Source organism: Carica papaya, chromosome 8, assembly GCF_054855325.1.
Source record: "Carica papaya isolate Zhongbai chromosome 8, ASM5485532v1, whole genome shotgun sequence".
Classification (NCBI taxonomy): domain Eukaryota; kingdom Viridiplantae; phylum Streptophyta; class Magnoliopsida; order Brassicales; family Caricaceae; genus Carica; species Carica papaya.
In genome coordinates this window covers 33,205,042-33,473,508 of record NC_142316.1, presented here as the reverse complement: position 1 = coordinate 33,473,508, position 268,467 = coordinate 33,205,042, and the positions used below count along the sequence as shown (strand labels likewise).

The 268,467-nt window shown below is 34.5% G+C and overlaps 38 protein-coding genes and 1 pseudogene across 86 annotated transcripts; 17 read left to right on the top strand and 22 right to left on the bottom strand.

Moving 5' to 3' along the window:
• The first annotated feature begins 7,704 nt into the window (after nt 1-7,704).
• On the top strand, nt 7,705-12,124 carry LOC110810612 (cytokinin riboside 5'-monophosphate phosphoribohydrolase LOG7). 4 transcript variants are annotated; one of them, XM_088209170.1, is made up of 7 exons: nt 7,705-7,941; nt 9,027-9,124; nt 9,917-9,947; nt 10,616-10,715; nt 10,845-10,915; nt 11,533-11,676; nt 11,784-12,124. In XM_088209170.1, exons 1-7 carry the CDS (start codon nt 7,834-7,836, stop codon nt 11,877-11,879), a joined length of 648 nt encoding a protein of 215 aa, XP_088065296.1. In that variant the 5' UTR covers nt 7,705-7,833; the 3' UTR covers nt 11,880-12,124. The 4 variants fall into 4 exon arrangements, with proteins under 4 accessions (XP_088065296.1, XP_088065297.1, XP_088065298.1 ...); XM_088209171.1 differs by lacking the exon at nt 7,705-7,941 and adding an exon at nt 7,982-8,141 and having other exon boundaries at nt 11,784-12,123; XM_088209172.1 differs by lacking the exon at nt 7,705-7,941 and adding an exon at nt 7,983-8,235 and having other exon boundaries at nt 11,784-12,123.
• Nucleotides 12,125-23,722: 11,598 nt separating this feature from the next.
• LOC110810570 (Thioredoxin superfamily protein) lies at nt 23,723-28,432 on the bottom strand. Its single transcript, XM_022036766.2, has 7 exons — nt 28,127-28,432; nt 27,198-27,272; nt 26,849-26,930; nt 26,676-26,755; nt 26,044-26,169; nt 24,122-24,235; nt 23,723-23,995 (listed from the first exon to the last, which is right to left on the bottom strand). The coding sequence occupies exons 1-7, from the start codon at nt 28,334-28,336 to the stop codon at nt 23,879-23,881; spliced, it is 804 nt and encodes a 267-aa protein (XP_021892458.1). The 5' UTR covers nt 28,337-28,432; the 3' UTR covers nt 23,723-23,878.
• Nucleotides 28,433-28,582: 150 nt separating this feature from the next.
• EMB3114 (Mitochondrial transcription termination factor family protein) lies at nt 28,583-31,014 on the top strand. Of its 5 annotated transcripts, XR_002538992.2 has the most exons (3): nt 28,584-29,728; nt 29,854-29,947; nt 30,030-31,014. XR_002538992.2 is itself a non-coding variant. In XM_022036761.2 (2 exons), exons 1-2 carry the CDS (start codon nt 28,745-28,747, stop codon nt 30,653-30,655), a joined length of 1,047 nt encoding a protein of 348 aa, XP_021892453.1. In that variant the 5' UTR covers nt 28,583-28,744; the 3' UTR covers nt 30,656-31,014. The 5 variants fall into 5 exon arrangements, 4 of the variants coding, with proteins under 4 accessions (XP_021892453.1, XP_021892454.1, XP_021892455.1 ...); XM_022036761.2 differs by lacking the exon at nt 29,854-29,947 and having other exon boundaries at nt 28,583-29,728; nt 30,593-31,014; XM_022036762.2 differs by lacking the exon at nt 29,854-29,947 and having other exon boundaries at nt 30,605-31,014.
• Nucleotides 31,015-32,654: 1,640 nt separating this feature from the next.
• On the top strand, nt 32,655-38,496 carry E2F3 (E2F transcription factor 3). 2 transcript variants are annotated; one of them, XM_088209694.1, is made up of 14 exons: nt 32,655-33,128; nt 34,278-34,464; nt 34,632-34,685; nt 34,781-34,866; nt 34,955-35,043; nt 35,174-35,228; nt 35,465-35,517; nt 35,600-35,650; nt 35,753-35,801; nt 35,902-35,967; nt 36,064-36,140; nt 36,242-36,473; nt 37,365-37,431; nt 37,542-38,496. In XM_088209694.1, exons 1-14 carry the CDS (start codon nt 32,868-32,870, stop codon nt 37,655-37,657), a joined length of 1,443 nt encoding a protein of 480 aa, XP_088065820.1. In that variant the 5' UTR covers nt 32,655-32,867; the 3' UTR covers nt 37,658-38,496. The 2 variants fall into 2 exon arrangements, with proteins under 2 accessions (XP_088065820.1, XP_088065819.1); XM_088209693.1 differs by having other exon boundaries at nt 32,656-33,128; nt 37,524-38,496.
• Nucleotides 38,497-41,719: 3,223 nt separating this feature from the next.
• Nucleotides 41,720-44,681, bottom strand: HVA22J (HVA22-like protein J). 3 transcript variants are annotated; one of them, XM_088209580.1, is made up of 9 exons: nt 44,604-44,681; nt 44,374-44,444; nt 44,205-44,261; nt 44,032-44,087; nt 43,855-43,953; nt 43,368-43,424; nt 42,828-42,891; nt 42,530-42,742; nt 41,720-42,169 (listed from the first exon to the last, which is right to left on the bottom strand). In XM_088209580.1, exons 4-9 carry the CDS (start codon nt 44,061-44,063, stop codon nt 41,846-41,848), a joined length of 789 nt encoding a protein of 262 aa, XP_088065706.1. In that variant the 5' UTR covers nt 44,064-44,087; nt 44,205-44,261; nt 44,374-44,444; nt 44,604-44,681; the 3' UTR covers nt 41,720-41,845. The 3 variants fall into 3 exon arrangements, with proteins under 3 accessions (XP_088065706.1, XP_088065707.1, XP_021892534.2); XM_088209581.1 differs by lacking the exon at nt 44,604-44,681 and adding an exon at nt 44,527-44,545; XM_022036842.2 differs by lacking the exon at nt 44,604-44,681 and having other exon boundaries at nt 44,374-44,520.
• A 435-nt stretch (nt 44,682-45,116) lies between these two features.
• On the bottom strand, nt 45,117-46,894 carry LOC110810619 (HVA22-like protein j). Of its 2 annotated transcripts, XM_022036839.2 has the most exons (8): nt 46,737-46,894; nt 46,437-46,514; nt 46,198-46,296; nt 46,031-46,078; nt 45,898-45,961; nt 45,655-45,780; nt 45,454-45,512; nt 45,117-45,321 (listed from the first exon to the last, which is right to left on the bottom strand). In XM_022036839.2, the coding sequence occupies exons 2-7, from the start codon at nt 46,463-46,465 to the stop codon at nt 45,483-45,485; spliced, it is 396 nt and encodes a 131-aa protein (XP_021892531.1). In that variant the 5' UTR covers nt 46,466-46,514; nt 46,737-46,894; the 3' UTR covers nt 45,117-45,321; nt 45,454-45,482. The 2 variants fall into 2 exon arrangements, with proteins under 2 accessions (XP_021892531.1, XP_088065708.1); XM_088209582.1 differs by lacking the exon at nt 46,198-46,296.
• Nucleotides 46,895-47,524: 630 nt separating this feature from the next.
• Nucleotides 47,525-53,354, top strand: LOC110810583 (alpha/beta-Hydrolases superfamily protein). Of its 8 annotated transcripts, none has more exons than XM_022036785.2 (13): nt 47,535-47,698; nt 47,788-47,907; nt 47,988-48,061; nt 48,137-48,208; nt 48,331-48,359; nt 49,060-49,110; nt 49,579-49,629; nt 50,383-50,442; nt 50,535-50,617; nt 50,947-51,094; nt 51,304-51,354; nt 51,777-51,881; nt 53,015-53,354. In XM_022036785.2, the coding sequence occupies exons 1-13, from the start codon at nt 47,634-47,636 to the stop codon at nt 53,156-53,158; spliced, it is 1,053 nt and encodes a 350-aa protein (XP_021892477.1). In that variant the 5' UTR covers nt 47,535-47,633; the 3' UTR covers nt 53,159-53,354. The 8 variants fall into 8 exon arrangements, with proteins under 8 accessions (XP_021892484.1, XP_021892482.1, XP_021892480.1 ...); XM_022036786.2 differs by having other exon boundaries at nt 47,536-47,698; nt 47,806-47,907; XM_022036793.2 differs by having other exon boundaries at nt 47,639-47,698; nt 47,806-47,907; nt 48,157-48,208.
• A 1,079-nt stretch (nt 53,355-54,433) lies between these two features.
• LOC110810603 (Ovate family protein) lies at nt 54,434-55,431 on the top strand. The gene has a single exon (XM_022036824.2). It carries the CDS (start codon nt 54,513-54,515, stop codon nt 55,116-55,118), a length of 606 nt encoding a protein of 201 aa, XP_021892516.1. The 5' UTR covers nt 54,434-54,512; the 3' UTR covers nt 55,119-55,431.
• An 8,993-nt stretch (nt 55,432-64,424) lies between these two features.
• On the bottom strand, nt 64,425-65,623 carry LOC110810599 (transcription repressor OFP13-like). Its single transcript, XM_022036814.2, has one exon. It carries the CDS (start codon nt 65,460-65,462, stop codon nt 64,647-64,649), a length of 816 nt encoding a protein of 271 aa, XP_021892506.2. The 5' UTR covers nt 65,463-65,623; the 3' UTR covers nt 64,425-64,646.
• Nucleotides 65,624-68,981: 3,358 nt separating this feature from the next.
• LOC110810576 (putative CCR4-associated factor 1 homolog 11) lies at nt 68,982-77,476 on the bottom strand. Of its 8 annotated transcripts, XR_015813878.1 has the most exons (4): nt 76,411-77,476; nt 73,628-73,996; nt 71,450-71,556; nt 69,941-70,076 (listed from the first exon to the last, which is right to left on the bottom strand). XR_015813878.1 is itself a non-coding variant. In XM_088209223.1 (2 exons), the coding sequence occupies exons 1-2, from the start codon at nt 77,235-77,237 to the stop codon at nt 69,890-69,892; spliced, it is 1,014 nt and encodes a 337-aa protein (XP_088065349.1). In that variant the 5' UTR covers nt 77,238-77,476; the 3' UTR covers nt 68,982-69,889. The 8 variants fall into 8 exon arrangements, 3 of the variants coding, with proteins under 3 accessions (XP_088065349.1, XP_088065350.1, XP_088065351.1); XR_015813875.1 differs by lacking the exons at nt 71,450-71,556; nt 73,628-73,996 and adding an exon at nt 68,982-69,417 and having other exon boundaries at nt 69,507-70,076; XR_015813876.1 differs by lacking the exons at nt 71,450-71,556; nt 73,628-73,996 and adding an exon at nt 68,982-69,330 and having other exon boundaries at nt 69,507-70,076.
• Nucleotides 77,477-79,473: 1,997 nt separating this feature from the next.
• Nucleotides 79,474-85,611, bottom strand: LOC110810615 (ubiquitin-conjugating enzyme E2 variant 1C). Its single transcript, XM_022036836.2, has 4 exons — nt 85,402-85,611; nt 80,903-81,042; nt 80,140-80,265; nt 79,474-79,920 (listed from the first exon to the last, which is right to left on the bottom strand). Exons 1-4 carry the CDS (start codon nt 85,433-85,435, stop codon nt 79,780-79,782), a joined length of 441 nt encoding a protein of 146 aa, XP_021892528.1. The 5' UTR covers nt 85,436-85,611; the 3' UTR covers nt 79,474-79,779.
• A 1,166-nt stretch (nt 85,612-86,777) lies between these two features.
• LOC110810568 (uncharacterized) lies at nt 86,778-92,034 on the top strand. 7 transcript variants are annotated; one of them, XM_088209418.1, is made up of 3 exons: nt 86,778-86,950; nt 89,547-90,670; nt 90,842-92,034. In XM_088209418.1, exons 1-3 carry the CDS (start codon nt 86,795-86,797, stop codon nt 91,665-91,667), a joined length of 2,106 nt encoding a protein of 701 aa, XP_088065544.1. In that variant the 5' UTR covers nt 86,778-86,794; the 3' UTR covers nt 91,668-92,034. The 7 variants fall into 7 exon arrangements, with proteins under 7 accessions (XP_088065544.1, XP_088065540.1, XP_088065539.1 ...); XM_088209414.1 differs by having other exon boundaries at nt 89,547-90,751; XM_088209413.1 differs by having other exon boundaries at nt 89,547-91,167; nt 91,246-92,034.
• A 5,250-nt stretch (nt 92,035-97,284) lies between these two features.
• On the bottom strand, nt 97,285-98,920 carry LOC110810530 (protein GL2-INTERACTING REPRESSOR 1). Its single transcript, XM_022036712.2, has 2 exons — nt 98,255-98,920; nt 97,285-98,152 (listed from the first exon to the last, which is right to left on the bottom strand). Exon 2 carries the CDS (start codon nt 98,124-98,126, stop codon nt 97,779-97,781), a length of 348 nt encoding a protein of 115 aa, XP_021892404.1. The 5' UTR covers nt 98,127-98,152; nt 98,255-98,920; the 3' UTR covers nt 97,285-97,778.
• A 7,455-nt stretch (nt 98,921-106,375) lies between these two features.
• Nucleotides 106,376-117,140, bottom strand: LOC110810602 (uncharacterized). 8 transcript variants are annotated; one of them, XM_088209433.1, is made up of 5 exons: nt 116,983-117,140; nt 116,137-116,430; nt 115,821-116,003; nt 111,898-112,090; nt 106,376-106,566 (listed from the first exon to the last, which is right to left on the bottom strand). In XM_088209433.1, exons 3-4 carry the CDS (start codon nt 115,977-115,979, stop codon nt 111,929-111,931), a joined length of 321 nt encoding a protein of 106 aa, XP_088065559.1. In that variant the 5' UTR covers nt 115,980-116,003; nt 116,137-116,430; nt 116,983-117,140; the 3' UTR covers nt 106,376-106,566; nt 111,898-111,928. The 8 variants fall into 8 exon arrangements, with proteins under 8 accessions (XP_088065559.1, XP_088065560.1, XP_021892510.1 ...); XM_088209434.1 differs by lacking the exon at nt 106,376-106,566 and adding an exon at nt 108,774-109,055; XM_022036818.2 differs by lacking the exon at nt 106,376-106,566 and adding an exon at nt 109,075-109,352.
• A 3,532-nt stretch (nt 117,141-120,672) lies between these two features.
• LOC110810600 (TLD-domain containing nucleolar protein) lies at nt 120,673-126,014 on the top strand. Of its 3 annotated transcripts, none has more exons than XM_088209345.1 (8): nt 120,673-120,874; nt 120,969-121,071; nt 121,208-121,312; nt 121,474-121,559; nt 121,940-122,175; nt 123,029-123,218; nt 124,532-124,715; nt 125,515-126,014. In XM_088209345.1, exons 1-8 carry the CDS (start codon nt 120,822-120,824, stop codon nt 125,818-125,820), a joined length of 1,263 nt encoding a protein of 420 aa, XP_088065471.1. In that variant the 5' UTR covers nt 120,673-120,821; the 3' UTR covers nt 125,821-126,014. The 3 variants fall into 3 exon arrangements, with proteins under 3 accessions (XP_088065471.1, XP_021892507.2, XP_088065472.1); XM_022036815.2 differs by having other exon boundaries at nt 120,676-120,874; nt 121,940-122,181; XM_088209346.1 differs by having other exon boundaries at nt 120,816-120,874; nt 120,969-121,042; nt 121,940-122,181.
• A 931-nt stretch (nt 126,015-126,945) lies between these two features.
• On the bottom strand, nt 126,946-127,682 carry LOC110810532 (small ribosomal subunit protein eS17-like). The gene has a single exon (XM_022036715.2). It carries the CDS (start codon nt 127,575-127,577, stop codon nt 127,146-127,148), a length of 432 nt encoding a protein of 143 aa, XP_021892407.1. The 5' UTR covers nt 127,578-127,682; the 3' UTR covers nt 126,946-127,145.
• A 1,436-nt stretch (nt 127,683-129,118) lies between these two features.
• Nucleotides 129,119-130,396, bottom strand: LOC110810585 (short chain aldehyde dehydrogenase 1-like). The gene is made up of 2 exons (XM_022036795.2): nt 130,258-130,396; nt 129,119-130,146 (listed from the first exon to the last, which is right to left on the bottom strand). Exons 1-2 carry the CDS (start codon nt 130,293-130,295, stop codon nt 129,354-129,356), a joined length of 831 nt encoding a protein of 276 aa, XP_021892487.2. The 5' UTR covers nt 130,296-130,396; the 3' UTR covers nt 129,119-129,353.
• Nucleotides 130,397-141,830: 11,434 nt separating this feature from the next.
• Nucleotides 141,831-143,557, top strand: LOC110810561 ((21S)-21-acetoxyl-apo-melianone synthase SDR-like). Its single transcript, XM_022036752.2, has 2 exons — nt 141,831-142,044; nt 142,572-143,557. Exons 1-2 carry the CDS (start codon nt 142,016-142,018, stop codon nt 143,395-143,397), a joined length of 855 nt encoding a protein of 284 aa, XP_021892444.2. The 5' UTR covers nt 141,831-142,015; the 3' UTR covers nt 143,398-143,557.
• A 1,151-nt stretch (nt 143,558-144,708) lies between these two features.
• LOC110810593 ((21S)-21-acetoxyl-apo-melianone synthase SDR-like) lies at nt 144,709-145,921 on the top strand. Its single transcript, XM_022036805.2, has 2 exons — nt 144,709-144,867; nt 145,035-145,921. The coding sequence occupies exons 1-2, from the start codon at nt 144,839-144,841 to the stop codon at nt 145,822-145,824; spliced, it is 819 nt and encodes a 272-aa protein (XP_021892497.1). The 5' UTR covers nt 144,709-144,838; the 3' UTR covers nt 145,825-145,921.
• Nucleotides 145,922-151,279: 5,358 nt separating this feature from the next.
• Nucleotides 151,280-152,727, bottom strand: LOC110810536 (secoisolariciresinol dehydrogenase-like). Its single transcript, XM_022036718.2, has 2 exons — nt 152,580-152,727; nt 151,280-152,194 (listed from the first exon to the last, which is right to left on the bottom strand). The coding sequence occupies exons 1-2, from the start codon at nt 152,615-152,617 to the stop codon at nt 151,405-151,407; spliced, it is 828 nt and encodes a 275-aa protein (XP_021892410.1). The 5' UTR covers nt 152,618-152,727; the 3' UTR covers nt 151,280-151,404.
• Nucleotides 152,728-154,686: 1,959 nt separating this feature from the next.
• On the bottom strand, nt 154,687-156,097 carry LOC110810535 ((21S)-21-acetoxyl-apo-melianone synthase SDR-like). Its single transcript, XM_022036717.2, has 2 exons — nt 155,940-156,097; nt 154,687-155,727 (listed from the first exon to the last, which is right to left on the bottom strand). Exons 1-2 carry the CDS (start codon nt 155,984-155,986, stop codon nt 154,845-154,847), a joined length of 930 nt encoding a protein of 309 aa, XP_021892409.1. The 5' UTR covers nt 155,987-156,097; the 3' UTR covers nt 154,687-154,844.
• Nucleotides 156,098-169,692: 13,595 nt separating this feature from the next.
• Nucleotides 169,693-171,046, bottom strand: LOC148252815 ((21S)-21-acetoxyl-apo-melianone synthase SDR-like). The gene is made up of 2 exons (XM_088209948.1): nt 170,938-171,046; nt 169,693-170,681 (listed from the first exon to the last, which is right to left on the bottom strand). The coding sequence occupies exons 1-2, from the start codon at nt 170,967-170,969 to the stop codon at nt 169,799-169,801; spliced, it is 915 nt and encodes a 304-aa protein (XP_088066074.1). The 5' UTR covers nt 170,970-171,046; the 3' UTR covers nt 169,693-169,798.
• Nucleotides 171,047-171,939: 893 nt separating this feature from the next.
• Nucleotides 171,940-173,220, bottom strand: LOC110810613 (secoisolariciresinol dehydrogenase-like). Its single transcript, XM_022036834.2, has 2 exons — nt 173,089-173,220; nt 171,940-172,819 (listed from the first exon to the last, which is right to left on the bottom strand). Exons 1-2 carry the CDS (start codon nt 173,124-173,126, stop codon nt 172,027-172,029), a joined length of 831 nt encoding a protein of 276 aa, XP_021892526.2. The 5' UTR covers nt 173,127-173,220; the 3' UTR covers nt 171,940-172,026.
• Nucleotides 173,221-173,728: 508 nt separating this feature from the next.
• Nucleotides 173,729-177,697, top strand: LOC110810607 (IAA-amino acid hydrolase ILR1-like). Its single transcript, XM_022036828.2, has 6 exons — nt 173,729-174,143; nt 174,418-174,543; nt 174,898-175,212; nt 175,499-175,627; nt 176,089-176,442; nt 177,030-177,697. Exons 1-6 carry the CDS (start codon nt 173,793-173,795, stop codon nt 177,051-177,053), a joined length of 1,299 nt encoding a protein of 432 aa, XP_021892520.1. The 5' UTR covers nt 173,729-173,792; the 3' UTR covers nt 177,054-177,697.
• On the bottom strand, nt 177,012-178,548 carry LOC148252814 (uncharacterized). The gene is made up of 2 exons (XM_088210392.1): nt 178,403-178,548; nt 177,012-178,318 (listed from the first exon to the last, which is right to left on the bottom strand). The coding sequence occupies exons 1-2, from the start codon at nt 178,408-178,410 to the stop codon at nt 177,022-177,024; spliced, it is 1,305 nt and encodes a 434-aa protein (XP_088066518.1). The 5' UTR covers nt 178,411-178,548; the 3' UTR covers nt 177,012-177,021.
• LOC110810610 (bric-a-brac protein) lies at nt 178,284-179,199 on the top strand. The gene has a single exon (XM_088210394.1). The coding sequence runs from the start codon at nt 179,011-179,013 to the stop codon at nt 179,197-179,199; it is 189 nt and encodes a 62-aa protein (XP_088066520.1). The 5' UTR covers nt 178,284-179,010.
• A 749-nt stretch (nt 179,200-179,948) lies between these two features.
• On the top strand, nt 179,949-183,275 carry LOC110810608 (bifunctional nitrilase/nitrile hydratase NIT4B-like). Of its 2 annotated transcripts, none has more exons than XM_088210393.1 (5): nt 179,949-180,411; nt 181,049-181,228; nt 181,633-181,926; nt 182,536-182,778; nt 182,949-183,275. In XM_088210393.1, exons 1-5 carry the CDS (start codon nt 179,949-179,951, stop codon nt 183,005-183,007), a joined length of 1,239 nt encoding a protein of 412 aa, XP_088066519.1. In that variant the 3' UTR covers nt 183,008-183,275. The 2 variants fall into 2 exon arrangements, with proteins under 2 accessions (XP_088066519.1, XP_021892521.1); XM_022036829.2 differs by having other exon boundaries at nt 182,509-182,778.
• Nucleotides 183,276-184,176: 901 nt separating this feature from the next.
• LOC110810606 (golgin family A protein) lies at nt 184,177-187,940 on the bottom strand. Its single transcript, XM_088210391.1, has 4 exons — nt 187,774-187,940; nt 187,065-187,584; nt 186,350-186,472; nt 184,177-185,909 (listed from the first exon to the last, which is right to left on the bottom strand). The coding sequence occupies exons 2-4, from the start codon at nt 187,545-187,547 to the stop codon at nt 184,506-184,508; spliced, it is 2,010 nt and encodes a 669-aa protein (XP_088066517.1). The 5' UTR covers nt 187,548-187,584; nt 187,774-187,940; the 3' UTR covers nt 184,177-184,505.
• A 9,353-nt stretch (nt 187,941-197,293) lies between these two features.
• On the top strand, nt 197,294-202,651 carry LOC110810579 (uncharacterized). Of its 2 annotated transcripts, none has more exons than XM_022036778.2 (12): nt 197,294-197,901; nt 198,030-198,214; nt 198,359-198,492; nt 198,713-198,825; nt 199,272-199,395; nt 199,910-200,065; nt 200,764-200,919; nt 201,034-201,113; nt 201,376-201,425; nt 201,526-201,628; nt 202,072-202,153; nt 202,415-202,651. In XM_022036778.2, the coding sequence occupies exons 1-11, from the start codon at nt 197,756-197,758 to the stop codon at nt 202,142-202,144; spliced, it is 1,320 nt and encodes a 439-aa protein (XP_021892470.1). In that variant the 5' UTR covers nt 197,294-197,755; the 3' UTR covers nt 202,145-202,153; nt 202,415-202,651. The 2 variants fall into 2 exon arrangements, with proteins under 2 accessions (XP_021892470.1, XP_021892469.1); XM_022036777.2 differs by having other exon boundaries at nt 197,295-197,901; nt 198,025-198,214.
• On the top strand, nt 202,350-202,874 carry LOC148252813 (protein trichome birefringence-like 8 pseudogene; annotated as a pseudogene).
• A 60-nt stretch (nt 202,875-202,934) lies between these two features.
• Nucleotides 202,935-203,590, top strand: LOC110810562 (protein trichome birefringence-like 8). Its single transcript, XM_022036753.1, has 2 exons — nt 202,935-203,053; nt 203,263-203,590. The coding sequence occupies exons 1-2, from the start codon at nt 202,935-202,937 to the stop codon at nt 203,588-203,590; spliced, it is 447 nt and encodes a 148-aa protein (XP_021892445.1).
• LOC110810578 (LETM1-like protein) lies at nt 203,115-215,706 on the bottom strand. Its single transcript, XM_088210125.1, has 19 exons — nt 215,465-215,706; nt 214,230-214,659; nt 213,314-213,405; nt 212,561-212,725; nt 212,063-212,456; nt 211,369-211,487; nt 211,202-211,274; nt 210,891-211,111; nt 210,752-210,796; nt 208,310-208,394; nt 207,601-207,792; nt 207,192-207,292; nt 206,955-207,045; nt 206,176-206,316; nt 205,916-206,038; nt 205,058-205,228; nt 203,883-203,942; nt 203,632-203,801; nt 203,115-203,519 (listed from the first exon to the last, which is right to left on the bottom strand). Exons 1-18 carry the CDS (start codon nt 215,503-215,505, stop codon nt 203,694-203,696), a joined length of 2,652 nt encoding a protein of 883 aa, XP_088066251.1. The 5' UTR covers nt 215,506-215,706; the 3' UTR covers nt 203,115-203,519; nt 203,632-203,693.
• Nucleotides 215,707-218,046: 2,340 nt separating this feature from the next.
• Nucleotides 218,047-219,214, top strand: LOC110825408 (F-box family protein). The gene has a single exon (XM_022055855.2). It carries the CDS (start codon nt 218,078-218,080, stop codon nt 219,110-219,112), a length of 1,035 nt encoding a protein of 344 aa, XP_021911547.1. The 5' UTR covers nt 218,047-218,077; the 3' UTR covers nt 219,113-219,214.
• A 1,395-nt stretch (nt 219,215-220,609) lies between these two features.
• On the bottom strand, nt 220,610-223,187 carry LOC110810589 (RNA binding (RRM/RBD/RNP motifs) family protein). 2 transcript variants are annotated; one of them, XM_022036800.2, is made up of 5 exons: nt 222,968-223,187; nt 221,963-222,031; nt 221,776-221,882; nt 220,848-221,013; nt 220,610-220,758 (listed from the first exon to the last, which is right to left on the bottom strand). In XM_022036800.2, the coding sequence occupies exons 1-4, from the start codon at nt 223,080-223,082 to the stop codon at nt 220,906-220,908; spliced, it is 399 nt and encodes a 132-aa protein (XP_021892492.1). In that variant the 5' UTR covers nt 223,083-223,187; the 3' UTR covers nt 220,610-220,758; nt 220,848-220,905. The 2 variants fall into 2 exon arrangements, with proteins under 2 accessions (XP_021892492.1, XP_021892491.1); XM_022036799.2 differs by having other exon boundaries at nt 220,610-220,774; nt 222,968-223,186.
• A 1,462-nt stretch (nt 223,188-224,649) lies between these two features.
• On the bottom strand, nt 224,650-228,739 carry LOC110810617 (mRNA-decapping enzyme-like protein). Its single transcript, XM_022036837.2, has 8 exons — nt 228,438-228,739; nt 228,097-228,137; nt 227,919-227,968; nt 227,418-227,562; nt 226,583-226,639; nt 225,934-226,057; nt 225,370-225,843; nt 224,650-224,854 (listed from the first exon to the last, which is right to left on the bottom strand). The coding sequence occupies exons 1-8, from the start codon at nt 228,594-228,596 to the stop codon at nt 224,798-224,800; spliced, it is 1,107 nt and encodes a 368-aa protein (XP_021892529.1). The 5' UTR covers nt 228,597-228,739; the 3' UTR covers nt 224,650-224,797.
• Nucleotides 228,740-229,309: 570 nt separating this feature from the next.
• LOC110810623 (casparian strip membrane protein 1-like) lies at nt 229,310-230,524 on the bottom strand. Its single transcript, XM_022036845.2, has 3 exons — nt 230,029-230,524; nt 229,823-229,946; nt 229,310-229,708 (listed from the first exon to the last, which is right to left on the bottom strand). Exons 1-3 carry the CDS (start codon nt 230,289-230,291, stop codon nt 229,493-229,495), a joined length of 603 nt encoding a protein of 200 aa, XP_021892537.2. The 5' UTR covers nt 230,292-230,524; the 3' UTR covers nt 229,310-229,492.
• A 1,142-nt stretch (nt 230,525-231,666) lies between these two features.
• Nucleotides 231,667-236,648, bottom strand: LOC110810563 (mitochondrial fission protein ELM1-like). 5 transcript variants are annotated; one of them, XM_088209654.1, is made up of 11 exons: nt 236,272-236,648; nt 235,926-236,088; nt 235,740-235,806; nt 235,440-235,536; nt 234,772-234,921; nt 234,513-234,639; nt 233,234-233,346; nt 233,085-233,148; nt 232,907-233,000; nt 232,703-232,811; nt 231,667-232,100 (listed from the first exon to the last, which is right to left on the bottom strand). In XM_088209654.1, exons 1-11 carry the CDS (start codon nt 236,452-236,454, stop codon nt 231,999-232,001), a joined length of 1,269 nt encoding a protein of 422 aa, XP_088065780.1. In that variant the 5' UTR covers nt 236,455-236,648; the 3' UTR covers nt 231,667-231,998. The 5 variants fall into 5 exon arrangements, 3 of the variants coding, with proteins under 3 accessions (XP_088065780.1, XP_088065781.1, XP_088065782.1); XR_015813999.1 differs by having other exon boundaries at nt 232,051-232,100; nt 232,703-232,791; XM_088209655.1 differs by lacking the exon at nt 233,085-233,148 and having other exon boundaries at nt 232,907-233,055.
• A 498-nt stretch (nt 236,649-237,146) lies between these two features.
• LOC110810527 (Cyclophilin-like peptidyl-prolyl cis-trans isomerase family protein) lies at nt 237,147-240,482 on the top strand. The gene is made up of 6 exons (XM_022036710.2): nt 237,147-237,303; nt 237,604-237,699; nt 237,817-237,878; nt 238,980-239,113; nt 239,525-239,609; nt 240,235-240,482. Exons 1-6 carry the CDS (start codon nt 237,232-237,234, stop codon nt 240,278-240,280), a joined length of 495 nt encoding a protein of 164 aa, XP_021892402.1. The 5' UTR covers nt 237,147-237,231; the 3' UTR covers nt 240,281-240,482.
• Nucleotides 240,483-240,875: 393 nt separating this feature from the next.
• Nucleotides 240,876-257,531, bottom strand: SPY (Tetratricopeptide repeat (TPR)-like superfamily protein). 2 transcript variants are annotated; one of them, XM_088210258.1, is made up of 18 exons: nt 257,169-257,531; nt 256,015-256,453; nt 255,250-255,411; nt 254,981-255,156; nt 254,795-254,870; nt 253,458-253,586; nt 253,146-253,265; nt 252,992-253,060; nt 252,830-252,911; nt 251,878-251,972; nt 250,515-250,579; nt 247,580-247,778; nt 246,811-247,005; nt 243,999-244,093; nt 243,739-243,874; nt 243,439-243,656; nt 242,267-242,394; nt 240,876-241,895 (listed from the first exon to the last, which is right to left on the bottom strand). In XM_088210258.1, the coding sequence occupies exons 2-18, from the start codon at nt 256,420-256,422 to the stop codon at nt 241,468-241,470; spliced, it is 2,781 nt and encodes a 926-aa protein (XP_088066384.1). In that variant the 5' UTR covers nt 256,423-256,453; nt 257,169-257,531; the 3' UTR covers nt 240,876-241,467. The 2 variants fall into 2 exon arrangements, with proteins under 2 accessions (XP_088066384.1, XP_088066385.1); XM_088210259.1 differs by having other exon boundaries at nt 256,015-256,448.
• Between the last annotated feature and the right edge of the window lie 10,936 nt (nt 257,532-268,467).

The following is a 268,467-nucleotide window of genomic DNA, read 5'->3' as shown; positions in this document are numbered from 1 at the left end:
ATACTAATTTCTTTTTTATTTTATTTTTTTTAAAACTAGCAGCTTAATCAATAGATTTAGAGAGTAAGTTAATCAATAATCAGGCCATATTTTAACTTAAGCATTACTATTATTGTACCTACTTACTGTTGTTAAAATCAAATGAAAAAAGCAAGCTGTCAAATCTTATTACAAGACATCTTTTAATTGCGTGCATATGTAAAAGGAGATTATGGACGTACAATTAATTATTTGGTACATAAACATAGCATGTATTATATTATATAAAAACCAAAATCAAATACCTCTGTATCTGCATATTTAGGGCCTATTGTTAATCTAAATTCACAATTCATTAATTTCTAATTCTTGTCAATAATACACATGGGCCCGTACATTTTTCAAAGTATAAAAATTTTAAATAATTAAATAAGAGATATCAAAATAATTTGCATAATGTTGGGTTCAACCATAATATGACGCATGCCAAAAAAACTCATTAAATGCTCTAATCTGTACAAAAGTGCAGTAGTTTATAAACCATATATGATATGATAATTTTATATTTTACTCACATAATTAAATTAATACAATGTCCAACCTTTAAATCTGTAAGCTAGGTGTTTTATGTTAACAAGAAGATGCCGGGGAAAAGTAAAGAGGGGCGGGGGGCGGGGGCAAAAGTGGGGCATTTATGCAATTTTGCAAAGAATAAAGGACTAAATAACAAATTGACAAAAGTACAAAAAGCACCGATGTGGGAAACAGAAGCAGCCAGGAAATGAGATTGAGACCAAGTCACGTTAACCGTTGGCGTAAAGAGCCGGCTAAAACGGTGCCAGTTGGCGTAACGCTGGAGGAGAAATATTCCGCTGCTTTCACGTACACCAAATTTTATTGTAATTAATTAATTAATGGTCCAAAATTCGATCAAATTGGACGAAACTGAGACCTAATTTAATAAAAATTTAACAATAGTTTATAAACACATCAATGATAAATTATTTAACATTACACAATTAATGTAAGGATTTAACAAATATTTTTATTATTATTTTGTTGCCAACCCAAATTAGGACCTGCCTGATCGGACCAATTGGCCTGAATTTTTAGTATTAACTGGATTTATAATTTACTTAATTATTATTAATTAATACGAATTAAGCAAAAATATTAAAAAGTTATAATGTATATTAGTAAGTTAATGATAATTAGGCATGTGATTTGGGTGGGTAATTTAGAGGGAGGTGCGGTTACAATTAAAAAAGCCGAGGGCTCGTGAAAGTGGAGGAGCGGGGCGTTGAGATTGTCCCGTGAGTCTCGGGGATTGGAAGCCACGTGCGCCTCATAATCTCCATCTATAATGACTCTCCTTGACCTCCGTCTCACTATAATTATTATTTGGTATTAACCAAAATATTACGTTACATTACTTTTACTAAATCTTAATATGTTATGTTATAAATTTTATGGAAATTAATGAAAATAATAACACCTTATTCTAATTTCTACACGAAATATCGTACAAAATCAATTTTTATAGTCTATATTTAAATCCATTATTGATTAAAAATAAATTTCTGAATTTGTTCTACCCAATAGCCCAAAAAACTTAAACACATAATTAAAACCCAATTGGTTTTGGGCCAGGATATAATTAATATGTGGAACCCTATATATATACATAAATATAATATATGAGTAGTTGATACTGAAGGGGACAAAATTAAAAGGGATTTAAAATTCAGGGTCCACGAGCATGGAAGGCTTTTGCTTTAGAGGCAGTTAAAACAATTCAATGTCCATTGTGGGCTTGTATTGAACGAGCCCATAATTGTAAAGCCTAAAATTGATGGACCCAAAAGCCCATTTTCATCTTAATTAATTAAGAGTTCATTATTTTTTTTATGATAATAATAATGTAAAATATAAGTGAAATTAATTTAAGCGTGCATTAAATATTTGTAGATTTAAATCAAACTAATAATTTTATTAATTATTTATACATGATAATATAATATTAAATTATTAGTCTACTAAAAATTAATAGATCACATGATGAAAAACTTTATACTCTCTTCGAACCTTCCTTCAAATTTAGAGTTTGTTCATAACCAAAAGAAAAAAAAAAAAAAAAAGAAAGTAGTTCACCTACCAGTCTAGTTTGACTTGAAGTTTAAAAGGTAATGTACCTTTAGATATACATATATATATATATACATGTGTGTGTGTGTATAGAAAAAGAAAATGTATATGACTTTAATGGAAGAATGTAGGTAATGAAATGTTTTGAAAGGCAATGAAATGATCCATCATCCCACTATCCAGCTGCCTACCAAAAGCACAATTTACATATTTCAAATCAATCTGAAATATTCGATCTATCAACTTTTATTTTTTAATAAATCTAATCCCATTTCAACCAACATTAAACAATTTCAGAATTCTTATATATATATATATATATACATATATATATATACACACACACACTTCATTCTGTACTATAAAATATAACCTATACCTTAGATTGCTTGCCAACTCATGACTTGTGTTAGAATCTGATTTTATTAAGAGGATAAACGGGAACTTGATTTGTTTAAAATCCTAGTTACTAGGAACATACATACATATATATATATATATATACGTATATGTATGTGTATGAGATTAAGATTTCAGTGACAGCTCAAGTTCTGACCATTTATAAGAACACCCAATAGATTCTAAGAGATCTGTGAAGATACTGAAAATCATGTTCATTAAGATGGAACTCCAAAAAAATCCAAGTTATTCAAATTAACTTAAGAAAATTAAATATATACAATGGTCTCGTTTAAAATAAACAACTATAATTAGGGTTATAAGTATAAACTCAGACCTTATAGTTTGTTGTTAATAAATATTTCTATCACAAGCAATAATTATTATTATTATTATTTATGGGTAGTCTACTATATTTATGATTAGTGATTGTTGTATAAGTACATCAATAATTAAGATTAATTAATCTCAATCATTTAAAAACTATACATCAACAAATTTCTATTATACCCATTTGATTATTCTTCAAAACGACTTCAATTTTGTCCATCCCCCCTCCAAAAAAAAAAAAAAAATTTTGAAAAGCTCACACATGATGTCAATTGGTCACTTGGCCGTATGTTGCTGCCCTCTGGAAAGAGAATAATACCAACTGGGATTTTGTTATCCCTTTCGAAAATCTTATTGATTGAACTTGTTTATACACAAAATCTCGCACTTAAAATTCTAATCAAAATTTTTTTACTAAAGCTGCCAAAACACACCCCCCAAATTTTCAACCCAATTAAAAATAAAATAAAATGACAAATTTTAATGTGACCCAGTTCAATGTGCAAGCTCATGACCCGACAATCCAACCCAAATCAAGCATCCCTCATAAAGTAAATGCCAAAAAATAAGGTTAAATTGGGATTACACATTGCAAAATTACAATCACAAAATGCTTAATCACCAACTTGTTGCATATATAGACAGTGAATTTGGCAAAGGATATACTTCAATCTAATTGTTGGGGTCGTACGGGATCCACTTTTTATATAATTAATCAAGTTCAAACCATATATGTATACATATATATATATATATTCCAGTTGCAAACATTATATTATTTTTTGAAATGACCATAAATTTTGATGGAGATATTTGAACTAACATTTTTCAAGATAAATTATGAAGTTGTCATGTGCGAAATGTTATAAATAATCATTTAAATTACTTTTGTTTCTTTTATGGTCTTCCGTGCATTTTCTGTGTGCATAATTTAATAATAATAAATACAAATATATAAGACGTGACATAACTTATAAATTAATTTTAGTAATTATATATGATCATAAATTTATTAAAATATTGTGCTTGTCATTTTTTTTAAATGTGTTAACTAGAATTAACTTTTGCTTATCTAATAGATATTTATGAACTGATACTTAAAATAGACATAACAAGTTATTATTATTTATTAATTTTTAATTTTTAATTTAAAAAAAATATAAAATGAAATTTTTAAATTCAATTGTCAGAATTTTAGTACATAAATTAAAAATATATATATACTAAATCACCCTTTTAACTAAGTACCATAAAATTTTTAATTTAAAATATAAAATATTATCGCATTTATCAAAATTGGCACGTAAATGCCCGATCGACATAGAGTTCACATAATTTGATTTTCACCTACACATTCTAATTGTTGTAACCCATAAATCCCATAATTAACTTTAATTTGACCGACTTCTTTAACTAAAGTGTTTGGAATTCAGATTTTGTTTTGCTTCATAATTACATAAAATAAAATATTTTGTTTCATTCTTGTCTTTAAAAGAAAAAAAAAATTAAAAGAACCTCTAAATATAATTATTTATTAATTAAACAAAAATATAATCAAACTCCAAGATTAATTAAGAAAAAGATAATTAAAAAGCTATCACGCTGACGACACTATTGCAAGAGCCATATGTAAGCCAAAAATTAATACGGCCGTCCCACACCCCGCGTTATTTTGTGATTTATTATTTAATATCAATACATAAAAGAATTATTAGATTTGCCAATTATATTATAAATTTTGTTATCTTTAATTTAATATATTTATTCTACTATTTATGCGTTTTTATTTAAAAATATAGTTTAAATTTATTATAGTAATAGAAAGAATATATATGTGCTATTAATTAATAATAAAAACCTAATCTCAAAATAAATTTGACATTGGCAAAGTCTAACAAGCAACCCGACCACTCAAGACTCCAACAGTACAACTGGACAGTAGAACAGTTCAACCAGTAACTGTAACAGTTATGCAACAGTAGTTGGGATGGAAGTAAAGCAACTAGCGGGAGTGGCCGTCAAAACGACAGCGTATAAGACGTATTACCATCGTGTCTCTTGACTCTGTCCAGAGCACCGCAAATCTCGAGACCCCATGAACCTGATGAGCCTGACTCAGTTTTCCCATTAATTATCTTCTTTCTTCCTCCTCCGCCTACTACACTCTCTCTCTTTCTACATATGTATGAGTAGAAATGGTGTCTGGTCTGGTCTCCGGTCGCGTCGGTTGTCTGCCGGCGGCTTGTCGCACGTGTGTCTTCCTCTGGGCTCCACACTATTAATCTCCTCTGCCTCCTGGTCCACCCATCTTGTCTGCTGCATCCGACGGCTCACCGTCCATCCACGTCATCATTCACATGATGACGTGGCATCCTGATACGTACTGTCGGCAGTACTTAAAAAAATCTTTCTTCATCTTGAAAGCGAAAAATAATAAATAGAAGAAAAATGGCGAGGAGAAGTTGGGATTGATTTGCAGGCAAGGCCACATGCTGAAAAGTGGCTGTTTTTACGTGTGTTTGCGTTTAATGTGTCTGTCGCTGTCGTTTTAATCTTTCCGGCTGCTTTGATTACGCACGTGTTGTTTCTTACACTCGAATCGTACGTGGTGTGTGTATATATCTCTGTCATATTTTTCTTCGTTCTTCTAGGAAGCTCGGTCGGTGTTTTCCATGGCTTTCTTTTTTTTTTTTTTTATACACTGTCACTCTTATCACTCTATCCCTTTCCGTTTAATTAGTTTCATTTATTAGGGGTAGTTGGAATAGTAATCAGGTACGGCCAATACTATGAGTGCTGATCAGAAAGAGAACATCAAGGGATGATTTAAGAACACGTGTCGGATAATGATTGGTGGAGTGATGCGATCAAGGTGTGTTTGGACGAACAATGAAATGAAACTGACATCAAATCAATCAAAGTGCATAATTCAAGCAAAAGCGTAATGATTATTTTGTACTGACAAACACGCCCCTGGATGAATGATCACTTTGCGTTCCCATTTCCCAACATAAATTCAGGCCCAGCCTTTTTCCTCTCATCTATTTACTGGACCTGTAAACCTGCCACGTGGACTCATGGCTTAACGGGAAATTTTTTAAAAATATATTATCTCAACTCTACTTAAAATTATTTAAGATATTTATTTTTATTATATACGTTAAACTATACTGGAAATAAATACTATTAATGAAATTATGGATAATAAAAATAAGAAAAGGTGTTTAGTATATTAAATTAAGATTAGCGTATCGCCAAATGAGAAAGGGTGGCCGATTTATGTTTACTAAACACGTTTTTGTAAGTTATTGTCTATTTTTTGGGTGTATGTACACACACACACACACACACACATATGTATATAATAACTCGAGGACTGCCACGAGTTTCATGCATCAATATACAAATAACATAAAAACTATATATATATTAACATTAGTTATAAATATATATGTATATGTGTTATACAAAGATAAAGTTTTATGGATCTTAAAATATAAAAGTAAAAACTCAATGTAATAGTTATAATTATATATATATAAATTTAATTTATATTTACAATTATTCGAATTTACTAATACCCTAATAAACTACTTTATTTTTATTTTTTGTACAAATTATACGAGACTTTCTTTGTTATGTTACTCAAATATTTCATTTTACAATTATAAATATATATTATGAAATATATAAATTTATTAACTTTAGTCGAATGTAGAATTCACTTAGATTTAAAATATTTTTATTTAAGACTTTTTATTCTATTTTTTCTTTTATTAGAATAAAATAAAATTCGAACTAATTTTAGCATTATTATATTAAAATTAAAAAAAAAAGATGAGTTAAGATCCAATTATAGAAAACAAAAATGTTAAATATTAAAAAGGAAAAAAGAAAATCTACTAAGAAAATAAAACGTTAATTAATTTGATGAAATTTGGTGAGAATCATATACCAAAGCAGGTCTTAATTAAAACCTACTAATCAGAACAGTTGTACAATTATTATTTATTAATTAATTTATTAGTATAATAGTAAAGTAATTTTCTTAATCACAAATTAATTAATCTCCAGGCTTTTCAACCCAAGGCAGGCGCACGGCGCATCCAAAATACTGGGGTTTTTACACGTGAGCTGCATGTCCTGTAGGGAAGACAAAATGGGTTTATACAAAATTCTAAACCTCGTATGGAATTTAATGCAGCCGTTCCCATTTAATCCCCATGCGCTCGCTTCTCCTCGAGTCAGTTTAAGTTTTACTTGAAGAAAGATTAATAAAATAGTTTTAAGTTAATTATTAAACTTAATTAGGGTTTAACTCCGTGTTTAATACTGTATTTGAATTAAATTTATTCGCATTTTTGAATATATATTTCGGAAATTAATGTTCAAAAAATTACTTATAATAATATTTTGAATTAAAAACAAACTCAAACAACTTGTTGTCTACTAATCACGTGTTACGGTTTGTTTGCACAATAGAATTTGTCATCTCCTAAACTTGGAAAACTTTGTTTCGCGAAGTTTAGAGGATCAAAACGACGTAGTTTTTAATAAAACCCCGGTGGGAAGTAATTAATAAGCATTTATTCAAGAGCCCTTCTACATATATAAAAAGCCCAAACATGTACATATCGTCAACAGAAAGGGAAGAGTATTCTCTACCTTCCAAAATTCTCAATTTTTTTTTTTATAAATAAAAAAATAAAGAACTAATTATTATTAAATTAATTTAAAATACAAATAAAGAAAAAAATAATGTTAACCCCATGGTAATAGGAGTCTATATATACCCAAGCATTACTGGGCAGAGGAGTAAGATATTATTTTTGGCTTGAATTTAGCTACTGATATTTATCTATAAATATACTTAAACAAATACTCATTTTGTTCTCATTCTCAACCCTCCTCTCATTTTCCTGTTCAGTAGTAAAACAGAAACAACTCTTCCCCCTTTCAAGGGAGAGAGAGAGAGAGAGAATGGAAGAGACAAAATCTAGGTTCAAGAGGATTTGTGTTTTCTGTGGAAGCAGTACTGGGAAGAAACCTAGCTACCAAGAAGCTGCTCTTGACTTGGGAAGAGAACTGGTAAATGCAAAAAAAAAAGGGGGGGAGAAGAAAGCAAAATCCTTTTTGATCATCTTTTCTTTTTCTGGGGATGAGTGACTCTTCACCTTTTCTTTCTTACACCTTTTCATATGATATACATATATATTTTTTCTTTCTGTTTTTTTTTTTTGGTGGGAAGAGAAGAAAGTTCCATGGAAAGCAAATCCACTTTGAATCCAGTATGGAGAATTGGAAAATTCCCACTTTCTGTTTTCATCTTACCGTAATTTAAAAACTTTTCTCTGAAACCAGATTCTCAGGTTTCATCAAATGGTGATTCCTTGATTCCTAATCTGGGTTTTAAACTATAAGCTATATGCTTTTTTTTTTTTTTACTGCGTCAATGGTGCAACCTTTAATTTTGATTATATATATTTGACTTAGTGCGATTTGACACCATTTCTTCTCTCTCATCTCTGTACTTTCCTTGTCATGAACTTGCAGAGAAGAGAATCAAAACATGTTCCTTCTTCCAAACGAAAAAACATCAAAACATTTTCTTTCTCTGGGTAAATTGTCAAGTGGGTGTGTGGTGTGTAATTGCTGTGTGGAACCAGCTGTTTGGCTGTCAACGTGGGCTTATTATTGTTGCTGAAATTAAGCTTATTAGAAGGTTTAGGGTTTATCGCTTATGGCTTATGCTTATAGCATGAGAAAGAGAAAGAGAAAGAGAAAGAGAAAGAGAGAAGAGGGATTGCTAGCTGTAACCTGCCTGTCAGTCGAGCAGCCTTCTTGCATGATAGTGGTGGTTTTAGTTTTGTTTTCCATTTTAATAATTATTTTTTTCTCCATTTTTTTTAAGAACTTTTATTTTATCTCCATCTTAAAGAAAGAATTTTTAACGCACTCATAAAAAAATTAACATACATGCTGCCTCGGGTATAATGACACCTTACACGGGCACCTTCTCTAGAAAAACCTTCATGATTTTTGTTTATGGGTTGCTGCTATATGTTTGTAATATACATATATATGTGTGTTTATATATAGGGTTTGTATGAGAGTTATAATTGTGTGTAGAGCACGTGTTAATGGGTTTGGTTTTCGATGTCTGTTTATTGAAGGTGGAGAGAAGGATTGATTTGGTCTATGGAGGAGGGAGCGTGGGATTGATGGGTCTTGTTTCTCAGGCCGTTCATGATGGTGGGCGCCATGTTCTAGGGTTTGTGCTCTCTCTCTCTCTCTCTCTCTCTCTCTCTCGCTCTGTGCATATATATAAATATATATAAATATACACGAGCGAGTTAATTTCAAAAGACAAGAAGGATAATTTTATAATTTTTTTCCTGGATGTTACATTCTTATGTGCTTTGAATTGGGTAACATTCCCTTTTAGACGACATCAAACATATAATTAATAATTTTGTTTTCTTAATTAATTTTGATCCCTCTTGAACCATGCAAATTCTTTCTTTTCTCAATTATCTATGAAGTGGGTAATTCTGAAACTGGTCAAAGACAGACATCATGGGATCAAATGCAGGGTCTTGACGAATGAAATGGGAATAATCTGTTTGTGAGGGGAGAACATTGGTCTTTTCCTCCCGGTAATGATCACTCATTACCGGGTTTAATTAGATTTTGTGTTTTGAAAGTCAAATCTTTGGCAGTCCACTTTAGAATTCAAAAGGTTATGGTGTATTGAGCAGTTTTTTTTTGTTTTTTTTTTTAAAAAAAAATGAGTTTGGAGTTGAGCATAAATGATCCAAGTTCACACTGAAATTTCCTCTCTGACAAAATATAGAAAACTCTTGTCCAAACATTGAACAAAAAAAGGCTTTTTAAAATTGGTCTGATGGTACAGAATATAAATGCAGTTTGCTTCTATAAAAATAGCTGTAAGCCAAAAGTGTTTTGAATCTTTCTTAATTTGTTTAGTAGCTAAGAATTAAAAGATTATTGTTATTGGAGTGATTTATGAAATGTTTATATATGTTTGTTGGATTTCTTGCAGGGTGATTCCAAAGACCCTAATGCCAAGAGAGGTATATCCAAAAATCCCTTAAGAAAAATTTGGAAACATTACTCTTTTGTTTTGCAGTAGTGGGACAAAATCTATCACTCACAACAGTATATATGCACACATATATATATATATATATTCATGTTGGCTCACTTTTTGAATGTCATGGAACAGTATATATTTATATATATATATATGTTTATGGTTGCCAACAATGCCTTAGTGTTTTTGGGTTACTGGACTCTATTATAATCAAGGATGGGACTCTCTGTGGGGCTGAATCTTGCTTCAGTTTCCCTTTACATTGGCCTAAAAAGATTTATCTTACTTCTTCAATCCAATTTCACTACTACCCAAAAAGATCAATAAAAAGCAAATGAAAAAGGAAAGGGAAAAAAGGGAAGTAAAAGCCTGTATCTGTTCTTCACTACTGCATTTCTTTATATATATATATATATATATATATATATATATAATATGTGCAGAGAGTGGATCAAACACCTTTTTGAAATTTTTAGATTAATGGCTACTGACCCATTTTGTTGGAGAAAAAGTTCTTGTGATCTTGTAATCTATTATTGCTTAATTAATTTGCTTTAAAGATGGTATCTATATGTATGGAATTTGATAAACTGGGAATTGTCTTTTATATATATATATATATATATTAATATGTATGTATTGATGCAGATAACTGGAAAGACAGTTGGAGAAGTTAGAGCTGTGTCTGATATGCATCAAAGAAAAGCAGAAATGGCCCGGCAAGCTGATGCCTTTATTGCTCTTCCTGGTATACCTATCATCATTTTCTATCCATAAACATTATATAATATGTAGTTAAATTTCAATATATATATATATATATGTATATATATGTATTCTAAAAGAATCACATGTAGTTATTTATTGCTATTTCCAGGTGGGTATGGCACTCTTGAAGAATTGCTTGAGGTTATTACATGGGCTCAGCTTGGAATCCACCGCAAACCTGTGAGCCATTTCTTTCACTCTCTTCTAATTATATATGCCTTAATTAAATTATAATTTTTAATTAAAAAATTACATGTATATTAATTATATATAATATAGTCTCTTCATTAAACGAGAAATCATCAATTACTTGTTTGGACGACCGGAAACAACTGGGATTATTTTATATGTTTCTAAGATTAACGACTCTGTGTATAATGTTTAATGGAACCATGCATGATCACATGACGATATGGAATTCTTGTGATTGTATATTCTATATACTGTATGTATATATAGGTATCATATATTTCTGGGTATATATATATATATATATTTGTATGGCTTGGCTATCAAAATTTTGTAAGTATAAGAAAGAAAAATGAGGATAGCATAGAATCAATCCATGTGGTTTACCCAATCGTATTCACATGGAAAGATAGCTTAAGATCTGATAATCCAATCATGGACGTCAAACTTGATTTTTGGAGAATTAATTACTTACAACTATTAGTATATGTATATATCTCCGTTTGAATGGGAGTAATCATAATTATAATTATAGTTATAATTTAGTCGGTCAAAACGACGCTGTTTTGATTAAATAAATTATAATTAAAAATATGGAATTTTCACAGGTGGGTCTTCTGAATGTTGATGGTTACTACAACTCCTTATTGTCTTTTATCGATAAGGCCGTTGATGAAGGCTTTATCTCCCCAACTGCTCGTGGAATTATCGTTTCTGCCCCTACAGCCAAACAATTGGTCAGACTACTCGAGGTAATATATATATTATTTTTAATTTCTCAAATTACATTTAAAATTTTATAATTATTTATAATTTTATTAAAATATTATTTCTTTTTTTTTAAAAAAAAAATAATCAGGATTATGTGCCGGAGTACGATGAGATAACGTCCAAATTGGTATGGGAGGAGGTCGACAGACTAACCTACGTGGCCGAATCAGAAGTTGCCACGTGAAGTTTTAAATTTATATTTTGAATTTTGCTTCTTGCCTGTTCGGTATATAGGTATATATACGGTCTTATACCGTATATCTTGGGCACAGAAACTTTTTTGTTCTTTTTGGAAATTATGAGCTCATATATATAATTATATAAAAGTTAAATTTAGAATTATACATTTTGTATGGAGAAAAAAAAAAAAAAGGATTTTATTTTTCTCCTTTGTGAAAATTATGGAGGGATAAAAAAGATTCAAAGTTACTTCTCTCTGTTACTTCCATTTGTATATTTATATACTATTATTTTGTTTGATTCAAATTCATTATTTTTTTGGGAAATTAATGGTATATTATACTATTACGTATAATATATAATATAGGGTTTTATTCTATATATATACATATATATATTGTACTGCGATTGAGTTTAACATGCTTTGGATTTTAATTAGGAAAAAAAAGAAAGTAATTTTAATTCTGTATTATATTATTTTTGTTTAATTAATAAATAATAAAAATCATAATATGTTTGCCTAATTCAAGGAAACGGAGTTAAGTGTTATGGTGTGTCGGCGGTGTATGGTAAGAGTGAACGACCACGATCACACGTCGTATGTTTGAGTGACAAACGGTCAGCTGTTTCCGCGTTGCAAACAACGGTGGGCTCTCGTGCGTGTTAACTACCGATCATAAGCTATCAGATTGAGGACCCCACTGTTTGTGAATTGATTAGGTTCGTGTACCGCCTAATTAGTAATTACGACTCGTTTAGATCTAAATCATAATCTTACTTTTATATATAAAAATCATTCAGTATTTTTTTAAATTAATTTTATAAAATATTATAATAAATTCAAACTTGTAATTTTAAATATTAAAATATAATTTTATTTGAAATGTTTTAAAAATTAAAAAAAATCTTATAATTAATTGGGATTATTATTTATTTAATTAGCAAATTAGCGATGATAAGAACCGGCTTAGTGGGTCCAGTGTTCCTCACTTGTAGGAATATTCATCCCTTGTTTGTTTGTTTATGTTTTCTTCTTTCAACAATAATTTTTCTAATCCCTCATTATTTTACTTATTTAAATTATTATTACTCAGTTTATCCATATATAAAGTTAGGTATGACAAACAATTAACTATAACCCATTAAATTCACTAATTTGTTGAATCTCTTCCGATTTTTAACCTATTCTGAATTGGGTCGGAGTGAATTTTTTAACATATCTAATTGGAGATGAATCAGATCTAAATTTACAAATCGAACTATGAAACCTGCTCTGTATCAGTTTACTTAGAAGTAACCCGGGTTGACAAGATTTCAATTGAATTTGTATCCTTTTTCTTTAGTTCCATTTCATAATTTAAAAGTGTGACCTGGTGAATTATTTAGAGAACAGAATGAAGGCAATAATAAAAGAGTGTTTTGTACAAATATAAGGAGACCAGTTTCTTGGTTGATGATGTTTCATAGCTTTCCCATAAAATTATTAGCTTATTCTCATGTTCTTATTATTCTTTTCTTTTTTCCCCTTCAGTATCAAGATTCTTCTTCATCACATTATATATATATATACGCACATACACATATATATTGTAATGCACCAATCATCTAGTAAGGAATTTAATGCTTTTGACTTCTAGATAATTGATTAGTTTTTTTTTTATTATTTGTTTGAATTTAATTTAATGAAACAGAAATGAGAATGTATAATTTAAATTATATATTTTTTTATAAATTTTATCTTTAATAAGTGAGGATATGAATTTACAATGTTATTAAAATTAAAAATTTTAATTGATTAGAAATATGATATGTTAATTTAAAAAATTAGAATTCAGAGAATAAGCAACTAACGAATAATTAATTTCTTAAGGTGATTAATTATATTAATTATTCCCCCCAAAAAAAGGAGAACGTAATAATATATTATGGTACTGGATGCATGTGAGACACATGATGACCCAACTGATCAATTTGATTGTCTCAACTCTGATGTACATCAAGATTCTTTGTGGTCAACAACAAAGTAGTCAATAAGATCTATGGCTGTAGTTTAACCAATAATTTGAAGGATCTACGGCTCTGATTACTTGTTTGCAAACTGAAGAAATTATATCCTCAACTCAAAACATATAATTAGGTTTAATTGTCATTCACCTCTTTTTATTTATTCGATTATTAAATTATTTTAAATTGGTTCAACAATTAACCAATTTCTCCTATCATATAATCAATTTTTTAAGGAAATAATTATTTGAGAATTTCTAATTCTTACTATTCAAGTGTAAAAATTTATATGATTTTTTTACTTTTAAATTTAGTAATTAAATAAAAATTTAACCAACTTTATTTCCCACCTTCAATTACGGGTAGACTAGTTCATAATTCCAACTTGGTTTAAGTGTAAATTTGTAATTACCAAAAACATATCTAAAGTTTAATTTCATAAACATTTTTTTTGGGGGGTGATCAATTAACTCTAGTTAATATTGGGTAAAGTATTTTTTGAACACAACTGTAGCGGCCCCGGAAATATTAAAATGAAATGAGTATTTAAATATATCAAATGCGGAAGCGAGATCAAAATTTCAGTTAACATCCCTTACACGAAAAACCAAAAACGTACTTAAATTATAAAAAAGGTTAAACTAACTAAAAGAGAAACTCGAAAACAAAGCTATGAGCATGACTATAGAGTCTCTAGGCATCCCCTTCGTCGTCCTCCTGCGGAACGGGCTCGGGAACCATGTCTTCCTGATCTGAAATGGTTAAATAAGGAGTGAGCTACACTAGCCCAGTAAGAACATCACGATATCTCACCGTCACGGAGGTAAAGGTGGGTAGAAAACAAAAAAAGACCAATGTAGCATAATTTACAACAAACTCGCTTATTAACATAAAAACCTTTTCCATCCACTTACCTCGGTGGAATTTATGAAAACAATATAAGAAAAACAATAACATTATCATAATCATGGAATAATATAAGCTGTAAAACATAACACTTATCACACCTCTTGTAATTCAATCATTGTACAACATATCTTTTTCTCATTTACCAGCCTACTAGTATCCGTGGGGGTCCATAGGGGTCCCGCTACCCGTTAACCTTTAACATTCATAATCAGTTTCCAGGGCCGTCCCCATACCCCGTCCGGTATGGGCGCCAAAACCATAAGATCTCCATACCCCGTCCGGCATGTGAGACCACAATCCCTGTAGGGTTCCCTACGGACCCGGTCCGTCCACCATCTCCCAGGATATCTAGTCAGGCTGACCCCCATAATACAATTATCAGTCTACACAATCTTTTATTTTCCTTTTCCTCAGTCAGCATCATCAATTCACATTTAAACAAGCAAATCGTAATTCATGCCAAACAGACAACATACAGTATCAGTTTTTCAGTCATTCAACCCATGATTAATAAAAACGTAGTATATGCACACAAATCTATAAAATGAACACACCAAACCTCATTTTGCATTTAAAGCTGTAAACATGCCAAATAACAGTAAATCACCAATCACACTAGACTCGGGCTCCATTAGCCACCTTAAGCAATTTCACACATTCGTAATTCAAGGAATATCGTTTTATCATTTTGAACTTTAATACCGTGATAGGAAAATAGGGTGAGGGGTCCTTACTCGTTTCGGGGTCCGAACACGGCTTCACAGTGCGCTTGCAGGCTGTCCCTAATTTTCCGTGAATTTTCCTCGGGGAACTGAAACGCACTACTGGTACCTGCACGTGTTCCAAAAAAAACCCAAATTAGGCCCAGGGCCTCTTTCGGCCCAAATCGCAACTCCGGTACGGCGGCGAGTCGCCTCAGGTTGGCTGTTTTCGGCTGTTTTCGGCCGAATGCGGCCACACTCGCATCAGTCCCTGTGAGAAAACAACCCTAGGGCCCTCGGGGGGCCAAAAAATCACGGAAAAACGGAGCTTACCGGCGGCGGCGCTCTCGGGTACGGCGGCTCTCCGGCGAGGTTCGTGTTTTGGTGATTCGGCTTCGGTCAACCTGTAGAGAAAAGAATGGTGATCACGGTGATATAAAAATTGCATCAAACGGAGGCCGGAAAGGGCCTCATCGGAGGCAAAAACCGAGAAGGGGCGCGGCGGCGCCGCTGGGCTTCGGCCGCGTATTCCGGCCGTTTGGCTGGGATTTTGGCTCCGATTTGGTCACAGGAGGAATCAGCGTGGAAAAACGAGTCGGGGGTACGAAATTTACCTCGATCGGCAGTCGGAAGTTCCTCCGGTACGGCGGCGGGTGGCGGCGGCCGGCTTCTGGTTCGTCTTCTCCGGCGAGCGGCAGGCGGCTAGGGTTTGTGGTCTGGTGTGGGGGTTCTATCTATAACCCCTTGCCTTTTGATCTCAGCCGTCCATTTCGTTTTAATCTGGGCCGTTCGTTTTTGATTGAATCTGGGCCGTCCGTGCGATTGAATCTGGGCCATCCGATCGCGCGATTGATCTGGGCCATCGGATCGCACCCACGCGGATCGCCAACGTGGCTCCTTTTCGGAGCGACGTGGTCTTGCCACGTGGCAGGCCCCGGTTGGCCGGGACTGCTGACCGGGCCTGCTGACGTGGCTCTCTCTCTTTTTTTTTTTTTTTTTTTCCTCCTCCTTTCCGGGTGCTACAACTCTCCCCCCCATAAAGAAATTTGGTCCCCAAATTTGCCTCATTACTCTTGATCAAACAGATGAGGATATTTGGCCCTAAATTCTGATTCCAGTTCCCAAGTCGCCTCCCTTGGCGTGTGGTTCTGCCACAAGACTTTTACAAATGATATTTTCCGGTTGCGGAGTATTCTGCTTTCTCGGTCCGTGATATTGACCGGTACTTCTTCATAAGACAAGTTCCCTCGGAGTGAAAGCGGTTCATGAGCCAAGACATGAGAAGGGCCCGGATTGTACTTGCGTAGCATAGATACATGAAACACATTATGAACCCGGGAGAGCTCAGGGGGCAGTGCAAGTCTGTAGGCAGTGGTACCAATCTTGTCTAAGATTTCAAAGGGTCCAATGTATCTGGGGTTTAATTTTCCCCTCCTGCCGAACCTACTAAGTCCCTTGAAGGGGGTGACTTTAAGAAACACCCGGTCACCTTTCTCAAAGGCCAGGTCTCTCCTCCGGGTATCAGCATAACTCTTCTGCCTACTCTGAGCTGTCTGGATGTTCTTCTTGATCTTAAATATCTTGGACGTGGTTTCTTCCACCAAATCCGGGCCAAACAATCTTCTATCGCCCACTTCCTCCCAACAAATTGGTGATCTGCACGGACGCCCGTATAGCGCCTCGTATGGGGCCATGCCGATGCTTGCTTGGTAACTGTTGTTGTAGGCAAACTCTATCAGGGGTAGATGGTCATCCCAATGGCCCCCGAACTCAAGGACACAAGCTCGGAGCATATCCTCCAGCGTACGGATTGTCCTCTCTGATTGTCCATCGGTTTGGGGGTGGAAGGCAGTACTAAGGGACAGCTTTGTTCCCATAGCTTGCTGGAAACTATTCCAAAACCGAGAAGTGAATCTGGGATCCCTGTCGGATACCACTGTTACTGGGACTCCATGCAGTCTGACTATTTTCCGGACATACATTCTTGTCAACTTGTCCAAAGAATCAGTCATTCTGATGGCCAGGAAGTGGGAAGACTTAGTGAGTCGGTCAACAATTACCCATATGGTATCGTGTCCCGATCGTGCCTTGGGTAGTCCCGATACGAAGTCCATGGTGATGTGTTCCCACTTCCACTCTGGAATCGGTAAAGGCTGAAGCAACCCCCCTGGGCGTTGATGTTCTGCTTTGACCTGCTGACATACCAAGCACTTAGATACAAAGTCGGCTATATCTCTCTTCATCCCATTCCACCAGAATCGAGGTCGCATAGTTTGGTACATTTTTGTACTTACTGGATGCATGGCGAACCTTGAACTATGGGACTCTGCCATGATGTCTCTTTTTAATTCACTGTCGTCTGGGACACACATTCTGTCCTTGAAACGAATCAATCCATCGGCAGAGATCTGAAATTCTGAGTTCACTCCCTGTTCTGCATCCTTCTTGCGGGTTACTAGGGCGGGGTCGATTGACTGGGCTTCCTTTATTCTTTGGATTAACTCGGGTTGGACTGCTAGGTGGCTCAAACATGTGGCCCTCTTCAGATCTCCCCAGTCGAACCTGCTGCGTAACCCCAATGGACCTGCATTCTGAAACCATCAGATGGGCTAGGGTGCCTGCACTCTTCCTGCTGAGGGCATCGGCTACTACGTTGCCCTTACCTGGATGGTATAGGATGTCACAATCATAGTCCTTGAGGAGTTCCATCCACCTTCTCTGACGCATGTTGAGATCCTTCTGAGTGAAGATGTGCTTCAAGCTCTTATGATCAGTGTAGATCTGAAAGGTCTCTCCATACAAATAATGGCGCCAGATTTTCAAGGCGTGTATGATTGCGGCAAGCTCCAAGTCATGGGTAGGATAGTTCTTCTCATGATTCTTTAGCTGTCTAGACCCATATGCTATAACCTTTCCATGCTGCATCAGGACACAACCCAGGCCCAGATAGGAGGCATCACTATAAACTATATACCCTCCTGATCCACTCGGTAGAGCCAGCACGGGTGAAGTAGTAAGTCGCTTCTTCAATTCTAAAAAACTCCTTTCGCAGTTCTCATTCCAATCAAACTTTGCATTCTTCTTTGTGAGTCGGGTTAGAGGGGCCGCTAGACTGGAGAACCCTTCGACAAACCGGCGGTAATAACCCGCCATCCCTAGGAAACTGCGAATTTCCTTAACTGTTGTCAGCCTTTCCCAACCAAGTACCGCTTCAACCTTTTCGGGGTTCACCGACACCCCTTCCTTCGATATAACATGTCCTAGGAAGGCGGTTTGCTCGAGCCAAAATCCACACTTGCTCAACTTTGCATACAACTTCTTTTCCCTGAGTACCTGGAGGACTTGGGCAAGATGATGAACATGTTCTTCTCTACTTTTTGAGTAGACTAAGATATCATCGATGAATATGATGACAAATTTATCCAAAAACTCTCTGAAGATTCTGTTCATTAGATCCATAAAGATGGCCGGGGCGTTGGTTAGCCCAAACGGCATAACCAGGAACTCATAGTGTCCGCACCTGGTCCGGAATGCCGTCTTGGGGATGTCTTCTGCTCTCACTTTTACCTGATGGTAACCTGATCGTAGATCTATTTTAGAAAAGACCTGTGCACCCTGCAACTGATCAAAAAGGTCATCAATCAGGGGAAGATGGTACTTGTTTTTAATTGTTACCTTGTTTATCCTTCTATAATCAATACACAGTCTCAACGTTCCATCCCCTTTCTTTGCAAAAGTAACCCCGGCACCCCATGGGGAAATGCTGTGTCTAATGAAGCCACTGTTTTGTAGCTCAGTGATTTGTTTCCTTAGCTCTTCCATCTCGATGCGGCTCATTCGGTAAGGAGCTACCAAGATGGGTTGGGTTCCTGGCTGTAAGTCTATGGTGAACTCGACTTCTCTGTCCCCTGGTAGACCGGACAGTTTATCCGGGAATACGTCTGAAAAGTCTCGGACTACTGGAATCTCTTGGATACAAACTTCCTTCTTGGGTTTACCTAGTTAGGGAAAATACAATATCAACGCACTGGGAATTAAGAAGAAAAGAATTTGTCATTAGGGAGAATCAGTACCGAATAATTTTATTAACTTGTAAATGGCTCCTCGTTGGGAGGATTAAATACAATCTTTTTATTAAAGCAGTCTATGGTGGCGTGATACGCCGCTAGCCAATCCATTCCTAGGATCACATCAAAATCCCCTGTGTCTAACCCTATCAGGTCTACCCTCAATTTCCTATCTGCTATCTTCACGGCACATGCCCTGTAGACAACCTCTCCTAGTAATGTCTCCCCCCCAGCGGTGGATACAAACAATAATGAATCAAGTCTATAAGGTGATACACAAATTTTGGAAGCAAGAACATGTGAAATAAAGGAATGTGATGCACCAGTATCAAACAAAATATGAGCAATGTGACCAGAGATAGTATACATACCATGTACCACGTCCGGGTCTGCGTCGGCATCCTTCTGGGTAAGGTTGTAAACTCTGCCCTGGATTGGAGGCCTCCCTTGATTCTGGTTCCTAGGGCACTCCCTCACATAGTGCTGGGCACTGCCGCATATGCGACAGGTGTTGTTGAGGCGGTAGCAGGGTCGGTCCCCATGATCCCTGCCGCAGTACTGGCAGATCTTCCCACGTGCTGCCCCCATAGCCTGAGGAGGGCCCTGAACGGCAGGCCTGGGTCTCTTACTGGGTTGGACAGGCATGGTAGGCGCTGGCCTGCGGAGCGGGGCTGAAGGTCGGGAACTTCCCGCTAGCTGAGGGCGGGTGTCGAAACTCCTTTCTATGATCTGCGCCTTTGCCAGGACTGCCGAATATGTCTCGAGCTCCATCACCAACAAGTGCTGTCTGATCGCCGGGCGGAGGCCCCACTGGAATTTCCTGGCCTTTCGGCCCTCATCCAACAATGTCTCCGGGGCATGTCGGCCCAGCTCCAGGAACTTGCGGGCATACTCCGACACTGTCATATTACCCTGGACCAATTGAGCAAATTCCATTTCCTTTAAATGTTGGATGTGTTTAGGGAGATACTCCGCATGGAAAGCCGCTAGGAACTGCTCCCAAGTAACTGGTACAGGCAGGGTGGCCCGCTTGAGCTCCCACCAGCGTACCGCTTCCCCTACCAGCATGTAGGAGGCAATGGCAGCCCTCTGCTCAGGAATTACCCCCAAGGTCTCAAAGGCTCTCTCAGTCTCTGCCAGCCAGTATTGGGCCTCTTCGAAAGAGGATCCCCCTGAAAAACTAGAAGGGTTCAGTCTCCTGTACCTCTCTATGAAGCCGGGGTCGATCAAGGAGGGAGCGGGGTCCCGAGGTAGAGGGACTGGGACCGGCTGAGGGTGAACTGGGGGACCCTGTGGTGGCGCCTGCTGATGTGGTGGGGGCACTGGAATGTGCTGTGGCGGCACCTGCTGGTACTGTGGCTGTGGTACCGGGTCGTACCGCGGCTGTGGTGCCGGGTGGTGCTGTGGAGGAACAGGCTCCTGCCGGGGTGGCTCGGGATCAGCCTGCTGTAGCGGGGGCTCAACCTGCGCTAGCGGAGGAGGTCCGGGTAACTCCCTTCTCTCCTCTTGCCTTCGCTGGGCAGCTACGAGAGCTTCCACCATCTCATATAATCTGTCCAAATCCTCCCGAAGCGAATTATCTTGGGCCGCTCGGTTTAGTGGGGGCCTTCCTCTCCTCATTTCTGTGTACCTGCATTTACAAGGAATGGTTGAGTAACGACCAATCGGTGAGTATTTCTTTAAAGGACTTTAGTGTAAGGGATGGGTCCAAGGAAACCTGGCTCTGATACCAACTGTAGCGGCCCCGGAAATATTAAAATGAAATGAGTATTTAAATATATCAAATGCGGAAGCGAGATCAAAATTTCAGTTAACATCCCTTACACGAAAAACCAAAAACGTACTTAAATTATAAAAAGGTTAAATTAACTAAAAGAGAAACTCGAAAACAAAGCTATGAGCATGACTATAGAGTCTCTAGGCATCCCCTTCGTCGTCCTCCTGCGGAACGGGCTCGGGAACCATGTCTTCCTGATCTGAAATGGTTAAATAAGGAGTGAGCTACACTAGCCCAGTAAGAACATCACGATATCTCACCGTCACGGAGGTAAAGGTGGGTAGAAAACAAAAAAAGACCAATGGAGCATAATTTACAACAAACTCGCTTATTAACATAAAAACATTTTCCATCCACTTACCTCGGTGGAATTTATGAAAACAATATAAGAAAAACAATAACATTATCATAATCATGGAATAATATAAGCTGTAAAACATAACACTTATCACGCCTCTTGTAATTCAATCATTGTACAACATATCTTTTTCTCATTTACCAGCCTACTAGTATCCGTGGGGGTCCATAGGGGTCCCGCTACCCGTTAACCTTTAACATTCATAATCAGTTTCCAGGGCCGTCCCCATACCCCGTCCGGTATGGGCGCCAAAACCATAAACCTCAATACCCCGTCCGGTATGAGGGTGAAACGGGCCGTCCCCATACCCCGTCCGGTATGGGTGCCAAAACCATAAGATCTCCATACCCCGTCCGGCATGTGAGACCACAATCCCGGTAGGGTTCCCTACGGACCCGGTCCGTCCACCATCTCCCAGGATATCTAGTCAGGCTGACCCCCATAATACAATTATCAGTCTACACAATCTTTCATTTTCCTTTTCCTCAGTCAGCATCATCAATTCACATTTAAACAAGCAAATCGTAATTCATGCCAAACAGACAACATACAGTATCAGTTTTTCAGTCATTCAACCCATGATTAATAAAAACGTAGTATATGCACACAAATCTATAAAATGAACACACCAAACCTCATTTTGCATTTAAAGCTGTAAACATGCCAAATAACAGTAAATCACCAATCACACTAGACTCGGGCTCCATTAGCCACCTTAAGCAATTTCACACATTCGTTAATTCAAGGAATATCGTTTTATCATTTTGAACTTTAATACCGTGATAGGAAAATAGGGTGAGGGGTCCTTACTCGTTTCGGGATCCGAACACGGCTTCACAGTGCGCTTGTAGGCTGTCCCTAATTTTTCCTGAATTTTCCTCGGGGAACTGAAACGCACTACTGGTACCTGCACGTGTTCCAAAAAAACCCAAATTAGGCCCAGGGCCTCTTTCGGCCCAAATCGCAACTCCGGCACGGCGGCGAGTCGCCTCGGGTTGGCTGTTTTCGGCCGAATTCGGCCACACTCGCATCAGTCCCTGTGAGAAAACAACCCTAGGGCCCTCGGGGGGCCAAAAAATCACGGAAAAACGGAGCTTACCGGCGGCGGCGCTCTCGGGTGCGGCGGCTCTCCGGCGAGGTTCGTGTTTTGGTGATTCGGCTCCGGTTAACCTGTAGAGAAAAGAATGGTGATCACGGTGATATAAAAATTGCATCAAACGGAGGCCGGGAAGGGCCTCATCGGAGGCAAAAACCGAGAAGGGGCGCGGCGGCGCCGCTGGGCTTCGGCCGCGTATTCCGGCCGTTTGGCTGGAATTTTGGCTCCGATTTGGCCACAGGAGGAATCAGCGTAGAAAAACGAGTCGGGGGTACGAAATTTACCTCGATCGGCGGTCGGAAGTTCCTCCGGTACGGTGGCGGGTGGCGGCGGCCGGCTTCTGGTTCGTCTTCTCCGGCGAGCGGCAGGCGGCTAGGGTTTGTGGTCTGGTGTGGGGGTTCTATTTATAACCCCTTGCCTTTTGATCTCAGCCGTCCATTTCGTTTTAATCTGAGCCGTTCGTTTTTGATTGAATCTGGGCCGTCCGTGCGATTGAATCTGATCCGTCCGATCGCGCGATTGATCTGGGCCGTCGGATCGCACCCACGCGGATCGCCAACGTGGCTCCTTTTCGGAGCGACGTGGTCTTGCCACGTGGCAGGCCCCGGTTGGCCGGGACTGCTGACCGGGCCTGCTGACATGGCTCTCTCTCTTTTTTTTTTTTTTTTTCCTCCTCCTTTCCGAATGCTACAACAACCATGTTTTTGTTATATAATTTTAGAAATTATATTTTTTTAATCCTCCCATTCGTTAACTTGAATTAAAATAAGAAATTTAAAAAATTACTACTGTAACCTAATCAGAAAACAAATTTGGCAATAAATTCAGAGTGGTTGTTAATCCTTCGGTTCGGTTCAGTTCAGTTCTGGCGCAGTAGCCGACACTCGTCCAAGCCCTCTGGCTTTAATAGAATCAGGATTCATAATATTGACAAGTAGAGAAAAAGAACAATTCACTACATTAAATGAAATCCAGTGAAAATAGGACGGAAAACATCTGAAAGCACTTATTCGTCTATGACTGCAATTCAAATGAGAAGCATCTTACAATAAAACAAAACTCGTTTACAACCCCTTATAGGCTATTGTCCTCTATATTGCTGCAAAGTACTCCTTGCTGAGTTTTGGGTCCGGTTTCATGGACTTCTCTCCAGGTTTCCACCCAGCTGGGCAAACTTCGTCTGGATTTTCTTGCACATACTGCAAGGCCTATGGGAAGTGCAACAAGCGGTTATAATGACTATATACATATAGAACGCAAACAGTCCTCTTAGTAAATAAAGATATACTCCTCCAGGTATATTCGATGGTGTTATCATTCCATATATTGTTTACCTGAAGTGTTCTCAAGGTTTCATCAACACTTCGGCCAATGGCGAGATTGTTAATGGTGGAGTGCTGGATGATTCCCTCCTTGTCAATAATGAACAATCCTCTCAATGCGATTCCCTGACATTAAAATTAAACTTTAATTATGAGTTCTATGCTATAATGAAGATGGATATGCACAACAAGATGTGCTGACATAATCAATGTCTGCTATAGTGCTGGATGAGAACAAGATAACCTAAAGTTTAGAAAATTGACAGTTTGCTTGATGAAAGGAAATACTGTTTGCGACCAAAAGATTATTATCCGCCTTTACCTCAGCACATCATCCCCCAATCCCAAAAAAACTATATATGCCTCCTCAGTCTTCGCCACATATAAATACAATAATTTTTTCTTTTGAAATAAACCACATATAAATACAACAATGTTCCAGCAAAATCTTAAGTCGCATCTATTAACAACAATATAATTCATTAGCAAGCAGATAACTATTTGTAATACAACCAGCATCAACTAAAGGTTCTGTAATACTGAAGTTTTAATACATAACTTTTGAATACTTTTTTTTTTGAAACACAAAGAATGATATCAAAAGCACCAAGGAGATGTAGCCCGTATACAAAAATTTTACAATTCTGTTAACAAGTCAATCAAGTCCTCCAAAATCTTCACAAGAATACAGGAGATGACCCCTAACCAAAAAAGCTAGGGCTTGAAACAAAGAATCTTTCAATCTATCAAAAGACCATTCTAAGCCCTTAAAAGCTCTTCTACTATTTTCTTTCCATATGACCTAAAAGGGTAGCCAAAGGGATAAGGCCAAGATTCTTGTAGTAAATCTTGTCCCCATGAATGCCCTTCCATGCCCAAATCTCTTCTTTTGCTGAACTGGGCATATGGCCCAATTCACCTCAAGAGGCTAAGGTCCAATCATTTTGGTATACACACGTCCAAATCATTAATTTAAACCTTGTGGACATAATCAGTGTCCATTTTAGGGCTATACGGGATTTAAAAACTCAACTTTATCCTATTTTATTCATGTTTATAATTGCTAAATATGATTGTATCAACTATTGCCTTATTTTAATCCTCTATATCCTGTAAATAAACTTTCCATACAAGCTCTTAAGATCATAGCAGTTCTTTCAGTGTTTTTGAGGCCTTTTTTTTTAAAAAAAACCCTACATTCCTATGCCACTAGACAGATGTGTGATTTGGATAGTAGCAGTCAGTGGTTTAGACAATTTCGAAAATATTCACCAGAGAATTTAACACAGATGCACAGCTAGTAATATTCGACTCTATGACAGAACTAGTGGCAGCTACACAGCTTACAGATGCTCAAACACACAACTTAGACCTGATGCCTACTCATTATTGTCCGACTTTGTTAGAATTTGAAACCTGATCTAAACTCGAAACAAATATGTATTTTTCAATATAACAAATAAAAAAAGCCAAAAGTAATCCCACCCGAAAAAAAGGATTCAATTTTGAACTCACAAAAGATATGTTAAAAAAACATGGAGAGAAGCATATCCAAAACACTGCAGAATGTTACATGCCAATTTCTTCTCATCTTAATCCTCATCAAGTACGGCCTTAGCAAATCCATTAAGAAAGTCTATTATGTCAACTCAAGAAGTTGATTCAAAAACTTTAAACTATGGTGTGCCCCTTCCAACCCTAGCTGAAGTATGCACCAAAAACTTAAAAGCTGATTTCCTCATTTGAGCTATGCATGCATATAATCAAACTTCTTAACCTGTTAAACTCTAAAATGAAAAATTCTGAAGGAAATATTTATAGAAATAATGAAAATTATACAAAATGCCAAAAGATTAAAACTAGGATCATCAGCAAATTTAAACCATCAAGCAAAAATGCATATGTGCTGCTACCAATTTATAAATGCATAATACCTGATCAGGGATCAAAACTCCATAAGATTTTGCGATTGATTTGGTAACATCTGAAATCAGTGGATAATTCAAATCACCAAGTCCTCCTGACTTTCTGTCTGTTTGGACCCAAGCAAGGTGTGAAAACTACACAGAGGAGAACACGAGATCATCAGGATTAACAAGTAGTTTAAATTTTTCCCTATAGTAAATAAAAAGAATTTAAAGTACAAAATACTGAAGTAGGCACATCATCCAACTATATGAACACAGGAAAATAATAGTCAATATAGTCATTAATAATCTCAGGAGCAAAAGTTTAATACCTTACAAAATAACAAATTAGCTAATAAGTTATAACTTCAACAAAACCTGCCAACGAAAAAAGGCCTGAACTCTTGTCAAATGCAGCAGCTTTGGAAGTGGAAAGTTGTAAACAAACAACTTGCCCGGCAATGCCAAAATCAAAATAGAAAATTTCTTACTGATTCATTTTCAAGTAATTTTTCCATTTTAAAAATCTTCAAAATTAAAATCATACACAAATGGAAGCATGAGTTCATGTATCTGCATAGGTTAGTTGATGCATTAAATTAAATATCACCCCCACTTTTGTTTTTTTGATGTTTCACTCAGTAGAATAGGTAACTCACCACACTGTCAATTGAAACACCCAATACTTCTGTGTTTAGCTTTTCAAACTCTGCGTAACGGTCACTGAATGCAGTAATCTCTGCAGGTAGTATTTGAATGAGAAAACAAAAGAGCGATTTAGCATTCAATATAATGGAAATTTCAGTCTAGATTTTCTGATAGAAAGACAAACCTGTGGGACAAACAAATGTAAAGTCCAAAGGATAGAAGAAGAGAATCACATATTTCTTCCCTATATATTCAGAGAGCTTGACCTGAAAGGACAAAACACGAAGATTGAGGTAATAACATTTAGGGATTTACTGTAAATTGAGAACCATTTAATGTTGGACAACAGAGCCTCCTTCATATGCTACCGCCTTCCGAAAAGACTTAGTAACATTTTTCTATTCATATAGATTGAACCTACTCTATTTTCAACCAGCAAACTGGGGCTTGCCATGTGCAGGCATGATAAAGAGTTAATGTGCCAATATTTTAATACGATTTGATACTTCAGCATATTCATCTAGGTAATGTACCTTGATGAACTCCTGATCGAAAACTGCCTCTGCTTCAAAATCTGGGGCGAGATTTCCAACCAGTGGAAGTTCACTCTGTAGAAAGAACAATGAGAAAAACATACAACATGAGGTAAATACAGAAGGAAAACACAAAATGTAATTGACAGTATGTGGCTGGATTTTTGCTTCAGACAGAGAAGGATTATTTGACAACATGCACCAGCCTATTTTTGTAACCAGTAAACCTCAATAGTCATTTAAACATGGATTTTCCTTTTCTTAAACGTCCTTCCTGTGAGTGATAAATAACCACCACTTTCTAATAAAATATTCTCCAGCCACAAGATCCAAGATATTAGACCAATAGGCTTGGATGAAAGCTGCTGAAAGGTTTTTCTAAAAGCCAATGGGCCATCTAAGGTACTTAGAATAAGATAGAAAGTAGAATAGATAGGTTGGTTTTGGAACTAAAAACTTCATAAATTTAAACAATATATGCAGGTTTTAACCATATATATTTAAGAGTTTAATAACAAGAGCAGTAAAAGTTCCTTCGAGATTATCACTCTATAATCTTACAGTACTAAACTCTTCTACATATAGACAAGGCCACATTTTAAAATGATATTATTTTCAGTCAAATCAACCATTTCTGTCTTCACCACAAGAACGAAGCTCAAATTGCATCTTGCATTTGCCGAATTTATAAAGTATTCAAGTGAAAAAATAGAAAAAGATTCATTCTGAAGCATACGGAACTATAAAAACTAAGCAAACACATATGGAGGATTCCGGCAAAATCTGAAACCGGAACACTAAATTAACAGTAATTAACTTGAAAAAAGAATCACATTGCAAAAATAATCTCAATCAATAGAAATAAATAATTTTCGGCATTAACTAAGGAATGCTACAAGAAAAGCAGAGGAAGTAAAGGAATCACTCACGGTTTGAGCCTTCACGACGAAGTTCCTGCGAGGATTGGAGCCGGGGGAGGTAAAGGAAACGGATCGGGCGTGGTTGGGAGCGCGGAGACCCGAGAATGAATTGGGAATTGACACAGTTTGGGAGGAAATTTTGGAAGAGAGAGATGATTTGATGGAGAAAGCCCTAGGGCTTGAGGATACGAGACTGGTTGAGGCTGCGGTGCACGCCATTTCTACCTCTCTCTCCCACGCTTGCTCGTTCACTGACACTCGCAAGTCTAAGGTGGAGAAATGGAGTTCGAGAAGATAAGAGAGGGTTTTGAGGGGTTTGGTGAGAGATTCGTCACATTTGTCGGTTTTTCTATCGGGTTACCGGGTCCACAAATTTTGCGTACCCGGAAATATAGGACAATGTCGTAATTTTCTCTCTCTTTCTCATTATTCGCCATGAACATAAAATAAATTTTCACTTTTTTTATATTGTACATCAAAATTTCCTGAGCCATCTTGGATTTCAGATAGCGGTCAGTTCACAATCTTCAAATCAGAAAATTTGGAGCCTTATCCTATCAGAATCGTCTGGCATTTTCCATCAAGAAAATTTTCTTGCAGCTCCACCTCAGAATCAGCCATGTAACAATGCAAGACACACTCCCTTTCCTCCCCAAGAACCCCTCCTTCCCTCCCTTGTTTTCTCACCACCAATCCAAACAAGCCCATGATTTTCCTTCACTTTCTCGCCCGAGAAACCTCCATTTTCCCCTTTTTTCCTCCTTAACGAACACCTCCACTACCGCCACTATTACTAATGCGGTTATCCTTCTTCCTCCTGTACACCCCAGAACCCCAGAAATTCCCACTGTATCCTCACCCCCGAGCGATATCACCACCGCCGCAATCGACCCAGAGGCGGAATTTCAAGAGAAAATGCTATACCTCGACTCAATTGGAATCGACTTCTTCTCCCTCATCAATGACCACCCTCCGATCATCTCGGCGGCACTCGGTAACATCAAATCGACCGTTGATTACTTGACCTCCATGGACTTCACTGCACTCGAGCTACGCCGTATAGTTTCCATGTGCCCTGAGCTTCTCACCTCCTCACTCTCCAGCATCGTCCCCGTCTTTACTTTCCTCCTTCGGGAGGCCCGTGTTGAAGGCTCCGATCTCAAGAGGGTCATCAACCGGCGACCCAGATTATTAGCTTGCAGCGTCAAGTACCGACTGCGACCCACCATGTATTTCCTCCAGAGCATCGGAATTTCTGAAGTTCATAAACACACCTCCCTTCTCTCCTGCTCCGTCGAGAACAAACTCGTCCCTCGCATAGAGTTCTTCGAGAAAATCGGATTCTCTCATCGCGAGGCTATCTCCATGTTCCGCAGATTCCCTCAGCTGTTCAATTACAGTATTAAAGATAATTACGAGCTTAAGATTAATTACTTCGTGGTGGAGATGGGCAGGGACTTGAAAGAAATCAAGGAATTCCCCCAGTATTTCTCGTTTAGCTTGGAAAATAGGATAAAACCCAGACACCAATGTTGCGTAGAGAAAGGAGTATGTTTTCCTCTCCCTGTGTTATTAAAAACCAATGAGGCTCAGTTCCGCCATAGATTGGAGGTATGTTGTAACTCTTCTATGCCGTTGAGGACTTCTCCTTTGTCTTGTACAAAAAACTGTAATATTGATTTTATATAGAACGATTTATTGTATTTCTCTCTAATGGAAATTTTTTAAACAAACAGAAATTAGTGTTTTGAGTAAAAAATTAGTGCGTCAGCACAAAGTTTTGGGTGATCACGAGTTTTTCTTCAATGAACGTCTGCTCCTTTTTGCTAGGTGATGCATTCTTCTGATGTCATTGGTTCCATGAGATGAGCATTTGGTTCTGCAATCTGAGAATTTATTTTGAATCTTATAGGTCTGTTAACAGCTTTGGATCCCTGAACAAACAAGCACCCAGGAGTTGGAGACTTTTCTTTTAGTTAATTACTCTCTTAATTTTGTAGTAATATGGATTTTGAAACTGACCAATTGAGAATTTTGAGTAAACCATGTGGGTTCTTGAGATGAACTAAAAGTACAGACACACAGGCACCCAGGAGTTCCAAGACTTTTCTTGTACTTAATTATTCTCTTAATTTTGTAGTAATATTGATCCTGAAACTGACCGAATTATGAATTTTGAGTGAACCATGTGGGTTCTTGAGATGAACTGAAGTACAGAGACATACACACACAAATATATATTTATATATATATATATATTAGCAGTTGGTATGTATTAGAGAATAGGAATGTTTACTACATAGTCTATTACGAATAGGATCCGTATAAATTTTTTCTATGTAGGCAATTTCCTTTCCTAGTGCCTATAAATTTCCCTCGGTAGTTTTCCTTTTCTTATTCCTAGCTATCCCTGATAAATATCATACATTGTCTCTTCAAACCAAGAAGAAGATTGTTTCAGTTTATTCTTTATAGTTATGGTGTCAGCGCACTCTCGTGGGATACCACGACCACCTTCAAGACTGTCACCGCGTTTAACTTCAGACCGGCCACAAAGGCTGCCACGACTACCCCGGCCTCTCCCTCAGCCACAAAGGCCGCCACGACTACCCCGACCTCTCCCTCGACCGCCGCGACTACCCCGGCCTTTCCCCCGGCCGCCACGACTACCCCAGCCTTCCCCTCCGCGGCCACCACTCTTTTGAATGATGAAAGTAAAATTTAGGTTGCTGTTTGTGAAAGGATTGCAGCAGTCGTTCATGATACATAGTACTTTGTTGTTGGTTTTAGCTTATTATTACGTGATTTGGTCGTTGTTTAAGTTTCATTCCTTGGATTCATAGCCCATGCAATAAGAACAATAACTGAGAAACAAAACAACATAGTATTACAGTCGATTTTGTCTGGTCTGGTTGAGATGTTCTATTTATGTTGTATTCTATTGTTCATGTACATAGTTTATGCCAAGGGAGAGAACTAAGAGATAGTGTTTCAAGATTTGTTAGTTAAGATTTTATTTTGCCTAATCTAGTAATCAAAAGCATAATTAATTAAGCTAAACAACTAGTCATATTAATTAATTAACGCGTTAAACTCAAAATTTAATTAATGCATTAATAATGTTGATTAGAGTTCGGAATCTAGAAAGAGGCGAAAGAGAAAAATTCAAGTTTCATAATGAATTTCATATATTGTCGTCATAATATAATGTACACAGTGTCATAGTTAAATCAAAAGTATTGATTCAGAAATTCCACATTATTTCTGAAATTATTCAATGCATAGGTTTAGTTTAATAATGACAATCATAGCTAGAACGATAGGGAGTAAATTTATACAAATTTAAATTAATTTATTTTAATTTTAATTTAATTTTATAAAATATTATATATATATATGCTCAAGGTTTATAAATTTTTATAAAAATTTGTAGTTTTTTAAATTAAGATCAAAGTGAATTTGCAAATAATATCATTACAAACATAATATTGGACTAAACTATTATTTTGTTTTGCGAATTACCGAGTAATAATATAATTGAATGTCACAAATATTGGACTAAACAGAGTTTTAAGTAATTTATTTATAAGTGCAGTGAAAATTCCAATAAATTAATGTAAATGATACTAAAATATAACTTTTAAAAATAATAATTTTAAAAAAAATGTGAATTATGATTTAGAATATGAGAAATAATAATTTCACCTATTTTTTATTTTAAAATATAACTTATATAGTTTTGAGTTAAATAAATTAACTAATAAGAATTTCTTATAAAACTTATCATTATTAAATTTATTTACTGTATGTTATTTTTTTTATAATACATATGTAAACTTTTTGCAATTTCTATTAAGATTTTAACAGTTTTATATAAATGATGAAATTGTTTTATAATCTTAATAATAAAATCCTGACTAAAAAATAAAGTTAATGAGATCCAATATTATAACGTGATTTATATTTTATAAACTCAAATTAATTCAGATTGCGAAACTAGAAAGATCCACTAAATTAATTGTAATTTGTTTGGTAATTTTAATGGGCATTTTAAAATTTTATTTTATCAATAATGCCCGATGTTATAATTTTTTGTTCATTTATACCCTCGTTTAGGAAAGCAGAAAAATACATGCCTTCTTATTTATTATGATTATGGAACATGATATATTTTTAAATTATGAAGGTATTTACACAGAATATATATAGCAATCATATTAGCACTTTGTATTTTAAAAAATAAATTTTTATAAAAGAGGTAAATAATTATTGATTTATAGTTCAATGCACCTAATAAATCATTTTATATTAAAAATAAATTTTCATCAATTTAAATAATATCACCTAAACAAATTTAATTTATTGAATTTCAAATTTATCAAAATAAATGAACAAGAATAAAATATTATATGTATAAGAAAAAAAGTTGACGGGGCCAATGTATAATATTTAGAAATAAAAGGGTCGAAAGTAGAAAAAACAAAAATAATTACTAAAATTAAAAAGAAAATAATATATTCCAATTTTCCGCTGTATGCTTCCCTCCACATCTACCCGAACATAAAATTCCCTCCTTCCCTCGTTCTCTGCTCTCTCTCTCTCTCCCTCTCTCTCCCTTAACCCCTCAAGCACTTTCCCCTCTAATCCCATTTCCTCTATCTAAAACCCTTCTTACTCGCGCTAGATCTTCTCTCCTTCTCCTTCGTTCTATCCTCCGATACCGTCCTCAGCATTTCACGGGAATCCGTCGATGTCCAGCGGAGCTCGAGCGTCTTCTCGTCCCCATCCGCCGCCGCATCCGCCGTCTTCATCTGCGGCTCCGGCAGCTGCAACGGTGGTCCCTCCGATACGGCGCCACCTGGCGTTTGCCTCGACGAAGCCGCCTTTTGTCCCTCCCAATGATTATCACCGTTTCTCTCCTTCTCCCGCTAGTAATAATAATAACATCTGCAGCATGAATACTCGCAGAGTCGTTGATCGGGAAGCTGATGCTGTAGTCTTCAGATCTCCTGTTGAGTGTTTTCTCGATTTGTTATTGCTTTGGTTTTGTTTGGGTCTGATGTTGTTACTAGACGAATTGGGAATTTTGTCCTTTGTCGAGTGTTTGGCGTGACAATATTCCTGCTATTTATCAGCTAAGAAATGGATTGTTAGTTAAATAATCGGGTTCGTGTATATCAAATTTGATCCTCATAGAACTTAAGGAACTGAATTTGATCTTCGTTTCAGCATTGTTCACCTCCTTCTATTGTTAGGAGATGGGCATGAATGGTTCAAATTACCTCTCAATAAAATGTAGCCTCTCATTCTTTGGCATAACTTGTTGAGTATCTGCAACTGTCTTCCCTTACTTCTCTTTAGATCAGAGAGATGGCTTTATAGTAATTTTGAGTGTGTTTGGGTACTGGAACTTGTGCCCCATAAGGTCTGGTCGATTATGAAGGGAGGTTGTTGTCAACGCAAAATATCTCTATGTGGCTGGCTATGTAGGTTTCAGATTATCAATTTGACAACGTTCTGCTCTTTATAGAGGTTCCTTTGTTCAACTTAATCAAAATGTTTGATCTTCTATCATGCAATGAGTTAGTCAAATTGCTCAAACCTGCTTACTTGTTCTCCATAGGTTCTACCTTGTTCTTGTGTCAAATTTCATCCCACCAATTATCTGGCATCTGGTTCTTACAGTTGTTTTTCGCTGTTTTAATGTGTTGATAAATAGATCTAAATGTATTTGATTTTATCTACATTTCACATTTATTAGAATGGCAGTTCAAGTTAAACTCTCTTGTCCCAACTGATAGTTACTGGCCTTAGAAGAATTTTATATTCAGTTTTAAATATACTCATGGATATATTTCACTAGAAGTTTTTCAATTGTTGTATAGATTACTGTATGTTTCCGGAAATGCGATCTGGAAAGTTATTGAGTGAACCTCATTGGCAAGATGTTAGAAGTTTATTTCATTTTTAGCGAATATCTTGATAGAAATTTGATGAAGAACATGCATGGCTCTGTCCATCTCCTTTAGTACAATCGGATTCTTTAGACATTGAGATTTTTCATTGTTTTTTATTTGAGAATTTTAAGCATTAAATTTTAATCACCAAAATAATCCCTAAAGTCTACTACAAATGCTAATAATGTGTTTCTATTTCTCAGCAAATAAAAAGGAAGACTGCTACGAGTGAGAATGAAGTTGAGGCTAGTGGGTGTGCCAGTCCTGGACTCACCAACATATCTAATAGCCCGTTTAAGACACCTGTGGCTACAAAAGGAAGGGCAAATAACAGGTCAAGGGCCTCAAAAAGTAACAGATCTGCTCCTCAAACGCCTGTTTCAAATGCTGGTATGGAGCTTTGGCTCTCATCTTTTTAACTGTGATGAGTTGTCACCATTCATCAGCTTCAATATGTGTTAGTGCAGAAAACTAAGTCCAATGTCTAGACCAGTTGTTGCAAATGATGTGCTGTTTACCAAGATAGAATGTAACAACTGACTTCTGTGAGTTTGCAGGTTCCCCTGCTCCTCTTACTCCAGCTGGTAGCTGCCGTTATGACAGTTCATTAGGTAAACTGAAGTACTTATCTATTGATATTGGAGTCAGCATCTTGTGAAGGTACATTATATGGTGAAATTGACAATAGTGTGCTAGAACTTTTCAGGTCTTTTGACAAAGAAGTTCATCAATCTGGTTAAGCATGCTGAAGATGGCATTCTTGACTTAAACAAAGCTGCGGAGACCTTAGAGGTGATGACATATTTGATTAACATGTATATGCACAATTGGAATGTATCAAAATAAAAATAAAAGGTTTTTCGACTTTTTATAAAAGCAGGTGCAAAAGAGGCGGATATATGACATAACAAATGTCTTGGAAGGGATTGGTCTAATTGAAAAGAAGCTCAAAAACAGAATACGCTGGAAGTAAAATTTTCTGCAACTAAGATTCTTGAATAATTTTGATCTCTTTTGTTTCTTTCTTAAGCTAACTAATTATGATATCAAGAATGCAAGTATAGTAACGCTTATGTGATGATTAATCAAAATTGATTAGGGGACTTGATGCTGCAAAGCCTGGGGAGGTGGATGGTGATGCCTGCATTCTGCAGGTGTGTAAAACTAGAATCCTAGGCGAACCTTTCCCTTTTCTCTTAAATCTGAATGTACAGTCATGTCTTATCATGTTTTGTTTAACTTCTTATCTTGGTTCATGTCTGTGAATGAACCAACGCTTCTGGGCTGTGTATGCACGCTTTTTTTAGTGATGCTCTATCAGCAACAAAATAATACAAAAACAATTTTGCATTGCACTTTAATATGATAAAATTTATGTTTTCTCCTGCAGGCAGAAATTGAAAATCTTTCCATGGAAGAGCGAAGTTTAGATGATCAAATAAGGTTTATGGTTATCCATTTATAGAAGTCATTTTTGCTGTCTTGAATCTATTGTCAACATTGCTGGTTTTTGTGACTGTTGCAGAGAAATGCAGGAAAGGTTGAGAGATCTTAGTGAAGATGAGAGCAATCGGAAGTAAAATTTTCTCCTCCGTTGCTCTGTCCAGATCCCATTAATTTGCTTCCTTGCTGTCAATAATTCAATTTGCAGTAATAACTCATCCTTCCACAATTTCAGGTGGCTTTTTGTGACTGAAGAAGACATCAAGAGCCTACCTTGTCTCCAGGTTAGTCTATTTTGTCTGATACAGCTTTCTCCATGCAGTAACATTCATCTCTAATATGTGATGCTTATTCGGTATTAACTTTCTGCATGACTTCTGGAAGAATGAAACATTGATAGCAATTAAGGCTCCACATGGAACTACTCTAGAAGTTCCTGATCCTGATGAAGTAAGTTAGGCGCTGGATGTACTTGAAGGTCCTATATTCTGCTTTTCAATTTTTTGGTTTTGATGCATGAACTAGGATGGGATATTATAATTCCAGGCTGTTGACTACCCACAGAGGAGGTACAGGATAATCCTTAGAAGCACAATGGGTCCTATTGATGTTTACCTTGTCAGGTATCATCACCTTCTGCCATAGAGGAAAATCATATACCTAAGCCCTTTATTATATTTTATTTTTCTGGTTGTTTAATTTGAGTTTCTTTTGGTATTCTTAGCCAATTTGAGGAGAAATTTGAAGAGATGAATGGTATGGAGCCACGTGCAAGCTGCCAACTTGCCTCCAGTTCTGGGTCTAATGAAAATCAAGTTATGGAGATGCTTACTCTTGACAGCCCTGGAAAAGAACTTGATGCTCAGGCATCGCAAACTCAACCAATGTGCTCTGATATCAATGCTTCACAGGAGTTTGCTGGCGGAATAATGAAAATTACTCCCTCAGATGTCGATGTAAGTGGAACTGTGTCATACCAAGTTATTTTCTTATTGTCAAGTTTATACAGTTGAATGTGGACAATGATTGCCTAGAACCTCGGGTTATGAGGAACTAAGAAATTATTCAAAATGATGTTTGGATCTTGGGTGACTGCAAAAGATTCTTCTGCGGCTTTTCCAGTGGGCCTGGGATTAAAATATAGATTTTGTATCTAAGTTATTGATTCCTTTGCACTTGTTCAGTGATGTGAAAGTGCACAACAAAATAAGAAAACATAAAGTGTTTCCCTGATAAATTCATGTTGTGCTTGTTGTAATTCTCATTCAATTCCCACTTAATTCCCACCTCAAGATTTCGTATAACTTGTAATAGATAGAATTAGAATATGCTTTATGTTTGATCTCACCCCTTATTTCTACGGTTCTACCTTATTTATAAGGTGGATTTTCCCCAAAATATTCAAGGTGGAAAGAAAGATGAGATTAAACATACAAAGCATCTTCAAATTCAGATGTCAAGACTAGCATGGAATTTTAGAGAAGGAAATTAATTGGGAATGGAATCAGAAATTAACCAAATGCAATCTAAGTGTGTCTAGAGGTTTCTGTAAACTTAAGTAATGCTGCTTTGCTATAATTCTTGCAAGGCAACAAATGATTACTTCTTGGGATATGTTAATCCTTTTGTGTATAAATCTGTCAATAGGCTTCCCCCTAATACTCAACTAAAGTTTATTGGGGGAAGAAATATAGGGTAGCTAGAATCTTAAAGAACTTTATTATCTGAGACTTAGAGCAATCATGCATAAGATATCCCAATAAGTTGCTCTTCTTCCATCTTTTGCTGGTTAAATGTGTATCTCATACTGTTCTTCTGCCGTTAACCCCGTTTTTTTTTTGTTGTAGAATGATGCAGATTATTGGCTTCTGTCAGAAGCTGATGTTAGCATTACCAACATGTGGAAAACAGACTGTATCCTTCTAAATGTTAATTTTCTTTTATCAGCAATCTCCCGTCTCCTTCTTTATATCCATAGTTGAACTCTCAATCCTTTACTCCCATAGCTGGTATGGAATGGGCAGGGGTGAATGTGCTTTCTGACTTTGGATTAGCTGATGTTAGTAGCCCAAGACCACAAACTCCTCCAAATGCGACTGTTGAAGTGCCTTCAGCTACTCTAAACTCTAGTGCAAGATGATCTCAATTTTGGCCCAGAATTAAATCAACCAGCTTGTGTATCCCTTCAGCAACTTAATTGTGTTCATCAGCTACTGGTCAAAGATGCCCTGTGAAATTGTTTGATTGATGTACCATGGGAAAGCATTTAGATGAAGCTCATGGCCGGGTAAGTTGACAATTATTGCTTTGTGCTCAGTTTTGGGTAATTTTTTGACCCATGGCTGAGTTACCAACTGAATTTTATTAGAATCATCTATGATATTGTCAATCTTCTGAAGGGAATGAGTATAGGTTCTAACCAGAAAACAGATAAAAATAGAATGGCATAAAAAAATATTATTATAAGCAGATCCTTTGCTTATTAAAACGCCCAGTGGTTCCTGTTTGAAGGGCAAAAGAAATCACAAATCAATTTGTTAGCATACATGTTGCAGAATTCAACACCTCAAGATAGCAAGATCTCCCTGGCCTGGGTTGGCCTGATTGTGTGATATTGCCTTTACTGATTACATTTTTGCATTCATCCAATGTACCATGAAGCTGACAGGAGAACTGGGTGCTAATTTTGTGCTTGTGGAGCTAACATTGCTTGCATAAGCTTAATAATAGCTATCCCCAAAAGTATGATATGAAGCTTACTCACTTGATTGCTTTCTGTTATGAAATGATATGATTCACTTCTGGGTTCCAAAGACCGTAAGCGGAGAGCTCTGACAATGTATCTCTAACTCTTTACAATTAAGTCTTATATCCAAAATCCTTTTCTTGTCAGCAAACAAATTGATCTCGAACCATTTCAGATTATTGTTTAATGGTGGGGGAGTTATAATGAATAAAAGATAAGATTTAAGTACTACATATCTCTGAATTGCTCCATGGTGTATTAAGTAAATTTTTTCTACTTCCTGGTGCATTATCGGGGAGATTAGGAGGCTTCTCTGGTTATGCCTACCTACGTACATAGTAAACTTGATAAAAGCTTCCATAATATTGTCTTAAAGAGTTTGGGAATGAAACTCCCATTGTTGCAAACTTTCCTTATCTAGATGTATGAATCTATAGATGTATGTATCTATGGAAGATAAGAAAAGGTCGAGTTGTATATTCCCCTTAAGTTAAAAGTGTGAAACCCATGTGCTTGAATTTTGATTTGATAATATAAAAATTGAAGTCTTGAACCATTTAGAGCCTAGAGTAGTAGAAACAGAAACGTGGGGAATTTTGTTGCCACAAGCTGAGCAGCCAGCACAAGAGAAAGCAACCACAAGTTTGGATTGGGTGCTTTCAATGTGGGTCTATTAAAAAGGAAAAGCAAAGAGGAAATACACGCACATACAAATCTATATGATCCACTCGTCAACATAAACCAGGTATTTGTTAAAGGTGATTCCTGACTGAATAGCCATTTTCATTTTTGAGCTTTTCTCTGTTCTTCCTTTTTTTTTTTTTATTCAGTAGAAATATATATTCACCTCAATTATAATATAATTTCTTTTAAAAAATATACGAAAACACACAAGAAGAAAATAATATACAAAATACACAACTCCGTTTCAAATTTATAATACTTTATAAAAGAAATAATGTACTAGCTATTTATTTTAAAAAAATTTATCTCTCTACATTTTCATATTGAATTATGGTACATTATTTTTTTTTCTACCCACAGAAACAAAAAAAATAAATATATGGCAAGTGAATTTAATTAAAAATAAATTACATAAAACACAATTTATCCTGTGTTTTAAGTTGGAAGTATAGTCAATATCAAAATACATTTTGCAGAGTACATATTTATTATAGTTAGAAACAAATATAGTACTACTAAAGTAATAATCATAAAAATTTTGTATGGAATTAAAACAATTAATCTTGAAATTTACCATTTAATTTTAGATAATATTTTACATCGACGTAGGTGTATTTCTATAAATTAATTTTAAAAAATTGGAAATTTACTAGAGACATGCTCACACAATCTAAAGACAATATTTCAGGGTTTCCCCTATTCAAATATATATATATATATATATATATTTTCCCTTTGGAGAAAGAAAAAGAAGAACAAATGGGAATAAACAACCTACCAAATGTAATAAAAAAAAAAGTGTAATTAGAATATTTCTTATGTAATTATTTTTAACAATATGTATATATTTATTTAAATATTGGATGTGTAAAATTAGGTTGTTCAGTAATCTCTTATTAAACAAACAAAAAAAAAAATGTAAAAGTAGTTTGACTTGGTCAAAATACATAGACTAATAATATATTTTGGGTTTTGTGTTTATTTATTGTGGGAGAAACAAAACGCATTAAATCAATTAGAAGATAAATCAATTATTATTTTGAAAAAAAAGTAGGTCATTAATACTCAACTAAACTTCATTATTATATTTCTATTAATATATTAATAAATTAAATTATTAATTTTATTAAATTAATTATTATTATTAATACATAACGATGAAATTTATATTTTAAATAAAATTTAAATTCGTAATTTTTAAATAAAATATAAAAATTTTAATTAAAGTATACTAACCTCTTGTTGGTGTAATTAATAAAAACGATTGCATACCCTTAAAACCTTTATCTTTTATGTTGCATATAACGACTATGACCCTGACACTTACCGTTAAATTATTTCATCCGGAACTAAATACACAGCCTTCTACGTCGCTTAAATTTGACCATTCTTTCATATATATATATAAGCATATATATATACATATATACAAAAAGAAAAAAATGAAATTCCATAAAGGTACCACGCGGTTTCCGCGTGTGGTTCCCCCTCATTCGTCTTTTCCATGTGCTGAATTTCACACCCCAAATCCGCTGAACAAAACAAAATAAAATAATAATAATTAATAATAAATTTGTTATTTTTAAACTCAGGCTCGTGAATAATTAGTTTTTTAAAAATTAATTAGTAAACAACAAAATATTTAATTAAATTGACAGGTAATTCATTTTTCAGTGCGGTTGACTATGTTCTCCCTTAATTTACATAATTAAGAAAAAAAAATTATTGCAATAATATGATCATCAAATCATCGTGGACCCACTTTGATTTTTCTCTAATTTCATGCAATAAAATTTTTAATATAAAGGAAATTAATTAATCATATTTCAAGGTTGTTCCAATATAATTCATTATCTTAAAATTTTGTTTCCGGTCGATAAAATTTCTTTTTTGAATTTTGACTTGTATTCTGTTCGATCACCAAAGTTTTTTAACGAACACGTGTCTTAAATATATGTGTGTGTATATATATATATATGTATAAACAAATAATTGCAGGGGTCTGCAAAACCCAGCGGCGGTTACGCTTGTTAAAAATGGAAGAAAGTGAAAACTCAGCTTCCTCTGTTCTTTCTTCGTTCTCTTTGATGATCTCTCTATTAATCTCTGCACAAATCGAAACCCTAAAACTCCTCTCTCTCTCTCTCTGAGGACTGTAATCGCTTGTCCTCTTTCTCCACTAACAGAACCATGGATGACGCAGAGGTTGCAGGAGCGACGCCATCGCCTCTCCGTCGAAGAAACTCCATAGCAACATCGGTCGTCATACCCACTAGGTTTACAGTCGCGACACCGAAGCCTATCCACTCCTCCAGCCTTCGAAACGGCGCCGTATCCTTATTCCCACCGCCGCCACCGCTTGATTTCGAGCTTATTTCGCTTAAATCGTCACAGGCCTACACCTCCCTCAAAGACCTTCTACCCTTCGCCGCCGTCAACTCTCCGACTTCCGCCTCTGCTTCGGCCTCCGAGATCTCTATCCGCAACCGCCTCGTCAAACAGGCTGCCTGGGCCTACCTTCAGCCCACTATCTCCCCCTTGCCGGACTCCTCCAGCTCACGCTTCCTTCTCCGCCACCTTTGGCTCCGCTTCTCCTCATGCTTCTCCGCCATCGCCCGATTCTTTGATCGAGTACTCCGGTTCTTTACAATCCCAATGATGCGCAGATAACGATCACTACTACAGTTGAGTATTATCTTTTTTTTCTTATTTCTTCTTATCATTATTATGATCCGAAAAGAAAAAAACGATCCTTTACGGAGTCAGAGACAGTAAAAGAACTGAAAAGAATGAATTCAATTTGAAATTCAGTTTAAGTACAACGATGAAAGGATCTTCTTTTCCTTTCTGGGTTTCTCTATCTTCCTTTTTTTCGGGGATTTTTTTATATTACAATGTCTACTGCTGTGGTTTTGTACGACGGAGTCTGAAACGAGCTTCATGGAGCCTGTCGCTCATAGGCGAGCTGGGTGGAATCTCCTGCTCAGGAACAGTAGCTTCCTCAGATTGATTACGGAAGTGGGCCTGCGCAGCATTTGATCTGGGTGAGTCGCTCATGCCACGGGTAAATACTGTGGCGGCTGGTGTAGGAGGGGGTGTTGGTGGAAGCCACTTCTTGTTTTTGCTTGTTTGCCTCGCCGGCGACTTCAGCAACGACAGCGACACATTCGCCGGCGCCGGCTGTGGCGGCTCCTCGTTCTGGTCCTCCTTTTCACCAGACTTCTGGAAAGTTTAGGTTTGGTTAGAATTTCACACCACAAGATAAGAACACTTGATGGGTCTTGTTAGGTGTCTGTACACCACATTGTCCTTGTATATGTTGAATTTCTTGATGATTAGAATTGAAAGTTTAATTTTTATATTAGAAATTGAACTTTTCGCATCAAACAATTCTGACCCATTGATGATTAGAATTCAAAGTTTTTATTTTTAGATTAAAAGTTGAACTTTTAGCATCAAAAAATTCTGACCCGTTGACGATTAGAATTCCACTTTTAAATTTTTAGATTAAAAACTGAACTTTTAGCATCGAACAATTCTGACACAGTTCTGAAAATTTGGCAAGTATGGTGTTCAGAATACCTGATTATTAGATGTGGTGAATTTGGTAGATTGAGCAATCAATTGCTGAAAAATTTGGACCAAAGTGGATTGACCCAACTGGGTGCAATTCTGCCAGTACTGAATGAAGAAATCCCAAGCTCTTGCCCTCAATTCCAATATCTTCCTGTCAATATCTGTTTCATGCTTGGCTACATAAGGCCTCAGCAATGTCTCATATACATACCCTGTTCCCTGCATTAAACAAAAATGTATCTGCTCTCAAAACTCTGCCTTCTTTTCCCATCAAAACCACTTTTACTAATACCTTTGTTCTTACCCTGGTTTTTGGATACCACAAGTAGATGAAAAAAGCCACCTTCATTTCACCATACATAGGTAACCTGTAACGTAAGATGGATTAGGACATCGGAAATATAACCGTCTATAGTAATCACGGTAACTTGATGTCGGGGCAAGTTACTCTAGAGTATATTTCTTAAAATCATGTCTGTTCTAATATATTTTTATTTCACAAGATAAAATATCAGAGAAAATTATGTGTTACTGCGTTGGAGAACAGTAAGGAAGAAGCTCCTGCAGTATAATGGAATCTATTTGAGTTTTTTTTTATTTATTTATATATATGTGTGTGTGTGTGTATGTTATTGAGATTTTGGTAAAGGGTTTGACAAAGGTAAAAATAATATTGTAATCTCTAAACTCCTTTCTGTCCACATTCATATTTCCTGTGCAATAGGGCATAGTTTCTGGACAATTTATGCAGATACTGTGTCCTTCATGTGCAGAGATCATTTTCTATTGTGATTTCCATGGAAATTTAAGCTGTCTGAGATATAACTGATACAACTTTGCATACCATGATACGAAGATATCCACGATCCTCTCAAACACTGTCAGAAATGCAACGAGGATCCTGCAAAATTGGTAGCAGAGATTTAGAGCTTTTAATACAAACCCAGATTCATGGTGAATGCATGTGACACAACGAGCGAACGAGAAGACACATGGCTTAATTGTTATATGTGTATATATAAATAGATAGAGACAGGCATATCCTAATTCAAGAAGATGTTGATAGCAGGTAATGGAAACAAAGAAATTGATCATATTATCCTCGTGATCAACTCGTGAAAACATTGCTTTCACATTAATTCTCAAGCATAAATTCCTTCCTTTTCTTCTTCGTGAAAACATTTTTGTAGAATATGCCAAATTTTAATTCACCAAAAGTAGCGACTTAAAACATGTGATTTCCACAAAAGCCCTCTCAAATTATCAGAGGTAACAAAATAATTTTCGACATGTATAATCCTAATTTCTAGAAATGCTATAAGAATTCTTACCAGTACTGACACCAAAACCTGAGTTCCTCAATCTCTACCCTGTTCTTCTCAACTGTTTTATAACACTCAAATGCTGGGTATGCATACCCAAGAATTAATCTGCAAAAGCAAGAAAACCCATAAACTTTTCTCTCATCTTCCAAATTGACCCTCAAGAACATCTGGTGAATGGCTTACACAAAACATCTGGTGATGAAATCTCCCAACATCTTTGATCAATTCCCGCCAAATTCCTGTGAAGCAACGAAAAATACCCACACAAATTCCTGTCACTGGGGTGATCTCGGAACGAAAAGTTGACCAACTAAATTGGGAAACAAAAAAAAAAGGGAACAAGAAACAAAGCAAACCTGGTGAGAACGAAGTTTTTAAAACCTACTTGTCGAGATTGAAGAACCCAGAAACACCTGAAACCATTGAGGAGACGCCGTAAACAGAATCCAAAAACAGAACCCAAGAAAAGAAAAATGAAGAAGATGATATATTCTTTAGAAAAGACAGAGTGTAATTAAATTAAACCTTGAGGAGGAGGGTATCTCTGGGTCCGCAAGACAAAAATGTGCCCCTTATTCTCCTCAGATAAGCAAAAACTGAGGGAGAAGGAAACAAAAATGAAAAACAAAATTGAGATTCTTAGGGAAGAAAACGGTATATACATTTATATATACATACATATAAAGAAGTAGTTATTTTTTGCGAAAGGAAAAATGAGAGAAAGAGGAAAATTAGAGGGAGGAGAGATTTCTTGCCACAGACGCTTCGTTGGTTTTTTAACACGCAAATCAGTAGGGGGGGGGGGAGGAGAGGGATTTCTTGGGGTTCTTCTTTTCCCAACGGGTTTACCGTTTGACATTTATTTATAGTTTTCTTTTTTAAAAAAAAAAAAAATTCTTTTATTTTGTATCAAATATTTCATAATTTTAATTTCGACTTATAATAACAAGTTATTATAATTTAATTTTAACATTTTTTTGTTTATGCTCTGAAAGAAAAATGGTATGATTGACTTTTTCCAAATTCATTGACTTTTTTTATTTAAAAAAAAAAAAATTAGGGTTGGAGGTGGATGGTGACATAACGGTTTATGCAGAAAGGTCATGGCTATCATGCGCGGCATGCATACCCATGGAAGCTTCAAGCCCCACTCTCATTATTACAGTATACATGCTAAGCCATCTACTCCATCAATAGTCTATTTTATAATTTATATTATTTTATTTTTCTAATTTCAAGCAATTTATAAATATACCCAAAAACATAAATTTATCAAATAAATATAATATTTGATTGTATTATATAAATATAAATATAAATAATATTTTACATAATATTGATCATTTTAATATGACCAGCGACGAATTCGTAAATTATATTTTTAAAATAACAAAAAATAATAATAATTCAATCTGTACATCATCAGTAACGTGAGCCTCTTAATTTCAACGATCCAAAAAATTAAGACACGATCTGCATTAAAAAATTGAAAATGGGTGACGAAAATTATCAGTAATAATAATAAGATAATCAAATAATTAGTGGTTTAATTAAATTTAATACAATTAAGCTAAGGGTTTAATTGTTAATCAGCTGTGAACTCACCTTGATCGTTTCCGTATAGCTAGTAAACCTCATGCAACCTGCGTCTTCCATATTAATTCCTGGTTTTTTCATGGTAATATAATTAGTCAATGAAATTTTATTTTAAAAATATATTTCATTATAATATATACGTACATACATATATATATATATATGTAAATAATTATTATAATTTAAAAAAATTATATAAATAGAGCCCACCCCAAATAATCGCAGCCAAGACCGAACTCCTCTGGACCCAAATTCCTTCATTACACCATCAATGTCTTTTTCATGCTTCGCGAGGCAAGGACGCAGCAGGTTTTCATATGCATGTGCTGTAATTTTCTGCGATGTATTTTTCATAATTAATTAGTTCATTAATCAAACTAATTAATTTCCTTAATTAAGATTAATTTCTTAATAAAAATAATTTAATTCGTACATATATATATATATATATACCTGGGTTGTCGGGTGCCACAAGCAGATTAAAACTGCCATCTTCACTAGACCGTACATTGGGAGCCTAATAATCAATTAAAGATTATTATACAGTAAATGTAAAGATATACTTATATGCATTTGTATAACATACCATGAAAGAAATACGTCGCCAACTTTTTCCAAAATTGTCACGAGAATCCTGTAAAATTGACCGTATGTATGTATATATTTTAGGGGTAAGCATGTAAAAAGAACATTCACAAACAAAACACTGATGTATGTATATATATATATATATATATATATATATATATATACCAATATTGACACCAAAATTTAAGTTGGTGAATGTCGATGATTTTATGCTCCATGATTTTGTAGCACTGAAATATAGGGTATGCATACCCAAATATGATCCTGCAGCCATATTATATATCCCGACATTACCCAGAAAATCATTTCCATAATTAACATATAATGAAAACATAATTCATGATTTAATTACTAATACAAAATAAACGACTAAAACGACATCAAATGAACTTGAAACGACATACGTGGGCATGGTGATGACGAGGTCAAGCATATTTCCGTCCGTCAACTTAACTTAATTCTCCTTTTACCCGATACAATTTCTGGGAAAACGAAGAAGGAAATGGAAGAAAAATATTAAGATTACTGATTAATTACTAATTAATTAAACTAAATTTCTGTATCAGATCATGAATCTTTACTTGACGAATATGCCGGAGAAAAGAAATCAACCAAATCAACAAGAAGATGAATATATAGATACATACGTATGTGTGTGTGTGTGTGTGTGTGTATGTATATGATGTAAAGTAGTGAAGTTAAACCTTCAACCAAACAGATGCTTTGATGGAGAAATCTGATTTCTCTGTCTGCGTAAAAACGTTCTTCTGAAATAAGGAGGAGGAGGAAGAGGAGGGAGACAATGGCGTGTACGCCTTTCTGAAAATATATATGCGCAAGAGTGCTGTACAAGGAAGAGGAAGAGATAAGCAACCAAACGAGACTTAAGTCAAAATTAAATGGGTTATTTTATTTTTATTTAAAACTTTGTCTTAAAAAATTATAAATTTAAATTAAATTATATTCTTAGCGCGTAAATTTATTTTTATTATTTTATAATTAATGTACATATATTAATTAATTAATATATTAATAAAATAATATTTCTCTTAAAATTTATAAATAGTGATTAAATTAATATTGATAGATATTATTTAATTAAATAATTAGTATATTTTAGAAAAAAAAAATCAAAATTTTAAATGGAATTATATTTAAAGTCATGAATTTATTTTATATTATATTATAATTAATGTATGTATATTAATTAATTAATAAATATATAAATTTATTAAAGAAAACATAATAAAATTAAAGCTATGACCAAATAAAATCGTCTCGTTTGACTTTGATCAAGTAAATGCCCAGAACAATCCATGTAAGTTAAATTTTTTTTTAAATAAAAATTTGAATTGATAAAATATTTAAAAATGGGAATAAATATTAAAAATATAAGATCCAACATTTTATATTAAAATGGAAATTAATATTACATATTAAAAATTAGAACAGGTTAAATGAAAATAATTGCCGTGGCTCATCCTGAATCAGTCCCGTCTCCTTCTTCCCTTCCTGACCCATCACGTGGAAAGCAAGAAACTTCGTTTAACAATTTTCTTTGAGGCAAAAAATAATAATAATAATAATAATAAATACGAGAAATGCTAGTTCGCGCTCTGCCTTCCACTTCCCGGGTCTTCACTCTCATTCTCTCTTCCAGCTCCAGGTAGTGTAAACCCATCTGCGAATGTGTACAGTTTTCTCATATACTGAATCCTATCCAACTTTCTGGCCTACCCATTTGATTTTCAATAGGTTAACAATCTGTTTCAGGAAAAGATATAGATCAACTTCCATGACTAGAGAAACGGGTCTTCGCGATTTCAATTCTGGAACTAAAAAATCTGTAAATTTTCGACTCTGCAATGTTTCCAGGTACGACCATGTTTTAAATCGGCGAGGTTCTGCCGCGAACTTGAAATGATTGTTGCGTTCTATTGTCTTGTTTGCCTCAGTCACACTACTGAATTATTGGAAATTCAAGCTGATGATCCTACATTCCACGTTTTGTTCATCCCTGGAAATCCAGGTTTGTGTTTGTTTTTGAGATATCGATTCAAGTAGTGTAAATTTGCATTTGGGTGGTGATGGGTGATAATCTCAGGTGTTATTACATTTTACAAGGAGTTCGTGGAATCACTCTATGAGTTGCTTGGAGGAAATGCATCAGTAACAGGCAACTATGTGTTTGTCATTCTACTTTTTCTTTAATGTCCTTTCTTGTTTTTCTTAATGGGATTCAATTTTTGGAGCTGGGAGTCTCCTTGCTAATGGGATTTATTTATTTCTTGTTAACAGCTATTGGGCATATATCTCACACCAAAAAGGTACTCGATCTTTGCCGTTGTCAGGATAAATTTGCATTTACTTTTTTGGTACTATTTACCTTGCTACTGAAAAGAGAGAAAAGGGGTCTAGGGCAATAAAGGCTAATGAGAGCCTTCAGCTTCTTTTTTTGTTCATTATTATGATTGATGAATTGCATATTTACTACCAGTAGCTGCGTGTGAATGTGTAAACATCAATTATCCAACATTGATTCAGTGAACTTTTTTGGCTTGACCCTAAAGGGCAAAGTTTCTTCCAAAATATTCTTACATAGAACTGACAAATTTTCAATGAAAATTGAAAATGTCACTGCAGTCGGTGACTATGCGAGTGTAGTTATGCGAATTTAAATGGGTAGTAGAAGATGTCATGTAATAGTTTGCGGGTTTCCTTACATAGGTACAGCTCTTTCAACCCATTCCCTTAAAAGTAAAACGTTTTAACTTTCGACAATTTTATTTATTAACTAAATAGTGGGCTTGCCAAGTCATAATGCTTCAAAAGATTAGGTCCTTCATAGGCTTTGGTAAAGTGCTTTGTTTATCTCTTGAAGTATATTTAATTTGTAACCCATTCTTCTCTATATGAGTGGTCTCCACCGTTTGGTGCCTTTTTGATATACTTGTTTCTGTTAAAAGTTGCATGAAATAAAATATCTCTTATTGTTTTTAATATGTCTCCTTTTCTCTTGAACTTTAGGATTGGGAACGTGGGAAGTTGTTCTCATTAGAAGAACAGATTGATCATAAGGTAACACCCTGCTTGTTTAGTTAGCTTTGAAGATGTTATTGGCCACACAAGAGTGGCCACAGATGGCTAGGCTTGTCAGCAGACGGCCAAGCCATGTGTACCTTACCAACTTAATTTCATTAGTTTGTACAGGAACTTACCAGCTGAGTTTATTCCTGAAAAATACAACTGATTTTACTTATCAATAAAATTTCAATGAATTCAAATTGTTCCAGAATGTATCAAACTATTCTTATGGAATTTTAGTTTGACACCCAGATTCAACCTCTTCTGCCAAATACTGTTTATCCTTGTTAAGAACTTCCAGTTAATTATTCATAGTTCTCTTCTTCTCAGTCTCTATCCTTGTTAAGAACTTCCAGTTCTCTTCTTATTGATGATTCTCTTCTTCTTTGTCCCTTATGATTGGAAATGATTTGATTTGCTAGGGTATCACATTAGTACTCCATTTGGTGTGATGTTTTACAGATGGATTTTGTCAAGCAAGAACTGCAGAATAGAGAAGTTCCTATAGTTCTGGTTGGTTAATTCTCCATATTCTTTTGTCCATTTTCATGAAAAGGCGAGCATAGAGATTCAACCATCCTTCAGATTATATCTGGGATCTCAAACTATACATGATTGATATGTAAGCAGTAATTAAATGCTAATGACTAAAGCATTTTAGAGAAACAAAAATTTAAAGTGTGTGAGAATTAGTTCTTCTCTTGTATTTATAACATATGCATGTATTTTTCTTTTCGTCTTTCTAGTCAGCACATTTTAATGTTTGCAGAATTGTATGTATATTTGTTTGTTCTCCTCCAAAGATTATGTCTTTAGCAGCTGTATGCATGTTGGAAATGATATTTTGTTAATGTGAAAAAATTGGAGATCAGGTGTTTTGGATGTCAATTATTGTTGGTGATATACTTCATTTCTCTTGAGATTACCTCACTTTCAAGTAGTGGGAATTCTTAAATGTCCCTTATTTTATGTCGTCCTGTAGAACAGGTCTTCAGCTTTACTTTATCCTGTGTATCCCACATCATTTTCTTCTTCACAGTGACTTTTTCTCCAAGGAAGAATTGGAAGTTAAAAGGGCATGATGCTTAATATCAATGGCACTTGCACGTCTTGCTTTTGATGTATGATTAGATTATAGTACTGGATTAGTTGTTCCCCGCATTAGATTCAGATTACTGTAGGCATTTCAGTTGATAGATAAATGGCTGCCTATTTGCAGTTTCTAAGAAGAAATATTTGGTAAGTTATTCTGATTTCTCTCTGTAGGTGGGGCATTCTATAGGTTCATATATATCTCTTGAAATGTTGAGGAGGTCTACAGAGAAGGTCATTATTCCACTGGACAAATCTGCATATTATGATCTCTAATTATTTCTGTGAGGAACCTGCTTCCTGATAACTGATTTGTGGCATTATAGGTGATATATTGCATTGGCGTATATCCATTCTTAGCTGTAAATCAATACTCACGGACACAGTCTCATATTAGGAAGATTGCAGCGTAAAGCCCTTCCTCTATTAGAATTACTTTGAATTTTCATTTATTTGTGTGCTACATATTTCTGAGGTTTTCCAATCACTCCAGTCTTAAAGGGCATATCTTTTGTATGATCACTTACTGTTGTACTGTAAGAATTTGGCTTCAATATTTTCATTACCTTCTATGGGTACTCTAGCATGTTCAAGATTTCATCCTTTTCTAAGCGAAAGTTTCCTGGGTTTTGTTAATTGGACACTTGAATTGGTGTACAAACCGCTGTTTAGTCTAATTTTGAGGTTGATGCTCTACCAATGACATGGTTAGTGGTAACAAAAATTCTCAAGTTTCAGGTCCCCGATTCTTTCTGTTATAATTTGTCTGCTTGTAGCACTGCTGGGATTATTGCCTGTGTGGGCTTCAAGGTTAATCGTCTCAAAATCTGTTGGAATATCATGGTCTGCGACTGCTGTCGATGCTACTTGTACTCACTTGCGACAGGTGAATTTGTGCTAGATGAAGGTGGAAGCTTCTTTGTTTGCGTATGCCAAAAATTAAGCCTTATGTTTCTACCTTGTCTTTATCTATTCCAAAAATTTATTATGATCAGATTTATTTTCAACTTCATTTTCATTCAACTGATGCTAAGACGGTATGGAGACGCCTTGACGTGTTTGAATTTTTTTGAATTTGTTCTTATTTACTTACAGTACCACACTATGCGGAATGTGCTCTTTATGGCAATGACAGAATTTAAAGAGGTACAGATTTTCACACTTAGTCGACTCATGCTCTTAATGATAAGATGTAGTGTGTTGATGCTCTTATTTCTTTCCACTCTCTATCATTGTGTTCCTGCCTACTTTTTGGTTCGTTAGGTTCCATTGTCACAACCTGACCCTGTTTCTCTAGAACTCTACTAAGTTCTTAAAAGCTCAATTTGTATGCTTCTGGATCATTTCAAAAAGAATTCTGAAATTTCAATTTCTCCACTTACTGAAGCTTATGCAGCAAGTGCATCATTCTAGTAGCTAAATATCTCCAACTTCACTTTCATTTCTACATATTGACTGGCCATACACTCAGTTAAACCAACAATAACTAAAAGGATGCTATACTTGGATGCTAGGTTGTGTACCGAATAGATATTATTGAACTCCTGCTGACCGATGCTTTTCTTTAGCTTTCAAAAACACCAAATTGGACATTTATGAGAGAAAATCAGCACAAGATCTCATTTTTGTACGGCATTGATGATCACTGGGGTCCAATGTACATGTTTAACGAGGTGAGTAACAAATTGTCTTTCTAACTTGTCATTCTTTTCTTTCTCTTTCTTCCTCTAAAGGATATCAATTGTATTCTGATCTGGAACACATGCATGTAGAACATGTTCTACAGTTTGCCTGTATCCAACAGGGATGTTCATATGATTTGCATTTGTCATGACAGTTACCCCTTGCCAAATTGATTTTCCTTCATATTCTTGTTCTGCCCTCTTGGGTAAATTGCTTGGGTAAAACTTGCTGTTTAAGATTTTTTGTTCATAAATATTTCACTGAATCAGCATGTGTGCACTTAAAAGTATCACTTAATTCTAAAAAGGGATTTGATATTTAATTCAACAAGGAGGAATACAGGTGAGTTTGAGGGGTCTCACGTTGATCATTAAGCGGTCAGGAATAAAGAAAAAAGGCCGTGAGGAATGATTAAGTGATTTGAAAACTCAGTATGCATGTGACATGCTGCCAAAAAGAAACCTCCAGGCCTTATGATGTTGGCAATGATGATTTGTTATTAAGTTTTATGGTGCTGAATTACTACTGATGGTCAGTTATTATGAAAGGATATTGAAATAATACTGTTTGTTTGAGCTGGAATTTTGCAAATTTTTACTATTTACGGCTGAAGTTGGTATTTTTGTTTTACGATGGGTTAGATAGTTGCTAGCATCATACTATTGGCCACCCATACCATTTGAATCCAGTGTGCTTTTTAATGAGTTTCGCCTTGAATGAAAATGCAGATATATTTTTCTCTATAGATATCCAAAACACATTATAGCAGGTGAAGATGGTTCATAAAATTTAAGAAGGTCCACTTGGGGTCCATAACTGCAGTTTTATAGAGTTACAGAAGCAGCTTTGGTGTTCTAGGTTGAAACTGTTGATAGTTTGATGCTACATAATGTCTCTTTTAAGGCACAGGAAAAATATAAATCCATACTCCCAAACAGATAGTTTATGATGAAGTTGTGAATTCTAAGGAAAAAGGGGAAAAGGCCATGTTTGCAAAAAACTGCCTCATGGCTTGCAATGATGAGGATTGATTGCAGGATTTCTGCTTGCCTTAGAATTTACTTTTGAGTGTTTTTCATTTGAACAACTGGGTTAATTTGTTTTAATTATTTTCTGCAAACAGATATCCAAACAGGCCCCAAAGATTTCCTTGTCAGTTGAAGGAGAGGGGCATACTCATGCCTTCTGTTGCACAGAAGCTGGTTCTTTGTGGGTTGCTCATCATGTAACAAGCTTGATAGAAAAGAAAATTTCAGGTCAGACCTAGAAAAGTTAAGATGCAGATTATTGAAAGCTCTGCAATCGTGTTTCTTCCTGTAATTGAAAGAATAATGATGATGCTAAACTAGGGTTTCCAATTCCCTTGTGTTCTACCACCTAATATTTATTTTCATTTACTATAATTGAATTTATTTACAAAATTTAAATTTTGTATATTAAATAAATGTTTAGGGCTATTAGTATTCGCACTTTCAAAACCTCATCTCTTCGTTTTTTTATCTTTTTTAAAAAAATAAAAAATTAGGTCGAATTTTAACCTTATATAAATATTTTAATTAAAAAAATTTAATCATTTTTTTCACTCGTAAATTTAATATTATTAAATTTTTAATTCTATTAAATTAAATATTATAAGTTAATTACTGTTAAATTATAATATATTTATAAAATAATAAATTTTATATCTTTAGTAACTTATGACATTCAAATAAAACATACAAAAATTTAATTATAAAACCATATAAAATAATAGAATTTATTATATTGACTTGTGTTCTTGATGAGGAAAAGAAAAATGTTGGTGTTCTAGAATTAGTCCACTTGGTATTTGTTTTTGTTTTTTTTTTTTGGGGGGAAGGCAGAAAAGACCAAGAAATCACAAGATTACTTGCTTTGTAGTGCCCCGTGAACCCACCCTTGATCTTTGGGACAAGAACCTCATAATCTTCAGTACTTTCCATATTTTTAATTTCTATTATACTAAAAAAAAGTTTCAAAACAACAATTTTTTATGAACAAAAAAAAACAATTCACAAAATGGCATGGACGAACACCTCCTTCGTATAATTTAATACCTGTTTCACCTTTTATCAACACTCACTCATCTTCTAATTATTTTTACCCTCCTTGTTAATATCGTTGTTTATTATGTCTTAATAAAGGTTTTAGTCCAAACCCAAGTGGTAACTAATCATAAAAAGTCAACCATCTCGTTATTGACCGACAGTATTAATTAATATTTTAAATCTAATCTCCTCCCAAAATCTTCCGCTAATCAGTAATCTTATTTATTAAAAATATAATTAGCCTAACCCAGATCCCAAAATAAATTCATAAATCAATTTTTATAATTTGTAATTAAACTTGCTTTTTCCCTAATTCTACCATTTACGTAATCGATCCGGACCATTTGTTTTACTTTCATTTTTTTTTTTTTCAATGTACGGTTCGGATCACACTGTCACAACCCAAGACTAACACACGCCGGTGACTCTATCATTCTTCAAATACCTGGCTCACATGCACAATATATAGAGGAAACCGCCCTTCTCCCTCTCTTACTCTCACTCGCCTCATCCCCTTCTTCCCACTTCACCTTCTTCCTCTCGATCTTTCCTACAATGTCTGCCGGCAAGAAAAAGCTTAAAGTGAACACAGTGGCAGTGGACGTGGGTTGCGGCCGCTACTGCAAAAAACCCAATCTCTCCACCATTTTCAGCCCCAAACCCAGATCCAATTACAAACCATCACCCGCCAGTCACCGTAAACTCCACCACTATAACTATTCTTCATCTTCAACCTCCTCCTCCAACAAAACCACCACCACTTACACTGACTGTGGAACTCCCGCCACCTTCTCTCCCACGACCATGGACGTCGACCCTGCCCCGCCATCGCCCGCTCTTTGCTGCAGCTCCGAAGAGTGCCCCAAGAGCACTGTCCGCGGGCTCGGTCGTGTCGGCGGAGAGAGTCTCGCCGTCGAGAAAGAGTCCGACGATCCGTACTTGGATTTCCGGCATTCCATGCTGCAGATGATATTGGAGAAGCAGATATACTCGAAAGACGACCTGAGGGAGCTGCTTCACTGTTTCTTGCAACTCAACTCGCCGTACCACCACGGGATTATCGTCAGAGCTTTCACGGAGATATGGGACGGCGTCTTCTCCGTCAGGTACTCCGCCGGCTCTCCGTTGCTGCGATGTACGCGCAGGTCACGTGACTTCTGAGTGATTGCACGCGTGACTGACTAATAAGATTTTGCCACGTCAGCCGCGAAGATACGAGTTATCACCTCCTAAATTAATTAGGATTTAAATAATCCTATTTTCTGTAAATTAAGTACAAGATTAACGTGCGGGAGTTTTGTAGTCCGACTTTCGGGGGATGTAAAAAAATTTCGTAATTTATATATTTTTATCGTTAAATTTTATTTTTAAAAAATAAAATTTAACGATAAAAAAAAATTAAGTAAATTACTTTGAAATTAAGTATTAAATGTAATGGTTAGCAAAATGTTATATAAATCACCTTTTCTGTGTATTTTTAATCTTTTTATTTTCCCAATTAATTTATTTGTTTGTAATTTTGCTTTTCTTAAATTTTTTTTTTTAATTTCTTTAATACGTAATTTTTTTCTTTTGTGGGTCTTTTTGTCTAATTAATGTTAATTTTATATCAAATTACTACATTTTAAAAATTATTTTCAGATAATTCTAATGAATTTCTAAATAGTTGAAATTAATAGATGGTTTCTACTTTATTAAAATATTTGTCAGTGTAGAAAGATTCTTATCATGATTACAATCAACTTGGAAAAAGGTACGTGATAAATGGTAAGCCATTCTTTATCTAGTAAAATAAAGCTTTAAAAAATTAAATTCCAGTTACTTAATTTAAACCCATTAGTTGACTTTAATTAATTTTTTTATGAATGCAGTTATTATATTTTAAATTTTATTTATGTAACTATTATATTCATAGTTGATTTAAACATTTAATTCCTAAGTTGATCAATTTGAATAAATCATATTACTAAATTTATAACTTAATTTTGAGTCGAGGAAATTTTATTTTTTATTAAAAAAATTATATATTCTATTCGTTTTAAAATTTTTATAATTTATTTCTTATAAAATTTGAATTATTTATACTATATGAAAATTTTTAAGGTACATTAATTTAATTTTAAAAAAATTATAATTACAAAAAGTCTGTCTAGACTAGGACGATAAGGAAAGGAAGTAAATTATTATTAATTATTCTTAATCAAATATTATTTGTCATATATATCTTAATTAATTATAAAATTATTGGTAAAATAAAAATATTGAAAAACTGAAGGAGTTGTGGGTGATGAAAGAAAGGCATTGGGATTTGAAGTTGTAATAATTAGATACAGTTGATTTAATGCATTTTTTAATACGATCATAAATTTTTCTTTTCTTTTAACTTTGACTTTCAACTCTTCCCAGACGCTGTCGTTTTTGTCATTATCACGAATTCTAGTTGGCATTCATATCTCAGCATCCTGCGTGGTTCCACAACCTACTTTGTAATTAAGGAGGAACAGAACTGTCCTATAGTTAAAAACTTTATATTTTATAAAAATAACAAATATGTGACAAAATTAATTACAAATATCTTAATTAATTCCTAATTACTAAAATACTACATTTATAAATTAATCAAAAATATTAATATCTCAAATTAATACTTACTTGATAAATTATTACAGTTCTTACTTAATAAATTCATTTATATTTAATCTGTTTATATTATATATTTTAATTAATTATCAGTTTAGTTAAGGATATATAGTACAAGATCGTATACATTGTTGATATATCTTCAATTTTAATTATATTTATCTATATTTTATGATATAATTTATTAATTTTTTTTTATATTTATCATAACAAATATTTGATGTATATCATAAAGAATTTTTATTTATGAAAAATTCTACTAGTTTATTTGTAATAAATTTGTTAATCTATTAGTAGCGTACTCTCAAATTATATGATGAAATATTTTTTTATCAGTTTTGTATATGAATATAAACATACTGTCAAATCACGTAAAATTCTTATAATTTTTTTTTTTTTTACTTTGATATGATTATACATATTTTAAAGATTAATTTTTCCTACTGTGTATATATATATGTTATTAATAATTTATTTTAAATAATATTAATTAAACTATATATAGTACGACATTAATTTAAAACTTAAAATCAGAACTAATTAAATTAAAAATATATTTGTCAACATATTAAAGTGTTATCCTTTCATAGGTATTCTTTATACACATATATATATATATATTAATTTAGTGGCCATTAATGAAGTAAGTGGTCCCACTTAAGTGAAGTTAATTACATGAAACTATGGTCGTGTAAATTAATTTTAATCACTGAACCTTTAAAAGGGAACAGCACCAATTAAGTGAATTTCATTAGTGTAAATCTCTGACGTTTTCAACTACCACCAATGTTAAATTTCATTTAACAAAGGCTAATTACTTGTTTGAATTCATTAAATACATTTCTAAATCTATTAATGTACTTAACAAAAAAAATAAAATTATCAAAATTAAAAAAAAAAAAAGTCAACTGGTCAAACTTTATATGGTTAAAGAGGTATGTATTCGTAACATCGTAATAATAATAATGGATTTAATGAGAGGGTGTGGTGTGTTTTGAAGAGTTAGTCAAATCCTTCTAAAAGACAACAACATGTTAAAGCAATCTTCTTGTTTAGTGGAGAACACAAGGGACCTTCATCATTCCAATATTTATTTATTGATTGACAATTAATAACTATATATATATATATATACATATGTATCACACACACATATTTTAATTTTCAACATTCTAAATTAATGCAAGCCCTAACCTAAATAAACCCCAAAAAAAAAAATCACCTACCAATAACAACGTGGTTTACTTACTAATAAAGAGTAAACTAATCATTTTTATTTACTTACTAATAATAATAATTCAATGAGTGAATACATATAGTTAAAATTTTTATATTTTATTTTATTATTACGAGTTTAATTTTATTAAAAATATAAATTTTTATTATTTTATAAGTGTATTATAAAATAACAGTAATCAATTTAAAATGTTTAATTCAATGGTACTTTTAAAATCTAAATATATATAATCACTGTTGGTATCAATATTATTTTAATATTTTTTGAGAGGGTAGAAAAATATAATGTGAAAAGCAAAGCTTTATAAGTAGGCACCATGATCATCTTTATCTAAAAACCTTGATGCCATTCTTTAATAATGGGAGACATGTTAATGCTGTTGTAGGCAAACATAGATATATATATATATATAGATATATACATGGCCTTTTTTATTATTAGAGTTAACAAATCATCTACACATGTTACTATATATATATATATGTATATTATTCTTTATATTGGTTAGAAATAAAGAAATTAAAAATCAGCCTAAGTGTGTCTAAGAGGGTGTTTGTTGTACTTAGCTTTTAAATCTCATTTTTCTTTACTTTAAAATCATCTCTATAATTAAATGGATAAATATATATAATATTTCTAGCAAATGTTAAAATCAAAAGTTATAATATTATAAAATTATTTTGGATTTTATTAAAATTTAAAAAATTTATATATTTAATAAATAAATATTTTATTTTAACAACACTTTTAAAACTCATAACCTAAACAATAACTATCTCTGACTATTCATTAAATTAAATTCTACAACTCTATTTTAAAGGGTATTGATTTTATTTGTCGTTAAATAATTTATTTTTATAAATTAAGATTAAAAAAAAGTGAGAATAATAATTTTTTATAGTAAAAAATAAATGAATTAAATTTAAGTGGCTACGTTTAATAGCATATGGTATGGTTTTGCACATGTTGTGACATTCTGTCACACATTTAGAATGGAGTGGAAGTGTTTTGAAAAGATGAGACAACCATAAAAGGTTGATTTTTTAATATAAAAAAAAAGAGTACTTTGATTTTAATTCCAATCAACATATATAAAGATATTGAGGGACCCCCCCTCTTAATTATCTTTCTTAAATTATTTTTAGCCAATTAATTTTTCTACTCCTTTTCACATTTTTGCATATGTTTTTCATTTGTTCATTACAAAAAAATTGAATTAAATATATATATATATGAAAATAATTATAGCCGACACTATAAGTTAAGAAAATACAATCATGGGTCCTCCTTATAAAATCTATTCCCTTTAATGTACAACTAGTAAAATTTAATCCAAATAGATTTATGTGGGTTCTTATTAAAATTTCATATTACTTTTATTTACATATTTATAAAATAAATTTTAATTTTATGTATGATTATATTATAATTCTTAATAAAGTACACGTTAAAAAAAAAAGAAAATTTAATAATTAAAATTTTTATATTCTATTTAAAATTACGAGATTAAATATCATTATAAATATAACGATCGACTTTCTATATTATATTAGATTAAGATAAATTTTAATGAATATATTATATTTACGTAAAAAAAAAAAATTAGATATTTTTTAAATTTCTTTAATTAGAGTGAGAAAAATGAATTACAAACTCCATATTACTTACATATATATATATATATATATGTATGTATATATAAAGAGTGGAGGAGTAAGGGATAACAAGCTGAGTGGGAAAATCTAATATAAGCAGTTAGGGGGGTAGGGTTGTCCACAACAAGGACAGTGGGTGTCCCAAATGTCCCTTAAAGGATTACCCTTTAAAATTGCCAGTTTTGTAAACGCCGTTAAATGTTCCCTTTCAAAGCATTATTAAGTGCTCTTTAACTTCAGTTTGTGTGACTCTCTGGCTTCCGTCAATAAGGGTGACCGTTGTAACCTATAAGCAGCCTGCAATGCAAGCTTCTCTACTTCAAAAAAAATCAAATGGGTCCTTTGCTGGGTCGTAATCACATTAAGACAAGTACACCATTCCATCCTACTTTTTCTTCAAAGATTACCTTAATTTATTTTTTTAATAGTTTATAATTAATGGGTAATATTCAAATTATTATTATTATTTATAATAAATACGCCCGAATGGCCCAACAGTTTGAACCCGGCTCAAGTTGGGAGTACAGAAAAGGCCCAACGAGCCCATTTACTTGCTGACTGAGCGATATATATTGCTTTCGCCGTTGGTGTTCTTTCCGATCTCTACGCATTTCGCCGCTCCACCGGAAATTCCCTCTGCCCCTACCGTACTCCAGCTTGAGTCCTGGGAATTTGACGACGGACTTAAAAAGCCACCTACAGACGCTTTACGCCCAATCATTCCGGATAACGCTTGCATCCCCTGTATTATCGCGGCTGCTGGCACAGAATTAGCCGATGCTTATTCCCCCGGATACCATCATTGCTTCTTCTATGGGAAAAGAAGTTCACGACCTGTACGTAAAATCATAATTATTGATACGGGCATTTTCCACGTAAAAATGGAATATTTTGTTACAATAGAAGCTGAAGTGACGTGGATTATTCGAGAGCATATTAATGGTTATTTTTCTATTGTAAAACAAAAGTCTTAAAAAAAGTTAGAGCCCATTAAGACGGTTCTTGGGCCCATGATGTAAGGGCCAAACTTGGGCTTGGTTTGTTGGGCTGATTGAGTTGGGCTCAAGCCAGGCCATTAGATACTTTTTTAATTATTTTATCTATTTTCATTTGTTTTTTTATCTTTCAAGTTTTGTATTGGTCATATAAGTCAGCATACATATACGTATATGTATATGTATACGAGTGAGTCAATTAATGAAAGATTCATAGAAACAAGAATTCAAAGATAATAAAAGGTGAAATTGTAAAATGAAATAAAGCAATTAATAAAATGAAAGAGCAAGGGGGAAAATGACTGCAACCTGCTTAATTTAATTGGGCGCAGTCAGATTCATTCATGCGTCGCCATCTCACCCGTTCCCAAGCAGCAAATTTCATCATTTCAACTATACATACATACACCCTTACAATTAATCAAAGAGGGTATGTATATGTATATACACACAATAAAAAATCTATATACATCCTAAGATTGGAGTGCTGGATAAGTAATTTCTTGCTCTTTTAAATAAAGAACTTTATTCGGTAATATTCTAACATATATAATATAATGTAATGTAACAATTAGTAAATTGAAATGGGTAATTCTTTTAATTAGTTTTAGCATTTTATAATTAACACAATCTTATAAAAACAATATATTAGGCTCACAAACATCGTTTAACAATAAAAAGCAGAAGTGAATCCAAAGACGAAGAGAAAGTTAAAGATTAACGGAGGAACCCTCATCAATTTCTATGGTATTTTCTGTTTGGTCGCAGTTTTCACGGAAAATCATTTTCTCGGAAAATGAACAAGTCATTAATTGGTCATTTTGTCACTAGTTACCACACACACCCATGTTTAGAAAATACGTATTGGTTTTCTACAAACATTGTTGACAAGTAAAAACCTAAAAAAAAATAGTAAATGCAAATTAATTGAGCATTCGGGTTGGTAGAAATTTAATTACCAAAACCATATGAACAACATTTGCTTGGAAGATTGAGCTTTAGGTTTATATTGTCATTTAGGGATTCCAAAGTTAGAGAAAACCATGGCAAGAATTTTTGTGCCAAACTTAGAGAAATAATCCACCCTCTACAAAACATTATATAATCAAAATTAACTCACACTTAATTTATACTAAAGTTTTGTTTTAACCAAATTAAAATATTATTTTATAATCTAATTGTAATATAAGTAAGAATTCAACTTTTTGGGCAACTAGTGTATATATATTACACGAACCCAAAAGAGAAAAAAAAATAAAAAAAATAAATATCGATATAAATTTTATAATTTGAATTTTCTTATATAAATTATTAGTTATAGATTATAGTAAAAAAATATATATATACATACATAAAGTTTATAATATTTATTATCATTTTAACTAATAAATATTATAAAATTCATATCATATATATATATGTGTAAAATTTATCACTTATTAACTTTTTAAATAATACATATTTCATTAAAATTCTAATAAAAAGTAAATATTAAATTTATATATAATACACACACACACACGTATGTGTATATAATTGGCCTAGTTGTGTAATTTACAATTATATTTACATTGCAAATCGTGTTATAAAATGACAGAGGGCCGCAAGGTTTAGAAGCTTCGCTGCTCGAGCAAGAATCTAAGCTCGCACCGCACGGTATGCATTCTGTACAGAAGCCAAATTTCTTGAAGGCGGAGCGTTCGGGACTATTTTGCTCATACATCTACTATAATATATGTATGTTTTAATAATATACATTTAACTATTTTTGGATTTTAGGCAAACCCATAAAAAAAATATCAGCATTATGGAATTATATATATATATATATATTGTAATATTAAACTGCTCTGGTACCAAGTCATCGATACCATTACTTATATCACTATAATTTAATAGCAAGAAACTGGATTTAGCCGCAAAATTAGGATCGTTGCTTGAATGACCCAAGAACTCGATTAATTAAAAAAATATTTTAGTGCATTATAAGAAAAATTAATTTTTTAAAACCAATATTGGCTTGTATTACATTAATTAATTTATAAAAATATGTTATTACCCTAATTAAGAAATATAAAAATAAAGATTTGAAATATTGAATAATAAGGGTAAAATAAACAATTAAAGTATCGTGTTATAGATATAGTGTATGATATTCTATTTTGTATTTGTACGTAAATGAATTTTGTTTTTACTTGAAATCGACGGCACGAATTTAAACATTATTTTCCACCTCAAAAAGTGCTTATGCTATGATTTTATTTTTTAAGGTAAAACCATAGTTTCCATTTTAAGGCATGTAAATAAAAATGTCTTTACACATTTCACTCTCCCCACATATATATATATATACATCTGCGTCGTAAAGTAACTAATTATAAATGGGTATTAATTGATTTCAAAATTTTTTAAAGTATAATTAGGTAAAAAAGTTCAATTTCACATTTAATTTAAAGTAAAAACATATTCAAGTTTTGTATAAATTTAATCCCGTTAATTAGTATAAAAAATGTTTGATAATTTGAAGATTTTTTCAATATAATTTATAACAAAGACTATAAATTTAATTTTGAAATTTTAATATCTCAACGGTCGCCTCAGGCCACTCGTTTATATAAGCTTGTCGAAGAATGTGTCTTGTTTTTTTTCTTGTAACATTTATTTCACTTGAAAATGAAAGTATGCTTTGGATTAATTTTCCTTTTTCATTAAATTCAATTTTGAAAAATAAATTAACAAAAGAAATTCAGTTTTGAGTAAAGAAATTTAAATTAATAACAAAATTTATTTTTTGAAAAAAATCAACGTGCATATGTATATGTATATATATAAATATATGTGAGAAAATATTTACATCAACAAAGCTGAATTGCAGGTGGGTTTGTTTTCTTTCTAAACTTGTAGCTATTTGACTCATTTGAAACAATGAAAAGGAAATATTCCATGTATGTTCAAGTGGTCACAGAACATTATGTTCGGAAAATTAATTTTATGAGGAAATAAAAAGTGTATTTTTTGAATTTAATAAAAAATTACCCATTTTCGAAAATTATAATTATATATACAAATTATCTGTAATATGTGTATGTACGTATATGAATGTGTATATGTATGTATGTAAGTGTGTTTTTTTGGGGGAGATGTTGGTTTAGGACCATAATGGTGCAGGTGCAAGGATATGAGTGTAGGACGAGGCCAAAATTCTGCAATGGTATGTATCTATCAAATGATAAAGACCCACAAATTCAAAATCAACGGCCATGATCATCCTCATCATGTCAGAGCTGACAGGTGTCCAGAGACGTACGATCAGGTGGAGCGCATCCAATGGTGGATATTGCTCAATCACAGCGGCACACGTGCGCTACGATGATCGGCACTTCATGGGATCTACCTTTTTTTTTTGTTTTAATAATTCAGCCCCCACATGAAACTCAGTAGTTCATTATTATAACAGACTGCCGTTGAAGCAACCTCTTCGTTTCATCGTTGGGTTTCTTCTTTCGGCCACAGTAAATATTATATTTGTCTTATTTTAATTATTAAAATATTTATGATACTACCCCACTAATTCCACTTTATTTATAAATATATTATTTTTTAAAGGGTACGCATATAAATTATATATACTTTTTTTTTTGTTAAAAATGAGGGTATGGGTTTTATTCTAAAATAATAAAATAAATAAAATCAAACAATATCTTTATCAAATTTAATTAATAAATCTAATGGTTTAATATCTTAATTAATAAATTATTATACTTCTAATACACGCGACGCCGGTTAACACGAATTAAGGAGAAAGATAGATAACTTTTACCTTGGAATGATGACACGTGCTAGGTGCTTCCACACGTGTGACTGGTTTCCTTTCTCTCCATCCTCACTCTAATCAGAGATTTAGATAGAAAAAAGAGGTTCATCAAAAAGTTTTTCAGATTATCATTTCTCAAAACTAGCTAGTAGCCAATATACACATCTTCAAATTTTTACTTAAAAAAATCTGAAAAAAGTACCTAAAATGACCGAAAAGTAAAAAAAAAAAAAAAAAAAAAAGGAATAAGAAGAAGAAGAAGAAGTAGTAAAAGAAAGAAGAGGATATATAAACATATGTATTTATATATATAGGTCTGCTAATGAAGATGAAGTAAGATGTATATCTTCATCTTGGATCATCAACATCATCGTCGTCGTCTTTACTTTCTTTAATCTCATCGTCAGCTTCTAATAACGAAGATAAACATGCAGTATTATTACTGCTAATGATCTCGTCATGATCATGGGCTTCCATGGACGAAACGCAAGGTGTCGACGAAGAGTCATCGGAGGAAGACGAGGATGTATAAAAAGACAACGAAGAAGACGGAGAATCACGAGAAAAAGAACAAGTAGTTGCAGAAGCTAGAGAAAGACCCACAAGTAAATCAACGAAAGCTCCAACAATATATCCATGGTTGCTCTTTCCGTTAACTCTCAAATACCAGCAAAGCAACACTTCAAGACCTTCCCAGTCTTTCAACCCGTGAGCCAGCACCATCTCCTCCATGGACGTCCTGAAATCTTCATAAGGGTCTTGGGACTCCATTGACAAAACCGAGCTTTCTTTGAAAGGGAACCCACCAGGCTTGGCTTCCTCTAGTATCGAACTCGTCTCTCCCGGCTGGAAAAAGAGCCGTTCTGACCTTAGCCCACGAATCACCGTCTCGATGCACTCGGGGGCTGACTCGTTATCCGACGCGGCGGTGGAGAAGCTGGCTGACTCGGACGAGTTGGTGAATAACCAGGAGTCAGGAGTACTAGTGTCCGCAGCTGGGATTGTAGCGTCAATGTAGGCTGAGTTGATGGTCTTGAAGATGGCATCTGGGGTAGTGGTTCTGAAAGAGAGGGTTCTTGGTTGGTGACAAGAAGGCCATGGCCATGAAGGTTTTGAGATGGAGGGGTTGGAGGAGAGAAAACGAAGCTTCATTTTCTTCCCCATAAGGTAGTTCTGGTTTTTTGAGATACGAAATGAATTGATACGAAGATAGTTTATGTGGACATTAATGGCGGAGTCAGAGAGCTGGTTGGAGGAAGAAGAGGGAGGAGATTTTGAATAAGTGGTGAGGCCGGCCAAGTGGGGGAAGTTGAAGCGGGAGGGAGAGAGAAGTGGTGGGGTAATATTGAATTTTTTTTTTTTTAAATTATAATTGCAATAAATTATTTGTTTCAGAATTTAATGCCATTAATTATTTTAGTACTTGTGTGTTGAAGTTAGATATAGCTACCAAGTTTCTATTTTAATTTCTTTCTTTTATTAAATTGCATTTTTTTTGACATATTATATATATATATATATATTAAAGTATTAATTTCTATGGTTTATGTAAATATTTACGAGGGGGTCTTTGCATTATTTCCTTGCCATGTTAAGTATAATGACACGAGTAATTAGAGATTTTGGTTTACTTTCAAGAGATTTATATATATTTTACACTAAGTAATTTATTTCAAAATTTCATTTTAATAACACAAATAATATTTTATATTTATTTTAACAATTTATCTAAATATACAATAAGTACTTTAATCTACTTATAATAATAATAATAAATGAATTAGATTGATCGTCTTATTTATTTCAGCATCCGTTATAAAATATTATATTACTTAAATTTTTATTTATTTTATATTAATTTTTTAATATAAATTAAGCTGAACCAATTAAATTATATGGATTGGATTACATCACATACGTAGTATTAAAATAATAACGATATTTTTTTATTGATCTAATCTACAAGTCATCGCGATTTTATTATACACAAACAACTGACATGTATCATTTCAAGAGAATTAAAGGGATTATTTTGTAATTAAAATGGAATATGTAATTATTAGATAATGGTATATTTTCAATTAGAATAATTTAAAAAAGAAAATCCAAATTAGAAGCAAGTTTATGAAAATTAGCAAAATAGGGTTTGATGTTGATGTGTAAAAATCACAAATTTCCAAATTAAATACCAAATTTAGCAGGCTATATAACATCATTAAGACAATTACATTTTCTCATAATAGAATACGATGTCTTAACTTTCCTTCGAAAATTGGTAAGTATAGTTATCTGAAGTTGATGGACGACCAAGATCTTCTCTGACCAGGTGGATCTACATCATTTTCTCATTTCATTATTTCCTTTAATTCCTCTTATATTCTATTTATTTGTTTTCTTTTAAGGAAAAACCCATTTATTTATTAATTTTTTTTTTAGTAATTACCCATTTAGAAAAATCTATATATAATATATATATATATATATAATGCAATTGATGGTGCAAAAATCATACGAGATTTGGAGGGAATTGGGAAAAACATTAAAAAGGAAGTTCCAAAAAAAAAACAATAACAATTGGCAAAAGGAGACATATAAAAATAAAAGTGTAAGTAACTCTCTGTCACATGCATTTCCAGTGAAGAGATCGAGACCTTCAAAGATAAAGAGACTTTCGTTTGTTTACTCACAATTTTAATATTTTATTATATAATAATTTTTAAAAATGTATTTATTTTAAATTTTTATAAATTATATATTTAATAAAATATTTACCTTCAAAAATTAAATGAGATATATGATAATATATATATTTTTATTTATTTAATACCCATTTTTAATTTGTTCCAAAAATTTTGAGGGTTTGAGAATTTTCATCATGTTCAATGTAGATCAAAAGGGGGTTGGGCTTGCAGGATTCAGCTAATCCAACGGCTAGAATCCACTGACTAGAGTCTGATCATCGATGGGTAGGTGGGCCCATTGGGACTGGAAGAACATTCACTTTGTGGGCATAAGTAATTTAAATCAAATTATCTTTTTCTCTGCGACGGTCGAATTGAAGATTAATAATGAGTAACATATTTAATGTCAAGTACACAATAAAAAGGGGACCATCATGCTGCAAATTGAATTTTTTTTTTTTTTTTTATAAATTTAAGTGGTCCATTCTATTATTTTCAACTCACAAATATACACACATCACATATATATATATATATATATATATATTCTGGGAAATATATGTTTTCAAAAAAAAAAAAACATGAATATAATATAAATTTGATAGAAATAAAAAAAAAAAAAAGGTATTATAATTCATTATCAACTATAAATTTTAACTTGAATTTAAATTTAAGTTTGAATCATTACCGCATGTAATTTAGATTTCATTAGATACTAATTTTGCTCACATTCAAAAAATTGATGATACATTGTATAACCCATATGTAAAATATTGATGTGTGTACTATTGGATTGAAGAGTAACGTTCACAGTAGGAAAAATATAAAAAAAAAAAAAAAAAAAAGAAAACTGATGGGTGTAATTAGGCCCACCTGGCTCATGGTCCATGTCGACTTGAGAATTGCACCCACGAGCCATGATTGAGTCTGGGTCTGGTGTACTAATTACATGGTCCAGCGAGATCAACCAAAAGATACTAAACATGAAAGTGAGCGGAAGATCTCTCATTCATTTAAAGATCAATATATATATATATATATATGTGTGTGTGTGTGTGTGTATGTATTTATGTGACATTAATTAAAATTTATATAAAGAATGAAAAAAAAAAAAAAATGTATTGATTTTTGGGTGCGATTGGAAGTAGAATAACATTAATTAGAATGCATGATTCGGGAATGGTATTGAAAACCTTGTTTTTGGTTTTTCGCTTTCAAAGAAAGGGGCCACCTTATCAATTATTCCTTATACCTGGCCCTTACTTCCTATCCATTCATTTCTATATGTACCTAAAATTATATAAATAAAATGAAAATAATACTTCTATTTATAATCATATACATACAAATATGGAATGAAACCCAAATTCTATTAATAGACATACATACCTACCTTCATAATTTGTATTTTTTTTTTTTTAGTAACTTACTTCTAATGTCGCAAAAATTACTAGGTATTTTTTTTTTTTAATGATTTTCACGTATTAAAATTAAATCTAACTTGATTAAAGATAAATTTATTTATACCGAATCTCGAAAAAAAAATCTTATAAATTTCGTTTTAAATGAACATAATCGTTAATAATTATAATATCGAGTATCTTGTTGAATTAAAAATTACTTATTTTTTCGTAATAATAAAGTGTAAAGTGATTAAAGAACTTTTAGAACAAGAAAAGAGCTCACTATTGTTTTACCCTGGTAAAGAATAACACAACAGGAGCAGGAGGGGGAGGAGAAGAGTGGCCACTCACCATTCTTGATATCTCTTTTGATTATCCACAAACACACAACACCAGTAATCATCTTCGATTTTTCCTCTTTTTTTTTTATTTTTATTTTGAATGGTTGTCTGAAATTTCCGTACATAAATAATTGAAACATTTCTAATCAAACAAATTTTCATAAACAAATAATTCAAATCAACCAAATATTACAGTCTTCGATCAGTATTGCTCATAAATTATGAGATATTTTATTCACCAAAACCTACATATATATATATATATAATACAGATATATTGCTTGGTAGAACATTAGGGTTTAAATTAAATTCTGGGTACATAGTTCAAAATATAATGGATAACCTTAAAACATGACTACCTTCAATGGATAGACAGGTAGGTAGATAAAAAAATCTTATTGCCTTTTTGGCATGCTCTTGTGCAAGCTCATGTTATGTCCACTCGAGACCACAACCAAATATTCAACACGCAAGAATCATATACACCAACGAACTTTGGCTCCATGATTCAAAACCATTGTTGATGCAATAATAGAGTATGTCGATCTCCTGTCTGAACTCTCTGCTTCTCTTGTAAGGAATCCTTGAAAAAACACGAATCATGTGCCTAACAACAGTGCATTTTTCGTTCCGGGTTGTTCCCAGATGCTCAATCATTGTTAAAGCAAAGAAAGCTCCAGAACCGTTCATTTTTCTTGTGCATCAACAAAAAAATTTTATGTATCTGCTGGATTCCTTCTTTTTCATATCATAAAAGGAGACGAGAGAAAGAAAATAACTTACAAAGCAAAAGAAGAAAAGGACGTGGACTGTGAATTCTTTTGGTAGTTTCTTATTAACAACTAGCATTGAAGCAGTTTACCAAAAGACAAGGTCTGCGAATTAATGTAGGGAGACTTCAATCTTATGGCTGAGAGACCCTACAAAAAAAATTTCATTCAGATGATAATCTTTTTACTCCTCCAAATCATGTATAGCATAACATTATACTGGGATCAATAGTATTACTATCGTCAAAAACAAGCAAACAAGGTTCATTTTATCTAAAAGAACTGCATAAAACAAACCAATTTTTTGGGAGACACCCTCTGGGAGGAGAGGACCCCATAGGTCAGAGAACTGCCATTGGTTTTGGCTTATAGACAACCTTCATCTCCATCCTTGTCTCATGTCCAAAGCAGCCAAATTTGCTTAAAGAATGCAAAGGCCACTGGCCAATCGCATTTGGATAGAGGCTCATCCAACCACCAGTCTAAGCACACAAACTGGATCATGTATTGCCATATTGTTCTACTGTCTGCCATATCCTTCACCCACAGTTGAAGAGATTCTCCCGTGTTGGCATTGTTGCTCCTGTTATTTTCAGTTAAAAGTAAATCTAATTAACTAACCATTCCGTAAATAGCTTAAGCAAAGAAAAGAAAATCTCTTTTAGATATTTACATTAAAGCATCATACAGGCACAAGATGCCAAAACTTTCAGAAACATGAGGAGCATGACTTAATCAGCATTCAATCAAGGACGTAGTCTTTTATTTGGATTCAGCAACCAGCCACTGCATTAGAAGAAGCAAAAACAAGCAAACACAAAGTGGCTTGTATGGGATTACAAAGGAAAAGGCACCCTGGCATCTAAAATTCTTTAACCAAAAATCATCTGGTTCAATTGTCATTTCATTCCCATTTCGGTCCAATTCACATTTCATTCACATAATTCCTACCCATCAATTTTATTTTAGTGTTGACTTGTAGACTAAGAATGTAGCTTTTATGTTTAATCTCCTTGTACAAAAGTGTCGTGAGGGGGTAAGATCAAACATAAAAACCATGTGTTCATTTTACATGTTAAGAGTAATACAGCATATAGGGGTACAGCCGACCAACACCAAGGAACATAGAATTTGTTGTAAATAGGCTGGTTTTAGCAACCAAAAGTACGACTGATCAGGCACATTAATAATCACAGATTGATGAACAATTCAATTCAACCAGCTAGTACTCAGTGCCATGCTATATTCAACCTCATCTCATCACTGTCCTTTTTGGTGCTTCATATTGTTGTCGTTGGCAACTAAATGTTCAATTTATGGAAGCAACCACCATACACCCTTAGTCAAAAGAGAGGGCAGGAGGGAAAAGGAAAGTGTGTATATATATATTAAAATCACAATGCCGGATATATCTCCTCGATAATGCACCAAAACAAGTTTAAACCCTGCTAGTAAAATTGAAGTGCCAAGTTCCAGATCCTTAATTTTATTCCTTCATTTGCTAATACATTTAAAATAAAAAAAAAGAAGAGAGAAAATCATCAATCATTTGATCCAAAGAGAGAACCAGAAAGAAGGAGCATATTTCCATTCTATGCCTTCACATGGATAAAGAACGTTCTCCAAAATCCTATAACTTCACATGGATAAAGAAGGTTCTCCAAAATCCTATAATGTTGGCTATGCAAAAAAAATGAGACTTAAAAACTTTGTTCAACACAAGGTTAGTCTAGAACCATGCTTCTTTCAATGCATATCCTGATAGAACTTAAGTCATTGGAAAAGAGAGCATATTTTTCAGGTTCTAAACCTTCATCACAAAACGAGAGCAGTTCCTCTAACTACATCATAAACAAGTAGAATCTTCCCAGCATGTCATTTCCTCTCAACTAATAAAAACTAAACTAATATTTACCAAAAAATAAATGTAATTAGCAGATATATTTTTCAACGAACCTACAAATTATGATTGAGCAAAAGGTGATCCAGAGCACAGTTCCAACCTTAGAGAGCTAAAGATTCAATAACTCCTGCAAGCTAAGATTGTAATAGATGTTGATTGCCTGCATGAAGAAAAATGTCTAAAGTCATCCATTTCAATAAGATTATTGTATGGAGTAACAATTTGCATACTTACAATTGGCTAACTCCCTGGGCTAGGCTGGCACTCCCTTTTACCATGATCAAAATATCAAGAAGTAAAATTCACATCTATAAGATTGTTTTACACCATGGCCCAGAAAGATTCAATTTAAATTGGATTCTATCATTTCATTCTCTTTTTTATTTACCTAATGCATTCTCAATTCTATAGAACAGGACTAACATCAACATTTTGCATAATTCATAAGACACAACATGGACAAATATTTTTTTTTTTAAAAAATAAAAAGTGTAAAGTATGTATTAATCATGGTACCAAAAAAACGGGAGTACCACCCATGTACAAAAATATTTACATAGAAGTTAATATGTTAATAACATTCTCAAAATCCACATCACTAATAATATCATGACTAAGTATAATCGACCTGAATAAGTGTATTCACCTATCTATTAGTCTATTAATACTATTTTCAACATTATCAAAAACTCTCCTATTTTTTTTTTTTTAAATGACCCAAAAAACAGTTAAAGAAATAATGTTTTTCATACTTCTTTTTACATAGAAACCATCCCACACCTAAATCTCCATTTCGACCGAACCTGAAATGACTCAATTAATTCCTAATAAACCATAAATTGTATACCATAAATTATATGCAGTGGGGCACCATAACAGTAGGTGGTTACACGTCTCCTCAGCCTTAAAACAGCAGTAACACCCCTTAACAATAATTCTGCCCATGATTTTCAATCTGTTCATAGTTTAAATTCTTTCCCAGCATGTCTCCCACGCAAAAAAACAGTTGTGGGTGGAATTTTGGTCTTCTAGATTAGCTTTACTGGAAATACCAATCTATTCACAGCTCCCATATCACATAAATAATTGTAAAAAGAAGAAACAGAGAATTTTCCATTCTTTTCCAACTTCCAAACAACCTGATCATTCCTATCAGAAATAAGCTGTGCCTCGAGACACTTCAGAAGATCTTCAAACTCTTCAATCTCCCAATCATTTAAATTCCGTTTTAAATTAATACAGCAGACAATATTACCATTCAAGACTCTGTAGGCCTCCTCAACAGTCATCTTAGTCGTTTGAGCAATATTAAAAATTCTCAGAAAACTCCTCCTAAGACACCTATTGCCAACCCAATCATCCTCCCAGAATTTGATACTGTTGCCTCTACCAATTTTCCAGTTAATACACTGCTGGAAGAGTTTCCTCAACATTAATATTTTCCTCCTTAACCCACGCCCATGTGGAATTTTGATTCTGCCATTGTTATTGCCCTGCAAGTGCTCACCCCATCTAGCTTCAATAATCCTTCTCCAAAGACGATTTTCTTCCCCCCCAATATCTCCAAAGTCATTTACCTTGAAGGACCTCATTCAATTTAACCATAGAATGCACCCCCAAAGCCCTAAGATCAAGCGGTAATTTGATATCATTCCAATTGATATCCATCGCCCCACAAAAACTTGCATTGAATACTTTCCAATCTTTTTACCACCTTCACCAGTATAGTTATTGTAGATAAGTAATAAATTGGTAAATTCGTAAAGGTGCTCTTGATGAGAGTATATCTTCCACCTTTTGACAAAAAACCTCTTTTCCAACCTTATTTTCAAACATATTAATAATCAGTTCCCAAGTACAGAGGTCCTTATATTTTGCCAAGATATTTAAAAGGAAATTTTACTTCTTTACATCCCAAAATTCTAGCAAAAGGACCAGCATCACTGCTGCCTCCTATTCTGGCCAATTCAGATTTGTTAAGGTTTATTTTAAGACCTGAAACCGCTTGAAAACATAGGAGGATACATCTCAAATATAGTAGATTTTTCAGAGCAGGTTTACAAAAGATTAAAGTATCGTCAGCGAAGAATAGATGAGTTACCACCATGCTGTTATCACCCCTACCAACCGAGACACCCCTCAACAGCAAAAGATTATTCGCCCTAACTAGTAGTCCATTGAGGGATTCCATCACAATTATGAAAATAAGGAGAGAAATAGGATCCCCTTACCTCAACCCTCTTACATGTTGCAAAAAAATTTGAGGGCCCCTCGTTTATTAGAACTGCAAAAAGAAACTGTTGTAATACCAGATTTCATCCACTTTCTCCATTTGACCCAAAACCCAATCCGTTGAGAATGTAATCCACAAAAGTCCAGTTTACATGATCACAAGCCTTTTCCATATTCAATTTACAGATCAGCCCTTCTCTCTTGATAGTGATTGCACAAAGAACAAAATATTCATTAATTCCACCAACTCTCCATTGGACAACTTCATTTCTTGATAGATTACCATTTTTAGGCTCGAGAGCTGTTTACTCAATGGCACTGATGATCCTATGCAAGCATAATGTCCCAGTTTACACCCTTTCCATGCCCTACATGGCCAAAAAAGAAGAGTTAAAGTTTTTGTTGCAAGACAAAGCTGTAGGATACTTCCTTAAACAGTGACATTAAGAACAACATCCAAAAAAAACTTTAAAAACAAAGCTTGTCAATTACTGGAGAAATGCAGAGGGAAATAAATGGAGAAGTTTGCCAATTACTGAACTTTTTTGATTCAAAAACAACTCAACTCAGAGAATTATTGACCAAGTCTTAAGATCATATGCAAAAATCCATAAGGAGCTTAAGCCATTTTATAGTGATTGAAACCAACTTTGACACAAGATTCTCAATTTTGCATCTGTAGAATATAAAGAGAACCAAAATTTTTAAGCTTTTCATGCAGACTCTACTTATATGAAAGATTCAGAAAACCTCCTAAGAAATCAAGAGTTTCTTCAACAAGTCACAAAAAGAGGAAAAGTTGAATTGAATTCACTTGCCTGTATACATAAACATCCTTCTGAAGCATTTATAGCAATGACAGCTAGAATGAACATAGAAATTTTCTTTTTACTCTTAGTCCCTTCATAAACATATTTAATATCATCCCCATGAGTTTACCCTAGCACCAGAGAGAGAATTGTGATAACACCTCAAGATCCATTGCCCATGAACTTACAATAAATCAGCAGGTGTTAGATTTCAGGTCCCATGAATTAAAAAAAAAAACCTCAAAATGTTGAAAATCATCAGACTCATTCAATTAATTTAATAAAATCTGATGATACCATCAAAAAGAGGGTGGTATTGACCAAATGAAGACGGGTCATCGATTATCATATATATACATACCAGTTTGTTGCTCATTTATATTTTAGCATTAGCAAGTCAATGCACCAAATCCATCTTGTGATGCTCGAAGCTTATTACTGTAGCAAATAAAGCATAAAATGCACCAGATGGATCATAAGCACCTAAAAAATGCTTTCCAAGAGGCCAATTAACACGTTGATCACTTGGCCGAGGAATCTGAAAACCAGAAGTAGGATTTCATGTTATCTTTCAGTTTCCTCACTGGCTCTCTTTACTTCTTAAGTCATTACACTAGAGGCATACAAGTATGGGAGAGAAAAATGTACATGATCACACCCATTATTATAGCCATTTATCATCTTGCATTTGGAACACCGGCTAAAGGTGAAAGAAGGGTGCGAACACACCCTACATGCATATGATGCAACCTTAGGACTAATATCCACACAAGCAAAACCAACATTAACAATCCTAGTACCCGTCCTCACAGCTAGTATGCATATTCCCTGCTCTGCTATGTCTATAACCACTGTTGTTCGCTGCAGTTTTCAGCAGTGATGGTTCCTAAATTAAGATAACCTCATTAGCAGGTACACAATTTGTCCTGAGAATTTAAATTTGATCTACATGCCAACTATTGTTTAATTACCTTTCTCATAGTCTGATATTCTGATTGTGTTGGCTTTCCAAACCTGTCACTTGTTGATTGTCAAAGGTTCCAAACTAAAATCTCACATGTTCTTCTCTTAACCTCTCTAAAGTCAGTATGTGATGTAATCCAAACTTACCTCAGAATAGAATATATATGATGTTGATGCTGCTCCGATTTTTACATTACATAAATTTCAGTTGCTTTTTTAAATAAAAAAAAAGGGCCTTGGGTGATAGAATATGACTTCAGAGCTGGGAAAACTCATGAAAAGAGAACCTACAGAGATGGGAAATCTAATTTTGACACACAGGTGGAGAAACCAATGTTAACATCCTTGCACTAAGCATGCCACTGTTCATTCACAACATCTAGAATCAGTGAGCAATTCTCATCTTCACCAAATTTGCAAGCTTAATGCTCTGAGTGATTGATTGTTGTGCAAGAAACCAAAACAAAAGCAGTTACCCAGCCTCAATAGCAAGTCAGTACTATTACTGTGTAAGCAAGGCTGCATTTTTGTTTTCTGGAATCTTATACCCAATACTTCAAGAGATTTTCTACCACAACCTTACCAATAACTCAATACGGAATTTCCATCACCCATAGCCTTGCAACAACAGCTTCCAGAACTCGCTGTTCATCATAGCCAAGACATCAAAGCGTTTATATTACTCAGTAGCCATAGTAAGATTAAAAAGGAAAAAAGAAACGTTATAGTAGAAGGGTCTGACACCTCCCTGGCGATCACTCTCAGAACACATTAAGCAAGATTAGCAAATATGACCGCAAATGTTCAACAGTTCAAGTACTAAAAAGATCAATAGTTAAGGAGGCCGTCAAGCAAAATAAGTTAGAAATAATTAAATTCAACTAATCATAATATTGATAACTCCCAAATTGTGTACAAAAATTTAATTGCCTTTACTTGGACTGGAGCAGAGAGACATTGCAAACATAACGCAAAGCAAATTATATTATCCAAAAACCTCTAAACCATACAATATGTTTGCATACTTCTCCAGCCCACCGTCCATACTGAAATACATTTCCCTCATCTTCTGGAAGGCGTGCAGCGTCAGCAAGCTATCTGATCCTGCCTGATGGCTCTTCCCAGTAATCCGATCAACTCCCAAAGCCTGGCAGACCCGATCAAGCCCACCATAAAGGCCAACGCAATAACGCAGCAGGTGCTTCACGTCAAAAACCCTAGCCCCGAAGAACACCTTCACAAGGCCTAGGAACTCCCGCAATTCATCGGGCAAAGCGCGCTGTGTCAAACACTTGACCAGGTACCCGAAATCATAAGCGCTATGGAACGTGACCCAACTCACCTCGTCGTTCAGCACCAAACCCGAGGACATCATCAACTCGGCGAATTTCACGGAGTCGATGCCACATTCTCGGTTCTTTTCGAAATCAATCCCTTGACGCCTAAGCAACTCGACAGAGTCCTGTGCGTGTGCGTCACGCGCTACGTCGAAATCTTTGAAGTTGAACTCCCATATGTAGAGCTTGTCCGTGCCAAGATCCGGTAAGTTCCCCTCATCATCCGATAACGTGAGGCCAATCTGGATCAGATGCAAAAGATCAACGTTCGCTTTGAGGCTCCCGTAATGTGCAGTCGGATTGCGATGCTGGAGATACGATTCTCCAGATGCGGGCCGCACCACGACGCCAGGAAACTCAGTGTCCATTGAGATAATCGGATACAGGTCTATCAAAGATCGAATCAGCTTGAACTCGTACTCCAAATTGTCGCACCAGACCGAACGTACAACGACGGATCGGGCCTTTTCCTCAACCGGTGGCTTCTCAGACGTTTGCATCGTTCGGATCCCTAATCGGGCCAATACGCGATTTTCCGTTAAGATGGAAAGCGATGTAAGGGCATATGTATACGCACAATAAAACGTGAACGAAGAAAAACAAGGTGTTATTCTTCGATTAACGAGTCCGATTGATTCTGATTTTCTTTCTAGGGTTTAAACCAATTTAGGGATTTCTTGAGAAGACGACGGAAGAGATCAGTTTTTATAAAAGACGTGGGGGTAGATTATTCACGCACACCCCCACCCCCCACAAAAAAACAAAAAAAAGTAAAAAGTCAGTTGTGCTGTGAAACAGTAAAATGACTTCGTGTTTCATTTTTTACTGCAGCTATTTTTATTTAAATAACAATAAATAATTAATATGTCGGCTGTACAATACGAATATGCATGGCGTACAAGCGTACCGATGCATGGGATTTTATTCTAGGGTTTTTTTATTTTAATATCAGAATTTATATAATTTATTTATGAGAAAAAAAAAACAATTTTGGTTAAAAACCCACGTAGTTTGTGACTGAAATTACGGATTTGCCAAATAATCTGCGGATTTTGTTAGCTACCATAGTTGGCTCACTCGGCTTGCTAACCAAGTAAACTGATAGCATTAAAATTTCTACCCCAGAAAAAAAAAAAAAAACCCTAAAAATTAGTAGTTATTAACCCTAGTTTACAATTCCATAAATACAAACGTAATCATACTATTAAAGGAAAATTAAAATTTATATTAGAAAAAATATATATGAATTTAAAAATATACATAACTTCTAGTTTAAGAATTTTACATTAGATAAATATTTTTTTTAATAAATTAATATTAACGTATTTTGATAATTGATGATTCATAAAAAACAGTAAAAAAATTTGTAAATAAATTAATAAAGTAATTGAGATAGATTATTTACCTAAATTACTACATTAATCAACGGCTCGATTTATAACATTGTGGTAAGTAAATTAGATTAAAAGATGAGTGAAAAATAGAAATAAGTAATTAAAGAGAAGGCAAAAAAGCTGCCTAGCGGCTTGTTAACGGTTTAAGCTTATTAGCCGCGGCTTTTAACTTCAATTTGACCAAAGCGCGAGTAAAGCACTTTTAAAGTCGGCGCTAAGCTTGCTGCCGGCACTGCAATCGCCACACGAAAATCACGTGCTACAATTATTATTTTTTAAATAATATTTATTATAAAATTAAATTAAGAGGGTCGTAGCCCGGCTCTTGGAAGGATAGGTTTGTTTGTTTGTTTGTTTGTCAAACGTAAGAACCAGAGATAGACGAAACAATTATGTATGAACCGAACCAGAAACAAGGGTTTGTATTTGGACAATGATCTGGGTTCGTGCCGCTTGGCTCACTCGAACATTACCTTGGCTCTAACCCAGGGTTATGTACCCTTATCATACAACAATAGATAAAAAAAAAAAAAACAACACTGAAGAACCAGTAACACCAATATATCCTTAGAAAAAGGACACTGTTTTTATTAAACTTGTACAACAATTGAAACTGGACTTACCTACATGTTCCAATTCCTTTCTTTATTTTATGATAATGTTCATTAGTTTAGTTCACAAAAAGTATAATCCTGTTTTTCTCAAAATTTTGTATGGACCTTCTTTGTACGTTTAGTAGTACTCTTCGCAAGCAAGCGATATTCTGAAACCAGTTTTCACTCCCCAAATCCTCCATTTTTGCAGTAACAAAATTCCTACATGAATTGAGATATTAGTAAGAGGAAAAGGAATCGAAACCTAATGGCCTTCTTCACTTTCTCCCATGACCTTGACCCAAGAAAATTAAAAGCAAATTTACAATCCAATCCTACCTTCATGATCTGGGGTTTGTCAATCTGTTTTTCCTTTTCAAGTAATGGTGGATCCTAGGGTTTGTTATCACATCATTGTTTCCCTCCAAACAGCAGCTGAATACAAAAGCCTAACGCACACACCTTCCATAGACCAACGAAGAAACTAGATGATTCGAATGCAGTCCATTTCACAATTACTTGAAAACTGAATGAAATATATGCAATATCCTTATTTTACTATTATCGATCACTCCGGTTTTTTCATCCCAAAGGATACCATATCAGGGTATCTATGGTTTAATTTCTCAAAACCCATGTATCCAGTCAATTACCAAGTTCAGATGCGCAGGTTTCGTTACCATATAACATGGTCAACATCCATAAAGCTCCATCTATACAGAGATACACCAGATGATTTCAACAACATATTGGAAAGAAAAAAGGATCCACTGAGCCTTTATATTCAACTTCCCACAAAGTTGAACTAAGATTCTATTTAAATTGTATAAATTTAGTTGACACACAGATAAAATCCATTAATCAAACAGAATAATCCTTTGGAAAACAGTTTCGAAAAAAGAAAGAGACAAAGCCATAATGAACCCAGGGAGAGGTAATAGGAGAAGCTTTCTGAGGGCATTCCCTTCCAAGTTCTATCTTCAACAGGATAACACAGCATTACAAAATATATATTGGATAATTGCATTTCCACCATGGCTATATGATCTCCCAATCTAAAAGTAGGTACCTTCTGGAGGTTGAACCAGCTTTCGATTGTGTGGGGCTGCCATTTCCTTCTTCAGCTGAGTCAGTATATCCTCCATCGTGTACTCTCGCTGCCAATTAGCAAGAAGTCCAAACTTTTTTGGTTCCACCTGTAGCCATCAAGTGTCATCATATTCTCGCCAACACGTTCAATGATGCAGAAAAGAAAAGAGAGATTCACTCTTCTCAGGAAAAGAAAAAAGAAAGAAAAGAACAAAGAAGTTTGCATCATACAGAAAACAGAAAGAGATGCATCTAGAAGTTAAAAGGGCTGCTACTGCAGCCACTGAAAAACTAGCAGATTAAAAATTTAATTTATACAATTATACCACTCCAGTTTCATGATTGACACAGGTCATATTGATCCGTGAATGGAATCGAACACTTGGTGGCTTCTCTGGATAATCTTTATCACAGAACAACTTCAACTGGTAAATCCGACCCTCATGCACGGTCTGGAAGGAAAGAATGCAAAAATATAAGCAACCTAAACCAATAGATTATGCACAAACAATTACACACACAAAAAGGTAATTCAATGGTATTTTAGATTCAAGCTCTGTGTTGTATGTAAGGTTGTCTTACATCCAATTCCAACTTTATTTCGTCCCCTGGCAGATAAGAACCAGAAACTTAATCTCTCCAAAGAGACTAAGCTATATCTTCAAAATGTCAGCAGGACCTAATATAAATTTACTTTGTCTTATTTGTCTAACACACCTCTCCATGTTATTGCATAAAAGTCATCCTGTCCAATATTTGAAACGTCCAAGCATGACAAATAACCCAGAAAGTAAAGAACTGAAAACTTTATTTACATCACAATGGCACGATAGCGCAGTATTTCTGAAAGCAATGCTGAGCAATACTATCCATCAAATATAGATTTTAGTTCAAAAGCTCTAACATGCCCATCTTAATCCCCTAGAAACAGAAAAATCTCGTTTTGCAAGAGAGAGATAGCACAATAAGACAGTTAAATTATTTCAAAACAATTCTTGTATCGAACAGTACATCAAAATATTGGTGTGAATTCACAGTTACGCTCTATGTGCACAAGTGTCATTCATCAACTGAAAAAGAAGCCATTACATTGTGTGGACCAATAATGGTCCCAGTCCAAGAACGCATGTATATGTCATCTCCATCATCCATTCCATAGCTGACAGTCCCGTCACCAATACCTTTCTCTCCACGTTCAAGTTCCTCCAGCAATCTGAAGTTCCTAGGGACTGCATATTAAGAGAAAAAACTTGTAATATTCATATTAAACAGTGTTAAATGTTAATATTATAATAAGTATTCCATTTATAATTACATACACTTCATCTGCATCTATAATTGTAAGAGTGCCTGGTTACACAAATATTACATCAATTGTCCTATAAGGACATAATTCCCAAATCACATTTTCAAACTCGAGAAATGCAGAACCTATGTGTTATAATAGATAAAACCCCTAGAACTTAGAAAGTAATGAGAACTGCATTCTAGCTTATCATGAATAATTGAAATGCTATAGATGTCTGCTTAACCATCAATTGTACTATCTTTTGTATCTAATAACACATACTTGGATTAATACATAAAAACTTGTGAGGCTGCAAAAGCACGTGGACAAACTTTTAGGCTATATTAGAAACAAATCTAGAAATTTAGTGGAAGTCCTTTGCAAATCCACACATATGTATTAATCCAAATTCTATCAAATTATATCATAAAATGATAAAAATGGAATTAAAAGGATGCATCCAAATTCGATCAACTTAGATCAAACATCGAATGCATAGTTCCAATTTCATACGGAATTCTATATCTGATCAATTTTTTTTATCTTCCTAGTAGAATTTTCATCATCCCATAGTTAAAATTAGTGCATATTTGCAAATGAATTCCACTAAGTTTCTAGATTTGTTCCAAACGTACCCTAACTAATTCTTAAGTTTCTTGACCACTGGCCAGTTCTTGTCTAATGACTACGTACACGAATTTCATCACCAACTACAAGCGCAAGCACTGGCATTATAAGGGCATGAACAACACTGTCTCTCAACCAAGTTCTTTCAACAGTCCGAGAGAATACACTCACAGAAACATAATGCAAACTCAAGACAAGAAGATATATCTTTTGCAAAAAAAAGGGAGATAACAGAATCTGTTTTCATTTTGTGCATATCAAGGAGACAAAAGGCACAGCCGTGCAATTGCGCAACTGATGAATCTTGCAATTTAAAGCAGTTAACAGAAAGCAAAACCTCTATAAGGTATTAGATCTTCCAAAATCAAATAAAATAAGGGTAAGACAAAACTTTCTCACTTAAAGACGTTTCCTCTTAGAGGTAGCCATTTAACGTGTATTGATTTTAAAAAAATATATATATATATAAACAGCATATTACTAGTAAGACACCAAGGGGGTGTCATCCCTGTACAAATATTTATATCTCGGTAAGTAAATATATGACATTCCCAAAATCTTTCATCCTATAAATGTCATGCCTCAGAATTAAAGAGAGGCAAAATAGTGTAACCATCTATCCCTAACTATATACATTTCACTTTCAATTCCTTCAAACACTTTTCTATTCTTTTCTTTTCATACAACCCAAAAGATAGTTAAAGAAATAAAATATATAGTTTTTCTCTTTTTACAAATACCTGCCCAAGCCCTAAGTTAATCCTTTACTGACCCTGCAATAATCCAATTAATCCACAACAACCATAAACCACAGTCAATAAATCATAAACCACTGAACACCAAAGAAGGATATAGTTTCATGTCTCGACTGTCTCTTTGCAAAGGTAACAGCCATTGACCAAAGTTCGACCTCTTCTCGATCCCTCACCAACCCTGCAATAACCCAATTAATCCACAACAACCATAAACCACAGTCAACAAATCATAAACCACTGGACATCAAAGAAGGATATGGTTGCATGTCTCAACTGTCTCTTCGCAAGGGTAATAGCCATTGACCAAAGTTGTCCATGATCAATATGCATTCTCTACCCGCCTCTCATGCAAAAAAAGCAATTTTCGGCAGCACATTCAACTTCCAAATCTGATTGTAAGGAAAGCGATCCAACCACCCTTCATTTCGTCCCTTCAAGAACTTGTAAAAAGACTTAATATTGAACTCCCCCTGCTTCTTTAATATCCACATGAGTTGATCATTACTGCCCTCCCAATGTGCAGTGGATAAAAGATGAAGCAATGACTCATATTCTTCAATCTCTCAATCATTCATATTCCTGTCCATAGTCACCACCCATTCCGGCCTTCCATTCACCATCACATACGTCTCCTCCACAGTCATTCTCTTAGATTAAACAATGGAAAAAATGCTCGGGATTGGTCTTTCAGACACCCACTCCCAATCCACTCACCTATCCAGAAAAAGATTTTGTTCCCTCCCCCATTCACCATTTAATGCATTCTTGAAACTGTTGTCCTCCCATTCTTATCTTCCTCCACAAACCCACCTCATACGGTCTAACCACCTCTCTAGCAACCCTTCCCCTATTTCCACCCTCCACCGAGCTTCAATAACATTCTTCCACAATATCTCCTCCTCCCTCATCAATCTCCAGAGACACTTATCTTGGAGATTAATATTCATCTCAACCAAGGATCTAAGCCCCAAACCCCTCCTTCACTGGTTGTTTCACCTCATCCAATTTAACTAAGTGATATCTTCTTCTCCTTTCTTCATCCCCACAGGAACTTGCATTGAATGACTTCCAATCTTTTTTGCCATCTTTACTAGGATAGTCAGAGCAGATAAGAAGTAAATAGGAAGATCAGAAAGTGCACTCCTTATGAGAATTAGCCTTCCACCTTTAGATAAGAAATTCCTCTTACATCCTGCAAGTCTTGTTCCAAACATCTTAATCATTGGTCCCACGTCCTCGCATCCTTATACTTGGAACCTAATGGTAAACCAAGGTACTCAATAGGCAGTATGACCGCTTTGCACCCAACACACCAGCTAATGCCATTTAATGTGTATCGATATACTTAAAAACATTAACTATTGAGGTTGAAGAGTCCAAACTCATACAAAACCCCACATTGGTCTTATACTTTCTATATTAGATAGAAGTCCCATACCTAGCAATTACTGCCTGATGATCCATCACATTCAGCAGCCCCGTCACTCATGCAAGATAGATCTGCACTAATTCTCTTTAACTACTCCAAGCCCATCCCAACATCATCACTCATGCTGCACCAACATCATCACAGATGCTCACCATTGCAACTGGATATATGGCGGATGGCCCGACTACCATTTATATGGTCTTAGGAGAATGATAACTCGAAAATTAACTATAGGACTGGTGCCCAAGCCTGCCACACAAAAGCCTCATACTTCCAACGTGGAATTCAAACCTCATACCTTGCTCGTAACATATAATGCTATGCATGCCAAGTGCTGCACAACTTACAAAAGAAGACTATTTGAAGTCATCATAGTAACTGGAAACAGGCACGAGATATAACTCAAAGTTAAAGCAATCACAATCAGTTAAAGCAACCGTAAAATTACTATGCATGATCTCCATAATTTAAGCGCGCATCATTATCCAATCTTAAGTCCTTACCTAATATGAATCTCTTAACTTCGATTCAGATCATTCATCCAAGCTTTTAAGTCCATAGCTAATATGTAGCTCTCTCTCTCTCTCTCTCTCTCTCTCTCTCGATATACCCACACACACACATGTATATGTAGAAAAAGGTAAACACAATGTCATATGCAACTTCTACGAAAGTTGATAAGTCTATGAGGCCTTCCATGGATGGAAGAAAACCCAAACCCAAATAAAACGTTTCATCATCTCATTTGCTATAAAATGCAACAGCTATGGGAAGACCATTGCATCTCAAAATAGCACTTTACCTTGCAAGCTCTCTTCTTCAGAAGAACCAAAATCAACATCAACTTATACTCCAAGAATGTCTCAGTTAATAAAACTCACTGTCTAAGCCGAACTAAATAAAGCCTAGCATAACACTGAATTTAACCCAGATTGCAAAATAGATAACAGCTCAACATCAACGAGAACATGGCCTACCACAGTAAGTAGCTATACACCATAACATACCAGAACAAGCACAGTTGGAAGTCGGATCTTGCATGCAGCGATTCATACAGTAACCGTTAACAAACCTTCAATTATACACTCTCGCAAGTCAATAATCAAATAGAGCTCCATGCACTGAATGATCGTAACATTATACAAACCCATAAAAGACAGGTTGGTGATCGCAGAGAATGATCAAATTGAATCGAAACACGAGAAATCAAACAAAGAATAATTAACAGCTACTCGCAAGAGAATTTTTCCATCCAAGGGGAACCGCACGTAGGAAAAATATTTCAAACAAGCAAACCTTGGAAGTTGAAACCCATCGCTCTACCCGACATACCCATTAACATAATCATATCAAAAGAACCATAGAAAAGCAAAATTCGAGATACCCATGAGCAGATTCTAAAAACAATACAACAGATGAAGAATTATATATGCACAATATCAAAACAACGGAAGATTGAAGAACGAGGTGAAGAGTGCTCGATACTCACCCACGACACTCGATCCTGCCGAGCCAAGCGTCATGGATAATTAACTGGCGGCTTTGCTTGTTAAGATCTGAAACGAAGAGAGATAGAGAAGAACAGATACTCGGGAAATAGGGGTGTGATGAAGAATCTGGGGAAAGGCGAGCGACGAAGACAGAGATGGGAATAAAGAAGAGAAAATGAGGGCAATACGGGATTGAGAAAAAGATATCTAAGTTTTTTAAATATTTTTTTTTTATAAGTAAAGCATTTGCTAATTAACTTTTTTTTTTCTTTTTGTAAAATTATTTTTTAAAAAAAGAATATTGCACCATTTTAATGGATAGTGCCACGATGGTTCGTTTAGCAAATAGACGCCTTTTTTGGCCCATTTAAAATTTTTCTCTTTCCTTTTTTTTTTTCCTCACAATATAATCAGAATTTATAGTGATTTAAAAAATGTTATAATTATTAAATTGAGTTTTAAAAAAAATGTTAATTAAAATAATATATATTTTAGTTCCCGCATTAAATAAATACCCATGTTTAAAATTATTATCTTTTTATTTTACTCATATTTACCATTTATTGTTATATTTTAATTTATAATTTTTTAATACGAGTTAATTTCTATATTCTAATTTAGTTTAATTAAATTTATTTTTTTAAATACATTGTGAATGTATATAAATTAAAAAAAAATATAAATTTAAATAACGTAATTAAATTATTATCTATATAAATGAAAAAATAATATATATTTACACAAATTATAGATTAATTTGATATGTTAAATAGGTTCCAAAGTGTAATAACTATGACTTATCTTATTATTTTAATGTTGTTGAGGTTACAATCAAACTAAATAAGTTATACTTTGTGGCTATTGTTATTTTTTATTTTTTAAATATATATATATATCTTAAGTTGGTTTTATATACTTTCTTTTTTGAAAAAATAATTTTAAAATACATATATGTTTCTAGAAAAAAATATATCATCATAATTTAAAAAAATATAAATATCTTTAAAATAAGGATAATTTGGTAATTATATAGAAAAAATATCATCACATGATTTAATTTTTATTATATTTTATAAATTCAATGAATCACAAAATTTATTATTATTTATTTAAACGTTCAAAACAATACATAAATTTAAGATTAAATAAATCAATAATTGAGGATTCAAAAAGATTATATAATATAACGTAGAAACTAAAAATTTTACGTGTAACAATGAAAAACTTAACTGGTAAACTGTATTAAAGGGATTGAATTGTAATTAGACTCAATCACATGGATGAAACTGTAATTTACTGAAAGTAATATGGACCTTTTTATTGTTGGGCCTAGCGGCCCATAGTAAGCCCATGAAATCGAATTGCAAAACGACGAAGCTGATACAGTCCGCAATGATTCTTAACCCCATTTACGCCGACGAGACACGAATCGATCCGTCTAGTTACAGAAAGACTAGGAGACTACAGAGGTACATACAGCAAAACATTCAGCGCAGGCAAAGAGCGATTCACCACAGAAAGTGGCTACTCGTTATCGCTTTGAACGCGGTATACTACATTGCTTTAAGCTCAATAATTTGTATTAGTGCTTCTTGTTTTGATTTCATGAATGAAACGAAGGTTATTCTAGTTGTGTTTTACATTGCTGCGGTTAACATCGTGCGTATGCGATGTTCGACAAAAGTCCTGTGTGAATATCCGTTGTTTGGTTGGCGAGAAAACAGAATAGGAAGGCATGAGAAATCGAACCATTCGTTTCGTTTTGTTTTGTTTTGTTTTGTTTTGTTTTTTTTAATTCGATGGCTCTACAGAGAGAGAGAAAATTTCTATGCTAGGATCGGTTGACATGCGTTGGTTATCTACCGTTTTCGAATCAAATGATTGATTTGCTTTTTATATTCTCCCTCGAGCGCCCAGGATTTGTTTGTTGATTACTCCTAAGTAAGTTTTGTGCATGAATCAGAGAGTTTGATCGCTAGATAGTCTGTTTGGCACGTCGTTGTTTTATATTATTTGCTCCTTCAATGCTGTTTCTGTTGATTACTTTTGGAACGTGTCCTTATTCTGAGGAAAAGGAGTATGTGAAAGGTAGGTTACTTTTGAGATGTGAAAATATTTTATATTTAATATTTATTAAATGTATGTATTTATGCATATCTTTGCTAATAGAAGGATGTAAAAGTAATACATTGTGAAATACTGAACAGCAAATAAAATAATCTTTTAGACAACGATAAAGACAAATCATTTTCCCTATTGTTAATCTTAGTTGTTAATAAATCTTTATCGTTTTGAGAATGAAATACATGTAAGTAGAAAATGAAAACTAAAAGATGTTTTTGTGCACCAAATGGAGTTTTTTTTGGGCACGTCTTCTATGGATTTATTTTTTCCTATTTTGATGTCGACTATTTTTTTAACAAACTCAGTTGTTTGTGTTGTGAAATTGGTGTAAGTTGTTCACATCACATTTTTTGATCTGTTAATGCAAGCACATACTTGAGGTAATTGTGATTTGTAACGGGTGATGATTAAGAAACTACTTCAGGTTAAAGGTTGTTTTGTGAGATTCTGTGCAGAAGTATTTTTTTTTCATGCATAACTTGTGAAGGTGTGAGAGCATGAGCAAGGCGGTAGTGTGTTGCAAAGAATGTTGGTGATCCATGATGATAAACTGCTTAATGGGATATGGATCCACGAAGGAGTACTTTGTTAGCATGAAAGCACACATATATGTACGTGTATGTAAATACACATACACATGATTCACTGCTTATTGGAGCTTCACGGTTTGAGGAGTTTGTCGTGAGGTTTAAAGACAGTGATATAACAATTGGAGCTTCACAAAACCTTCTGATAAAAGAATGTATCAGTAGGCAGTGCCTTTAGAAGCAACAATCTTTTAGCATAGTCAAGAAAGTATGTTTACATATATAACATAATATAAGAGACCACAAATTTCATATACATTATACGAAAGCATATGTTATATTTATTTTTTAAAAAAAACATATGTTATATATCTTATAGCAGGCATTCCATATAAAACTAAGTGGTTATCACTCTATCAATCAAAATCAATCTAAATCCCATAAGAACTGATGGAACTTTTCCTTGTTTTCAAGTAAAGTATTTGGGCCATTCAGAGAGAGAGAGAGAGAGAGAGAGGAAAACTGATTGATTTTAATTGATAGTTTGGTAACTGCTTAGTTTTTCTATACAATGCCTGCTATATTGTATAGAATATATGCCTTCGTGTAATATGTTTAAAGTTTGTAGTAAAGAAACTGATTGATGGATGAATATCAATGTCCAGATAAGAATTTTATATGTGGAAGACATGCATGGAATTTGATTAGGGCATTGAATGGGCTTGCTGTTTCCTCCATCGAAGGTTACATATATCTGCCGTTTGTCCAAGTTCTATTTACAGTTCTACTTATAAGAGCATGGCAGCTATTGAATTTTTCTTAGAAAGGGGGGGAGGGGGGGCTTGGGGATTTGAAGACCAAGGAGAAAAGGAAGTTGCCGTTTTTGAAGTAAAACTAATATATGCAACATGTACTGCTATACTTCTATAAGCCTGTATGGCATGTCCTGCTGTGCTCTAGTTCTGCATAGGATGAAGAATTGCAAACCTAATAAACACTATAAACTTTATTATCAGGTTTGATTCTTTTGTTATTTTACATTTCATATATAAGAAAGATGTAGGGAAATGAAAATAATGGATATGAATTTTGTCAGATCCTACTCCCTTGTGATTGCTTGCATTGCTCTAGCTAATTAAATTGCTTGATGGCATGAAGTTATTGGATTGATCAACGTTCATCTTAAGATTATGAATATATTAATACTAATATGAATATCCATAAAAATAATAGGAACAGATGGCGATGTTCTGAGCTGAAAGATAAGTTGTTCATTTGTGCGAAAGGAATTACGCAAGAGAACAAGAGGACTACTCCCTTCATTTAAGGAATAAAAATGAGCGAAACAACTGAGACTTTTTTTGCCATGTTGTGGCACTGGCAGAAATGGATATACATTATATTATGCAATTACTAGTTTCAATATTCTGATGTCTCCTAAATGGTTTTGTCTCTTGTAAAAATTTTATGCATTTTAGGTTTTCATGATGCAGATGTCTTTGTACATTGGCAATATATCATCTCGCACTCACCGAGATGGACTCCAGCATGTATTTAGAAGGTTTGGACGATGCACTGTATGGCTTAAAGATGGATATGGATTTGTAGTATATGATTTCCCACCTGATGCAGAGAAAGCTCTGAGAGCACTGCAGGGTCGGAATATTTGTGGGGAGCCACTGACTCTTACATGGTCCAACAAACAGCCTAGACCTTCAAAAAGGTTTGCAAGAGCTGATAGGTCCTACAAGCAATTACAAGATCAGGGTTTTTCTAGAGGAGGAGAATATGTTAATCACAACTTAGATTCAAACAATATGCGAGATTACAAGATGGGTTTCGAGCAACCAGAGAGTACTGGTGGAAGACACAGTTCTGCTGACATTCTTGATGAAAAGACAGGTTATCATCAAGATCCTATTATAGATAATGTTGAGGATGAGCATCACGAGCATGGAGAAGATTTGTTAGACGAGGACTGCAGCCTTGTACCGAACCTCAAGGATGATGATAGATGGGGCGGGCAATTTATAGACAGCGCAAACGAGAATGCATTGGAATTTGACAGATATGAACCTTACCAAAGTTATGACAGGAAAGATGAAGATGAGAATGATAGGATGACCTATTCTGGTCATTCTCCTAGTCGAGGAAGCTCTCAAGAGAGAACAAGGTGGGTGAGTGCAGGATCAGGTGAAGTAAATTTGAAACACCCGTATCATTCAAAACTACAGCAAACGTGCTATAGCTGTGGAGGCTTAGAGCACAAAATGCGTAGTTGTCCCAAAGGAAAAGCTGCACAAAGAAAATTCACCAGGTTTGATCATAGACATAAAAATGATGTTGGTAGACTTGATTGTGGTCAAGGTGAATTGAAGAGACATGGTACAAGGTCTCCAAGGGAGCAACATTCAAGTAGAGATGGTTCATCAAGGAGGCGAGTCAGGAATGACAGGAAATCATCTGATGTCAGAAAACATCAAAGTTTGGTACAGAGTGGAAGTTTCTTTGAGGAAAAGGAAAATGATAGAGCTTGTAGGAGGAACCATGAAGGAAAGAAGCGAGGTAGAAATGGAAATGGAAGTGTAAAAACACAGAATGCAAAGAAAGCAAGGAGGTCAGCTTCATCCCCTCTTCATTCCGATTACATTGAATCCATATCACAATCTGCATCTAGATCGTTAAAATACTTGCGAAGGTCAATCTCTTATTCTCGATCGCGATCATCTTCTAGATCACCTTCCTTATCTTCTGATTCTAGGTCTAATTCCACATCATTCCGTAATAGGTCCAAAAGCTCCAAATCCAAAGCCAAATCTAGGTTAAGGTCAAACTCATTCTCATCGCAATCTTTGACTGCATGCCATGGTAAATCGATACTGTCTTCTCCAAATAAAGCTCTGTCAAATCAGCAGCACTTTGTCAATGACTCTTCAACTGCGGAAGCTGAGGACATTCTGGTTGAAAAAGTACTGGCAGTTAAAACCACTGAGACATTGGAGAATGCAAAACTTGAAAATACCATCCTAGCTGTAAATCATGGAAATGATGTGTCGTCAGATGAAGTTGGAGATGAAAAAGAGCACCTTATGCGAGAGAGCAATATTGAAATGTGTAAGGAGTCTAACTTATTGCAGGAATTAACATTTCAGGGCAATCAACAGTTAGAGAATGATACCAATTCTGCTGCAGGTTTTTCTCCTGGGTCCATGAGGGAGATGAAGGTGGCACAGGATTCTGATGTATCAATGATTGAGAATATACCAGAAGAAACAACCAGAAAACCAGATTCAGGAGCTCCTCCTAGTTCCTGTTCTGGTTATCTAACAAGCATAACCTCAGAGGAGATGCACACGGTTCTGAAGCATTATAACTTGGAACCACCGAAGGAAAGTGAAATGCATTTGTCTGTAGAGGCCTATTTTGGCTCTGCTCGCTTTTGGCCTTGGGATATCATCTACTATAGAAGGTTGAAGAAGGGACCCATTTCAGTCGAGAACTATGCCAGGCGACTTGCACAAAACGAAGAATTTGGTATTGTTGACAAGTATGTTAGAAGCAGTAGTGGATGGGGTGAGTTAGAGCATGGCAACTTGACAGGTGTAGGTGGTTGATGTGCCAATTTCAGCAATTTTAAATCTGCTTGTTTCTGATACATCTGTTTTTTGAACTGCACAAGTAAGATCCTTGATTAATTTTAGACTGCCAAAGCTTTGAACAGGTAATAGAATATGTTCTATATAAGGTCTATTACTGGTTGTATCCTAGATATTGAGTAATGATGCATAATTTGGAGGTGATGTATTTGAAAATGATAAAGAGTCTTGGTATTTTATCCCACCTATAATTCAAGCATCGCAAGCAGCTAATGTTTAGATTGTGACAAATTTCAGCTATTCATGACTTGTTTTATTTTCTAGCCTTGGAGGAAGTTGTACTAAACATTAATAAATTCTTAAGGTGTTTTTTCCTTTTTAAGAACTACCCTCTATGTTATCACAGGCTTCTTTTGGAGTTTGAATACTATTGCTTGCTTAGTTTTCCTGTAATATTCTTTTTGAGTATAAAAGAATTATATACTCAAGAGCAATAAGAGGGCATGATCCATATACAAAGGCATTTACAAATTCGTCAAAATATCTATCAAGTTCCTAAAGTCACAAAGTGGATGACTCCTGATCAGATCACTCGGGGTTTGAAACCAGGTGCTTTTTAATCTGTCAAAATTAAATTTAATCCCCTTAAAAGTCCCTTCTGTTCCTTTCCATATGATCCAAAAGGTGGCTAAAGGTTTAAGCTTTATCCTCTTATCCCCTTGTAATGCACCTTAAGCATAGAGTTCACTCTTAACTGACCCTGCTATAACCCACGACGACCCCAAGAGTCCATAAGCCAAACTCCAGAGCCTGTGCACAAGTGGGCAGCACAAAAGGATGTGATTACAAGTTCTGTCATCCCTCTTATATAAATAATATCCATTCACAAGAATTCTGCCTCTTTTAATTAGCTTATCTAGAGTGAGAATACATTCCCATGCTGCCTCCATAGCAAAATGGCCACTCTTGGCAAAAGAAAAGAACAGGAAAGAAATATAATATATGTTGCTATTTGAGATCTACTCAAGCAAAATCCGAAACAGACAGTAACATATAAGTTCAAAGGCAATTAATAAGGAAAAGAATGTGACCTCTTTCCTATGTCTTGTTAGCATTGTTAGTTCTGAGTAACAAACTGAATACGACTGACTTAGGACTCCCCATGATTTACAGGAATTTCAAATTTATCCTAGCATCTTGGAGACAAGTTAATATAATATCCCTAAAATGCCAAAAATATTATAATCAGGAATTTGAAGTTATGTAAGTTATTTTCCCGATAATATTAATATGATGGATCTGACTTTTTTTTGTAAGCGATACAGGTTTTAAATATGAGCATTTTTACAATATAGATTCACTAGTCTGCTTACAAATAGAATTAGAATTATTCGTCTCTCTTTTGGATGGAGGATGGCATATCTTCCATAGATTGTATTCTATTCTCCTTTTCCTAATAATATTTCTTCTTTAGTCAAACAACCAAAGGTTAAAATATTTATTTTGAAGATTCGGGGTTGTGCAAGTTGAGATGGATATTCATGATGCAGAACATTTTTGTATATGTATGGACTTAGCCAGCAACTGAGTGCTAGTGTCATTGACGTGAATCTCTATCTTTCTTTGTGAACTTCAAGGGAGGCTTTGAGACTGTTTGATTGTTTGATGTCTGTTTCCTATGACATTATCTAAGACTTGAAAGGGAGTTTAAAGAGAAAAACAAGTGAAGTTATGATCAAGTATCTATTAGGGCCTAATTGAGAGTTAATCTAAAAATGGTAACATTCACAGTTGTTAAATTGGCTTTTTTGTATTTACTACACACATTAATTTCTTTTTGGCAGCTGCGTTTTAGTGAAGCATTGTTCTATAGCAGCTCTTTGAACCATGTTGGAGCAGTGAAGAATTCAGAATATAAACAATGAATTGTTTGTTCTAGGCAGTTTTCTTCTGGATTTCAAGTATGGACTATCTTTCCTTGGGATGGTATATTGAATGAAGAAGATTTTTCACATATGAAAGCCATTGTACTAGGAATCATATTGTTTAATCCTTGGATAGTTGAGAACATTGCCCCAATGCACATATATCTGGCTGATTGATGGACCATGTAAACCTGGTAAGCTCTTTATATCATTTTGATTGAGGAGCAGCAGATGTGATCTTCTTTCATTGCAGGGTAGATTGTATGCCAAGGAAAGGTACCTTCTTATCCATCATGTTTCTTCTGACCCCAGTGCTTGGATGACTATGTTGGTGCACAACCTTCTCCACTTTTGTGTTATATTTGGCAATTTCTCTGTTTCTCTCTTCCCATTTTTGGCGTGTTCTTGCAGAAATATGACCTTCTTTTCTGAACAATAAAATACAATCTACTGAAAGTTAACAATTGATTCTTAATATATTGTTAAAAAAAGGTTATATTTATTTTGCACCACCTTATGCAAAATCTGTTGACTTTTATTTCCCGTTCATAGATGGAGTGGATAGTGGATATCTGTCAGTTGGTTATCTTATTCTGGTTATGTGCTAAATTCAGAATTTTTTTATCTTTCTTCCACTTTGCACTACTTCAAAAATTAATATAGAAAGCAGATTATTATTCCATAGATTTGCATGTCCTGCCATGAAACATGGATGGAGAAGTGGGTGATGCAAAGCATGTTAGATCATTGTGGACTGAAATTTTTGTGGCCAGATAATATTAATTAGTATGGACCAGGTCCTTTGGAAATTGAGGATCAAAGGGATTTTTTCCTTGTATCCTGAAAGTCTTTACTAGGTCTTTATGCCAACTCTATGAAATGAACTATGACTTTGTTGCAAGCTGCTAGTTAGATGCCTTGTACCAAATACTCTATGAAATGAACTATGGTTTTGCTGTTAAAGGACAATTTATTGAGATTACCTCTTCAGGTTGGCTGTCTGTTCAAAGCAGAAATAATTACATTGCCGATTTGTAACTATCCTGCCTCTCTATTTTCTTCTTTCTTCTAATTGTGTTAATCTGTAATTGCAAATTCTCTTGTATCATTGATAGCAATTTGACCCTCGTGGCTGGGGAATTGAATGCCTATTGACTAGTTAAATATTTGTGTTGGGAAATAGTTGCGGCTGTGTATACAAGGTAGGATCTTTTCTCAGCTTGTTTATAAAAAGAGTTTTTTTTTTTTTTTTCAAGAAAAAGGAAGTTCTTTGTATGATTGTGAAAACCGAGTTTTAAGGCATAAGCATTCTAGTCTGGATTCACTTTGTGCAAGTAAATACTATAACATGTCACATAAATTTTATTGTTCAGTCTCTTCATTGTATTTTGTTTCTTGAACTGAAAGGAATTTAAAGATATTTAGAATGGTCTTAAGAAGAAAGATTATGGATTGACATACAAACAAATATATTTGACACATACATGCATGTCGAAAGAAGAGTTCCATTGTCCTATCTTTTCTGATAATGACTAGTTCTTTTCCTTAGTTAAAAAGTAACTGTTGACAGATGTGACTTGAGTGATCTTTCTGGTTAGGTCCCTGATACCTACAAGTATAACATATATATTGGAATAATAGATGTATTTGACTTCCTTCCCTTTGGTATGAGGAGTTGAAAAATTTTATCATTAGATGCCGTTTCAGTTTACCATTTTTAAGGTTGCAAGAACTGTTAGACTTTTGCTTCTGACATCCATCGATACAGTTTGGTGACTGACTTATGTCTTTTTGTTGTATAGTCTAAAGGGGTCTTTTTGTGTGGTTTAGAGCATAGGGCCAGGGTAACCCAACAAAGTCCTTAGACCTGGTCACTTCCTACCAATAGATTTGGTCCAAAACTAAGTTGCATCTTTTCCGCCGTTAGATGCTTTTGCTGAAGGCTCGAATTTATTTTTAGTGAATTAAAAGATAAACTTAGAGCAAGTCACGGTTGACTTGTTTTTCTACCTGGTTAACTTAGAATCTTTGAGGTGGCTTATTTTTTACTTAGATTGGAGGTATTTCATTACTCTGTATGTGTGTGTAAGAGAGAGAGAGAGAGAGAGAGAGAGAGAGGGATGAATGGTGCATGTGTGAGAGTTAAGAAGGTTGGAAAATGGGAAGAGGAGTAAACACAGAATTGAATAGGCAGAACAAGGACAAAGAGGGAAGAGAAGGGAGTTACCAAAACGGAAAATCGCACCAGAAACGTGGATTTTAGTGAGTAATGAGAGGGAGAAGGCAGGCAAACATATATAGAAGAGATTTGCATTTGCACAATTTAGAGAGAGAAGGGGGTCCGAAGGTGGAATTAAATTTGTATTTATCGTCTGACGTAATACCCCTCATTATTCTCAACCGCCTCAATTACTCTTGCATTTATGTGTTTTTAATGATCTTTCAATCTAATATAGTCCCCCCCCCCCCCCCCTCTTTTTAATGCTCGAACTACCTACCCCACTCTCCCTCATTTACCGTATCACCCTTCTCCATTCCCCTGTATCTTCTACGCTAAACACCGTCTTTAAAGTAATATTGCATACAGACTGTATCTTATTACATTTTTCTACTAGTCTTGTCTCGCTTTCCTACCCTTTCCAAAATGGCAGATCTTTTACTGTAATTTCAAAATTACATCGTTGGTTAGTGTTTTAACTGTTAGATTATAATCTTAAAAACTATTATTTAATAATTAATCGTCAAAAAGTTAGTGCTTACTATTAAAATTGTAAACTCGCGCTTGTTCTAACATTCTCCTTTCACAATCTCATCCCTGCCCAATTTGCCTCTTATAGTTTCTGCGGACTTGACTGAATATTATGAAAACGATTTGTTTATTATCGGAAACAGGTTTTCAACTGCAGTTTATTATGGCTAAACCATCTGATCCTAAACTGGGTTTTATATTTTTGGTAGGCCAACCCAACTTTTGCGGACCATATTTAATCTGAAACCCTAGGATGTGCGATAAACCTACAACATTTGTGTTGATTGTTATTATTAAATCTTGTTTCTTGTTAACGTTAGTCCTTGTTGCAGAAAACTCAGTTCTAGAATAGCACAGCATAGACGCCTGGTTTTGGCAAATTCATATCTAAAATATATTTATTTAGGTTGGCGTAAGTCAATATGGGATGTGGGCCAGGTGGGGTCATTGCCCCAAATATTTTGCAACATAACATACTCTCTCTCAGCCTTGGTGTGGGGTCCCCTCGTGACTCAGTGAGTCGAGATCTTCTCTCTTTTGCCTTTGTGCCTCTTGTTTTCCTAAAGCCAACAGCGGTTCCCAAGTACGAAAATATCCCAATCCCCCCCAAAAAAAAAAGATAAAAGTACAAAAAATCTAGCTCTGGGTCATGGATTTTACCACCTTTTTTTGATATCTGATAAATTCGGTGGTTTAAGCCGATCCTTCACTTTTTTTTTTTTTTTTTTCATTTTTTTGAACTGAACTCTTCCTTTTTATCTGAAAAATTATTTTGTAAGCTGTGATATATCTCTTTTATGATTAGTATAATTATGAATTAAACTGTTTATTCTAAATTTTTTTATTTTTTCTTTTCTTTTAGTAACAAGTCAGTATATTACACAAAATAATTTATTATCTTTTACCCTAGATAAACCTTCCCTTGATGTGGCATTTCATGATTGTCTACTGCAGTGAAAAATTAAAAGAACAAGAAGTTGGACCTGATATTTCCCAATATATAAGAAAATCTAAGGTAGCTACGGCAGCTAACTATTTTACATAGTCTTCTGCTAAACAAGAAAAGAAAACTTGATTAAAGAAAAAAAACACCATTAGGGTGCCCATATTTCCCTCCATATCCTATTTTAGGGCTCTTTAACACAAAAACTAGCTAATTGAGCTCCACTTTTCATAACTTAAGTACCCCATTTAACAATTTCTTCTATCTTTTTTAAGGATTACCTTACAAAAAAAGTTGAGCACGATTAACTTTTAATTTGGAAGCCAAAGAAAAAAGCTGCAAAATCTAGTCATAATAAGATCATATTCGTAGCATATATGATTGGAAAGATAAGGCTATTGACACTCCGATTATTTATATTCAAACTCCTGGTTGTCATGTATTTTGAAAGAGTGCAAATATAAATAAATGGAGTGGGAATAGCGCTCAACCTCCAGCCTACGAGATTACTTTCAGGTCTTCCTCGTCATCATTGGGGGAGTGGTGGTGGTGCTGGCGTCATGGAGGAAATCAAGCAAGACGGTGCTCTTGCATTGAGGGCATTTAGCAGCATCTTCTGCTAACATGACGTAAATATGGCAACTCGGACATCCTCGGAGCACCATGGACGTCGTCTCTGGACTGCTCAAGTACCTGTTTGAGTCGTCCTGGTTCAGCTCCGATGACAGGCAGGAGCTCGACTGAGATGTCGGTGATGGGGTTGCCGATCGGTTGGGAGACTCCACTCTTGGGTTAGTCCTTGGTGGTGATAGGTTCAGCTTCAAGTCAAGCTTGGGTCCATTTCCATTCCTCCGGCTCATCCTGGTAAAGTCTTCTAGCTCCTTCTCTGAAACAGAAGTATGAAAAGTTAGATTGACTTGATGATTGTGATTGATCAAAACATAATGGAGAATTTGATTGTCAGAAAAGAAAAAACCAATCATGATACCCAGAAAATCTTCCTTCTTGATGTTAGCGACTTTGAAACCTTAGAAAAGAAAAGCCAACTTCTTAATTCTTTGCTGTGTGAATCAAGAAAAGAGGTTTAGTGTTTGTAAGAAAAAGGAGTTTTGAGGGGTTAGGTGGCTAACGAGAGAAACCAGGTCAAGACCAAAACAGGGTATGGTTGCACCATCAACAAGGACTTGTTTGGTGGTGGGTTTGGAGAAGTAAGGCCATTTTATAAGGAGGAAAAAAGAGGGGGGAGAGAGAGAGAGAGAGAGGGGATTTCTTTAAAGCTTAATTAAATTATGGGGAAGAGGTGGAGAGAGACAGAGAGAGAGAGAGAGAGAGAGAGAGAGAGAGAGAGAGGACTGATAAGAATTGAATTGAAGCATTGGGTAGAAGAAGAGTGTAAATTAAGGCCAGGAAATTTACTAATGATTTGAAAATAAAAAGAAAAAAAAGCACCAAGTATACAGAATTAGGAAAATTTGCAGTAAATTTTGCAATTACAAATTGCAACAAAGCCTTCATTCATTGTTTGTAGAGAGGGAGAGTCGGTGTTTTAAAGTTGTATGTGTTTATATCTCATATGTATATGTGTATATGTATACATATAGAGAGAGAGAGAGAGAGAGTGAGAAATTTGATCATTATAGCAGAGGGGAAAAAAACCAAAGGGAGCTTTAATGGCTAAAACCCAGATTTTAAAAAACCAAACTCACCACCTATGAATTTAATATCAGACACCAAGAAATTAAATGGCAACCAATGAGAAAGGCGAAGTATAGCTGTTTAAGCTCAATTAAAAATATAAATATATCCTATAATACCCAGAAAAAAATTAAAATCCAAGAACAACCAAGAAAATAATTAATATCAACACCACCAAAAGTTACGTAGGAAATAAACCAGTTAAATTAATGAACCCCTGAGTTTTCAGCTTGGTGGTTTTACTGCGAAATTTAACTTCCAATAAATATCCACCATCACTTTCCCTCCTCCTTTCTTTCTCTCTGTAATTTTCCCATCAACCAAACAGACCCCCCAGAAAATAATAATAATAAGGGTATGTATGTATGTATGTATGTATGTATGTATGCATGCATACGATATCATTGACCTTTTTCCTGGAGGGAAATGCTCGAGCATCAGTTATTTTCCCATGTGAAGTTATTTAATGTTTTGGTTTGAAGAGCGTTTTTAATCCATGATTTGATATTTGTCATTGCCAATAAATTTTGATAATCTGAAATCCCCAAACAGCTAATCTTTTAACTACGTGTTTAATTTGAAAGCTGACAACCTAACAAATGAGGTCCTTGATAATCCAGAAAATAAATTAAATTAAATTAAATTTATAAAGTTTATTTATTTATTTATTTATTTTCTTCCCATTGATTTTAGTTCTCTATTATTAAACTCCAACTGAGTAGTCAATAAATTTACTCAACATCATAAAAAATTAGGTTCGTCTTTTTAGTTCTATTTATTTTTGTGTATCCATATCTATAATATCAATTTTTAAATATTATTAAATCTGCCAACCTAAATTATTAAATTCAAACCGTATTTTATAATATTATTCTTTGTATGAAGTTGTATATTTTGATTAAATATATATATTATTTTAAAAAAAATATTAAAGATATTAATTTAGTAATATATCGTAAATAAATTATATATATTGAATGGTTAATGTTTAAAAATGAATTAAAAAAAAAAATAAGTGGAACATACATAAATAAAAAATGTTTAATCATTTTGGTGCGTATTGAAGTGGAATTTTCTAATAATTATTGAAAAATAACCCTAATTTTAATTTAATTCGATGTAATAGAAGACCTAAATTATTTAATTTCTAAATCAAGGTAGAAAGATGAAACAATTATGGTTCTGACTTTAAGGTTCGTTGTTGATAAAATTAGGGGGAGGGGGTGGGGTGGTGGTGTGTTAATCATGCAAATGGATTAGCATCGTGAAATTCCTTTTCAACTTTGAAAATCTTGTCTGCAACCTAATTAGATAATTAATTAATTAATTAATTGAAAATTTTAATTAACTGAACTTCAAAAGATTTGGATCGTTAAGTAATCTTCGGTAAAAAATCTCTCGAGTACTCTTGTTTATACAGCAAAACCAGATAAGGGATGATGGATTAATTTAGTAGGCTTGAAAATGACCTAATTACTCTTACTGACATCGGATTCGGTTAATCTACATTGGGTATATTTACATTTTCAATAATATAAATAAATTAGATTGCGTTTCGTTTGAATCCACAGTAGTTGAATTATTTGAAAATGAATCAAGTCGATATCTAAAAGCATTGAGAAAAGTTTATGAAGTTTTAGAATAATTTTGAAAGTGGGTCGATGAAAATCTTCATAAGGTTTATAAAAACTAATTTTTTATTTTATTTTTATAGATTACATATTGCGAAACATTATTTTTATAAATTTTAATAGTAAAATATTATTCTTAATTTTTTTAAAAAAAAATTAAGGACAAACCATATTTGTAACGTGATATTACTTAATGTTTTCCCCTCAAACCTAATGTGATCAAAATAACATTTTTAAACATATTTATTGAATAAAACTTATTCCATATGCACAATATACTTTAAAAGCAAATATTTGAAGTATTCTTAGAACAATTTGACCAAAAGGGCATACTTGAATACATCTTCTCTCAAAGCATAGTTTTTAAGCTCAACAAATTTTAATTTAGAGAATAATTCGGAGAAAAACATAGTTTAAATCGCAATGTATTTTTTAACTTAATATAATTCTCAGCTTAATATTTTTTTAAAATAAATTTTGGTATAAGTTAGTCTTTTATTACTAATTTTAATGTTGAATGTCCTTTATAAATCAATAATTAAATAAAAAAATATTAAAAATTAAACATATAAATGTACTTGGACATCATATCTTATCATATTATTCTCGTATTATTTTATGTTTTATTGTACCAACCCTTTGGTACGGTTGCCAAATACTACCTAAAATGAGGAACCCTTATGCATAATGTAATTTCTTCTTTTACAACCCCAAATATATTTAAAAAGTATACCCAATAAATTAATTAATAAAATTAATATATTCTCTAAGGCGAAAAAACTTTTTCGCCTTCAAAATAAAATATCGTAATTTGTATAATTAAGTGTAAATTTTTTGAGCAATTAAATACTCGAAATTTTAAATCATATTCAATTAGTATCCAACCTATCACTTTTAAAATGAATATTATATTATATATGGTGTCATGTAATTACACTAATTTCATGTGGTTCATCATGTGACATTTAATGTCGCGTTAATACATTATATAAAATTTTAAAAATATATTATTTTTTACTTAAACGAAATTATAATAAAATATATTAACATATGCTGATATGATATTAATATGTCACATAACATGCCATATAATATTAGTGTTTAGCATAAAATTTTCATATTTAACATTATATTTTAAAACTAATAGCATCAATACTTAATTTTGTCACAACTTCAAACATTATTAATACAATTTTAACATATGGATTAAATTAATCAAGCATTTTAATAATTGAGTGGTCGATAAGGTAAAAATGAATTAGTATTCAAATTTATCTTTTAATATTATTTATTGGGCCGGGCCGGGCTCCAAAGCTGGCCCAAAATTCAAATATTTTTGGGTTGGGTTAAGTGAAATTTATTACGTAACTATTTAGTAATTGAATTAAAATGGTAAATATACCTTTATATTAATCTTGTTTAAATTTAATTTTTTTATTGCAACTATATATTATTATTGTAACATATATTTTATTATTTTTTTAATCGAGACTGATTTACAATGTATGTATGTATATATATATATATCTATGTATGTATTTTCTTTATGGTATAATAAAGAAGCCCATGTTGGTCGATTGATTAAATTCCTATTGATGATCAAGCAGACTAATGTATTAATTGAGCAAAATTCGAATCCTATTTAGTTAATGTAGTAAATAAATATAGTAAGGTGGTTTCAGTTAATGGGTAAATTAATTAGGGTAACCACTAAAGGCCATAACCCTATGGAGCTTAATTACCAATTTTTAATTATTCTAAGTCTTTGGTTAACACTTAATTTAACAATTAGCAAATACAGATAGTACACTAACTATATATATATATATATTTATATGTGGTGGGTATAAGTTTTTAAATTATTAATTAATTCCAATTATAATATTGTTTAAAAAAATTTGTCACGGCATTAATAGCTTTGATTCTTCAATAATGATTTGACCCGAATATTTTGGATCGTTCAATTGAGTTTGATTTTCATCTTCAATTGGTAAGAAGATTTTTATAATTTTATTAAAATACAACAATTTCTTAAATATAAATTAACAAAAATAAATATTTATCGTCTATATTATTATACGTACTATTAATTTTTAAGTAGATATAAATATAAATTTATTATATTAAAAAAAAAACAAGAATTTAAAAAAGTTGGAATTAAATGCTTATTTAAAAAATATTTGCAAGGAACATTTTGGAGTTATTTTTATGGATATATATATATATATGTATATAAATCCTAGCAATGAGGTCGAAATTACATGTTAAATCCCGTCTTGTACATAAATATGGATACGTGTGCACGTTGTCTTTATTGTTGGTCAAACTTAAACCTTTAATGATATGCATGCATTTGCCAAAAATAATTTAAATATAAAAATGATTTACTATAAATAAATTAATACAAAAAATTCATTTCTTCCACGTACACCCACACAGCTTACTTTTTTTTGTTATATGTATACATATATATATATATATAACTCGGTAAAATTTAGAATGAATAAGAAAAAATTAAAAAATTAACAATTAGGTGGTGTAATTATTAATAATAATTAATTTATAATATTTTAAATTACTAATTTGATTCATCAATATATTAGTGATACTGTATCGAATAAATTAATTAAAATCTTAATAAACATATTTAATTAATAATAATATTAAAAATTTCTCAAAACGAAAAATAAATAAAAATATTAACTATTTAATCGATTGATAATTTATTTATTTGAGATTTAATTATAAATTGAATAATAAATATTTTTAATAAAAAATATGTACCTAATTAATTAATAATGATACCCTACCAAATATATATATATATATTTTTTGAGAACGGAAATATATAACCTAATTTTATTTTCTATATTTATTATTAAATTAAAAAAAAAAAAAAAAAAAGGAAGAAGGCTCATAAATTTGAACAATTAAGGAGAATATTAAGAGGTGCAGCTGCCCAAGTTAGGTTATACACTGGGATCCACCATTACTCAGTGTATAACAGTTTGGAGCCCACAATTTAAATTCATCAATAAATTATATTATTCCATTTATTAATTATCCAATTCCATAAATTAAAGTGCCTTTATTCAATAAATATATATAATTATTGAAAATTAAGTAATTAATTAGTAATTAACTCTTACCCATTTGACTTTTATGATCGCTGGTGTAAACATTAAGAAGCCAATGAATGCTCTGCACCCATCAATACACACACACACACAACATGATGACTACTAGCTACGGTGGTGTGAGAGGAGTTTTTAAATTTAGTGGTAATTAATTATTACACAGAAAAAATACTTTATGAACACCAAACATAAAAAAGGAAAATATTGAAAGCTGGAGCTATAAATTTTATTTATTATACCCTGTATAGTTTCAGACTAATACTAAATGTATAAACATTTATATATTGTAAATAAATTAGGTGGAGTGCCAATATTATCTATTTATATTTATACATACATTTTTAAATAAATTATATAGTTATAAATTTTGATGATAATAATCCACCGTTGTTCATTAATATTTTATATATACATACATAATGATAACAATTAAAAATGTTTTTCTTCCGATGGTGATATTTTAAATATTTTCAAATTCTCAAATCATAATCTATAGCATCTTTTATACTATTATTATTATTTTTTTCATAAGCCTTTCTTGAATATGAAATAATTTATGAATAATAAGTTTTGTACTAATATATGATACTTAAATTTTAATAAAATTTATATAAAATTCTTCATATTGCATCTTATTTAAAAATAATATAAATTTTAGAATAGATAATTAAAAAATATTTGTAGAATTTAAAATTATTTACACCGATCACATGTATATTTTTTTAAGTTAGAAATTCATTCTTAAAGTTTCAAAATTGTTAGAGATTGGTCTTTTAAAATTAATACGGTTGTTATATACACGTGGTAAACAGTGCGTCCACGTGGGAATAAATGCGTAAAAAATTAACAACATGGTGGACACGTGTCTGCCAAGTTGGCAAACACAAAAAATTGAAGAGCTTTTTTTTCCTGCGTCCAACCTCTCTTCTTCAAAGAGAAGCTGGGTTTTCTTTTTTTTTTTTTTTAATACCGTATATATATATATATATATATATAAGGAGAGAGAAGAGGTTGAGAAGTAAATTTGTTTATATTATATAATATATATATATATATATATATAGGGAGAGAGTAGAAGGGATATATATGTATATTTAGAGAGAGAGAGAGAGGGCAGGAGATATATAGATATATATACTATTTGTATATATATTCTGAAGAAGCTTTTGATCCGTATATATATATATGTATACTATATATTCTGAAGAAGGTTTTTTTGCACCAAAAATATCAATCTTTAGAAAAGAAAAGGAAGCATGGTAGTTCATTTATGGTCTATATATATATATATATATATATATCTCCTTCTCTCTTTGTATATATGCATATATACACATATATATATATATATAATATAAGAACCAGAATGTGAGAGTTTCCGAGACAGCAACAACGGTTCTCCGCGGGCGACCTTCACGGCACGAAGACGGCTTTTAGCAGGACTGACGCACACGTTAGAAGGAAAACCTAAACCTAACTTCTCTTTGAAGAAGGGAGATATGACACGCAGGAAACCAAAGTTTGGATTTTCTTCAATTTTGGAGGACTAAATTAGACCAATTTTAAGAATTTAAGAGTGTATTTGAACAAAAAAAAAAAAAAAAAAAGAGACTACAGCGATCAATTAGATAATTTTAAATATTACAGGAGCTTTTTAATTATTTATCCCTATAAATTTCATTAATTAAACTTCAGCAAAATTTGGATTTCTAATATGCCCAAGTGTGTTCAAATGCGTGAAATCAACCCCCAAAAAAAAAAAATTTCATAATCTCGTTATAGAAAAATCAAATCTTAAATTTGACCAATAGATAAATAATTATATATTAAGTATACCTTTATGGGTTTATTTATTTATTATAAAGTATAAATTTATAAGTTCTTATAGTACAGAAATTATGGAAATTACCCAAAAGAGTTGGTTCTAAAAAAATCATTTGGAGTTAATAACACATTAACCACAAGAGAATTGGTTGACATGATAAATATTTCTTCCAAGAGAAATAAATTGATTGACTTGTTGAATTTCTTTCACTTTTTTTTTTTTACACGATGAAATTCAAACAATATTATCAATTATGCACCAAAATTGTCCACTTCCACACCTTTTTTAGATTATTCAAAATTTTATTCTCAAAATACTATCTCTGAAAATTGAACTTATATTAAGAGAAAGTAAAAATAATATCTAATTACCTAATGAAGTAATCGTCCTAAGAATTTTTAATTAATTTCACCAAAATTTTCAATTGTATTTTTACACCAATGGAAATTAGAAGGATTATTCTAATTCCACACGAATTTATATCAAATAAATTCTACCATAATTTTTAATTTATTAGAAACACAAGTTTATTCAATTAAAAAAAAATAACTTATGAGCTATTAGATATATGAAAATAGCCAAAAGAATCACTTAGAAGAACATGCATATGTCTCATTTTTCTCTTTGCTTATTGTAGGCAACTAATGCTATGGATTTATTTTTCCTTTTCTGAGTACCTAATAACATATTTTATAACCTTATCGGGGGTATCCTCTCTTGTGTTTCTTTTTACTATTTCTGGTACTTGAAAAAGATAGTTCTAAAAATTTATTGGAATGGTTGATGAGAGAGGTGTACGTGGGCCCATTTAAACCCATCCATGAATCACTGGCCCATTAAATTAATGCATGAATGCTGATGGGTTTTGTTCAATTCATCTGTCTGCACTTAAATTGACCGCAAATGAGAAAAATACAATTTATAACTGCTACGGAACAAACAGTAAAAGACAATTTAAATCCAGATCCACCCCTCACTTGTGTGTGTTATTTTGTACCAGGAAAGAAGAAATCTGAAAAAACCCACATATAACGATAAAAATTGAATTCAAGAGTGAGATTTAACTATGCATTTTAAAATCTATCAGAATTGGTAAATTTTGTGATATACCGAATCAGTTTCATTAACATCCATCTATAGATTTAATTTTTATAGTTTCAGGAGATTCTTACCCATTCATAGTTAAAAACAATAAGCTATGTTCTAATCTTGCATGATACATCTTACATGGATATTAGAATTAGAATAAGCCATGTTATAATCCAGCCGTGCAACCGGGTCGGATTCAGTTAATGAACATGGCAGTTTGGTTGGTGTTCCTTAACATGATATAAATGTCATTAATAAGGGCAGGTCTTAAATTTTCAAGGAGACAAGAATGAAAAGTTAAGAGTGGCCATTACTGATCATCCGTTAGTATGATAAAGATGGGTGGCAGCTGATTAGCGATGGTGATAAATTTCCTAGAAACATTAGGAGAAGTTTTGCAGTGGGAAGAGAGGTGGCCGATATTTTTTTAGTGAGAACTGCACTTGATTTCATTTGGGAGGTTGAGGGTTTGACATGCCAAATTATTCTTTATCAAGTCAAATGATTCTACAGGAGGTTATTCAGATAAGTTTTAATGCAATTTATGATTGATGTACCCAAGTCATATCCACCAGCAATACAAGAAAAGACATTTACTTTGTTAACTTATGAAATTAGTTATTGTTGGGTGTACTTGTACCTTTTAAATAATACCTGAAGGTAGAGGCATAGACAACTGATACAGGAAAATAAGGGATAACATAGGAATAACACAATAGATGTTAAGGTTTTATTTTATATATGGTTTATGAGGGGCTGAATAGGAGTGACCTCGAATTGATCAAGACCAAGATTTTTCCTGAGATCTAGAGAACAAAAACAAGCCAATCATTTCACGATACATTGTCTGGGGATGGGATGGGCTTGGCAGCTCTGTTCTTACAAATTCACTTGGACAAAGTCATGCTTGAAAATCGAACGCCGTACCAGAGTGAGGATATTCAAAATCATGTCCTAGATGAAAGCATTTCCTAGATCATCAATTAAGTCATGCTTGTGATCCAAACCATGTCTTGAGTTAGGTCATGTCAAGTCATGGTAAGCATATCAAGTCATGGAGAATTTATCAAGACATGTCACGCCATGTCGAGAGCACGAGCTTAAAGGTTCAGCCATGCTATGGTTCAAGATCATCGAGTCATGCTCGTGCTCCAAATTGAGTCTTGAGTTCAATCACATAAGATCTTTGTCAAGCCAAAGATTTTCCCTTAGTTTGGATCATGTTTGGATTTATTACTATTCCTCGACTTGAGTTGAGAATTGTGTTCCATACTAGGTCAGGTTTTGTTCATTTTCTAAGAGGAAATATAAAATATTTAACAGAAGCACCATGGACCCTATGTATTGAAGACATCAAAATATTTCTAAAGTCCTCAATAGAGAAAAAGCAACGAACTTAAATAAAATATACAAAGTTTTGGATCATCTCTTACTCCATCAGAAAAAAGAAAAAAATTCGTACTCAAAAGCTCTGTTCTTATTTTTTCTAACAAACCAACATATAGCCAAGAAAATAAAAGAGACTAACTTTTTTCTCCTCTTATCAGGTTTTGCCAATATCTAGCTTGTATATCATGTTGAATTCTATCTAGGTACAACCATGATGCAGGCAGAGATCTCCAGGCCAGTCATGACCTAGTTAGCAGCTTAGGTCATATTGTTCCCAAGCTAAATCAGGTTTTGACCCACGTCCAAGTTCAAGATCGCTCATTTCGGGTCTAGACCCAGGTTAGGTCAAGTTTAGTCTGAGTTTCATGTCCGAATATGAGATTACTAAAAATTCTGGATTGCTAAATATGTGATGAAAATTTGCCACTATCTTGGTCATGTATTAGGATGGGACAGGTGCTAACCAAACGCTGAAGGTTAACATGCCATCTAGGTTATTGCTCCAAAATGCTAAATACGATGAGATAATAACTATTTCTGAATAGCAAAAGTAGTTAAAGAACCTTCCACCAAGTTCTTAAAGCTGCTATGTAAGAAAATTACACTATTGAAGCCAAATCGACCATGTTGTGTTTCAAACCGACCAGATTGATCGAGGGGTAGAAAGATGATATATCATTTTACATTTATTAATCTATAAAAATTTTCAGATGACACGAAGACGATTTAGACACTATAGTGTAGAATTAACAAATCTGCTTCACATGAAGAAAAAAAATTACAGTAGGGTTGACCTCACATCAGTACTGACCAAGCAGTCATGGGTTTACGGGCACTGCCTCAGTGCAAGTGCTACCGTTCCTACTTTTTCTCTTGTAAACAAGCATATAGAATTTTATAATCTAACTATTAAAAAATTAGTACAAGAGTTAAGATTTATTTTAAGAGTGCTCTTCCAATGCTTCTCGTCTTTCATCTTTATGGTGCAAATTGATCTCTAAACACATAAGTTGAATTGCACGGCTATCCTCCAACAAGTCATACAAAATTTTGGTGTCAATTGCCAAACAAGAGGCTTTATTCATAAGACCATTCCCAAGCATTAAAGAATACCTAAAGCCGAACAAGGAATATCTGAATCCTCACTGCCAATTATAGGGGTTTTACTCATAAAGACAGGAGGGGAGATGAGACCTTTTCATACAGCTGTTTATGAATATCAGTTGTTCTTGAAAGTATTCAGTTTGGCTAATCAGGAGAAGAGAGTTGGATATCATTGGTAGATCAGTTGGACAGATGAAAGAGAGACGGGAACCTCATCTGGTAATATGACATATATTATTTGACAGCAAAAATTAGTTCTTTTAGGTGGAACAAGGCAAGAAGGGGTAGATGAAAACCAAAGTAAACCACGTATGAATGATAAAGGGTAAGAGAAAATTGAATCAAGAATATTACAATAATGTATCTGCACGATGTAATAAAATGAAGGAAAATAAATGAATTTGGTAGCATTTAAAAAAAAAAAAAAGAATTTGGTAGGTTGCATAAGATCACAACTATGCCTACATCATAGCAATGACAACAAAGCAATAAGTTCAGTATAGTTAAGAGAAAATGATCAAATTAACTTGTTATGTCCTCTATTTATTTCCAGACTTAAGTCCATTAAGATTTTGAGGAAGACCTCGAGGAAGTTTGAATTAAAATAGTAAATACCCAACCTCGATCTTAATTTTGGATTTGTAGATCTCATATTTGTAAGTTTTAATATACCATTCCGAATATATTGGTATTTTATAATTTACTTGTACAAAATTATATGCATATACACAGACATATATACAAAATAGTAATAATAAAAAAATCAGAACACTGACAATAAAAATGATGATGATATTTTATCTCAAGAAAAAAAAATAATGATGATATTTACATAGGTAGAAAAACAAAAAATGATGTAGCTTGATAGTTCTTATTGTACATAACCTTATTGTTTCCAAAATAAATCATGTTTAATATTTAATTTACAAATATGTTATTGAACTCATAAACTCAAAAGTGCAAGATAAGAAATCATGCTAAAACAAATACAAATATATTAAATCAAACATTTTCATCAAGCTTTCATATGAGAATTTTAACTTCTTTTAATTTTTAATTAAAAACTAAAAAAGCTACAAGGAACATTTTATAGGTAGTCGATATTAGTATTTCAGCCCGTATGATCAGACCAACATTTGACCCCAGCATTAAACTTAGTTTTAAGGGTAAGGTACATAACAACCAGCTAGACCGGCACAGTACAAAACAGTACAATACAGTGCTTACAACAATTGAATACCACAGTCACTAACATATGGGCATCGGGCCGCTAAAAGAATCCTGAGTTGTCTTCCTCATTTCCCTCTTAATTCTTTGAGAACAACAGTCTTCCCTCTAAACAATATGTTTCGGTAATATTTTTTTCCTTGAAATAACATGTTTAGTAAATTAAAGGAACGGAGAGAAATTGAAAATAAGCAAAAATTGTGGTTTTTAAAGAAAAGGACAAAGAAAGCGTTTCACTTCTTTAGATAACAAAAAATTAAAAAAGTGAAAGAAATGATTGTTTTACTATTTTATTTGGTTAAACATCTGAAAGAAACGAAAAAGATTTATTGTAAGGAAATAGTCTATAATATTATTTATTTATAAAATAACAAGTTAAATAGTAAGGATAAAATAAAAATTCCCTCTTTTAAAATTTTGAATTATTTCTCTTCTCCTCTATTTTCCCCCAATTTGGAAGAATAGAAATATCAAGCTTCTACTACTATGTTTGGATAAACATTAAAAAAAGGAATAGAGAAGAAATGAAAAGGCAGGAAAAAAGTTGAATGAAATGAAAAGGCAGGAAAAAAGTTGAATGAAATGAAAAGAGACATGTTTTTGTTGTTTAGCTTACTAAAATTAGAAAAGTAAAAGAAAAGAAAGAACGGTGTAGTGTTTTATGTGGTTTCGCTCTATAAAGAAAATGATAGAAAATAATCAATAATATCCTTATTAATAGAATAACAAGTTAAGTTGCAAGAATAAGATAGAAAATTTCATTTTAAGATCTTTCATCCATTTCCTTTTCCTTCTTTCTTCCCCAATTTGAAAGAATAAAAAGAATATGGTTTTGAAAAGAAATGGAGGAATGCCTACCATCTCTCCTTTCCTTTACTAATTATTAGTAAATATGAGAATCCTTCCCTTTCCTTTCACTTCTCTCAATCCGAACATAAGTGTAAATGACTAATAAAATTTTCAACTATCTCATTCAAACCATTAAATATGATAAAGCAAATACAGTAAGCAATTGAGCATTAAACAGAAGGGAGAAAGTATCATAATACCCCACAGTAACTATGTGAGAGCAAGGCTACACAATTTAAACATGTGTTCCGTGTCCTTACATGACCGTGGAACCTGTTAACTCAAAGTGGATACTTGACTAAATCCAAACTAAGCCTTGCACTTTACATCAAGCAATATGTCGAATCAATTTTTAATATGGCATAGCCAAGAACCAATTGAAACTCCGGAAATCCATAGATTACCAAATTTGAGGTTCTGCCGCACTAGAGCATGGAAGTTTCTAACAACTATGCCAAGACTATTAGATCTTATGAGTTCCCTAGAAGTTATCAGCTCTAACATATATATTTGCTATTCCTGTTATGGACTGATTTGGAATGAACTACAGAAGCAGAGAACATCTTTTAGACTTAAGATATCCATATTATGCAACGCAACAGAAACAAAGCTGATATCACTTAAAAGACTAAAAGTAGATGATTACAGAAAAAGGGTATATTTAATATTTATCTACTTGACATACCAAGGCATTCAAGGCAATGACCAGCGTTTCATTACTTGTCACCCAAGAGTGGTGGCTGCTCAAGCTTGTGCAAGCGTTCAGTCAGAGTACTGTTTGCGATCTTGTTTTCACCTTTACACTGGAGCAACTGCTCACGAAGACTTTGGACAAGCTCATTAAGTTTTTGAATATTCTTTTCCTGAGAAAGGATAATCTGCAGAAAAGTTTATAGCCAACAGGATTAACAAAAATTTACTAAACCAAAAGATCACATATACAATCGTTTAACAGACAAACTCATTGCAGGGAGATCAAAGAAAACAATAAATGTTCCAATCTTCTTTTCATCTAATAAAATAATAAAGAGATAGAAAGAATCTGAACATGATTTGATCGCAACAATTAATCACATTTTTCACGGAGGATGTAAATCTCGAGAAAGTTACAAAGAGTCACATAATATCAGTCTATTCAGTGACTGAAAAATCCAATTCAACAAAGCATTAAAATCTCAGGTACCACTTTTTCTTTTTCTTTTTTTTTTGGGACAAATTCAGGTACCACTTCTAACAAAACATTGGTGTCGAATGCATTGCAACTAACTCAATGGATGTTGACATAATTACCTCTATGCCAAAAATGATGGAACTAATTACATATGCACTAATTTAGCAAAGATAAGAGCCTTTCCTTAAGATGATTGGTATTCAAGAATCAGAAGGTAAGTGACTAGGAATTACTTTTATGCTCTGCTCATACAAAGGAATAATTTTACACGCAAAAAACAGCATGCAATCAGATTTTTTACAATATCAGCATTACCTAACTTTTATAGTTACCAATTGACTATATCTTGTTACCATTTTGGTTATCATTTGTTACTATCTTCACTATTAGTTGTTACCATACTTATCAATATAGCATAGAACCTTAACATGCAATGGTTCTAAATAGTAGCCAGGTGGGCAAAAATGATAGCTGATTATAACAAAACATTTTTTAAAAAAAATAAAAAGTATAGTATGATCATTAACTCACAAGCACCAAGGGGGTGCCACTCATGTACAAATCTATAAAATTTTCAAAATCCTCTAAGGAATGAATAAGGTGCCCTATAACCAATGATCCCATATATTTAAACCATCCCAAATATTTAAGCCATCTATCCCTAATTCTACCAAATTCCTTTTCCACCCTCTCAAAAGCTCTATCGTTTCTCTGTTTCCAAACCACCCAAAAAATAGCAAGGGGAATAAGACCCACAATTTTCTCTCTTTACTAATACCTTCCCAAGCCCAAATCTCATCTTTAACCAAACCAGTGATGGACCAGCTAATTCCAAGTGAGCCGTAGACCATATTCCATAATTTATACACAGCTGTACACCACACTAGAATATGATTACATGATTCCACTTCTCACTTACATAGATAACATCAATTCACCATTATTCTTCCTCTTCTCATTAATTTGTCAATGGTCAAATACACTTTCTTCCTGCCTCCCAGGCAAAAAAGCTATTCTTGGAGAGGCATTCATCTTCCATATCTGCTTGAATGGAAACATTTATTCTATAGCTATGTTTCTTACCAAGTGATTATAGTAGGATTTCACTGTGAAATCTCCTTTCTCCTTAAGTTTCCATAAAGGTTGATCATTGTATCTGTTAAGGTTGCCAGTTCCCCCTCCATGCTTTCTTCAGTTTCGAACGGCCTTTTATTTTGGTGGTTATTGCTGCTAGCTGCAACGGCAGGGCCGGTACCTTTTGATTTGGCTGTGATCAGCTCTCTGGAGAGGCCTTTAATCTGCAATGTTTACCCTCTCCAAAGAGACCTTTAATCTGCAATGTTTACCCTCATACAATTTCTTTTATCCAGAGATGATTTTCGGGGTAGAGTTTGAGAAAAGCCTCAAACTGTTGTTGGAAGTTTTTCATGTTTCCCGTTATTCCCTGCTTTGGCGCCGATATGTTGTGGTCCTGGGATCAGGATCTAGTCCTGAATTTATTAAGGTTGAAATAAGTAGAATTTAGCTCATTAGGGAGAACCCTTCAATCTCCAGAGTTACGTAATTAAAACCTTTTTTCAATAAGTTCTTCATTCTTTTTTTTTTCAAAACAAATAATAAGTTCTTCCTTCATGATTTTATTGATGAAATGGCTTGCATATGTAGGGAAGACAATTGCTACTAGTTTCTCAATACTGCAATCACATGTAAATTTCATTTTTTTGCTATTCCTAAATAACTCAACTTCCTATTTTATTTTATTTCTAGATAATCAATTCCTATTAGAACCAGATTTCCTATTTTATATTATTCCTAAATCCCTCAAATTCTTCTTTTATACTATTTATAAATAACTCAGCTTTACTATCTCATTTTTCCATAAGTAATTCTTAAATAAAAACCTAAGTGAAAACCACAAGGAGATTAAAGCAGCCATTCTTTCCGGTTTTATGTTATTTGACCATAAAAGTTGAACCTACAAATTTCTGCTTATGAGACAGATGCTCTATCTTGTGAGGTATAGGCACTTAATTTTACCACGGGTTGTCAACAATTGATAAAAATCCAAATCCTAAAATATTCCAAACTTTCAACCAGAGATGAAACTTGTCATTCTGAAAGCCACTATAGTTTGCTCATTGAGGAGAACACAGACAAAATTGCATTTCTTTCTTACCAGAAAGGTGAAGAGACTTCTGTGAACAGATCAAAATGAGATTCTTTAAACACTGGATCCTTTATAGTGAATTTTAAAGACTCAACAACCTTCTCAATAATTTCTTTGACTTTATCAATAACCAACTTTGCCATGGGTGGTTGAAGAAAACATCCCTCATATCAAGTACAAAGTGTGATCGATTCACTTTCTGTAATTATCCAGCTTCTTTAGAGTAATATTTCCAGCTCAGCAGATTTTTGCCATAGCTCAGCCGAAAGAAATCAAAATCGGGTGACTCTTTCATGGAAGTGGACAAGGGAAGAAGGGACTGCAGGTTTTTGCCCTGAGAAATCTCAATGACTAGGAGATCTGTGAATATGAAAAATTGTTAAGTACTTTATTCCTTGTGACTTTGGACGGGAGTAATGACAACCCTCTGTTTTGTCTAACAACAATCGGATCTTTTACGGTCAAGTCTTTTTATAAGCATATATCAAATAATGAAACTAGATTCCCGTTCAGACAAATTTGGAATATTTCATCCCGTGTATCTTTTTTTATTGCGCGGGAGGCTGACAGGGAGTTTACTACGACTATTGACAAATAGAGAAGTCAGGACAAAATTATGGTGAATGTTAGCTATCTCTATAAAAGGGTTGAAGAAACTTGGAACCATCTATCGCTCTGGTGTCTCGTGGTGTACAAGCTTTAGATTATGATTTATAGGCTTTTAGGTATCAACTGGGTGATAGCAGGATAAGTGAGAGATGAAATTTGAGCGAGAAGGGGTATCAGCTAGCGGAGGAAACAAGTGGATTTAATTCTGCTCACCATTTTTGGGCAGTTTGGAAGGAGAGAAACAAAAGAGCTTTTGAAAAGGTTGTGATGTGAATGATTTTGATTTAAGTAGGAACAAATGTTCCAAACCCTTGAACTTTTGTTATTGGATCATCCTCTCTACTCTATGGAGGATTTATGGGACCTCATTGATATTTTGACAGACATATAAAAATATTGTACATGGGTTAGCGCTCCCTTGGTGCTGATTTTTAATAATATTCTTTACACTTTGTATTTCAAAAAAGAGTAATATTCCAGCTGAATTAAATAAGCATTCATGTGGCCAAGTAAAAGCATGAAAGCATCTTATGAATGAAGAGCTGACTTACACGTTTCTCAAATTCATATCCTATTTAATGACCTTAGAGTTGCTTTAGGATGACAACCAAAATAATTAATACGAAAATCGGCAAGAAGAGAGCAAATACTTAAAGCTAACCTTTTCTTTCACAGACTCTTCACGCTTTGAAAGATACTGCTCCTTTTGGGAAGTGCTTGGAGTTGCTTCAGTTTCATTCCCAAATTGTTGCTTCCACTCAAATTGTGACGTAAACACAATCAACAAGAGAAGAGAAACCAGTACCCAGGGTCTTGACATCTTCACAAAGAACTCTTAGTTAACCTGTAAGATAGTCAATTACAAAGGTCCTGGTGATGCAATAATTTCATGCTGACAGTTCAACAATTGAAAGATATTTGAAGCAAAGTACACAAGAATTAATTTGGAGAGACAGATGTTCGAACACTTTAATAACCTTAATTTTATAGTCTCGAGAAAATAGAAAAAAGATGTTCTGGATCAGAAACACTTAAACTACCGGGTGAGCTAAGTTGTCCTATAGAAATAGCAGATGATGCAGCCAGCTGAATTGAGCTATCCCGTAGAAAACAGAATATGCAGACTTCAAGATTCTTACACTAGTGATTTCTATTTTCATCAAATTAGTTTTGTAGCATGAAGATGCATAGCAAATGGAAAAAACCAGCCAAGACTATCATTTCAATCGCCAAGCAAGAGAGCCTTATTGCATTATGGACTCCTTGGCCACCTACAAAACAGATAGGACAAAATTATACACTCAAATTTTTTAAGGTTAAGTGCTTCCAATAACTGGCAGTTAAATCAACAAGCCATTGTTGTACAATGACTATTAGCTAAAATTATCGGGTTTTCCCTGTCAGAAATCAGGGAACAAGATTTATTTCAAATTTGTCCAACTCCTAGATGGAAAAAAAAAAAAAAAAAAAGGAGAACATAACTCCACTGTCTCACTAGCTCCTTCTGAGAAAGTGAGAAGTTCAACAATTCTTCAGTCCACTCGCTAACAAATGAATGTCGAATACCGAGTATTAATTCACATTTCTCATCAAACAAACAGGAATAAGCAAAAAAAAAAAGTAATCACGTGGCTACAGATCGAACCTTGAAACCAAAAAGTAAAGAGAAGAGTTGAAAAATAATCGGATAGATTATGAGTCTACAGTATTTAGAAATTTCATATTACTAAATCAGTGATAGGAATCTAGAAGCATAAAAAGTAAAAGATTAAATAAAATAAAAGCATGAGAAAGTGATTATTGCACTTGAAGATTTCACTCACAGATCGACGTTGGAAGAAAGCAGCATCGCTCGATTCAATCGTCTTCTTCGCCAGTCCAAACCGACTTGAAATGACTTGCCAATTGCCACGACTATTATACCACTATCCACTCAAATAAGCAAAATAACAAGAATTCCACACTTCAAAAGAAAAGAAAAGAAAAAAGCTATTTCTGTTAAAGTATTTTATCATAAGCCCTCTAAGAATCACATATTTATCATCCAAGGCTTAAAATCTTTATTTATAGGAGAATATGCCGGTTTCCAATTCTGTCTTAAAACTATACTCCTATAAACAAAATTGAATTTATGCTCAAATTAATAAAATACATTTAGGCCATAATTTAAATAAATTTAAAAATTTTTGTATCTTATTAAATTTTTTTTATAAATATATTCACGTGTGTCATCATTTATAGTTTCCATTATCTCTTTTCTAATATAAATATAACAATTTTGGAAAATCATTTCTCTATAACTCTTAAATTAGGAAACTACTGCACTAGTTATATGTTTTATTTTTGTTTTAAATTTATAATTTAAATAATTAGAATACAAATTCGTGAATTATTTTATATTTTAAAAATTATTTAATAATTTTATTACCTTCCTTTACAATATAATAAAAATAAATAAATTATAATAAAAGCAAAATTATCAAAATAATTTTATTTAAACTAATCTATTTGTCATTAATATTTAACAAAGATGATAGATAAAGATGAATTAGCATAAATGATAATTTAAATTATGGACAATATGTTTTACATTTTTTTAGTATAAATTGTAAGGACTAGAAACAAAAAAAGAAAAGAAAAAAAAATAAAAAATAAATAAATAAATAAATTTCTAATAGGTAGGAAACAACGTCGTTTTAAAAAGGGGGAAAACGACGTCGTTTTGAAAGAAAAAAAAAACGACGTCGTTTTGGGATGAAGGAAAACGACGTCGTTTTGGGTAGGCTAACAGGGTATAAAGGGAGGTCGGGAAAGGGAGAAGAGAAAGAAAAAAAAAGAAAAAAGAGAGAAAAGGAGGGAAAGAAGTGAGCGGAGAAGAAGAAGGGAAGGAAAGTTCCAGAAGGAGAGAGGAGAGAGTCGGAGCGGAAGGGAGCGAGAAGGGAGAGGGAAGGAGGCCGTGGACGGACGACGCGACCGGCAGAAAGAAGGAAGATGGAAACGGGAGGTACGGTGAAAATTTGAGTTGTTTGGTGTGGTGTGTGTGTGGTGAGTTTTTGTTGCAGGTTGCGGAGTCGGTAATGGCGCGACGGAGTTGAGCGGTGAAGGTAGGCAGTAAAGCGTGGGGTTATTCCGCACGTTCGCGGAGGAGACCGGGGGAAGAAATGAAAGTATGGCGGTGTTGGAGGCGTACGAGGAGCCGTGGGGGAAAAATGGGGGTGGTGCGGGTAGAACAGAGTGAAGAAGATATGAGAGGACAATCTAGGGAGCGCGGGTGGGAAAAAAATCCGAGATGACAGAAAGAGGTGTGTGCGTGGGTGGAGGCGTGGAGGGAGTCGCTAATAGGAGGCGACGTATTTCCCCGAAGTGCACGGTGGTAAGGGCGTGTGTATGGAGTGAGACGGTGCAAGACGGTGCAAGCCGAGAGGTTAACCGCCCTAGGTAGGCAAAAGTGTAGAGGAAACGGGAGGAGGCAGAAGGATAGGGGAAGTGGTACGTAGGGGGCGGTAGGAGAGGGAAGGGGGCTGGAAGGTACGGTAGAGGGGACTAGGAATCAGGATTTGAGGGGGTTCGGATGAGAGAAGAGGGGTAATATGAACAGTAGGGGTTAGTAGGGGGCGGGGGCGAATAGTGTAGAGCACTTGGGATTAGCATGGTGTAAGGGTAGATGGGAGCGTGTGGTTTAGGATGGGAGATTTGGAGCACGTTGGTGGGGGTGGTGTGAGCCGCCGATGTTGGTGGCGTGAGGAGGTGATATGTGTGTGTGTGTGGCCTAACAAGGTCGAGAGGTGTAGGAGAGTGTATGAGTCACCGGTGTCAGTGACGGGAGGTGGAAATGCTTGTGTGTGTGTGTGGCCTAACGAGGTCGAGAGTTGTAGGAGTGAGTATGAGTCGCCGATGTTGGTGACGCGAGATGATGGTACTTATGTGTGTGTGTGGCCTCTTTAGGTCGAGAGGTGGAGGAGTGAGTATGAGTTGCCGATGTTGGTGACGCGAGATGATGGTACTTGTGTATGTGCATGGCCTATTTAGGTCGAGAGATGGAGGAATGGATATGAGTCGCCGATATTAGTGACGTGGAATGAAGGTGCTTGTGTGTGTGTGTGGCCTCATGAGGTCGGGCGATGGGGGAGAGAGTATGAGTTGCCGATGTTGGTGACGTGAGCTAATGGATGGTTGTTGTGTGGGTGTGGTTGCTTGGCCGTACTGTTTCCTTGGGGTAGGACCTTGATGATTAGTGTAGGGAGGGGGGTTATGAGTTGTTTTGGGTTGGGTAGGATAAATGCATATAGACATTTCTGAAAATTCTTGTCACTGCATACTGCACCTACAACTTGATTTTTATCGTATTGAGTTATGTGAACTCACTTCTCATCATTCACAGGTGGAGTAAGAACGGAGTCGGGATCCGAGCGGCTGGTAACGGAGCCCCGTCGGTAGTGCCATAGGGCACAAGTTTTGTTTGTGATTTAAAATAGTTTTGAAAAGGTGTCTTAATTTGGATATTGAACTTATAGAAAAGTTTGATAATGTGTTACTATGTGTTGTAGAAGTGGAGATGTATGTACAATTGATTTGGAGCAATGAATGTGGACAAGTTTCTCTTATGCATGGTTGGAATGATATGGGATTTGTGTGTTGAGTCGTATAAGTGCTTTATCTTATACTATTAGAAGGAAAAAAAAAACGGGGTGTTACATAAATATATTTTTGCTTGCTTGATATGTTAAGTAGTACATTTTTTATTTAATATTTAGTATTTCATTAATTATTGCATATGAAAATTAAATAATATTCTTAGATGGTTAAAAATATAATATCTCTATAAGGATGATAGAATTAAAAAAAAAAAATCATTACAGCTGTAACTTATACAATCTTCAAATATACTTACAGTTTAACACTTATACATTAATAATTTAACTCTTTAATTCTAAATGTTACTAAATTCTTAATACTTGGAAAAAAAAATTATATAACATATTTTTTTATATGTTTATTATTTTTCAAACAAAAAAATTATAAATATTTCTAGTTTTCTAGTATGATTATTATCAATGTTACCAAATAAATATTTTTCTTTTATTAAAATTGTTTTTTTTTTATATTGTCAATCATTTTGCATAACATATATTTTTTTATATGAAGATATTTCATTATTTTAATAAATTATAGTTAATAATTCTATTTTATATTAATTAATTTTGTTATTAGATTAGAGATTTTATAGAAACTTTTTTCTAAAAATAGGAGTAAATTAAGTTTTCTATATGAAAGAAATAAAATCTAATATCTAAAGAATGCAAAGCCCAATTTGATACATTAAAGCGGATTAGAATTAAAAAAGTTTTTGGGGGTCAAATTATAAACATTTAAAAATTAGTACATGAAAAGTTAAATAACGGAAAAGATAGAGGGCTGAAATAAAAATAGTTCATACCACAGCGGGCTGAAAACAAAGAGTTGATAGAACAAGGACTCCCCCTGAAAATCCAAGAAATAGCAATGGCTTATAGCTCTTTTTGTTTTTTTACTTTAGTTCATAGCGCGTTCTCGTGATTTTCTACTTTGATAGACCATCCGTGCAGAAGCAGCTTTCCTTTGGAAAGGGAAAAAGGCTCAGAAGAATCGAGTCGAGAGAGATTGCTGCAGTGCAGGGAAGTAAATGGGAAACACTCAGTCGCCTCCCATGGATCCTCGTTTCACTTCAGCTTCCAGGTTTCTCTCTATCTATATATATAATTACGTACATAGATGTGTATATATTTTTGTCCGCATGTATTTATAAGCAATGAATGAATTATATTCTCAGAGCTTTCACTCAAAAGGAACTGGAAGATCTCAAATCCCTGTTCATGTCGCTTGCTTCCCAATCACAGAGCAATGGTCAATACATAACTCTCTCTGTATTTCAGGTTTTCTTTAATCTCTTTTGCGTTTTTTTTTTTGTTTCAAATCATGAATTCGCTCTGTTTTTATTTGATATTATCCAATTCCATTTCACTCTTCTGCTGGTGCTTGATTGAAAAGAAAGGATTCGTTTGCTTACAGGCATATTTTGGACTGGAAGGTCCTCTCGGGGAGAGAATGTTCGATTTATCTACAAATCAACGAAAAGACAATAAACTCAGTTTTGAAGACCTTGTGATTACTAAAGTATGCGTTTCCCTTTACCGAGTTTAAAGTGAATTCTTATTAGGAGGATCATTGTTGGGATCTCCTTTGCTTATCTGAGTATGCTTTCTGCATCATAAATGACACTGAAAGGCTGCCAAACACCGCCTTGTTAATGTTTAGGCCTCTTTTGGTTCTTGCAGGCGACTTATGAGAAAGGAACAAACAACGATATTGAAGAATTTATTTATCAGTTGTTAGATGTGACAAATGATGGTATTGTGGAGAGGTAGAATTTAAATACAACCATTACTTCTACATTTTTTTTAAGGAGCTGCTTAAGTTTGCAATATCATTTTGTCAAGTAGAACTTTTCTATGCTTGGTTGTCCTTTCAAAATTCACTTGCTTAAGTTACCAATATTAAATCTGTTTGCTGCTTGGTCAATTTACTGTAGTCTAGACACCTATTCATATGAAAAAACAATAACGATTCTCAATATAAACTTGAAATAAGATTGATATCAAGATATTGGGTGGTTTAGTATGGTACGGCATGGATAGTGGGTGGAGGTGTTCTCATTTTAGATATCAAAGTTGATGGCAAGTTGAATACTTATTCTGGCTCTTTGTTGGGTCATTGACGTGTGTGACTCTAATATTATTTCAGGTCTGACGTGGAAACTGTTCTACTTGCAATTTTTGAAAGCTTGTTCTCTTTGAAAGACAGTCACCTGGTCTCAGGTCCAAATGAATGCACAGCGAATGTGTTTCTTAATGCTGCAACCTTTTCCAAGGATGATAAAGAGGGTGCGAGAGATGCTATGTCTTTTGAGGATTTCAGAAGTTGGTGTAGTCTCCTCCCATCTGTCAGGAAGTACCTTGGGAGCTTGCTGATGCCACCTGGTCCAGGTTTCTTTCCCCTCCATTTTTCTAGTTTTATTGTTGCAGTCTGGGGAACACTTGATTCCATTGTTTCACGTTTAAATATCTTCCAAGATGACGTATAATCAAGCTGAGTGTTCTTTCAACTTCGAATATTAAATAAAGTGAATCTGATTGAATGGTGGTGGCCGTAAATGTTTTTTGTTTATATTATGATCTATACCAAAAAGTTTCTTTTAGTATTGATGAAATTGGAGCTCAAGTCATAGATTACTATGTATTTCCTCTATAATAATACTATTCTTCCAAGATGACGCATAATCAAGTTGAGTATTCTTTGAACTTAGAATATTAAATAAAGTGAATTTGATTGAATGGTGGTGGCCGTAAATGTTTTTTGTTTATATTATGATGTATACAAAAAACTTTCTTTTAGTATTGATGAAATTGGAGCTCAAGTCATAGATTACCATGTATTTCCTCTATGATAGCACTATTCTTGTGTGTGTCTGTGTACCCAATTCAAAAGTGGAGTGCCTGCCTGAAGGTTCTACTATTTTCCTTAAAAGAAGGCATGAATTAACAAGTTTTATTGGTGGTCGTACATCACTAATCTCCATCCTTGTTTTCGTGAAATATAGGAATTCACTTTTAGAAAATCTTTTCCTGGCATGTTTTATGCTATATACTCCTCCAGCGACATGTTGCTAGAAGAGCAACTGATAATTAGCAATACCTAAGAACTTGTCTTTATTTTTTGATAATCAGCAATACCAGTATGCATGTTTTATGTATGATTCAGTGACCCTTAGTTTGAGCTGTTAAATGTTAGGTTGGCTAGTTTTTACAATCTTTATAAGTTTTTCTCATGCAGGGAGACCAGGAGCTCAAGTTCCTCAGTTGTTTCATTTAGAAAACATTGATCCAAATACTTTGTTACTGAGGAAGGAGTATGCTTGGCATATAGGAGGAGCCCTTTCTCAGCAAGAGCTAGAGGAATGGAGACTTCTATACCATAGTAGTTTAAATGGTCTAAGTTTCAACACATTCTTGGGACATATATCGTGAGTAACTTGCCTTATTATTGGAAGGTTGCATTTTTTTGTTGGTTTTCTGTTCTATCTATTATGATATTGATGAATAAGGCATAAGATCCACTAAAACAACTGATCCTCAATGAACAGTAAAAACCGTACCATGTAAGAGATTACAGGCTGATACCCTATTGTACTATTCTAATAGCTGATAATAGTATGTTATAAGTAGAATTTCATTCTGGTCAAATACCGGTCAAAACCTGGCTTAAGGTCAAAAATACCAACATATTGTTACCAATGGCAATTCTTTTTTTTTTTCATGTTTAGTTTTACTATTTTTTATATTTATAGTAATATAATTTTGTTTTATACACCAAATTATTTGTCTGACTTATGTTTTGCAAGTTAAATATTGAATATGGTTTTGAACACTATAGATAGGATTAGAAACAAGTGATTCTACACCCTGAATCTTTTAGTTATGAGTTATTCTCTATGTTCTTTGGAAGATTTAGGTGACCTTATTGACATTTTGATTTAAATGTAAATAATTTTGTACATGGGTTGGCACCCCATTGGTACTTATATTTAGTGACATATACCATTTTTTATTTCAAAGAAAATTTTGAATTTGGTTTATTTAGTCTCATATTAGTTTGAAATAATTATCTCATGTAATATTTAATATAAATTATCAAGTTAAATAATTTATTGTCTTTTTTAAAAAAATATAATATTGCTATTATCTTTTGTATATGTGTGTATCCATACATTTTTATACTTGTAAACAATAAAATAGCAATAAATTTGAAACGCTATATAAGAATTTACTAGCACTGACATGTATGTTTTGAAGTGAGATCCAAATGTTGACTGGAAGTCTTATTGACTTAATATGTTGTTCTTATTTCATAATAGGGGTTCTGTTGGTGTTATAATACTATATATTGTCACTTATGAAGTTCCTGAAAATCTTGACTTTTACAATCTTGCATGTTGAATCTGGCACCAAGTAGACAATTTTTTGTAGCAGCTTTCCAGAACCCTTGACAGTTCGGTGTATGTAATGATTTCCTTAGTTAGCATCATGAGAGATCCTTAGAGGTGAGAAGCTGTTGGTGAAAAATTATTCATGAGCTAACTTGATTTCTTCTTTTTATCATGTTTGGAAAGGCAGACACTATTGTATGGTGCTTGTATGTTATATTTTTCCTTAAATTTTCTGTTGTTTGTTCTTCATGAAGAAATCTAAATACTTACTAGTTTAATGTCACTTCCTCCGTTGATGGAAGTAGTCTTTGAGTAGGAATGCATTGGATAATTTTTCAATTGAATTGCAGAACTGAGGAAGGGCCTACTGTGTTAGTAATTAAGGATAGAGAAGGTTACATATATGGAGGTTATGCTTCTAAGCCATGGGAGAGGCATGGAGATTTCTATGGAGACATGAAGTCTTTTCTTTTTCAGCTGTATCCAAAGGCATCTATCTTCAAACCTACTGGAGCAAACAGTAATATACAATGGGTATGTTTCCTTCTTGTTTGTGCTTATATCAGTCTCTGTCATAGGAACCTCAAGTTTTAGCCTTTTCTTTTTTCCTCTTGGGACAGCAGTTAGAACATCTGTTCGTTCATCAATGCAAAAATGTTCTTTGAATTCTCTCCTAGATTCACATAATCAGTTAAATAGGGCTGCTGTAATTAATTAGGAGAACTAGAAAAATTTGAGCAGTTTTCATGGGGGACAAACTTTTTATAAGATCAGGAGAAACTGTTTGAATTAAATTATCAAAGGAGATTTGCCAAGCATGGAAAGTCTTAGTTTGGCAAAATGTTTGTCTTATGTATAGAACTACAACTTAGTAATGGAGGTGTTTGCATCCGGTAATGCAACAATGTCATGGAGCTATGGCGTTATCTGCAGACGGTCTCAAATTGTTAACATATACAAATTATTAAGATGATGTTTGGCAAATTTTGATATCTGTTCTTGAGCTAAGGAGAAAGTTAGGCAGTCAGGGATAGCTCAATTGAGACCTATTAAAAACCGGAGTTACTGGAACATTTAAACCACGGATAAAGGTATGATGGGTTGGAGGACGGAAGGGGAAGAAACCTTATTCTAGTGTTTGTTGGGTCTATTTTGTGTGAAGTTCAGTCGTTTCTATAATTCTATTTGGCATCATGTTTCAGATTTTGGATAAAAAAGAGTGCTTTAATAGCTTAAATCATTTCTATAATTGAAATTGCATCTTTTTGCTGTTTGTTTATCCTTGTTTGAGTATATTCAAATGCTTGATGTTGCTGCAACCCCTTACTTGCAGTGTGCGGTGAATTTCAGTTCAGATAGTATTCCAAATGGCATTGGTTTTGGGGGACGTGTTCATCACTTCGGCCTTTTTTTATCAGCAAACTTTGATCAAGGGCACTCCTTCGCCTGCACCACGTTTGGAAGCCCGTGCCTTTCAGCAAACAACAAAATATACCCAGAAGTGATAGAATGCTGGGGAATTGTTCGAGATGGGAGACACCAAGAAAGGCATGAAATTGTCAAAGGAACTATCTTAGAAAGATTTAAAGAGGATCGCCATATGCTCAACATGGTTGGGCTTGCAAATTCAAGTGAGTGAGCGGATGAATGCTCTAGCCTTCCATAGTTGAAGCTTCTAAATATGGCATTAAAGTTAATCATGATATGTTTGAGTCAAAAGTCTGGTAATGAGTTTACATAGTAAGTGTTTATTTCAAAAATTCAACTTGTACATTTGTACCAAGGACTTGAATTTTTTGTTCATAATGAGAATACATGGATTGTTTATGTTCATGTCAAACCAGAATCTGAAAGAAAAAGGTAGAGAATTTGCTTGGTGTTGTTACAAATTGGTAGGTCTACTGTGAATTGGTCTGTGTTATATAGCGCATTACAATGAATTCACAGCATAAGATGCAACCTAATCAAATGGTTTGAGTTTAAGTGGGTAAAAAACAAGAATGAAGTCCTAATATATAAAAATAATAAGTAAAATAATAATAAACCAAAATTCTATTTAAAATAAAGCTAAAACTCATCCCTCCAATCTATTTTGCACGTAAGCAATTCACAGAAAAATGCCAAAGATTGCCAGCATCACTGAGGCCGTAAGATCTTTATTATCTCCAACTGATAATTTTGTATCACTGAGTCTGATGCCATAGTTCTATTTTATACACGATGCTGGTGATGGGGATCTCCCAAAATATACTTTGTTAGATCATGTTCTTAGTTTTTTCAGAAAACATTTCATACATACATGCAAATGCAAAACAAATCTGAAACTTTACAGAAAACGAGCTGATAGCTATAAACTATCTGAAACAAGTTCAGAAATCCGAAGCTGCATTCACTAGCCACTAGTATACTTTCTTCTTACACAACCAGATATCATTGTTGCCATTTAATTTGTGAACAAATACCCTTTAACAGCCCATTTTTCTTCATGTTTTACCCAACCCAATTTTGCATTCCTTTAATTAGAACCATTCCTACTTCTAAGATTTCTCCATGATAACTTTCTAATAGTTCATCAATCCAATGTTTTAAGTGATTAACACACAAAATTACTGTCAAAAGTTAGAGAATTAACATAGTAGAACCCTTCACTTCAAGTCTAGTATGTAAGAAAAACCCAAACAAAATCACTTGAGCAAAATCAAATGCGAACCCAAAAACCAAGCAAACAAATTTATCATGACATCACAACGATTCCAAACAATCATAAAATTAAACTAACAATACCCATTTATCAGAAATCAAAATAGTTCCAACAAAAATATAAACTTAAGACTAAAAAGATCCTTGCTTAACATAAGATTAAAATATTTTCGAAACATAAAGCAAAAAAAAAAAAAGAAAAACGAAGCATGCAAGAATCCTCTCCAAAATCCTATAAAGACCCACAACACCAAAATAGGCTTTTTAGTACCTCCTGCCAACTCCACCTGCACCCCGGCCGAACCCCATTGATTGAACAGGAGCGGCAACGGGATCCACCTTAACAACACCTGGAATCTCAGACATACCGAGAGCCGCAAGCATGTCCATGGTCTCCTTGTCGACCTCGATGTGATCAGTCTTAATGGCGGACTCATCGGGGACGAAGTCCATTCTCCTCTCGCGCTCCTCCTCTTGGAGCTTCAGAGAGATTCCCCGAACTGGACCCTTCTGGATCCGCTTCATAAGGTGGGTGGAGAAGCCAGCGATCTTGTTGCGCAGGCGCTTGGAAGGAATGATCGCTACCTCCTCGAGGATCTTTTTGTTGGTGTGGAAGTCAAGTGTCATGCGAGAGTAGTACTTCTCGATCACCTGGCGGGAGGACTTCTTCACCGTCTTTGTGCGAACGCGACCCATGATTGCTTCTGCTGCTGCTGGTGGTTGCGGCGGCGAAGAGTTGGTGCTTGTGCCTGTGTGTAGTGATTGAACGCGCAGCTGGACAAGGATTTGCGATTAGGGTTACAGCGGGTCTATATATTGAGAGTAGTGGCAAAAGCGTAAATTAAGTGGCTAAATTGAACCTTTTGTAGATGTGTTGGGAATTTTGGGCTCATGGGCTTTTTTAAGAAGAGTCGATGGGCCGATATAGTAAAATGAGTTTTAAGTTTTGGGCTTAGAAGATAAATTATAGAGAACTTAAGGCCCATATCATGACATGAGAGTTTACGCCATCTATGGAATAAATTAATTTTGCTTTTACTATATATACACACACATACACATATGTAGTTGACATTATATGTATTTAAAAATATTTTATTGTTTTATAATTGATTTGCGTAAAATAGTATAATTTTATTTTTTTAAAATTAAATATATAGAATTCAACTATATAAAAAAGTACAGTCTGATTCAAATTTATAAAAATAAATAAATAATTAATTTAAATATAAACGAAGAATCAAAGTATTATATGTGGACTGGATTAATTAAATTATTAATAAGGTAATCATAAATGAGAAGTGCCAGTTTATTATTCCCTAAACAGCAACTTGATACAGAACGCGCTAATGGGATGTTGTTTTCAGCTAACTTCACTCAACAAACTTACTGAAAAAAGATTGCTAATGTGAGTCTAATCCTCTATAATTGTTGTTGTATTTGTTTAATATTAATCGTAATTTATATTTATAATATTTAATTAAATTAATTTTATTCGTATTGTTAATTTTATTATTTGTACTTTATTTTAATTATATAAACATACTAAAATATTATAAAATATATATATAATTAATGCACAGTTTTATTGCATGTAGTTTATATGTCCCCCCCACACACGCACATATATATATATATATATATACTTATCTTATGGATGGATACATTTATTGAACAATAAATTAGTTTTGATAAGAAATGGGGTAAGAAATACATACATATATATATATATATACACACACACACTATTGATTGATCAAAGTATATTTTTATTAACGTGCATAAGTTTTTTCATTAGTTTGTTAAAAAGGTTTAGCTTGTAATTAGTATTTTTACCCAATACTCTATGTATATATACAACAATTATAAGTTATATATAAAAATATATTTACCATACAATATAAAGGAAAATATCATGACTTGATAATAGGAAGAGGATTAATTTTTTTATTAATTATAATTAAAATAGTTTTAAATATTTTCTTAAATTACAATAAAATTTTATAATAAATTCGATTTTTTTACTCAAATTTCGGCAATTAATATGTTAAAATTACTTTGCCTCTTATGTGTTCTGTTTTTTGGACTCCAAACTGTCTTCTCTGCCTTGTGTGATTTGTACGGCTCTTAATGCCTTTCGGCTCCCTTTGGATGGGCCTTCAGTTTTTTTTTAATGATCATCCCAAATAAATTGTAAGCTCTACAAGAAATCATTATTGGCATAAGAGCTGGAACCATACAAGTAAAAGATACACAGTACCATTACAATAAGGTTTTACACAATATATAATTTTCAATCCATCACCTCCAAATCCATTCACTATGCTCTCTCTATACATATAGTTTTAAATAACACCCAGTTATTAATATTTGTGTATATACATAGATAGATACACACATTTATTTAAGTAATCAAAATAGTAAAATAGATAGATCGTGTAGACATATATATATGGTTAATTACCAAATAAATTATTTTTGTTTAATTAAAGTCTTCACCTTCTCTCTAAGACTTGTATTAGTAGTGGAGTAACCTCCGTCGACCACCAAGTCCACCCCACTCACATACTTCGCCTCATCACTGCTCAAATACAAAGCTGCCTCTGCAACATCAATGGCTTCCAACACCTCCCCTTTCAAATTCGCACTCGAAGCTATGAACTCCTCCAACACCGCATTCTCTATCCCACCCAACACACGGCTCAGCATCGGAGTCGCCACCCCAAACGGCGAGATACAGTTAACCCTAATCCCATACTCTCCCAGTTCCACACACAGATTCTTCGTCAACCCAGCTACCGCGTGCTTCGACACCGTGTAAGGATGAGCACAGTGTCCGAAGCTCAGAGCCGAAGCGCTCGAGGTGAACAAGATGACACCTTTCCCGGCCGGAACCATGACTCGAGCTGCATGTTTAGCACCCAAGAAAGAACCGTAGACATTAACGTCGAAAACTTTCTTGAAATCTTGATATTCGGTTGACGAGATTCTCGGGTCGGGTTTGCCAGGGATGCCGGCATTATTGAACATGATGTCAAGCTTGCCGTGAGTGGAGACGGCCGTGTTGACGGCGTTTTGGACGTGGCTTTCGTTGCTGACGTCACAGTGGACGTAATCGGCGCCGATATCGGTGCAGACGGCTCGACCGAGCTCGTCTTGGATGTCGGCGATTATGACGTTGGCGCCGTGGTGGACGAAGAGCCTTGCGGTGGTGGCGCCGAGCCCACTCGCGCCGCCGGTTATCAACGCTACTTTGCCCTGTAACCTGCATAATGTAGAACGAAATTTCAGTTGGGCAATAAAGACAATTAGTAGAAATTATGAGGCGTGTTTGCAATTATGGACGAAATGGGGGGGTGTTTCCTTGATAAATTACCTCTTGGCAATGTGCGAGAGCGAAGAAGATGGTTTCATGCTTTGATTAGGAGAGTTAGGGAGACTGTGAATGAGAAGTGTTGTGCGTTTGGGGGATATTTAACAAGAAGGGTTTCCTAATTTTGGAGAGGATTCTCTCAATCTTAAAATGTACGTAAATTAATATAAATTAAATAATTGTTACTTGATATAAAATTTTTTAATAAGAGGTCAAAATCTTAATCTATTTTTTTGTTAAATAAAAATTAATTCATTTATCAATTAGATCATGTATATATATAAATTATAATGCAATATAACACAATATCATAACAAATATATTCAAAAACACAACTTAATTTAAACTTATAATTTTGTAATATATATTAACTATTTAGTTAAACAATAACTAATGTAATCTAAAACTATACGGTATTAATAAAATTTAAATATTGTTTATACAATTTTTTTATATATATAAATACAAGCTTACTTTAACATGTTGAGTTTTAAATTTAATATGTAAACTTATATGTGTAAATTAATATGCATAAAAGATTATCAAATTAATTGGATATAGTTAGAAATGATCTGAAACTGTTAAAAGTGCATTGAATCTTAATGCATCAAATTAAAGTGTAAACTTTATTTTATGTATAGAGACTAAATATGTAATTCATAATTTTGTGATGAGTTAAATTAAAAATATAAAAAATATACAGATAGGGTTTGATTTTGACTATAAATATACAACTATGACCTCTAAATTACACGTATGATTTTTTTAACTATGATATTTCATTAACCAAAAATAAATAAAGTGAGAGAACTCAAAAAACGGTTTACTAATTTAGAAGATAAAACGCGTAACGTGAATATTTATTCAGTTATACATTTAGATAATTTATTTATTTTTATTTAATATAAAATTTATTTATAATTTTATTTTCAGATCTGGTTTAATTTAATTATAATATAATAATGTAGAATTATATCCCTTATATAACATTAAATGTTGTGAAAGACAAACAGCAAGTTGTTTAATTAATGAAGTTGATTTTCAAGATTCTCCACAGATTTGAAACAGTTGTGTCTGTCCAGGGACGAATTTAATTTTTTATTTTTTATTTTTAAAACAAAAAAATTATTTTTGTATATAAAAAATAAATATCTTATTTATTTAAATAAATAAATAAATATATATATATATAATTAATGCGGGATGAAATATTTTTACATAAAAGAATAAAATTTCACTTGTCCTGATATAATATTAAATTCACTTAAATATATTTTTAATAATTTTTTATTAATATTAAAGTATATTTTTATTACTTAAAAATTTTAAATTTTGTATGATAAAATTAATTTCTAATAACACTTATTAAAATATCGTTAAGAAAATATCTTTTTTGTTAAAATCCCAATCATGTAACGACACAACATACGGCGTCGCATCGTATCTATATGTTACGATCTTTTTTGGCAAAACGACGCAGTGTCAACGAGTTTTCACCTTGTTGAGTCAAGTTCTTTACCAAATTACAAGAAGCTGATGACTCGCCCCAGAAAAGAGAAAACTAAAGACCTTATCATATATGATGATTTATTTTGTACCATATGCAAAACTGACTTACTTTTTTTTATTATTATTATTATAATAAAAATTACATGAATTTTTATGATTTATTTTTTATAATATAGTATTTATTTCTATTTTATAATAAAAAATAGTTAAAATAATTATATCATACGTAAATACTTGAAATAATAATTTAATAGTTAAAGTGATTATTTAAGTTATTTTTTGAAACACATTAAACTTATTGATTACTTTAATAATTCGTCCCTTTCTTAGTTCATTTAATTAGTGTTGGAGATTATTAAAATGTTGTAATCAAATTTCTGTTAATGAAATTGTCAAGTTTCTTTGAGAAGAAAGCATCTTTACTAATTTCCTTAGATTTCAGTGGTACTAATTGCCGGGACCAATCCAATTATGATGCTCAAAAATTCCAATTCTGGAAATAATTTTGAATAATATTTAAACATACATATATATATATATAAATTTATCCATACCCTCTTATATAATATAATATAGAGATATATTTATAAAAAATATCGGACTAAGTATGAAGATTGAAACTAGCAATAATTTTGATAATGATAGTAAAAATATCAACCACTTGTAATTTGATGAACCGTACCGCTGGAACCATTACCCTAATGAAATTTATAAAAATTAAAAAAATTTATTCTAAATTATTTTTTTCATATAAAAAATAATTATAATTAACAACAAATTAATTTAATTGGGATTAAATTATAAAAAAAATTTATTGTAATTTTTTTAATTTTTACGTCAATAATTTATATTTAATTGAACTGAATATAAGAGAGAAATTTAGTTTCAATATGCAAAATTTAAGAAAGTATTATAATTGCTAATTTGAAATAATAATAATAATAATAATAATAATTACCATCATTTGAATGATTTAGGTTTCCATTAAGTTTTAGTTTTGTTAGGAAAACGTTATAATAAATTTGCACATACAAAATAAATTAAAATTAAGATTAAAAATTAATAATCAATAATTAAGATTTTAAACTCAAAATTGGAACAATTTGTTTTTGTTAATTACTTTAAAAAAAATGCACATATAGGCCTTGGACTTCGGTTTCTATGTTTTAATTAAGTAGACTTTTTTTTAAAAAATTTCAATAATAATTTTCTCTGTTTGTTTTGTTTGATTTATATTAAAAATGTAACAATTTTTAACAAATAAAAAATAGGTTTTAATTTATTATTGAAGTATTGACTTTTGTCTTTGACCTCGTTAAAATTAAAAAGAAAAAAAACACTGCCTCTGACGGGTCGGAGTACATCACGGAGTTACCAGGACACCTACGGTATTTATTAGGATAAATTATTATGTTGGGTCTCAAGGTTGTTTTTAATGTTTTTTTATTATAATTTAATAATTATTATTGTTTTTAATTTGTGTTTTAGTAATTAAATTTGTATATATATATTTTAATAAAAACGTTAAAATTATTAAGTTATATTTGAATATTTTAAAAAATAACTTTAAAAACTGATTTAAATAATTAATTAAATTAATAAAAGTATTATGTTTGTTATTTTGTTGTATTAATTTATTGATTTAATTACTTAATAAAAATTACTTTTCATGTATTTTTAAAGTGTCTAAACATAAACTAATTATTTATCTTTTTCCGATTAAAAAAAAACTAATGAGATGAGATAAAGACTCGAGAGAGATCAAATGAAATGAGAAAGTTGAGTGGTTGAGAGAGATTGAGAGAAAGCTTCTAATTTAACCCGAGAGCTTCAAAGCTAAGAGGGACTGAGGGTGTCGTCATGCCTCTGAGGAATGAGGGGAAGAGTCAAGAGTGATGCAAAACTCAGAATCAACTATTAAAAATTGCGTATATAACATTAGTGTTTAGAATAATAAAACTCTCAACAAATCCTCTATACTTGATCTACATTCAACATATGAATGTCAACCAAGGTAATTGAGATAGTCTGAATTGATTAAAAAGGCCACAAGTACGAACTTGATAAATTAAAAATTAAATCGAAAGAAAATTAATAAAACGCCTTTTATTATTCTCAAAATTGATTCATTACAATTATGAATTGAAGATCTATTTATAGAGTATGACATGTGCATTATAAATAAATAAATCTCCTAAATTAATGGAAGAAATTATAATAAAATTAAATGTCATATTGAATGAGAAAATAATAAAAATTAAGAAAATTTTAACTATAATAGACTAAATAGGAATTCTATTTTAAAATGAGAATATTTTGATTAATTGTGAAGAAATTAGGAGAAATAAATACAGTTAATTAAAGTTGGCTATTAAAGGAGGAAAAAAGTCACCCATATCTTTCATAAACAGTAGGATTTAGTTATTTAAGGAATGAAATTTAATTTTCTCTTCATTTAAGATATCATATGGTTTAGAAATAAGTTTTTACTCTTGGTTGATTTTTCTTTCAAAAAAATTATTTTCCCTCTTCTTACTCACATCATCCCCTCCATTTTTAAAAATGATTCGTTCTAGAATCAGATATTTCTTATGTCTGGGTTTCACCAATTCTATTTTTTTAGAAAATGTATAATACCCGAGTCTGAGAATTAGTCTGGAATAATATTTTTATTTATAAAAAATTATATAAATAATTAATGTAATTTGATTAAAATCTAAGTTTGTTAAATTTTAAGAAAAAAATGGATTATGGATGAAATTGAAAATAATTTTTTAAAAAATAGGCGAAATTTTGAATTTATAAGTGTTTTTGAAAGAAAAATTAAAAATAGAGGCTTAAATCGCAATAAGAGAAAGTTTAGCTACGTGGGACGGTCAGTCAACAACTCGAGCAAACCAGAGCACGCTGCGTGGCAGGCAGGCTGACATCCACTCCACACGAGAGGCCATGCGGGCGATACGCATGCCTGGATGATATGACGACCTAGATTGTATCTCGCACACTTGAATGACCCATATGCATTTCTTCTTTAGACACGATCGGAGGACGAAATTAAATGCGATAGATGACCCAAATTTGTCCACATAATCAGCTTAAATGAAAAATAATCGAACGGTCCTCCTCGCTCCATGTGTCCCCGAACAGATGGTCCAGATCGACACAAGATGAATATTTAAACATCACGTCGCTAGAGACCTTAACCCTAGCCACATCTGCCCTCGTTGGAGAAGAAAAACCATATGCCGGAGAAGGAGGCCGATCACTGGTTGCCGCTACACCGGAGTTACCGTTGACTGCCAAAAAAGGTAAAAAAAAAATTTTCTCGCTCAAAATTCGATTTCAAATCTCCCTGTGGCCATACCGGAGCAAAAGAGACGGCAGGTGAGTCAAAAATCGTGGGCAAAGCCTGGCAGAGCTGCCGTGGCCAAAACCCTAAAACCCCTCCGATGAGTTCCTTTTCGTTTTTCGTTTCACACGATTCTTTGATCAATATGTTCACTTTCCCTTTCTATACATGTTAGCCAAAGAAAAAATCTCAGCTGTGAAAGAGAACCGACAAAGTCCCACCCAGAGACAGCCCCTACCGGTAGGTTCATTGTTTTGGTTTTTTTGGCTAACCAAGGCTTTTTAACATGTTTTTTTTGCAAGGATACATTTAAAACTGGATAAAATCAACCAGGCCAAGGGTGGTGGAGCCGGCACTGGAGCATGAAGGCAGCACCGTGCCGGAATCCTAAAATTGGTTGAAAAGGATTTTCGACACTGATTTTGAGTTTTTTAGGTATCTTTGAGTACGTAATGAGTATTTTAATTTTCGCAAGAAAAATTTAGAAAACTCGTGCCTTATCCGAAGGTGTAGTGAGTAGTACGATATTTTGAAATACCATATCCGGGTAAGGGTCTCTCACCATATTCTCTGTTACGGTAAATTAAGGATAAATAATCGATAATTTTGTGTTTTGAAAAAATTAGAAAAATTCTAAAAAAAAATAATTACATATCACTAGTGGAGGCAAAACTGGTTAGTTCATATTTATCATGATTCTCTGTTTATTTTCTTGTACTGCTTAAATTGCTTACTATTATATTTTGCGTATTACATTGATAGTTTTGATGGTCTTCTCGATTATTTGGTTTCTTTAGTTCCTTCTGCATTGTTTATTTGGTTATCTGGTCACTTGATTATTCAGTTATGTTAAACTATATTGCTCGCTTAGATGCCGTTTAAATTAATTTATAAATATGTAATGAGATGTTGGTATGCATTTGGTGGTTGTTTAGACGATGAAAATTTATATAAATGAAAGCTTACTGGGTATTCTAGGAAATAATGTATGGACTCGGTACATAAGGAACCCTACCATGGACATTATCTTAGTTGGACAAGCTTGAGAAGTCTTATACCAAAAAGGATTTGGGAGATATGGTTCACTCTCATACTGGATGGAGTATCGAGATACTAGTGTTTTTTTGTACCAATTATCGGACATGGTATGGGGACATTCGAATTAATTTTTAAATTTTGATATTAAGTTTACGAGTAAAGAGATATCCCTATGAACCCCAATGGATCCCTGTAAGTAGGTTAAAAGGAAGAATTACTGATCTTATGCACGAAAATAAAATGTCACTTGGTTATTTATGTAATGCTCCATTTTTTTCTTCTTAACGGCGTAGTCTAAAACAGTTTCATAACCGAAATACTAAAATCTCATTCCAAATCAATCGCACACATAGAAAAACTATTACAATCTATTATTCAAAGTCAAAGATAAACCTGCAACCATACATGTGACATCGCCGTGAAATATAACCTCATATACCCCTAACAGACACACAATCTACACTACCACTAACTTTTACACACTCAATTCCACCAGTGAAAATCCTTGCACTGTTGCTCTATACACTAGGCTCAGAAATCGGCAACTCCAAACTTGACTCCATCCCTACTTCATCTGTGAATAATAAAGAGTGAGTACATATAACCCAATACAGTAAAAATTAAGGTACAAGTATCATATGCAATAATATAAAACTTTATATTTCTATATGTAGTCTCTCTCCGTAGCCTAAGTCATACCTTCTTACTACCATTGAACTACACAGGATTAATATAATACTTACCCCCCTGTATTTTAAATATTACTCATGCTAAGTGTGACCCTCCCCCGACGTCACCCCCCCCTCGACCCGGGTTAGGCCACTCAACCGTACAAATGTCTTCATTCGTCACCAGTATCGGTGACCATCAATGAACCTTCTATCTCTTGACCCCCAGCAGACCACACACACACATATACCATTTTCTCCCGTCACCAATATCGGCGACCCAACTCCTAACCCATCGGAGTCTCCCTACTATCATCACTATCGGCGATCAACTTACTCCTTCTAGATAGCGACAACCAATATCGACGTCTCTCCAATGCCACCACTTCAAGGACAATATCACCCTGTTCTTTCTCAAACTACCCAATACAGAACCTATACACGTCTCTCCATACAACACACACTAACACTTAGCACACATACACCAGTAATGTTCACTTACCAAACTCCTAAATTTACAGCAGCTATACCAACCTAAATGCACATACAAATCACACCCGCACACCACACATCTACAACAATACACCTCTACCCCGATCCCTCACACTCATGCGCTACAGGCCTCCCTTTCCTACTCCCTAATTTTCAAAATACACACACTCCACCCTTCCATGCCTACCTTCTCTGTTAGCACCCAACACACTCTCTATCCCTGCCTTCACTCCTCCTTGTACCTCCACTCACAACCACACATAATTTCTTCTCTCACACGAACCTCACTCACTCACCGAACTCCTCATTCTCTCTCCTCTCGCGGCCTCCTCCATATACCTCCACTCACAATCACACAGAATTTCCTCTCTCTCACGGATCTCACTCACTCACCGAACTCCCCATTCTCTCTCATCCCACGGCCTCCTCCATGTTCCTCCACTCACAATCACAGAATTTCCTCTCTCTCACGAACCTCACTCACTCACTAAACTCCTCATTCTCTCTTCTCCTGCGGCCTTCATGTACCTCCACTTGCAATCACACAGAATTTTCTCTCTCTCACGGACCTCACTCACTCATCTAACTCTTCATTCTCTCTCATCCTGCGGCCTCCTCCATGTACATCCTTCACACTTCTACAATTCCACCGACTATCTCCACCCGCCTATTCCCTGAACTACAGTTTTCTACTCCATATGCTAAGCGATGACTATATCTTCCCAAACCTACGGTCACAATTTCAAATTTATACTAAACCTACTCATGAAACTTAAGATTTACCGTACCTCCCATCTCCATCTCTCTTTCTGCACTCTCGTGGCTCGCATCGTCATTGTCCTCCTTCTCCTTCTCTCTCTCTTCTCGTTCCTCCCCGCTCCAGCTCCTCTCTCTCTCTCTCTCTCTCACCTTCTCCTCCTTCGACTCCTCTTATCTGTTTTTTTTCTTTTCTTTCCTCTTTTTTTTTTCTTTTTTTTTCTTCTCCTATTTATATCCCACCTGCCTCTCATCCTGCCCGTCCATCTCATCTCATTCCAGCCGTCCACTCCTTCTTCTCTAAACGACGCCGCTTCCTCCTCCTTTTCTCCAAACGATGCTGTTTCCTCCTCCTCTTCTCTATACGGCATCGTTTCCTCCTCCTCTCCCCAACTACACCATTTTCCCATTTATAATTATTACTATGTATATATATAAAAGAACTTTTTTTTCCAATATCCAATTACTACAATTTATCTTCATAAGTTATTTTTGGGAAAGCCTATAACGGTAAGTATGAAATAAAATATTTTAGAGTTAAATGTATTTATTTAAATTAAGGGTTACATTAGTTATTTTGTGATTCTTATCAACCTTTGATTTTCTGTATCAATGATTAGTATGATATTCTTACTGAACTAGTGTAACTCACCTTTTTATTAAGCATTTTATATCAAGAAGATTAAGATTTAGACCCCAATCAGTAAGAGAGTTGTGAGTAGTTCACCTTCCGAACTCCCTTCAAGTACTAATGAAGGTTAACCTTTAGAATATCTATTTAATTGTTTTAATTACCGTTTACCTTTTTTTATAAACCAATATAGAAGAGATATTCTCGTAGCCCTATTGGGTATTCTAATTTACTGTGTCAGGAATGTAAACCCTAAAATTATTATTCGCTTCTGCATTTAAAATATAAATTCATTTCCTTTGAGTTTCGGGTCATTACAAAATTTCATTGTTGAGAATGTTGTATAAGATCATTGTGAAAATCTGCAAGCAATAGTTAGTAAAGAAAATAATACTCGCTCACGTGTTTCACTTCTTGTGTTTTATTCGACATCCTTCCTTCAAGTTGAATGTCAGAATAAAATTTTCGTGAATCAAGATAATCAAATTTTATTTTTGATACTTTAAGAAAATACGAGGGAAAGAAAGTGGCAAAATAATTTTAGAAATAACAATTCAAACACATGGATGAAGATAATGAGTGTTTTATGTATGATGCTAAGTAACTATGGTGCAACTAGATACTTAAAGACGTAGTGAAATTAAAGTACAAGGAAACACAGAGTGCATGAAGGATAATATGAATATGATTTTTTTTTATGTATATGAGTGGATGCAAAGTATGATTTTTTTTACTATGAAGAATAATGAATATGCGAAGATAAAATATACAGGATAGTAAGATTTATCTTGAGCCTAAGCTCTGATACCAAATGATGCGAAACCCAAGATCAATTAATGTGATCAAAAATTTCGCATATAACATTAGTATTCAAAATCATAAAATTCTCAACAAATCTTCTTTACTTGACCTACATTCATCGCGTGAATATCAATCAAGGTAATTGGGATAGTTCGAACTAATTAAAAATGCCACAAGTATGAACTTAATAAGTTAGAAATCAATTTGAAAGAAAATTAATAAAATACCACAAGAATTTATCTTGATAAGTTGAATCAATTCTCATTCAACAAGAAGGTTGAAGAAACCAAACTAGTTGAAAAATAAAACTTCATAGTTTTATTTTTCTCAAATTTGATTCTTTACAATTGTGAATTGAAGATTTATTTATAGAGTAGACCATGTGCATTATAAATAAATAAATGTCCTAAATTAATGGAAGAAATTATAAAAAAATTAAATATCGTATTGAATGAGAAAATAATAAAAATTAAGAAGATTTTGACTATAATAGGCTAGATAGAATATTCTTTTTTAAATGAAAATATTTTGATTAATTGTGGTGAAATTAGGAAAAATAAATATGGTTAATTAAGGCTGGCTATTAAAAGAGGAAAGATACCACCCATATCTTTCCTAAACTGTAGGATTTAGTTATTTAAGAAATGAAATTTAATTTTTTCTTCCTTTAAGATATTATATGGTTTAGAAAGAAGTCTTCTCTCTTGGCTGATTCTCTCTTTAAAGAAATTATTTTCTCTCTTCTTACTCACATCATCCTCTCTATCTTCAAAAATAATCTATCCTCGAATCAGACATTTTTTATGTCAGAGTTTCACCAATTTTATTTTTTTCTTTGAGAAAATGTCATCGGTGGGGATGTTATATAAGATCATTGTGAAAATCTGCAAGCAATAGTTAGTAAAGAAAATAACACTCGCTCACGTGTTTCACTTCTTGTGTTTCACTCGACTTCATTCCTTCAAGTTGAATGTCATAATTGAATTTTCGTGAATCAAGATAATCGAATTTTGTTTATCACACTTCAAGAAAAATCTAGGGAAAGAAAGTGGCAAAACAATTTTAGAAATAATAATTTAAACACACTGATGAAGATAATGCGTGTTTTATGTATGATGCTGAGTAACTATGGTGCAACTAGCTACTTAGAGATATAATGAAACAAAAGTACAAGGAAACATAGAGTGCATGAAAGATAATATGAATATGATTTTTTTTTTTTATGTTTATGAGCGGATGCAAAGTATGATTTTTTTTATTATGAAGAATAATGAATATGCGAAGACAAAAAATGTAAGATAGTAAAATTTATCTCAAGTCTAAACCCTTATAGTAAATGATGCAGAACTCAGGATCAATTAACATGATCAAAAACTTCATACATAACATTAGTATTCAGAATCATAAAACTCTTAACAAATCCTCCCTACTTGACCTACATTCAACACATGAATATCAACCAAGATCGTTGGGACAGTTTGAATTGATTAAAAATGTCACAAGTATGAACTTGATAAGTTAGAAATCAATTCGAAAGTGATAAAACGCAACAAGAATTTACCTTGATAAGTTATCAATTCCCATTCAATAAGAAGATTGAAGAAACCTAATTAGTTGAAAACTAAAATTTCATACTTTTATTGTTCTCAAACTTGATTCCTTACAATTGTAAATTGAAGACCTATTTATTGAGTAGACCATGTGCATTATAAGTAAATAAATCTCTTAAATTAATGAAAGAAATTACAAAAAAATTAAATGTCGATGAGAAAATAATAATAAAAAAAGGAAATACATGATGTATATTTTAACTAATGTTAAATTTAATATAGTATTTAATGATAATTAATTATATCCAATAGTTAATTAATTTTGGTTACTATTTTTCTTGAAGTCAATTAATTTTTGTGTGGATATTGTATATTTCCTAAAACCAAAAATAAAACCACACGATTTAGTCTAATTGCTGGACTTACGACAAGACAGGTATGAGGCAATAGGGTTGAATTGAAAAGCCAACTTCTTAAATTCTAACGAACATATAAATAAAATTAAGTACACGACAATTAATTAAAAAAATCCAATCAAATAATTCATTGTATTAGATTTCTTGTATACAAGAATTAATTAGACACATTCATCTCTTTCGACACTTACCCTTTATTATACTGAACACGCTAACTCCGGCTTGAACCAACACGATCCTGTTTCTATGATATGTTTTTCAAAGGTTCTTGCGTAAATTCGTAATTTGCAAAGTGCCCATAGTCACCGGCTATATATATATATATATGAACAAAGTTAAATATATAGAATTACTTGTATGACTAACATGCAATTGTTGTTATTATTATTTTATAAAAAATGATCTAGTATAAGTAGTTGAGCATCAATGAAGGAAAAAACCCAACCCACAAGCTATTGATTAACCTAGCTTTTCATCAGTTTCTTCTGATTCCAAATTGATCAGAACTTCTTAAGATTTTCCTTTTCAATCTTTCTGTTCGGGGAAAAGACATGGGCTCCTTGGAAATGTCTCCAACAAGGTAACAACGCCTTAAACTTTCTCCAGAAAATCACACAATTCCATTCATGCACGAAATATGTATACAAGTATAGTAAAATACATTTGAAGCACTACAAAAAACGAAAATCATCCATTATTAATGAAGATTTCAGTTGGTACCTAATTCTTCTTGCAGTTTTACTGTTATCTTGAGATGACTATGTATGCAAAACTTTACTATGCATGGTGTTCGTTTGCAAGATTTGTATACGTATATATAGCTTGCAAAGTGCTTTGTGGCTTAATTCTGAAAATATTTTTTATACAAGTTGAAAAATAATTTACTATTTTATTTCTATAAGTGTTTATAATTATATTAGTGATGTAATTTTAATTTTCATCATAATAAAAAAAAAAAAATTTCAGCCTTACCGTAGAGTAGACATTTTTGCCGATTTACGATGAATCTTCTGTTTTTTTTTCTTATTTTACTTTTTATTTTGCATAATTGTGTGCATTTTGAGAATTTATTTTCTCAATAAACTGTAATGGATAATTTATTTGCAGGTTGCTCGGAAAGGTGGCGATAGTTACCGGTGGCGCCAGCGGGATCGGGGCATGCTCGGTGCAACTTTTCCACGAAAACGGAGCTAAGGTTATCATTGCGGATATCCAAGACGCGAAAGGCAAAGCTCTCGCCGACAAGCTCGGCGGCAACGTCAGCTACATCCACTGCGACGTAACTCAAGAAGACGACGTCTCTAATCTCGTTGACACCGCCATTAACAAGTTCGGAAAGCTCGACATAATGTACAACAACGCCGGTGTCCTTGATCGTCCTAGCGGGAGCATCTTAGACACACCCAAATCCGATCTTGACAAAGTGGTCGGCGTCAATCTGGTCGGCGCCTTCCTCGGCGCCAAGCACGCGGCGAGAGTCATGGTGCCCCGAAAAAAGGGTTCCATTTTATTCACTGCAAGTGCTAGTACCGCCATTGCAGGACTAGCAACTCACGCTTACGCGGCGTCGAAGTACGGAATTGTCGGACTGGCCAAAAACTTAACGGCGGAGCTTGGCCAACATGGAATCCGGGTTAACTGTGTGTCACCGTACGGTGTTTTGACCGGCATGACGGTGGTGCAGGAATCTGAAGTGCCGAAGGTGGAAGCTGCGATGAGCATGATGGGTAATCTTAAGGGAGAGGTGCTGAGAGCCATGGATGTGGCGAAAGCAGCTCTGTTCTTGGCTAGCGACGAGGCAAACTATGTCAGCGGCCTCAATCTTCTCGTCGACGGTGGATTCAGTGTCGTGAATCCGACAATCATGAGGGCACGCCAGATGAATAAGGAATTACTTTTAAATGATTCATTTAATTCTAAAAATCTTAATTAATATTTCTTAAATGTTGTGTTGTAAGCCACTAAGAGTTGCATGGACATGTTTATATATTAAAAATAATAATAGAATCCAAATAGATATACACACACACACATATCTATATAAATATGTCCACCGAAAATAAATTTTATAAATAATTTATTTATATATACAATTTATTGCAGTTCAGCATTTTCTTCTTTGAAAACGATATGCAGACAGCAAGCATGGAGAATAATCAGCCGAATTAATTATTTAATGACTTGGATTTTGTCCAAGATCATGTTTATGTTGTTTTCTTGAAGAAGTCTGAGTCATTGAATTTAATTTTTGAAAAAAGAAAAAAAAAAAAAAAGTCAAAATGTTACAATTAAGAGCTTAATATTACACGCCATTTTCAGCATAAAGGAATTATATTATTAATATACAATTACAAACAGTTCAAAATACTTTCGCATATGCGTATAATTAATAATATTTATATTATAATTAATTTAATTATGTAAATTACGTTCTCATAAAAAAATAATTAAAATATTTAAAATTAACATATGATGAACAACGACAACACCATATCTCGTAGGAAAAGTCAATAATAAACACCTAGTAGCATATATTATTTATTATTTATTATGATTAAATAAATTATATATTTGAATACGGCAAATTGTTCCGTAATATCTCTGTTTTTGAACAAAACAATTAAAATTCGATTCAATAATATTATTGCATGGAGCTAAGATGGAGAGTATGGAAGAAATAGATGTTTCCAAGACTTAGTTTTTATTTTGAGCAATTATCTTTTTACAGAACTATGAGCTTCAGAATTGGACCCACGAGGAACATAACTTGTAGTGTTGGATAATTCCCTTGGAATATATAAGCTCGTACCGAAAAAGTCTTCAAGGAAAATTGAGAATATTAGTGACGATCGACATGAATTGTAATACTTGGAATATTTATATCATATAATGGTTGAAACGAGTTTAATTTGTTTGAATTTAATTTTTAATTTTCATAAAATGGTGGATTATACGCATTCTCAATTTCATAGTCAAGACTTTATAATGACCTAATTTGGCCTGCCCAAATGTTTGTTTTTTGTTGGTTTTAAACTTTACATGTATTTTATTGATGTAAATATATAAATAAATTGAGAAATAATTAAGTTGCATTGACCAATTTTTTTTTAGATAAAATTTTAAATGCTATTTTGGAGGTAGATGTAGATTGAATAGTGTATTTTTAATTAAGTTGGGACTGACCAATTCCCAGCAGATTATTAATGACGAAAATTTTTTATACAATTTTTCTCTTGGAAATTTTCTTGTTTCAATTCCAATATCTTTATAAGTAAGAAAGCTCGGTGAAGACAACGAAGAGGAGAAGAAAGAACAAAACCCAACCCTCCATTTTCTCTCTTGCTCGAATTCAGAACTTCAAAGGAAGAAAAACAATGGGCACAGAAGCTTTTACCACCGAGAGGTAATTAATTCATTTTTATATTTAATTATACAGGCTTTTAATTAAATTTTAATTTTATTTTCGTGATGTTAACAAAATAGTGAATAACGACATAATCTCTCTCTGCTAATTCAATTTAAGATATACGCACATATATATTATTCGAAATGTTATGTGGGAAACTACAGGTTATCGGGCAAGGTGGCGATTATCACCGGCGGAGCGAGCGGCATCGGAGCAAGCGCCGTGAAGTTATTCCAAGAAAACGGCGCCACGGTCATCATCGCCGATATTCAAGATCAACTAGGTCAAGCTCTCGCATGTAAGCTCGGGAAAAAAGTCTCTTACATCCACTGCAACATCTCCGACGAAGACGACGTAAGAAACCTGCTCGATAAGGTCGTCGCCGAGCATGGAAAGCTCGATATCATGTTCAACAATGCTGGAATCATAGATCGTCCATTTGGGAGCATTCTAGACACGCAGAAGTCAGATCTAGAACAACTTCTCGCGGTCAACGTAGTGGGTTCTTTCTTGGGAGCCAAACACGCGGCTAGAGTGATGATTAACCAGAGGAGAGGCTGTATTCTGTTCACGGCAAGCGCTTCGACGGCCATTGCAGGGCTGGGAACTCCGGCTTACACGGTGACGAAGAATGGGATTGTGGGTCTGGCTCGGACCTTGGCGGCGGAGCTTGGTGAGTATGGGGTGAGAGTGAACTGTATTTCCCCGTTTGGGGTGTTGACGGGAATTGCCGGTCCGATAGATGAGGGTGATATACCCAGAATGGAAGAAAGGGTTAGCGCCATGGGGAACCTAAAAGGACACGTGCTGAAGCCGGAAGGGGTGGCGCAGGCGGCGATGTATTTGGCGAGTGATGACGCGGATTATGTTAGTGGGTTGAATCTGGTGGTTGACGGAGGATACAGTGTGGTGAATCCGACGATGATGAAAGCTATGAGTTCTAAAGAGACTTAATGGTGGACGGGGAAGGAGAGGGACTTGTCCGATAAGGCATTAATTCTGGAAGTTGAGATATTTTACTGTTCTTCTTCTATATATATATATATATATATTTTTTTTTTAAATAAAAAAGTCTTAATTAAATATATTTTGAAACAAATATGTAAAAAATTTTAAAAATTATAAATTAAACTCTATAATTAATTATTTATTTTTAACAAATCATGTTTAATTAAATTTCATTAATCACACAACACCGTGACTTCAATTAATGCAAGCCGAAGTAGTTAGCATTAAGTTCTAGTATTAAAAGACTCTATAGCATCGTATTTAAAGTTCATCGGTTTTTAATATTATTAAATACGTAAACTTTATTATTATTTTTTTATAATATAGTAGTGATAAATAATATTAAAATTTATTAATATATTTATAAAATTATTAATACCATATAATTTTCTTTAATAATTTATTTTTTTGGTTATAGAAAAATAATGTGAAAGGACGAAAACAGGTGAGCCAGTGCGTGAAATTGAATAAGACCCAGGTGGCATAAATCTCATAGTTGTTAAATTTCAGCTTATGCAAGCATCTTATATTTATATTTGTGTCTATTTATAAAATTAAACCCATTAATTGACTTTTATACGGGTAATATCTTACATATAATCAGGATTATGTACTAAGTAAGATCATAATTAATAGTGATCTGAAATAGCCTTTTGTTTTCATGGTTAACTTCCGTTATTTGCCCGCTCATATGGCACATTAAATTGTAGTCAAATCCAATTAGAATTATTTGCTTCTTATTTGATAACAGATTAATAGGGTCAAATTTAACATTATGTAAAATTGAAACATTAAATTATAAATTAATTAATTTTAAAATTATAAAACTTTACATAATCAATTTAAATGTGAGATTTTCTATTAAATTTTCTAAATATTTTTATAAATGTATTGTTAAACAAAAATCAAACATTAATTGTAACATCACGAACCCCAATGTCGGTGAGTACTGACATCAATATAATATTTTCAACTAGTAAAACAGATAAATATTAAATATACAACAGAACTATATTTTAATCCACATCTCTTGTAACTAGATAATTATTTGTTTATAAATAATTGAAGCATCTAAATTAATTTACAATATTAAAATAAAAACTAATAAAATTTTATTCGTCATCTTTCTTTGATCTTTGACTTCTTCTGACCTAAATGAGAGTGAATTGGGGTGAGGTTCACGAGCTTAGTAAGAAAAAGAATTCTATAATGGAGACTTACGTACATACATTCACGCAATATGTAAAATATAATAATATTTATAATTAAAGAAAATATCAAACAAAACATCACAATCAAATACACAACAAAACAAATCATCATACGAAACATATTCTAATTATCACTCTTTTAACATAATTTTTGTTCTCATTTCAAATCATACTTACGCTCGAAATATCACAATCTAAAGTTTTATCGCGCGATGCCATTTATATCGTCATCAAGGAAAGACAAAATGAATCTCCCCGTCGCATGAATAACATATACATATAAATCTCACAATGACCGCAGCAGATACGTTTGCTAAGTAACTCACACTCACAAATACCTATCAACATATGGATTAGCTTTCAAACTCTATCCATGTGCAAATTCACCATACCTGCTGAACTTAAGCCACACACACACCCTCCCTTCCTCAATTCAGACTAAACGAGTAGGTATTCAGGGTCCTTACACTTTACACTCTTTTTAAATCTCTCTTATTCTTAATTCACTTATTTCATATCTAAGATCTCAATTTTTACACATAAAAAAATACAAACACACACACACGCACACAAAATACACAATATCATCACGATAAGGGTCATATATTTCAAATCACTATCTGAATCATCTTGTACCAAATCACACAGTAAACACAAAATCCTCATATTCCTCACGCAACTTTACCAAATCACACAGCAAGTGTAGTGTATCCAATTTTACATGTACACACACTGGTTATACATTTCATATGCATAATATATGTACACACATTTTAATACACATACATATATTATAATACAGACATGTACTATCATTACACGTCTCACAAAAAAATATATTTATACTCACACATACATAATTTCTACTGATATATACATACACATTTATACTTAAACTGTAATGCCCAAATTAATTTTTATGTAATTTAAATTAACTTGTAAATATAATTTTTTAAATTTTTTAATTTTAATTTAGTGTAAAAATGAAGAAAATTTGAAGGAAGATGAAATTAAAAATAATTTTGAGAAAAAAAGGATGAAAATTTGGATTCTTGGAATATTTTAAAAGGAAAAATTGAAAACTATAAGTCAAAATACAATTTATAAAGTTGTGCCACATGGGATGGTCAGTAGCTCCGACGAACCAGAACGTGTTGTGTGACAACGGACACTGACGCGGTGTCATGCGGGTGATCTGCGTGCCTGCGATTAAACGACCCAGATTTGCTGTCGTGCACACGGATGGCCTAGATGTGTTCTCTCCCCAAACGCGATCGGACGGTCAAATTTAAACGTGATCAACAGTTCAGATCCACTTCCTATTTAAACGTGATCGGACGATTCAGATTAGATCGCAATGAACAGTCCAGATTCACTCCCTATTTAATCGCAATCGGACGGTCCATATCAAATAAGATAGACGACCCATATTAAATGGAGACGTATATAAATAACTCTTTTCACACCAAACCCTAACCTTAGCCGCCATACCTCTGCCCCCCCCCCCCCGGAGAAGAAAACCCAGCTGCCAGGAAAGAAGCCGCTGCCACCTGCCGCAGTGCTGGAGCTACTCCGACCGCCAAAAGAGGTAAAAAAAATTTTCTTTGCTTGGAATTCAATTTTAAACTCTCACAGACCAAATCAGAGCAAAAGGACCGGTCGATCGGTCGGAAATCGCGGGTAAAGCCCGGTGACACTACTGCAAAAAATTACAAAAATTACCTTCGATGAGGCCCTTCCCAATTCCCAATCTATGAAATTTTTCCACCTTGTAATCACTGTTTCATTCTCTACAGGTTGACCAAAGCAAAACACCCAACTGCAAAAGTGAGCCGGTGGAGCCGCCGCACCGGAGAGCGCCGCTGCTGGTGAGTTTTGATTTTTTATTTTTTTTGGGCCAACTGAGACCCCTTCACATGTTTTCTCGCGTGGATTGATGTAAAATCGGCCGAATTTGGCTAAAAATGACCGAAAATAATCGACCCAAGGCAAACTGCTGCTGCGGGCGGCAACACCGTTACCGGATCACGGCAGAGCCGCTGTACTGGAATTTTGGAATTGGCCAAAAAAGGGTCCTGATACTATTTTTGAATTTTTTGAGATATCTGTAGGTACTTGTAGCATGTTTTAATTTTTGAAAAAAAATTCAGGGAATCCGATGACCGCCAGTAGGCGCAGTCAATAAGTTTTGCTTTTCAGTCATTGAATTGAGTAAAAATCTCTCACTTTATTCTCTGTTATAGAATTGAAGTTAAATTAATAATAATACAGTATTTTGTACAATTTAATAAATATCCATAATTAATTACAGGTTACTAGTAGAGGCAGAACCAGAAATTATCTACTGTTATCTCTGTTGATTGTTTTTACAGTTTGAATGCATGAAAATATATGATTGATCGATTTTACAGCTTTGAATGCATGTATTGTTTGTTTTATGGGTTTACGATTGAACTGGAAAAAAAAGGTTGATTAAAGAAAAACGAAAAATTGCGTGATTAAGGAAATGGATGAAACAACAGTTTTACTGGATATCCTAAGAGATGGTAAACAGACCGAGTGCATAGGAAACCCTAAAGTGAATGTTGCCTCATACCGGATGAGGAATCGAGATTTGATAATTTGACGCTCATCTTAAACGGGGTATGGGGATGACCCGTTTCACCTTCATACCGGACGGAGTATTGAGATTTAATGATTTGGTGCTCATAATAGACGGGATATCGGGACAACCCGTTATTTGAAAAGTTAAAGGAAATGGTTCACGTGTTGTAGGCACATCCCTATGAACCCCCCTGGATACCAGTAGGCTAATAAAGAATAGAATTGTTATTCTAATCAATTACATATAAAATCATGATATGAGTTATGTTATTGTCTCTATAACATAACTCAGATCATGTTATGATAAATGAATTTGTTCACGTTCTTCTCTATTTGTATTAGAATCAATAAAAAAAGTTGTCAAGTATCATTAAATTTAACATATAATCTCACTACGGTAAGTAGACGACAAAATTTTTTGTTTATGATAAATGAATTTGTTTAATTAAGAGCTTTATTAGATGTTTTGATTTTTCTACCAATCTTCATTTCTGTGTCGGTAGTAGTGTGATATTCTTACTAAACTAGTGTAACTCATTCCTTATTTAACAATTTCAAATCAAGAGGATCAGGATTCAGAGTTCGATCCATAAGAGGATTGCAAGTAGGATACCAGTTTTATTTATTTTCCATTTATTTCCTTAATTTTTTTGTATTTCCTTCAAAATGGTAATTTTCGTAACACTATTTAGTACTTTAAGTTATTGTGTAAAGAATGTAAACCCTAACTAATTATTTCGCTTTCGCACTTAATTTATGATTTATTTTCTTTAAAATTTCGAAGTCATTACATAGATACGTATATACCATCACACACAATATATCATATATATATATATTTATTCACGTATTTATTCTTATCAGTTATGTTCTTATCAATTCATATGTCGTTCATCGTATATTTTTGTATATACACACACACACATGCGTAATAACGTATATATATACATACACTATATAAACACACACAAATACAAATTAGACATTAATTATATTCATATTACATTACACATATATTTAAACATTCATACATAATGCATTACAGATGTACACATTTACATTAACAAATAATTTATGTTTCCGTACGGAATACACATAATTTTTTTCATATATAATTAATTATGTATATTATTTCTTTTTAATTTTTTTTTCTATTCTACCCAGCTGGATATTACATTATTAATTAAAAGGTACTTCTCCTCTATTAATTCATTTTAATTAATTTATTTACATAAAGACAACGTTATAGATCGTGTATATGTAAAGTACTTTAAAAATGTAGCTTAACCCTAAAATCAGGTGTTTTTTGATTTGATAATTAAGAAAATGCAGGAGACCACCACTAGACAACTGGCCACAATGTCGGTCATCACCAACTGCCAATTCCTGGTTGACTTTGACAATAATATCCAATTTTCATATATTAAAATAAATAAATAAATATACACACACATATATATATATATATATATGAACACAATGATACAGTTTTCCTTACATAAACAAGAAAAAAAAAAATCATTTTAAGAATTAAAATAATAATCTATATTAAAAAATACAACGATATATGTCGGCTTAGAAAGAAATTAAGGGAATTTTAATAATTCGATATTGATTAGATATATAATTGTTTATATGTGTTTATTTATAAACCTATTTTAATTTTAATCAGAAGATGATTAATTTTGCATTAAACCAAATTAACAAATAATTAATCTTTAGGATACTGAAACATATGAAAAGAAGGATTAACAACGGTAAAACCTCCATCAATGAACAGATTATGTCCACTGATATACCTCGCCTCATCGCTTGCTAAGTAAAGAGCGGCATTAGCAATATCCTCCGTCTTCAACGTCACCCCTTTCAAATTCGCTACAGAGTTCATTATCTTCTCCAGATCTTCCTCTTCAGCCCCAACAAATTTCCTCGCTAATGGCGTCGAACACGCATACGGCGACAGACAATTAACCCTAATCCCAAACTGTCCCAGATCCACCGCCAGATTCCTCGTCAGTCCCAGCACCGCATGTTTCGAGCAACAATAAGCATGCGATGCCGCTGCGGCGATTCTGGAACTTACACTCGCCGTCGATATAATGCTACCGCTGCGAGCCGGGATCATGACACGTGCGGCGTGTTTCATCCCCAAGAAAACGCCGGTCACGTTTATGCTTAGAACACGTTCGAAATCTGATTTTTCGTTGTCGAGTATGCGAGCTTTGCTTTCATCGACTATGCCGGCGTTATTGAACATGATGTCGAGCTTGCCGTGAGATTTGACGGCTTTGTCGACGGCGTTTTTTATGTGGGTCTCGTCGGTGACGTCGCAGTGGATGTATGTGGCAGTTGATGGGCCTAAGGAGTTGCAGAGTGATTGGCCTAAATCGTCTTGGATGTCGGCGATTATGAGTTTGGCGCCGTGGTGGGCGAAGAGTTTTGCGGTGCATTCGCCGATGCCGCTGGCTCCGCCGGTGATGAGGGCTACTTTTCCTTGCAGCCTGGTCAATGGGGAGAGAGGGTATAAAATGGAATTATGAGGATTTGTTGGGTACCATTTGGAAATTTCAAGAAATGAAGATATCTCAAACTGCTACCGTTCTATTCCATGAAATAAAATGAGAGAAGGGTTGCAGAAAAACCGATTTGAAGAAGATGAAAATCACTAATCATTCATCTCTATGAAATATATATGTGTGTGTGTGTGTGTATGCACATGCACAAAAATAGAAATAAAACCAGTTCAGTATATATAGCACGGTAACTGAAAAGCAAGGATAACGTATCCTACTCACCACAAAGCATAAAAAATTATGGAGACATACATACATGTGCATATATATATATATATATATATGTACACATATACATAGAGCTTTTGGGTACCTTTTGGAAGCAGTGGAGAAGAAGGATGAAGCTGCCATTGTTGAGATCCTTGAAGTAGAGAGCGGGGAGAGTGATGTAGCCTAAGAAAGTGTGTGTGTGTGTATATATATACATATATAGGAACGTGTATTTATATATCTTTCCTCGAATTAAGTAACTGACCTACGTCTCTTGACATAAAATCTATATATATATTTATATACAAGTAATAATTTAACATTAATTTCTCGACTTAATTTAATGCAACAATTATCGGTATACGTAGTGCCCTATAATGTGACAAATCAAGGACGGCTTGGTCGGGAGGGAACCAAGATGCGTTCATTTAATTGTTAATATATATGTGTATATATATATATATATATCATATATGACATTTTCATTTGGTTTTTGAAAAGAGATATAAATAATTCTATAAACGACAAACACTTGTACAAAGGAATCTTAATCTTCTTCTACTAACCATACAACTAAAAGTAGAAGAAGATTAAGATTCCTTTGTACAAGTTGAATTTCGTGTACATGTAGAACTCTAACGAGTTTAGTATCGTTTTCTTTGATAACGATTGATATTTTACTAATTGAAATGAGAAGCCGCTTAAGAATAATATATAATTTTTGTCAAATGAGTTCTTATATGGGATACCGTTCGCAACACTGTTGTTATCGACATTCTCTCTTAGTGCATATATTAACATAATATCTTGTTGACAATGGAGATTACAAGGCTTATATTGTTAATATATATATTTTTTTATTTTTTAATTTATTTAATTATTTTAATTAATTTTTATAATTTTTTATTGTCACGTTTTTATCTATTTGTATTAGAATCAATAAAAAAAAATATCAAGTATCATTAAATTTAACATATAATACTAAATTTAACGGCGTTAATAGTGGATTCAAGAGATTCATTAAATTAAAATTTTATCTAAAATATAACAAGTAATTTAATCAAAAATTAAGACAATAATTAACCATATCATTATTTTTGTTTTTGTTTTTGTTTTACACACCTACATCATTCAAGAGAAAATCGTGCGCACCTCTTCTGAGTATATATAAGTCATAATAAATGATAAAAATATTAGATATTATTATTGTATAAAGTGAAAATATAATATAAAATAATATATCATATATATATATATATATGTGCATGTAAGTTGGGTTGGAGGCGACCCACAAACCGGACCCAACTTGATAAATGAAAGTCCATTATTAGGGCGGGGCCTAATTTTGGGCTTGACCGTACATACACGACCCGACTCAGTATGTTTCTGATTACATTATTTGTATATATATATAAATTGCTTATATATATAGTTTTAACTCTGTTAATTTTTAAATAATCTCTCTTTAATTCAATATAGCAAGTAACATTTTTTTAAAAAAAATTTCTCTTTTTCTTATGCGTGTTGACTTGTTCACAAAATTTAATTTTTTATATTTTCTCTATAAAAAATATCAACATGTCATCCATTAATTTTAATTTTAGGTGTTAATGGGCAACAAGAGCTTAACTTTCTCTCGTATTAAAATATAATCGTATTTGTAGCTTTCTTTGAATAGCTTTTATGATTATCAAAACGTGATTACTGAAAGATTGACATATTAAAATATAATATATTTATCGAGAAAAAAATTATTGTGTTGATTTTTTTGACGAAGTTTATATTTTTTTAGTCCCTTTTGACTCATACTACCTAAATATTATGAGAGATAATTTTTAAACTTTTTTCTTATTCTTTGTGCTTGTTCGCATTTTTCTCCTTCTTTAAAACAAAATAAAAAATAGAGAAAATAAAACCAACTTGATCAAATATTTGACTTTGAATTTATACTATATGAACACACACATCACATTATTTTTAGTTAAGATGTCAATTTTGAAAATTAATATTTAACTCCAAATATCATGTGTCACGTAGCTTAAACCCAATTTGTGTAATTTTTATATTTTAAAAATATTTTTGCAATTAAATTAGTAAGAGACAAAAATAATTTTGGTAATAACTATTAAAAATTTATATAGTTAACTTTTATTTATTTTTTTTAAATGATAATATTTTTTTACATATACTTATACTAACCACCAAATATCTTTTGATTAAAAACATTTATAATCAATAATCACTTTTAACAACATTTTGAACACTCATAACATAAATTACAACTCACTCAAATAACCCAAGATTCTTATAGACTTTATTTTTAAATGCATATTTAGTGGATGATAAGAATCTTTCTTCGGCCGTAAAACTACACCGTTTTCCTCTTCCCAAAATGAGGTATATTTATACCTAAAACTTTACCAAACAGAACTTTAAGCAATTGCAGTAAAAGCCAAATTTTGGTCAGTACACCGCCATTGATAATCTGAACAAAGGTCGGGTTGACCACACTGTAACCTCCATCAACGACAAGGTTCATCCCAGTTACACAACTTCCTCCATCGCTCGCCAAATATAGAGCCGCCTGCGCCACCCCTTCTGCTCTCAGAACATGTCCCTTCAGATTCCCAGTTTCACTCATTACCATCTCGCCGCAAATCTCCATAAATTTATTTGGCGGTCCGCCGATGGCCGTCGGCACCGCGTACGGCGACACACAGTTTACCCGTACACCATATTGCCGCAGCTCGGCCGCCAATTTCATAGCCAGCTCCACAATTTCATACTTCGTCAGTGTGTACGCCGGAGTTCCGAGCCCTGCGATCTCCGTCGCAGCACTGGCCGTGAAAAGAATACAGCCTTTGCGATTAGGCACCATGACTCTTGCCGCGTGTTTGGCTCCTAAGAAAGAACCGACCACGTTGACCCGAAGAACTCTTTCTAAATCTGCCTTTGTGGTGTCAAGAATTCCGGCGAAAGGTTGGTCTATGATGCCGGCATTGTTGAACATGATGTCGAGGGTTCCGTATTTGTCTATGGTGGTGTCGATGAGGCTGCAGACGTCGTCTTCGTTTGCGACGTCGCAGTGGATGTAGCAAGCATTTTCTCCTAATTTATTGGCGAGAGCTTGGCCTGGACCGTCTTGGAGGTCGGCGATGACGACTTTGGCGCCGTTTTTGTGGAAAATTTGAACTGAGCTTGCGCCTATGCCGCTTGCTCCGCCGGTGATAATCGCCACCTTGCCCTCTAACCTAGCAAAATATATAATCGAGCAAATTTATCGTAAATTGCAGCGATATATATCAGCGAAAAGTGGAAATGGATCTTGTGTTGACTGAAACTAAGATTCTTACGTCCAACGATCTTCTTGAAATTGATCATTTTGAAATGAAATTACATGTGAAAGGATTTAGACCCAATTTTACAGTTGATAATAAAATAATTATTAATTTGAAATGTTTACCTCCTTGAAATTGCAGATACAGAAGGCGTCGCTGCTGCTTCCACCATTGTTGAATGAGAAGGAAAGCTTTAGTCTGTTTGCCGTTGTATGCATCTGCGTCTGTGTGTGTATATATACACGTATGGAAGCAAAAAAAAAAAAAAGCTTAATATAATATTTACATTGTCTCTCTTTTTTACTGCTTGCGTATGACTTTTCTTTGTTATTTTGCTTTCCTCTTAATAGATTCTTGCAAGGTATCGTGTGAATAGATAGAAATGACTCGGTCACTGAGGAACAATACAGATAACTTCTTCCAATAATCATATATGTGTATATATATATATATAGATATATATGTATCGTGTGAATATATATATATATATATGTATATACTTTTGTTTTCTTATAAAAAGTTATATTAAGTTAAGTTATGTGTTTTTATGTCTTCTTATGATTAAAATATTATATTATAATTTATGCGTTTATCTTATTTAATAAATAAAATATTTAAATTCGCATTTGAAATGATATAATCATGTAACTTTAGTTTTTTTGAGATTTTGATTTTTTAGGGTCAGATAATACATTTTAAATTTTATTAATTTTAATTAAATTGGTGTTGTACAATAAATTATTTTTTGTCATTTCATTTAAATATTATTATAATTAAAATAAATATGAAATGTTGACTATATTTCATAAATATATTTAATTTATCACAAATATAACAATTCCATCATTAGTCTTTTTTAAAATTAATTGTTATATAACTAATTTTGTTAATCAATGTTAAATTTTAGTTTTAAATATATTTTTTTATAAATAAATCTTCAAAAATTTTAAATTTATTTCAAAAGTCTTATAGGAAAAAAGATATTACTCAGTTACTTGTTTGGATGAAAAAAAATATTTTTGGATCTATGATCTTTTAAGTAGCATTAGATTTTTTTTTAATTAACATTAAAATTTAGCATATTAAATTAATTTTATTTTTTATAATTATTTTAACTATTCCCATGATCCATAATTTCTTTAAACAACTCTTAAAATTTAAAAACTAATTAATAAATCAAAAATACATCTAGAAATAAATTGTAGTATTTGGAGACTAGATATTTACCCGAAATAAGTGAATCTTAAGTAGAAGAAATGATATTAGTTAATAAAAATTATGATACAACAAATTTATCACTAATCAAAATTAAAATACAACTAATCCGGAATCTGGGTAGTAGAATAAATTCAAAGAATGATTAACAATAGTATAGCCTCCATTAATAAAGAGATTATGCCCACTCACATACCTCCCCTTTAAGACTCACCTCTTTCAAATTATCGAGTTGGCTCACAAAATCCTCATGTAACAGCCCGAATTCTAATGTAGGTGGGTACGGATATTAGCACAATACTTTTAACTAGTGAAACAGATAAATATTAAATATGCAGCGGAATTACACTTTAATACATATCCCTTGTGACATAATAATTATGTGTTTACAATAATTGAGACATATAAATTAATTTATAATATTAAAATAAATACTAATAATTTTTTTCTTCACCATCTTCTATTGTTCTTGAACTTGTTCCTCATCTCATTTGACCTAAACGATGGTGAATTGGGATGAACTTCACGAGCTCAGTAAGAAAAAATAATTATATAACGTAGATTTATGTACATATATTCATGCGATATATAAAATATAGTAATATTTATAATAAAAAAATATCAAATAAAGCATTCCAATCAAAATATAAAACAAAATAAATCATCACACGAAATATATTCTAATCCTAACTCTTATAACCTAATTCTTATTCTTATTTTAAATCACACTTACACTAGAAATATCACAATACATTTGAAATATTACATCTAAGGTTTCATCGTACGATGCCATTTATATCATCATCAACGATAGGCAAAATTGATCCCCCATCACGTGGATAGCACACACACAAAATTTCACATTGGCCACAGCAGCTGCGTTTGCTAGGTGACCCGCGCTCACAAATATTTATCAACGTCTGGAATAGGTTTCAAGCTTTATCCATTTGCAAATTCACCATACCCGCTGAACTTCAGCCACACACGCACCCTCCCCTCCTCGATTCAGACTAAACGAGTAGGTATCTAGAGTCCTTATACTCCACACTCTTTTCAAATCTCTCTTATTTATAACTCACTCAGTTCAGACTTAAAATCTCAATTTCTATGCATAATTAAATACAAATACATACACATACAAAATACACGATATCATCACGCATATAACAGCTATATATTTCAAATCACTTTCTAAATTATCATGTACCAGATCACTGTAAGCACAGGATTCTCAAATTCCTCACGCAACTGTACTAGATCACACAGTAAGTACAATGTATCGTAAATTTGTACCAGATCATACAACAAGTGCAGTGTACCCAAATTCTACATGTACACATATTGGTTATACATTTCACATGCATAACACATGTACACACATTAATACACATATATATTATAATACAGACATGTATCGTCACTACATATCTCAAACAAAATATATATTTATATTCACACACACACAATCTCTACAAATACATACAAACACGTTCATACTTAAACGCGTAAAAACAATCACACAAAATATACTATATACATATTTATTCACACATTTGTTCTCATCAGTTATGTTCTTATCAACTCTGTTCTTATCAATTCATATCTCATTCATTGTATATTTTTATATATATACACACACATGTGTAACAACGTATATATATACACACTATATATAAATACAAATTACGCATACTAATTATATTTATATTGTATTACACATACATTTAAACATTACACATAATGCACTATACATATACACCTTTACATAAATATATAATTTATATCTCCCTACGGAATATGTAATGTCTGGGCCCAGAATTCGGCCAGAGATCAATTTTTGTGTTATAAAAATAATTAAAAATATTAATTTTATTTAATTTTATTAAATTATTTTAAAAATAGGTTAGGGACATAATTGAAAGCAATTTCAGGGAAACTGGGTGAAAATTTGAGTTCAATGGATATTTTTGAAAGAAAAATTAGAAATATGGGGTAAAAATGCAAAAAAAAAAATTGATCACGCAGAACGGCCCTGTCAATAGCCCCGACGAAGTAGAGCATGCCACGTGGCAAAATACGCTGATGTTGGTGCCACGCAGGCGATCCGCATGCCCAGCAATCCGACTGTCCAAATTCGATCTCATGCGTGTGAATGGCTCCAATGCATTCCCATCTTAAGTGTGATCGGACAGACGAGATCAATCGCAAAGAACGACCCAGATCCGCCCACGCAATCGACCTAAATCGGCAACAATCAGACAACTTTTTTCCCTCCATATCGACACGAATGAATGGTCTAAATCAATGTAGGATAAGTATATAAATATTGCGTGTCACGAGAACCCTAAACCTAGCCGCCCTGCCCTCACTAGAGAAGAAGGACTAGCCATCGGAGAAGGAGACCGACCCCCAGCCACCTCCGCCACCACACTAGAGCCAAATTCAACCACTAAAAAAGGTAAATTCTCCCTTACACTCTCATAATTTGATTTTGAATCTCCTTGTGACCATATCAAAATAAAAGAGACGGTGAATGAATCGAAAATTGCGGATAAAGTCCAGCGGAGCTGCCACGACCAAAACCCTAAAACCCCTCTAATGAGCCCCTTCCCGCTTTCCGTTTCACAAAAATTTCTGACCATTGTATTCACCGTCCTTTTTTGTGCATGTTTTCCAAAGAAGAAATCTTAGCCGCGAAGGAGAACTGAGAAAGCTGCCACACCCGAAGACTCCTTTGCTGGTAGATTCTGTTTTTTTGTGATTTTCTAGCTAACCAAGACCCTCTAATGTATTTTTTCGCAAGGATACATGTAAAACTGGTTAAAACAGGCTAAAATCAGCCACGCTGAGGTGAATCACTGCCACGGGCGATGGAGCTGACACCGGAGCACGTCGGTACCACCATGCAGGAACCCTAAAATTGGTCGAGAGTGATTTTCAACATCGATTTGAGATTTTTGTAGTATTTTTAGTTGCGCGATGAGTATTTTGAATTTTCACATGAAAATTCAGGAAACATGGGACCCGTTAGGAGACAACGCAGCGTCTCGAAACACCGATCTATGTAAGAATCTCTCACTCTATTTTTGGTTATGATAAATTAAGGATTAATAATCGATAGTTGTATGTTTTGTAAAAAAATTAGAAAAACCTACATGTCACTAGGAGAGCCGAAACTGATTAGTTCACATTTGTCTTGATTTTCTATTTATTTTCCTATACTGCCTATATTTGCTCACTATTATACTGTGTGTAATTGAATTGATGGTTTTTATGGTCTTCTCGGTTATTTGGTTATTTAATTCCTCATGCGTTATTTATTTGGTATTCTGGTTATTGGTTATTTGGCTATACTAAACTATATCGTTTGTTTAAGTACCATTTGAATTAATATGTGAATATAAAATGAGATATTGGTATACTTTAGTCGTTGCCTGAATGATAAGAGTCTAAATAAATGAAAGTTTACTGACAATCTTGGGAAAGGGTGGACATATGCGGTATATAAGGAACCCTATTGTGGACATTATCTTAATCAAACAAGACTGAGAAATCCCATATCAAAAAATTTTTGGGAGATATAGTTTATCCTTATATCGGAGAGGGTATCAAGGTAATGGTGTTTTGGGTGCCCATTAGCGGACAGGGTATGAGGACTGCCTGATTAATTGTCAATCATGATAGTGGGTCCACGAGTAAAGGGGTATCCCTATGGACTCCTAGGGGTCTCAGTAAATAGGTTAAAAAGGAATGATTGCTTATCCTATGCATAAAATTAAAATATAATTTAGTTAATTGTTTTCAAGGTTGATTTTGGAAAAACTATAACAGTAAGTATCGAATAAATTTTTTTAAAATTAAATGTATTTATTTAAAACCAGGGCTCCATTAGTTATTTTCTAATTTTTACCAACCTTCGATTTTTCGTATCAGTGATTAGTATGATATTCTTACTGGGTTAGTGTAGCTCACCCTTTCATTAATCATTTCATATAAAAAAAATTAAGATCCAGATTCTGATCAACAGGATGGTTATGAGTAGTCCACCTCCCGGACTCCCTTCAAGTGCTAGTGAAAGTTGCCCTATGATACTTATTTATACGTTTTTCTTTAATTATTGTTTGTCTTGTATGAACCACTTAGAAGATGCATTATCGTAACCCTATTGGGCAATTTAATTTATTGTGTAAGGAATGTAAACTCTAACGTTATTATTTACTTTCACATTTAAATTATAAATTCATTTTCTTTAAAATTCTGAGCCTGTATAGAATACACATAATTCTTACATATGATGCGATTGGGAAAGCTTTTGGAATCCTTTTTACCTCGGTCTACGGTCTTCTCGAAAATTCGAATATCGTTTGAATAATTTTTCTCCTTTATAATAGAAAATACATATATTAATTATAAATAATTTTGAAAATTATATTATGCAAAATTAGAAACGGATTTTACCTTGGAACATGCAGTCTTGGTCGCAAACGTTACCACATGTCATTACACACGTATCATCGAATATACCATGTGTTGATAATTGAATCAGCGCGCATTGTCGCATACGGCGTACCAACATCATATATGATCGCCACACTTCCATTTTTTTTCTTCCTTCTCTTTTTTTTCTCTTTTTTTTTCTTTTCTTCTTTTTTTTTCTTTTTTTTTTCTTTTCTTCTTCTTTTCTCTTCGCTGTGGCCTTTCCTTCTCATCTTCTTCTTTTTCCTTTTTTTTTCCTTCTTTTTCTTCTCTTTTTTTTCTTTCTTCTTCTTTTTCTTCTTTTTCCTTTCTTTTTCTTCTCTCTCTCTCTCTCTCCTTGCTTTTTCCTCTCTTTTTTTCTTTTTTTTCTCTGCTATTTTATTACATATATATACATATTTGCCTTTTGGTCTTGTTCTCCTACTCTCTACATTCTTTTTTTTATTTTTCTTTATTTTCTTTAAATTTATAATTAATTGTATATATATATATATTTTTTTTCTTTAATACCCAGCTGAACACCAGCTGGGTATTACAATTCTCCTCCCTTAAAATAATTTAGTCGTCCAAATTGAATTCACTCATCTCCCTACTTGAGGAAATGTTTCTTGTTAGTAAGAGATTTTTCTCTTATTAAGAATATGTTTATCTCTATTAGAGAATCTCTTTCACTTGGAAAATTTTCTTTCGGATGGGAATCTCCTCTCATCTTAAGAAATTTAATCTTTTAAATTTTCATTTGCGAGATTTTGAAACAACCATCCATATATTTTATTAACATTTTCATCAACAGATTAAAGTATTTATGACATATTATTTAACATAATCATTTTAAGTTGTGATATCCTTTTTTTATAATTCTTATATGTAAAAGTATATTTGTTTAAGGAGCGTCTTTAATGCCTAATTGTTTTTATATTTTTATTATTGTAAAAGAGCTAATTTATTTTCTAAAATTTGTCGTGGTAATGATTATGTTATAAGAACATATCTTTATGGACTTTGTTTTATTACTTTTTAGAATTTAATTTCATAAGCACGATCATTTAGGAACTTAGGTTCTGATCAAGTGGTGATGTTACATTATTTTTATGGGTGAAAATATCTTAGGTGAAATCGTACTCGCATTTTTCTCAATTTTCTTTTATTATATTAGTTTTTAAGGTGTGTTTCTCTATTTATGAGTTTAAACGGGATGATATTTTATTCAAAATTTTTTTAAATGGTTAATATAATTAAAGAAATATTATTTTATTTAAAGTCATATCAATCTTTAAGTTTCAGGTGTCTAATTTAATTCATTAGTTTTCTAACTTTTAACAATTATAGTTTAACTCATTAAAATGAGCTTAGAGAGTAATGGAATTTATGATTATTTTTTGAGGTGATTATGAATTCTTTTAGTAACTGATTTAATCCTTAGTTTTATTGCAAACAGTTACATTTAGTTTTAATTCAGGCAAGTACACTCTAAGTTCCAAGTTCCCAAGAATTATGTGACTCCTCTTAAGTATGGTCTTAAGATACGAGTAAATGTTTTGGGTACGTGACGAGTATTTTGATTCATGTAGAAAAAATTCAAGAAATCTAGGGCTTGCTAAGAGGCATAGTGGGTAGCTTAGCATTTTAAAACATCAATCCCGTAAGAATCCATCACTATATTATTTGTTACTGTAAACTAAAGTTTAATAATCCAAAATTCCGTGTTTATAAAAATTAAAAAAATCATAATAATAATTACAGGTCACTAGTGAAGGCGGAACTGGTCAATGTATGATTGCTCTAGTTTAACGTCATTTTCTCCTGTATTACTTAAAATATTTACTATTGAATTATGTGTATTAAATTGCTAGTTTGAATTGTATCTTCGATTATCTGGTTTATTTGGTTTCACCTGCACTGTTTATTCATTTAGTTGATTATTTGGCTACTCGGTTATGATAAACTGTGTTTGCTTGTTTAGATGCTTTTTAGGTTAATATGTAAGTAAGGAATAAGGTGTTGGTATGCGATTAGTAGTTGTTTGGATGATAAGAATCTATACATATGAAAATTTACTAAGTATCCGGAGAAAGGATGGACAGATCCGATACATAGAGAACCCTTTGTGAATATTATCTCAGTATGACAGGATTGTGAAGTCTCATACTGGAAAGATTTGAGAGATATAGTTTACCCTTATACTATATATGATATCAAAGTGATGGTGTTTTCGGCGCTCATTACTGGATGAGGTATGAGGACGGACATATTAATTGTCAATCTAGATACTAAGTTCACGAGTAAGGGGATATCCCTATAAACTCTCAAGAGTCCCAGTAAGTAGGTTAAAAGGAAAAATTACTAATCTTATGCACGAAATTAAAATGTCGCTTGGTTACTTATCTTCATAGGTTGATTTCAAAAAAACTTGTAATGGTAAGTATGGAATAAAATGTTTTAGAATTAAATGTATTTACTTAAATCAAGGGTTCTATTAATTATTTTGTAATTTTTACCAACCTTTGGTTTTTCTTATTAGTGATTAGTGTGATATTATTACCGGGCTAGTATACTTCACTCTTTTATTAACCATTTTAGATGAAAAAGATCAAGATTCAAATCCCGATTAGCAAGAGGGTTGTGAGTAGTTTACCTCCCGGACTCCCTTCAAGTGCTAGTGGAGATTAATCCCTAAGATATCTATTTATTTGTTTTTAATTATTGTTTCTCTTTTTTTATGAACCAACATAGAAGGAAAATTTTCGTAACTCTATTGGATATTTCAATTTATTGTGTAATGAATGTAAATCCTAACTTTATTATTCACTTTCACATTTAGATAATAAATCTTTTCCTTTTAGTTTTGGACCTTTACAAATAAGGTTTTTAATTAGGTGTTGTGTGAGTTTAATTTCTAGAATGACAGTTTATTTCCTAAGGATTAGATTATTTGTTTTGCTAAAATTTAGAACCTTTATTAGAGTCTCTAAACGAAGTTGGAAAATAATTTTGGAATATTGAGGTTATTTATTTTCCTAAAGGAATGCAACGAGAATTCTTAAAAAAATTTAAATTGCCATTTGGCTCCTATCAAACATAGCATTTATTAGATGGAGTATATTTATTTAGGAATTTCTCTCATTTAAAGAATTTCTTTATATTGAAAAATTTTCTCACTCGAGGGATTTTCTTTCCACCTAAGGGATTTCTTGTCATTCGAGAAACTCCCATTTGAGACAATGGTTCCAAATGAGAAAGTGTTTCTCGCTCTTGGGAAATTTTTCTCTCAGTTGGAAAATTTCTCTCCCCCCCCCCCCCCCCCCTTTTAGGAACTACCTTCCTATTTTAAACTAAATTAGATGTTTTTTTTCTAAGAGTTTTGTTGCAGTCATTTGACTCTTTGAGGTCAATAGGTCAATAAAAAGATTAAGACTGATGATTTTTCTTAACACTTGTGAAGTTCAACGACGGTGGTTGGTTAAGTATCATCATCCGTTAACTTTAGGTTAAACCTCTAATTTATGGAGTCATAAGTTTGCCAGAAAGTAACATATGTGATTCCTATAATTAGGTTTGTGGAATAATGTTCTCCTATTTTTCATGTTGAAAAATATTTCGGAGAATGTTCAAAGCATCTCTTAAGGGTCATTCTCCTAAGTTCTGTAGGTTTTAGACCTCCTAAAGTTCTTATGCCTTATGTCACATGTATCAAACAAAATATATATTTATATTCACACATACACAATCTCTACCGATACATACAAACACGTTCATATTTAAACGCGTAAAAACAATCACACACAATATACTATATACATATTTATTTATACATTTGTTATAATCAACTCTGTTCTTATCAATTCATATCTCATTCATTGTATATATATATATATATATACGCACACATGCATAACAACGTATGTATATATACTACATAAATATAAATAAATATAGATTATGCATACTAATTATATTTATATTACATTACACATACATTTTAAATATTTATACATAATATCCTATAAATATACACATTTACATAAATATATAATTTATGTCTCTGTATAAAATATACATAATTTTTATTTATGGTGTGATTAGAAAGGTTTTGAGAATCTTTTCTAACTCGGTTTACGGTTCTCTAGGAAATCTGAATATTATTTGGATAATTTTACTTATTTATAATAAAAAATATATATTAGATTATAAATAATTTTAAAAATTATATTATGCGAAATTAGAAATAGATTTTACCTTGGAACACGCGGTTCCAGTTGCAAACATCACTACATGCTATTACACATGTGTCACTGAGTATATCACATGCTGATGATCGAATCAACGCGTGTTATCAAATATTGCGTACCAACATTATATTTGGTTGACACACTTCCATTTTTTTTTCTTCTCTTTTTTCTTTTCTTTTTCTTTTTTTTTTCTTTTCTTTCTTTTTTTTTTCTTCTTCTCTTTTTTTCTCTTTCCTTTCTTTTCTTCTCTTTTTTTTTTCTTTTTATTCTTCTCTTCTTTTTTTTTTCCTTTTTTCTTCTTCTTCTTTCTTTTTTTTTTCCTTTCTTCTTTTTTTTTTCTTCTTCTTTTTTTCTTCTTCTTTCTTTTCCTTTCTTCTTCTTCTTATTCTTGTCTCTCTCTCTCTCTCTCCCCTCGCACTTTCCTCTCTTTCTTTTTTTTTTTCTTTTTTTTTCTCTGCTATTTCATTACATATACATATATATACATATTTGTCGCTTGGTCTTGTTCTCCTTCTCTCTACATTCTTCTTTTTTTTATTTTTTCTTTATTTTCTTTTAATTTATAATTAATTGTGTATATATATATGTATTTCTTTTCTTTTATACCCAGCTGAGTATTACACCTCAAGCTCTTCATCTCTACAAAACCCACCAAGTCTTCTCAACAATGGCGTCCCAATGCCATAAGGTGACAAGTAATTAACCCTGATTTTGAATTGGCCAAACTCCACTGCAACATTCTTGGTCAGCCCCAAAACGCTGTATTTCGAACAAGTACACCCATGTTGCCGATTCTTGACATAAGACTAGCCGTCAAAATTATTCTGCCACTCCGAGCCGGGATCATGACCTGAACTGCATGCTTCTTGCCCAAGAATAACTTTGGTTAGCTTAACGTTGAGAACACGTTCGAAATTTAATTTCTCGTTGCCAATAATTGTAATAACTGGAAAAAGAGAAAAGAAAAAAAAAAAGAAAATTTGTTTGGAGGAAACGTCGCCATTTCGAAGAAGGAAAAACAACGTCGGTTTGGGAGGGAGAAAAATGACGTCGTTTTGAGTAAGCTGGTAGGATATAAATGGGGGTCGGGGAGGAAAGAAAAAAAAAAGAAGAAAAGAGGAAAGCAGGGAAGGAAGAGAGTGGGAAGGAGGAAAGAAGAAAGGGAAGGAGGTTCCGGAAAAGAGAGAGAGGGGAGTCGGAGCAGAGAGAAGCGAGAAGGGAGAGAGAAGAGGGCCGTGGACGGCGAACGGTACGATCGACAAGAGGAAGGAAAGTGGAAATGGGAGGTACGGTAAAAACTTTGGTTGTGTAGGTGTTGTGTGAGTTGTGATGTTATTTACAGGTTGCAGAGGCCAGGTAGTCCGTAGGTAGCTGGGTGGAGCTGAGAGGTGGAGTGTAGGATGGAATGGCAGAGGCGTTCGCGGAGGAGGCCGTGGGAAGGAGAGGATGGCGTTGCTGGGGCGTACGGGAGGTCCGTGGGAGAGAGGGGAAGTCGTGTGAGGAGAGTGTGAGCACCAAGGGAAGGTCACTGAGAGGAAGAGTGAGTAAGGAATTTGGCGCGTGTGGGAGATCCGAGAGGATGAAGGGAATTGTGTGCGGGAGCGAGAGTGCAGAGGGAGTTGCGAGCGAAATGAGCAGGAAGAATGACTTCGGTGAGTGTCCAGTGAGGAGGGTGAGTGTGGTGAGGGTGACAATGAGAGTCCGGACTGTGTGAGGGAGGGGACTATGGAATAGGAATCGATATGTATGAGGAATTTCGGGTGATGTAAGAGGCATATGAAACAATAGGGAGAGGTAGGTTTAGAGGGAGATGAGAATGTAGTTGCTGGAGATGGGGATGACACAAGAGGGGATTGTAGAGTGTGGTTTAGGGTGGGAGAGTAGGGGCGCGTTGGTAGTGGTATAATGGCAGTGTGGTGAGGGGAGATAGGTTGGTATAGTTGCTATAAATTTAAAGGTTGACGAGGGAACATCGCCGGTGTATGCGTGAAGTGTTGGTGTGTGTGGCCTAATAAGGTCGAGAGGTAGAGGAGTAAGCATGGGTCGCCGATGTTGGTGACGTGAGATAATTGTACTAGTGTGTGTGCGTGGCCTATTGGGGTCGAGGTGTAGAGGAGTAGGCACAAGTCATCGATGTTGGTGACGTGCGAGAACGGTATTGTGTGTGTGAGTGGCCATTGGGGTTGAAAGGTGGAGTGAGTATGAGTCACCGATGCTAGTGACGTGAGATAATGGTATTTGTGTGCGTGCGTGGCCTATTGGTGTCGAGGTGTGGAGGAGTGAGCATGAGTCGCCGATGTTGGTGACGTGCGAGAACGGTATTGTGTGTGTGAGTGGCCATTGGGGCCGAGAGGTGGAGTGAGTATGAGTCATCGATACTGGTGACGTGAGATAATGGTATTTGTGTGCGTGCGTGCGTGGCCTATTGGGGTCGAGGTGTGGAGGAGTGAGCATGAGTCACCGATATTGGTGACGTGCGAGAACGGTATTGTGTGTGTGAGTGGCCATTGGGGCCGAAAGGTGGAGTGAGTATGAGTCACCGATGCTGGTGACGTGAGATAATGGTATTTGTGTGCGTGCGTGGCCTATTGGTGTCGAGGTGTGGAGGAGTGAGCATGAGTCGCCGATGTCGGTGATGTGCGAGAATGGTATTATGTGTGTGAGTGGCCATTGGGGTTGAGAGGTGGAGGTGTGAGTATGAGTCGCCTATATTGGTGACGTCTAGTAATAGTATTCGTGTGCGTGTGTGGCCTCTTGGGGTCGAGGTGTGGGATGTGAGTCGCCGATGTTGGTGACACGAGATAGTGGTGTGTGTGTGTGTGTGTATGGCCTCATGGGGTTGAGGGGTAGATAATGGCGTACGGGTAGTCGATATTGGTGATGAATGTGAACAGGGGTGCTTAGGGTGTGACTTCGGCTGGGGAGTCATGTTTGATAGGCAACCCGAATAGTCTACCGGGATTAGTGGGGCTGGTGTTGTACTAGGGTAGTGTTGAGGCAGGAGGTAGGTGGTATAGATAAGGTACTTATAGGGATACTGGATTTATTGTTGTTGTATGTGTTATTGAATAGTTGGTCTTTCGATGTAGGTAAATGACGGTTAGTTGTAGGGTGGTCCTAAGGCATGACTTGGGTGGTGTAAGAGAAATGCATATAGATATACTAAATTCTTTTTCACTACATATTACACCTGCAACTTGATTTTTATCGTATTGAGTTATGTGAACTCACTTCTTATCATTCACAGATAAAGTAGGGATGAAGCGGGAATATGAGTTGCTGATTACGGAGCCTAGTCTTTAGTGCCACAGGGTAAGGGTTTCTTTGTAGCGGGTTGCCGTCTGTAACAGTTTATCTTAGTATGGATATTGACTTGTTGGAAATGTATGATATGGTGTTGTTATTTAATGTATATGTAGACTGCAAATTTACATTAGGTTTGAACAATGAACTGTGGATAAATTTTGTTTATGTGGGATGCTATGGGTATAAAATTTGCATGTTGGGTCATAAGATTGTTTATCTTACGCCGTTGGAAGAAAAAAAAAACGGAGCGTTACAATAATGCACGAATTTGATTTAAATGTCAATAATCTATGCTATATAAAGACACATATTATTTTTGGTTTAAATGTCAACTTGAACCTTATTTTGAGCAGCTTCTTTTACAACTTTTACATTTTAAAAGTATTTTTACGATTAAAAGTATAGGATAAAAAGTATTTTTGAGAATAATTAAAAACAAAATCTACTTTTGATAAAATCAAAATTAAAATAGAATAAATTTAATTTTTATTAAAAAATTACACTTAAAATTTTAAAAATTATTTTCACGAACCACAATTTACTATTTCTTTTTCTAAAAAAAAAAATACTTTTTACAAATATTTATACTAAAATATAAAATAATTTGTAACTAAAAACACTTGTCTATCAACAACTATTTTAACAACGTAAGTTACAAACGTCAAATCCTTCTAGAATTTATTTTTAAATTCATATTTAGTGGATAATGAAAATTTCTCTTTGGGAGTAATTAAGTATATCACAGTTTGGCCATAAAACTACACCGTTTCCTTCTTCTCGAAACGACGTACATTTATACCTAAAACTTTACTGAACAGAACTTTAAGCAGTTGTAGTAAAAGCCAAATTTTGGGCAATGTACCGCCATTAAGAGTCTGAATTAAGGTAGGGTTGACCACAGTGTAACCTCCATCAACAACAAGGTTCATCCCAGTTACACAACTTCCTCCATCGCTCGCCAAATACAGAGCCGCCTGCGCCACCCCCTCTGCTCTCAAAACATGTCCCTTCAAATTCCCAATTTCACTCAATATCGTCTCACTGCAAATCTCCATAAACTTACCTGGTGGTCCGCCGATGGCTGTCGGCACCCCGTACGGCGACACACAGTTTACTCGTACACCATATTGCCGCAGCTCGGCCGCCAATTTCATAGCCAGTCCAACAATTTCATACTTCGTCACTGTGTACGCCGGAGTTCCGAGACCGGCGATCTCCGTCGCAGCACTGGCCGTGAAAAGAATACAGCCTTTGCGATTAGGCACCATGACTCTTGCCGCGTGTTTGGCTCCTAAGAAAGAACCTACCACGTTTACCCGAAGAACTCGTTCTAAATCTGCCTTTGTGGTTTCCAGAATTCCGGCGAAAGGTCGGTCTATGATGCCGGCATTGTTGAACATGATGTCGAGGGTTCCGTATTTGGCTATGGTGGTGTCGATGAGGTTGCAGACGTCGTCTTCGTTTGAGACATTGCAGTGGATGTAGCAAGCATTTTCTCCTAATTTATCGGCGAGAGCTTGTCCTGGACCGTCTTGGAGGTCTGCGATGACGACTTTGGCACCGTTTTTGTGGAAAATTTGAGCTGAGCTTGCACCTATGCCGCTTGCTCCGCCGGTGATAATCGCCACCTTGCCCTCTAACCTGGCAAAATATATAATCGAGCAAATTTATTGTTAATTGCAGCGATATTGATCAGCGGAAAGTGGAAATTGATCTTGTATTGACTGAAACTAAGATTCTTAAGTCCAATGATCGTCTTGAAATTGATCATTTTGAAATGAAATTACATGTGAAAGGATTTAGACCTAATTTTACAGTTCATGAAGCTCTCTTAATTTCTGTAAATTATTATCCAGAAATAGATATAATGAAATAATTCTTGATTTGAAATATTCACCTCCTTGAAGACGTTGCTGCTGCTTCCCCCATTGTTTGAATGAGGAAGGAGAGGAAAGCTTGTCCGTGTGCGTTGTTTGTAATTGCTTGTGTGCATATATACACACACGCACACATAGAAGCAAAAAAATCTAATAAAAATTATCTGAATATTAATTTAAAATAAAATATTAAATTTTTTTTAAAAAAATAAAAATAAAAATTCAACTGTTAACAACATTCACTTATTGAGATTTATTGCTACGACAAGTCAGTGTACTTTCCATCTAGACGTATTAAATTATACATTTTAAATCTTATCAACCATAATTAAAACTATTGTTACATAAGAAATTAATTTTTATTATTCTATTGAAATAGTTAATTTATTATAAATATAACAACCCCCATCATTATTATTATTATTTTTTGTTCAAGAGGGAGAGAAGCTTTGTACTTGACTGAGCACAAGTCAGAGATGGGTACGTGCCCCGTCATTTGGTTAGTTTTTCAAAATTTAATATATTTTTTTCATAATTTAAATAAGCTTAACATATTTTTAAAAAATTAATTAGTAAAATAATTAATTTAGTCCCAGAATACAATCAATGTTACATTTTAATTTTAAAATACACATATATTTTTTGTAAATTAATTTCAAAGTTATTTCAAAATTCTAATAGAAAAATAAGATATTATTTAAGATTTATTCGTTTTTTTTTATAAAATATTTCTGTTTATTTTTATCATCTATAATTTTTTAATTAGTATTAAATTTGTTAGTCAACATTAAAATTCAACATATTAAATTAATTTTTATTTTATTATTATTATTATTTTTTTTTTAATTATTTCTATAATATATTTTTTTTTCTCGTGGCAAGTCCTAATATAGATTCAAATTTTTTTCGTCAAAATTTGATAGTATTTGGAGAATTCAAAAATTAATGTAAGACGACAATATTTGGAGATCAAGATTAATAATAATTTAAATAATTAATTAAGTTGACCTTTTGGATCAAGATTAAGTAATAACAATGATATTATACTATTAATTATAAAAGTTAAGATACAACAAATTTATCACTAATCAAAATTAAAGTACAACTAATCAAGAATCTGGGTACTGAAATAAATTCAAAGAAGGATTAACAATGGTATAACCTCCATCAATGAACAGATTATGCCCACTCACGTACCTTGACTCATCACTCGCTAGATAAGCCGCAGCATGAGCCACGTCCTGCGCTTTCAGACTCACCCCTTTCAAATTACCGAGTGAACTCACCAAATTCTCAAGCTCTTCATCACTACCAGGCACACCAAATTTCCTCAACAACGGCGTCACAACGCCGTAAGGTGACAAGCAATTAACTCTAATCCCGAACTGGCCGAGCTCTACCGCTACATTCTTGGTCAGCCCCCAAACGCCGTGTTTCGAACAAGTATACGCGTGTGAAGCTCCGCCGCCGATTCTCGACGTTACGCTAGCCGTCGAAATTATGCTGCCACTCCGAGCCGGGATCATGACACGAGCTGCGTGCTTCATGCCCAGAAAAACTCCGGTTAAGTTAACGTCGAGAACACGTTCAAAATCTGATTTTTCGTTGTCAATAATGCGCGGTTTTGGGCCGTCTCCAATGCCGGCGTTGTTGAACATGATGTCGAGCTTGCCATGGGTGGCGACGGCTTTGTCGACGGCGTTTTGGACATGGGTTTCGTTGGTGACGTCACAGTGAACATACGTGGCATTCGATGAGCCTATGTCCTTACAGATTGATTGACCTAAGTCGTCTTGGATGTCGGCGATTATGACTTTTGCACCGTGACGAGCGAAGAGTCTTGCCGTGCATTCCCCGATACCGCTTGCTGCTCCGGTGATTACCGCTACTTTTCCTTCTAGCCTACTCAGTTTGGTTCCACAAATTAGTGTAATAACATATATATATATATATGCATAAGTATATTACTTGCATCTATGCATTGACTTGAATTAACTCATTTGATCATATGTTGCAAGTGTAATTAATTAACTTCTTAACCAAGCATCTGTTTGTAAGGTTTCATGGTAGATACAATAATTTTTTACGAGGAAATTATTGGTTACCTTGTTACTAGTGTAATTTGATATGTAATTATTAAAATTTATAATTTATACTAAAAAATTAATTACCTTCTTGAAACAGCAGAGAGAAAAGGTGTTGCTGCCATGGTTGATCCTATATGATAATCTGAGAATCAGTTGTGTTTGCCTTTAGAAGTGTGGAAGGCAAAGTAAGTGCCTTTGCAAACTAGACGTCTATATATATACACATAATTAATTAATTAATAATTAAATAAACTCACTGTGGACAAATTAAAGGGGGCTTAAACGACGAGTAGGATGTGTTTATATATATGTATATATTTAATTTATTGTAACAATGCAGGAGGGTAAAAGGCGTTGGTTATAACAAAATAATTAAACAAATAATATGAAGCAATAAAATTTTGGAAAACCATACGACGCCGTATCTGTTTGTCGTGAAGAGAGGCGAGTAGCAGGTGATTTTGATACTTGCCGGCCTAGGCATGGGTTTTTAATATATATAGTTTAGCTAATTTAATTATTTAAAGTTGGTAATAGGAAAAGAAAAATAATAATAATAAAGGTGCCAAATCTGGAGGCTTCTTCGTCGTGCGACACGTGATTTGAAGAGTAATTAATTAAGTTTGTAATTATGTGAATTTGAATTATATGAGCTGTAAGTTTATAATGTATTTTATAAAAATATATTAATTTTATTTTTTACTTTTTTACTTTGTATTACCAGAAGACATATTAGTTTGTTCCCAGCTTGGGTCTGTCTTGGATAATTCTCAAGATTCTACTTCGTCATGGACTGGCTCCGCCGCTCGGTTCTGATTTTGACGTTTGTTTGTTATGTCACACGTGATTTGAAGAGTTGTTCCGGGTTGGAGCTGAGTTCGCTGACACGGGGCCTCCTGAACTCGGCCAGGGAGCCCGAGTTCTACAATTGGTTGATAAGCATCCGGAGGAGGATCCATGAATACCCGGAGCTTGGTTTCCAGGAGCATAAGACCAGTCAACTCATCCGATCGGAGCTACATGCACTCGGCATTGAGTATACATGGCCCGTGGCCGAGACTGGCATCGTCGCCTCCATCGGCTCCGGGTCTCGCCCCTGTTTTGGTCTCAGGGCTGACATGGATGCACTCCCCATTCAGGTTTTGCTCCTCTCTCTCCCTGGATTTAGTGAAATTTCTTGAAGAAGCTAAAATTGCTTTTAGTCAAGTGTGCGATTGGTAACTTGCTTATGCTACTGTGTGATTGTTAATTTGCTTATTCTACTGTATCATTGTTAACTTGCTTTGATCTACTCTGATTTTGTGGTTATCACAACGATTATTTCATTAGGGCTACATTTCGTTAGTTACTAGAACTCATTTCTGGATCTGATCAAAGTATTAGCCATGAAATCATTGCTTAATTTCTTGAAAGGAATTAGTAGAATGGAAACACAAGAGCAAGATTGACGGGAAAATGCATGCTTGCGGCCATGATTCTCATGTGGCAATGCTCCTTGGAGCTGCTAAGCTTCTTCAACGAAGAAGAGATTCTCTGAAGGTATATTTTTATATCAGATTGTTTACAAATCAGTAGATATTATAGTTCTATATCCTTAATGGCTAATGCCATGAGCTTCCGTTGTGCGTTTTATGGGGTTTGAATCTGCCAAATAAAATGGATGAAATAGAGACTTGTTGGCTGTGTTTAGTTTATTTTCAATTTAGTTCATATACAATAAATTAAAATTTAACGAAATGATCAAAATGACAAGTTAAGTTTCAACTTCTATATCGGTGCTCCTTCCTAATTAAATATATATATATACTCACAGATTGAAATTGTAAGCTACTAAATTTACCTTATTGTGGGTAGGCAAATTTACAATGTTTCTTCATGTTTGAGATTTGAAAGGGAACTGTGAAGCTAGTTTTTCAACCTGGGGAAGAGGGTTATGCTGGTGCTTATCATATGCTACAACATGGTGCTCTTGATGATATAGATGGCATGTTCTGTATACATGTTTTGCCTTCATTACCAACAGGTGTTGTGTCTTCACGTTCGGGTACGATGCTTGCTGGTGCTGGCCTATTTTCAGCCAAAATTCAAGGTAAAGGTGGACATGGGGCAGCTCCCCATCTGAACAAGGACCCAATTCTTGCAGCATCTCTTACCATTGCTGCTTTGCAGCAGATTGTATCTAGAGAGATGGATCCCCTTGACTCCGGAGTAATAAACTTCTTTCTACTCTCTACTCTTTAAATGATTTTTCAGATTGATTCATTTTTTCTCTATTTGAATTTGATGAGGTATCTATTTCCAGTCCTGATATGATAACATATATGTAAATAGATTTCAAAATCTAATGTTGGTAGCTTAAACAGTTAAAACTAGAATGAAAATCCTGAAATTTGAAAGCAACAATCATTAGTTTTTATACCTGGCTTGGTAAATATTCCAAGAGCAACCATGCAGAATTAACGATTTAGAATATGACTTATATGGAATCATACAGGTGGTAACAGTTGGGTACATAGAGGGAGGTCAGGCTGCAAATGTAATCCCAGAAACAGTGAAGTTTGGAGGAACTTTCAGGAGCTTGACTAACGAGGGTCTCCTCTACATTGAGAAAAGGATCAGAGAGGTAAATCCTGCTCACCCTTTGTTACCATATCAGTATAGTATAGATTCTACTATTGATCAAAAGTACTTCTATTTTTTGGGAAGTCTGGTCAAACAAATATTTAAGTTTTTTGGATGACCTGTTCAATGAATTATTTAAGATTTTTAACTTTTAATTCATACCATTCAACTTTTGATTTGAAAACAAAAAAAGAAAATAGGTGAGAGCAGAGGAAAAGGAAGAAGGCTGTGATTGATCTAAGTTTATTCTATTTTTATGTTTTTCTGATAATATTTTTATTATATTCTTAGATTTTAAATATTCAGTCCTGATTATATATTTTATAGATAACAAATGAGTTACGCTCACATCTTCAATTCCATAATCATGAATTTATATGTATATTTGTAGTAATTATGATTGAAATTTAAACAAAATTCAACATAAAATGGCTGAAAAGGTGAAGACCTGACTGCTTTCAGATCATAGAGTTGCAAGCAACTGTTCATCGGTGCAATGCTGTGGTGGATTTTATGAAGGAAACACCATTGCCTTACCCAGTAATGATTAATGACGATACATTGTACGAACATGCTAAGAAGGTGGGCACGACTTTGGTTGGGGAATCTAATGTGGATACCTCTTTGGTATCCATGGGATCAGAAGATTTCAGCTTCTACTCGAACAAGATACCCGCTTGTATCTTTGGACTTGGAGTGAAGAATGAGACACTGAAATCTGATCAGCCGCTGCACTCGCCACAGTTTGTCATCGACGAAGAGGCACTTCCAATTGGAGTTGCCTTTCATGCTGCAGTTGCTATCTCATACTTAGAGGTATAGTCATGTTGTTGAATAAAGACAATGTAGAAAGACATGCCATGAGTACAATCAACTTATTTGGCACAGAACAGCTAGAATTCCCAAACTTTCTTGTTATTACAAGAAGAATCTTTTTTTCGAAAGTTAGTGTCTTATTTATAATTATTGATAGATTATATGATCTTAGCTTTGTACTATCGTAATAGATTACTAGTTTACGAGTTAGAGCATATCATCAAAGACGTAGAGACAAGGAACTTCTACATTAATGAGCTATTTATGATTCTTTTATAAATTATTGGAGAAAGACTAGTAGCTAATGCCAACAAATTCTTTCTTATCATGAGCTTTCAACAATATTTATGGTAAAAGTATATTATTTATTTATTTTTATTATTATTATTCAATCCTTAATTACCAAAAAAAATATATCTAATATCACAGTAAAAACTAGTACAGTAAATAAGAACAGGAGCATCTTGAAAATCAACTATTGTTTAAAACAAATAGCATGAAGTAAATTAACAATTATGAAACAAAGACAGACAAAAGAACATTAGATTTTAATCAATTTAATATCTGATACATTTTCCCTTATGCAGTTTCTTCCTTTTCACCCTCCTTGATAATGCTACTGTCCAACCCATTCACTGGAGATGCCATTGATTCCTTCGTCTCATCAATCTCAAACACATGTCCTGCAGCTAAAGCTCCACCAACATCGCTTATATTCCCAAAAATGAGAAGAATCATCCCTAGAAAACCAGCCCCAAATGCCACTCCAAAGGAAACCCTTAAATTTCCAGGAATAACAGATGCCATGATGAATCCTGCGCAGGTGCCAACAGCTCTTGTCCAAGCTAACCATGATCCAAAAACACCTTCCTCCCCTATTGGCGTACAATCCATCAACAATGTCCTTCCAAAAGCATGGAGTAACCCAGCTGAAGTACTTTGAAGAGCAGCTAAGAACATGATTAAGCCATGATTCCAATTCTCACCCTTAAAGTAAAATCCCACCCCTGAAGTAGCTAGAGATAATAAGAAACCTAATAGTTGCATTTTTATAGCATTAGCCTTTACTACGTGTTGCATTAATGGCTGTATGAGAGGGACAGAGAGTGCAGGGAAGATAAAATAAGTCAAGAAGAAGTAAAGGACATGTAATGGTTTTAAGCAGAATTGGCCGACTAGATAGAGCAATCCTGCTGTAAAAATACACATTGATGTAAACGATGAAAGGGTAATTACAATCAAGCTTCCAATTCCATGGTAGTATCTGAAAATGGAGAAAAGATGAAGTTTTGGTATAGGAACTGGAGGAGTAGAAGTGTTTGTATTTGCAGTTAGTCTAACAGTCAATACATGAAAAATCCCAATAAGCCAATTTAAGCCACTTAAAATGGAGACAATCCATAATCCCATGAATCTATCTCGTTGCCTAAGCATGTGGTAAGTGAAGGAGGATATGACAACAGAGCCTAAACAACCGACTGCTGTGGCGCAAACAGAGAGCCAACTTGAAAAACTGCTTCTAACCTTAAACTGGTTTTTATGTAACGTTGGTCCAGTGAATCCGCGAACCATTAGGCCATGATGGCGTGTGTGGGAGGCAATTGAAACAACGTTGGCAATTACGATCACTATGATGTATAGAGGAAAGATCCATGTAACTCTAAATATCCCAACAGGAAAACAAAAGAAAGCGCCAACCACAGTTGCAACTGCTGCAATGAGTTGTTGGTTTGTTCCACGGTCAAAGTTGGTGGAAACAAAAGCCAAAATAGGAGCAGCTAAAACCAAGCCTATACTCCAAGAAATTGAAGTCCATTCTAATGGCGAGAATTTGAGATCATTAACGAACACTGATCGTTGTGTTAACCTTGCATAACTGTAAATAATCAAACAATGAGAATATTTCAACAGGTATGAATAATGTTATATAAGCGATATTAAAAGAGATACGAGTACTTACAGTTTCATTTCCTCGACCCTACAAGGCAAACCGAGAGAATTTCGAGTCCAACCGCTAGTAGGTTCTGGTGGTGATTGAGAAGGAATTTCACTGATAAGGAGAGGGAAGACAATGGGAATAAGAGCAGAAGGGATCAAATAAGTGCAAAATTCGTACAAATACCAAATCCAAACTTCCCATCTTGAAGGTTTCTCGACAGTTCTTGAATAAGTAGTGTAGGCCTCATTAGCTCTCTCAAGTTTCATGGCAGTGTTGTGGATGTCTGGTGTTTCCATGTCTTTTGATATCTTTATATGTTACTGGTTTTTGAATGTGATGATGAAGATTTAAAGGCAAATTTGCAGAGATGAAGCGAAGGTTACAAGACGAAGACAGACCTCGATTTGTTCATTTATACATTAACATAGATGGGATATTAGCATCATTCTTCATTTTCTGTCTTTATCTTCTATGTGACACCGTGTTTTTATTATTAATTAAAACCTAATAAAATAATATTATAAAAATTTGAATGACAATCCATTGATTCGATCTCTACAAACGGGGATTGGAGATAACCAGCAGTAAAACACAAATCAAATGCAATTACGGAGCAGAGCAAGGTGAAGATGGTGTTCTTCTCTTATCCACCCACGCCGAAGCAACTGGCTCTATCGATCGGATTCTTTCTCACTGGCGCCTCCTTCTTCGTCGCCGGAGCCTATCTATCGCTCAACAACATCGCTCCACAGCAAGCTCGCGTCAAGGCCCGTAGTGACTACGTCAAGGACCGCTTGAGAAAATGGCTAGACAGTTAATCGTCAAGAAACATCTTCGGCTTCTGATTAGTAAAATCATTCTATTCTCTTCTCATATGAAAAATTGACATGTTTTTGCACTTGGAAACCCTAAGATTTTGCCCTGTTCTCTGTTGACAGTAAATTGTATTTGTTTTGTGATTGTACAATCATCATTTACTTTCAGTTAGGCTCTGGTACTGGTATGAAACTTCAATTGTTTGAGCTATGATTGAGCATATCGGATTAGAGAACAAAACTAACCAGTTTGATGGTGTTCCTTCTCTATTATAATTTATGGAAATACTTTTTAATATCAATATCTAAAAGAGGAAGAATTGTAGCTCGGACTGTCTGCAACACTATCCAAACCCTCAATTCTTCTGCAATTAGAACATTGTTGGATGTAAAATTTTAACCATGAAAATGTAGAGAGGTGAATGATACTAAGGAAAGAAGAATAAGTGTTTCGTAAGTGTTTCGATCAATCAAATCGAATTGCGAAGATTGAACGAGTGGAAAAAATTAAATTAAATGTTGAACTAATTTAATTCACTTTATTTAATTAACTAAAACCAAGGTTTCGTACATATAAATTTGATTTTAATTTAGATTTTCAGGCATAAAAACGATAAAATTTTAAATTTCTCCATTAAAACAACGATTTGATGGCTGTCATTAAATGATTCTTCCTTCTGTAAAACCAGCCAGAGAGAATTTCCCTGCTCGCTCTCTCTCTCTCTGTTTCTTTACTCTCTTCCAGAGAGAAAATGGCGAGGGTGAAAAAATCCAATCATCAAATGGAGGCACTGCAACAAAGAGCATCCAAAGCAGAGAATGCGGATGCTTCGGGCTCCATCGTCAATGCAGAAGAGATGAAGAATTCGAGAAAACGTCGTCGTATCGGAGGTACGAAGGCCAAACCAGAGACCGGCATTAGGATGCGGGTGCAGATAACTCCTAACTGCTGCCCTGGGATCTCTCTTTTGACTCGGGAACTTGGTTACCGCTCCAACGGGCAGACTGTAGAATGGCTGCTTTCCCAGGTCCGACCCGACCTCATCCTTCCCAACCCGAACTCACTCCCGACTCATCGGAAACAAAAACCGGTCTGCATGGCTTACCCGGAAGATGAGAAGATCGTGGACCTCATTTCTGGTGGGCCCAGGCAGCCGGTGAGGGTTACGGTGGTTCAGGCTTCGACTGTGTTCCTCGATACTCCGGCCACGTTAGGTACTGAGTTACTATTATCGGAGATTCAACTGAGTTCCTTCTAATCCTTGTTATCTATTTCAGCTTCGTGTTCTGCTTGCTAGGTTTTGAGTGGTTGTGGGGTTTATAGGAAGGTCTTAGGGGAGAAAACTCAAACCCAACTGGTTTTACGCACAAATTGCTTCTTGAATCCTTGATTCTGTGAGTCCTGAAATCTTGGTTCCTTATGTGATTAAGATACCATGTTCCTGCGGATATTCTTGGTGCTTCTGATTTTTTTAAACTTTAACGTAGAAGAAAATTCTCAATGGCTTTGAGTTTGCAGCAATTGCAGCCCAGTCTACAGTGCCATTGATTCTGTTTTTCTTTCCCGCCTTGAAATGATTTTATAATATTGAAATTTGATATGTTGTTCCCAGTTTTATGTTTTGGTTTAAAGTTGAATATTTCATGTTATAATTAGCATCCGTTATGTGGATTGGGATTATATCTTGGATGTTAATGGTAAGGGGCATATTTAGAGCTTCTTCCCTGTGTTTCCTCTACATGGCTACAAGTTGTGTGAAGCTCCCCTGGGTGCCAGTTACCAAATCAATGCAAACTATTATATTTGCAGTGCTATGCATGATTAGATTATGGTTTTAATTTATATGACCAGATAAAGCAGAGAGATTGGTTGCTAGCGCTGCTGCCTATGGATCACAGTTAGTCGTGTTTCCTGAAGCATTTGTCGGTGGTTATCCATATTGTGTGATGCTTGAAGCTGCATTGGTAACTCATTCTACCAATGAGAATGAAGAGTTCTTAAATTATCATGCCTCTGCTATTGATGTGCCTGGTGAGAGTTATTTGCATTCTAGTAAAGTTAAGCACAAGTTACGCAAAGCAGACTCTCCATAGCAATTTTGGTATTCTGCAGACTAGCATTTTAACTATACTGTGCATGTCTGAAGACGTGACTAATCATTAATTCACCGTGGTATTCTAAAGGTGCTATGTACATAATATTTTGAAGGGATCTATAATTTGTTTTCATAGGCAAAGAGAATATTAATCCCTAAGAGAAAAGTATTAGAAGTATAACTTAGAATTGGAGAGCAAATGGAATGGAAGAAAACACAATTTAGTAGATGGTGAATGTATATTTCTTAAGCAACAAGGTTTTTCATGGGTAGGGTGGATAAGCACCAACTATTTCCCTTCTTGATTTGTCAAATATTTTCTTTACGCTTGTGTATACAGGTCCTGAAGTTGATAGACTGGCGAAGATTGCTGGTAGAAACAAAGTACAGTTGGTAATGGGAGTAGTGGAGAGAGTTGGATCCTATCTCTTTAGCACTATCTTGTTTTTTGATTCCCTGGGGCAGTTTATTGGGAAAAATCAGAAGGTAAGGCTACTAGCATCAGAATGTGCAGTGTGGTGGTCTGGGGGGACATCTTCAGTACTGGTATATGAGGGCCCAGCTGGGAAAATCGGTGGCCTTGTTGGTTGGGACAATAGGATACCTCGTCTGAGAACTGAATTGTATGCTAGAGGTACATAATTTTTGCTTTTATACGTCCTTAGAAAAAGCTCGATTTTACTTTTTCCTTTTCTTTCCAAATTTTATTCAATCACACGCATCATAAGGCCAACGATGGGCAATTTTCTGCCTTAAAAAATTGTGTTATAACCTTCTGAATTTGAGGATTACTGGATTTCTTTTTGCTATAGGAAAGGAAATCAACTTGCAGATTTTTGGCAAGCACGGCTGCAGCTACTACCGCATTTAGCAGTTTTTGTTATCAGTCTTCTTGCCTGGTTGTTATGTCATCCAGGGATATTATAGGCCCTTGGCATCATAGATGAGTCGCTAGACTCTGTATGCCTATCTTTTCACTCGTAAATTTCTGTTAATGGCTTTTATACCAAGATACACTTGTGTCAAATGAACAGATGTTATTCATATGCGCAAAATGAAAATGGGTTATTAATGTACTCTCGTATGAATTAAAATAATGCCTTTTCCTAAATTGAGCATGCCCTTGGGCAGCACTCTCCTTTCTTCAACCACAAGCTCCCTTGGAAAATTAGTTCTTCAAGATTGCTATTCAATCCTTATGCTCTCACAATTGCAGGCATTGAAATATACTGTGCACCTGCAGTTGAAGCGAGGGACAAATGGCAGGCATCCGTTACCCATATTGCCCTTGAAGGTGGCTGCTTTGTTCTTTCTGCAAACCAGTTCTGCAGAAAGAAAGACTATCGACTGCCTGAATATTTTTGCGGAGAAAATGCGTCACAGGATGCCATCATATGCTCAGGAGGCAGTGTCATTATTTCACCGTCGGGAACCATTTTGGCCGGACCTAATTTCCTGGGAGAATCACTCATTTCGGCTGATCTAGGTACGAAAAATGACTTACCATCAGATTTTTGTTGGAATAATTGCCAATCATTTTGCAAGTAGTTGTCTTCACCTGAAGAGTGATTCCTGTTCAAATGAGATTTTCTCGAGAATTTAGTCCGTGGATGTGTTTCATGGAATTCTAAATCGTCTATGATACAATGCTTCCAGATCTTGAAGAGATTGCTCGGGCAAAGCTAGAAGCAGGCATAGGGCATAACTTTGGTTAGATACCAAACAGACCTGTTCCACTTTTGTTCCCCTCTATGTATAGACCTTGTAAAAAGGTGCAGGAAAAGAATTATGTGCAGAAAGATTTTGTTCTCCTGTATGTATAGAATGTGAATGTACAAAAAGGGGGCAGATATAGGGTTGTATAGGCTAAGAAAGTCCCTTGGTTTATATGCCTTTTTTTTGGTGACTCTATATGATTTTTGACTGGGTAGAATGTGCACAATGTGGAGTCTATTGAGATCTAGTAAAAAGAACTTTAGTATATAGACTTAATATTTGATTGATAAATAGTCATATAATTAGCATGCTAGTGAGGCAACATGTTTGGTTTATACTCAATGAGGGGAAAAGAGATGGGGCAGAGGAAAGGAAGTCTCTTATGAGATGAATGGTTTTTCATTGTTGCCATTCATGCTTGTCATTGAAGCAAAAGAATGAATCAGGTGATGTTTTTAGCCTCCAAAAAGGACAAGCAAAAAGCAATAACAGGCGGGACCAAATGATAGATTTGGTGGGCGTCCAATCATTCTTGAGGCAAACCGTGTTCTGGCCATTTTGGAAACAAGGTAACATACACATATATATACATATATATGTTCTTCAATTATTCTTGGTCTGTTTATAAACATGATTGGAAAATGATTTTTCCATAAAATAATTTTTTTCATTTTAACAAAAAGCAACAAAAATCATTTGTCTTTATTCATATTTTGTTTTCAATATGGATTGAATTCAATGAATTTAATAATAACTATTTTTTTTTTAATTTAAGTCATACAAATAATAATAACATACATGATAAATAATTTACAATAATTATTTTTTTATTAATAAATTAATTAAGTTCTCAATTATATCAACTAAGTATTTTTCTTATTTCTGTTTAAAAAAATTCATCAAAAATTTACATTTTAAAATTAAAAAAAATAAATTGTAATGTAATATCTAACTTGGAAATTAAATTCGAATGCGCTATATATTAAAAGGTAAATTTTTCATAAATCCATATAGCCCATTTAGTCTTTTGCTTGCTTTGTTTTTTGAATTGTTATTCTGACAAATTCACTCAGCCATGAATAGCAATCTGATAAACTTGCGGACAATACTCAGATTGACAAAAATGGCTGCTGAGCCGATGATCTACTGGTAAAATAATGCAAAGAAATTGTCCTGGCAAAATATCTAATACTGCCACCACATATATATATCTCCAACACTAGAAGCGTTCTTTGTACAGGAGAAAAACTTGGCTTTGATTAGCACAGGTTTCTATAAAAGCAAACGTTTCAACTAACTGACAACACCTTAACGAATCTAAGAAGCAGCAAAGATTGCAACTTTAGAGCGGCTCTAAGAAGTCGCAAACAAAACATTAACGAGAATAAATTTAACGTGAATACCAGGCCTCAGCTCAGCCATGTTCCTACTCTTGGCTACTCGATCTTCTCATTGCAAGTCACATGGATCCGCAAGATTGATACAAATTAGCATTTCTCACCATCTGGGTTTTCTTGGATTTTGGCCTTCCGCCCTGGAATCCGATAGTCTTGACTTTAAGAGGTTACCTGGTAAAGGAGGTCTATCAAGAGCTGCGTTTGTGGGGTCTCGTGTGGGTCGGGTTGGACTGGCATAAACTCTAGCAGATCCTACCCTTGATGAAGGTAAAAGAGGGTCTTTTGAAGTACCTTTGGCTGATTTATATGCATGCATTTCATCCCCATAAGGTTTTCCTTGGTGCTTCTCCAGATTGGCAAATCTTTCCCAATCTAAATCATCTACCGAATTTTGAAGCTTTTCACTTTGGAGGCCCCAGTCAACTCCATCTGAAATGCTTCTTTGCAGACCCGTACTTCTTCTTGGTGCTTTGCTGGAAGTAGACTTCCTTCCCTTAATGTCGTCCTCATCATACGGAATAGTCTTCCATGCATCACATGCAGCTCCAGGAGCATGAGCCCACTTGAAGCTCCTATTGTTGTTGTCCATATTCAATTCTATGGAGTGAAGATCGCTCTCATCTGAGTCTTCATCACATTCTACTCCATCTTCTACTTCACCATCCTCGTCATCACCTTCCTTCTGATGAGAAGTAAAATGGGTTCTACTCAAATAGGCTGCAATTTCTTTGTCATGTGCTGAATTTGCCGAACCACGAGTCTTCTCTTTAGATTTCTTGGTCCCCAGAAAAGCTTCAAGTTGACTCCTCAGCTTATCAACAGCTGCATTTTTCTCCTCAATCTGGTATTTAGCTTCAGATGCTTTTATTGGGACTCTTTCCTCATGCAACATATCAGTTAAATGCATCATTTCCCTTTCCTTTTCGACGTCTATGTTAACTTTTGAAGGCTCTCTCTTCAGTTCTTCCACTTGAGCTTTATCTCCAGTAAGATCTCTGGCTAATTCATCACATACTTGTTCAATTACTACTCTTACTCTCTTCTCACTTTCAAGTTCTTTCACTGCCTTCAAAAGAGATGCCTTTGCCTCAGATAGCTCCCTTCCAAGCTTCTTATTTAAGCTTTCTGATCGTCTCCTCAGCTTCCTCTCCACATCAAGTTCACTCGCAATAGACTCAATTGCAGCCTCAACTACTTCCTGCTCCTTATTTTTCCAAGCAGCCTTTTCTTCTGCAAAACGTTTCATCAAGTAGCCAATTTCATTCTGATCCACGCGTTGTTCTTGGATAAGCTGATTGACTTGTAAGCGAGCCCTTTCAAGCTCCGCATGTAAAGCAGAGATAAGAGACATGCTTGATGAAGGCCGATCTTCGTGACCCCACATGCGGTTTATTATCTTGAGAAGCTCTTTTGATGTGGTCAAAGCATTACTTACATCTTTCAAACGGGTCTTAGCCCCAACAACAGATCCAGTTGGAGTCTGTACACGGGTCCTAGTCTCAACCTGCATTGTAATAGAGAGAAGATAAATAATACACGTTTTACCACCCCCCATAGCTGAAACAATCAAAACCTTTCAATCTTTTTCTTCTATGCATTGAAATATATCATTAAGGCTAAACCCCAAAATTGAGTGATAAAAGAATTGTGCGCCTAAATGGAGAAAGAAGCTCAGAAAACAATGACAAGTATCAGACTAAATGCAAGAAAACAGAGAATGGCTGCTGAAATGATCAAGACCCTTGACAAATCAAATCAAATCCAAATTTAGCGAGGATATAAAACTAGTACAGTTCTTCACATCTTAAAGCATTTGGACAGAAGACAAGACCATGTGGAAGTTCAACTTTGTTCTTAGTCAGCAAAATTAAGACATTCTAAAAAAAAAAAAAAAAGCATTACTTCTACTCAAGGAAAAATAGGAAAATTTGAAAGTTGCCAGACCTCCATCAGACTAACATTGCTGATTGAATCCAATACTCCAACATTCTGATCTGTAAGCTTAAGCCTCTGTGAAACAGATGATGCTCGTCTCTGTCTACTACCTGTCCCCGATCGATCCATTCTCTACAAAAAGTGAGTGATTGACAATGAAAAACTCAATACTTAAGCTTCACTGGTACCTAATTAGACCTAAAAGGAAGCAGGTAGAATTTTGATTCCATCAATCGCTACCAGACCTTGTCTAGAGCATTGTCAAAATTTTAATATCAAAATTCATCAATACAAAGTCCAACCAGAAGAAAATAAGATTTCTGACCATAAGTCATGTTCAGTGACATGGACCCAACAGAGAAATTCTCATAATTGCGTTTAAAAATCTTTTACAATAACTAAAATCAAAAACTAAGCTAGATTTTACAAGAATAAATCACTTTCAGGAAGCAGAGAAGAAAGAGATAGAAGAGAATAACCAAACACATGCGATGAGATTCCAATTTTTGACATTTTCTTTCCCTTTCAAACTTACCAAGAAAACAAAACGCAGAACTGTAATATATATATATATATCAAAACAAGCACACGATCACATGACATAAGTTACATTGAAAAGGGGAAAAAAAAGTAGACTCAATAAGAGTTCTAAATCAAATAATTTCTTATTCTCTTCTGACTAACCAAAAAAAGCATGCCAAGTGCCAAAAAATGAAAACCCTACCTCAGAAACAGGACTATGCGATGGATCAGACAAGTGCGGCGGCAAGGAACCGGAATGCACCGACCTGGCAGCCGCGATCCTCTCCTTCTTCATCTTCCTCATCATCATGATCCTTCTCTCCTCGCTCTCTTCCGTCACTCTCGGCGACGGGATCTCGTTCATCTCCCAGAGCGTCGCCGCCAGCTTCCTCGCCGAGACCGGCGCCGCGTGTTTCGCCTTGCCGTTACCTCCGCCCTGAGATGGGGGGCGCTTAGGGGAGTACTGGTCTATGGCCCGCAATGCAGATGCGGGAGATCGGCCTGTGCCCATCAACTTCCATGTAGGCACAGGCGTACTGGATCCTCCCCTCCTCCCCACCACAATCGCTCTCTTGAACCTGTAGTTCTGTAGAATCGAAGACGACGAAGACGCCGACGACGAACACCCCCGCTTCCTGATCTTCCCTTGCAGCAAATTCTCCACACTCCTGATTTGCCTTGGCATTATCACTTCCCGCGAACAATCCCTAGATCTCACCAATCTGCCATCACCCACAAACGAAGAAAACAAACCAGTCAGTTTAATAGAAATGAACACGTATATACACGCATGTGCAACATATTGACCGATAGATGCACGCTAGATTGTTTCTTTTCCCAGATGAAAATAAAAAGTGCCGAGTGACAAATCAACGGAGGGAAATAGCAAATTTCAGGGTCTCGACACTTACCGCTTCTCATCATTGTCGCTGGTTGATTTGGGAATTCGAGCGAAATTTAAGAAAAGGGAGAAAAGATCTTGAGGAGAAGACTAAGAAAGCAAAAGGGCTTTGATGGCTTCCACCATCAATGTATCGCTGCTCGGATTTTGATCAGTACAGACTGTCTGTGTAGTAGTTTAGTACATGGTAGCGTGTAAAGAGGAAAGCAAACAAGAATGGATCAGGTGCGGTCAAGTTTATTTTAGAGTGCACGTTTTGACATATGATTGGATGAGTCTGGACAAAATTTGTCGGGTAGTGGTTGGTGGCTTGTCATTGGATAGACAAGGGAGCATGTGATTTGACCGTCAGCGTGAGAACGAGAGCCAAAACTGCATGGTTTTTGGAAATTCTCTTGGAGAAATATTAGCGAAAATTTGGGTGGACTTTTGGATTTTGGTTGGGTCCCATTCACTTCATTTTTGGTATTTAACGACAATTTTTTAAATGAAAATCCAGAATTTTATATAATTATACTAAAATGTGGAAAATAAATATATATATATATATATACATATATATATTTGACAATTTCTGAATTTTCTTTAAGAGGAGTCTGTCGATTTCTCAATAAACTATTTATCAATTAATTGAAAAAAAAATTTATATTTTTACATTACTGAAAATTATTTTTATGATTAAATAAAATTTTTTCCTTGTAGTTTAGCGAAATTTAAATTTAAGTTCTATAATTTATTTTTATATTTTAATGACTAATATATGATAGTTATTTTACATAAGATTATTAATTTCTTAATTATTTAAAAATTAAATTTTTTTATAGTTACACTTGCATAATTTATTGTAAATGAATTTATTACGTTTTAAATAAAATTATAAGTAACCGATATTGTATAATAGATTTGAGAATAGGTAATAAATAATTTATCATAAAATGTAAGGGTTACTGCTCTATTTATATATGGAAATTTAATTTCATGTTTTTGTCTCACCTGCTTTTCTCTAATATTATGTCTTTACATGGTTCATTTTAATATTTGATACATCCATTTTTTTTTTTTCTTTTGGTTAAAAGTTGCCAATAACTCATAATATTCAAGTTATTGGTAAGAAAGTTATGATTAATTTATTAGTTAAAAATAAATTTACTAAGCTTTTTCATGATATTATTAATCGCATTTGGTATCTGGGTTTAATCAATCACACACTTAATTAACATAAATTATATCTTGATTATTTCTTGTTCATGTCGTATAAAACTGAATATGCTTGTAATGCCCTTTTTTTTTATGGCGTAAGCTACGACAATCCCACGGCCACATATGAACGCATCATTCTAAATCTACCACAAACCTAGAAACTTTACTGCAATCTATTATCAGAGTAACAGTAAACCTGCAACTCCACATATAATATTACAGTGAAAAAGAATCTCACAGACTTCCAGCAGACACATTGTCTACCCTACCACTAGTTATTACACATTCAATCATGCCAAATAACGAAATCATTATTGTCCTGTTCCTCTATCCGCTAGGTTAAGAAATATCAGCGATCAAACCCCTTCCTATCGGAGTCTCCCAACCATCATCACCATCGACGATCAACTTACTTCTTTTAGGTAGCGACAGCCAACATCGGCATCCCCCAATGCCACCAACCCAAAAATAATATCATCCTATCCTTACTCCACCACCTTACCTTGAAACTCTACTATACTTTTAACCTGTATACCTAAACCACACGCGTCTCCCCATAAGACACACACTAATACTTAACACACCCACACCCGTAACGTTCTCTTCTCAACTACCCAATTTACAGCAGCTTTACCAACCTATATACAACCCCTACCGTCACACCACACAGCGAGACCACTCATGCCCTCGCCCTATATAGCTACACCCACACACCTCCAGTTCAACACTTCAAACCCACGCTCTACGGCCTCTCTTTCCTCTTCCCAAATTTTCTGCATCCACACACTACTTCCTCTCTTACACAAATCCACCTCACTCACCAAATCCCTTCCTCTCTCTCCCTCCACGGCCTACTCTAGATACTCCACTCTCAAATCCTGAAATCACATCTCTCTCACAGACCTCACTCTTACACCACATTCCTCCCTCTCGCTCCTTCCGCGGACTTCTCCTCATACCTCCCCAAATACTCACACATAATCCTCTCTCCCACACGAACCTCACTCACACACCACGTTCCTTTCTCTCTCTTCTCCTGCGGTCCCCTCCATAAACCTCTATTCGTGCTCACACAAATCTCCTCCCTCTTACAAACCTCACTCACACGCCATGCACCTTCCATTCGCTCCTCCCGTAGCCTCCTCTATAAGCCTCCATTCATGCTTACACATGATCTCCTTCCTCTCACGAACCTCACTCCCACACCATACTCTTTCTTTTCTCTTCTCTCACTGCCTAGCCTCCTCCATATGCCCCGCTCATACTCTCCCTCGCAGGCCTCCCTCACGCGCCACATTCCTTCTTTTTTCTCCTTCCGCGGCCTCCTCCACACACCTCCACTATTACTCACACAAAATCCCCCCACCTACGGTCAATATTTCAAACTACAACAACCAACGCATGAAACTTAGAGTTTACTGTGCCTCCCGTCTCCATTTTCTTCTTTCCCTTGACTTGCTCTGTCACCGTCCTCTGTCTCTTCCTCTATCTCTCTTCTCGCTCCTCTCTACCTCTCGTCTCCATTTTCCTCCTTCCCTTAGCTTGCTCTGTCACTGTCCTCTGTTTCCTCCTCTCTCTTTCTTCAGCCTCCACTCCGTTCCGGCTCTTCTCTCTCTTCTCTATTTTCTTTCCTTTTCTCCCTTTCTTCTTTTCTCTTTTCTCTTTTCTTTTCTTTTCTTTTCCTCCTTTTTTTCCTTTTCCTTTTTTCTCTTTTCTTTCCTCTTTTCCTGCCCGTCTATCTCAAAACGACGTCGTTTTTTTTTTCTAGTTACTACAATGCCTAACAATATTAACGATAATAAATTAAGCATTCTTTGTGTTCTTTGTAATATTTAAGTGATAGGCTAATGGTTAGTTAAGTATTGGTTATTATATATATCTATATAGAGAGTTACATAGTCTAAATGAATGATTCTATAATTCTATTAAAAAAATTCATATTTTACTTATTGAGATGTACTGCAATTTGTATGATATTATATGAGAATCTTTTATATTTTATTATTGATTATATAATTTTGATTATATAAATCTATAAACGAGTTTGAATATATAAATATATAGTTATTTGATGAAATTAATACTATTGTTATCTAATTAGCTAAAATAAGGCTAACGAATGGTAGTTCACATAAACAATTTTTATCATAATGATAAGACGAAAAGTTTGGTCAAATGAAGCTATTACTTGTTTATTTTATAAATTATCATTATGGTTATTTTTTTATGTGTTTAAAATTACTTAATTTTGAACTTCTATTTTTTTTCAAAAACTAATTACTTAAGAATATAGTTTAAGTAAGTTGTTGGCAAAATTATAATTTTCTTTAAATTTTAATTATAATGATAGTAACTTAAAAAATAAATTATAAATTTATTCTAATTCTAATCTTGTATTTGTTGTGATAATTCAATTCTTATGTTTTGAATTTGTTATTATTTTGCATAAATTTAATTTTTTAGAATTATATGCGTGTTTGGACTTCTAAACATGAACAAACTTTAATAATAAAAATAAAACTAAAGAATATATATATATATAGAGATATGTATGTATATATACCTCGTGTAATAACTGGAAAAAGAAAAAAAAAAGAGGGAGAGGGAAGGGAAAAACGACGTCGTTTTGCAGAGGGGAGAAAACAGCGTCATTTTGGAAAAGGAAAAACTGGGATGATTTAAGTAGGGGGCGGGGGAAGGAAGAGAGGGGAAGAGAAAAGAAAAGAAAAGAAAAAAAAGAGGGAAGAAAGAGAGCAGAGCAAGAAGGGGAGCAGGAGAGAGAGAGAAGAGGAAGGAAGGTTCCAAAAGGAGGGAGAAAGGAAGCGGAGCAGAGAGAAGAGGAAATCGCGGACGATGATAGCAGATTCGGCCGAAGGAGGGAAAAATGGAAATGGGAGGTACGGTACCAAACTCTAAATGTGTGTGTTAATTTGATTGTGAATTGGTTGGATGTGTGACGTGTGTGGCCACGGCTTACGAAGGTAGGGGTATACGGAAGAGGCTGGGTGAGGATATATGGTGAGGCGAGTGGAAGGAAGCAGACCGAGTGAGGATCGCAGGAGTAGAGAGGGAGAAGGTTACAGTACGAGCGGAGGTCGGGAGAGAGATAAGAGTGCGGAGTGAGTGGCGGTTGGGAGAGAGAAAAGAGGTGCGCGAACGAAGGAAGTGACCGCGCGAGAATCACGGAAGGAGAGAGAGAGAATGTGACGGTACGGACAAAAAAATGGTGTGGGAGAGAGTGGACTGTGTGAGTAACATGGAAGGAGATAGGGGGATGTTGTGGTGTGAGGACGTAGTCTGGGAGAGAGATAGGTAGAGGTAGTGGGGAAACGCTGGGGAAGGATAGAACCCGCGAGGTGAGGGAGGTGAAAAGAATGGTGTGGCGTGATGGTGTGGCGGGAGGTTGTAGCCCGAGAAAGAGTTAGGGAGAGACAGGGAGTGAATGTTGGAGAAGGGAAGGATCTGCCAGGTGAGTGAGATGCTTGGGGAAATGGAGTTGGGTAGCTGGAGCCTTGGGGGAAGAATGACGGGGTGAGTGGGGGCAATTAGGACATGTCACAGACAGCGGGCGGTGAGAGAGACAGTGGACGAGAAGGAGTGGTGGGTGTGTGTGTGGCCGACGGGGGTCGATAGGTAGACGATGGTTGCCGAAGTTGGCGACGCAAGTGAATGAAAATGGTGTGCGTGCGTGGCCTGGTCTAGGTCGAGAGATGGTTAGTGGTCGCCGATATCGGTGACGAGAGGGAATGATCAGAGTGTGTGTGAGTGGCCTAGTATGGGTCAAGAGATGGCTAATGGTCGCCGATGTTGGTGACGAAAATCAAATGAATGAAAATGGTGTGCGTGCGTGGCCTAGTATAGGTCGAGAGATGATTAGTGGTCGCCGATATCGGTGACGAGAGGGAATGGTCAGAGTGTGTGTGAGTGGCCTGGTATAGGTCGAGAGATGGCTAACGGTCGTCGATGTTGGTGACGCAAGTGAAGGAAAATCGGGTATGTGAGTGGCCTGGTATAGGTCGTGAGATGGCGAACGGTCGCCGATGGTGGTGACGGGAGAGAAGGATTAGAGTGTGTGTGTGTGGCCTGATAGGGGGTCGATAGATGAATGATGGTCGCCGCTGATGGTGACGAAAATGATTGAAACTAGTGTGCGTGTGTGGCCACTAGGGGTCGATAGGTGTTAACGGTTGCCAAATCTTGGCGGTGAATGGTACCACTGGTACGCCTAGAGTGCCGTCAGGGAACGGACACCTAGGGTAGGTAGAGTTGTAAGTGCAGGAGGAAAATTTAGTGTTCAGTAGTGAACTATTGGTAAAGGCATAAGGTTTTATATTGTTGCACCTCACGCATATATTTTGAGTTTTACCGTACTGAGTTAAATGAACTAGCTCTTTCTCTTTTTACAGATGAAGTAGGGACGGAGTCTGGATCGAAGTTGTTGGATTCCGAACCTAATGTGTAGAGTACAGGATGAAGAGTTTCGTTTTGTTTTGACTGAATGGAATATGTAAAATTGATGGTAGTATAAATATTGAGTATGGTTGTATTGTGTGCGATGTATTGTCCATGATTGTAGGATTATCTTGATCATTGGATAGTGTTAGTGTTTCCTTTTTACAGATGATGTAGGGACGGAGTCTGGATCGAAGTTGTTGGATTCCGAACCTAGTGTGTAGAGTACAGGATAAAGAGTTTCGTGTTGTTTTGACTGAATGGAATATGTAGAATTGATGGTAGTAAAGATATTGAGTATGGTTGTATTGTGTGCGATGTCTTGTCCATGATTGTAGGACTATCTTGATCATTGGATAATGGATTATGTTAGTGGTTCCTTGTGCATGACCGTTTTGTTATGGAATTGGTTGCTTGTTAAGTACGTCTAATAATAAAAAAAAATGGGACGTTACATGTAACGGTCCCGGAAATTTAGAATGAAATATGTGTATTAAAATGTCAAATGCGGAAATGTAATAAAAATTTGATTAACATCCCTTACACAAAAACCAAAAACGTGCTCAAAATATAAAAGAACAAACTAACTAAAAGAGATACTCGAAAATAAGAACTATAAATATAACTACGGAGTCTTTGGGCGTCCCCTTCGCCGTCTTCCTGCGGAAAGGGCTCGGGAACAATGTCTTCCTGATCTGAAATGGTTAAATAAGGAATGAGCTACACCAGCCCAGTAAAGACATCACATTATCTCACCGCCACGGAGGTAAAGGTGGGTAGAAAACACAAAAAGACCAATGGAGCATAATTTATAACAAATTCTTTTATTAATAATAAAATCCTTTACTGTCTATTTACCTCGGTGAGATCCATAAAACAACATAAGAAAGCAATAACATTATCATCATCATGAAATCATATGAACTGTATAACATAATACTTACCACGCCTTTGCATTTCAATCATTACACAACATATTTTCTTCATTTACTAGCCTACTAGTATCCATAGGGGTCCCGCTACACGTGAACCCTTAATATTTATAACCTGATTCCAGGGCCGTTCCCATACCCCGTCCGGTATGGGCGCTAAACACATAAGGTCTCCATACCCCGTCCGGTATGAGAGACCACATTCCCGGTAGGGTTCCCTACGAACCCGGTCCGTCCACCATCTCCCAGGATATCTAGTCAGACTGTCCACAATATCCACTATCAATTCACATAACCTTTTTTACCTTTTTCTTGGTTTCAATCAACCAAACACACACAACATGTAAACCAGTAATGGACACCAAACAAAACAACACAGTATCGGGTTAAACATAATACCGACCATAATAAGGAAACCATGATTCATGCATACGGGACCATAATATAATTACATCAAACATCATGCTGCATTTAATACTGGAAATTAAATCAAACAATAACAGACCAACCCAGTATCAGACTCGGGCTCCATTGGCAACCTTAATCAATTATACATCTATAAAGTCACACAGTACAGTTTAATTATTTATTTAGCTTTAATACCGTGATAGGAAATAGGGTGAGGGGTCCTTACTTGTTTTGGGGTCTGAATACGGCTCTACAGTGCACCTACAAGCTGTCCCTAATTTTCCCTGAATTTTTTCCGGGGAACTGAAATGCACTATTGGTACCTGCACGTGTCCCAAAAAATCCCAAATTAGACCTAGGGCCCCTTTCGGCCAATATTGCAATTCCGGCACGGCGGCTCCGCCGTGCTCCAGCGACGGCGCCACCGCAAGCGGCGGCGATTCACCTTGGGTTGGCCGTTTTCGGCCGAATTCGGCCACGCTTGCATCGGTCCCTGCGATAAAACAACCCTAGGGCCCTCGGTGGGCTGAAAAATCACGAAAAATTGAAACTTACCGGCGGCGGTGCTCTCGGGTGCGGTGGCTCCTCCGGCGTGAGTCGTGTTTTGATGTTTGGCTCTGATCAACCTGTAGAGAAAAGAACGGTGATCACAGTGGTATAAAATTCGCATCAAACGGAGGCCGGGAAGGGCATCATCAGAGGCAAAAACCGAGGAGGGGCGCCGCGGCGCCGCTGCCGGCCGTTTAGTCGGTGGTTTGGCTCCAGTTTGGCCATAGGCGGACTCAGCATCGAAAAACAAGCAAGGGGGAGAAAAATTACCTCGATCGGCCGTCGGAAACTTCTCCGGTGCGGCAGCCAGTGGCGGCGACCGGCTCCTCCGGCGTCTGGTTCTTCTTCTCCGGCGAGCACTGGCGGCTAGGGTTTCTTTGGTCAGGTGTGGGTGGGGGTATTTATACCCTTTGCCTTTTAATCTTGACCGTCCATCAAGATTGAATTTGGGCCGTCCGATCGCGATTTAATTGGGATTAAATCTGGGCCGTTCATCGCGATGCAATCTGGACTGTCCGTGCCTGATTGAATCTGGGTCGTCCATGCGCGTGGATCTGGGCCGTCCGTGCGCACGTTTGATCTGGGCTGTCCGTGTGCGCGGGAACGGATTTGGGCCGTCCGATCGCGCGCACGCGGATCGCCCACGTGGCCCGTTCCTTGGTCAGCGTTGCCTTGCCACGCGGCGTGTTCTGGTTGGCAGGGGCTGCTGACCGGGCCGCTGACGTGGCTGCTGACGTGGCTCAACTTTTCTAAATTGTGTTTTGACCCCTGATTTTCGATTTTCTTTTCAAAAATACCCACAGAATCCAAATTCACCCTTTTTTCCCAAAATCAATTTTAATTAAGTCCAAATAATATTTTTAACCAATTTTATTATTTTTATTTTTTATATTTTCATTGAATTAAATTAAACTAAGTTAAATAAAAAATTAAATAAATAAAAAAGAATAAAAATAAATAAATAAAATTTTTATTTATTTCTTTTGGTGTTACATTACACCTTGTGCTTTCAATTTTGTTAGAACTTAGAGAGAGAGAGAGAGAGAGAGTAAAAATAAAAATAAATTTAAATGAGAGAAAAATAAAAATAAAAATTAAATATTAATCTATATTTTATTATATAAATTTTCAATTAAATCATCAACATTTAAAATAAATATCATACAATAAAAAAATATACATAAATTTGTTATAAATTATATTTAACAATTATTTTCGTCTTAAATGATAAGTACAATTATTATAAATGAGTTCATTATTTTTTATTTTTTAATAAAATAAATAAAATTCATATAAATTAAGTTAATCACTTATCTAACTTCATATATAATAGATAATTTAAGTAAACTAAAATTTGTAATAAAGATAAAAATTAAATTTATCTGATACAATTATTATTAATTTAATTTAATTTTTTTATTAATAAGTGATAATTAATTGATTTGCTGATTTATTATTCATAAATTAATTTTAAGTATATTATAATACGACACATAACTTAAACAACACAATAATATTAAAGTAAATATATATTATATTTTTATGCTTAAATTTACTTTCACAAAATAGTTTAGTTTTTATTTAACTTTATTTAGTAATATTATTTATCATTATGTTATATTCTATAAATACATCAAATACTATCTTAATATTAAAAAGTTATATAAAGACATTATTTTTCAATTATTATTATTACAATCCATCATTAATTCCAACTAATTCAATGCATATATTATGTCAGTCCACATAGAGAATATTAGGTTCGTGTTCCATTGAGTTGAGAGGATATGATAATGTCACCCCAAGTGGGTCCCTCAGTTTCATGCAATCACACCTTCAAAACAAATCATAAGCACATTTTTTATTTAATAAAAATATAAAATTATTTAACCCAAAAAAAAAAAATTAAATTTAATAAATTTTAAAATTGAATTTTACATATTTTAAATTTGATTAAATTAAATCAAAAAAAGATTTAGACCGCCAGAGTCTGCCCATTCTCAGTTATCCTTTCTTAGTACTGTTTACCTTTCAAGTCCCACTTCCAGCTAAGATACAGTCAATAGTCCTAAAAGGAAGTTATCTAGAATCTAGCCAGCACCTCAACTTCCTATTCTCCAATGGCTTAATTCTCATAAGAATCCAAATTATCTTCAAAATCAGAATCTCATCTTCTCCAATTCTCCCTTTCAATTTCCACAACTCACAAGAGCATGAAGAAAATTGCAATGGAGTTCGTGTTTCTCTGGCTTTCTCTCTTCTTTTTCCTCTCTCCTCCTATCTCATCTGCCACAATCAGACACAGATTCCCGTCTTCAATCATCAGACCGGAGCAGCTTTCTGTCTACGAAGAAAATCAGCTTTACAGAACTGAGTACTTCACTCAGATTCTCGATCACTTCGATTTCCATCCCCAGAGCTACCAGGTTTTTCAACAGAGGTATCTAGTCAATGACACTTACTGGGGAGGCGCCGAGAAGAATTCTCCAATCTTCGTTTACACGGGGAACGAAGGAGATATCGAATGGTTTGCGCAGAATACAGGATTTATGTTCGAGATTGCTCCACGTTTCAAAGCGCTTCTCGTTTTTATCGAGGTAAGCGAAAAAAAAAAGTCATATGTTATTTTCTTTTTCTTTCTCCTGTTTTTCTTTTTCCCGGGAACCAAACAGGATTTATGGTGAAATTACCGGGTCCGGTAACTTAAATGTGAAATGCAGCACAGGTTTTACGGGAAATCAATTCCTTTCGGCGGCGACGAAGATGTCGCTAACAGCAATTCAAGCACTCTCGGATACTTGAGTTCGACTCAGGCTTTGGCTGACTACGCAACTCTGATAATTGATCTGAAGAAGAATTTGACTGCAACTGATTCCCCTGTATTCGTCTTCGGCGGCTCCTATGGCGGAAGTATGAGTTATTGATTTTCTGTTCTTTTCTGTTTGGCTCATAGGAATTTGGGATGCGATCGAAATGAAAATAATGTTTTAAAATTATTTTTGTTTTTATTGAATTATTATTAATAAATTAATATAATATTTTTGGACTCTGCAGTGTTAGCAGCTTGGTTTCGGTTGAAATACCCGCATGTCGCCATGGGAGCTCTGGCTTCATCTGCTCCGATTCTGAATTTTGAGAACTTAACGTCTCCGTATAGCTTCAACGACATTATCACTCAAGATTTCAGGGTTAATACTAATTAACTTTATTATTATATTTAGGTTAAAATATTTCATTCACTTTATTTATTTATTATCGTATTAATTCTGGTAAGTAAAATTGCAGCATAATTTTTATTTTTTACTTGAACATGAAAAAAAATATATTTTTTATAAAAATAATAATTTTACTAATACTTTATCTATGTTAATTTGGAATTAACTAGTTGATTGCATGTGGCAAATTCAGAGCGAATCTGAAAACTGTTACAAAGTGATAAAAGAGTCGTGGCAAAAGATTGATGACACTGCAAAACAAAGAGGAGGGCTCGAGTCGCTCAGGAAATCATTTAGAATTTGCAAGTAAGAATATTAATTTTTTTATTTTAAAAATAATATTTAATTTAATTAGCAAGAATATGGATTTTTATATTAATGTTTTAATTAAAATTTTTATCCATAGTGTTGTTATAAAAATGTGAACATATTCAAAAGAAGTATTTAGTCTTGAATATCAGAGATAATTTGATTTGAAAACATCTTTAGCACTAAAATAGAATTACCCATGATCTAATATCTTGACTTTTCAATATATATATATATATATATAAGTTTATAAAATATATTTTCCATTCATTTCAAATGAATATTATTGTAAAATTATTTTATAGTTATTTATTTTTGATAAATATGCACGCTATTATATATTATTTATAGAATAAAATTATAGAAATATAACTAAAATTATATGCACAAATCAGTATTTATTAAATTTTTTTACATTTATTTTTATTTTTTTGTAATTTTAGGAATTATATTAGTGGCGATGCTCTGGAGAATTGGTTAGAGACTGCATATATATACTCAGCGATGACAGATTATCCAACTCCATCAAATTTTCTAAATCCCCTGCCGGCTTATCCAATTAAACAGGTCTGATTTATGTTAATTAATTATCAATTATCACTAATTTGCAAGTTTATTTCCTTTATTATTATTTTTTTTTGGGTTCATGATCAAGTAGAATCACTCAAAAGGAAACAATTGTCAATTTTTCTAATATTTTTTGAGTAAAAATAAATTTTTGGTGTAGGCCAAATGAATGTGTTTTGAACCTAGTCAAATTTAATTCACATCTGTACTGAATTTGTATATATTTTAATATTTAATATTTATTTATATTTAAAATTTATAGGAGTTTATATTTTATAATAGTTTAGAGGAGTTATAAATTTTAATATTATCTTATATTATTTTTATTTAGAAGAAGAAAATAAGGATTAAACCAGGTATTAATTTGGTTCTTTAATTGACAAATCTGATTACGATCAAAAGAAATGTGTATTTTTTATTTTAGATCCAATCTGATTTCTTCCCAATGAAATACCTTCTCAATAGTAAGAAGCAAGAAATATTGACCGTGTGATATGAATCATGTGATGTCCAGATGTGTAAGGCCATTGACGATCCGAAAAATGGGGACGACATGTTTGCAAAATTATACGCTGCAGTTAATATCTACTATAACTACAGTGGAACTGCCACGTGTTTCGATCTTAATGATGACTCTGATCCTCACGGCCTCGGAGGGTGGACATGGCAGGTACCCGAATATTATTCAATTTTACTCGTTCATTGATTTGTGCCTTATCATTTGACCTTAACATACGGTCAACACTTCAAGTCTCCCATCACATTTTAAAGGTAGAATGATTGATTATTTAATGTGAATCATATTTTTTATGCGTGTTATTTTAATTTTTAGTATTCGAAAATAAATTTCATAGTTTTATACTTCAATTTAGTAATTCTTAAATATAATGTTTATTAGTAAAGTTTACATATTAAGCAACCAAAATCAATAAATGATTGAAATGAAACTAAAAAATTGCTGACTTGTTAAATTCGGAACTTGAAGTTCTACCCAATTTTATTTATTTAAGATGGGAAATTATATAAATTTAATTATTCAAGTTAAAATATAAGGCTTTATTTCATTAGTCTATACAAATTTCATGTTGTTAATATAATTTTTAATATTTGATTTAAAAATTAAATCACAAAGCCATGATTCTCTCTAACATTTTGTTGTTCCTCTCTATTTAAATATGATCTACATTTTTCATTGAATAATACTCCTTGACCATTTTAAAGGGTGAATTATGGTATAGGATCATTTATCTTGGCAATAGAAAAAAGAAATCCCATTTCAAATCTGATAAGTTTTTGACCATTTATTTTTGTTTATTTGTCCATTTGAATCATTAACTTGCCGTTGTTATGATCATTTACCTGGTTAAGGCATGCACAGAGATGATAATGCCAACAGACGGGAACAACAAGCAGAGCATATTTCCTCCTTCAGAATGGAGTTATACTGATAGAGCCTCTTTCTGCAATGATTACTTTGACGTCGAGCCTAGACCCAATTGGATCTCAACCGAGTTTGGTGGATATGTAAGTTATTATTATTATTTTTTTACTACTATTAATAATGTATATATTGCTTATGCATGCCTAGCATATACAGTTGAATATTGTTTCAACTTTCTTGAATTGCTTTGACCACAGGATATTAAGAGAGTGTTGAAAAGGTTTGGGAGCAACATTATCTTCTTTAATGGCTTAAGAGATCCTTGGAGTGGTGGAGGGTATTTTCCATCTCCTTTCTCCCTTCATCTCATTCTATATATATATATATATATATATATATACACAGAACTTGTTTATGGTATTTATGGGTGCTTTTAATTTATTTATGTTCACCGTTATATATATATATATATATATATATATATGTGTGTGTAATTAACTCTTAAATCATCCCCAAAAAAGTATTAGACTACATAATTTAGCATCAAATAAATATGAAATATATATCATATATCATTTCTACTTATTAAATGCATGCAGGGTGCTGAAGAGTATATCAAGGAGCATGATCGCAATCGTTGCTGAAAAAGGTTTGTGGAATAAAATGATACCTTTTAGAGTTATATTTTATTAATTATTTCGTAAACCAGATTTAAATTGTGTTGAATGAATTTAATTTTTTGTTGACAGGAGCTCACCATGTAGACTTGAGATTCTCAAGTAGCGAAGACCCAGAATGGCTTCGAAATGTGAGAAAAAGAGAAGTGAAGACAATTGGAAAATGGCTGTCTCGGTATTACCATGACTTGGCCCATTATTCTCAATAGACCACTCTCATTTACCTCCGCCCATTTCTAATATTCTCTTTTGTTTCTTTTTCTCTACAACACTCTTTTTTTTTTTTTTTTTTTTTTGTGAAAATGAAAAAATACCACGTGACCCAAAAGTCAACTGTTGGTGTGTTTTCTTACTTGGTTCTTATTCCCTAGATAAGAAATAATGACGCATGAGATACTATTTATAAATTTTTCAACAGCCTTTTAAGAAGGTAACTTACAGTTGTTAAATGGGTGGTTCTTAAAACCCTTCTTGGTTTCCGTTTCTCCTCTCGGAGTACCAAACAAAATAATCTAAATCTATCTAGAGAAGCTTGTGATTACTCCCATGGCAAATGGGTTCGAGATGAAAATTACCCTATTCAGTTGTATGATGAGAGCTGCCGGTTTCTTGACCCAGGTTTTCGATGTCGACAGAATGGAAGAAAAGATGTAGAGTATCTCAAATGGCGCTGGAAACCGTACGGTTGTGATCTTCCCAGGTATAATTTAATGACTATACATAAATAATCTTGGTAGATTCTCGGCGGCCTTGACATGCACGTCTCTTTGATTCTATTCTTGTTTCTTGTTAAGGGTTTCTTTACACAAAAAAGACATACCATTACTAGTCTACACACACTGATATATGGCACAGACATGATATATAACTATATTTTATTTAAACTATTGATACAAATGCGATATAATATCCGGTATATATGCTTTGTTCGTGTTTGCTTACTTTCTCTAATTAATCACAGATTTAATGCAAGAGATTTCCTAGAGAGGAGCCGGAACGGGAGAATAGTGTTTGCGGGAGATTCTATTGGAAGAAACCAGTGGGAATCCTTGCTATGCATGCTTGCACAAGCGGTTGCCAACCAGTCGGCCATATATGAAGTAAATGGAAACCCTATAACCAAACACAAAGGCTTTCTCTCCATGCGGTTCCCCGAATACAATCTCACTGTTGAATATCACAGAGCTCCCTTCCTGGTGGTCATTGGCCGGCCGCCACAGAACTCATCCGATGCGGTTCGGATGACAATTCGGGTGGATGAGTTCCAGTGGCAATCTGCGAAGTGGGTGGGAGTAGATGTTCTTGTTTTCAATACAGGGCACTGGTGGAATGAAGATAAAACCCTAAAAATGTATGTAACTTCTGAATTTGTTCCTTTGGTTCTTCTTTGGACTTCATTGCCCAATAATGATTTATACTGAAGAGAAACTAGGATTTTCAGGGGAGTATTTTTCCAGGAAAGAGGGAAGATAAACACGACGATGGACGTGATGGAAGCATTCCGTAGGTCCATACAGACTTGGAGGACTTGGGTGATGGAAAAATTGGATCCTACAAAAAGTCATGTTATCTTCCGTGGCTATTCCCCAGTGCATTACAGGTACTACAAGTAAAAAATAATTGAATAATATGAGAAAGTAGATATTTTGGAAGCTCAAAAATGATGTTAATTGGACCAGAGATTTTTTTCTCTTCCTATTTGTAATTTAACTAGTCTAAAATTACTCCACTACAAACAAATATTCCCATTAGTAAAGATGATTTACAAGGCTTGATTGATAGCAATGAGTTCCACATGTGAAATTACAGGAATGGAACGTGGAACAGAGGAGGTCTCTGTGATGCAGATAAGGAACCGGAAACAAATTACACAAAGCTGGAACCAGAGCCCTTGCATAATAAATACATTTCAGATGCAATCAAAAATATGGAATATGGAAACAGAAAAGTTCAGTTCTTGAATATAACGTATTTGACTGAGTTCAGGAAAGATGGTCATCCTTCTTGTTATCGAGAGCCAGGAACCCCTCCTGACGCTCCTCAAGACTGCAGCCATTGGTGTCTACCTGGAGTTCCAGACACATGGAATGAGTTTCTCTATGCTCAGCTACTGTCAATGGGATATAGAACTAGGTGACACACAAGAAGAGGAAAAGATAAACAAATTCTTAGCCTTACTCATTGAGAAAATTGTCTAAAACTTGAGGCCTGTTCATAATTGGAACCGGGTTGTACTCAGGCTATTCTTCTACATTTTCCTCAGGGTCCGATTCACTGGTTTGCATTTCCTTAACTTTCTCAAGCTGCCTCAATAGAGCCAACCTTTCTGGACCATATGTGGAAGGTATCTGATAAAACGGATACTGTTAAGCTACTTTGAACAACTGATTTTAGCAGATGTAAAGAGAACAACTTGGTCAACCACACACCAGAGCTGGTACATATCTCTGGATAGCAGCCAACATGGCAGCATGCCCAACCGCTGTAACCTGTAAAAGTTGACCAACCCGTCAGGAGGAAGTCAATAAGATCAAACAAGACAAGGATAGAGTTGTTTTAACAAAAGTGGGGAATGCAAGCAGCAATCTTCTGGAATGTAGATGGTAACCATGAATAGGTTTGCATCAGAAATCACTGTAGATACAAACAAAACCATAGAGGTGATACTTCTCTTCCATCTCTTTTTCAGTCTATTTAACAGTTGTAATCGTTGTGGCCAGTAAATTAAGAACCGTCCAGTTTCAAATTTGCATATTTGAAAAAACAAAGGGGACTTATAATCTGGATAGTGATTACAATGAAATGACTGGAGAATGGTATATGAGATTTGGAACTTTTCCATTGAGAAACTACACTACTCAATGACAAAATATTCCATCATTTGACTCTCCCAGTTCAATTTGAGCATTCATAACAGCTAAATGGTATATTTTCCTTTCCATATCACCTAAATTCTTACATTTTTCTTTAAAATAAATTAAGTGCCTCGTTTTTTATTTTGAGCAATTAAGAATCTAATGTCTTAGATTGTGTCAATTAAGTGAACATATTAATACTTTTAACTAATGGTGCTAAATCTAGCGCCTACATGCCACCTGTGAAATTTTTTTTTTCATGTTAGTATCTTAAAAAAAGTGTGACAAACTTTTTTTAATTATCAAAACAAAAAGATTAAAAATTATCAATAAACTAACGAGTTCAAATACTAAATATTTAAAATTGTCACAAATTAGATATAGAAGCTAGTAACAAGATGGTATACCAACTATTGTACCATAAACTTGATTTTAATAAATTAGATGTGTTTTTTTTATTCTCAAAACTTTTGTTTCGGTAATTAAATGAAACTAGTCTTGTTTAAGATATTAAGCAAATTTTTGTTTTTGACACATGGCACTTAAAATGCTAATATGAAATTTTTTTGCCACATGGCATTGTTAATTAAAGTGTTATGTTGACGCTTAATTGGATACAATCTAAAAGTTAATTAATTTCTCAAAATAAAAAGATGGGACACTCTGACGGAACAAAGTTGAAAGTGCAATTCTATGACAGATACATAAGACCATGCAAAATTGACACCCGGAATTTCAGTTAAACTTACAGGAAGAAGCATTAGAACACCAATTGGAACAACTGAGGCTAAGTCGGTCATTGTTCTTTGCAAAGCTTTCTTTTCTTTCGCAGTCAAATCATCCCCAATCAGGACCCTCCTCAGCAATTCCATAGCTGCAGCAACATCAATAGCCAGAAGCTGGGTTCCTTGCCAGACATCCTGCTCATTGGTTACAACATATAGCATCAGGATGCTCACAGTCAAAGAGACAAAATAGCCAAGTGTATAGTATTGATCAACACACTGCACAGATAGCAAGACTTTAAGCAGCCTTGTCCTTTAGAGCAAAAGTTAGAAGTTTTTGCAGCAACCAGAAAACTAAAGATCCTTACAGTGTTAGGTGTTGTGAAATTCAGGCAACTAAGAGCTTAGAGAATCCACTAGGAAAAAAAGATCCTAAAACTTGATATTGATTCATTAAATCAGCAAATGTGTTGAAACAGAAAAGGAATTTCCATGGAATGTGACGAGATCTCTGAAGGAAATAAGGAATATGTCTACTAATATTTTTTCAATGAAAGCAACTTAAGACATAAAATTATAAAAATGAAAAATAATTGTTCAAGCCTATTAGATAAAATTACATTGACCTTCGAAGAGAACCGGAGAATAATAGGAAATAACTAGACATAAATAGCCAGGGAAGATGGAGGGAAGAAAGAGAATCAGCTATGCAGGCTACTGGATTTATTCCTTTTGAATCCAAATAGCATTCTCCAACTGGGAGCCATCACCTTAAAACTTATGAGGTGAAGGTTTCACCACATCTTTGTAATGACCTACAGCCAGAGTTACATCATTATTATCACTTAAAACTAATAGGAGAAAGGTGGAAGACATTCATACCGTGGTAGTTTCTTTTAGCTTGACAAGTGATTTGTCAATTATGTTTTCCTTTTTCTGATTCTGAACCAATTGAGCACCTATGTCATTGTTAGAATCAGGATGGTCTGCTGTAACACTAATATCCTGCAAAAGTTGAAAAAGAAAGCTAACAAGAAAGGCAGGGAAAGGAATCATGCCAACAGAGACAATCTGAGCAAGAGTGGTGCATCCAACAATAATGAAATTACAAGGTCATGAAGAAGATGTCAGTTCAGAAGTACCTCCTCATTTTCTGATTGTTCGGCACTTCTTTGCACCCGTTTTTCAAGTTCTATTAGTTCATTCCTTAGCAGTTCAAAGCGAAGGATTTCATTTGATTCTGAGCCTATACTTGTAGTAGTCTGCTCAGCAAGTTCATTTCCCTACATACAACAAACAAGTTCCAGTTACATTTTATTTCAACAAAACCACACCGGTTTTTAGCAGCATAATACATGCTGGATCCCCATGGAGCAACGTTATATAAACCAAGTAAAGCACATTATTATAAAGGATCATTCCCATAAACTATAGAACCAAATGAGCAACAACACCAGAGCACATAATACCATAACCATCACTAGTTTAGTGCATGGAAATATCAAGCAAGTAAAAAAAAGATATTTATAGAATTCAAAAACAAAAAAGAGTCATTAAAAGAAAATTAACTTTTCTTTTTTTGGTTGTAGAAAAGAAAGTAATGGGCCTGATGGCACAGTTTTAGAGCAGAGAAGTATAAAGCATGCAAATATAAGACCAGACAAATCATAGATAACAACAGCACTGGTTCAACCAGGTTAATGTAATATCCTATTACCTTATGCTAATTAGACTAGAAGAATAATTGATAAAAATTGGTCATAAATGTTTGCTTCTCCTCAACTTGCTATAGAACAATCCCTCAGAAATGCATATAGTTAACAAGAAATTGCTAACGTACAAACAGAGAATGTGGTAATAATGCCAAAAGTTAACTGCATAAACAGTAAATGTGATAGACAAATTGATAAAACAGGCCTACAGATTTATCCACGGCTGATAATGCAGAGCCACCCTTCTTGGTTGGAGCACGAACAAAGAAGCTCCATAGTCCATTAGACTTGCCAACAACTCTGGAAAAAATACATACATATATAGCACGAACTAAGGCTCAGGAAAGCGAAAAAATAGCTGACAATGAATAGACAAACATTAGAATCAAATGTGAAACTTCAGTCCATGCAAGCAAAAGCTATGGTCTATAAGACAAGTTTCCGACCTGTTGCTTCTGTCCATTATGATTGTGTTCTTTTTGTTTTTGTCATTGCTGTACTGTTGCTGCCCACCAACTGAAGACTGGGGATCATTGTCATCATCTCCCTATTTGATAAAGGAAATTTGAGTTTATACACAAATTTCAACTATGTAACTGTTACATTATGACCATAACTAACATTAACACAAAGGAATATTCATCAATGAAAAATCACAACATTTAAGCATGTAAAAATACATGGACACAGTTAAAAATGTCACTCCACAACAAAATCTTCTTTTCATCTCACCATCCTTTAAGAAGGGTGCTGATAAATGGGAGCAAGCTGAATGTGCTACAGATCACAGCAATCAGTAGGTGAAGTTTATAAAGTACTCAATAAAAAAAAACGTAAGGAAAATGAAAGTTAAACCTGTTGAAGGAAAGCTGCTTTGACTCTAAAAGATGCCTCCAAAAATTCAGCCTCTTTTTTCAGTTTTCTTATTTTCTCAAGGTCAGAACATGCAGCTTTTAGATGCTCCTTTCCAGAATAAGAGCCTGATACATGCAACTCTTGAAGCAATTTTTCCAGTCTGATCAGAGCTTCTTCAACACTCTTCAAGGCCTGAAACCAAATATCAGCATCATTGCTTAATCAGAGGCTCTCCAAGGCCTGTCCTTTAATTAGGATTTTTCTAAAGTTTCTTCTTACAAAGTGCATACCTCTTGTATTTGTATCCTCAAACCCCAACACATCAATACATATTTAATACTAATTTTGTAACAAAATTAAACAAACATAATATCACATTTTATATGATCAGCATTACAGTAAGTTTTATCAAACATTATATTGCTTCAACCTCAAAACAACTCTATTAAAAATCATTTTCATAGCAATTTTTAGCAGTTCACATCATGATTAACACGGTATGTTGTGTGTGAATATCCTGTTGCTCAGCTGAACTATAGATCACACAATTCAGGGTCCCATTTGCAACAAGAGATACAAGCTAATCTTAAGGATCCAACTAGAATCCCAAAAAAAAAAAAGAAACATATGTCTTTACTTCAGCCCTCAAATTACTTGGTGTGCATTTTGAAACAAGCTTATTTGAAAGTACAAGGAGAAAAGAGCCAACCTTGTCAAATGAATCTGATTCTTTGTCACTTGTCAATCCATTCATCTCATTAGAACTGGACTCTAAAACTCCACCCCTGCACACGCTGAAAGGAGTATAATGAAGAATTCTAACCATTTTAAACAAAAGACCTGTAGACCTATTAATAAACACCATCCCAAAGGTATGACTTGTGAGACAAAGAAGGAAAACATGATCTCCATGATGATAGACAGGACAAATTAGGGTTACTTTGCCTACTAAGAAATTGAGTAAAAAACACCTAGGATTCTTAGGTATCACACCCAAGGGTTGTTGAATCACATAATCAATTATGAGAAATTCTTAAAAAATGATTATTGAATGAATACTTGGATGATTATAAAATAAAATTACAAAGCTATTTATAATAATCTCTCGGTAACTTTTTCAAACAAGAATTAAGCATATTAATTCTAACACAAATGAAAAATAAATACTAATAAAAACAAACTCCAAACTCTAATAAGACATTTAGATAATAAACTAAAAATAATATATCAATAAATAAATCCTATGATGGCTATGCGCTATCACAAGATTATTACAACGGCTATATTCTTAATATAATTATTATTTTTTAAATAAAAAGTACAAGATGTATATCAAATCAACAGTACCATGAGGGTGCCACCAATTTACAGAATATTTACAGATCTATTAGCATATCAACAATGTTCCCAAAATCATGTGGCCCAACATCAATCAAGACCCAAAATATGAAACCATATATCCTTAATTTTATATAACTCTTCTTCAATTCCTTCAAAAACCCTATTGTTCATCTCTTTCAAATCATCCAAAAAATAGTCAATCTCTCATTGACCCTGTAATAACCCAATTAATCCCTAACAAATCGTAGATTATAACCCAAAGATTATATGCCACCGGACACCAAAAAAGAATATGGTTGCACGACTCAGTAGCACTCTTGCAAAGTAACACCTATTTACCATAGTCCTCTCCCTTCTCATCAACTTGTCTATAGTCAAGGTACATTCCCTACCCGCCTCCCAAACAAAGAAAGCAATTCTAGGCAGGGCCTTCACCTTCCAAATCTGATTGGCTTGGGAACCTTAGCCCTCCCTCCTCAACATTACTAACCAAGTGCTTATCAAACGATTTCACTGTGGAAACTCCATTCTTCAATTTCTAAACAAATCACACCATTATCATTCAATTGAGTAGTGGCCTAAAGTTGGAATACAGCTTCATATTCTTCAATCTCCCAGTCATTGAGGTTTCTCGTCACATTCACAGACCACTCCCTTCTATCATTGCCTTCCCCATAAGCCTCCTCCACAAACATATTCTTCGCTTGTGCTATGACAAAAATCTATGGAAATTGATTCATAAGACAACCCCTTCCAATCCAATCATCCTGCCAAATCAGAACCCTATCTCCTCTCCTCACCTTCCATTTAGCACTATGTCTCCTCAATACTATGCATATTCTCAATATAATTTTGTAAGGATCAAAGACATAATTCAAGAAATTCAATCGAAATGGATTAAATAATGCCAGAATTATCAAAAGGAACTGTCCACACTCAAGGAGTCAGACATCCCGAACAGATCAAGAGAAATTAAAAGAAATATTAATTAGGCACCTTGGTATCTTAACTTTTCTCTTTTAAAAAAAATCTTTTAGGCCAAAATATATTATGAGCCTGAACTATATAATTAAGGTGTAACAAAATATTTGGTATTTTGCTGGCAATAATCAGAGAGCCCAAGGATACAAAAAAATTAATTAGTATGCTAAGAAAGATCTTTTCTACAGTAGATTAACCCCCTCTGGACAGGCATGGATTAAATCCTCTTCTACCATAGTTACAATGGAGAAAAAAAAAAAAAAAATTAATCAGATTGAGCACACTGCCAGTGCAAATTTCAGAAAAACTAATGAAGACCCATTACATCATGTCAATCAAGATTAATCTGGAAGGAATCAGTAGTTCCTCTCATTTGGTCCAACATGAAAAGAAAGAGATAATTTTCTTTTTTTTTTGGAAGATGAAAGAGGTAATTTTCTAAAACACAGAATTGCCTATTGTAGTAGCATGCTAGCATCTGTGATCTGGTGGAACATGTGCATATCCCTATATAGTTCTTACACTAGCATCTTCACATTAAGCTTGCTCAAAATGTTTCAGCATTTCATGTCTTTCCTAAGAGTTTCATGTCAGGTCTCCCAGTATTTCCTTCCACTCTCAACATTCTAAGTGCCGCTTATAGCACATGCTAAACTTGAAGGAAATGTCAAATTCTAACACCTGCATCACAGGGTCTGCACACATGCTCTTTTATCACCACCATCACAGGAGCCGTGTTAATGCTTGAAACAAAGGGTAGTCATTGGTTATACTTACTCTGATAGAGGGAGAGAGAGAGAAGAGTTACGTTTTGGTTTCTATTACTTACTTTGATATCCCCAATTCTTCCATGCACTCCACTAGCTTGTTATGCCTAAACATTAAAGAAAGATAGTCTTACTACCATTATTTGGGTAAGCTTCAGCCTTTATCATTTGATCATTTTAATGAACCATAAGATTTGTTACCCCTTAGATAGGAATCTTGCTGCCTTGACATTGGAAGGATTCTCCAGCCATTTGCTGTACTTAATAAAGCTCTGAATCCAGTGAGAGCAAACATCTAACATTTGTGGGATAGCTTCAGCATTGGGAGGACCTTCTCGTTTATTTCTATGGCCATGTAGCTGCTTTGGGGTGCCAAGGATACCTGGATAAAAAGGAATCCAATCTAGCTCTTCACAAACAACCTATAAAATAAAAAATGAGATTGAAGTATCAAATTTTTGAAAAGAAATATGATGTCTATTCAGTAAATGACTAAATCTATGTAAGCTGACCTCTACATACAATTGATAAGAACTTATTGATGAAAGCTGAGGATAGTACAACACACTGCCCCCTATAAGGTACCTATGATGGAGAACCAAAATAATTGAATACACAAGCAGACTATAGAAAGCAATATCAAATTTGAATAGGAAAGAAATTATACAATAAAAGATACCTAATAAAGCCTTCAACGGGATCGCCAATAGTGTCAAATCCATTTGCAGATAAAAAGGACTGGGTACTTCTCCCCAAGGCAATAAAGAATCCAAAAATAGCCAAATCCCTCTCCAAAACCTGCAAGAAATCAGCAAGTCCAATGGAATTGAGAAGTTGATATCATATCGGTCTACTAACCAATTCAACAGGCTTATGCTTATTTGCTTTTACCTTCACAGATCTCATCATGATTTCCAATACAAGGCTGTTTCTTTTATTTTTGTATATTGCTTCGACAATATTTTACCATTCCAGCAGTCCCATGAAAAAAAAAAAGTGATTTAAGAGGATCTAAAGCCTAAATCAATGTATCTTATTTCCTTCATATCTAAAATGTTCCTCAATTATCCTAACCACTTTTTCACAGAAAAACCAATAAGTCAGTTACTATCATATTTGTTCTGTACTCTTCCTTAGTCCTCACCATAATTTTGTACATTTACAAATGCAAAGTGCATAAAGAGCTAGTTTGCATTAGATTCTTAAACGCATCAAATGATGCATGTCATCTTCATAAGCAAAATGTTGGCAGCAAGATCAAGTTACTTCAAATATCAATTTAAGTTTGAACTTTTCCACCAGAAGTCAACACCAGAAGGGCTGAAGAACCTAGAGCTCTCTCTAAATACATATATGTAACCCCTCGCACTAACCTCAATATTTTCGGATGTTGTTAGCCTTGACCATATTTTTTCCCTATCAATCGCCCGTTGCAGCTGCTTCTGTACAAGATCCACCCAGAAAGTGACTTCATCTGAAGCCCGGTCATTTTTCACTCTGCATGCTGCAGCTCGAGGGCCAAAATGGACAAGAAACTCTCTGCGCAGACCAACATTCTTCAAAGAATGATAAGCTTGAGCAATGGGAACATAATCAACCAACATGTCCATCAATCTACCAGTTATTTCTGGAATCATTGAAGAGAAATGTGGGCAGGAAACTTTTGCTGGGCCAAGTTTTGTAATCGCAGCAATGCAAGTCAATGCAAGCATGAGAAGTGATATATCTTTCTCAGTGCCTTCATTCAACAATTTGCCTCTCCCACCCCTGGATGTAAACATGAAGCAACATTATTTCTGCATGAACCTCACAATCAAACAATTGTTTCACAGGAACTTTTAGCATGGACAAACATTGAGCTGATGACATACACAGAGGTGGCAGCCAGAAAGTGTGCATCCCCCTCAAAGTAAGTTACAAATGATGTCACCACCGTAGGGATTTGCTGGGACCAAAACCATTCATAAGCTTCAGGTTGCTTGGCTGATAATTCGTCCCTGATCATGGTCTCGAGAGGAGCCGACTGGCGTAGTAAACTGGATGAAAATGGGAACACAAACGAGAATTTAAGGAAACTGAGTTCATTTGTATTTTGAAGACAATATTGTTGAACAGTCAAATAACAATGAATAGATATTCAGACTCCACAACTAAGGGAAGGTACAAGCTTGTGCCAAATACTACTACTACAACAATGATAACTATTTTACCACATACAGTTCAACTGAAATTCATTGAAGATAGAGTTGAGTTCTTTTCCAGCTTGTTTGGCTTTCTCTTCTGTTGATATGTCAATTAAGTAAAAGACACCGTGATGTCCAAGATGCATGTTTTTAAAAGCTTAAGACTCTGTAGTCAGAATCTCTATTCATGTGAGACCAAAATTTTATGTCAGTAGTCATTCAAAAAATTTACTGAAATTACCATCCACTTGGGAAAGGATATGCTGAAGGAAAAGAAGGTTCTCTTAAATAGTTAATACCCTAAATTCCAGTCTAGGAAAGCATATATTTAAACATTAAAGGTGTTTCCAATTAATAAAAAGAAGTCCCACGAGGCAAGCATAAATCTAAGAAGCTTATGGGAAGCTAAATGCAAGAAGAGAAATACATATCACAAAGTACCTCCTTTGGATAAAAACATTTACATCCCTGTCTCTACCATCACCTCTGGATGAAATCTCAGTTGCAGCTTGCAGTAAAGAATACACAGAAGCCTGAGAAAATTCACGAATTTTAGCTAGCCTGACTACTGCTTCAGCATATAGTAACAGAGAATAGATCAATCAAGATCCTAGCACAAAAATTACCTCAAAATTTCTAAGCTCAAGATCATCAAAACATTCTTTTTATAGAAGGAAAGAAAACATTAACTTAGAATTTTTTACACTTTAAAAAGTTTTTTAAAAAAATGATGAGGTCTAAGAACCAAGTCTTTTAAGGCTTACAATTCATGAGGCTAGTAAGTATAGTAATGACTCAATAGAGGCAACAAAGGTGACAGCATCCTTGCAAACATACAATAGATATAGCCTTGTACATTTTGTACACGGGTTGGCACCCCTTTGGTGTCTGTTTATTAATGATACATTTTATACTTTTTAGTTCCAAAAAAAATAAAGATATAGCCTTGTATATTGACATAGTATGTTTTGAGTTATGCCCTATTAACTTACCAACGGAAGTATACTTGGCACATTCTAACAAACAGATCTCTGGAGAGAAATGAAGATCAAAAGCATAAAAAAGATCGCAAAGAAAATCCCCATAAGTTCTACCCAGCAAATGATCAGCCAGAGTCAGGTGAACACAAGAAAATTAATAGGATGTACCTCTCATTCATCTTCAAAAATTGTAGCCAAATAGAAATGCTTTTCTAGTCTAAGCCACCAAGGAGACCAAACAGTGACCAGACAGCACATAATGGCTTCCAATTCCACACTAATGTAACTCACTTAAATGATGGTGCATCATAAAAAATATGTCATGGAAGGTTATCAGGGAATATAAAGTTTAATCTAGAGGTGGTTTCATGAAAGACCTGATAAGAAAGTGCTTTCACCCATGCGTTTCTGTCCGCACCAAGCCACGCTGTTGAAAACCACGATAACTTTGATAATGAACTCTGCTCTTTAATTGCTAACTCAAAAACCCTGGCTGCGTCATGCAAAGATTGCACAAGTCCATCACTGTAATCCTGATCTTGCAGTGACCGATTTAGTTTGACCATCATCACCTCCACATCACCATCGGTACATGCCTGGGGACTCCCATTGACGGTCACACCTTCTTCTGCAGATGCACAGGGAAAGAGCTGCCTCAGCCTTCTTGATCTACAAAAGATTTTCTTATAAACCAGAATCCGTCGATTAAGACCATGATTTCCATTCTCTAAAAAAGTAGATCTTGCAAGGTATCTCTTCCTTGAATTGCCTGAAGTACTCAACAAGTAATCCAAGTCAGCCTCCCTTCTGCAAGGAATACAGGTTCCAGGTGAAACTCATGAAAGCCATAAACTGCAAATTCCTGATTCAAAAATTAGCAGCAACCACTCCACAATCCTCGACAGTAACAAGCCACATGAAAAGGTGGGGATCTCATTAGACATGGTAAAACTGGTTATCAGTGTCACAAGATTTGTACAATGCCAGCATGTTTCCTCTTTTTATTTGGAATACGACCAGAATTTATATCTTTTCCCTTCTCTCTTCCACTTTAATGGCTTCGTACTATGTTCTATAAACCAAGAAGCAACTGAAGCTCCCAGTTCACAAATATTTCAATAGCATTCTGGTCATAACAAAGCAACCAGGAATAGTAATGCTCTCACAACTTAACAACAAAATTAATCAAACAAACGCCTTTCACTTACCAAGAACTAAAAGTCTAAAATCCCTGCAAGAAGTTGTTGGCAGTAACTGGACAGGCAACTGTCAGTTAAAACACAACTAAACTTGAGAATCCAATAAAACTATGCACGGCGTATCCTACTGATTCAGTTTATAACCTACAAATTCTATATAATAACTTAATTCAGTGCAATTACGAGGTCAACAACAAGAATTACAGTTTTCCATTTCAAGTATTTCTCGTCCTCTCCTTTTCCTCCAGTTTCCACGCAACTAAACGGAAAAATTTCTAGACAAAAACAAAGAATTACTACTAATTAGTGGCAAATGCCTGGAAAAAGAAAACCCTAATTGCTCCGACTTGCTCTGGCATACACAATAGTTACGAAGAAAGAAAAGGAAATTTAAAAGACGAATTCGTGATTACCTCGACGATATGAAGCTGCGATGCTGCAACTTAACTGCCATGAAAAGAAAACCACGGAGAAAGAGAGAAGGAAACGAGGAACAATCAAGAGGAAAACCCAGCCGGAGGAATGGAACAAGGGTGAGTGTGGTGGGGAATTCCCCTGTTTGTGGGCGGGGAAGGAGAGGATGACGTGGCGAAACGAATGCTTTATCCGGGGATTCGGTAGACGTGGAAATGCCAAAGATCACAAACCCAAAAAATTAAAAATGGATGTCTTGCTAGCTTTCTGGAAAGTCGTATTGGATGGAGCCACGTCAGCACCATAAGGCCATCTCCTCTGCGACCGTGACATTCTTGTGTGAAATCCCTGGTAGCGTTATCTTTTCCTTCGACTCCAGGCGAATTTTCAGATTTCGGGTTCTGGGCCTTGTTTTCTTTTTGGGCTTAGGGCTTAAATTCGAATTCACTTAGTTTGAATAAACGGCCCAGATATTTAAGTCCACAATTTGAAATAAGTAGATTTTAATCACAAATTTTTTTATAAAAATTCAGAATTTATTTCGAATTTAAGTCAATATTTAGCCTAATTCAGACTCTTATAAAAAGCTTGAGAACTTTAATTTGTCTTAAAAAATTAAAAATTAAGTTTAATTACCTTACGTGAATCTACAAATTTGAATTGGCTGCTAGGAAATATGAGGCATTGACCAAAGTTGGTATAATTCCATTTACAAAAAAAAAAAAAAAAATCATGTTATAATTACAGTACTATGAATGTGTGTAACATTCGAATATGGATGGTGGTCAAGTCAAAAAAAGCCAGTTTATATCTGTGCGTATATACATACATATATAGATAATAGATGAAAAAAATATATTATAATGTAATAATCATAGAGTTAGACCATTAATACATACATATATGTATACAACACCCGTACAAATTTTAAGCAAAAGTCAACGGTTAGAAGCAATAAAATTTGGTTGCACGCAGCTCGTGATCGAACACTATCATTGGCTTCGCTATTGAGGCAAGGCCGATGACGATACCCGACGGCGTGCCCTCCAGTTAATGATAATTAAATTTAATATATATTAATTTTATGGGGTTTAATTTTTAAATCTGAAGGTAAATGAAGACCAAAAGTTTCTTCAATTGCGTGTCTTAATAAATAAATAAATTATACGCTAAACTAGTTTTTAATATAATTGATTTAATTAATAATTTGAGAAATAGGGATTATGTCACGTTTTTTTAAAAAAATAATATCCAACAATTTATAATTGACGAGTCTGAATCATCCCTAATCTTCGTAATTAATTAATTAATTAAAATGGTCTAATGGTGTTTCGGATTTGTTTAGGTCAGATTTGGTGTTTGGCATTTTTGCAGTTTGGCGGGCTCAACATGGAATAAACAAGAAAATATTATGTACTATATTATATATATATATATAAATGCCGGTGCAATATTTTTTAATTATACTGATATTTTAAAGTAATGGGTTATAAAATTTATAGATTAGTTTGATAAAATTCAACCAACGCTATTAATGTATATAATTAAAGGGACTTTTATTTGATAATTGTATATATATATATATATATATTAAAGGGACTTTTATTTGATAATTGTATATATATATATATATATATATTTTATAAAAAATTTATGGGCAGATCGAAGTGTTTAATTAGAATTTAAATATATAATTTTTTTTAGTTACTTTGAAATTTGTTATTGATTGTTATTATCATATATATTAAGCTCGAGATTAATCTAATAAAAAAAAACAAAAGGATAAATACAAAAAGTGTGTACTATATTATTAGGTTATAAATAGGAAAACATTAGGAACACTATTATGTATATTATGAGTCATTATAATAATAATAATTAATAACAAGTTGCAATTCAAAAATTTGAGGCAAATGAAATGGTGGTACCTTAATTTTAATGCTTTTATCAAATGACAATTATTAATTATTTATACTGTCATTTTTGTAAGATTAAAATATTTTTTAGTCAATTCAATTAATTTTTTATTATCGAGTTTAAACCACATTATAACTATAAATAAGTAATTAATTATAATAAAACTAAAGCTTTAGAATTAATAAAAAAATAATATTGGCAGGCCATAGACGATGGTTGAGATATTGAGATTATGAGACAATCAAGAAATTTAATGACCATCTTATCCGATTTTTTCTTCATATAATTAAATAATTATAATCAAGTAAGCTTTTAATTAATTAACTAGTAAAAATAATCAAGTGGGTCAGTTGCTTCATTCAATTATTACTTTTACAATAAAAAAATTATATTAGATGCGCAACCGATATTTCTTACCATATAATTAAGTATTTGATTAACTAACTAGAAAATTTTGTATAATATTATTTAAATTAATAAATAAAACTGTATTTTATTTAATTTATTGATGTATTATTAGAGATACAACTATAGAATTAAGTTTAAGTTTAATGATAAATGTAAATGGTCAAATTAAGTGGCAGTGTTGTTATTAATTGAAATTTCGAGGATACTTAATCAACATCATAAAATTCAGATATATATAAACTCGCAACTACAAAGTTAACCCAGAAACAGCAACACCACCAGCAGGAATGGCTTGCTCTTCTGCTCCACCGTCGAGTAATACCGCAATCAACGCCGTCGATCAAACCATCACACCAACGATCTCCACCGTCCATCACAACATCATCGAGACTCACATCTTAACCCGTCTCGACGGGCCGACCCTCGCATCAGCTTCTTGCGCCTCTTCACATCTTCGCGCGCTCGCATCCGAGCAAACTCTATGGTCCGATATTTGTCACTCCACGTGGCCGTCTACTGACTCGCCACGTCTACGCCAGGTAATCTCAGCGTTCCCCAAAGGAGCCCGCTCGTTCTTCTCCGACTCATACCCTCTGGTAACATCTCCCGCCAACTATCTGCCGAATCATAACCGTCCATCGGAGTTAATCTCGGCCGTTGATGTTTGCTACCGGGGGAAGCTGATTTTGAGCAGAGTGGTGGAGACTGAAACTGTCACCGGGTGGTTCCGGTGCTCGCCTTTCAGGGTTGACCTGCTGGACCCGAAGGACACGGTGCCGACGCCGATAGGTCCTCCGGACGAAACATGTAAAGAGCTGGGGAATGACTTGACGCTGACCTGGATCGTAGTCGATCCTGCCAGTCGGCGTTCTATGAACCTTTCGAGCAACAAGCCGGTGTCTGTTAACCGGCACTGGCTGACCGGGGAGGTGCACGTGCGATTCGCATCGGTACTCGCAGGCGGGAAAGGTTCTTCATCGGAATTGGTACAGTGTGGAATTGTGGCAACGTGCGGGAGCGGGGCCGGCGGAGGGGAAATGCACGTGAGGGAGGTAAGCCTGCAGGTGGAGGATATGGATGGCATGAACTTAAACGGGAGGGACAGTTTGGTAATTTTGCAGAAGGCACTGGAGGGTAAAAGAGGAAATGGAAGGAGGAGGGAGGAGGAAGGGAAGAGGAGGTATGATGAATACTTGGAGAGGAAAAGGAAGAGGAAGGAAAGACGGATGAAGAGAGAGGGAGTACTGGATATACTAGGTGTTTTAATGGCGGTTTTGGTTGCTTCATCTGGTTTATTCTTTTGGTGGAGGAAAACATTTTAAGTTTTCATTATAAAAATATGACATAAATTATCTGTAAATTCGTTAAAAATTGAAATTTCAAGTACGTAAATTTCAAATGTAAAAAAATTAAGTTTGTACAAAGTTGAGGTTGTTGAAGGAAGACAAAATTAGAGTCACGACAATACAAGTTTTTTTAAAGTGGGGAGCGAAATTTTTGGTAGATTTAGGAAAATAAAAGAGTACTTTTACATAATTTATCATATAGGAGGAAATTAGAAAAATAGTTTGAAATTTTATATAAGTTTCTGTCTAAAATAATTAGGAAAGTTATTATTATTATCATATTATTTATTGGACAGGCATGTAAGATGGTCAATTACATGTGATATAATCACACGTGTCTAGGAAGATGTATATCATTAAGTACTAGTGTCAAGATAGTATAATACCATGCACACTGACAATTAAATAGGATTTAATGCGTTGCTTATTATTTGAGGGACACGTCTAGTGTGTGATTTTCTTGATCGGTTAGTGGGTGAAATGGTAAAAGAGTGATTTCAATTTTTCTAATTTACTAAAATAAAAACAACAAATTTGACACAAAAATATGCGTGTACATAATATACTAATAATAGTCGTTTGATTAAACTTGTTATACTACTAGATTTATATCTTTTATTACCCATGATATAATTTGATTTTTATCACTAATTTGTATAAAAGTAAATTTTTTTTTAATCAAAATATAAAATAATTATTATACCTCAAAATTTTTATAAAATAAATAAGATGTAAAAAAAATAGTTGATGAATATTTTATATAATTCATATTTTAAAATTTTTAATTATATAAAAATTAACTACATAGTAATACTATCATATTAGATAGATAATTAATATATTTAATAAATAACTATTATATGTTATTATAAAAAATAAGTAAAAATTATATCTATTGTCACATTATTTATCAATATTTAAAACTATTTTGAACATATTTTGTAATAAATTAAAATTAAATAATATATATTTTTTTTTAAAATAGTAGAGATATCAAACATAAAATTATTTTGAAATTTAAGAATTACTGTGCCAATAAATATTAAACTTGATAATAAATCAAATCCATCCCCATTCTCACGTCTTTAATACATTTAATTTAATATTAATTTTGATTTCTTGATATCAAATAAACAATTTATCAACAATTAATTTTACAAATTACTCTTTTGATTAAATTAATTTCGTTAGTTGGGTTTATAATCAGAAATGGGGGTGGTTAATACGTCTAATCAAAAGTATTAAGCAAATAATTGAAGAACAAAGAGTGTTCAGAAAGACTGGATGCAGGAACAGAAAGAACAATAAATAAGTTTTATTTCTTTTGATTTTAATTTATTGGGATTCAATATCTCTAGTAAGAATTTTGTTATTTATTTATTCATAAATATTATTATCTTATATTATTTTATAGTTTATCTCATAATTTAATTAGCTTAGCTTTCAAAATTTCAAAAATCAGACACGTGCAGGTATACTCATCTAATAATCTTATATAAAGTCATAAAAATAAAATTACCAAGGTGAAAAAAAAAGGTAAATTGGAAAAAGTCAAAATAGTTATTTTGGGTACAACACAAACCTGATCATTCATCAGCTCGAGCTTCTACTCCAGTGCTCTTCTGCAAGTTGAATAGACTGGAAATGACAAAGAAGTTTCTTATAATTCCCGGATGAAGAGCTAATCAGAGTGGAAGAAATTAGCACTTACCTGTTGGTTTTCTCCTTTTCCTTGCTAGCCTTTACAAAGTACCTCTTATTCCTGTCTGTTAATCTTCAGTTTTCAGTTCAGGAGGTCCTCTTGCTATTGGCATTCCGCTGCCAAAAGTAGGTCTTGGTTTCGCGTAGTCCACAAAAATAACCCGCCCATTCAGTGCCTGCTACGAGAGAAGGAAAAATTTTGTGTGTCTTAGAAGTATGAGGCATTAACAGCAATTTTTTAAAATAATTCCGGCTTCGTTCTGCTATGTTAAAGAAAGAGTTTTGCTATGTGAAAGTACGAAAACTTCTACATGTGTTTAACAACTATTTTTTAGAAGCATGCTGTCGTAAAAAGTGATCACAATGTTTGCTAAACTGTTTCAAATACTATGTAATTAAGATGCTATATAAAAATTTTTATGTTTGACAACAATAAATGTATATTAATAATCTAATATTGCACAGTTATCTATTAATGTTGTGTAGTTAACTGATTAATACATAAAATTACTAAACTAATATTAAATGTTAAGAAATTACTGCAAAAGATGATACTTCAGTAGCACCCAGAAACAGTTTTCCCCTTTCCAAATTAACTGAACTACACTGAAATATTATCTCTTAATATCATGGAACTATCTGATTATTGCATAATGGTAAGTAATTACTACACAATCGCTATAAAATGTTAGAATATTACCGCAGATCATGATAACATCGAGGTATACTCTAGCACCATGAAATTATTGGGTAATATTGAAAGAGAAAAGGAAATAGGCTATCTGATTTTTCCCAAACATTAACTGATAACCACATGAAGTTGCTAAACTATTATGAAATGTTAGAACATTACTGCAAAACATGATATTTCCTGGGCTGAGAGTAGCACCCTGAAATGAACAGGTAACATTTGAGAGAATAAGGGAAACAGGTCTCACCTTCCCGTTCATTTCCGTAAGGGCCTTCACGGCTTCATCTTCAGATGCAAATGTCACAAATCCGAAACCTTTTGATTTGTCTGAGACTCTGTCTGTGATGATTGTAGCTGGCAGAGGAGAAAATGTAAATTCTTGGTTTCAAGAACAATATTCAGTGGATAGCAGAAAGCAATGCCATTATCATCACCTTCAATAACTTGGCCATACTGCGAAAATGCTTCAGATAAGCCCTTCTCTGTTGTGTAGAATGACAGACCTGCCAAGAATGGAGGACAATCATTTTATATTACATTCTTCTTCTCATTTTCCGAATGAAAGTCATATAATTTTGAATAGAGTACAAATTCCCATTCAGTTGGAGGGAAAATTCGTTGTCTAATGAGTACATATCGAATTAATCGTACAGTTTAGTTAATAGTTTGATAAAGATTTTAATTATGAATTTTATTTATTAGTCAACACAAATTTATATTTCGTTATTAATAAAGCTATAATAACACACTAGGAAAATGTTATATGTGCACATAATAATATCCATAGTTTAAGTAGCTAAAAAGCTAGGGAGTTTCTTTTTAACAGTAATATCCATGAGGAGATGATTCTTTTTCCATTAAAACTGACTTGCAGAAGATATGGCAATTAACTGTAGAAGTTGATGGCAAAAAAATCAAATCACAAATAAAAATTGGTTGAATTGTTTATTCCAAACCCAAGAGAAACTAAGCTAATCAGCTTGGTTATAAACCATTTAATTTAGCAGGAATAAACATTGAATCCTCCATCTATCATTTTCTTCCAACATTAACGGCTGGTTCAATTCAACTCAAATTCTATTCGCTTAATTACTATTCTTCATGTATAAAATTTGATCATAAAGTTTCCGAAGAAATAACTTCCATTCCTACTTTGATTATCAGAGAATAGTTTCTAATAAAACCTAATCAATTAGGAACTTAAATTCATAACTAATTCGAGATAGGAATGGAATTAACATTTGTCACCCTCTCGAACGACTGAACAACCTTTTCTCCTCAAAACTACGGTTATCATGAAATCAAGAGTATTTTCCTTATATTAGGTTTCTCTCCTCGAAATACGAACGAGGATCAAACATAAGAGGAATGAGATTAACAGAAAAGAAAGCGTTGGAGTAAACAGAGAGAATGAAAATAGAGAGGGGAAGAGAGAGTACCTCCGACGAAGAGCTTAGAAGCAATACCTCTGCGAGAAATTAGAGGGAGGAAGGAAGAGCTTGTCGTACTTGTTGGCTTTAGGTTTCTACCAACTAGCCTAGCAAGCGCCGCCATGTCAAATGTCCCGCGCGGGGAGGAGAGAGCTTCCTTCTCTAGAAAGCAGGCCTACAAATCTGCAATTGTAGCAGATGGGCCTGTTTACCTGAGATATTTTTCGTAATTTGACTGTTCATGATAATCTAGATTTTGTTGTTAAAAAAAGGAAGGAATTGCGCACGGTGGCAAACCTGTAATTATATTTAAATGGAATATGATAAATTTTCTAATTTTTTTAATTAAAATAAATATCGAATTTCGAAATTTATAATTTCAATTATGACATGAAATTTTATATAAAATTTATTAATAATTTTTTTAAAAAAATTTCATCATTTTTAATTAAATTAAAAATGAATTTACAAATAAATTCTAACAACAATTTTGTTTTTGTCCCACATATGGTTTAAGATGAAAAATAATTCCAAATTCCATTAAAATTTAATGAAATTAAAGATATATTGTCCAAATTTTGAATAAGATTCAATATAGACTCAATTTTTTTTTTTAATACCACTATCTATATATTTAATAATTAGAATTACGTGAATCTATAAATAAATTATATACAAAATTTGAATTTCTTTCAAGCATTATAAAAGATATAAATTATCTCTATTCTTTTTTATTTTCTTCAAAATTTTATAATCAAATGGTAAAGATATATATACTATTATTAAAAAAAATAAACTTATACTTTTAAAAATAGACATGTGTAAATTAAAACTAACGGATATTTTTCTCATTAAATAGTGAATTTTTTTTTTTTATTACTTGAAGTACAAAAACTAGTTCAAACTAATAAAATATAGATTTATAGTGCGTTTTGTAAAACTATGCTTATCTTAGAATGTAAAAACTTTAATAACCTATAAATAGACTCTTCAATATGCACCAAAACATATTGACAAATTAAAAACCCCATTAGTGAAATAAGAAAGTTAAGAATTATGTCTTTAATAATTTTCCTGGGATGGCACTTTCAGAATCATGCATTTCAAACAGCTTACCCAAGAAAATCTGGACCTACCTGCTACAGATATTCTGTAAGGATATATATGGAAAGGGGGAGATAATTAGACAAAGAAAGAAGAACATTACAATCTTCCTAGGTTAAACAGCTTGCCAACTTCAAAAGAGGAAGATAGTGTGGTAAGCACAGAAAATTATTAGAAATCATCTGTAACCCACTTTGACCCACCACCTTTTTATCAGTTCACCTGTATTTCCCCCTACCCGATCTCCCTCTCTTCTGTACAGGAGCTTGAAACCTTTCGAGAAGAATAACACCATTACTGAATTACCAAATGAGAAGCAAAAAGAACTTTCCAAAGAATAACACCATAATTATACTACCAAACGAGAAGCAAAGAGAACTTTCCTAAAGTTATGCCGCATTGGCCCATTCCATTTCCATCGATGTTATCTTTTCGCATGTCAATGCAACATAGAAACATTTCACTGGAAATTATCCTATACCAAGAGAGAACAACCCTATATAACTTTTTTGGACCGCTCTAGTTTTGAAAATGAAAAAAAGAAGATGCAACTGTTGGTTTTTCTGAGAAGAGATCAACTGTGCTTTTAACCTAATTTGGTCCAAGTTCTTCTAAGTTACCCCCGCGTTTGACATGTACAGCAGAGGAACTATATACAGAAGACATCCGACAAGCATTCAGCAAGCTCTTAAATGCACCAAAGAGAACCAGCTACAAATCCTCTATAGGGAGAACTCATGCGTGGTGCACCTTCTGCATCGCTTGGTAGAACATGTCAATGAATTGCTCATCCTACCACAAAACAGAAGCCCACAGTTAAAATTTTCATATTAAACCATTTTATTTGGAAGACCAAGGAGAAAGAGAGCATGCTGAAGAGAACAAGTGGCTACGTCCTGTGTACATAGATCAACAACAATCATGTGTTTCTTCAATTCAAACAAGGGAAAATGTGTAACTTACTAGTGGTGAGAGAGTTATAACTAATGGCTGTTTGCTCAGCATGCATCCAGATGCAGATATTTAAACTAACCTATAAACCATTTAAAACTAAGGATAATTAACCTAGATATCTACCGAAACCTCATAATAATAGGATGAGCGTGCATGAACCATTCACAGACCTTCAGAAATATTATTAGCCTGAAACACAAACAAGGGAAGTGCCCATGCATAGGTAGAATATGCGTTCATCCCTTTATTTGACAATGATTTTTACGTATTTTTAAGTATATATGCTGTTATCAACTTAGTGATTGAAACAAGTTAGAAAATGCAAAAAACGAGAGAAGAAAAAGTGTAAGTACCCGAGCAAGCATTAGAAGTGCATCACGAATTTTGTCTTTGTTAATAACAAATCCATCATTTGAAGTAGGAGTGGAAATAGGAGTAAGAGATGAAGGTGGATTGGGTGGCGGAAAGGGCTGAAGCAATGGAGTGCCACGTGGACGTTGGGCATTCAAGGGAGAACGGAGAGCAACAGCAGTTGGCGTTGGTGACAAAAGAGGCGGCATCACCAAAGAGGGTGAAGAAGAGGGTGGTGCAAAGAAGGATGGCTTCACAAGATTGGTGACATGACTGCTACTTTTAATAGGATCAAGAGTTTCATGGAGAATTGTTGGAGTAAAAGCAACAGAGAGAGGAGCAGATGACATTTGCGGAGATGCTGCAAGAACAGGATTAACTGGTACATGAGAAGATGATGGAATGGTAGCAGATGAATGATAGAGCTGTCTTGAATTTACTGCAGGCAGAGTATTACTTCCAACAGTTACAGCAGCCTGCAATAACAGGGTGGAAAAAATCTGAGTCAGGGATGCATTGCACATAAAGTTCAACCTTCATATACATAGCCTATATTAGATACATACTGCAAAGAAGTTTACAAAGGAAGAATCTTCAGGGGTACTGGTTGCAGCAGGTTTAGTTGAGGATGGCTCAAGAGGACCTTCCATTACGGACATACTTGGAATTGCTTCAAGTTCCTCAAATTCACTGCATTATTGAAAACAAACAGAAGGAACAAAAAAGGAAATGAAACATAAAACTTGCATGACACTGAACATAGAGGGACATAAACAATGAATTGAAAGTCATTACTGCTATTAAACATAAGAAGAGCTAATTAAAGGACCATGAATCTCCCAGATCTGAGTTGGAGAGACTGAACGAAATCCCAAGGAACTAATATTTTTTTTTTGAAATGAAAAAACAATATTATTATGCACAGAGGTACCAAGGGGATACCAACCTAAGGAACTAATATTTAGAACAAATATCTTCCAGCTAACCCTAATGAATATCTACCATGCACACTATTGTACATAAATATGCATCCCCGAAATATTATGCTGTAGGGTAACACTACAGTAATAAGCAATCTATGAATAATTGACATAGGGTTCACACAAAAAAAAAGATGGACTAAGGGCACAGAATGCAAACAGAAAGAAACATGACATACGAAAGACTTAATTGGATAAAACATATAGCTGTTTCAGTGTTTACACAAATCACTACCTTTTGCTCGAAGAAACCTTTGGCTTTGAAGGAACTTTTAAGTATGCATTAAGTATCCTGCCCAAATAATACGGAAAACAAACATAAAAAAGCAATCAACATGGAACTCTTGAAAAAATCAACATAAAGGTTTCTCTTTCCGAAACTCCAATACATAGGCACAAAACTGAGAGATAAAATGGTTCCTCAAGTTTGTATTGGGTGACCAGAGAGAACATACTGTTGAAATGAGAACAACCCCATTTACTCATGATATTTGTATTTGATTGTGTGGTTTTCTTTTTCTCAACTAGAATATCCTTAGAAGTGATTTTTAAGACAATGGCACTATATAGTTAACCCGCCATGATTCTCCGGCATATTTGCTTTTGTTGCTCATTCAGTCCCAAAAGCTCCCAACATAATACAAATAAGAAAAGAAGATCCCAGCATGTTAGCATGTTTACAACTTGATACTTGGTGCAATCATATCATATGTTTTGCCCCATATATGCTGTAGAATACTTTTAATCAATTCACTTCACATCTTTTAGGTTCTTGCTCGTCCATGAGAAACCCAATAACTTTGCTACAACTACAACAACAATAAAAGAAATAGAGAGTATTAGCTTTTTTAATTTTTTGAAGTATAGAAGCTTTCCATCTGCATAGACCTTCAACCTAAAAAAAATTTAAGCACTTACTTTCTGAAAATAAAATGATGAATGTGAATTCTAAACTTAATTGCACCATTCATAACTATTGCACGACATGATCTGTAACAGATTTCTTTCCGACATAAATATTTGATGTTAACAAAATTTCACAAAAATAGGGAAGTAATAAAAATATTTACCTACTAAAGAGATTTGCAACATCCTCACATTCATGTGCATGGTAAAACCAAATCCCATTTACTTCTTGAGCTGCGTTTCGGTATAACAAATATGGAACTTGAACTTCATACTCAAAGTCCCCTAGTAGATCCTCCACTAAATTATCTGTTTATACCAATATTGGAAGTAATTAAATGGAAAGACACGTTAAGACATCGATGGAAATTTAATTGGAGTACGAGAAACAACCAAACCTAGAGGTAGAATAAACATTTTCGGCATAAAGGAGCTAATTATTATCTACTTTGCTATTCAAATTTAGCATTTTCGAAGATTCGGCCACCCTATATTTGTCTCATCCTGAACTAGAAGAATTACAAGAATACAAAGTGCTAAGTGTCATAATTTAATTTGTTTATATGGATAATCAACTCTTACCATTTTGAGCAGATGTTTGTAATGGGAAATAAAAAATCATGTTCTTATCACTAAGAGAATTAATAAAAACAACAGAATCCAACCTGTGTTCCGTCGATTCATTACTATGAACTGGAATCTAGGTTGAGAATTCCTTGAAGACAAAAAGAAAACGAAACATTATCGTCAGATCAATAAATGTATAAGAAATAGTCCCCTAACTTAACAAAGCCAACTTTAGTGTTGTGTGTGTGAAGAGCGGAGGTCGAGAATAAATCAAACCTCTTAACAACAAACAGAGATCCTTCAACGTCCTTGCGACTCTGCAACCGCCAAACCAAAGGATAAACAAAATTAAAATAATACTGGATTACAAGAACTGAAGAAGAGCGATTACATTTTGCACGAAATTACTCTACAAACACTCTAATTCTCAGCTGAACTAGATCAAAGACAAGAGTAGTTTTCCAAATAATGAAAAACAAAAAGAATAATAAATTCAAAGATTTCGTGCTCTTAAATTGCATTTCACCCTTTCACTAAATTTTCTGTCTCAACCAAACAAAGCAGCAAGGAATGAAAAAAAATGAAAAAAAAAAATAACAATAATCGAGGAAACCAACCCATTGATTACTCTCAATGTTGAACTCATAGAACGTCACATGTGCTGCCGTCATCAGAATCTCTTCTATGAAGGGATCGACTCTCTGTAGCACAGTGAGATTAAGCATTTTCGTGCTTTGCTTATCGAGATTCGGCGTCAATTTACCAGAACGAGACATTTTCGATTGAACAAAGAAAAGCCTAAACCCTAGCTCAGGTTTTCTATTTGATTTTGCCGGGAACTCTACACAGTTGTAATCTCGGAATCCATTAAATTCTCAAGAGAAAAAGAGAGTAAAGAGACCTCCTGGGTAACACTGTGGACTCGTTGAGCTCTGCAACTGTGTACAGAGAGATTTTTACTAACGCAGCCGTTAGTTATCCAGATTGACTAAAATGTCCTCGATCTAACCCGAAATTTACTAACACAGCCATTAATTAAAAAATTATTTATATTTTCTTTATAAAACCATATAAGTTAGTCAGCAATAAAAAATAATAATTGAATTAAAAAATTTTGATTTTGTATTTTCAAAAAATACTTTTTATATTTTGATTATCTCATAACTATACAAATTTTACATACTTTTATGAACAAAAACATGTATAAATTTATATAAATTTAAAAAATAAAAATTTAAAAATATTTTCCTACATAAAACAGAATCTAATTTTTGAATTTCTTTTTTTTTTTTTAAAAAAATGGATATTATTTTATTTATGGTATTAGTGAATCATACTATATCTCTACTTATATAGCAGAATTTTTTCTTTTGCAGGTTTAAAGATCACAATTTCAAATCCCATCAAATCTATATGCATATGTATATATACATATATACATATATCACAATGTGCAAACAAGGTCAAAGAAACGTTGACTTTGACATAAAACACAACAATTTTCATTACAATTTTGACCAATACAACATTAAATATTACACCATCAACCTTAATCACAATGATTAATTAAAAAAAAAAAAAAAAAACCAGACACCCACAAAAAAATTAAAACTAAAAAAAAAAAAAAAGTACAGACAATTCCACAATTTAAAGTCCCATTAGTGATTTCTTTCTAGTGCCTCCTTAAAGCCACGGCAGAGAGGAAGATCAAGACCACGAAAACCACAACAGTGACAAAAGAAGACACCACAGCTCCGCTCACTTTCTGGCAAAAGTCACCAAACTGGTTGCAGATGGCGAGCCAGTTGGTGTTTGGATTGCCATTGTGAGCCAAGTAGACTATTGCTGCCGCCGCCGCTCCGGCCGCCGTAGACAGTGTCAGAGCCACCTGCGTTGCCATAATTTCTTGTTAGAGTTCAATTGAAAGTTATGTAGAGTATGTGATAAGCTGGAATAGAAGTGGTTAAGGCTTAGAAAATTAAAAGGGTAAGGAGGAATTTACAGTGTCCAAGATCAAGAGGAGGAGTCTTGGAGCTAGTGCCAGTGGGCGAACAATGGTGACTATAGAGAATGGAAGAGAAAGAACAAGGTAACCAGCAACTAAACCCATGGCAATCACAAAGAACCTGCACACACAAATAGTATACATCTCAGTTTTTGTGCATAATGTGTACATATGGAGCTTGATTAAGAAGATACTTGACATACTGGAATGTGGGTAGATCGTCGTAGCTAGCTTGGAACTGGAAAAACTGAGTGAAGAAAGGAAGGGTTTCATCACTGGTTCCCATGGTGGCAGCAGCTGCGAGAGCAGCAATAATTGCGCCTATACGAAGAAGGAAGTCGAAAATGGCGATACCCTTTTTTATTCCTGCTGGTTTTTGCTCTCTGGGAGCTGCCATGAGAGGAGCTTTTCCTTTGGCCTCGGCGCTTGATTCTGGAACATCAATGGTGGCTGAGTCGCTCTTCATTTTCTTTAATGGTACTGAACAAAAAACTGAAGCAGAAAGGTGGTGAAGAAGGAAAGAGAGTTGCTTTTTAAAATAAGCTGAATGGGTTTGAAGAAGTGATGAGAAATGGTTGAAGTGGTGAAGTTTATATAGGTAAAGTTTATGGGTTATTTCTGTGTTTAAAAATTTGAGAGACTGGAACCACCATTGTTGCAGAGGAGGATTAGCTTACTTTCTCCACTTTGAATGGAATTTGCTTTTCTGAGTAGAAGTTTACAAGGCGGAGTCAGCTGGTAGGTTGGGAGATTATCATATTGATTAATTAAACACTGATTAATTAGTCAAACGCTTAATTTGGATTAGTAGTACTTGATCATTTTCCCTTCTGAAAAATATGCCAGCCTGCCCACCATTTTCTTTTCTTTCAATATGAAAGTTCAACAAAATTTTTACTGATATTAAATTCTATAATGTATGTCAAACAAATATTTATGAGAATCAAATCTGAGTAATTCAGTGGAACTATACGTTTTTTTTTTGTGAATTGAACTAAGTGTCAAACAAATAATGACAATTTATTTGATTTAATATGAAAGGGGAGTAGAATTTTTTATCAACCCTACAAAATTCAGACAAAAGACCAACCCATGAAGTGTTTATTCTCTTTAACTTTCAGTCAACTAAACCACCTGGCCACCCTAATCCAACTATCCAAAAGTACCCATCTCTTGTCAACTCATTTCGTAATCATGTTATCATGTCATATATATATATATATATATATAATTAACATGTTCAGCGAAAAAAATTATAAAAAAATCAGAGATGGGTAAATTGTTGTATTAGGTTTCGTGTTTGTTGGGTTAGATTCTTTAGGCAACATTCCATTTCAAGAGATGTGCTCTTAACTTTAAGCTGAGATTGACCAAGATTTTTGTTGACTTTAACATGAAAATTTTCCCCAAGTCGGGAGCTTGGAGTCAAATCTGGCACATTTTTCTCTGTGAATTTGAAGGGTTTAATACAAATCTAAACCAATACTAATGTTTAAAATCACTTGCAGTTTCTACATTTTTGTATACTTTTTAAAATTAGGGCTTTGTTAAAATTGTATTAAAAGATCTCTCTTTAAAAAAAATAACTAATTTAAATTAAATCCGCTCGGATCAGATATGGACCGAACTATCTCATAATTAAAATTCAACTCACGTACTACTTTAATGGACGAACAGTATAATCATTAAAACATGCTATAGTTTCAGGTGACAAAGAACCGATATCAGATACCAAACCTTTTCGTCAATGTGAAGCGACGGTTTTTTTAATCGGCACCGTCAGATCACCTTCTTTTGCACCAGAAAGTGGTGGAGTTGACACTTAAAAAATCATTTGGCAGTTTAATCAAAGAAAATTCCCAGTTTCATTTTCATCCTATTAGAAAAGAATTTACATTGTAGCCGGAGCAAAGATTACAGAACTTCATTAAGTTAGAACAATTCATGTCTGTTTTCATCTCACATATACAGATGACATAAAATTTCAAAACAATGTCAAGCTGATGAAAGGTGTGTAAAGAATTTCCTATACATTAAGCAGTTGGATTCATCTTTTCAAAACTTAGCTGCTTCTATCTGATGGTAACAACTGAAAGAAAGTCAGACTGGGTTGGAAACAATTCCGAACACTGAAAAAGCTTTGCTGCTCGGTAAACCAGCACGTGAAAGTTGATTATGGGCGTATAGTCCATCCACGCTCAGCAAGTGCCTCAACCACCCGTTTTGCAGCTTCCGCAGTGTCATTTAGTGGGGGATAGCTCCAGCTCTTCGAAATCTATAAACCAGACAGACAGATTTATTTTGTTATGATGTGATAGGTGCATCCATGGCAAGCAGATACATATCCTTGCTAAAGCAGTAATTAACACATGTGGTTCTTGGTTCTCAATAATAACACCAGGGTGTTCAGAATTGCTCGAATAAATGTTCTTAAAACAATAAGTATTTGAGCTCAATACAAAATTTTCATATGAATTTGTAGACAATTATTATTTTGGAAAATATTTTCACCACAGATTTTAAGAATAAATATGTTATGTATTTGGGTAAAGATATGGATTATTATTCATTAAAAAAAATATAGATATGAATAATTAGCATATTGAGAAAATCAATGTTTAACTCTGAGAATCAGTTTCAAACTTTTGCCATATGAAAGTTCTATATTTAATATATCATTAAAATAAAATTAAAAGTTCAAAAGAAATAAGAGGAGCATTTTTTTCATTATATCATTCTCTATCATGTCATGTAGCTCTATATCGTGTTATACTAAATGTATAGAAGGAATCAACAATAGTACTTCTAGAAGATAATATCTGCAAGTCGTGCACAAGAGAATAATTGCCAAAGATATAGTTTATGGTGGCAGCTTACGTCCTCTTTGCCAGTGAATGGTCGAACAACTCCGCGTTCCTGAAGAGACTTCTGGAAGTCAGCGAATTTCCATGTACACCGCTCAGCTCCTACAACATAGACGGGTTTCCTGCAGCATTGTTATGAAAGCAAATATGCAGGTACGTATAAGTTCAACTAAAGAAATACTTGTTAAGAGATTGACCTAGTTATGTCCAAACATACCCAGTACTGCAAGCCTCGCTTAGCATACTCACTGAATCAGCAGTAATGACAAAAGCATCGGCCCAAGCTAGATGCCCTAAATGTGGATTAGGACCTGAACAAGGTGACTCAAGTACATGATAATGATCCTCACTATTGTGAAATCTGCACTGAAAGTGAAGAGAAAAAATGTTTGCACCTTTCCCGTCCCAAATGTACACCTTAGGGTTAGAGCTAAATTCTTGCATCAAAATTTTGGATACCTGTCAATAAGAGTGTCTAGGAAAAACAATGCATACTAAGATAAAAGAAGAAATTTAAACCAAAAAATTGCCGAAGCATTCATACCCTCTCAGGTGTCCTCCTAGAGAAAGATATTCTGAGGCTTCCACAACTCCAGAGAACACTGTGCAGCATAGAAGCTAACTGCTTTGCAAGATCAGCACCATATGGGCAGTTGCCTATGCAAAGATTCCAGATTGAGATACTAATTCTGATAATAAATATAAGAATGCATAATGCAACATCAGGTGCTTCATGAACCAAAAGAAGGCTTATGTTGATCAGGTTTTTGTTAGTACTGAGAAACCTTTAAAGGTTTACCAGAGGCGTCGAGCTATGTAATAAGTTGGTAAGGGGTCGCTTTTGTACCTAACCGTGACAGGTAGGATTGTGGGACTGGTTAGTTACAGCTGTTAGATCCAAAGAATCATGTGTAAATAGAGAATATCGACACGATTGTATCAAGATTGAACAAAAAGAAACTTCCATTCTCGATTCTCTCTCTAGCTACTTATCTTCCTCACTCTATCTCTCTCTCTCTCTCTCTCTCTCTCTCTCTCTCTCTCTCTCTCTAATTTCTTCTCTCTTCCCAAACCTACTTCAGTCGTCAGAGCTCAAGCTCAAGGCTCTTGATAGTTTTCCTCACAAATGAACACCAAAAACAGCTGAAAGAAGTCACTAGCAATACGAAGTATAGATTCTTTTAGCAAAAATCAGTTTAAGCACAGAACTATCAGAAACCTCTGACATTGTAGAAAATGAATACTACTTTTAAGCCCAGTGAGCATAACACATTAAGGTTATGTTTATAACAAATCAGCAAATCTCATGAAAATCTTTTGAAAAATTATATTTAACTCGATTAAGAAATTTTTAAAATCTCTTCTAAAAAGATAAAAACTAGCCTTCTTGGAAATTCCAATTTATATTGGGACAATCTAATTCAAACTAATAGAATTTGAAATACATTGTTCCAGTTCCATTTGAATTCTCTAGGAAGTCACTTTTGTCATCTTCTAATAGTAGATTCTAAATCAATTCACAATTTATTGATTTGTTCCAAACACAACCTAACTGAAAAAAATAATTCCACTATACCAACAAGGTAAGTAATGCAGAAATATTTGTATTTTCAGAAGTATCCACCAACAGAAATTTTAAGGCCTATAAATGTCTTCCAGTTTTTTTATATTCAAATATGCTAATAACGTCAGTCACCTTAAGGATATTCTGCACATCTTCCAAATAATAGTTTGCCAGCCACTAATTAACATCAAACAAAATGTAAACATAGACTCCTCTCTAGAACACAGCATGACAACTTTATAGATACATGACATATTACTTGCAGGTCCTCCAATATTGACCACTAGCAAAGGCTTCAGAAGAGGTGCAAGCTCATCATGCCAGGCAGAAGCAGCATTCCTAAGTGCAGCAAAATCAATCCGATGGAGAGCTCCCACCGTGAGAATCTAGATTTCAAAAGCCAAGCTTGTAAGTCATACACAACAATAATATAATAAACTACAAAGAATAACTAGAAATTGACAGACATGCTAAACTTTTCTATAGAGTGAACTCATGGTATCAACCAGCAAACATACCACATTTCTACCAGGGGGTTCGCGTGGAGTTATCCATCTCCGAAGAAACCAAGGAATTTGCTTCTGTGCATGAGGGGTCAATGGATAATAGTCATGACGAGGTGTAATAACCAGATCAAACCTGTCGAGTTGTGACCTTGGATGTTGTATCTGATAATGTTGTCAAACAAGGCTAAACAGTATTTAATATATAATTGGAGCATACTAATCATTGTTAGAAATAACCATGAAAATAAGCTGGACAACAATATTAGCAAAACGAATGCATGATACCAAAATTAAGAAGACTATATTCACAGTCAGAAAGAACAGAGGCAACCTTCTGTGTTGCTTTTCTACTAAAAGAAACAAAAGCTAACAATTTAGAGCCATTGTCTTATGGGAACACCTATATCAATTTAACAATTGCGTGAATAAGTCAAATTCTACATAACTGAAAAAACAAAAAGGACAAGTTTTAAGTCAAATTCAAGAAAACCGGAAAAGGAAAAGAGAAGAAAAAAAGTTAAGCCGAACAAGAACAGATGCAATATTCTGCCTTACTCTCCACTAAAAGCAGACCAAAGCTAATAATTCAGAGCCATCAATTTCTAAAACCACCTATATCAATCTAATAACTGTGAAACAAGTCAAATTTAAAACAATTGAATAAAGGAAAAAAGTTTAACCTGAACAACGAAAACATTATCTCGAGCTAACTGTTTAATGGAGCTTGCAACTGTTACAGTATCCCGACCAGAGGCAACTACTAATAATGGACCATCCCTATCTTTCAGAAAAAGAAAGGGAAAAAACACAGTAAAAATACATAATTTGATAAGAAATGAAAGCATAAATACTTATGGCTATGAACACGCAATAGGTTTATATAGTATTATAAATACACCACCAGAACATATTACAGATAAGTAAAGACACTATCCATTCAAGATTCAGATTGCCATTATCGCAAGGGAGGAAAAGCATACTTCTCGAATGTCTCACAAGCCATATTTGCGATCTGCTTTGCATCAGCTTCTAAAATATCAGACAAGCCTACAGAACACGCCATTTTCATCAACAGGAAAAAACAACCACCAATTTCTCCTCCAACACCAACAAGAATATCGCTTAATCAGTCATTCTACAAGTAAAACTTTGAGAAGATTAACTACCTGTTGCCTCAGCCGAAAATGGCGTCACTCCGCTGCCAACAAATGTCGACTTATACAGCGAATCGCCACAAATTTGCCTAATGTAGTGATCAAATTTTTTATGGATAGAAACAGGAAGCCAATGGAGCCATTTATTGAAACCTCCTCTTGGTCTAGTTACTCGCTGCATATAGCGAGCGATGAACGTCGAACACCGGAACAAATAATTAAAAAGAATGCTAATTACTTAATCAAAGCTTAGATAAAAATATTTATATAACAAAATAAAAATATGCGGCAAATGAGCTAAAACAATAATAAATTTTTAAGAAGAAAATTGAAGATAAGGGAAGAGAAGCTGGCTTACGTAGAAGGAGTAACGGCCGGAGAAGCCCAATGCGCGAACCAAGCCGACGCACTGATTTTCTGCGCCGGCGAAACCGTTTCCGATCACAACTGCTCGTCTGATTGCGCCATAGAACCCAGCTTCGAAGATATCGGGCACGCCGGCCAACCTGACCGGTGGTTCTGGGAGTCTGATCGGCCGCATGGCCGTAGTAAAGTAGTAGCCTGCGGCGATGCAGAGGATAATATAATTCAGTTCGCTCGTCTTAAATGCTCAGTTTTCCATTGCCGGGGAAACAGAAAGGAAATGGAAACGAAGACGGTAAGTAGTTTTCGGTTACCGCCCGAAAACTTTTATGCGTCGCCGACGGGAATGTTTGTCCCTGTCTATCAACGCCAGATATGAGAAAACAAAAATAAATAAAAATAAAAAGAAAATCGGGTCGATCAAAATGGAGTTGCCTGGTGACTCAATATTAACCCGACCCGAACTTTTAAAATTAATTAAAGATTAAAATAAGTATACTTAATAAAAAATTAATTTGCTCTTTTACGTTATATAGATGATAACAATAAGCATTATGAAATAAATATATACTAATAATTTTTGAAACTTTTTGAAATTTTTAATTTTAAATAAAAAACTTATGTGGTAAACTTATTTTAGTATAACTAGTAAAAGTGCATTTTAAAAAATTACATATTTAAATAATTTTGTAAATTTAAATATTAAATTTTACAAAAATTAAAACCGAATTTCATTGAAGTTTACAGTTCAGAAATTACTTAATAATTTAAGTTAATTTAAGAATTAAGATTAAAAATATTGGTTTTCAAAATAATCGACCGGTTCAAGAATCAGGACATTTGGAGAATTCCGGACTACCCGAAACCGACCCGAGTCTCCATTCCCCTTCAAAAAGTTTGCTGGGAAATTACTCGTGCGGCGAGTAGTGTCTCTCTCTCTCTCTTTCTTGCGAGGATGTGGGCAAGCGCAGAAGGAGGTCCTCCCGAGGTTACTCTTGAGACCTCCATGGGTTCTTTCACTGTTGAGGCATTTCTCTTTCTCTTCTCCCTCTCGACCCCACTCTTTTTTTCTTTTTTGCCTTCTGTTTGGTTGCTGAGAAAAGGAAAGAATAACTTTTTTCTAAAACGATTCAATTAGCATTTCTAGGTTTATTTTGGTTGAGTGATTTTAGTTTATCTGCTCCAGATAATGAGTTATTTAGGGTAGTTTTACTAATGAATGCTTAAGTGCTTTGCTTCCATCTACTTCCTCGGTTACCAAACTTCGAGATAGACGGAAATTTTGTGGCTCCTCGTTTGTTTTGATTGAATTTAATGTAATTCACAGCTTTATTACAAGCATACACCAAGGACTTGCAGGAACTTCATCGAACTCTCCCGTAGAGGTTACTACGATAATGTCAAATTTCATAGAATTATTAAGGTTCTCTTTCTACATTGCATTATCTGCTGAAGAACACAGCTTTTTTTTTTACTGTAATTGGCGAAATGGATGAATTAATTACATTTTGATAAATTTTATATTGATCGGTGGATCTAGGATTTTATAGTGCAAGGTGGAGATCCAACAGGAACTGGAAGGGGTGGAGATTCCATATATGGGTAAGCTTTATTTTTTGTTACATATCTAAACTCTGAGTAGCGATCATTTCTTGAAAAGATATGACTAAGATTATGCCATTTTTTATTCCTTTTAACCAAAATAATCAACCGATCGATATTAATTGAACCAAACTAGCTGATTTCGGGACTATAACTGAAACTGAACTGATTGAATTATCTCGGTCAGTTAGGTTATGGCTTATAAATTTTGTACCTGGCAAACTCTATAGCTCATAAACTCTATGGCTTATAGAAGCTCTCTTAATCTTTTATCCATTAGTGATAACTAGAAATCAGCGCATACAAAGAAACAAAATAAAATTTGTACTCGAGAGCCGAGACCGTAAGACTTGACTTGAGACTTTGAGTCTTGAGAGTTGAGAGAGATCATATGAGATATGAGAGCTTCTGGCTCGAGTAGTGGAGCAAGAGCTAGAAAGAGCTTCTGGTTCGACTGAGAGGTGAGAGGAACTGAGGCCATGAGGGTGCCTTGTGCCATTGTGCGTTCGTGCTGGTAAAGAGTATGGTGGACTGGGAAAAGCTGAGAGGGACAGGATAGTAGAGCTTCTGCATTTCGACTGAGAGGCAAAACCCGAGAGGGTGGGTGCTGCTGTGCCGGTCAGTGAGGACTGAGGGAGAAGACTCAGGAGAGTGTGTGTCAAGAGGGAGAGGGACCTGGGTGAGAACTGAGGGCCAAGGGCGGTAATCAGAATTGGGAAATTGGGAATTAGGGTTTAGGTATTATATTATTATATATAATTATAATTTAAATATAAAAACATATATGTTTTAAATAGTTATTCAGTCAGTTGAGTTCACTAGTCCAGCAAACTGCAACCGAATTGATTTTTGACCTAGCCGAACTGACTTAATCGAATTGAGCAACATAACTGGTTTAACCAAACTGGTCTCCCTAACCAGTTCAGTTTGAACTAGTTTTTTGGGCCTGGTTCGGTTCTGTACACCCCTATATTGGAACATCTATTGCTCCAAACAATGTTTGATGACTCTTTCTATGGACGAACACCAATTTCCTGTTATCCTTTTGGTTATTAGTGTTGGAAGGGATTGTTACACGGATTGTATTGTTATTAATTTCAGTGCTAAGTTTGAAGATGAGATCAAGCCGGAGTTGAAGCACACAGGAGCTGGTATTCTCTCCATGGCAAATGCTGGTCCAAATACAAATGGTAGCCAGTTTTTCATAACTTTGGCACCAGCGCCATCTCTGGATGGTAACGATATGATTGTCCTTGTTTTCTCTAAGAATTGTATAGTCAGTCTTCTTGAAATAATTTCCTATACAGGCACTAACTTTTGTTCAAAGAGCACATGTGCAAGCATATTATCTATTGTATTCAATCTGTAATGTTATTTTTCTAGTAGAAAATATCTTTTTCTTTTTTGGTTGAGAGATGAGGAGGCACGCTGCTTCAGGTTTCCATGAAGTTTAGACCATTGAAATTATAAACAAGGCTTTCCATTTTGAATGAAAGATACAACTTGCTTACCTTCGTGTGGCTAGAAGCAAACTGGAACTCCAGTTGGGATCAAATTCTTGCCTAATTTGTTAGACAGACCTCAGTATGGATTGTGGGGTTTCCTTGTGTTTTTATGATGCTTAATATTTTGTTATTGTCATGCAGGAAAACATACAATATTTGGAAGAGTATGTCGGGGAATGGAGATTATCAAGAGACTTGGTAGTGTCCAAACTGATAACAGTGATAGGTTAGTATATCCTGATGCTTTTTCTTCTTGATTGGCAATATATTTCTGATTTTTAATGCTATTGATTTAGAGAAATTGCTGTTATACGTGTTATGGGTTTCTTTGAAAATATGAGCAAAACTGTATGGACATAGGCCGACCATCTTTTTACAACCAATATATATATTTGCTGTGCAGATGACCTTTGAAAAGTGAAAAGCTAATGGTTTTTATAAAATGACAACATAATCTAACAGAAACTGAATTGTAATAAAAAACTTTGAATTGCAGCAAAAGTAAACACTAAAAAAGAAACTGCACTTTGCAAATATATATATACACACACACACACACACACACACATATATGTATATATAAAATCAACGATTAAGTAACATCTAGAGGGTAACATGGTATGGTTTCTTTTTATGCTGCAGTCGAACTCACTCAGCCGCATGTTGACTACATTAGACACAATGCTTTTACTCTTGAAGCTTTTAGTTAACAATATGAGTAATGGGTTTTACTCCTGAAGTGTTTGTAATGAATATCCATTTCTCATTCATCACTTTTCTGCACATTATATTGACTCGTACAAAGGCCTGTACTTCAAGTCTTTTCTTATAAATTTCCTCTTTTAATTCAGGCCAATCCACGACGTGAAGATATTACGAGCAACAGTCAAGGATTAAGGCTGCAGTCTACTCGTACTTATTTCTTCCTTTTAATACACACTGATCCATGCTTTGTACCAATATCAAGGCTATTGTTTCTTTGACCAACATTCAAAACTGAAGATTATGTGTTTGATGAGATCTTTCCCTGGGAACAAGAGAGAAACAAAGGGCAAAATGAGTTTCAGAATTCTGTTATATAAATTTCTCTTTTATACCACGTTGATTCCTACTGCCATCTGAATTTGGAAAATTCAATTGCCAAGTCTCCTTTTATATATTGACAATCATTATGAAAATTGAACTCAATTTGTTAGTGTTGCCATTAAAGATACAAAAGGTAAAGACTATGACTATACATAGAAAATGAATGGGCCAATGGAGTTTGAGGTAATGCTTACAGGTTTCTTGACCTTGGATTAGGTTCCCAAACACTTTGCATTCAAGACCTTTATTATTAAAATCATATCAGATCGGCCAGCTACAATTATCTGTTTAATGTTTAGTCAGATTAGTTCCATTGGATAGCTACATTAAATAAGAAACAATTTAAAATAGCCAAAAGTAATAAAAATGGCCTACTCCAGGGCCAATTAGTTTCAAAAATTCAAAGTAACCCAGAAATGCATACCTGTGAATATTTATAAATTCGAAGTAACCTAACGAACATCAGAGCAAACATCCTACTTTAAGTTAATTCATATAATTTCCTATTATCATACTCACAGTCAAGTGAGATCACAGACTAACACTAGTACACAACAGGTATGCTAAAATCCTTGATCCCCTGGTGATCCAACTGATCTTCCCAAGAATCGCAAACCACAAGCCAGAGCCTTGAGAAATTTAAAAAGGAAAAAGAAAAAGAAAAATACAACTCCTTTAATATACAGGCCACAACTAGTTCCTATAATCCAGATCAGAAAAATGTCATACAGATAAGCAACTTATAGCATCATCTCTCTTCCAATCCGCTATAGCTTTCGATGAAGAAAAATCAAAGCAGCAAAAATTCGGCATTCTTTTCCCCGAAAAAAATGGTGTCCTTCACAAGGTGGCAAGGTACTGTTGTGGCAGTCACTCAAAAATTCAGCTTATGAAACCATAGAATGACACATGGCTCAAGTAATTCTGGCCTTGCAGAGGGGAACAAGAACAATCTCTTGAATGGAAGCAATCTCTGGTTGCCTCAATGAACTCCAACATCAGCTCAAGTTGCCTGACTCTATGCTCTTATTTGACTGACTCCCATTCTCTTCACAAGTGAAGGAATTCATTAGAGATGATGGGACTGGACCAAAACCATTGCTCTTGATAGTTCCAAGACTTTCCTCTTTAGGGACTTTGTTTGGCTCCGTGTTTTTTGCATGTGACTCCTCACAAAACCCCTGTTGCTGTTGCAGCATTTCTATACGCCTCAAAGATGGCACATCACCTTTACAGTAGCGTTCCCACATGTTCCGGTATGTTGACTCTAGACTAAGGGTAAAGTTAGCTCCATCACATACAGGTGATTTAGCCATGAGTTCCCGAAGGCTCATCCTCAAGGTAGAAAGGGCTGTGATGTCAGAGGCCAACTGCAGTGCCAATTGGACATATTCATCTTCATTTTTGGCAATCAGATGTCCTAGCCCTATATTGCATGTAGTCATAAGTTCAAATCAATTGAAAGTAGAAAGCCATGTAATTAAGACCACAGTATTGTGATTTTTTATTTTTGATAAGAAACACTATTATCACTATGACTAATTGAACAAACAACGATTTTACAGGTTCACTGCAGGCTATCAACATAAAAACAAATGGAAAATGATCTAACAGAGTAATTTAATAGTTACACATAATGCATAATCTACAATCTTTCTATCTAGAAAATCTGGGGTAGACAACCCAAAACAACAGAGTACCAAATTTGGTTGCACACTCTTTGACTGTTTAAACAATGACAGGTTACACAAGATATGAACACTGTGATCAAATGAAAGTGCAGGGAAAATTGCTTACCAACTTTGGAGAGCAGACTCACACCAACGTTGTGGGCATGTACAGAACCGGCCATGGAAACACATGGAACTCCCATATATAGAGATTCACATGTTGTGGTTGTTCCAGCATAAGGAAAAGTATCCAAACTGCATAATTTGTATCATAAATCAGATGAGACTTCTTAATGAGTACCCATAGGAAAAGCCAACAAGGACATAGTGGAACTTATATGTGAAGCCAACAAGGACATAATGGAACTTGTATGCATACTTCCTGATAAATACACTTGCAAAAGTAAAAGGAAAACCTGCAATACTACCCCTCAAAGAGCACCGATAAAAGGATTGTGAACTCTCTACATTTAACAGATCCTTTCTTCTTGTACAAATTAATTCATCACAGTATGTGACTAGAGGTGGCAAACACAACTATCTAAAAGAATAGGTTCTTTAAGCCTGCTAATGCACTATGATTACCAAGCAAGACAAGACAAACATTTGGCATAGTATTTTGTTTTCTGGCGAGAAAAGATTTGGCAAATATATTAAGCATAAACTCCACGAGGATTCATATAATATGATTTTAACAAATACTTATCCTCATGATGAAGATTCTGATAATAGTAGTTTTGCCCTAAGAAAAGGAAATTGAGAGTTCTACGGCATATCGGATATGCTCATGAGGCATGTAAATAACAGCAAACCTGTCCAGAACGAGATGTCATAACCATGCATCAAGAGGACAAGAAGTGGAAATTTTGTTCAAGTTCTAGCCATACTATTTAATTTATGAATTTATTTTCGGACATTAAATGTTTTTACAGTGGTATTCTATCTTAGGTTAAGAACTTGCTTCTGCAGATAAATAAATAAAAATACAAACCCAGCTATTACATGGGCAAATTTGTTTAGAGCAAAAATCCTTTTCAACCACATTCCAATTTTTTAAAAAACTATTAATACTTGTATATACCAAGGTCTTCCATAATAGACATAAAAGAAAAGATAAAACCACATGCCAAAAATTGCTGGTACAGAAAATAGATAAAATAAAAGATAGATGATATTAGTCAATCAAACAACACTGGGATAAGCATACAAAACTAAAACATTTTTAGTTTAAAAAACAATCCTCGCAGAGAACAAAAAAGTGGAAGAGGAACGAAGCTATAAATGGAATTCAAAGGCTACCTAATGTCCATTAGTGAATATGCTTGCATATGGTCATGATTAAGAAGAATTAGTGGCAAAAGATCGACACGTAACGGTTCCAACCCTAGCTGCTCCAACATCGTCAGAAATCTTTGCCTAACACTATCACAACAGAAGGGCTTGCATTTTACCACAAGGCGAGAATTTGGAACTGCACACAATATCCTTGCCCAAACTTCCAACACTTTGGGAGTTATCTAACAAAAGGACACAAAATAATTAAAAAGACAAATACAGGATGCAAGCAGCAGAAAAGTGCACAACTAAACTAGAAAATACCTTTGCGAGATTATTAAAGCTACCAAATGTAATAAATCCATTAGAAAGAGCAGGAGTTGCACAAACAGGTCCAGCCTCTGGGGAAGGTGTATAACAAAGGAAGCATTCTGGAAGTCGAACTAACTCCTCGACGTGCCTGCAATTTTGTAAAAGTACCAGGCTAATTTAGAATAGAAAAACCCCAAATTACTATAATCAGCTCAAGAATAAAAACCACAAGAGTCACAGAATAAATTAACAGAAAGAGTAAAAGGATTTACTTTTGCTTAGTATCGGGAGGGTCTGCAAGTGAATCAGTGATTCTGTAATCAATAGTAGGTAAGCCAGTGGTGTTCGGATAACCAATCCAAGTTACCTAAATAAAAGAACCAAAATAGAACAGAGATTATTTCTTTTCTTTTAGGCAAAAATAACAGATAGACATGCCCCATTGAACTGTATAATATTCAGAATCAACCGTGCATATTAAAAGTTATTTTTTTTTTAAAAATAAAAAGTATCAAATGTGTATTTGCAAGGTACCAAGAATGGGGGTACTGCCCATGTACATAAATTTACAATAAGGTTAGTGAATCAATGACAATCCCAAAATCTGCATCTTCAATAATATCATACCTTAACAATATAGGCCCAAAATAATATAACCATCTATTTTTTAATCTAGTCATGCTACTAACTTCACTATCAAACACTCTACTATTCATTTCTTTCCATAAGACCCAAAAAAGAGTCAATGGGATCATATTAGCTAACTTATTTTTCACATTTAAACCATCCCAAGCCCATATCTCACCCCCACCGAACCTGCAATAACCCAATTAATGCCCAGCAACCCAAATAAAAGACCACAAACCATAAGCCATAGGACACCACAATAATAAGTGGTTACAAGTTTCCTCCGCCTTCAAACAGCAATAACACCCATTCACCAGAATGCAGCCCTTGTTTCTAAGCTTATCAGTAGTTAAAATCTTCTCCCAGCAAACCTCCCAAGCAAAGAAAGACACACAAGGAGGAACCAAGGTCTTCCAAATTTGTTTAGCCGGAAAGGCCATCCTGCACACGTCTCTCCCCTTGCACAAGAACTGATAATAGGAAGAAACGGAAAAGAAGCAATTTTTTTCTAGATTCCACACCAGTAGATCATCCACACAAGAAATTTTCTGTTCCGCCAAAAGCTGCAACATACCTTCATATTCCCCCAACTCCCAATCATTTAGATTTTTGTTAACACTTATGGACCAAACCACATTACCATTCGACTGCTGGTAAGCCTCAATAACAGCCATATTCTTGTTTTGTGAAATATTAAAGATGCCTGGAAATCTCCCCTTGAAGCTACCACTGCCCACCCAATTATCTTCCTAGAAATTAATTTTATTCCCCCTGCCCAGCTTCCACTTAGTGCAGTGCATAAAACAGGATCTGAACATAAGAATCTTCCTCCAAAGCTCTCTCCCATGGGGGATAGAAATCCGGTCAGAAACACTGGAGTTCATAAATTTGCCCCATCAAGCCTCAACAACCCTCCTCCACAGACTATTAGCCTCCCTCGAGTATCTCCATAACCATTTGCCTTGTAGACCTTCATTTTTTTTTTTAAATAACCTTGTAGACCTTCATTCATTTTCATCAAAGATCTAAAGCCAAGCCCCCCACATGAAATTGATTCTTTTAAGGCATCCCGATTCACAATATGGTATTTACGGTTATCACCCACATCTCCCCACAAAAATCTGCATTAGATGGCTTCCAGTTTTTTAGCCACTTTCACCAGAATGGTAAGAGTAGAAAGATAATATATTGGGAGATTTGCAAGCGTGCTTTTAATTAAGGTATATCTACCCCCTTTAGAAAGAAAGTTTCTCTTCCACCCCACAAGCCTTTTCTCAAATAAATCAATAATTGGTTCCTATGTAAGTTGATCCTTGTATTTAGCTCCCAAAGGAATCCCAAGATATTTGAGAGGGAATTTTACCTCCTTGCACCCTAAAATTGTAGCAAAAGAGCCAGCCTCACCGCTGCCACCGATTCTTGCTAATTCAGACTTGAAGAGATTTATTTTAAGTCCCAACACAGCTTAAAATCATAATAAAACACATCTCAAATGCAATAAGTTTTTCAAATCTGGTAGACAAAATATAAGCGTATCATCAGTAAAGAATAAATGAGACACCTCCAAAGTGTTATCACCATTCCCCACCACAACACTCCTCAGTAAATTAAGATCATTAGCTCTCTCAAGTAGCCCATTTAAGCCTTCCATCACCATAATGAACAATAGGGGGGGTAGAGGATCCCCTTGCCTTAAACCTCTTGATGCATTAAACAGACCATAACAATGTGGAATAAAATAACCAACTCAAGAACTCTTTTCCATAAATAGCTCATAGATGCACAACATATTATCAACTATTTAAGATAAAGCAAGTTTTTATCATGACATCAACGCATGCATGTCTCTCTTTCCCATTCCTTCCCACAAACTTCACATACTACATTGTCAACTCTGTCATTATTACATCTTCCAAATTTCAACTACTAGGTGACATGGCTTTCTTCATGCTGAGCAGAGAAGTTAAAAGCTCTTACACCAGCTGAACAATCGTAATAGAAGAAAACAACATGATCTTTCTGAGTTTCAGTGAACAACGTTATAGAGTAAACACCCAAAAATTATCATATGAAAAATGCACTTAGCAATAGGAAGTAAACAGGCAGAAGAAAGGGGGCCATCAGCTAAATTCTGTGGAGGAAGACCAGCATGACTATCAGGCACATAGCCACATTTGATACTGCAACTTGAGTTCAATTTACAAACTTTGGTCATAAAAATAACTAAGACATTAGTGTATTGATTCACACAAATCAATCTTGCAGTAGCCTCTATTTGGGCAGATACCTTGTAGCATTTAGGTAACAGTTACCAAATTTGCAGGCTCACAGATGCGCTGCCGCAATATAGTGATTGGGTTATGTAAGACTTAGGAAAGCAAAAAAGAGCAAGCAATAACGTTTCAGAAATGGAATAAAACCAGAATATTAGACATCCAAAGCAAAAGGCAGAAGTACCTGAATGGGTGCTGGTCGGCAAGCCATCATTCCCAACTTATTGTTAGCAGTATGACCAGTCAGTTCTACCAAGATGTCAACTTTGTCTTCTCTAACCATGCTTGCAACCTTTTTTTCATCTATCCCATATATATCTCTCCAAATCCCACCCTTTTTTAAGACTCTCTCCCTAAACCTAAAAGTTTTTGCATCTGCCTACAAAGTCACAACACAGAATTTCAGATTTCTCAGCAAGTATACAATGATATCAGAAAATTATGGGTGGCATATATCAGTCTAAGTGAACGAAGTACAACAGATGTAGTACAAATGAATGGAAAATAGAAAGAGAGAGAAAAATAGGAAAAGTGCAATAAAAGATCATGGTTGGCAAGACTCAATCATGAGAATGTAAATAGTTTTATTTATCAAAAATGAAACTGCATTACCTTTGCCTACTTTATCTTTGGCAAATTATTTTTTTCCTCTGGAGTATGTTTTCCAAATGAAATAAAGATGTGAAGATTTTTTAGCTTTGTCAAAATGTACCCATGCAAGCACAAATACAGTAGAACCAATAAATCTCACAACTATCAAAAACAGGATCCTTTTTTATGCACAACAAACAAATTGCCTTAAGGTTAGATAGAACTAATGTGTCAGAACACAACCACTTAAAAGAAAACAAGAGGAGATTAGCTGAAAAATACAGGTTATGCTTAAAAATGGACAATGGGCTTTTAAGAGATGACAAGCGTGTCAAATAATTAGTTCTTAAGGTTATCCATACCTTTACAACTGCTGAATAAACAACCACCTTGTAATTTGTATGGTCATGAAAGATGAGTGGGGCTTCAACGAAGTAGGAAACAGAATGAGTAAAATAATCTGGAGATACATATCCAATCACAAGAGGTCGATCTGGATCTTTTGGATTGTCCCAAGAGGTGTACTGTGGATATAACCTCATGAAGCGCCTGCCCCAGTCCCTGCATGCACACAATTCAGTCGCAAAAAAGCCTACTTAAAACTGAAGTTCAAGAAATATTTAATCTACGAAAGTTGAACTGCTGATCCATAATTCCATATCATAAAACAGTAGACTAGCCAGCGTAATAAAAAGCACATTAGCCATCATTCCTATTCATATGATGTCTCTTCTTTTTAAATAAAAAACCTAGTATGTATCATTAATCACAGGCACTAAGAGGGTGTCAACCCATGTACAAAAGATATTTACATGTCAACCAGGAAGTCAATAAGGTTACCAAAATCCTCCATAGAGTACAAAGGTGACTTATGACCAAAAAAACCCAGGTTTTTAACCCTTTAGCTATAACCCTATCGAAATTCTCTTCCACTCCTTCAAAAGCTCGTCTATTTCTTTCTCTCCACACTACCCAAAAGATTGGAGAAAATCAAATGCAACTTCCTATGGGGTGACAATGTGGAGAAAAGAAGATATCACTAGTGGCCTAGGACAGAGTGAAGCAACCTCTACAGAGGGCTGATTAGGCTTGAGATCTCTGGCGGATTTTAATAGAGCTCTCCAAGGGAAGTGGTTCTGAAGATTCATGATAGAGCAAGGGAGTTTATGGAGGGTAATAGGTGAGACGTGGGTTGGATGGTCAAAGATGGTTCTCTGAAATTCCTAGGGTTCCGCAAGGGGTGGGGTTGTGGAAGAGAATCAATATGTAGAGGACAACTTTCAGAAGTACATTTGGTGAAGTGTGATGTCAGGGAAAAGAGAGAGAGTTGGAGGGTTGTTGGATGCAAGATGGAGATTTATGTCATCAATTTTCTAATATTTACACAGTTGCATGCAAGAAGCATACTATTGTAAAGGAATCCCTGGTGGGCTAGCGCACAACAAGGTATGGTGGATAGAGTTGAACAGAAACTTAAATATTGGGAGATCTCTGAGTTTATGAATTTAATAGAAATGCTTTCATTCACAAAAAGGATGACTCTGTTGGATAAGCAATGTTTGAAGTTGAATTCTCCAGGTGTTTTCTCTTTGAAGTCCTATTACGGCTATCTGAATTGTGGTGGGGTGAAGGGTGATGATTTTCCTGCTAGGCTGAGTTAGAAAATAAAAGCAACCCCAAGGATAGCTTTCTTCACTTGCGAAGCTATTAAGGAATGCACTCCAACTTTGGGCAAGCTTATAAGGAAGGAAAAAGTTCTAATGAATGGTTGCTACTTGTGCAAGACAGAAGCAGAATTGTAATAATATTCTTTCGTGGTGCACACCCACACATTAGCTGTGGAATTTGTTGCTCATGGTGTTTCGGGTCGAATTAGGTAATAACTGGTTCTGTGAAGGAGGTATGTTCTTGGATAGATATTCATGGGAATAAGAGCTTAAGACTTATCCCACTGTCTACCTTTTGGGTCATATGGAAAGAGAGGAACAAAAGCACTTTTCAGGCATCGAATCTAATTTTGATAGATTTAAGGATTCCTGATTCCACACCCTCAATTTTTTGTTAAGGAGTTACCGGCCTTATTCTAGCAAAGATGTCAGAGACCTAATAGACATCCTGATAGATTTCTAAGTATTATATATGAGTTGCACTCTCTCGTGCTTTTTGAATATACTTAATCTTTTAGTTTCAAAAAAAAATCAGTAAATGGAACTTATAACATACTACTAATTACAAATGTATAAAACAAAAAAGATCGATTTAAAGAAATGAACACATTTGATTCTTCAACCCCAAAAAAAAGGCATTTTCACCTAAAGCATCACTGACCAGAGCCCAAAATTCTTTTGGTGAAAAAAGTAAAACGAAAATAAACCAAAAAGGGGGAAAAAGAGAATTTCAGCTTCTGCAGGTTAAGAAAGGTCTTTATTCAACGCATCAGAAATACAAAGTTCAAAAAGCATCGAAAGAGCCAATACTATCATCCTCGTGCAGAATGAAAGTGAGGAAATTTTCTATAATACAAGAATGACGAATTCTCCAACAACTCAAAACTCATTTTAAAAATAGATTTTTAATAAATTAAACATAATTCTGGAACTGCTTTTTGATTGCAAAAAAGCTATAATAAAATTAATAGAGATTCTAGTTTTGAAGAAATTGCAACATGTTGGAAAGAAAATATACTTATGTTAAAATTTTAAAGATACTGGTGCATGAGCATGTTGAAGAAACAATGCAAGGAAATAAGTTAACCACCATGGTTAACTGAGTACTTTGGAATATGCTATCAGTGAAAAGAAAAAATTCAAAGAAAAAATAGCTGTAACTGTGGTGTCATATAAATCTCAAGGACATCAGGAAGAAGATATGGGAGAACTGACAGGGAATATTGATAAATACAGACAAAACTTGAGTTAAAACACACACAGCGTTCATCTAAACTATAATCCTGAGATTGGCAGATCCACAATTTGTACAGAACAGAACATGTGCATGGGCACCAAACACAAGCATGGCCACATGCACACACAAGCAATGTCAAGCATATGAGTGTCCAATAGCAATCTTTCATCTTCCATAAATAGAGAGGCTGGTGGTTATTAAGGATCATATGCTATCACGCATACAACATTATCCAAGAAGAGATCGTAATGGCGAGGTAGGAACAAGCACCTCTTATAAGGTTTGATTTAATAATTCTGCAGCATTTTATGTAGAAGATGTATACGATGCATGAAAATACATTTTGACAACAAACTAAAACTAAATGTGGCCAGTGTAGGAGTTAGTGGAAACCTGTGAGCCTCAAAAAGTTTATCATCATGTCCTTCGTTTATGTAGTTCATTGCAAGTAACCGATTCTGCAAAAAAAGAATAAAAAATATATATTAGAGGGTCTAACAATAAAAAGGCAACAATGACTTTAGCCTTAAATCAGGCAATCTCGTTTCTAACATGTGCCCTCTAAAAATGATAGAATAAACCCTGATGCACATCTTAAAATGCTATAATTGATGAATACAGCCAACATAGAGCACAACAACGAAGACTATTAATTTCAAGTTTTCAAATCTAGTCTAAGGATTATGGATGAACTGTTAACTAGAAATAAGTAGATACTTTCACCTAAAAAGCATATCCCAAGCCCAAGATTTGGAATGCTATGAAGGTTCAAGTATTTGAATTTGCATACTTGAAGGATATAAAGAAACATATATTTAGAGATCTAAGACACATCAAAATGTGCAAATATGCCAACAAGTACATTTCTGCAATCCAACAATCTTCCTCATATGTCCAAATGACATTCTTTAGCATTGTACAAATGAAGACTACTGGTCCTCGTAGGGTGTGTTTGGATGGCTTTTAAGATGATTCATTAATATATGGTATTGTACGGTAATGACAAAATTATACCATATTTGGAAAGATTGTGCATTATGATAATAACAGTTATTTTTATTTGAATTGATAAGATAGTATGGCTGTATATTTGATCAAATTACCTATTTTGCCTATATCTTATTATTTGTAATAATAAATGAAAAAATACAAAAAAGATAAAAAATATATATAACTAAATAAATGTATGTATGTAATTAAATATACAGATATATGTATATATATAATTATATATATAACAAAATAAATAAATTTTATAAAAAAATCAAGTGGCAGTACGGTATTCGTATATGTATGTATGTATATATGTGCAATTAAATAAAAGAAATTTAAGAAAAAAAGAAGATATTTTTTTATATTCATACTATATATAATTAAATAAATAAATATATAGATACATTTATACATAATTAGATATATTATATATGTATATATATAATTAAATATATAGATATAGGTATAAATGTAAATAACAAAAAAGAGTAAGGGCCAAGCCACAAAAAACCACCGAATTCGATGGTTTGAAAAAATGGAAAAAATGGTAGTTTTGAAAACCAAGCAATAACTACCAAAAAATCATATCATGTGTCTGAAAATACAAACAAACAAAGTAAAACCATGGAATTACCATACCATACATTAATAAACCATCATCCAAACACACTCATAGGAACTAACATGGTTTAATTTTCTTTATTAACCCAGCTAAGATCCCTCAAAAGGCAGAAAAACTCAGATGAGAAGATCCAGTTAATACCTGACCAGCATTGCGAGAATCAGGATCTATATTAAGGCACTGCTCATAAGCATCAATAGCAAGTGATATATTGCCAGCATCTCTGTAAAGAACCCCTACAGATAAGGACATCAACAATAACATTGTGAGGGAGGATCTGAGAAAAACAAAATGCAATTGTTTAACATATTTAAAGAAACAACCATGTAAACAAACTAGTATACTACTCCAAAGTCGATAATGGACCACAAAAACCATTGGATAACCACTTTTCCAACTTCATGCAAACAACATCCTGCATAAATCATGTAGTCTGAAGACGATATGAGCACTTTCATTTAAAATTTAAAAATCAAGTCAAAGCCCAACAGTTCAAACATTTTTTTTGAAATAAAAAGCATAAGAGTATACCCAACAGTTCAAACATTGTAACATGAACTATTCAATATCTTCCAACATGATTCTTAGTAACTTGCCTCACTAAGTATTTGGCATTGTCTAAACGATTAAAGATACTATGTTCTTCCACAGCAACTTCACAAGTATTGGAGAAACACTTCACAAGGCTGCAAACTATTACACGCTAGAGACCAACCAGACATGCTGAGACACAGATCCGCCCATCTAATTATACAGAACCTGATGCAACAATGCACCAAATAGCGAAATTTCTTCATTAGGGATACTTCTTTATCAACTAATACATAGTAAGCATGCATGTAGAGCAAACTTTACACATTAATAACCATATTGCAGATCATTGAGAGAGCCATTGCTACAACCACATGCCATGTGTGACATCATCCAAGACTCAAGAGGTAATCAAATTTAAGCAACTTAGGACTCTTAAGCGCCAAAGAGTAGTAACATAACAATAAACATCTAAGACAGTGTTTACATAAAACAAAGGCAAAAAGAGAATAAGTTACTTCTATGAGTGATAAACAACGGAAGGGGGAGAGAAAGCAGTAACCTAAGTTATTATAAGCCTCTGCATATGTAGGATTTGCAATGATAGCTTTCTCAATCATACTAGCAGCAGCATCCATTTTTCCCTGTCAATTTTAAGAGGAAATTTGTTAACTACTTTGGAAAAAGAATCATAAACAGTTCTGGAAGTCACTCCACGACAAACCTGGACTGTGTAGACAACACCAAGGTTATTCAATGACTGTGAGAAGTTTGGTTTGATTGACAAAGCCATCTACAAAGAAAATGGCAGTAATAATGTTAAATAGTACACGATGAAGTAGATATCTAGCACAAACTTCAGTAAACAAAAAATTTGCCTGATAACATTCCACAGCCTTATCAAGGTTGTCTCGATCTTTATATATTACTCCTAAATTGTTGCATGCCTCAGCACAGTGGGGATTGAAGTGGAAAGCAAGTTCATAGAATACAATTGCCTGCACATGTAGAAATTGATTATTGAACTCCCAACTTCTGCAAGAAATATTTCGAAAAAGCACATCCCTTAACAGAGATCTATGCAGTGATAGAAAAGGCTCCAAACAGAGTCACCCTTTATAGATACAAGCAGAGAAAAAAATTAGCACACGCATGTGCATATGCAGACACATCTGATAAATATATAGTACCATGTCAAACTTCAGCATTTCACCATAAGCAACCCCAAGATTATACATGGCATCAGCGTAATGCCAATTGTAATACAATGCTTTCTTGTAATATGCCACACCTTGAGTTATATCTCCCTCCAGTTTAACCTGAAAAGCACGTGTCACAAAACTACATCAAGCACAAAAACATCAGCAATATAAATGAAAGCCAAATTGCTGACGTGTCTATTGACAGGATGAGCAGTTGCTTATGATAAAAGAAACCAACTGCAAGTATCAACAGCATATGACCGCTGGGAAACATGATGCATTAATTGAATTTCTTTATCATCTCCACCTGTTTTATTATTTTTAAGACTTTTTTTACAGGCCCTTCCTGTAAGCGCACAACTAAATGGCAATTGGAGGGAAAGTTATCCTTCTTGTAAAATTAGTTAAGCTCCTGTTCTAAACCCTTGGCCTATGGATGATTCACACTCTTGCAAATTATGAAGAGTAGATAGACCTTGAGGACATTCCTTCTTGCAAGGTTATTTCTTCTTGCAAGTCATAACTAGGCCCAACCAATACTGTTGTACACCAGGGGTACCACTTTTGATCTTATATTTCTTGTTTTACCTTGAAAAGGAATTGTCTCAATGTCAATGACAACCTCATTACAATTAATGGAATTGATGCCCGCACCACCATAACTGCAGCATATTTTTACTTATAAACAGTTCTCTTTGTCATAATTTTAGGATTTATTTCAGTTAACATTCTGGTTCAAATTTCCTGTCTTATTTGGAGTAGGATTACAATGGAGGGCAGACGTTATAAGTACATTGTAATCTCTCTCGCCCAACATCATATACTCAATACAATTATTTAGAGAATTTTTGTCAAAAACTTAGATTTTGTGATGAAATAAACTCTTGCATATGTTATCTAAGAACCTCTAGGTATGATATTTTGAAAATGGGTTAGGTTGGTTGAACTTGAAAATTACTCCATTGTAATTGAGTAAGTAAACATTTGAATTGCACATTTGGTTGGATGGTAAGAATCCAAGTACTCTCTTTCGGATCCAAGAAACAGCTCTCAGAGAGAAATAAGCTCTTGCATCTGTTATCTAAGAATCTCTAGATATGATATCTAGATTTAACTCCTAATTTCCAAGTCAGCAGATTAACCTAATTTGCTAAGTCAGGAACATCCTAAATTCCATGTACTTCACACATATGCAGCATGATGAACAGTTATCGTAACTTTAAACAAATCCAAAAAAGCATCATCTAAACATGCAAATACTTTCATATATAATGCAATTTAAATATGGTTCAAGAAGATGAGTAACAAACAAATGGGATAGCTACCTTTGTCCCTAAATCTGTCAAGGCTATCGCCATATTATTTTTTGCAATCTCGAAATTCGGAGAAACGGCTAGACACCTTATATAGCAGAATAAAAAAGAGAGCATTAGAGAAGGCTAAGCCACTCTTAAAACAAACAATTAAAGCAAAGCACAGCAAGCAGTGTCATCAGAAAACTGCCAAATAACCTCTCATAACAGGCAATTGCTGACTCTAAGTCACCACGGTTTTTATAGATGACGCCCATGTTACAATATGCTTCAGCATACATAGGCCTCTCCAGTGCAGCCTTCTCATAGCAACTAAGGGCCATATCATATTGCATCATCTCAGAGTATACAACTCCGAGGTTATAATATGCAGGCTGCATAGACAAATAGTAAATCGTTATGATAAAGCACAAACAGCGAAGCTAAAGGAATAAGACATGAGAAAATGGAAATAAAACATGAATTACAGCATAATGTGGATCAATTTTAAGAGCTTCATGATACTTCTGAATTCCCTCCTGAGTATTGCCAGCAAGCTTTAAACTAGTTCCAAGATCTGTCAAAACAATTGCAAGGCATTCTGCAGCTGGTTTGTATGAAGCATCAGCTCTCAGAGCCTTCTGATATGACTGCTCCAAGTACATAATCGAGTAAAATTAAGTTATTCAAGCAGCTATACAAAAAATAAAGTAAAAAGTGTATACAATATGTGCTAATGCTTTCTTGAACACAACTTAGATCACAGAGTTGAGTCAGATCAGTGAATCAGAATCATATCGATAACATAACAACTTCCTGGATGATGAAAACCCATTTTTCAGAAAGTTCTGGCAGTGATTCAAATAGTATGAATATGTTGCACCAAGAGGTGATTAACACATTCTCAACAATTCCAACACTAATCTTTAGTGGAATTCAAATACCATAAACATCACACTTTGAATAAGTAAAAAGCCGCCAGGGGTAGGGAGAAATATGTCATGTAGAAGAGACTAGCCTATGTTTTCACATGTTTCACCAGATCAAGACTAATTCTACTCCTTATATCGTGACATTACATAGGTACACTTAAACCAAGTTAGACAGGACCTCTGGCAAGTGAACATGGCACAATGATGCAGTAATGCAGACATCGAATTATCAGGACATGGCATCATTCATCTTTCATGGCATAAGAATGACTTGCTTTTTCCTTGAATACTGAATAACACGGTTTAGATAGGTTAACATACCTCGGCAGCCTCTACCAGCCGGCCCTCATCTTTGTACAATATACCACAATGTGTTAGGGCACATGCATTCTGTGGGTCCAACCTGATGGCTTCTGCAAAACTAACAAAAGCAAGCCTTCCCATGTTTTGCATCTGCAAGCATATCCCTTTGCCAATGTAAGCTTCAACATTTCCCCTATCTTTCTCTAGCACACTCTCATAGAGTGCAAGAGCATCAACAAACTTGTTCCTTGATCGGAGAATATTAGCATAAGAGATAGCATCTTTCCCTTCAAACTCCTTGTGAACAGAAGCCACATTAGCTGAAGGAACACTTGTACTTTGAGAAGAACTTGCTCCATTTATGAAACCATTATCTCCAACTGAGTCATTTTCTCTCCCATTAACATCTTTATCCGTCCAGACCATGTTGGTTTAGTTAAGACCTCTCTCTTCTGAACTAGAATCATCGCGAAAACATAATTACAATGAAAAATCCACACAGTTCAATTCAAGTAATATTTTATTTTTTTGCATCCCAAACAAATAATTTTAATCTAGCAAACAACAAAATAAATAACAATTGAAGTCGATGAAAGAAATGTTTGACTGGGTGCCTCAGCTACAAGGTTCTAGGTACACCACTTGTGAGATTACTTCTGCCAATAACATATGTTCGCTAGAAATTTCATTTTTGTTCTTTAAAGACACTTTCCTCTCCTACTCGATAGTGAACAAAAAAATTCTTTGATATTCCTCAGCCACAGATTACTCAACTATAGTTGAGCAACAGGATCACCTAACTGTGCCAAACGGAACAACCAGAAAAACAGAAACTAAGCACGGCCTAGTTAAAAGTCATCGTTTTGAACTATTGAACTACCTCAAATGAAACTGCTTGAAACCCTAATCAAACTACAACACTGATTAGACTATCTAACAAAAAGCCCTAAAATGGAAACAAACTAAACACTCCCTCATTAGAAACCCACTAAACCTCCAGAAATGAATCCAGGGCATCAAAAAATGAGGTTTCTTCAAGTATGCCTAACAGAATCCACCCCAACTCCCCCAACCAGCTTACCATACACGCCTCAGTTAAAATTAGAAAGGAGGAATTAGCAGGAGAAGAAAATACTGTGGAGAATTACGAAAATTAGGGATTTGAAGCTTACAAACTAAAAAGCGAAAAGCACAAACAACACTAGAATAGCACTATCGCATGTCGTCAGCAGAGCCCATGCCAGGGAGGCAGAGACTTTAGCCCGATAAAGAGGGATAACCTAAAAGGAAAAAGGAAGAAGACAAGTAGCGCATGATAAGGGGCCGAGTGGGTGTAGGTTAAAGAAACCCCGCTCACTCCCTCCTCCAAATGAGAGTTTTAGAGAGAGTGAGGGTTTAAATGAGAGTGTTGTTGGAGCCGGAGCCGGAGCAGCAGCAGTCACGGTCTCTTCTCTCCGACAGAGCAGGGTTCGATGTGTTCCAAACCCGGAGAAGGCCTCTGATGTCCGTCCGTTAATTACAACTTGTGCTTTGCATTTTTGAGACAACATTTGCCCCTTAACCTCCATTTTTTCACTCTTTTGCCATCCTTATGAATTTGAGTTTATTTTTTAATTTAAATTAAAATTAACTAATTTGGTAATTACCTGTTAATAATTTAAATTAACTGAAAATCAAGTTACAACATTCCGTGTGATTCTGGTGTCGATCAAAAATTTGCATTGACTCCTCTAAAACATCTTTTTCCGGCCGAACTCCGTGAACGGGCAATCATGATCATAATTCGTAAAATCAATCAACACTGTGATGATCAATCATCGTCGACCAAGATGGTCCCACTTCTTGAATCAGTGGGTCCCACGCATCTGTACATGCCATGCCCGACAAAATAAACAAAGCTACAAAATTTCTCATTTCACTAAAATCACTCACCAACAATATTTTTTAAAAAAATTTGGAGTTCAAATCTCAAATGTAAAAATTATCATATTATAGACATTATAAAATAATGTTGATTAATTTATAATATAAAAATTTAATTTACCAATATATTAGTACGAACATAATAACTAAATTAAATTAAATTTTAAAGAGTATATTATATTTTTAAACAAAAATATTAAGAATAAAAATTGTCATAATTTAAATATATAATAGATTAATTACAATTGATTTAAAATACTTAATTTAGTACGTAGATAGTTTAATTCATAAGTATGTTTATAATATTATAATTGTAATATCCGATATTTATTTTTTTTATAAATATAATTATTTATTAATTGAATTTATTTTATTTTAATTTGATTTAATGAAATAATAATAATAATAAAAGATGAAAAATTAGTTAAAAATTTAATTGAAAATAATTTTAGGAAAAATATGTGGAAATTTGGATTCTGAAAGTATTTTAAAAAAAAAATCAGATACCGGAGGTTAAAATGTAATTTAAAAAAGTTACGCCATGTCAGATGCTCGGTCAGCAGCCCCGACCAATCATGACGCGCCAGGTGGCAGAGGTGCTGACGCGAGAGGCCACGCGGGCGATCGAACGACTGAGATCCGTTCCCGCACGTATTGACAGCTCATATTGAAAACGCGCACGGACGGCCCAGATTGCATTGCACACGGACGATCCAGATTGAATCGCACACGGACGGCCCAGATTGAATCGCGATGAATGGTTCAGATTCACTCTTTATTTAATCGCGATCGGACGGTCCATATTAAAATCGATGGACGGTTTAGATCAAAAGTGGATAGGTATAAATAACCTCATCTGCACCCAAACCCTAGTCGCTATAGCCCTTCGCCAAAGAAGACAACCCAGCCGCTGGGGAGCTGACCATCGCCACCCGCCGCCGCACCGCAGTAATTTTCGACCACCAAACGAGGTAAAAAAAATTTCTCTTGCACGAAATTCAATTTTAAACCCACTTATGGCCAAATTGGAGTGAAAGAACCAGCTGATTGGCCGAAAAATGCCGCCGAAGCTCGATGTCGCCGCCGCAGGATGTTTTAGAAAACGCCTCCAATAAGGCCCTTCCCGATTCCCGTTCGATGTGATTTTTCCACCGTTATGATCACTATTTCCTTCTCTACAAGTTGACTAGAGCAAAATACCCAACCGCAACGTGAGCCAGAGGAGCCGTCGCACCGGAGAGCCCCACCGCCAGTAAGTTTCGATTTTCTACGTTTTTTAGGCCAACCGATGGTACTAGGTGTGTTTTCTCGCATAAACCGATGCAAGTTTGGCTGAATTCAGTTGAAAACAGCCAAAAATAGCCAACCCGATGCGGGTTGCCACTGCGAACGGCGGTATCGACGCCGGAGCACGGCGGAGCCGCCGTGCCGGACTTTCGAAATTGGCTGAGTAGGCCCTGCGACTAATTTTTGGGTTTATTTAGGACATTTGTAGGTACTGTAAGCGCGTTTCAATTTCCGATGAAAAATTTAGGGAACCCGGAGACCGCCCGTAAGCGCAGTAACCATTTAGTTTTCGGTGTCGAATCAGGTAAGGACCCATCGCCCTATTTCTTATCATATATGTGAAGTTTGAATAAATAATAATACGGTCTTTTATACAAGTTAGATAAATATGCATAATTAATTACGGATTGTTAATGGAGCCCGAAATCGAACTTTATTTTTTGTTGATTCATGTTGATTTATTTTACAGTTTAAAGGTATTATGGTATTTGGTTTAGGATTTTAAATGCATGTATTACTATCTTACTTGACCACTGTGTGATTTTGGAATTTAAGATATGATTGTATTACCGAGTGCATGTTCATTGTTTATGTGATTATGTTTAATTTGATAACAGAGATTAAGGAGAAACATGAAATGTAACGCCCAATAATTTTAGAATTTTATTATTATTATTATTAATTTTATTTTATTTATTTTTATTTATTTGGTTTATTTTATAATTTTATTATTTTAATTGATTTATTTAGTTTATTTTAATTTAAGTTAATAAAAATAAAAATAACAATAATTGTAAAATTGGGTAAAAAATATTATTTGGATTTAATTGCAATTGATTTTGAGAAAAAGTGGTGAAAATTAGAATTCTGAGGGTATTTTTGAAAAGAAAATTAGAAACCGGGGGTCAAAACGCAATTTAAAAAAATTACGCCCCGTTAGCGCCACGTCAGCAGCCACGTCAGCGGTCCAGTCAGCAGCCCTGGCCAACCAGGACCTGACGCGTGGCAAGACCACGTTGACCTGGGAACGGGCCACCTGGGCGATCCGCCTGTGCGCGATCGGACGGCCCAGATGCGTCCCCGTGCGCACGGACGGCCCAGATTAAGCGTGCGCACGGACGGCCCAGATGCAAGCGCACGGACGGCCCAGATTTAATCAAAATGGACGGCTGTGATCAAAAGGCAAAAGGGTATAAATAGAACCCCCACACCTGACCACAAAAACCCTAGCCGCCTGCCCTCGCTGGAGAAGACGAACCAGACGCCGGAGGAGCCGGCCGCCGCCACCCGCCGCCGCACCGAGGAGTTTTCCGACCGCCGATCGAGGTAAATGTCATACCCCTGGCTCGTTTTTCAATGCTGAGTTCCCCTGTGGCCAAATCAGAACCAAAATTTGGGCCAAACGGCCGAAACCCAGCGGCGGCGCCGCCGCGCCCCTCCTCGATTTTTGTCTCCGATGAGGCCCTTCTCGGCCTCCGTTTGATACAATTTTTATATCACCGTGATCACCATTCTTTTCTCTACATGTTGATCGGAGCCAAATCACTAAAACACGAACCTCGCCGGAGAGCCGTCGCACCCGAGAGCACCGCCGCCGGTAAGCTTCGGTTTTTCGTAATTTTTTAGCCCCCCGAGGGCCTTAGGGTTGTTTTATCGTAGGGACCGATGCAAGTGTGGCCGAATTCGGCTGGAAACGGCCGAAAACGGCTAACCCGAGGCGAATCGTCGCCGCAAGCAGCGGCGCCGTCGCCAGAGCACGACGGAGCTGCTGTGCCGGAATTGCGATATTGGCCGAAAGGGGCCCTGGGTCTAATCTGGAATTTTTTGGGACACGTGCAGGTACCAGTAGTGCGTTTCAGTTCCTCGGGAAAAATTCAGAAAAAATTAGGGACAGCTTGTAGGCGCACTGTAGAGCCGCATTCGGACCCCGAAACAAGTAAGGATTCCTCACTCTATTTCCTATCACGGTATTAAAGTTCAATAAATGATAAAACGGTATTTCATGAATCAATAGATGTGTGAAATTGTTTAAGGTCGCTAATGGAGCCCGAGTCTGGTGTGTTTGTCGGTTAGCTGTTGTTTGGCCTATTTTACAGTTTTAAATGCAGTATGAGGTCTGATTTTTTCATTTCATAGTTTCGTGTGCATATTTTACTGTTTTATTGATTATGGGTTGAATGACTGAGAACCCGATGTTGTATGTTGTCTTGTTTGGCATAAATTACTGGTTTGTTTGTTTGTGTGTGAATTGATGATGCTGACTGAGGAAAAGGGGAATGAAAGGTTATGTAAATTGATAATTGTATAATGTGGTCAGCCTGACTAGATATTCTAGGAGATGGTGGACGGACCGGGTCCGTAGGGAACCCTACCGGGATTGTGGTCTCTCATACCGGACGGGGTATGGAGACCTTATGTGTTTTGGCGCCCATACCGGACGGGGTATGGGGACGGCCCTAGAATCTGATTACAAGTGTTAAGGGTTCACGAGTAGCGGGACCCCTATGGATCCCCATGGATACTAGTAGGCTGGTAAATGAGGAAAAATATGTTGTGTAATAATTGAATTGCAAAAGGCGTGATAAGTATTATGTTATACAGTTCATATGATTTCATGATGATGATAATGTTTTTGCTTTCGTATATTGTTTTATAAATTTCGCCGAGGTAAGTGGATAGTAAAAGATTTTATTATTGATAAAAGAATTTGTTGTAAATTATGCTCCATTAGTCCTTTTGTGTTTTCTACCCACCTCCGTGACGGTGAGATAGTGTGATCTCTTTACTGGGCTGGTGTAGCTCATTCTTTATTTAATCATTTCAGATCAGGAAGACATTGTTCCCGAGCCCGTTCCGCAGGAAGACGGCAAAGGGGACGCCTGAAGACTCCGTAGTCATATTTATAGATTTTATTTTTCAAGTTTCTCTTTTAGTTAGTTTGTTCTTTTATACTTTGAGCACGTTTTTGGTTTTAGTGTAAGGGATGTTTAATCAAAATTTTTATTACGCTTCCGCATCTGACTTTTTTAATACACATATTTCATTTTAAAATTCGGGGGCCGTTACATAAAAGGATGTGATCTAATAAACAGATAAGGTAATAGCCTCAGTAGATATTCTAGGAGATGGTGGACGGGCCGGGTTCATAGGGAACCCTACCGTAAACGTTGTCTCGTACTGGACGGGGTATGAAGACTTGGTCATTTGGCGCCCATACTGGACGGAGTATGGGGACAGCCCGCTTCATCCTTATACTGGACAGGGTATTGAGGTTTAATGTATTGACACTCATACCGGACGGGGTATGGGGACAGCCCTGGAATTAAGATTGTTAAGGAAAATGGTTCACGTGTAGTGGGGATACCCCTATGGATCCTCATGGATACTAATAGACTGGTGAAACGAGAAACGGTGATAATTAGTTATTGTTAATGAATATGAATTTATGATATGTTATATGTTACTGATTGTGCATGAAGTTATGATCTGTATGATGTTACTCTCTTTATAGGTTGTTTTCAAATATTCCTCAGTGGTAAGTAAATGGATAAACGATTTTACTTTTAATGAATGTATTGGTTCAAAATTTGTGCTCCATTAGTTATTTTTGATTTTCTACCAACCTTTACTTTTGTATCGGCGATATAGTGTAATGTCTTTACTAGGCTAGTATAACTCACCCCTTATTTAACAATTTCAGATCAGGAGGACCTGGTTCCCGAGCCCGATCTGCAAGAAGGTTGAGAGTATATGTTAGATACTTTATAGTTTCCTTTATTTTTTTCATTTCTCGTTTTCCCTTCAGATAATTTATTCTGTGCTGTTTGTTTAGTACTTTTAAGTTATTGTGTAAAGGATGTTAACTTTAACATTTTATTTCGATTCCGCACTCAAATTATTATATACATTTCTTTTTAAAATTCCAGGACCGTTACAATAATAATTAAATTAAATTAAGTCTCATATAGCATATTATATTTTTGACAAAAAAATGAATGAAATTTATTATATTACGAGTATATTATGAATTAATTAATTTATAATATTTAATTTAATATATTAATATTTTAACCAAAAAAAAATATTTTCATGATGATCAAGTTTTATTAATTGATAATTATAACACAATAAAAATATGATTTAATATTTTATTTATATAAAAAAAAGTTGGGATCTGTTTTAAAATTAATAATTATTTAACACTTATTTCCGTGGTATTTTATTTCGCTTTAATTTGTATCATTTTTAATAATTAAAATAAATATGATATTTTAGATGTAATAAATTTACATTATCATTTAAAGTTAAGTTTATGTCATGCATTTATTGAAAATTTTATTAAAAAACAAAATAAAATGATAGTAATAAAAAACTACGACTCCAGGCCAAAATCAGCTTATGTGATAACGAGGAAATTAAAAATAAATAAATTAAATATTAGAGGAAATTATAAATTAATTTTTTTAAAAAATGGTTGGGGCTAATTGATGTTATAGAAAATATGGTTGTTTACATATATTAAAATTAATTTTTTTAAAAAAAATACTGCAGTTTCTCCAAATTTTGATTTTTATGCAATAAATTAATGATATTATAATATTTTATTTAGATTTAACAAAACTTTGAATATATTACTAATAATATTTTAAATAATATAATTAAATATTTATACTTAATTATAAATGTCTTAATTATTCATGACGACTTAAATGGATGGGACTCTTATTTTCTTTATAAAAAAAAAAAACTTTTTGTTCTATTTGATTGCAAGATAGTTGCTTTCATATTTTATTTTTCAATTATAAATTAGTTTTCTATTTAATTTTTTGTAAAGTCAATTATTTAAAATAAAAGTTAAATTATCAATTTAATTGTAACACCTGGCAAGTCCAATGTCTCATTCGGCCTAATAAAATAGAAAAAAAAACCCACCCGAGCCTGAACCTTAGGCCTGCATGAATAGCCTTCATTTTTTTTTTCTCATATACAACACCATAACAGTTTTAAGGTGAGGTTAGTAGAAAGAAAAAAAGGAGGACACTCGAGTGAGGAGGAAAAGAGAAAGCAACTCTCGAAAGGCTAACATGGAAGAGGTAGCGCGAGAGACCTCGTCAGAATACAACCACAGACGAGGCAGGTTGTTAGGAAAGAAGTCTACCATTGCGATTTGATACCACACTCGGAAAAGATAGGTACGTAGATTTTGAATGGTGAACTCTGTAATGGTAAATCAATTATGAAATTCTTGTCAGATTATTTGACAAATGCGTATCAAACACTGAAAAGGGGAAGGAAGTTTCGAATTTCAATATGGCGATGCACCTTGAATTCTTACTTTTCTGGTTTGTAATGAGAGGAAGGGGAAGGGAAATAGATAATGTAACAGCCCCGAAATTTTAAAATGAAATATGTGTATTAAAAAGGTCAAATGCGGAAGCGTAATAAAAATTTTGATTAACATCCTTTACACTAAAACCAAAAACGTGCTCAAAGTATAAAAGAACAAACTAACTAAAAGAGAAACTCGAAAATAAAAACTATAAATATAACTACGGAGTCTTCAGGCGTCCCCTTCGCCGTCTTCATGCGGAACGGGCTCGGGAACAATGTCTTCCTGATCTGAAATGATTAAATAAGGAATGAGCTACCCCAGCCCAGTAAAGACATCACACTATCTCACCGTCACGGAGGTAAAGGTGGGTAGAAAACACAAAAAGACTAATGAAGCATAATTTACAACAAATTCTTTTATCAATAATAAAATCCTTTACTATCCATTTACCTCGTGAAATTTATAAAACAATATACGAAAGCAATAATATTATCATCATCATGAAATCATATGAGCTATATAACATAATACTTATCACGCCTTTTGCAATTCAATTATTACACAACATATTTTTTTCTCATTTACCAGCCTACTAGTATCCATGGGGATCCATAGGGGTCCCACTACCCGTGAACCATTAACACTTATAATCAGATTTCAGGGCCGTCCCCATACCCCGTCTGGTATGGGCGCCAAAACTAAAAACCTCAACACCCCTTCCGGTATGATGGTGAAACGGGTCGTCCCCATACCCCGTCCGGTATGGGCGCCAAAACACATAAGGTCTCCATACCCCGTCCGGTATGGGCGCCAAAACACATAAGGTCTCCATACCCCGTCCGGTATGAGAGACCACAATCCCGGTAGGGTTCCCTACGGACCCGGTCCGTCCACCATCTCCCAAGATATCTAGTCAGGCTGACCACATTATACAATTATCAATTTACATAACCTTTCATTCCCATTTTCCTCAGTCAGCATCATCAATTCACACACAAACAAGCAAACCAGTAATTTATGCCAAACAAGACAACATACAACATCGGGTTCTCAGTCATTCAACCCATAATCAATAGAACAGTAATATATGCACACGAAACTATGAAATGAAAACATCAGACCTTATACTGCACTTAAAACCGTAAAATAGGCCAAACAACAGCTAACCGACAAACACACCAGACTCGGGCTCCATTAGCGACCTTAAACAATTTCACACATCTATTGATTCATGAAATACCGTTTTATCATTTATTGAACTTTAATACCGTGATAGGAAATAGGGTGAGGGGTCCTTACTTGTTTCGGGGTCCGAATACGGCTCTATAGTGCGCCTACAGGCTGTCCCTAATTTTTTCTGAATTTTTTTCGGAAAACTGAAATGCGCTACTGGTACCTGCACTTGTCCCAAAAAATCCTAAATTAGACCCAGGGCCCCTTTCGGCCAATATCGCAATTCCGACACGGCGGCTCCGCCGTGCTCCGGCGACGGCGCCGTCGCTTGCGGCGGAGATTCGCCCCGGGTTGGCCATTTTCGGCCGTTTCTGGCCGAATTCAGCCACACTTGCATCGGTCCCTGTGATAAAACAACCCTAGGGCCCTCGGGGGGCCAAAAAATTACAAAAAACTGAAGCTTACCGGCGGCAGTGCTCTCGGGTGCGGCGGCTCTTCGGCGAGGTTCGTGTTTTGGTGATTTGGCTCCGATCAACTTGTAGAGAAAAGAATGATGATCACGGTGATATAAAAATTGTATCAAACGGAGGCCGGGAAGGGCCTCATCGGAGGCAAAAACCGAGGAGGGGCGCGGCGGTGCCGTTGGGTTTCGGCCATGTTTTTCGACCGTTTGGCCGGGATTTTGGCTCCGATTTGGCCACAGGAAAACTCAGCATTGAAAAACGAGCCGGGGGTATGAAATTTACCTCGATCGGCTGTCAGAAAACTCCCCGGTGCGGCGACGGGTGGCGGCGGCCGGCTCCTCTGGCGTCTGGTTCGTCTTCTCCGACGAGGGCAGGCAGCTAGGGTTTTTGTGGTTAGGTGTGGGGGTTTTATTTATACCCTTTTGCCTTTTGATCACAGCCGTCCATTTTGATTGAATCTGGGCCGTCCGTGCGCGTGCATCTGGGCCGTCCGTGCGCGCGGGGACGCATCTGGGCCGTCCGATCGCGCGCACGCAGATCGCCCACGTGGCCCGTTCCCGGGTCGACGTGCCTTGCCACGTGGCATGTCCTGGTTGGCCAGGGCTGCTGACGTGGCTGTTGACGTGGCGCTAACGGGGCGTAATTTTTTTAAATTGCGTTTTGACCCCCGGTTTTCGATTTTCTTTTCAAAAATACCCCAGAATCCTAATTTTCACCCCTTTTTCCCAAAATTAATTTCAATTAAATCCAAATAATATTTTTACATAATTTTACAATTATTGTTATTTTTATTTTTATTAACTTAAATTAAATTAAACTAAATAAATCAATTAAAATTTAAAAAATTATAAAATAAAACGAAATAAATAAAATAAATATAAATAAAATTAATAATAATAATAATAAAATTCTAAAATTATTGGGCGTTACAGATAATGTTGTAGAGAGTTCAGGTAATAGAAAAAATTGAGTCGAGTTTAGGGGTGATAAAAAGGAATTGCATGGAGACCGAGAGGTAAGGGTAAAAAATAAGTAAAAATTTTAGAAGCATCACTGGATTTTGAAGGAGTGTGTGTTCTGGTGTGTTAGTAAGGGTTGTGTGGGTGTATAGAGTGGTCATTCGATGACTGATTACCATGGTGTGTCAGTAAGGGCTGTGTTGATGTGTATGAGTGGTCATTCGATGGCCAGTTACCATGGTGTGTCGATAAGGGTTGTGTGTGTGTGTGTGTGTGTGTGTGTGTATGAGTGGTCATTCGATGGGTGGTTACCATGGTGTGTCGATAAGGGATGAGTGTGTGGACATATGATGGCCGATGAGTGCTAATGGTGGTGGAATAATGTGTGTGGCCTTGAGGGGGCCGGTGAGTGCCGATGTGGCAGAACAGTGTATGTGTGGCCTTAGAATGACTGTTGAGGGGCGAACCTAAACAGTATAGTGCATGCATGGCCTTGAGGCTGCCGGTGGTGATTGGCCAATACTGGTGGAATGGTGTGCGTGTGTGGCCTAGGGGTGGCCGGTGGATTGCCAACAATGGCATAACCGTGGGCGTGTGTATGATCAATTAGTGGTTGTCGGGTGAGGGATGGTGTGCTGAGGATGTGTGTATGTGTGGCCGGTGTGGTAGAGGTGTGTGGCCAAGTGAGGGTCATTAGGGGTTAGAGTGTGTGTGGGTGGTCGAATGAGGGCTGTTGGGGTATTAGTGTGTGTGTGTGGCCAAGTGAGGGTCATTGGGGGTTAGAGTGTGTGTGGGTGGTCGAGTGAGGGCTGTTGGGGTGTTAATGTGTGTGTGTGTGGCCGAGTGAGGGTTGTTGGCATCGATGTGTGTGAGTGCAGCCGAGTGAGGGCTGGTGTAGTGTGGGCATGGCAGAGTGAAGGCCGGCGTAGGCATGTGTTATATGGTTGAACTGCTTTAGTAGTGTATTATTTAGGATTGTTGTTATGGTGTTTCTATGAGGTCATGGTGTGTGACCAGTGTGGATATTCTGGTGTTGATGCAGTTGGCATGACTTTACATGTGTGTAAGATCATTGTACTTTAAAGTAAGCTTATATAAATGTCATAGATTATGTAATATGAGCTGATTATGTAAAGGTCCGGAACTTAGACAAAGTGAATTTATAATTTAAATGTAGAAGTAAATAATAATGTTAGAATTTACATTCTTTACACAGTAAATTAGAATGATCAATAGGGTTACGAGAATGTTCCTACTACAGTGGCTCATAAAAAGAAGCAAATAAATTATTTAAAATAAATAAATAGATGTCCTGGGGGTGTTACTCTACTAG

Bases quoted from the DNA above. Each gene is read 5' to 3' on its own strand.
- LOC110810612 (XM_022036832.2), top strand. From the start codon at position 8,594: ATGGCTTATGCTTATAGCATGAGAAAGAGAAAGAGAAAGAGAAAGAGA. The intron at 9,125-9,916 runs GTTTGTGCTCTC...GATTTCTTGCAG, and splicing joins GGTGGGCGCCATGTTCTAGG to GGTGATTCCAAAGACCCTAA. The intron at 11,677-11,783 runs GTAATATATATA...AAAAATAATCAG, and splicing joins AATTGGTCAGACTACTCGAG to GATTATGTGCCGGAGTACGA.
- LOC110810570 (XM_022036766.2), bottom strand. From the start codon at position 28,336: ATGGCGTGCACCGCAGCCTCAACCAGTCTCGTATCCTCAAGCCCTAGG. The intron at 27,273-28,126 runs GTGAGTGATTCC...TTCTTTCTACAG, and splicing joins TCGTCGTGAAGGCTCAAACC to AGTGAACTTCCACTGGTTGG. The intron at 26,756-26,848 runs GTTTGTCTTTCT...TACTACCTGCAG, and splicing joins TACATTTGTTTGTCCCACAG to AGATTACTGCATTCAGTGAC.
- EMB3114 (XM_022036761.2), top strand. From the start codon at position 28,745: ATGCAAGACACACTCCCTTTCCTCCCCAAGAACCCCTCCTTCCCTCCC. The intron at 29,729-30,592 runs GTATGTTGTAAC...TATTCTTTATAG, and splicing joins AGTTCCGCCATAGATTGGAG to TTATGGTGTCAGCGCACTCT.
- E2F3 (XM_088209693.1), top strand. From the start codon at position 32,868: ATGTCCAGCGGAGCTCGAGCGTCTTCTCGTCCCCATCCGCCGCCGCAT. The intron at 35,044-35,173 runs GTAAAATTTTCT...AAAATTGATTAG, and splicing joins AAAAACAGAATACGCTGGAA to GGGACTTGATGCTGCAAAGC. The intron at 35,518-35,599 runs GTTTATGGTTAT...TGACTGTTGCAG, and splicing joins AGTTTAGATGATCAAATAAG to AGAAATGCAGGAAAGGTTGA.
- HVA22J (XM_088209580.1), bottom strand. From the start codon at position 44,063: ATGTTGGGAGATTTCATCACCAGATGTTTTGT. The intron at 43,954-44,031 runs GTAAGCCATTCA...TTGCTTTTGCAG, and splicing joins TTCATCACCAGATGTTTTGT to ATTAATTCTTGGGTATGCAT. The intron at 43,425-43,854 runs GTAAGAATTCTT...CCAATTTTGCAG, and splicing joins AGGTTTTGGTGTCAGTACTG to GATCCTCGTTGCATTTCTGA.
- LOC110810619 (XM_022036839.2), bottom strand. From the start codon at position 46,465: ATGCTTGACCTCGTCATCACCATGCCCAC. The intron at 46,079-46,197 runs GTATATATATAT...TCAATTTTACAG, and splicing joins AAATTTTGGTGTCAATATTG to GATTCTCGTGACAATTTTGG. The intron at 45,781-45,897 runs GTATATATATAT...AATACATCGCAG, and splicing joins TGTGGCACCCGACAACCCAG to AAAATTACAGCACATGCATA.
- LOC110810583 (XM_022036785.2), top strand. From the start codon at position 47,634: ATGCTAGTTCGCGCTCTGCCTTCCACTTCCCGGGTCTTCACTCTCATT. The intron at 47,908-47,987 runs GTACGACCATGT...TGTTTGCCTCAG, and splicing joins CGACTCTGCAATGTTTCCAG to TCACACTACTGAATTATTGG. The intron at 50,618-50,946 runs GTAAAGCCCTTC...CTCAAGTTTCAG, and splicing joins CATATTAGGAAGATTGCAGC to GTCCCCGATTCTTTCTGTTA.
- LOC110810603 (XM_022036824.2), top strand. From the start codon at position 54,513: ATGTCTGCCGGCAAGAAAAAGCTTAAAGTGAACACAGTGGCAGTGGAC.
- LOC110810599 (XM_022036814.2), bottom strand. From the start codon at position 65,462: ATGGGGAAGAAAATGAAGCTTCGTTTTCTCTCCTCCAACCCCTCCATC.
- LOC110810576 (XM_088209223.1), bottom strand. From the start codon at position 77,237: ATGCAAACGTCTGAGAAGCCACCGGTTGAGGAAAAGGCCCGATCCGTC. The intron at 70,077-76,410 runs GTATGGTTTAGA...TGAAAATAACAG, and splicing joins GAGAAGTATGCAAACATATT to GAGCAACAATGCCAACACGG.
- LOC110810615 (XM_022036836.2), bottom strand. From the start codon at position 85,435: ATGACGCTTGGCTCGGCAGGATCGAGTGTCGTGG. The intron at 81,043-85,401 runs GTGAGTATCGAG...CTTAATATGCAG, and splicing joins GGCAGGATCGAGTGTCGTGG to TCCCTAGGAACTTCAGATTG. The intron at 80,266-80,902 runs GTAATGGCTTCT...CTTTCCTTCCAG, and splicing joins CCATTATTGGTCCACACAAT to ACCGTGCATGAGGGTCGGAT.
- LOC110810568 (XM_022036760.2), top strand. From the start codon at position 86,795: ATGATTCTTAACCCCATTTACGCCGACGAGACACGAATCGATCCGTCT. The intron at 86,951-89,546 runs GTATACTACATT...TTCATGATGCAG, and splicing joins TCGTTATCGCTTTGAACGCG to ATGTCTTTGTACATTGGCAA.
- LOC110810530 (XM_022036712.2), bottom strand. From the start codon at position 98,126: ATGAGCCGGAGGAATGGAAATGGACCCAAGCTTGACTTGAAGCTGAAC.
- LOC110810602 (XM_088209433.1), bottom strand. From the start codon at position 115,979: ATGTCAAGACCCTGGGTACTGGTTTCTCTTCTCTTGTTGATTGTGTTT. The intron at 112,091-115,820 runs GTTAGCTTTAAG...ACTTTTCTGCAG, and splicing joins AAGAGTCTGTGAAAGAAAAG to ATTATCCTTTCTCAGGAAAA.
- LOC110810600 (XM_022036815.2), top strand. From the start codon at position 120,822: ATGGGAAACACTCAGTCGCCTCCCATGGATCCTCGTTTCACTTCAGCT. The intron at 121,313-121,473 runs GTATGCGTTTCC...TGGTTCTTGCAG, and splicing joins AAGACCTTGTGATTACTAAA to GCGACTTATGAGAAAGGAAC. The intron at 122,182-123,028 runs GTTTCTTTCCCC...TTTCTCATGCAG, and splicing joins GCTGATGCCACCTGGTCCAG to GGAGACCAGGAGCTCAAGTT.
- LOC110810532 (XM_022036715.2), bottom strand. From the start codon at position 127,577: ATGGGTCGCGTTCGCACAAAGACGGTGAAGAAGTCCTCCCGCCAGGTG.
- LOC110810585 (XM_022036795.2), bottom strand. From the start codon at position 130,295: ATGAAACCATCTTCTTCGCTCTCGCACATTGCCAAGAG. The intron at 130,147-130,257 runs GTAATTTATCAA...TACATTATGCAG, and splicing joins CTCTCGCACATTGCCAAGAG to GTTACAGGGCAAAGTAGCGT.
- LOC110810561 (XM_022036752.2), top strand. From the start codon at position 142,016: ATGGGCTCCTTGGAAATGTCTCCAACAAG. The intron at 142,045-142,571 runs GTAACAACGCCT...ATTTATTTGCAG, and splicing joins TTGGAAATGTCTCCAACAAG to GTTGCTCGGAAAGGTGGCGA.
- LOC110810593 (XM_022036805.2), top strand. From the start codon at position 144,839: ATGGGCACAGAAGCTTTTACCACCGAGAG. The intron at 144,868-145,034 runs GTAATTAATTCA...GGGAAACTACAG, and splicing joins GAAGCTTTTACCACCGAGAG to GTTATCGGGCAAGGTGGCGA.
- LOC110810536 (XM_022036718.2), bottom strand. From the start codon at position 152,617: ATGGCAGCTTCATCCTTCTTCTCCACTGCTTCCAAAAG. The intron at 152,195-152,579 runs GTACCCAAAAGC...CCCATTGACCAG, and splicing joins TTCTCCACTGCTTCCAAAAG to GCTGCAAGGAAAAGTAGCCC.
- LOC110810535 (XM_022036717.2), bottom strand. From the start codon at position 155,986: ATGGTGGAAGCAGCAGCGACGCCTTCTGTATCTGCAATTTCAAGGAG. The intron at 155,728-155,939 runs GTAAACATTTCA...ATATTTTGCTAG, and splicing joins GTATCTGCAATTTCAAGGAG to GTTAGAGGGCAAGGTGGCGA.
- LOC148252815 (XM_088209948.1), bottom strand. From the start codon at position 170,969: ATGGGGGAAGCAGCAGCAACGTCTTCAAGGAG. The intron at 170,682-170,937 runs GTGAATATTTCA...ATATTTTGCCAG, and splicing joins GCAGCAACGTCTTCAAGGAG to GTTAGAGGGCAAGGTGGCGA.
- LOC110810613 (XM_022036834.2), bottom strand. From the start codon at position 173,126: ATGGCAGCAACACCTTTTCTCTCTGCTGTTTCAAGAAG. The intron at 172,820-173,088 runs GTAATTAATTTT...CAAACTGAGTAG, and splicing joins CTCTCTGCTGTTTCAAGAAG to GCTAGAAGGAAAAGTAGCGG.
- LOC110810607 (XM_022036828.2), top strand. From the start codon at position 173,793: ATGGACTGGCTCCGCCGCTCGGTTCTGATTTTGACGTTTGTTTGTTAT. The intron at 175,213-175,498 runs GTAATAAACTTC...GGAATCATACAG, and splicing joins TGGATCCCCTTGACTCCGGA to GTGGTAACAGTTGGGTACAT. The intron at 176,443-177,029 runs GTATAGTCATGT...TCCCTTATGCAG, and splicing joins TTGCTATCTCATACTTAGAG to TTTCTTCCTTTTCACCCTCC.
- LOC110810610 (XM_088210394.1), top strand. From the start codon at position 179,011: ATGGTGTTCTTCTCTTATCCACCCACGCCGAAGCAACTGGCTCTATCG.
- LOC110810608 (XM_022036829.2), top strand. From the start codon at position 179,949: ATGGCGAGGGTGAAAAAATCCAATCATCAAATGGAGGCACTGCAACAA. The intron at 181,927-182,508 runs GTACATAATTTT...TCACAATTGCAG, and splicing joins AACTGAATTGTATGCTAGAG to GCATTGAAATATACTGTGCA. The intron at 182,779-182,948 runs GTACGAAAAATG...CAATGCTTCCAG, and splicing joins ACTCATTTCGGCTGATCTAG to ATCTTGAAGAGATTGCTCGG.
- LOC110810606 (XM_088210391.1), bottom strand. From the start codon at position 187,547: ATGCCAAGGCAAATCAGGAGTGTGGAGAATTTGCTGCAAGGGAAGATC. The intron at 186,473-187,064 runs GTAGGGTTTTCA...CACTTTTTGTAG, and splicing joins CGCATAGTCCTGTTTCTGAG to AGAATGGATCGATCGGGGAC. The intron at 185,910-186,349 runs GTCTGGCAACTT...ATTACAATGCAG, and splicing joins GCAATGTTAGTCTGATGGAG to GTTGAGACTAGGACCCGTGT.
- LOC110810579 (XM_022036777.2), top strand. From the start codon at position 197,518: ATGAAGAAAATTGCAATGGAGTTCGTGTTTCTCTGGCTTTCTCTCTTC. The intron at 197,902-198,024 runs GTAAGCGAAAAA...TGTGAAATGCAG, and splicing joins CGCTTCTCGTTTTTATCGAG to CACAGGTTTTACGGGAAATC. The intron at 198,493-198,712 runs GTTAATACTAAT...TGGCAAATTCAG, and splicing joins TTATCACTCAAGATTTCAGG to AGCGAATCTGAAAACTGTTA.
- LOC110810562 (XM_022036753.1), top strand. From the start codon at position 202,935: ATGGACGTGATGGAAGCATTCCGTAGGTCCATACAGACTTGGAGGACT. The intron at 203,054-203,262 runs GTACTACAAGTA...GTGAAATTACAG, and splicing joins TATTCCCCAGTGCATTACAG to GAATGGAACGTGGAACAGAG.
- LOC110810578 (XM_088210125.1), bottom strand. From the start codon at position 215,505: ATGGCAGTTAAGTTGCAGCATCGCAGCTTCATATCGTCGAG. The intron at 212,726-213,313 runs GTACTTTGTGAT...ATTTTCATCCAG, and splicing joins AATGTTTTTATCCAAAGGAG to TTTACTACGCCAGTCGGCTC. The intron at 207,793-208,309 runs GTTGGCTCTTTT...ATTTGGTTTCAG, and splicing joins AATCAGATTCATTTGACAAG to GCCTTGAAGAGTGTTGAAGA.
- LOC110825408 (XM_022055855.2), top strand. From the start codon at position 218,078: ATGGCTTGCTCTTCTGCTCCACCGTCGAGTAATACCGCAATCAACGCC.
- LOC110810589 (XM_022036800.2), bottom strand. From the start codon at position 223,082: ATGGCGGCGCTTGCTAGGCTAGTTGGTAGAAACCTAAAGCCAACAAGT. The intron at 221,883-221,962 runs GTGATGATAATG...CTCCTCTGCCAG, and splicing joins GTATGGCCAAGTTATTGAAG to CTACAATCATCACAGACAGA. The intron at 221,014-221,775 runs GTGAGACCTGTT...CTCTCGTAGCAG, and splicing joins TTACGGAAATGAACGGGAAG to GCACTGAATGGGCGGGTTAT.
- LOC110810617 (XM_022036837.2), bottom strand. From the start codon at position 228,596: ATGTCTCGTTCTGGTAAATTGACGCCGAATCTCGATAAGCAAAGCACG. The intron at 228,138-228,437 runs GTTGGTTTCCTC...TGGCGGTTGCAG, and splicing joins ACATTGAGAGTAATCAATGG to AGTCGCAAGGACGTTGAAGG. The intron at 227,563-227,918 runs GTTGGATTCTGT...TGGTATAAACAG, and splicing joins AATGAATCGACGGAACACAG to ATAATTTAGTGGAGGATCTA.
- LOC110810623 (XM_022036845.2), bottom strand. From the start codon at position 230,291: ATGAAGAGCGACTCAGCCACCATTGATGTTCCAGAATCAAGCGCCGAG. The intron at 229,947-230,028 runs GTATGTCAAGTA...TTGTGTGTGCAG, and splicing joins GACGATCTACCCACATTCCA to GTTCTTTGTGATTGCCATGG. The intron at 229,709-229,822 runs GTAAATTCCTCC...ATGGCAACGCAG, and splicing joins TCCTCTTGATCTTGGACACT to GTGGCTCTGACACTGTCTAC.
- LOC110810563 (XM_088209654.1), bottom strand. From the start codon at position 236,454: ATGCGGCCGATCAGACTCCCAGAACCACCGGTCAGGTTGGCCGGCGTG. The intron at 233,347-234,512 runs GTAATATGTCAT...ATCTTTGCATAG, and splicing joins CAATATTGGAGGACCTGCAA to GCAACTGCCCATATGGTGCT. The intron at 232,101-232,702 runs GTAAGCTGCCAC...TCTGGTTTATAG, and splicing joins CATTCACTGGCAAAGAGGAC to ATTTCGAAGAGCTGGAGCTA.
- LOC110810527 (XM_022036710.2), top strand. From the start codon at position 237,232: ATGTGGGCAAGCGCAGAAGGAGGTCCTCCCGAGGTTACTCTTGAGACC. The intron at 237,304-237,603 runs GCATTTCTCTTT...TGTAATTCACAG, and splicing joins TGGGTTCTTTCACTGTTGAG to CTTTATTACAAGCATACACC. The intron at 239,610-240,234 runs GTTAGTATATCC...CTTTTAATTCAG, and splicing joins CAAACTGATAACAGTGATAG to GCCAATCCACGACGTGAAGA.
- SPY (XM_088210258.1), bottom strand. From the start codon at position 256,422: ATGGTCTGGACGGATAAAGATGTTAATGGGAGAGAAAATGACTCAGTT. The intron at 250,580-251,877 runs GTATTAACTGGA...CTTTTTTTGCAG, and splicing joins ATTCTCGCAATGCTGGTCAG to AATCGGTTACTTGCAATGAA. The intron at 241,896-242,266 runs GTAAGCAATTTT...CATGCAATATAG, and splicing joins GAGTCTGCTCTCCAAAGTTG to GGCTAGGACATCTGATTGCC.